At 40.6% G+C, this 288,358-nt stretch overlaps 1 protein-coding gene across 1 annotated transcript; it reads left to right on the top strand.

Annotated features, from left to right (window-relative positions):
* Nucleotides 1-82,749: 82,749 nt before the first annotated feature.
* Nucleotides 82,750-203,660, top strand: Chrna7 (cholinergic receptor nicotinic alpha 7 subunit). The gene is given in 10 exon segments (NM_012832.4): nucleotides 82,750-82,850; nucleotides 83,025-83,164; nucleotides 137,588-137,632; nucleotides 148,039-148,148; nucleotides 186,714-186,793; nucleotides 189,700-189,867; nucleotides 191,256-191,450; nucleotides 192,407-192,493; nucleotides 193,565-193,674; nucleotides 199,437-203,660. Coding segments are annotated over 10 exon segments (1,509 nt in total). The 5' UTR covers nucleotides 82,750-82,795; the 3' UTR covers nucleotides 199,956-203,660.
* Nucleotides 203,661-288,358: the final 84,698 nt, after the last annotated feature.

Genomic DNA, 288,358 nt, shown 5'->3' with positions numbered 1-288,358 from the left:
TAAGGACTTTTTGGGGAAAAAACCCTAAGAATCAAGAAAACAAATAACCTGATTAAAATGAGCATGGGAATAGAGTTCTTAAAAGACAAAACATAAATGGTTAAGAATACTTTTAAAAGTGTTCAAACCCTTATTCCTTGGGGAAGTCCAAATTAAAATGACTTGGAGATTTCATCTTACCCCAGTTAGAATGGCTAAGATAAAAAGAGAAAAAAATGTAGAAAACAAAACAAGCAAAAAGCCTCTATCAGCAAATGACAATGATATAGGGAAGTGGGAACATTCATTTATTGCTGGTGGGTGTGAAAACTGATGCAGCAACTCTGGAAATCAATGTGGAGGTTCCTCAGAAAGCTAGACATAGATCTACTACAAGATCCAGTTACACCACTTTTGGTGTATACCAAAAGTATTCTATGTAACTTATTACAGAACTTATCTGCTTATCTATGTTCAATGCTTCTCTAATCATAATAGTCCAAAATGGAGACAGTCCGATGCCCATCAACTGAAAATAGGTAATGAAAATGTGGTACATTTAGAAGATGGAATATATTTTTAAAAAGTAAAATTTGCAGGTAAATGGTTGTAACTGGAAACAAATATTCTGAGTGAGTTAACTCAATACAATAAATATCACATGTTAGATATTAGATTTTAAGCTTTAGGTGTGTATGTTTCATTTGGAATAGCCACAGGGTTACATAGCTAGTAAGGGGCAATGTTATAGGAGGGGATTTTTTCAAGGATGAGGAAATAAAACTATAGTGTTATAAAAGGGGGAAGGGGAAAATGGAACAGGAATGGGTTGGAGGATGGGAAAGTGTTGTAGAGGAGGGAACATGGAGAGGGATAACTAATCCTAAAGCCCTTTGTAAAAGTCAGGTGGAAACCTTCTCTAGAGGTATCCTAAAACATGTACACATATAAAGAAGAGGTAAACTGACTTATACTATTTGGTGCACAATACTCCATCTAGACACCATTCACCAAATCGTAGGGAATTGATTATCTCTTTTGGTGTTGTTGGCAAATAGAGTCACAAGCATTACAGGTATTTTTTTTTTATTAACTTGAGTATTTCTTATATACATTTCAAGTGTTATTCCCTTTCCCGGTTTCCGGGCAAAATCCCCCTCCCCCCTCCCCTTCCTTATGGGTGTTCCCCTCCCAACCCTCCCCCCATTGCCGCCCTCCCCCCTTAGTCTAGTTCACTGGGGGTTCAGTCTTAGCAGGACCCAGGGCTTCCCCTTGCACTGGTGCTCTTACTAGGATATTCATTGCTACCTATGGGGTCAGAGTCCAGGGTCAGTCCATATATAGTCTTTAGGTAGTGGCTTAGACCCTGGAAGCTATGGTTGCTTGACATTGTTGTACTTTTGGGGTCTCGAGCCCCTTCAAGCTCTTCCAGTTCTTTCTCTGATTCCTTCAACGGGGGACCTATTCTCAGCTCAGTGGTTTGCTGCTGGCATTCGCCTCTGTATTTGCTGTATTCTGGCTGTGTCTCTCAGGAGCGATCTACATCCGGCTCCTGTCGGTCTGCACTTCTTTGCTTCATCCATCTTGTCCAATTGGGTGGCTGTATATGTATGGGCCACCTGTGGGGCAGGCTCTGAATGGGTGTTCCTTCAGTCTCTGTTTTAATCTTTGCCTCTCCCTTCCCAGCCAAGGGTATTCTTTTTCCTCATTTAAAGAAGGAGTGAAGCATTCACATTTTGATCATCCGTCTTGAGTTTCGTTTGTTCTAGGGATCTAGGGTAATTCAAGCATTTGGGCTAAAAGCCACTTATCAATGAGTGCATACCATGTATGTCTTTCTGTGATTGGGTTAGCTCACTCAGGATGATATTTTCCAGTTCCAACCATTTGCCTACGAATTTCATAGACTCGTTGTTTTTGATAGCTGAGTAATATTCCATTGTGTAGATGTACCACATTTTCTGTATCCATTCCTCTGTTGAAGGGCATCTGGGTTCTTTCCAGCTTCTGGCTATTATAAATAAGGCTGCGATGAACATAGTGGAGCACGTGTCTCTTTTATATGTTGAGGCATCTTTTGGGTATATGCCCAAGAGAGGTATAGCTGGATCCTCAGGCAGTTCAATGTCCAATTTTCTGAGGAACCTCCAGACTGATTTCCAGAATGGTTTTACCAGTCTGCAATCCCACCAACAATGGAGGAGTGTTCCTCGTTCTCCACATCCTCGCCAGCATCTGCTGTCACCTGAGTTTTTGAACTTAGCCATTCTCACTGGTGTGAGGTGAAATCTCAGGGTTGTTTTGATTTGCATTTCCCTCATGACTAAAGATGTTGAATATTTCTTTAGGTGTTTCTCAGCCATTCGGCATTCCTCAGCTGTGAATTCTTTGTTTAGCTCTGAACCCCATTTTTTAATAGGGTTATTTGTTTCCCTGCGGTCTAACTTCTTGAGTTCTTTGTATATTTTGGATATAAGGCCTCTATCTGTTGTAGGATTGGTAAAGATCTTTTCCCAATCTGTTGGTTGCCGTTTTGTCCTAACCACCGTGTCCTTTGCCTTACAGAAGCTTTGCAGTTTTATGAGATCCCATTTGTCGATTCTTGATCTTAGAGCATAAGCCATTGGTGTTTTGTTCAGGAAATTTTTTCCAGTGCCCATGTGTTCCAGATGCTTCCCTAGTTTTTCTTCTATTAGTTTGAGTGTGTCTGGTTTGATGTGGAGGTCCTTGATCCACTTGGACTTAAGCTTTGTACAGGGCGATAAGCATGGATCGATCTGCATTCTTCTACATGTTGCCCTCCAGTTGAACCAGCACCATTTGCTGAAAATGCTATCTTTTTTCCATTGGATGGTTTTGGCTCCTTTGTCAAAAATCAAGTGACCATAGGTGTGTGGGTTCATTTCTGGGTCTTCAATTCTATTCCATTGGTCTATCTGTCTGTCTCTGTACCAATACCATGCAGTTTTTATCACTATTCCTCTGTAATACTGCTTGAGTTCAGGGATAGTGATTCCCCCTGAAGTCCTTTTATTGTTGAGGATAGCTTTAGCTATCCTGGGTTTTTTGTTATTCCAGATGAATTTGCAAATTGTTCTGTCTAACTCTTTGAAGAATTGGATTGGTATTTTGATGGGGATTGCATTGAATCTGTAGATTGCTTTTGGTAAAATGGCCATTTTTACTATATTAATCCTGCCAATCCATGAGCATGGGAGATCTTTCCATCTTCTGAGGTCTTCTTCAATTTCTTTCCTCAGTGTCTTGAAGTTCTTATTGTACAGATCTTTTACTTGCTTGGTTAAAGTCACACCGAGGTACTTTATATTATTTGGGTCTATTATGAAGGGTGTCGTTTCCCTAATTTCTTTCTCGGCTTGTTTCTCTTTTGTATAGAGGAAGGCAACTGATTTATTTGAGTTAATTTTATACCCAGCCACTTTGCTGAAGTTGTTTATCAGCTTTAGTAGTTCTCTGGTGGAACTTTTGGGATCACTTAAATATACTATCATGTCATCTGCAAATAGTGATATTTTGACTTCTTCTTTTCCGATCTGTATCCCCTTGATCTCCTTTTGTTGTCTGATTGCTCTGGCTAGAACTTCAAGAACTATATTGAATAAGTAGGGAGAGAGTGGGCAGCCTTGTCTAGTCCCTGATTTTAGTGGGATTGCTTCGAGTTTCTCTCCATTTAGTTTAATGTTAGCAACTGGTTTGCTGTATATGGCTTTTACTATGTTTAGGTATGGGCCTTGAATTCCTATTCTTTCCAGGACTTTTATCATGAAGGGGTGTTGAATTTTGTCAAATGCTTTCTCAGCATCTAATGAAATGATCATGTGGTTTTCTTCTTTCAGTTTGTTTATATGATGGATCACGTTGATGGTTTTCCGTATATTAAACCATCCCTGCATGCCTGGGATGAAGCCTACTTTATCATGGTGGATGATTGTTTTGATGTGCTCTTGAATTCGGTTTGCCAGAATTTTATTGAGTATTTTTGCGTCGATATTCATAAGGGAAATTGGTCTGAAGTTCTCTTTCTTTGTTGTGTCTTTGTGTGGTTTAGGTATAAGAGTAATTGTGGCTTCGTAGAAGGAATTCCGTAGTGCTCCATCTGTTTCAATTTTGTGGAATAGTTTGGATAATATTGGTATGAGGTCTTCTATGAAGGTTTGATAGAATTCTGCACTAAACCCGTCTGGACCTGGGCTCTTTTTGGTTGGAAGACCTTTAATGACTGCTTCTATTTCCTTAGGAGTTATGGGGTTGTTTAACTGGTTTATCTGTTCCTGATTTAACTTCGATACCTGGTATCTGTCTAGGAAATTGTCCATTTCCTGAAGATTTTCAAATTTTGTTGAATATAGGTTTTTATAGTAAGATCTGATGATTTTTTGAATTTCCTCTGAATCTGTAGTTATGTCTCCCTTTTCATTTCTAATTTTGTTAATTTGGACGCACTCTCTGTGTCCTCTCGTTAGTCTGGCTAAGGGTTTATCTATCTTGTTGATTTTCTCAAAGAACCAACTTTTGGTTCTGTTGATTCTTTCTATGGTCCTTTTTGTTTCTACTTGGTTGATTTCAGCTCTGAGTTTGATTATTTCCTGCCTTCTACTCCTCCTGGGTGTATTTGCTTCTTTTTGTTCTAGAGCTTTTAGGTGTGCTGTCAAGCTGCTGACATATGCTCTTTCCTGTTTCTTTCTGCAGGCACTCAGCGCTATGAGTTTTCCTCTTAGCACAGCTTTCATTGTGTCCCATAAGTTTGGGTATGTTGTATCTTCATTTTCATTAAATTCTAAAAAGTTTTTAATTTCTTTCTTTATTTCTTCCTTGACCAGGTTATCATTGAGTAGAGCATTGTTCAATTTCCACGTATATGTGGGCATTCTTCCCTTATTGTTATTGAAGACCAGTTTTAGGCCGTGGTGGTCCGATAGCATGCATGGGATTATCTCTATCTTTCTGTACCTGTTGAGGCCCGTTTTTTGACCAATTATATGGTCAGTTTTGGAGAAAGTACCATGAGGAGCTGAGAAGAAGGTATATCCTTTTGCTTTAGGATAGAATGTTCTATAAATATCCGTTAAGTCCATTTGGCTCATGACTTCTCTTAGTCTGTCGACATCACTGTTTAATTTCTGTTTCCATGATCTGTCCATTGATGAGAGTGGGGTGTTGAAGTCTCCCACTATTATTGTGTGAGGTGCAATGTGTGTTTTGAGCTTTAGTAAGGTTTCTTTTACGTATGTAGGTGCCCTTGTATTTGGGGCATAGATATTTAGGATTGAGAGTTCATCTTGGTGGATTTTTCCTTTGATGAATATGAAGTGTCCTTCCTTATCTTTTTTGATGACTTTTAGTTGGAAATTGATTTTGTTTGATATTAGAATGGCTACTCCAGCTTGCTTCTTCTGACCATTTGCTTGGAAAGTTGTTTTCCAGCCTTTCACTCTGAGGTAGTGTCTGTCTTTGTCTCTGAGGTGTGTTTCCTGTAGGCAGCAGAATGCAGGGTCCTCATTGCGTATCCAGTTTGTTAATCTATGTCTTTTTATTGGGGAGTTGAGGCCATTGATATTGAGAGATATTAAGGAATAGTGATTATTGCTTCCCTTTATATTCATATTTGGATGTGAGGTTATGTTTGTGTGCTTTCATTCTCTTTGTTTTGTTGCCAAGACGATTAGTTTCTTGCTTCTTCTAGGGTATAGCTTGCCTCCTTATGTTGGGCTTTACCATTTATTATCCTTTGTAGTGCTGGATTTGTAGAAAGATATTGTGTAAATTTGGTTTTGTCATGGAATATCTTGGTTTCTCCATCAATGTTAATTGAGAGTTTTGCTGGATACAGTAACCTGGGCTGGCATTTGTGTTCTCTTAGGGTCTGTATGACATCAGTCCAGGATCTTCTGGCCTTCATAGTTTCTGGCGAGAAGTCTGGTGTGATTCTGATAGGTCTCCCTTTATATGTTACTTGACCTTTTTCCCTTACTGCTTTTAATATTCTTTCTTTATTTTGTGCGTTTGGTGTTTTGACAATTATGTGACGGGAGGTGTTTCTTTTCTGGTCCAATCTATTTGGAGTTCTGTAGGCTTCTTGTATGTCTATGGGTATCTCTTTTTTTAGGTTAGGGAAGTTTTCTTCTATGATTTTGTTGAAGATATTTACTGGTCCTTTGAGCTGGGAGTCTTCACTCTCTTCTATACCTATTATCCTTAGGTTTGATCTTCTCATTGAGTCCTGGATTTCCTGTATGTTTTGGACCAGTAGCTTTTTCCGCTTTACATTATCTTTGACAGTTGAGTCAATGATTTCTATGGAATCTTCTGCTCCTGAGATTCTCTCTTCCATCTCTTGAATTCTGTTGGTGAGGCTTGTATCTACAGCTCCTTGTCTCTTCTTTTGGTTTTCTATATCCAGGGTTGTTTCCATGTGTTCTTTCTTGATTGCTTCTATTTCCATTTTTAATTCCTTCAACTGTTTGATTGTGTTTTCCTGGAATTCTTTCAGGGATTTTTGCGATTCCTCTCTGTAGGCTTTTACTTGTTTATTAATGTTTTCCTGTGCTTCCCTAAGTGTGTTCATGTCTTTCTTGAAGTCCTCCAGCATCATGATCAAATATGATTTTGTAACTAGATCTTGCTTTTCTGGTGTGTTTGGATATTCCATGTTTGTTTTGGTGGGAGAATTGGGCTCCGAAGATGGCATGTAGTCTTGGTTTCTGTTGCTTGGGTTCCTGCGCTTGCCTCTCGCCATCAGATTATCTCTAGTGTTACTTTGTTCTGCTATTTCTGATAGTGGCTAGACTGTCCTATAAGCCTGTGTGACAGGAGTGCTGTAGACCTGTTTTCCTCTCTTTCAGTCAGTTATGGGGACAGAGTGTTCTGCTTTCTGGCGTGTAGTTTTTCCTCTCTACAGGTCTTCAGCTGTTCCTGTGGGCCTGTGTCTTGAGTTCACCAGGCAGCTTTCTTGCAGCATAAAATTTGGTCTTACCTGTGGTCCCGAGGCTCAGGTTCGCTCGTGGGGTGCTGCCCACGGGCTCTCTGCAGCGGCAGCAACCAGAAAGACCTGTGCCACCCCTTCCGGGAACTTCAGTGCACCAGGGTTCCAGATGGTCTTTGGCTTTTTCCTCTGGCGTCCGAGATGTGTGTGCAGGGAGCAGTCACTTCTGGTTTCCCAGGCTTGTCTGCCTCTCTGAAGGTTTAGCTCTCCCTCCCACGGGATTTGGGTGCAGAGAACTGTTTATCCGGTCTGTTTCTTTCAGGTTCCGGCGGTGTCTCAGGCACAGGGGTCCTGCCGCTCCTGGGCCCTTCCCCACGGGAGCCCAGAGGCCTTATACAGTTTCCTCTTGGGCCAGGGATGTGGGCAGGGGTGAGCAGAGTTGGTGGTCTCTTCCGCTCTGCAGCCTCAGGAGTGCCCACCTGACCAGGCGGTTGGGTCTCTCTCTCACCGGGTCTGGGAGCAGAGTACATTACAGGTATTTTTACAATGTTGTTGGCTACTATCCAGAACTTTATCATAAGGCCCTATTACTAAAGACACTACATATTCAAGCCATCAATCTGCTACAAGAATATATTACCAAACGACTTCCAATGATTTGTTACTGTACCCACAGAGCAGTGAATTGTTCAGTCCTCTTCGAAGTAGCTCCTTCGTTCAGTAGCTGCTGATTAACACAGGCACAACTCATCAGCATACAGAGGATAAGAGACTTTGGCATGCTCAACCCTAAATGGGATGTCCATATCACATCCCTCTCCTTGAGCTTAGGGATCTTAGAAGAAGAGAGGAAGGCAAGATTGTAAGAGCTAGAGGTGGTAAATGGCTTCAAAGAAATGGTGTTTTCTAAGTACAGCATGGCAGATTACCATGTCATCTCATAGAGTTTGTGATAGCATGTGCAAGACCTGTGTATGCTCAAGACATGCATAATTGCAACAAGACATATAAAATTGAGGCACGAAGAAAACAAAACACATATAAAGTCCCACCTCTAGCTGAGAAGCTACTGTCATCTAGTTAGTGTGGGGAGTGGGAAAGTCAGTTTTCTTTAATGGCGTAACATATGGTATAGCAACCATATTCCAGGGAAGGCACAGTTTCTAAGAGTAAGTGACCAGCATTAACTGGACTTGAAGTGGGGATGAGAGGGAAAGGAGGAGGATGGATAGGGAGAGAAAATAAAATTGGGTGTGTAGGGAGTTGGGGTGGATCTTGGAGGAGTTGGGGGAGAGGGTGAATATGGTCAAAATACATTGTATGAAATTCTCCTTAAGTTAGTAAATAGATTATTAAAACATTTAAAAAACAAACAAAATGGCATAGCTACATTAATTTCAGACAACACCAACCTTAGAACAAGCATACAAAGAATAGTATATCATTATAAAGGGTCTAATTTACCTCATTTAAACTACATGTTGCTTGCACTGCTGCCAAAACACATGAAACAAATGTTGCCTGAACTTCAAGGAGAAAAAGATGAGTCTACTATTCCAGCTGGAGACTATGATATTATGTTAGTAATGGACTGATCCAGCAGTGAGAAAATCAGTGAGGACAGAAATGAATTGAATGCCACCATCAATCAACGGCACCTAATCGACATTTATAGAATACTTCATTCTATAGCAGAATACAACAATAGCAGAATACAGTCTTCCAATTTTATATACTTACCTTCACCAAAATAGATCATATTCTGGAGCCATAAAACATGTTTAATGCATTTAAGGTAATAAAACCCAAATCGTAACATGTCTATATTGGCTTTTCGTAAGGTCCAGTCTAGTAATGAAGCCAGGCGTTTGAGTATCATTGGTGAATTTAGAAACAGATAAAGTCAATAATCTAGCTACAATAATTATGAGAGGCCAAAGCACAACTTGCAGTGTTGTCAGATGGATTTAATCCCAGGCTGACTGAGTCTCTGGATCCAGCTGTCCTTTTGTAGATAGTAGACAAGGCGAGGGATTGTATTGAGCTGCACAATGCATTCGTAACCGACACAGGAGGAAACTCCACAGGCAGAGAAGCCCAGATTCTTTAACAATTTTATCAATTATGATAAAGAAAAGGAGGATGTCATATTGACTAAATGACAGCAATTTGGAACACTAAACAGACTTATAGTGTACTACTGGTATGTATACATGTGATGGCAAAACAAGGAAGAAATGCAAAGAAGCCCTTATTAAATCAGCATGGTACATTATTCCTTTAGACGTAGGTGTTTTGGTTGTGCCTTGGAAGAATTTTAAGGGTTTGCTTCAAAGTATTTCACAGATGGCTGCTGTGGACACCTACCTTTGACTGGTAATCATAGTTACCTGAACATTTGTTATGGCCTGGTTGTCTGGAAAACCATTTAGAAAATATTTAGAAAAAATATTTAAAAATAGATAGTGGGGAATACATCTTGAAACTTGAAGGGAAGAAAGTACATTAATTGTGGAAACCAGACTTCTCCACCCCCCACCCCCACCCCTGAGCTACCAGGGACTAAACCACCAACTAAACCACCAACCAAGAGTATACATGGAGGGACCTTTGGCTCCAGCCATATATGTAGCAGAGGATGGCCTTGCCGGGCATCAGTGGGAGGTGAGGCCCTTGGTCCTGTGAAGGCTCATTTCCCCAGTGTAGGGGAATGCCAGGGTGGGGAGGTGGGAATGGGTGGGCAGGTGGGGGCTTACCGTCATAGAAGCATGGGGAGTGGGGATGGGATAGGGGTTTTCTGGAAAGGAAACTGGGAAAGTGGATAACATATGAAATGTAAATAAATAAAATATCCAACGAAAAAGAAACCCTAACTAAAAAAAAAAGAAATTTTTATAATAATTACAAAAAGTCCTACATATTAAGACATGTAGGATGAAGATGAACTATTACATTGAAATTTATAACATTTCAGAAAAGCTGAAAATTAATTAAAAATAAGCATCAAAATCGACTCAAAATATTGAAAAAACATGAAATAAAAATTGAAAAACAAACTGCAAACATTTGAAAAATGGAAAATAAAGCAATGGTGACATTCCACTTGGCCATATTTGCTTCTTCAGACAACAAAAGAAATATAGCTATTGATCAAATTGACCAAGAAATAGGAGGGCAAGACATGTAAAGAAGCACTTCAGAAGATGGAGCTAAATAAGTGGGTAATGCAGGTATTCTGCTCCAAAATTAAAGTGAAATCCAGAAATATATTCACACACATACACATGCATACACACACACACACACACACACACACACACACACACACACACACACACGCACGCACGCACGCATGCACAGTACACCACTAAGGTACCTTTATGCGAAAACCAAAAGGCTAGTTAATGATTTAAAACTCCATATATGTGGGAACCACGAGTCTGGAGGGAGTGAGGGAGACAGATTCACCACGAACCCAGAAAACAGATTCCAAAGACCAGCAGTGAGGTGCAGATAACAGCTAGTGTTTTTATAAAGACTGAACCAATGGAGAATCGGCATGAGTTCTGAAGTAGCCAACCATCCCACTGGAAGTATGGAGAGGTGCCAGGCCACCAACAGCTGAGGGGACTTCCGTAGAGACAGGGAAGAAGCTCTCCCTGTTCCAGGCCCATTCTGAGGTTCCACTCATTTATTAGGATCCTCTGTTCTGTGTCACATAGTATGCCAGCAGACATGGGTACTCGTACTATTAGAGTGATGTAGGAACACCTCTCACCACCTAGGCCCTACCCAGGGGCTTCAACATCTACACATATAAGAGTCAATAGGAAAAGCTGAAGGAAGTTAAGGAGGAGGGCAACCCTGTAGGAGGACCAGCAGTCTTAATTAACCTAGACCCCTGAGATCTCTCAGACACTGAATCACCAACCAGGCAGCATACACCAGCTGAGATGAGGCTTCCAACACATAGACAACAGAGGACTCTGGGGTCTGGGTTCAGAGAAGATGCACCTGACCCTCAAGAGACTGGAGGCCCCAGGGAGTTTAGAGGTCTGGTGGGAGGGGTGGGTTGGGGACATCCTTGTGGAGACGGAGGAGGGGAGTGTGGGGGTGGGGTGGGTAGGGAGGAGATATGGGATGTGGAACCCTTGCGGGGTGGACTAGGAGGGAATAAAATCTGGAGTGTAAAAGTAAATATATAAATGCAATAAAAATAATAATAAAACCATAAAAAGAGGTGGAAACCAGGGTTCTCCTTTGTTTTCTCCCAGCCATAAGCAGGAGTAGCACCTCACAATCACTTTCCCTGGTGTTTGGCTTCTTTGCTCAGCACCAAGGTTTACCACAAATATCACATCTGGGAAGACAGAATTGGAGTGGAGCTAGTGAGCCAATGAAGTGTTAGGTATACAGAGGGTAAACAGAGACTGGGGTCAGGCCAGCTTCACCTTCTCCCACTCCTGTGTGTTCCTGGGAAGATGTTGGGCACTAACTGAGGTCTTCTCTAGAATGCTCGCCTTTTGGGTTTTGCTTGCTTGTTTGTTTGGTTGGTTGGTGTTGCTGGGATTTTTGTTTGCTTCTTGCCTTGCCATAGCCTGGCGTTCCCTTCATATTGTTTAATGAATTTCTGTGCTCTTGTGTATTATTGTTTGTGCATTAAAAATTGCCAAATTTTGTGATATCAAAACCATCTTTTTATTAAATCTAAGAATCCCTCAGTCAGAAAATCTTACTCTATGCTTGCTGTCCAAATGCTCAACTATACAAATTATTACCTAACAGGATACAGTATGTTTAAAAAGGATAACTACACACACACACACACACACACACACACACACACACACACACACACACACACAAATCCGTACATCTTTCTTTCCAGAAAAAGTCATGTAAAAAGGATAACTAATTCCATATGTCCTGGTAGTGGTCATTTCTTCAGAGAGAAGGTATTCCAGAAGTACAATCTTGGAAGGAGCCTCATGTCTTGCATGACAGATACAGCCTTAATTAGTCATGGGCAATCACATCAACACTGCTAGTAGGTATAGATTTGATATTCATTGTACAGTAGGCATAGGTTCAGATTGGTGCTTTCTGTGTATCGGTCATCAAAATGGAACATTATTTTTTTTCTTTTCTTTTTTTCGGAGCTGGGGAATGAACCCAGGGCCTTGTGCTTGCTAGGCAAGCGCTCTACCACTGAGCTAAATCCCCAACCCCAAAATGGAACATTATTATCGTGCCATCGGAGAACTGCTGAGCCAATGGGATTTGAATGTCTGTCAAACATGGAAAGTGAAATCTGCAGAGTCATAATAGTAAACACTGTGTTTGCACACAAATCCTGGCATCTACAGAATATTAAAACCACAATTATTCTCTCTGGAAACACTGGCTTTGATCCAATCTTTCTATGACTATACACTCTTAAAGTCTGAGACTTAAGAAATACAGTCATAATGCCTTAAAAATGTGAACCGGGGATGTTGGAGCACACAGCTCATGCAAGCTGAGGCTGAGAAGACCAAGAGCATATATGGCTAGGGCTGGAATATCCACCTATTTAGCCCCATCGGGGCTAATACATAAGGTTTTAACAATGCATTTGGTATCAGCTACATATAATTTGCTTTTTATATGTTATCAGTCCCCATCTTAGTTATTAGGACATCACACACAAGTGTAATTTTCAATCAAAAATCAACTGGTAGATTTTGTAGCCAGACTTACTGTGCATCTATGTGTATATATGTGTGAATGTGTGTACATGTGTTTGTGGACCAAAGTTTTGAGATTTAACATTTTACTATATTGTTTAATTGACTTGCAATAATTGTACATATTAATATGGTAGAAGTGATATTGCAATACATGTATACAGTGTGTGATGAGCAGATCAGGGTAATTAACATACCTGTATTATGCTCTGGTGTTGAGAACATTCAACTTCTTGTTAGACTTTTGAGATATTCTTGTAATTGTTGTTAACTTTGCAATACTAAAGAAATTCAAAAAGTTATTCCTTCTATGCAACTGTACACTGTACCTTCCTGTTACTCTTCCTTTTTCCATTATTCATTTGTATCCTTCCAAAGTTCTGGTCATCATTGTCCTATACTCTAATTTGACAAATGCTTATGGGAAGATGTGATACATAATGACAGCAGGGGCAGTAGCAAAGTTATGGAGGTCTCAGAACTCTATTTCTTGCCTGGGTCCCATCTCGGCAACTTACGAAGCCTTATCACTAGAACCTCTGCAGTCTAGAAAGGGTAATACAAGCAGGCTTCATCTAAGTATCAAAGTTTGAAAAGAGTATTCTGCTAACGTATCTAGGATAAATGCATCTATGTAATATTACATAATATTACACGTCCCTTTCATATTCTAGGGCTACTCTGGAAGAATGTTTAGGAACAGATCTATGGCTCTGTGTATAAGTATTATCTGCTAATTTCAAACCATATAGAACAGCAGTTCTCAATGTGTGTGTTGTGACCTCCTGGGGAGTTGCATATCAGATAACCTACATATTAGATGTTATGATTCATAACAATAACACAATTATAGTTATGAAATAGCAACAGAATGATATTATGGTTGGGGATCACCACAACATGAGCAACTGTATAAAAGGATCACAGCATTACGAAGGTTGAGAGTCACTAACTTAGATCATAAACCCTGAAGGATTGTAACACCGGTGTGTCCATTTTTTTTTTGGTTCTTTTTTTTCGGAGCTGGGGACTGAACCCAGCATTTTTTTTTGAGATTATGACTGCCTTGTGAAGGAAGCTAAAAGAGTTATAAGTTTATTTTGTTTCTTCAAGGAAAGCAATGATTTTACATAACACTCAATAAACGCGGCACTTAGAAAGCTACCTGATTCAAATGTAGAACATCAATATGAGAACATTAGGGTAGAGACTGGCTTGAATGTTTCCCCAAGTCTTTTCAAAATAGAGAGAGAGAGAGAGAGAGAGAGAGAGAGAGAGAGAGAGAGAGAGAGAGAGAGAGAGAGAGAGAGAGAGAGAGAGAGAGAAGGAAGAAGAAGAAGAAGAAGAGGAGGAGGAGGAGGAGGAGGAGGAAGAGGAGGAGGAGGAGGAGGAGGAGGTGGTGGTGCTGGAAATCAAGTCAGGATCCCTCAGAGATGCAAGTTGCATTCCTGGGCTGTTGTGGTTTGATCTTGTGAGCTAACAAGTTTCCTGCCTATGTTTAACCAGTGCTTGGTGCCGGATGAACCTAAGTCTTTTGCAAGTTCTACAACTGGCCAACTACCCAGTTTGTCCAACATTCTCCCATATTTACCCACGAGAGGCTTATATCTCAGGGAAGCTTGCTTACGGACAGACTAAGATGGCTGATCATGATATTTACAGTGGAAGAATTTGGGCTATTTTTTTCCTCTTTGAATATCCTATATTATAATTTCATCTTCTCTGATAAAGCTCATAAATGGACCATGCTATGATGTGCCAAAACGCATGGAATTCTGAGGACATTCCCCACATGGGTTCTGGATGCCACCCTGGCCTCCACTGAGTTCCATTCTCCCCACATTTCTATCTGGCTCACTTGTCTTTCTTGCCTAGTGCAACTCAGCGTTCTAACTCTGTCATCTTATGTGCAAATGACACCACCAGCTTCTTCTTCACAAGTTAGGTTAAGAGCACATGGCCTCTCACATGCTATATGGCTCCTTGCTATAGATATCTGAATGGTTAATCAACTCTTTATCTCTTAAGTTTGTCTTCTTACTAGAAGCCAAAGACTATGTTTCAAGAAGTAAGAACAGTAAGTCAATGATCCTTTGGGCTCTTTCTTTATGTAACAGATTTTCTCATGGTTCCTCAAGTAGGAGTGCTTCTCCACAAGGCTCTTACCCCCACCTATTCAGGTTGTGAATGCTGAGTATGGGACTTCCCAAGAACCAGGACTCTATGGACCTCTTATCCAGGTTATGCTGGAGTCAGTTAACTAGATCTTTGCCTTTGCTAATCAAGGGGTTACTTTCTGCCAAAACTTCCATTTTTAGTTTTGAGAGATAGAGCCTACCTCATTCATTTGACATTCATAATTCCTGCTAAGGATGATCCTTCCATTCTAGAGCAGACATTAGACCTCTCGTTGTTGGGGTCGTCCCCTTGAGGCTATTTCTACCTCTTAGTTCTTCAGCTGTAGGCTAGGAGGGATCACGACATAGATATCTATGCTGCCCCCCTGACAAAAGCATCAGACACAGAAATTTATCTCAGAAGTGATGAAAAATCCTCAAGATTGGAATAGTTAATAAAATGACAAAATCATTTTGATTTCAGAATTGTATGAGCCCAGCCATTTATAAATGCAACTAATGTGTTAAATATTGAAAATATATCAGAAGTTGGGTTTGAAGTTGACGTTATTTTTACCAGTTGACCTTGTGAAAATTGCACCATCTTTCTTGCCTGTAAAATGTAGTGTAAAAAAACTTTTGAGACTGTCATGAAGAATAATTTCTACAGCCCGTACAAACACCTGGAATGCAATAGGGTCTTTATAACTACTGGTTTCCACCTTGGGCCTGGGCACTTCACTTCATTCTCCTGTCTCTTTGTCCTCAGCTGTCACAACATACAGCATGAGGTGGGCTTTTCAATCAATGATCATTTCTACTTTGGAAGGAGTAGGAGCTGCTTGGATTTGGGTCCCCAGCAGCCTTTCATCAATCTCAAGTCTCTTATGTAAGACAAACACATGATCAGAAATTGTACATCTTAAACCTGAATCATCAATCTCACCACTAATGGGATATAGAAAAAAAAACCGCCTTCCCCTGGAAGATCACTAAAAGGTCACAATCTTGTTTTCCCCAGATAGATTTCCTGTCATATCGAATACTAATGTTCTGCTGGGAGGAGATATTACTGTCCTTCTGAGAATAATAGGCATCTCTGTAGCTGTGCTACCCAGCTCTTTAGTTGGGCTGTAAACATTTGACGGCTTCTATCCTTCAGAAGCACAGATGATCAAAAGTACACAGCACACAGATTGTGGCAAAGTCACTCTTAATTAATATAGTCCTATTTGCGTTATTTCGTCTACCCATCAATCCTTTATGTTAATTATCAATTTTGTCCTTTATCCATCATCTCATTTTATATTCTATTCCCCAATCTGACATTTTAAAGGTGCAGAAGTTACATCTAATGAAAGCTTTATAAACTCTTTTTGCATCCATTAATATATACATGAGGAAGACTTGTGTATGTATATTTGATGTATAAAATAATGTTTTATTTAACTAGTTACATGTATATTGATATATGTAAATAAAATTCTATACTTTGGTTGTTGAGATCTCCAATGTAGAATATCTACATATCAAGTTAACCTCAGATCTTTGATATTATAAGTCTCTTTGTATGTCACTGTGATATTCTTTATGGAATATGTACTGGCAACATCCAAGGGTGTACACACACACACACACACACACACACACACACACACACACACACACACAGCGAGAGAGAGAGAGAGAATTTTCCTTTTTCCTAATCCATAAAAATGAAGGTTCTTATTTTTCCACATTTATATTATCACTTACATGAGCAGACCTTCAAACTTTTGCAATTGCTTTTGTTACTTTGTTAATATTCTATTAAATTTCATGTGACTTTTTGTACTGGTGTAGCCATGAACTTTTTGTTCAGTTAGTAAGTGTTCTGAAGAATTTTCTTGTATGCCCATCCCTCCTTTTATCTTATTGAACTCCTGGCTCTTGCTCATAATTTGCAGATCTTTGTATGTTTAGATACAGAAAATAGCAATTCTCAGTCGTTCATGTACATGTTCTACCTATTATTTTTTGAGATCATAATACAAGTACAACATTTCCCCTTTCACCCTTTTAAGCCCTCATATACCATTCCCTGCTCTTCTTCAAATTCATGCCTCATTTTTTCTAATTGTCATTGCATGTATGTATGTATATATTCAGATATACATACATTCCTAAATATGGCTATTTGATCTATATAATGTTACTTGCATTATGTTTTTCAGGCATGACCGTTTGGCAGTGAACTCTTCCCTGTGGAAGACCACCTTTCCCATTCCCGGCTTTCCTTGGTTCCCTATAGTTCTTGTGCAGGATTGAAGCCTCCTTAGCATTTCTCTGTCCACTTTCGTATTTCCAACAGTGTGATCCTTGTTCAGCTCCCATTTGGACAATCATGTTGGTGAGACATTATTAGCATAGCTTCTAATGTTACTAGGAGTCCCAATATCACAGCAAACTCCCTGATCCTCTGGTCTTATAATCCTTTCTAATCCCTCTTCTCCAATATTTCTTGAGCATTACGTACAGCAATGTTTTGCAGATGTATCTACTGGGACTGGGCTCTAAAACTGTATTTTGATTGGTTGTGGTTTTCTACAGTGGACTTACTGTTGCAAAGAGAAGTTTCCTTGAGGAGTAAACACTACATTTATCTGTGGGTATAAGGACAAAGGTTTATAGATTGTTCTTATAGATTATTCTGGCTTAGTAAATTAAAGGTTGCAGATTCTCCTCCAATAACTTTGAGTTCAATTCTCAGTAGTTTACCATGGTTTTAGCACCAGACATGATGTCCCTCCTGTTAAGCAATTAGATCTTACCAATCGGAAAGGTATTGGTTACAACTAAGGTATGTGTGCTACTATCACATCCTATGGGTTCTCATGCCATGGTGGTCTTTGAAGTGGTTCACAGGGTGTCATAGCTGGGTAGGACTGTTGGTTCTCTCCCTGCTTTGGAAGCTTGAATGCACTCTCTTGTACCTAATTCTCACTGAGAGTCATTCACGTGAGTTTCAGCTCAGGAGTTTCTGGGCTCTGTTTCTTAAGTGCATGGCATCTTTAGCCATAGGGATATTATGCTTCTCCAAGGACGACAGCAATAGGCTGCATGCTTTGACCAACAAATAGGAAAGTGGCTTCTCATGTCTGGCATTTATGTTTTTGTTAGGTGGTCTCTGGCTTGTGGAGAGGACATCATTATCTTATATTAGAAAAGTTTATTAAAAATATATATGTATATTTTGCATGGAACTATTTACTTCGGTAAATAGTTAATAATGTGATTCTTTGGGGGAGTGGATTTCCCAATACTCTCCCTTCTTTTTCATCCTCCTTCCATAAGAGACCCCTTTCCCATTTTTTTATATGCAATTACTTGTCCTCTGCTAGTCTCCTTTACTCTCCTCATAGCTTCTTCTGTATTTACCTGTCTCCCCCTCCTAAAGAGGCCCAATTCTTCCCATTTCCCTGATCAGGTCATTTGTACTGTGTTATTCTCCCCTCAATTGCTCTGTAACCCTCTTTTCCTGCTATCATCCCATTTTACTTTCCTGGTTTCTGTAGTTGCTACTGACTGGTTTCCATATTACAATGAACTAACATATAAAGATTTTGGGCTAGGAGCCTCGAGTAAGAGAGAACAGGTGGTATTTGTTTTTCTGGGTTTGGGTTACTCAGTAGATTTGGGTCACTCAGTATGATCTTTTCTAGATCCATCCATTTACCTGTAGTGCTCATGATTTATTTTTCTTTACAGATGAATAGTACGGCATAGTGCATATGTACCACATTCCTTATGTACCACTATCCATTCATTTGTTGTAGGGCATTTTGTGAATAGAGCAGGAATAAACATGGCAGAACATGGTTGTGGAATAAGAGTTGAGTGCTTTGGGCACATTACAGAGAATTAGCGGAGTCATATGGTAAATTTATTTTTAGCTTTTTGAGAATTTTTTCATACTTATTCCTATATTATTGTACCAGTTTGCAGTTCCAGCAATGGATAATGATTTCCCAACACTACCTTTTTGGTTGGTTTTTCCATTGATCGTTGCCGTTCCATTCCAATAAGAGTAAGGGAAAATCTTAAAGTTGTTTTGATTTGCATTTCTCTGCTCACTCAGGATAATGCACTTTTTTTTTCTTCTTTTAAGAACTCTCTATTCAGGTTTCAGACCCACTTTTTTAAAATGGTTTGTTTGTTTTTTGACTCTATTTTTGAGTTCTTTGTATATTCTGTGTATTAATTCTCTGCCAGGTGGATAGCTGGCAAAGCTTCTCCCATTCTGTTGGCCTCCTCTTGGTAATAGGTATGGATCTAATGTGATTCTAATATGTGAACATTGAATTTCCCAGCACCATTTGATGAAGATTTTTTTTCCAGATTATGTCTTTTGGCACGTCTATCAAATATTGGTGGGTAAAGTTACTCATGTTTGGGTCTTTTCCATCAGATATCTAGTGGCTGAAGTGCTCATGTTTGGGTCTTCAATTTTGTTCTATTGGTCTATATGTCTTTTTTTTTGTGCTGGTACCATATTGTTTTTATTACTATGGCTCTGAAATATATCTTGAGATTTGGAATGGTAATCCCTCCAGCATTGTGTCCCCCTTAAGATTTGGAGGGTGCTATCTGGTGTCTTTTGTGGGTACATTAGGAAAAGTTTTCTTCTCTATTTTTTGTGAAGAATGAGATGGGCCTTTTGATTGGTATTGCATTTAACCTGTAAATAGCTTTTGGTAGGATAGTAAATTCACAATGTTAATTCTACCAGTTCATAAGCATGCAACGTCTTTCTCATCTCCTTTTTTGGTGTCTATGTCTTTCTTCAGAGACTGAATTTTTTCATTGTACAGGTCCTTCACTTAATTAATTTGGTTCAGTTAGATTTTTATAATTACTTTAATACTATTGTGAATTGTAGTGTATCCATGACATCCTTTTCTGTAAGTTTGTTAGTGATGTGCAGAAAAGCTATTGTTTGTGCAAATTGATTTTATATCCTGCCACAATTCTGAAGTTTATTGTTTCTAGAAGTTTTCTGGTAGTATTTCTGGGCTCTCTATTGTACAGTATCAAATCATCTACAATGGGAATAGTTTGAGTCTTTTCTCTATTTGTGCTTCTTTGATTTACTTCTCTTGCTGAGTACTCCACACGTTACTAGAAGCACAGTATTTAAAAGAGTGGAAATGGTCAACATCCCTGTCTCATCCAGGACTTCAGTGGTATTGCTTCAAACTTTTCTCTATTTAGCATGGTGTTGGCCATGGGTTTCATGTATGTTGCTTTTATTCTGTAGAGGTATGTTCCCTCTATCACTACATTCTCTAGTACTTTTATTACAAAGGTGCATTGGTTTTTTTCAAAGGCTTTTTCTGCTGTGAGAGGATCATGTGATTTTTGCTTTTAAGTCCTTTCTTGTGATTCATTAAGTTCATTGAATTGAATATCTCGAACTATTCCTGTATTTCAGGAATAATGCCAATTTGTCAGAGTAGATAATCTTTTCGATATGTATGTATTCTGTTTGGATTTTATTAAATGTTTTTCAGTCTATGTTCCTTAGGTATATTGGCCTGTAGTTTTCTTTCTTTTTTATTTTGCCTTTGCATTTTATTAAGCTTTGTTATTACTGTGATACTGCCTACCTAGAGTTTGAGAATGTCCCTTGTGTTTCTATTATTTGTTTGTTTTTTAATTAAAGAAGGACTGGCTATAGACCATCATTCAATATCTGGTAGGATTCTGTGAATCTATCTGGTTTTGAACATTTTTATCTGGAAAACTTTTATTATTATTTTAAAATCATTTGTTTTGGGTCTATTTATGTTGCTGACTTCTTGGTTTAATTTTGGTGGTTTGGCTGAATCTCAAAATTCATTCATTTATTTTAAATTTTCTAGTTTAACAAAGTTCAAGTTTTTAAAAATTTCTATGTAATATTCTGAATTTCTTTGGTGTCTAGTTCCTTGTTTGTGTCTCATTTTGTTAATTTGGGTGTCCTCTTTCTTTTGGCTAATTGAGACAAAGGTCTTTCGATTTTGTTTCATCTTCTCAAAGAATTAGCTTTTAGAATGATTTATTCTTTGAATTATTTTCTTTGTTTTTATTTAATTGATTCCCACTCTAGTATTTTTATTTATTGCCATCGACTGGTTTGGGTTTGTCTCTTCCTTGTTTTCCAAGGTTTTGAGTTTTATCATCAAGCCATTTATTTGTGTTCTTTCTGTTTTTTTTAATGTATGCATTTAGAGCTATGAATTTTCCTCATAGGACTTTCAATATCTCCTAGATGTTTCATTCTATTGCATTTTTATTTTCAGGAAGTTTTTTTATTCTTTTCTTGATTTCTTCTTTGATTGACTCATCATTCAATAATGAGTTACTTTACCTCCATGAGTTTGCATATTTACTAGATGTTTCATTGGTTGTGGTTTGTTCTAGAAAATCTCCCAATTGCTGCTGAGTAGAATATACATTCTTTAGTGTTTGGATAAAATATTCTGCAGACATCTGTTAAGATATATCCATTTGATATATGGTGTCACTTAATTCTAATTTTTCTCTGGTTATTATTAATTTGTCTATATGACAATGCCTGTTGAAGAAAGTGGGATATGGAAATCACTTATTATTAATGGACTAATTTTCACCTGCATTTTTAAAAGCAGCAGTAGATTTTTTTATGAAATTGAACACTCCTGATTTTTGTGCATATGTGTTTAGGATAGCAATGTCTCCTGGGTTAACTGTTCCCTTGATTAGAATGATGTGTCCCTCTTTATCTCTCCTTTTGGTTTTAGTTTAAAGATTATTTTATCAGATATTAGGATAGTAATATCTGCAGAATTTCCTGTTCCAATTTGTTTGGAGTTTTAGCCATCCATTTATTCTAATGTAGTAGCTATCTTTAAAGTTAAAATTTGTTTCTTATATGCTATAGAGAGATAGACGTTTTTCTTGATCCACTCATTGCATCTGTATCTTTTCATTGGAGACTTGAGGCCATTGTTATTTCAAATTATTATTGAAATATGCATGTTAATTCTGGTCATTATGTTGTTGACTTTTAGTGTTGTTGTTTTGGTTCTTGGTGGTATTATGTCTTTTAATAAGTATGGCCTTATATTTCTTTCCACAGTCTCTCTGATATGCTTATTCCTTACTTCTACTTAAATATTATTTAATGTATTTTATTTAGGTTTAGTTTGTTGAATATAATTTTTTGTCTGATTTTGTCATGAAAAGGTTTTTCCCCTCTTTCAAACATGGCAGAGCTTTGCTTGATATATTATTTTAGGACTTAGTCTTTTTGGACTTGGAATGCATTTCTCCAAGTTCTTCTGGCTTTCAAAGTTTCCATTGAGAAATCAGCTATTATTCTGACAGTTTTCCTTAATTTTTTTATATGTGACTTTTCCCTCCTCTCTTATATGTTTCAATACACTTTCTTTTGTATATATACCTAGCATTTTAACTGCAATATGCCATCAAAATTTTCGCTTTGGTTGTGTCTATTTGTGTTCTGTGTGCTTCTTGTGTGGATACGTCTTAGATTGGGGGAACTGTGATCACATTGAAAGGTTGGGTCTGTGCCATTTATTTCATATTCATCTCTGCCTGTAATTCAAAGGTTTGGATTTTGCACAGCGTCTTACCATTCCACATGTTCCTTTCCTATTATTTTCATGTCCCTTGCTCATTTGATCAGATCCTCTATTTTATCTGGAGCTGATAGTCTATCTTCTTTTTCTCTCATTCTACTTGGAAGGCTTTCTTTTTAGTTCTCTAGTTGGGCTGTTAGGTTTTGTATTTCCATCTTTATCTCAGTTTGAGTCCTTCTCAGTGTTTCTATCTCCCCATTAAATGCTGTTCTCCTTTCTTGATTGGCTTCATCATTCCCACCACCTTATGTTTATGTTTTCTTGGGCATCTCTCAGGTGTTTACTCTTCTTGGTTTTATTTAGCTGATTCTCTGTGTCTTCTTTAAACTCCTTGAATTAGATGATGTTTATGATTATTCTTATTGCTCATTTAGGTAGTTCTCATTGGCAAACATGTCTATGTGTTTTGGAGAGAATATACTGTCTTGATCTTTTGTATTGTTCTTGTGATGAGACCTGTGCATGAGAACTGCCTTTGTTAATTATAATTTTTTATGGATAGAGAAGAATGGGAAAGAAGAGAATATATGGGCACAGGTTGGGTCTCGAAGTTGGAAATGGCTAGGGTAGAATGCAGTCAGGTGGGAATAAGAGAATGAGCTGTTATATAAAATGCGTGTTTTTGTTTCATGCTAGAAATATGGGGGTAGATAGTTCTGAGTTGTAATGTTGGATACGGTGTGGGAAAGTCCTATGGTATCTTGAATGGTAAGTACAGAGAATCCCAGCCTAAGCCTAGACTTCCTTTGCAATGAAAGGTGAGGAAGGCCCAATTAGGTTCAGGCACTGGCTGTGAGACAGAAACTAGATTTGGCAGGTTGTAAAAACAAAACAACAAACAAATAAAACAAAGATGGGTGTGTCTTAGTTAGGGTTTTATTGCTGTGAAGAGATTCCATGACCAAGGCAAGTCTTAATAAGGAAACATTTTATTGGGGCTGGCTTAAAGTTTCAGAGGTTTAGTCCATTATCATCGTAGTGGGAAGCATGGCAGCATCCAGGCAGACATGGTGCTTGAGAAGGAGCTGAGAGTCATACATCTTGATCTGCAAACAGCAGAAGGAGACTGTTCTCCGCACTGGCCAGAGCTTGAGTATAAGAGATCTTATAGCCCACTCCCACAGTGACACACTTTCTACAACAAGGCTACATGTTCTAACAGTGCCACTCCCTGTGGGCCAAGCATGCTTAAATACATGAGTCTGGTTGTACATATTCAGACTACCAGAGGGTAGTCTGGAGTATCGGCAGGCTAGATCTTGGAGGTAGACATGGGAAGTCTGGGTATTAGTGGGGTGGTGGATATAATGCAAAAGAAACTGTGGGTGACTGTAGGTAGGAGGTTTCTTGGTAGACCACAGTGCATGCCCAGGTTCCAGGCATTGTCTAGGGGACCCAGGTTGGGTGTAGCAGGTTGTAGAAAAATGAGGATGTAGGGTTCAGGCATATTCATCAGACCAGACCATGAAGAAGTAGGTGGAAGTCTGGGAATGGACTGTATTTATCTCTAAAAAGCAGAAATTGCCAATTTTGAAAGTGTCAAATCCATCCCTTCTTCCCTTTAGTGTATGTGTTTTGGTTCTTAGCTAAGAAAGGTTTCTATATTTGACTTCACAAAAGCTTTTGGCCTCTTTTCCTATTAGCTAAGGTTTATTTTCCTTATAAAACTTTAGTCTATCTGATACCTTATTTTTTGCATGTGTGAGGTAGAAATAAGCTTCATTGTCCCTATATATTTATTCAGTTTATTTGTCTAATACTATTTACCAAGCAGGTCCTCTATGGTATAATAGGATCACTGTTATATCATGTGATCTGAGTATATATGTGGCTCTTTGGGCGTGATCCAAACTATTTCATAGGTCTTATTTTAATACAAATAGTTATGGACTTTTTTTTTGGAGAAGGTTACTGTATATCCTAGGCTGGCCTTAAACTCACGATTCTACTTCAGCTCTGAGTGCTGGGATTGTAGGTCTGCATACCATGCCTGGAATTATGTGTTACTTTAAAGAAATCAAAGTACCCCTTCTTAAGCTGTGTTTCCACAATGTGTTTAGCAAATTATGAACTTAAAATCTGCCCCTTTTTAATATAACATTTTAATTAAGCACTTGAGAATTTCATACATACTTATTGACCTAACCAGCAGGACTAAGAGTTATGAACAGCAAGATGTTGAGTGGGAGGACCAGGATGAGAAATGAAGAAGACAAAGCAACTGCTGAAACAAGGAGGTTTTATATAAGCTAGTGACTTATGCCAAGAAAGTTCATTAAGAACAATAGCATTACATAGACTATTTTCAAAGGCAAGCCCAGCCATGGTTAGCAGAGAGCTAAACCAAACAATGTTCACAAAGAAAACAAGGAACACTTGAGACACAGGTGCCTAAGATCTGATAACCATAGCTTAGTGGGAAAGAGTTGGGTCCTCAGAAGCATCAACCCCCAGTCCTACAAAAGCATTGGCTTAAATGCTAGACAGAACTTTCCAATTGCGTTCCTAAACACCAAACTAAAATTTTCTCTCTCTCTTTTTTTTATCAGAGTCTCTGAGAAAGTCTTAGATCTGTATCTCTGGCTCCCCGTAACATACAATGTATTTTGATCATATCCAGTCCCAACTTTTCCACCTAATTCCTCCCAGATAATCCTATCTTATTCCAATTTGATGTAATCTTTAATAAATCACTCATTCCTATTTATGCTCACCGTATGCTCATGTATGTGGGTTTATCCAGTGGAGTGTGGCTGACCTTCTAGGAGCCATACCTTTAAAGAAAACTGACTCTCCCTCCGTAAATAGCTGTGCTACCCAACTCTCCAGCTTAGTTGTGAGTTTCAAATTTCTGATGGCTTTTATCCTTTTGAACCCTAGATGAGTAAAAGTACCATAGCCCCTCTTTTGTGGCACAGTCATTTTCAATCAGTACTATTTGCATGTACCAATAACTTCTCAGCTAGTGGTGGGAGCTCATGAGCAACCCCTGTCTCCATAGTGGACTACAGACTGACTTGATCGTGTACAGGCAGTCACAGTTGCTGTGAGCTCACGAGCGCCACAGTTCTGTTAGGTTCAGAAGACATTTTTGAGGGGTCTGGTCTTTCCCAACCTGTGGCTCTTATGATTATTCAGCCATATGTCCTGTAGTGGTCCCTTGTTTAGTAATTATGAACTTTTATAGTCCACTCCTTAATTTTCTCTAAGATGATTGAAGAAACAACTCTCAGTTTTTAGAAAGAAACTGAATATATAGACTAATAGGCAGCAAGACAATTCCAAAATTAGACACACACACACACACACACACACACACACACACACACGCGCGCGCGCGCGTTAAAATTACCTTTAAACGAGGTAAGTTTTAAGTTTAATTTATAAGTTAAATCCCCCTGAAATCAGAAAAAAAGGGGGAAAACAAAACTGTTCATTCAAAGGATGAAGCAAAATTTATGGTGCCACCTAAGATATATTCAAACATTCAGAAAGTTTGAGAGTAGAGAATGCAGTAGTTCCCAGAATGCTAAGCAGCCAAGGGCAATGAAGTTGAAGAGTAAAACAGAGCTATCACAGCTACAGAATAAACACAGAATGTTGTTAAAGCTCATTGAAAAACCAGGCATTCTCAGAAATAAAAACATGTGTGAGAAAAGATGTTTGAGAATAATTGCAGAAGATAACATGTTGTGATTCTCACAGAACATGTCAAAAGGGCAAACAGATGAACTACACTGGGAAAATGATCAATTTACAATTGGTGATTCTAAAATATGAGAAAAAATAAGACAGGAAGGAAGAGAAAAAGAATCAATGTAATAGAAATTTAACTGTGATAGAACACTGCTTATCAGGGCCTTGGGTTCAATACTGAAACACACACACACACACACACACACACACACACACACACACACTACAGAGTACCCACAACCAAACATTAAATAATATTATAAATAGTTTTAGGTTGAGTCTTAAGATTAAAAGTTTCTTATTTCACATCTGACACAATATAAGAAAGGAAATTATCTAAAATTAACCACTGTGGTATTTTAGAACACTGCAGGAAAAGGTCATAATATGAACAAAAAATTATGATTCAAGAGGTGAGTCATTAAAATGTCCCCAGGTAAGAAATAATCCCTTTACTTCTCTAAAGGAAAAATATTTCCAATCTAGACTTCTATATAACTCATCAGTCAATCTATAATATACTTAGACATTACAGTTTTGAAATATCCATTTGACTCCTGCAGTGTGGTACATCCTTTCTAAGAATTGTTTTCTCTACTAAAATGTGAGTGTGATAACAACAACAGCAAGAGTTATGTAGAAGCTTGTATGAGACCTAACGTATTAACACAAGAGGCAAGAAGAATGTATAGGTCAAGGAAAAGAATAAATTGTAGGATGGTGGTTAGATATCAAGATGAGCTGGTTATAGGTACCACCGGAAGAAGCTGGATGGAATTGCTAATAGTTTGAAAACCTTCCTAGCTTACCTTTCCCTGTAAGTTAGAGGCTATATTTTCAATGTGGGGTGTCTCCCAAAGGCCATATGTTGAAGGCTTGATCTCTAGATTGTGGTTATTTTTTAAGATTCATTTTTATTCTTTTTAATGGTGTGTATGTAGCATTTTTCCCTCTCTCTCTACTTCACAGCCCCAGTGATGTGAGCAGGCCTCTTTGATCATGTGAATTCTCTGCCAATGACCCAAAGCAATGAGGCAAAATAACCACAGTAGAAACCTCTGATGCTAAGCCATAAAGAAACTATCTTTTCCTTTTTTCTCTGATTGCCTAGGTTTTGCTGTTGTTATTTTGTCTTTCTTGTTTATCAAAGTGATAGACAAAAGCTAAGGCAAAAATGAAGTATTTGGTAAATTTACAAAGAAGTTTTTTTTACACTGCCTTTACTTTAATTTTTATTAATTATTTTATTTGTTTACTTTTCAAATGTCCTTGTTTCCAGTCTCCCCTCTAGAATGCCCCTATCCCATCCCATCCCCTCTTGCCTCTAAGACTTTGCTCTCCTACCCACCTACTTCTGCCTCAAGCATCCCCCTTCTCTAGGGCATCAAGTCTCCACAGGACCAAATGCTTTTCCTCCCACTGATGTTACAAAGAAGTTTATTTTAACATTCATTGATGATTGAGACTCACAAACAATCATAGAGAGCTTAAATCTAAAATGTTAGCTGATGTGGGAAGTTATATGAGAAAACTTAAAACATCAAATTTGGTACAAGAAAGAAAAAAGACCATAAAAATATTAAATATAAAAATATTAAGACAATGGTCAAGTTCTCCTTCCACCCAATATACCTCAGATCCAGACAGCGCCATGTGAGAAAATACTGCTGCATTCCCAAGGAATTTGTTGTTCTGAGCTGGCACAATATGTTACAGAAAATAGAACTTGAAAATAAGCTTCCAAACTCATTTTATGAGTTAATAACATTGGTGCCAAAACAGAACAAATAAATTACAAGCAGAGAAAATGACAAACTGATTTCATGGGTGAACATCACTCAGAAACCAGAGATGTAGTGTTAGCTAATTAAACCCAGTAGTGTAATTTAAAATTAATAAAACAGATAAACCCTATAGTGTAATTTAAAATTAAAATTATCCCAGGAAACAAGAATACATTCGAGAAGATTCCCCATCAGATTCTTTTTATATCAGGAAATATCCCAGTGCAATCTACAACTGAATAGATAGAAGACAGGCACTTGCTTTTCACAGTATGTTTATTAAAATTACATTAAAAATTCAGTGTTATGTGAACTTATAGCTCATGAAAAATAATCTATGGAACAAATTAGATAATCTAGCAAAGTTACCAAATAGTCAAAGAAGTCATAAGGATAAATCGCCTTCTTCCAAGTCAATAATAACCACTAAGAAAATATAATAGAAGATTTGGTTTATAGTAGACATTAAATCTGCAAATATTTAGGATAATCTACCAAAAATTATTCATGGAATCTTCATATTGTAAAACATCTTTCCTCTATGTGCCAGGGTGGCAGATATTCAGGAGACACCCAGGGGCCCCCCAACTGCACGGAGGAGAAGGTGAGGGGGAAAGAATATGAACTTATAGCTCATGAAAGGTGACTGGAAGGGGGCCAGTAAGCAAGATGTAAAGTGAATAAGTAAAAAAAGAGTCGTAGAATTGTGTAACGTGCCAAATCTACTTAGAATATATTCATTTAAATTGAGTTTATCTGGAAGCAGGAGAAAGTGGGAAAATGGAGTCTCCTAAGTTCAGATTGTACTTAACTAGCTACAATCTTAAGGAAGTTATAGACTCATCCCTTGTTTATAAAAGGGAAAAACAACAAAAAATATCAGCCTCATGAAATAATATGAGCCAAAGAAAAAAGAAAAACTCTCTGGTAAAGGACACACTTTGTAAATTAATTTATTGGAAGAACTTGTGGATTCACATGAAACGGTAAAAAAAAATAATTCTGCACATTCTTTGACAGCTCCCCTCACTGTGTTTCCATACACCCAGGAAACAGACACCAAGAAAAAAACCCCACTTATTTGTTTGGATTTCACTGATAAAACAGTGAAAAGCCAGCAAACAAAATATTAAGAAGCACTTCTCCATGGCTTTTACTTGATTATGTGCACTCATTTCCCTACATGACTGTGACCTAAGAGTCATAGGATAAGCTCTCCAAGTTGCTTTTGGTCACGGTGTTTCCTCACAGCAACAGAAACTAATTTCAAAAGTCTACGTATATGCACCCATGTATGTGCTCTTATACTTTATGGTCATATGTGCAAGCTTAGGGTTCCATGCCAGCAACAAAGGCTCAGAGCGCCCTAGAGAGCCCTTGGGATGTCCTTTTGCAGCCTGGCCTTCCCATCTCCCCTATCTATGACTCCTGCATCCCTAACCATTGGCAGGCACTGGTCTGTCTCTATTTTTCATGATTAAATGACTTAAAGGATATAGTATAAGAGAAATGGCTTTTAATTTCATCTCTAGAGATTGTACTTTTGTACAGTCAGCATAATTCCCTTGAGATCTGTCCAAATTGTTGTGTATTGATCAATAGATTTAAAAAAAAGTTAATGACCTCAATTTGTAGCAGAGATGTGCCACATTTTATTTCACAATTTCCCCACTGGAGGACATTTGGGCTGTTTCCAGTATAGTGTTTTAAAACCATCCCAGTAGAACTATGAACAGCCATGTTCAGGTATTATGGGAGCATGAGATTTTATTTATTAGAAATAAACGTTTGCTGGCTGGTTTTTGTCAACTTGACACAGACATAGACTCATTGGAATAAAGAGAACCTCGACTGAGAAAATACCTCTATGAGATTGGCTCAGAGGCAAGCTAACCTGTGAGGTGGTATTATTATTATTATTATTATTATTATTATTATTATTATTATTATTAATGGTTGATGTGGAAGGGAGAAGTGCCACTCCTGGGCACGTGGTCCTGGATGAAGCAAGCAAACAAAGAAAATAATAAGAAGCACTCCTCCATGGTTTTTGCTTGATTATGTGCACTCACTTCCCTACATGACTGAATGTGACCTAAGAGTCATAAGATAAGCTCTCCAAGTTGCTTTTGGTCATGGTGTTTCATCACAACAACAGAAACTAATTTTTAAAAGACATCTATGAGTGCAATTGCTGGTAATTACATGTGTTTCCTTGTGATGTTAGAGATCAAAGCCAGGTCGTAGTGCATGCTGGGCCAGCATTTTTCTAGTAAGTGATGCTCCATCTACCATTTGCTTGTCTCTGTAAGATAGACTCTTTAGAATATTCCTAGAATAATAACAACATTCCATATCCCTGCTATCAATAAAGTCAGTTCTCCCTACCTATTAAATATAGTATTTGAAATTCTAGCCAGAGCAATTAGACAACAAAAGGAGATGAAAGGGATGCAAATTGGGAGGAAGAAAGTCAAATATCACTATTTGCAGAGTACATGATAGTATACATAAGCAACACCAAAGATTCTGCCAGAGAGCTCCTACGACTGATAAACAACTTCAGCAAAGTGGCTGGATATAAAGTTAACTCTAACAAACTAGTAGCCTTCTTCTACTCAAAGGATAAAAAGGGCTGAGAAAGAATTTAGGGGAACAACACCTTTCATAATAGTCACAAATAATATAAAAGATCTTTGTGTGACTCTAACCAAGTAAGTGAAAGATCTGTATGACAAGAACTTCAAATCCCCTGAAGAAAGAAATTGAAGAAAACCTCAGAGGATAGGAAGATCTCCCATTCTCAAGGACTGGCAGGATTAATATAGTAAAATGCCCATCTTTTCCTTCTTTTTTATTGGATATTTTATGTATTTATATTTCAAGTATTATTCCCTTCCTCCCTTCTCCCACCTCCCTCCCCCTGCTTCCATGAAGATGCTCCCACTCCCACCCACCCACCCACTCCCACCTCAATGCCCTGGCATTCTCCTACACTTGAGGAAGTGAGCCTTCACAGGACCAAAGGCTTGGGCTTGTCCTCATATTGATGCCAGACAATGCCATCCATCCTCTGTAAAAAAAAAAAAGTCACCTTGCCAAAAGCAATCTACAGATTCAATGCAATCCCCATCAAAATTACAACTCAATTCTTCATAGACTTAAAAAGAACAATCCTCAGATTCATTTGGAATAACAAAAAATCCAGGATAGTGAAAACTATTCTCAACAATAAAGGAACTTCTGGGGGATTCACCATCTCTGACTTCAAGCTGTATTACAGAGCAATCATGATAAAAATGGCATGGCATTGGTTACAGAGACAGGCAAATAGATAAATGGAGCAGAATTTAAGACTCAGAAATGAACCCACATACCTATGGTCACTTGACAAAGAAGCTAAAACCATCCAGTGTAAAAAAGACAGCATTTTCAACAAATGTTGCTAGTTTGACTGGCAATCTGCATGTAGAAGAATGCAAGTTGATCCATTCTTATCTCCTTGTACAATGCTTGAGTCCAAGTGGATCAAGGACCTCCACATACACCCAGATATGCTGAATCTAGTAGAAGAGAAAGTGGGGAAGAGCCTTGAATACTTGGGCACAGAGGAAAACTTACTGAACAGAACACCAATGGCTTATGCTCTAAGATCAAGAACTGACAAATGGGACCTCATAAAATTCCAAAACCCTGAGATTCCCCCTTACACCAGTCAGAATGGCTAAGATAAAAAACTCAGATGACAGCAGATGCTGGCAAGGATGTGGAGAAAGAGGAACACTCCTCCATTGTTGGTGGAACTGCAAACTGGTAAAACCACTTTGGAAAGCAGTCTGGTGGTTCCTGGGAAATTTCAAATTTTTCTACTTGAAGATTCAGCTACACCACTCCTGGCTATATAACCAAAAAGTGCTCCAACAATATCAAGGACACGTGCTCCACTATGCTTATAGCAGCCTTATTTATATTAGTCAGAAGCTGGAAAGAACCCAGATGTCCATCAACAGAAGAATGGATACAGAAAATGTGGTACATCTACACAATGGAGCACTACTCAGTGCTTAAAGACAACGTCATGAAAATTCATAGACAAATAAATGGAACTAGAAAATATCCTTCTGAGTGAGGTAACCCAGCCACAAAAGAACACACAGGTTATGTACTCACTGATAAGTGGATATTCGCTCAAAAGCTCACAATGCCCATGACACAATCCACAGACCATATGGAATTTAGAAGGAAGGAAGACAATGCTTCAGTCCTGCATTGAGGGATGAACAGGATGATCGTGGGAGGTAGGGAGATGGGGACCTGGGAGGGAGAGAAGAGAGTAGGAAATAAGAAGGGCAGTATCAGGAACTGGAGGAGATGTGAGAGAGGTACAGAGGGTCAGAAAATCGAACAAAATATGTACCAGGGTAGGTGAGGAACTAGGGGTAGCCACTGCAGGGTCCCAGACACCAGGGAAACATGAAGCTTCCAGGAGCCAATGGGGATGACTTTAGCCAAAATGCACAGAGAAGGGGGAGATAAAACCTGTAAAGACTACCACTAGTAGATAGTCAAGGCCCGAGGTCGAGGGAAGGGGGACCCACCTATCTCTAAGTTTTTAACCCAGAAATGTTTCTGTCCAAAGGAATATCAGGGACAGAAAGTGGAACAGAGACTGAAGGAAGGGCCTACAAGGGACTGCTCCACCTGGGTATTCATCACGTCTGTAGATACCAAATATGACACTGTTGTCATAGTCAAGAGGTGCTTGGTGATAGAAACCTGGTATGGAAGTTCCTTGGGAGGTCTAGCCAGCAACTGACCAATGCAGATGTGGATGCTTGGAACATACCATCAGACTGACCCAGGGAACCTGGTGGGGGAACTGGCAGAAGACTGGAAAAGCAGAGGGGTATTGTATCCCCATTGGAAGAACAACCTAGGCTGTCCTGAGCACCCAGTTCTCCCAGAGACTAAACCGCCAACCGAGGAGTGTACCTGGAGGGATCCATGGTTCCAGATACACGTGTAGCAGAGGTTAGCCTTGCCTGAAAGCAATGGGAAGGAAGACCCTTGGGCCTGGGGAAGTTTGATGCTCTAGCATAGTGGGGGAGCTGGAGCAGTGGGGAGGGGGAGTATGGGCAGGGGAGCACTCATACAGGCAAAGGGAGTGTGGATGTGGGATGGGGGTTGGTGGAGGTGTAACTGGGAAGTGGGATATCATTAATTAAAAAATAAAAATATAACACAATTAAGGGTATATTAACCAAACTGCAAACACAATCAGGAGTAGCAGTGCATACCTTTAATCCCAGCACTCAGGATGTAGATGAAGGCAGAACTCTTGTGAGTTCAAGGCCAGCTTGGTCTACATAGTGAGTTCCAGGCCAGCCAGGACTACACAGTGAAACCATGTCTCAAAAACAAACAAGTAAAACTAACAAATAAATTAGTAAAAAGTGGGAAAGGGAAATGTGAAGCATTTTCCTATCATGATATCCTGTCATGAGCTCCTGGAAAGGGGACAAGTGGCCATTGACAGAGACTTGTACAACAGAGCCAACATGAGTCCATTATAATCTAATTATTTATCTGTTGTTTTAATTGCAACAATCGGCTCACATAACACAAATCTCAAATTCAATCCGAGGCAATATTAAAGGATTAATTTCAAAGTCTTGAAGTCTAAACACATAGAAAAACAAGAGAAAAATACAAACTTACAAATGTACAGAAAGGTTACAAGGCAGATAAAAGTACAGCTGGCTAAGAAATATAGAAAAGCAGAAGTGGGAGACCCCATAGAAAACTCTGTTACCTGGAAAGATGGGTGATGGGCTTTGTGAGTACTGTTGAATTGAAAAGTCCTGGTAAATGACAATTGACATAGAATTACTGTGTAGCCACAATAATTTTCATAGATTCTGGGAAGACTGTGAAAGCTTCAATACCAACCTTGAGACTTCTGACTTTCTATGGATATGCAAAGCCATGATCCCACAGAGTCAACTGTACAACTTGACAATGTGGAATCCTCGAGGTCTTAGAACATGAGGAACTGCTGATGCCTCCCTGCCTAAAGCATCTATGGCTTCGGGAGAAAGAATAATTGGTGTCTAGGGGTCTGAGACTGTTGTGGATGGCCTTGTGGTACAGGATGACGGTTTGTCTTCTATGAGTACCACCAGGTTCCTTTTGTAGAACCAAGAAAGAATTGTACATATGGGAAAGACCCATGATTGAGAGGCAAAGGAAGCAAAAGTAACATATTTGGGAGACAGTGAAAGTCAGAAGCAGAGAAATAGAAAGTGACAGATGCAAAGGAGGCAAAATGACAAACTATTTCAGCAAGAAAGCAACTCCTATTGGGATGGGAAGGAGCGGATCTAGGAGTCTACTTGAGTTTAGGACTGGAAGTTTATTAGTTCCCAGAGACCCTTTTCTTTTCCAACTCCCTCTACATTCTGCTTGATCCCAGCTGGATAGCTCCCCTTATCAGGCTCTCTTTTCCTACTGCTGGTCTTCTGACCACTGTGTGCAACTGTGAAGCTATTTAAAAACAAGAAGCAGCCCACTGGTGCTGTGCTCCTGGCTCTCTGGTCGTGGGCAGTGGTCCACATAGCTTCTAACACTGGGCTTCCTGTGGAGCCACATCTCCTGTACAGTTTGGAGCCATGTGGCAGTAAACAGTCAGTGCTCACTTACCTGACATTGGGATTTGCAGTCCCTGGGGCTGAGGGATTGGGTATCAGCCCTCTTCTATTTCTACCCCAAGTTGGCCCCAACTCTGATCATTAGGTTTTGTCAGAGCCACTGTAAACACAGGTTTAGATGTTATGGGCTGCTAAGGCCAGGAGTCCAGCCATCAAGTACTCAACTGGGATTCTCTAATGCCAACTTGAATCGACAAGCACTTGCTCACTCAGTTCTTCTTCTCTAGATTGACTCCAGATGCCTTTGAGAATGAAATGACACTAAGAAGGTGATATCTTAGGGTACTGATCTGAAAGACCCCAGGGATGGGTCCTTATGGCTAATCCAGAAGGCTGTGATAGAACTCAGTTGGCAATGGAGAGCCAGAGCACAGACTAATCATGTGATGATAGCATGTGTACCTAAAGCATATTATGTGGGCGAGGTAAGATCTATGACATTAAGGGAATAAGATGGTTGGGATAACTATAATTTCATTGAAAACATAATTTAAAAGACTGTTGGGAGGCTTTCTCCCTATTAGATGATGAGAAAAGGCAAGAAAAGCATTCACAACATCAACTACAACCACAACAACAACAACGTGAATTGTAACTGTGCAGCAGGCTGAACTAAACACCAGAGTCCAATTATAATTCTTAATGGCAGTGGACAGAAGGGGCCAAGCCTGAGAGAAGTGAGGGCCATAGTCTCATTAGAAGGAAAAAAAGCTGTCATCTTCCCACTTAGAACCTAAGACAGAAGTGCATTCTCGTTGGATTTTGTTTTGTAAGAGTATCTATGGAAATAAAACAGGTATATTTATACTTTAAATGGGGGTGCTTTCTTTGGCTGCAGGTAGGCTCTCAATGTTTAACTGAACCAAGGGCACAGTGTCCTGTTTCTGGGCAGTATTTTTCTTATCAAGCAGAAAATCATTAGTGAGAAATAGTTGTCTCAATAGCAATCTCATAATGTCTGGGGAATGTAATCCTTTGGATTGCTAAGAAAACATATCAATTACTTTTAGTCCTTGGTTATACTTTCTGATAGATGTTTAATACCACTCAGGTGGCCAGAAAGAATTACTTTGTACTGTCAAGGACTGAGTATTTGGTCCTCAAGGGCTTCTTTAGTCCCCCATTTACCAGTTGCTCAATATATGTGAGGATAAGTCAAAGGCATTGCTTGACCATGGTATATGATGTTTTAAGTGATCTCTTATATTTTCCCGTGACCTGCTTGACCTTGCAGTGGAGAAGGCAAAATTCTGTCCCTTTTAATCCCTTTGTCTCTATTGGTATAAACTCCAAATATGCCTATTCAACACTCAGATGGTCAGTCATACCAATCTATTAGCTTTCTGTTTTTCTTTTGAGACAAGGTTTCAGTGTATATTCTTCAGTTAACCTGAAAATTGATTGTAGATCAGGCTGGCCTCAACTCCATGTAGTTGACACTTTTAACTACAGGACACTTTTAACTTCTGTGTCATGTTTAGATGAATCTTGGGCAAAAGCACTTTTAAATAAACTTTGATTACATGTTCAGACTTGTTCTTGTACATATATGCAAGTTTTTGTAATGCTTAGGAAGAAAAGACCAGTAAATCCATTGATTTAAGCTGCACATCAATGTACTGATTTTTTTATCTGTCTATCTATCTATCTATCTATCTATCTATCTATCTATCTATCTATCTATCTATCTATCTATCTATTACTTAGGTCCTTGTTGCTGTGAAGAGACACTATGACCACAGCTACTCTTATAAAAGAAAGCATTTAATTGGCACTGGCTTATAGTTCAGAGGTTTAAGGTTTAGTTCATTACTGTCATGGCAGGAAGCAATACTGGCATGCAGGTGGTGCTGAAGAAAGAGTAAGCCACAAGTTTTACATCTGGATAAGCTGAGAGAGAGAGAGAGAGAGAGAGAGAGAGAGAGAGAGAGAGAGAGAGAGAGAGAGAGAGAGAGAGAGAGAACCACTGGGCCTGGCTTAAGTTTCTGAAGCCTCAAAGCCAATCCTAGTGATACATTTCCTCCAAAAAGGTCACACACACTAAAGTCCAAATGTCCTAATCCTTTCAAATAATGCCATTCCCTATGAGTCTATGGGGCCATTTTCATTCAAACCACCACAATGTGTATAAGTGTTTTTCCTGAATATATGTCTGTGCATCATGTGCCTTTGGAGACCAGAAGAAGGTATAGTGTATCCTTGGGCCTGAACTTACAGATGGTTGTTAGCCATCATGCAGGTATTGGGAATTGAATTCAGGTTGTGGTAGTTTGAATAACAATGACTCCTATAAGAGCATATCAAATATATGCTCTTATAGGAGTCACAAAGGAGTGGCACAGTTGGGAGAGGTGGCACTTTTGGGGTAAGTGTGGCCTTTTTGGAGGGGATATGTCATTGGAGGTTGGTTTTGAGGTTTCAGAAGCTCAAGCCAGGCACAGTGACTCTCTCTATCTCTTTTCCTGCTGTCTGCTTATCCAAATGTAGAACTCTCAGAACTTTCTCCAGAACCATGTCTGCCTGCTTGCTGTCATAATGATAATAGAATAAACCTCTAAACCTGTAAGCCAAATCCAATAAAACATTTTCCATATAAGTATTGTTGTGGTCATTGTGTCCCATCACAGCAATAGAAACCCTAACTAAGACACTGGTCCTGTGGAAGAGCAGTTAATGCTCTTAACCACTGAGCCATCTCTCTACCCCAAGTGTATTGAAATTTGACCATAGAAATCTATAAGTATCATGTACACCATCACCAAGTCTCATCTTTCATATGACTTTAACATTCACATTTAAGGTTCACATTTTAATTGTATAAACTGTTTAGTTTATCTTTCTATTCTGCAAATGTGCAGAAATACTAATCCTCACACACAAATCTTTCTCAGTACAAATATTTCCATCTTTACGTTCTTTTAACACTTTCTTTTACCTACTGCTTTTCTTTGTTAATAACCTGAGGCATGAGGAATATTAACAAACAGATTTGCCATCTGTTATAAGAACTTTTTATCTACTGTCTCAACCGACAAGTCAAATTTCAATTTCAGCAGAGAACCAATTTCATCCTGAGAATCAATGAGGTTTTGGGGCTTGCTTAGTGATTGTGGGTGAGGGGTTCCTGACAGAAGCATGGTGACCTTAATGCAGCCAATAGGAAAGTTTTCACTCAGTATTAGATGATGTCTTTCTCATAGCCACATAGTGGATCCCTCTCTTCTTACCTGTCTTAGTTTGGTTTCTGTTCCTGTAATAAAGACACTATGCTCAAAGGCAAATTGGGGAGGAAAGGGCTTTTTCATTGTATAACTTGTAACCCATAATCCAGTGAAGCCAGGGCAGGAAAGTAGAGGGAGGAGAAGCCATGGAGAACTTCTGCTTACTGGCTCTCTCCTTGTAGATTTTACAGCCTACTTTCTTAGAGCACCCAGCACCACCAACCCACTTGTAGCACAACATGTAGTTAACCCTGTCAGGGTCCTGACATATCAATAATTGACTGAAGTAGAATAAGGTAGAAAAGACCAGTTATTAGATATGGATTTATTGATTTAGTTAGTGATTTACTTAAAGCACTGTTTGTACTGCCTATTTGCCAAGCATGACTTTACTTGGTACCTGGAAAAAAATGACCTAGTGAAGTAGATGAAACAATGGGAAGGAAGTTGCCCTTAACAACCTGCTGACAGCCATATATCCTTCTGCAAAATCTTGCTTGTTTGCCTCATCTTGTAGTTTTAGAGAATAAAATTAGAACCCAAATTTGACCAAAACTGAGGCCGTTAAGGTTTTGATTCACTGGTGACAACTTTCTTCCACTCTCATGAGTGTGAAGAGTGTTTATGTCAGAAAGAGTCCTGAAAACCAATCAGGGGAACAATCCACAGGATGCCATCCAGGGCAATCTGAGGAGAACATTTTCTCAACAGAAGTTGTGTCTTTCCAAATGATTCTAGCTTGTGTCAAGGTGACATAAAACAAGTCAGCATAATTGATCCCTTGTCATCTTGACACACAAACACATCAATTACTTGTCTATCACTTTTCCTTTCTTATTTGTCCCCAACATGACATGTTAATATTAAAAATCACAATATGAAACATTCCAACTTTTAAACACCCCACAGTGTTTAAAATTTCAAACACCTTAAAAGTTCGACGTCTTTAAAACATCCAAAGTCTTTTCAAAGTTTCTCCAAAATATATATTCTCTCTAAAATCCCCAAGTCTCATAACTGGGTTCTTGCAAAATCAAATTATGTTAAGCGCTCCCATAGTTCAAGAGGGATGAACACGGGCACAGTCACAATCAAATCTAAATGAAACCAAACTTAACAGTTTAAAGATCAGAATCAGAGTCCTGAAACCAACTCATGGTCCTATGGGCTGCAAAGGGTTTCATTTCTTCAGCTCTGTCATTTGCAGCACACAATGGAATGTCTCATAGGCTGGCTGCACACCACAGCTGCTGCTGTCCCTGGCTGTCACACCATGGTATTGGAATTCAGCAAACCTTCACCAATATCCCCTCCTGGGTTCATGATGCCAAGCTTCAGCTTCTATCTACGATTGAAGGATTCTGGGACTTCTACTTTAACAAAGACTGCACATCCACCAATGACCTCTGCTGGCCTTTCATAGTGCACAGCACTGGCAGCTTTCCATAAACATTCCATGCCTTCAAAACTGGTAGCCTTAGGAGACTTCTACACATTACCGAGTTTGGCTGCCAGCACAAGGTACAGGTTGGCCACCATCTGGACCACAGATTCTATGTGCTGACTCTGAGAAAATACTTTCCACAATATTTCATAGTTCACCTCAAAGGTTGGTCACCTTTTAATCCCTGCTAATTTCCCAGCTCCAGATAACCAGTAACAATTGTTCCAGTAAAGAAAAGATTTCATTTCAGAGGAGTTGGAATCTTGTTAATCACAGCTGACTCTTCAGCTCCAGCTGACAAGACACTACAGATTCTATTCTATTCTATTCTATTCTATTCTATTCTATTCTATTCTATTCTATTCTATTCTATTCTATTCTATTCTATTCTATTCTATTCTATTCTATTCCATTCCATTCCATTCCATTCTATTTATTTATTTATCAGTTGGATATTTTTTATTTACATTTTACATGTTATTCCCTTTGCTGGTTTGCCATCTATAAACCCCTATCCCATTCACTTCCCCCTTCTTGTATGAGGGTGTTCCCCCACCCAGCCACTGACCCCTTCCTGCCTCCCTGCCCTGACATTCTCCTACACTGGGGGGGGGTGTCCAGGACCAAGGGCTTCTCCTCCCATTGGTGCCCAACAAGGCCGTTCTCTGCTACATATGCAGCTGGAGCCATGGGTCTGTTCACGTATAGTCTTTGGGTGGTGGTTTAGTCCCTGGGAGCTCTGGTTGGTAGGTATTGTTGTACTTATGAGGTTGTAAACCCCTTCAACTCCTTTAATCCTTTCTCTAATTCCTCCAATGGGGACCCTGTACTCAGTTCAATGGTTGGCTGCTAGCATTAGCCTCTGTATTTGTCATGCTCTGGCAGAGCCTCTCAGGAGACAGCTATATCAGGCTCCCATCAGTATGCACTACTTGGCCTCAGCAATATTGTCTGTGTTTGATGGCTGTATGTATATGGGCTGGATTCCAAAGTGGCACAGGCTCTGAATGGCCATTCCTTCAGTCTCTGCTCCAAACTTCATCTCTATATCTCCTCCTATGGATATTTTTGTTACCCCTCTTAGGAAGGACTGAAGCATCTGCACTTTGGTCCTCCTCCTTCTTGAACTTCATGTATTCTGTGAATTGTAACATGCATAATCTGAGCTTTTGAACTAATATTCACTTATCAGTGAGTGCATACCATGTGTATTTTTTTGTGATTGAGTTACCTCACTCAGGATGATATTTTCTAGTCTCATCCATTTGCCTATGAATTTCATGAAATCATTGTTTTTAATCGCTGAGTAGTACTCCATTGTGTAGATGTATCACATTTTCTGTATAAATTCCTCTTTTGAAGGACACCTGGGTTCTTTCCAGCTTTTGGCTATTATAAATTAGGCTGCTATGAACATAGTGAAGCATGTTATATTTTGGAGCATCTTTTGGGTATATGCCCAGGAGAGGTATAGCTGGGTCCTCAGGTAGTAGTATGTCCGATTTCTGAGGAACCTCCAAACTGATTTCAAGAGTGGTTGTACCAGCTTGCAATCCCACCAACAATGAAGGACTGTTCCTCTTTCTCCACATCCTCACCAGCATCTGTTGTCACCTGAGATTTTGATCTTACCCACAGTGATTGGTGTGAGGTGGAATCTCAGGGTTGTTTTTATTTGCATTTCTCTGATGACTAAGGATGTTGAACATTTCTTTAGGTGCTTCATAGCCATTCCATATTCCTGAGCTGAGAATTCTTTGTTTAGCTTTGTACTCCATTTTAAAAGGGTTATTTGATTCTCTGGAGTCTATCTTCTTCAGTTCTTTGTATACATTGGATATTAGTCCTATATCGGATGTAGGATTGTAATCTGTTGGTTACTGTTTTGTCCTAATGACAGTGTCCTTTGCCTTAGAGAAGCTTTGCAATTTTATGAGGTCCCATTTGTCAATTCTTGATCTTAGAGCATAAGCCATTGGTGTTCTCCATTTAGTTTGATGTTGGCTACTGGTTTGCTGTATATTGTTTTTACCACGTATGGGTATGGACCTTGAATTCCTGATCTTTCCAAGACTTTTAACATGGAGGGGTGTTAATTTTTTTCAAATGCTTTCCTAGAATTTAATTAAATGATCATGTGGTCTTTCTCTTTGAGTTTCTTTATATAGTGGATTATGTTGATGGATTTCCATATATTGAACCATTCCTTCATCCCTGGGATGAAGCCTACTTGATCATGTTGGATGATTGTTTTGATGTGTTCTGGATTCAGTTTGGGAGAATTTTATTGAGTATTTTTGCATCAATATTCATAAGGGAAATTGGTCTGAAGTTCTCTTTCTTTGTTGGCTCTTCGTGTGGTTTATGTATAAGTATAATTGTGGCTTGATAGAAGGAATTGGGTAGTGTTTTGTCTGTTTCTATTTTGTGGAATAATTTGGACAGTATTGGTCTTCTATGAAGATCTGATAGAATTCTGCACTAAACCCATCTGGTTCTGGGCTCTTTTTGTTTGGAAGACTTTAAATAACTGCTTCTATTTCTTTAGGAGTTATGTGATTATTTAGATTGTTTTTCTGATCCTGATTTAACTTTGGTATCTGGTATCTGTCTAGATAATTGTGAATTTCATCCAGATTTTCCATTTTTGGTTGAATATTGGCTTTTGCAGTAGGATCTGATATTTTTTTTAATTTCCTCAGATTCTGTTATGTCTTCCTTTCTGATTTTGTTAATTTGGATACGCTTTCTGTGCCCTTTGGTTAGTCTGGCTATCTAGTTCATTTTCTCAAAAAAAAAAAAAAAAACAGCTCCTGGTTTTGTTCTTTTTGTTTCTACTTGGTCGATTTCAGCTCTGAATTTTATTATTTCCTGCCATCTACTCCTCTTGGGTGTATTTGCTTCTTTTTGTTCTAGAGCTTTTAGGTGTGCTGTCAAGCTGCTAGTGTGTGCTCTTTCCAGTTTCTTTTTGGAGGTTCTCAGAGCTATGAGTTTTCGTCTTAGTACTGCTTCCATTGTGTCCTATAAGTTTGGGTATGTTGTGCCCTCATTTTCATTAAATTCTAAAAAAATCTTTAATTTCTTTATTTCTTCCTTGATCAAGTTATCACTGAGTAGAGTGTTGTTCAATTTCCATATATCTGTGGACTTTCTGTTGTTTTGTTGTTATTGAAGACCAGTCTTAGTCTGTGGTGATCTGATAGGATGCATGAGAATGTTTCAATCTTCTTATATCTGTTGAGGCCCATTTTGTTTCCAATTATTTGGTCAATTTTGGAGAAGGTACCATGAAGTGCTGAGAAGAAGTTATATTCTTTTGTTTTAGCATGAAATCTTCTATAGATATTTGTTAAAACCATTTGGTTCATACGTTCTGTTAGTTTCTCTATGTCTCTGTTTTTTTTTTTTCTGTTTCTATGATCTTTCCATTGATTAGAGTGGGGTGTTGAAGTCTCCTACTATTAGACACTACAGATTCTTAACACAAGATATCATATAAATAGCCTCAGTAGAATCTTTCCTTCCTACAAAGATTTATAAACCAGGCTCTTATCTCTGCACTGCTCTCAACATGCTTGTCTTCCAAAATCCCACTCAAGATCTGACAGGGACTGACAAAAGATTGAAAGCATTTTCTTCTCTTTTACAACATCCTACAAGATAGAACATGTTGTTTAAGAGGCTACCCTATTATTTCTTTTAATTTTTTTTTGGTTCTTTTTTTTTTTTTGGAGCTGGGGACCGAACCCAGGGCCTTGTGCTTCCTAGGTAAGCGCTCTACCACTGAGCTAAATTCCCAGCCCCTATTTCTTTTAATTTTTAATTCCAGGAGTGACAGGGAACACCTATGATCAAACGGGATCACCAGCTGTTTGAAAACTCTACAGAGAGTCAGTTTGGTGGTCTTTACAAATGGAGGTAGGAAATATGGAAGCAAACAAAAAGAAGCCTTGATAAATAATTCCAGATACACATTATGCAAAGGATCAAGTTATATAAGAGGTTTATTTTCTCCAGGGAAAGTGATTGATCAGGTGTCTGAGGGACTAATGTTTTCAGTGTTTGAAAAGGAATAGGAACTTCAAGAGGATTTTAGAACTAGCTTGAGATGGAGGAGTAAATATAGAGGAGTCCTAGGTGGGGTTTGATTTCTCTTCCCCACATTCTCTAGCCCAATTTGGAGAGGCAGCTTGAGCCTATGACAAGGAACACCTAGTGTGGTCTAGTCTGCCGTAGAGAAAGTTCAGTTTGATGGCTTGGCTCTTAACACATCCTGATATCCTCCCTTTTGATTTTTCTGATAGAGAACAGTTAGTGTGGAGTAGTTTACATGAGGGACAAGCTAGACTGAGTAGTGTGATTTCCATATTTACCTGTGATTTAGATCACCATTTCCTGATTTCTTTTGACTCACCTGTGAGGCCCCTGGCATCAGGAGTCTGGTACCTGGTCCATTACAGTTTCTCTTACAGCCCAACTATCTTTAATTAACACCATCTCTCAAAACAAAAGTTTTGCCTTCTGATTTCTCTTGCTCTTCATGAATTGAGGACAAATTAAAGCATTCTTCTTATGCACTTTGGATTTTATCTTGTTCCAGTTATCCAGTAGGCAAACCAATGGGGGATCTCATGAGAATCTTGGAGGCTTTCTTTCCCATCGGTAAAGCTAAACAAGACTGATGGAGGATTGCCTAATCCTTCACCAATATCTCCTTTTAGTATCTGTGGAAGCAGCATCTAGCCAATGGAAAGGAAAGTCAGCATGTTCTAAGATAATATCCCTGAGATTGGTTCCCAATGTGAGACTAATTTACACTTACCCATGCCTGTGGCCTTGACCCTTGGCAATTCCATTCTTATCCCAGTTATTTCTGATGACTCCATTCCAGAAAGTACACCAATTCCCCTTCAATCTTATTTTAAAAATGGGCAGGTCAAAGTTGAGAAGCCCTTGCAATCTTATAGACAGATTGTTTTCTTTCCCTGGAAGGGATATGATGGCTGAGATCTTTTTATTTCAGATGAGGCGAATGAAGTTGACCCCTCATTTTATGCAGAGCTGAGTAGGGTACCAGAGTTCTCAGTAATAACTTGAGCTAGCGATAACTAATGAGAGAGTACATGATGCTTGGCTTGGCATAAGAGCGGACTAAGAGGACTGGGGAAAGTACATGTTTCTTAAATGGAAATAGAAAGGGCAGAAACAATTCTCCATTGGGGTATCCATGATTATATGCATATTCTGTTAACCTATAAATTCATGTTACATTTTTGCCCAATTAGTAAGCAAGTGGTATTAGCACTCATGCTAATGCTTGGCTTTCATTTAAAGAAGGGTATAGAGATTGGAAACACTCCTTAGATATTAGTCACACATAAATTGGATCAAATTCTTTGTAGTCTAGAGAATACTAAATGCAGAAAACAACAAAAGAAACAAAATTCTAAAATAACCCAGAAAGTGTTGGCATCAGTGTCTGTGTTACTGTAGTAGGAAGGAAGCAACAGAAGCTTCTTGCTATTGCAATAAACTCCATAACCAAAGGTAACTTGGAGAGTAAAGGGTTTATTTCATCTTACATTTCATCACAGATGGAGGTCAAGGCAGGAACTCACAGCAGGAACCTGGAGGCAGGAAGAAAAGCAGGGACCACAGAAGAATGGTGCTTATTGACTTGCTCTCTGCAGCTTGCTTAGCTTGCATTCTTATACAGCCCATAACCACTTGCCCAGAGCCATGCTGTTCCCAGTGTGATGTCCTCCCACATCAACCATTAAGCAATAAAATTCCCCCATGGATTTGTATACAGGGCAACCTGATGGATGTATTTCTCAATTGAGGTTTCTTCTTCTCAAGTACCTCAAAGTTATGTCAAATTGATAAAAAAAAATCTAAGCAGCACAAATGCCTGGACTTTTATAGACAGAAAAAGAACAGGCAACAAGTGTGGGACAATGGGATCATGATGGGGAAAGAATATGTATCTCAGTGAATAAGAGAAAGAAGTATTAGACAATCTGTATAAGACTAAGAAATGTGGGAATTTCAGAGGGGATTATTAGGGGTCTGATCCTCATGTCAGGATGCATCCACCTAACAATGAAGTTTTCACGGATCTTGCCAATATTTCCATAAGGAAAGTCTCCTAAGCATCATAGAGGCAAAGAGGTTGTGCAGACATTAGCACTAGAATGAAAGTTCTCCGACCTTCTAGGAGTGACTGATTCCTTAGTGCCAGCTCATGAGTGGTCATGTAAACCACAGGCCTGGCCACCCCCTTCCATTATAAGATAGAAATCTGTTTGGCTCTACAAGGTAGGACTACCCCATTCCCTATGGCTTTTAGTCATTCATACCTTTAATATCCCCAGAGAAAGTAAAGAGTGGCTTACTAGGAGGATATGGCTGTGCTAGTTATAGTTGCGGGGGAAGGAGTGAGACTCACTTCATGAGACTACTTGGATCCTAGAAGGTCACAGTAACTTCTAAGTTTTCCACTGCAATTTTCAGTCAGTTATGCTGACCCTGAGTGGGAATCTTCAAATTCCACAGAAGCCCTGTAGCTATTGTGGACAGTCTTTGGGTGATCCTCTAGAGTACTACAGAGTTTCTTCCATGAACTGAACAAAAATGATATGTCCAAGAAAGGCTGAAGGCTGATACGAAGAGAGCATCAGTCACAGGCATAGAGACTGTGGAAGCCTTAGAGGCAGAGAAAGCCAAGGTGACAGACGTGGATGAGGCAAGAGATGAAGATTCAGAGAAAATAAAATTAGCAAGCGTTGTTAAGGAAAGAGGATAGATCCTGTTTATTTTTGAAGGAAACTTCAGAGCTGGAAATCCACTTAGTAAATTTGAGGCTGGATGTTTTATAGGATCCTAGGGCCCTCCCAGTTCCTAAATCCGAGCCCCTTCTCCCTGATTGGCTTAACCTGGGTATCCTTTCAAAGTCCTCTGGGTACAAGATGCAGTCCTCTTGGGACTGCTCTGGCACTGGGCTCCCACCCCTCCTCAGGTTCCTTACCTTGCTGGGGCAGTGGTCCACATGGCCTCAGTATTGTGCTTTATAAGGGGCTGAAGTCATGCTGTAGCTTTGTGGCTTTGGTGGCTCTGATATGTTGTAAGGGTCCCCATATTGTGGGCTTTGATGCCATGAGCAATGTGAACTAGGAACTGATTGCAGCAGAGGACACACAGCTGAACTTCTCCATTGCCTTCCAGGCGCATGCAGGAGCAGTGAATGTACAGTACCTCAAGAACTTCAGTAAAGGTATAAGGTGAAGAATGGAGATGTGGCTCAGTGTTTGGACTTGTGTGAAGTTCTCAGTTGGACTCCTTTCCTTATACTTGAGAGGAACAAAACAATATTGTGGGTAGAGGGATGAGTGACACTCATGAAGCTTAAGACAACCTTTCAAGTTCTGGAACACAGAAACTTACAAGGTTCACAGAGGGAAACAACTGCTGAGAGATGAGACTCTCTGGCCTATTGAGCTGTCTGGAGGAGACTCTGACATCTTATGCCTGTGCTGCTTGCAGTTGTGCAGAGAGCTCCAGGGATACACATTTTCTGAGTCAGGATAGGGTGGGCTTTCCTGTGATTTAGCTGTGTTAGAGTCCTTTACTTATCTGTAAGTAAGCCTTCATTCAACCTTCCATATGTAACTTTAAGCTGAGTTTGATGTGAAATTTTTTCTTTAATCTACCATTTGTTTTCTAAAGGGGGAAGTGAGTGTTCACATTTCCCCAGAAAAATTCTCCTTCAACTGTCTAGATTTCTTTTTAATTTCCTCTTCCTCCTCTTCCTCTTCCCCCTCCTCTTCCTCCTTCTCCTCCCCCTCCTCTTCCTCCTCCTCTTCCTCCTCCCCCTCCTCCTCCTCCTGGTTCTCTCTCTCTCTCTCCTCTCTCTCTCTCTCTCTCTCTCTCTCTCTCTCTCTCTCCCTCCCTCCCTCCCTCCCTCCCTCCCTCTCTATTTGTGTGTGTGTGTGTGTGTGTGTGTGTGTGTGTGTGTGTACATGTGTATCTTTCAGTGCTAGAGCTTGTACATACTGGCAACCATTCAACTAACTGTGGAACTTCTGCAGGCTGAAATTTATTCTCAATATTTTATCTTTGATTTTGTCTAGTGACTTGATGGTTCACTTCTGATGTAGTCCTCTGTTGTTTTGCCAGGATGAACTCTCCGACCTATCCTCGGCCCTCACTGCATCTGTCTAACAATTACAACCTCCCCAAAGAAGGGGCTGATATTAGGCAGCCTGAGATGGGGTGCATTCGAGCAAGTGGGTTAGGAGGATGGATTGAGTTAAAGCCTGTGCAGGGTTTACATGAATATTGCTTTGAGAAAAGTGTAACAATGAACAGCAGAAAATCTGTCCACAACAGCATGTTGGGAGAGAGACCAGAGAAGGGGAGAAAATGCTCTTATTTTATTGTTTCTCTTTTCTGAGCAAGAATCCTGTGTTTTCGTTTTGTACTTGGCACCACACATTGCATTGCATGCCTGATGATGAGATTATGGAAATCTCTGCTGGCCACAAAAGTGAAGTTTGGGGTGGTAAATGTGGCCAGTGCACATGTATACAAATGTTGTAATGCAACCCATTCTTCTATATGCTAACTAAAATTAATACTAAAAGAATATCATAATAAACTATAATTTGAAAAAACTCAGAACAAGATGAGGCCAGAAGGATCTCAGTTAGGTTGTGCTGGAGCAGAATTGAGGAGGTCCTCTCAAGTCTTGTAACAATGATCAACCTCCCTTCCAGGATAAAGCCCACACTGAAGGGAAATTGTTGTGAACACCATTCAAACTGAGGAGAACAAGGACAACAGAGACAGACAGATAGACTGGATGCTGCTCTATGGCAGTGGTATAATTTGAAAAAGATTTGCCCCCTCTAAAACTCTTGGTGTCCAATGCCCTGTGTGCAGTATCAAGAGGGTAGGAAGCTGGAGAAAGGCTCAGTGGGTAAGAGTGATTGCTGCTTAAGGATGAAGACCTGAGTTGGAATCTCCAGCACCATTGTAAAAAAGTGTCTGTGGTTCCAGCACTTTGTGGGGACAGACACAGGCATATCACTCAGGCTTGCTAGCTGCTCACCCTGTCAAAATGAAGTAAGGAAGAAAGTGATACAGCATGACATCTCACATCCTACTCTGACCATATACTTGGGTAGTGACTGACATAACACATGTGAATAACACACACACACACACAGAGAGAGAGAGAGAGAGAGAGAGAGAGAGAGAGAGAGAGAGAGAGGAAGAGAGAGAGAGGAAGAGAGAGAGAGAGAGGAAAAGAGAGACAGAGACGGAGAAATGGAGAGAGACAGAGAGAGATAGAGAGACAGATAGAGACAGAGAAGCAGAGAGACGGAAGACAGACAGCAGACGGGGAGGGAAGAGAGAGGAGGGGAATGGGCAGGGAGAGGGCAAATACAGAGGGAAAAAGAAATACAGAGAGAAATTAATCTGGTGGTGGTGCTAAAAGTGAGGTTTTTCTGTGAGGTGAATAGAGTTCGTCGTGATCAGCAGGATAGAGCTCATAACTGAATGACAGTAGCTTAGTAAGAGGAGGGAGAGTAGAGGGCATGCATAAGTATGCACACATTCCATGGCTGTATCTCAGAACTCTGTCAACAAGCCAGCTATGCTTATAGAAAAGTGACCTCCAGAATTGTGAACCATAGTAACCCTCTTTTCTACATGAATCCCCCAGTCTAAAATTGTCTCTAAGTCGGTTAAAATAACAATAAAGAGTGAACTAAGACAGGGTAGGAAAAGAGTCTGAATTGTTCAGAAATCTAAATGTCAAAATTTTTATCTTGTCTCAAAGAAAACAACAACAACAGCTGTTGGCATTCTAATCAAAAGAAGAGCATTTGGGATGTGTGTGTGTGTGTGTGTGTGTGTGTGTGTGTGTGTGTGTGTGTGTGCCCACTCATGTATGTGCGTGCCTATGTGTATGAGAGTGTGTGTGTGTTAATGAGTGTGTGTCTGCTCATGTATGTGGGTGCCTGTGTGTATGTGAGTGTGTGAGAGTGTGTGTGTGTGTGTGTGTGTGTGTGTGTGTGGTGTATGTCTACTTATGTATGTGTTTATGTGTGTATGTGTGTGTGTGTGTGTGTGTGTGTTTAGTCTTTCCTGGATCTGGTTGGTACCTTTGGCCAGCGTGCTGCCTCTGCATTGGAGGGCTATGGTAGGCAGTCAGGAGAGTAAACTGCTTAGTCAGTGAGAGTGAGTTAGAATCTGGAATTCAGTAGTCTGTACTTGCATGGAGATCTCTGTTGTATTTTGAACTTTGTAATACTGGTGTCATACTGACTTAAACATATGTATAGGCAGCCAATGAAAATGCTGAAGAGGTATTGGGATAGATAGAATATGGTTCCTTCACACCAAGACCTTCACTCACACCTTCCAAGAAGCTCCCCATGCTAATCAAAAGCTACAGTGAAAGGGTTCTGAGAAGCATAGTTTGGCCATGTCAATTACAGTCCATGAACCCCAACCCTGGCTCTCCAGAACCCAAAGTCACACTTTTACAACAATGGGTTTGAGAGAACAGATTTCAGATAGAGTCAGTGATTAGAAAGTATTGAGGTCATACAAAAATGATGTTCTTGTAGGGAAAATACAGAAAAGGGGATAAGAGAAAGGTAAACAAAATTACAGATTTGAATTTTAAGGAAAGAATTAAAATATATCAACTGATGAAACCCATATCCTAGTACTTTAAGACTGCCTATCAAGGAAATAGGTAGAAAAGATGAGCTAACACAAATTAGGTGTAAGAGCTCAAGGGTGAGACATCTAAAAAGAACATCATTTTATAAATAGCTGAAGTTATGTACAAATAACCACAATGCTACCCTCCTATGAAAAAAATGCAGAAGAGAAAGATATTTTAAAAGAAGTTGTATCAAGGAGTTAAGAGAAAGTTGATAATGTGGAGAACTGCTTCCTCTATTAGCTAAAAACAAGAAAGACAAAAACAAAAGCATACAGATCAAAAGAGAAATTTAAAACAAAGGAATAAACGAAATATCATAGACATGCACATTAACAAGCCTTAAAGCCTTGAAACCCTAAAAAGAAGACTTCTGCATCCCTTGGAAATTCAACCCAGAGCTGTTTTAGGATATACCGCTGAAATGTTCGACTTTAAACTCAAAGAAAATGCTCTTTCAGCATCAAGATAAAAAAAAAACAAAGAATATAAAATAGAAAAGAAGGAAGGGGATTATATTACAATCAGACCTTTCAAGAGCTAAACTTCGTGCCAGAAGAAAAGAAATATGTTTCAGTATACTAGGTTTTTTAGGTAAATGAGCCCAAGTCTTTATGTCTGGGTGAAGTGACTTTCAAGTAGAGAGGGAACAATCAGTCAGCAGTATGCAGAAAACTTAGGGAACATTTTTCAGGAACACCATCATATGGATGGATAGAGAATGAGCCTTAGATAATATTACCAGAGAAACATGGGTGCAAATACTGCAAGAGATTATTAAATGTATCTTCCTCCCGGCAGAAGCTCAGGAGGCAGTTAGCAGGCTGAGAGCATAGCATACAATGGCTAGATGCTTTGACAAGAGACAGAGGATTTCTTTGTTAGTTTTATTTTACAACAGAAGCAAAGCCAAGAACTAGTTTTATTGGGGAAAGAGTGTCTTAAAGGTTCACCAGACCATCAATTCTGCCATGAAGCTGAAAAAGGCTGCAGCAAAATGTGCAATGGACTCTTTCTTCCCCAAACAAAATTTAAATTGAACTCAAATATATGTTCTTCCAGCTCTAAGGTTGTGCTGATGTTAGGGTTTGGCAATAAAGACCTACTGGAGTGACTCTCAAACTTCGCAATGCTGAAACACTTTAATACAATTCCTCATGTTGTGGTAACCCCTAAAAATAAAATTATTTTCATTGTTAATTCATAACTATGCTTTTGCTACTGTTAAGAAGTGTACTGAACCCATCTGGACTTGGGCCCTTTTCAGTTGGGAGACTTTTAATGACTGCTTCTATTTCTTTAGGAGTTATGGGGTTGTTTAAATGGTTTATCTGTTCCTGATTTAACTTTGGTATCTGGTATCTGTCTAGTGGACTGACCCTGGGCTCCAACTGCATAGGTAGCAATGAATAGCCTAGCAAGGGCACCAGTGGAAGGGGAAGCCCTTGGTCCTGCCAAGACTGAACCCCCAGTGAACTAGATTGTTGGGGGGAGGGCTGTAATGAGAGGAGGATGGGGAGGGGAACACCCATATAGAAGGGGATTGGGAGGGGTTAGGGGGATGTTTGCCTGCAAACAGGGAAAGGTAATAACAATTGAAATGTAAATAAGAAATACCCAATTTAATAAAGATTGAGAGAAAAAAGTTCTTGCAAAAACAAGTTTAAAAAAAGAATTGTAATGTAAATATCTATGTTTTCTGATGGTCTTAGGCAACCTGAGTGAAGGGATCATTTGGGGTCTAGACCCACAGGTTAAAAACCTGTGTTTTATTGACTAGTTAAATGCTCTCTCTCTCTACCTCCCTCCCTACTTACCTCTCTTTCTACCTCTCTCTTTGCTTCTTTACCTCCATCCCTCCCTGTCTGCTGCCCCCCCAAGGCTGTGTGTGTGTGTTTGTGTGCATGTGTGTGCATGCTATGGCTGAATGTGAAGATCACACAACTTGATGGACTCAGTTCTCTCCTGGGAGTCTCAGGGATGGAATTTAGGTTGCCACGTGGAGCAAGGAAGCATTTGTTGCCTTCTGAGCCATCTCAACTCATCCCATGTCTCCTTTTTTCAATTTTATTGTTTTTTTATACATTTTATTTTGATCATATTTCTTTCTCTCCCCAACTTTCACACCTCCATACTCATTAAACTTTATGTTCTTTCTTTCTGTAAAAAATGAGCAAACAAAACAAACAACCTTAAAAACAAAATAGAAAAAAATGAAAATAAAACAAAAACTAGTAAGCAAAAAATACTAAAACCAAACACACACACACACACACACACACACACACACACACATACACACACACACAAACACACACCACTAACAACAAACAAAAGAAAAAACAAATGAAATTAACCAAACAAACATGGATTCTCTTTTCTGTTGGCCAACTGCTTCTGGACATGGGGCCTGCCTTGGAGTGTGATATAGATTCCAAATGAGGTGAAAAATTGTTCCCACTTCCTATCTCCTTTCTTGGAATTTGTCTTGTTTGAGTATGTGCTGGTTTTGAGTTCCTTATCAAAATCTCCATGCTTCATATGTGAATCAGTCTTGCTGTGCTTGGAAGACACTGGAAGAAAACTCCAGATTCCTTCACCTCTGGTCTTACCGTCATCACACCTTCTGTTCTATCTCGGTCTCAGATCCTCAAGGAGAGGAATGTGGTAAAGATTTCCCATGTAGGGCTAAGTACTCCAAAGTTTCTCTCTCTCTTCACATTGTCCATTAATGAAGGTTTTAAAACAAAAGAGAAAGTGGGAGAGAGAGGAAATGGAAAGTCATTAAAAGGCAAATTTAATGCAGTACTTATACACTAAGGAATACTATAAGGCTGTAAAGAAAAATGAAACCATTAACCTTTCTAGTAAATGGAACAAGAAAAAAAGAATCACATTGAATGAGGCAACCTAGACCTAGAAAGACAGACATTGACTCTCCCTCTTATCAGAACTGTATCCTCCAAATCTCCAGATGAGTACATAATCTGGAGTAACTGCAGAGAGCATAAAAATATAAGTGACCACTGCTGGAGAATGGGATAAGGGACCAACAGAAAGGGGAACAGCAGAGCAAAAATAATTTGAAGAGGAAAATGGAGAAAAGGGGTCTTTAACTAGGAAGGGGTGATAAGTACAGAATAAGGATTGAGGATGGCAAAATTACAGCAAGGACATCTGAAAATGTCATGAGGAATAATTCTACCAACTATGTCCCTACCTAAAACAGCTTTAATACATGTAAGTCCATATATATATGTGTGTGTGTATGTGTGTGTGTGTATGTGTGTGTGTATCCACATATATATATATATATATATATATATATATATATATATATATATAACATGTATACACACACACACATATTTTAAATGAAAATTTCTCATCTGGGCTGACAGCTCTCCTCCAAAATCCAGACTATCTAAATATCTTTGAGTAGTTAGTCAGGGTTGTCCAAGGCATTACAAGTTATTGCCCTTGGTTGTCCCCAGTCTGAAGTAGAAGGTAAGTCTGTAATGCCGAAGACATTATGTACTTTAGACACAGACCCTGTGCTTGAACTGGTCTGAAAGCCTCCTCCCCGAGAACTAACATTTGTGGTACTAGAAGGCATCATGCACACTTCAAAGGGAGAGAAGAGACCAATAGCCCTACCCAGCTGTGATGTCTATGCTCCCCAACAATGACCTGTTAACACTAAAGGTGGCCTAGTGGCACACATAGCTTGGTGGTAACCAAGAGCTCTCTAATTGGACTTAAGACCCACTCAACAAGAGGGAAATCATGCCTGGTACTGGAAGCCTAGCCAATTACACAGGGCTAGTGAAGGAACAGACCTTGGAGAGGAACTTACAGTCACTGCTTTACTAAACTAGCACAATCCGCATCTACATTCTAAATATTTGTCTTTATACCCTAGGATAAGTGTAGTACTCATCCCCTATTAAGGAAAATTATTCTCTTTGCAACAGACAGAGACCTTTATAGAAAATTATGGCCAATTAAAATGCAGGGTTATGGTGCCCAGTCTCAAAACAAATCCCATACCTGTGGCTCAGGGATCGTTGCAGAGGATGGGGATGAAAACATTGTAGGAGCCAGAGGATCAGGGAGTTTGAGGTGAGACTGTGTCTCCTAGGAAAGTTAGAAGCTACACCCAAAAAGTTTCTCTAATGTGATTGCCTACACATAAGCTGAACAAGGACAACAACAGTAGACTTGCTAAAGTGGCTGGGGAAAGCAACCATATTCAAAGAACTACAGACAACTAAGAAATGCCAAAAGCAGGAGAAATAGTCTTCCTCTGGGAGGGGCACAGCTATTGTTTAGCCAGTAGCAAATTGTCAGCCCTGGAAATATCTATGTCAGTAACATTATACAGACTAAGCAGGATGCATGTTTGTGTTCATGAATATATATGTATACATATCTATATCTATATCTATATCTATATCTATCTATCTATATATATGTCTATACATATGTGCATATTGAAAACAGAGGCCATAAATTTAAAAGATAGCAAGAAGGTTTTAGAGAAAGAAAAGGGAAGGAGGGAGATATTGTAATATTAATTTCAAAAGTTAAGACAAATATTTAAAAGTACATTTAGAGCATGTATCAGTTGTTGTTCTGGCAATGCCATTGCTATTGCTATTCCTACTGTGCTCTGCTTGGAATGGGACATAAAGTCAATGAGCAGCATGTATTACTTCAATTTGATTATCCCATACCCTTTGAGGACCAGGAATTGCAGGAGCTGCACATTTAAGATTGAAAAGTTTAAGTAGAAAGTCTTTGGCCCTGGATTTGATCTCATGAGATATTTCATCACAGTAAGATGTATCCGTCCATAGTTGAGACGATGGACAGGCAGATAGGTAATCTTCAAACTATTCATGAAAGAGGTCTAAAAATAGCATTTACAGCCAGCTAAGGGACACGAGAGTTTAAGAGAAATGGCTGAAATGGCTGATTCCTGGTCTAGAGCCAGAAATGTACAAGATGAACAGATGAGCTCGGAATATCATCTTCTAGCAGAGAGTAAAGGCATGGGTCAAAGGGCTCCTTTTAAAGGAGCTTGGAACTCACCGTAAGGGTCACTCGCTCACCGGATACCAGACAGTGTGAAGAACAGGAGATGATGACTGTAATCAGACCACAAATACACAAGTTCATATTGATGTTTGTGCTCCCTCAGATCTGCCGAGATAGGGAGAGAACCACAAGGTCTGGAAAGGTGCCCAGACTACCACGTATGCCTGCATGTAAAGGAAGGTGGGATGGAAGCTTGGATGGAAGGGTCCTAGCATGTTGTGCAGAAAGGTTCAGGGACACAGGAAGCCCTTGAGCCAAAACTGGCCTTAGAAGACTCAACATCTTCCAGAATCTTGTAACAAGATATCAGATTTGCTGCCTCAACTCAACCAGGGAGAGGTATCAACCAGAGTTGATATCTGGAATTCTTGTTCAACTGTTAACTGAAATTGGAGATATGCCTGTCCTTGGACAGGCACACAGGATGGAAACATATGGACACACACACACACACACACACACACACACACACACACACACACTCTCACACTTAGCTAGCCTTAAAGGATATTTGAAGTGGAAACTTTGGGTTTCTTTGGAAAGTCAGTTATGTTAAATGATGTTTCACCTGTAGGGCACACGGGTGAAAGGATGATTTGATAAAGCAAGCATGTGAAAGTATATTTTCTGGAAGCTGACACAGGTGGAAGAATATTTTGCTATAGCATACACGTGAACAGTTGCATGGTGTTCAGAAGGAATATAAATATGACCCCACAGACACTGGGAGCTCGAGAATTGGTTGGCTTTGCTCTGCCTCGCTATTCTTCACTAACAACACACACGTGTTGGTCCACCTTACATTGCACTGCTGAGCTCCAATTGTGATGCCATAGAGAGAATTTCACCAAAGAACTTCCCTTGAGGTTTCTGCTGCTTCTTGCTGCTTCCGCAGCCTCGAGCTAGTTGGAGAGCCTTGTGGTTTCTTCTGGATTGAAGTGCCCTTTCTGGGTCATGTGTAGTGACTGACAAGTAGACTGGAATGCAGATACTGGTTGGTTGGTTATGTGTGGTGTCTGTAGAGAGAACTGATTTCTATTTGGTGTTTGCTACTGGACTAAACTGCTGATATCCTGACAACAAAGACTGGATTCATTTCCAAAGAACTATTTCTAAACAGGTCCACTTCCCCCGTGTCCTAATAACTTTCTGTTCCACTGCCTCTGGTGGGTGGTGGGCTAGAGGGGAGGTTGAATGTTTATTTAAAGTAGGTTCAAAGAGTTTATGCCTACAGGTCTTAATGAAGAAGTTCATTATTTTGAGGTCTTGTGAATAAGAGTAACACCAGCCTGACTTTTTTCTACGTAAACTACTGATTAAAGTATAAATGGCAGACATAGGCATGTATTTAAAAGAAGGAATTGTGAAATTAAAGCATCACCATAATTTTAGTGTGTACAAATTAAATATCTAAACACTGCCCACCAAAACCTATGGCTTCTGGTCACAAGAAAACAGATAAGCAGACCTGTGTCTCCTGACACAGATTTCAACAGCAGGCATGAAGCAATCTTTCTCTCTGAGGGAAATTTGAGTCAGATCAATTTGATAGATTCAGCTCCTGATTTTAAGCAAACCTAGAGGCCAAATGGAAAAGGCGAATTGTACCAAAGGAACACAGTCTCCAAAATCTTCACTCCACAGACATCTCCAGCAGAAAACATTAAGGTTAAAAAGGTATAATGAGATAAGAGAAGCATATAAAAAATCACCCTAAACTGCAGTACAGTGTTTGGGGCTCATAAAATCCCAGAGTAGAAGTCACTTTTGTGAGGCCAGGAAGGGTCACCTGGGGCTTCTGCCGCACCCTATGTCACTTGGGTTTAATCTTTAAAGGACATTTACTTTATCATACCTCTTTAAGTAGGACATTTGATGTGAATGATTGTGTGTAATTGTATGTTCTTCACAATAAAAATTTGCATTATGAATGGAAAACAGACATCTATAGACATAACAAGGGGAAATTTGCCTCAGAAAGACTCATTAATACTAATTGTGTAACTCCAGCTCCAGGAAATCCAACATCTGACCTCTATGGGCACCTGCAGTCATGTGCATGTAAGGGTGTTCGAGCACACACGCATACATACATACATACATACATACATACATACATGCACACACACACATACACACAAATTAAAAATGAAGCGAATCTTCTGAAAATATTTTAATCAGAGATGACTGGCCTGATTGATCCATAATGCCAACAGCAAGCTGATATGTAGTTATGGGCTGCAGGTCTGTGTAGTTAAAGAGCAGTGGCAAAGGTAGTTTGTGGGATCTGGCTGTCTGCATACAAAACCCAAGTGACAATAAAATGCAGCTGCTTTCCTGTGCTAACTTGTCTCCTTGCAGTTATCACTCATCATGTTGAAAGCAGAATTCACTGTGAAGAGGGAAAGGGGGACTTGGGAGCTGAGTCTGGATAGGTAAAGGCTCCCGGAAGCTGGTGTGGGATAGCACAGCTCTCCTTCACAGCCTTCATAAATCATCAGAAAACTTCATATTGATAGGTGAAAAAACAAAATTTGACTTATGGAGGTGGCTTGGGACTTAAGAGCACTCTGCTCTTACAGAAGAACCAGGTTCAGTCTCATGCACTTACGTGATGGCTCACAACCATCTGTAACTCTACTCACTGGAAATTTGATGCTTCTTCTGGCCTCTAAGGATACCAGGTGTGTATGTAGTGAATGTGCAGGCCAAACACTCATAAATATAAAAATAGATCTTTTTAAAAAACAAAGTCATAACCAATATTATCAAATAGATGTTTACCAATGCTCTATTTTCACTCCTTTTAAAAAAGTATAAAAATTTCTATCTGAAATAGAAGAAAGTTTCTTTTTAAATAGAAAACAATTTTGTGGTGTTTGTATATGTGCCTATAGATACGTGCATGTGAGTTCATTAGGGTGTGTGTGTGTGTGTGTGTGTTAGAGAGAGAGAGATACAGAGAAATGGCAGGGGAGGAGGAGGGGGAGGGGGAAGGGAGAGATGGAGGGGAAGGGATTTGATGTCAGGTATTCTTCTTGATTACTCTCTACCGAATTTTCTGATGTAGGATTACACTGAACCTGGAACTCATTAATTTGGCTAGACTGGTTAGCCAGTGCAGTCCAGGAATCCCCTGTCTGTGCATCTCCCACTGCAGCACAGGGGTGGCAAATGCATGCCACTGTACCTGAATTTTACGTGGATGCTGGACAGCCAAATTCAGATCTTTACAAATGCATAACAGACTCTTGACTGACTGACCATATAACAAGCCCAAGTCCATAAAGAGCTTGTGGTAAAAATGATCATTTGAAAGAAGAAAGGAAGAAACAAAAAACAAAGAAAGAGAAAGAAAGAAACAAACAAATTGAAGCAGAGAAACAGAAACTCTAGCAAATATTTTCCTGTTTCATTGCCAAGTTAAACTATGATTCGCCCATATACAGATGTCCAGGGCCTAAGTTCTGTAACTGCTGAATGCCATCTTAGTTGGAAGCAGAGTCTTTAAAAATGTAATCAAGTTAGAGAAAGACACTCTGGTGGGTTCTAATACAACATGCCTTGTATGAGAAGCAGAGATGGGATGATCCACCCGCAAGTCAAAGGACGCCAGGACTGCTAGCCACTGATAGTAGCTAGGAGCAGGAGAGCCACCCAGAGCCCCAGAGGAAGTAGGCTGGTGCTGTGATTTCATTTTTTAAGAATTCACAGCTATGAGAAAATTAAGTTTGTATGTTTTAAATGGCCATATTTTTGTAGTCTATTAAAAGAAGACCAAAGAAACAAAGATGGCGAGTTACTGAAGGCCTTCTGCCTGAGGTGGGAAGCAAACAGTACACTGTGCTACCATTTCTACCCAACTGAATATGCTGGTCCTAGGTCATGTCAGAGTCTTCAAAAAAGGCCAAGAAATTGAGTGAAGAACAAGACTAATCTACTGAGAGCACCAGAGCAATCTACTGGAAGAATCTGTCAAAATTAACTGGGGAATCTGGAGCTTCAGAGGACATAAGACTAATGTGCAAAAGCAAATATACTTCTGCAATGCAGCATTTATAAATGAAAATTAAATGTTACCATAATGACATTGAAAGACAGTAACTATTGATGAATAATTCTTATGGAAGCTTTGTAAAATAGTTACGCTAAAAAGTACAGCAAATTCTTGAGAAAAATAGGGAAGAGTTATTTAAATGGAAAAGAGCATCATGTTTATGGATTAGAGGGCTCACTGTCTCAAGGACATCAATCATACATCAGTTAGTCTAAAATCTCAATAGAATTCCAGGAAAAGTATTGAGAAATGAGTCATATGATACTAACATTAATCTAAAAGAATTTCTACAGAAACACTGAAGATTAAAAAAAAAGATAAAAAAACGGAACCAAAAACCTCACACAATAAGATAGGAAATTCTTTTATAATGAGTGCTAAAGATTGAATTCAGACTGTTGTCTGATACAGAAATGTGACATGGCAATGAAGAGAAAAAGATTCTCTTTTACAAAATGCGCTGGGTGGATGGAATACCAACAGAAAACAATGAATCTCTATTCCTAATAATAGTTTATAAATTGCATAAATTTAATTATAGATGAGTGAGAAATCTCAGTGTGAAAAGTAAAACTGTGAAGCTCCCAGAAGAAAACACAGAGTGATCTCTCTGTGACTCTGGGGAAGGCAAATGGGTTTGAAACTGGAGAGAAAGGTTAAGATGCACTGGAAAGAAAATGGAAAAATATCCATGTAGCAGAAGATACCATTGATGTCAAACTCCAAAGAGAAGAATGTGGGGTCAGGGGCATAAGACAGAAATATGGCTCTCAGAAAACAAGAAGAAGCCCACATACAGTTAATATGATTAAGCATACATATTTATGCCTTTTTATTAGTTTTTTTTTCTTTCTTTTTATTAACTTGAGTATTTCTTATATACATTTCGAGTGTTTTTCCCTTTCCCGGTTTCCGGGCAAACATCCCCCTCCCCCTCCCCTTCCTTATGGGTGTTCCCCTCCCAACCCTCCCCCCACTGCCGCCCTCCCCCCACCAGTCTAGTTCACTGGGGGTTCAGTCTTAGCAGGACCCAGGGCTTCCCCTTCCACTGGTGCTCTTACTAGGATATTCATTGCTACCTATGGGGTCAGAGTCCAGGGTCAGTCCATGTATAGTCCTTAGGTAGTGGCTTAGTCCCTGGAAGCTCTGGTTGCTTGGCATTGTTGTACATATGGGGTCTCGAGCCCCTTCAAGCTCTTCCAGTTCTTTCTCTGATTCCTTCAACGGGGGTCCTATTCTCAGTTCAGTGGTTTGCTGCTGGCATTCGCCTCTGTATTTGCTGTATTCTGGCTGTGTCTCTCAGGAGCGATCTACATGTGGCTCCTGTCGGTCTGCACTTCTTTGCTTCATCCATCTTGTCTAATTGGATGGCTGTATATGTATGGGCCACATGTGGGGCAGGCTCTGAATGGGTGTTCCTTCAGTCTCTGTTTTAATCTTTGCCTCTCTCTTCCCTGCCAAGGGTATTCTTGTTCCCCTTTTAAAGAAGGAGTGAAGCATTCACGTTTTGATCATCCGTCTTGAGTTTCATTTGTTCTAGGCATCTAGGGTAATTCAAGCATTTGGGCTAATAGCAACTTATCAATGAATGCATACCATGTATGTCTTTCTGTGATTGGGTTAGCTCACTCAGGATGATATTTTCCAGTTCCAACCATTTGCCTACGAATTTCATAAAGCCGTTGTTTTTGATAGCTGAGTAATATTCCATTGTGTAGATGTACCACATTTTCTGTATCCATTCCTCTGTTGAAGGGCATCTGGGTTCTTTCCAGCTTCTGGCTATTATAAATAAGGCTTCAATGAACATAGTGGAGCACGTGTCTTTTTTATATGTTGGGGCATCTTTTGGGTATATGCCCAAAAGAGGTATAGCTGGATCCTCAGGCAGTTCAATGTCCAATTTTCTGAGGAACCTCCAGACTGATTTCCAGAATGGTTGTACCAGTCTGCAATCCCACCAACAATGGAGGAGTGTTCCTCTTTCTCCGCATCCTCGCCAGCATCTGCTGTCACCTGAGTTTTTGATCTTAGCCATTCTCACTGGTGTGAGGTGAAATCTCAGGATTGTTTTGATTTGCATTTCCCTTATGACTAAAGATGTTGAACATTTCTTTAGGTGTTTCTCAGCCATTCGGCATTCCTCAGCTGTGAATTGTTTGTTTAGCTCTCAACCCCATTTTTTTAATAGGGTTATTTGTCTCCCTGCGGTCTAACTTCTTGAGTTCTTTGTATATTTTGGATATAAGGCCTCTATCTGTTGTAGGATTGGTAAAGATCTTTTCCCAATCTGTTGGTTGCCGTTTTGTCCTAACCACACTGTCCTTTGCCTTACAGAAGCTTTGCAGTTTTATGAGATCCCATTTGTCGATTCTTGATCTTAGAGCGTAAGCCATTGGTGTTTTGTTCAGGAAATTTTTTCCAGTGCCCATATGTTCCAGATGCTTCCCTAGTTTTTCTTCTATTAGTTTGAGTGTATCTGGTTTGATGTGGAGGTCCTTGATCCACTTGGACTTAAGCTTTGTACAGGGTGATAAGCATGGATCGATCTGCATTCTTCTACATATTGACCTCCAGTTGAACCAGCACCATTTGCTGAAAATGCTATCTTTTTTCCATTGGATGGTTTTGGCTCCTTTGTCAAAAATCAAGTGACCATAGGTGTGTGGGTTCATTTCTGGGTCTTCAATTCTATTCCATTGGTCTATCTGTGTGTCTCTGTACCAATACCATGCAGTTTTTATCACTATTGCTCTGTAATACTGCTTGAGTTCAGGGATAGTGATTCCCCCTGAAGTCCTTTTATTGTTGAGGATAGTTTTAGCTATCCTGGGTTTTTTGTTATTCCAGATGAATTTGCAAATTGTTCTGTCTACCTCTTTGAAGAATTGGATTGGTATTTTGATGGGGATTGCATTGAATCTGTAGATTGCTTTTGGTAAAATGGCCATTTTTACTATATTGATCCTGCCAATCCATGAGCATGGGAGATCTTTCCATCTTCTGAGGTCTTCTTCAATTTCTTTCTTCAGTGTCTTGAAGTTATTATTGTACAGATCTTTTACTTGCTTGGTTAAAGTCACACCGAGGTACTTTATATTATTTGGGTCTATTATGAAGGGTGTCGTTTCCCTAATTTCTTTCTCGGCTTGTTTCTCTTTTGTGTAGAGGAAGGCTACTGATTTATTTGAGTTAATTTTATACCCAGCCACTTTGCTGAAGTTGTTTATCAGCTTTAGTAGTTCTCTGGTGGAACTTTTGGGATCACTTAAATATACTATCATGTCATCTGCAAATAGTGATATTTTGACTTCTTCTTTTCCGATCTGTATCCCCTTGACCTCCTTTTGTTGTCTGATTGCTCTGGCTAGAACTTCAAGAACTATATTGATTAAGTAGGGAGAGAGTGGGCAGCCTTGCCTAGTCCCTGATTTTAGTGGGATTGCTTCAAGTTTCTCTCCATTTAGTTTAATGTTAGCAACTGGTTTGCTGTATATGGCTTTTACTATGTTCAGGTATGGGCCTTGAATTCCTATTCTTTCCAGGACTTTTATCATGAAGGGGTGTTGAATTTTGTCAAATGCATTCTCAGCGTCTAATGAAATGATCATGTGGTTTTGTTCTTTCAGTTTGTTTATATAATGGATCACTTTGATGGTTTTCCGTATATTAAACCATCCCTGCATGCCTGGGATGAAGCCTACTTGGTCATGGTGGATGATTGTTTTGATGTGCTCTTGGATTCGGTTTGCCAGAATTTTGTTGAGTATTTTTGCATCGATATTCATAAGGGAAATTGGTCTGAAGTTCTCTTTCTTTGTTGTGTCTTTGTGTGGTTTAGGTATAAGAGTAATTGTGGCTTCGTAGAAGGTATTCGGTAGTGATCCATCTGTTTCAATTTTGTGGAATAGTTTGGATAATATTGGTATGAGGTCTTCTATGAAGGTTTGAATGAATTCTGCACTAACCTGTCTGGACCTGGGCTCTTTTTGGTTGGGAGACCTTTAATGACTGCTTCTATTTCCTTAGGAGTTATGGGGTTGTTTAACTGGTTTATCTGTTCCTGATTTAACTTTGGTACCTGGTATCTGTCTAGGAAATTGTCCATTTCATGAAGATTTTCAAGTTTTGTTGAATATAGGTTTTTTTTCATTAGAGATTATTTATTAAGGCTTAATGAAAAATACTGAGTGATTTTAAAATTTTTATAGAGTAGAAAGATGGAGGTTTTTTTTATTTTTTTTATTTTTTATTAACTTGAGTATTTCTTTTTTTTTTTATTAACTTGAGTATTTCTTATATACATTTCGAGTGTTTTTCCCTTTCCCGGTTTCCGAGCAAACATCCCCCTCCCCCCTCCCCTTCCTTATGGGTGTTCCCCTCCCAACCCTCCCCCCATTGCCGCCCTCCCCCCATAGACTAGTTCACTGGGGGTTCAGTCTTAGCAGGACCCAGGGCTTCCCCTTCCACTGGTGCTCTTACTAGGATATTCATTGCTACCTATGGGGTCAGAGTCCAGGGTCAGTCCATGTATAGTCTTTAGGTAGTGGCTTAGTCCCTGGAAGCTCTGGTTGCTTGGCATTGTTGTACTTTTGGGGTCTCGAGCCCCTTCAAGCTCTTCCAGTTCTTTCTCTGATTCCTTCAACTGGGGACCTATTCTCAGTTCAGTGGTTTGCTGCTGGCATTCGCCTCTGTATTTGCTGTATTCTGGCTGTGTCTCTCAGGAGCGATCTACATCTGGCTCCTGTCGGTCTGCACTTCTTTGCTTCATCCATCTTGTCTAATTGGGTGGCTGTATATGTATGGGCCACATGTGGAGCAGGCTCTGAATGGGTGTTCCTTCAGTCTCTGTTTTAATCTTTGCCTCTCTCTTCCCTGCCAAGGGTATTCTTTTTCCTCATTTAAAGAAGGAGTGAAGCATTCACATTTTGATCATCCGTCTTGAGTTTCGTTTGTTCTAGGGATCTAGGGTAATTCAAGCATTTGGGCTAATAGCCACTTATCAATGAGTGCATACCATGTATGTCTTTCTGTGATTGGGTTAGCTCACTCAGGATGATATTTTCCAGTTCCAACCATTTTCCTACGAATTTCATAAACTCGTTGTTTTTGATAGCTGAGTAATATTCCATTGTGTAGATGTACCACATTTTCTGTATCCATTCCTCTGTTGAAGGGCATCTGGGTTCTTTCCAGCTTCTGGCTATTATAAATAAGGCTGCGATGAACATAGTGGAGCACGTGTCTCTTTTATATGTTGAGGCATCTTTTGGGTATATGCCCAAGAGAGGTATAGCCGGATCCTCAGGCAGTTCAATGTCCAATTTTCTGAGGAACCTCCAGACTGATTTCCAGAATGGTTTTACCAGTCTGCAATCCCACCAACAATGGAGGAGTGTTCCTCTTTCTCCACATCCTCGCCAGCATCTGCTGTCACCTGAGTTTTTGATCTTAGCCATTCTCACTGGTGTGAGGTGAAATCTCAGGGTTGTTTTGATTTGCATTTCCCTTATGACTAAAGATGTTGAACATTTCTTTAGGTGTTTCTCAGCCATATGGCATTCCTCAGCTGTGAATTCTTTGTTTAGCTCTGAACCCCATTTTTTAATAGGGTTATTTGTTTCCCTGCGGTCTAACTTCTTGAGTTCTTTGTATATTTTGGATATAAGGCCTCTATCTGTTGTAGGATTGGTAAAGATCTTTTCCCAATCTGTTGGTTGCCGTTTTGTCCTAACCACACTGTCCTTTGCCTTACATAAGCTTTGCAGTTTTATGAGATCCCATTTGTCGATTCTTGATCTTAGAGCATAAGCCATTGGTGTTTTTTTCAGGAAATTTTTTCCAGTGCCTATGTGTTCCAGATGCTTCCCTAGTTTTTCTTCTATTAGTTTGAGTGTGTCTGGTTTGATGTGGAGGTCCTTGATCCACTTGGACTTAAGCTTTGTACAGGGTGATAAGCATGGATCGATCTGCATTCTTCTACATGTTGCCCTCCAGTTGAACCAGCACCATTTGCTGAAAATGCTATCTTTTTTCCATTGGATGGTTTTGGCTCCTTTGTCAAAAATCAAGTGACCATAGGTGTGTGGGTTCATTTCTGGGTCTTCAATTCTATTCCATTGGTCTATCTGTGTGTCTCTGTACCAATACCATGCAGTTTTTATCACTATTGCTCTGTAATACTGCTTGAGTTCAGGGATAGGGATTCCCCCTGAAGTCCTTTTATTGTTGAGGATAGCTTTAGCTATCCTGGGTTTTTTGTTATTCCAGATGAATTTGCAAATTGTTCTGTCTACCTCTTTGAAGAATTGGATTGGTATTTTGATGGGGATTGCATTGAATCTGTAGATTGCTTTTGGTAAAATGGCCATTTTTACTATATTGATCCTGCCAATCCATGAGCATGGGAGATCTTTCCATCTTCTGAGGTCTTCTTCAATTTCTTTCTTCAGTGTCTTGAAGTTATTATTGTACAGATCTTTTACTTGCTTGGTTAAAGTCACACCGAGGTACTTTATATTATTTGGGTCTATTATGAAGGGTGTCGTTTCCCTAATTTCTTTCTCGGCTTGTTTCTCTTTTGTGTAGAGGAAGGCTACTGATTTATTTGAGTTAATTTTATACCCAGCCACTTTGCTGAAGTTGTTTATCAGCTTTAGTAGTTCTCTGGTGGAACTTTTGGGATCACTTAAATATACTATCATGTCATCTGCAAATAGTGATATTTTGACTTCTTCTTTTCCGATCTGTATCCCCTTGACCTCCTTTTGTTGTCTGATTGCTCTGGCTAGAACTTCAAGAACTATATTGATTAAGTAGGGAGAGAGTGGGCAGCCTTGCCTAGTCCCTGATTTTAGTGGGATTGCTTCAAGTTTCTCTCCATTTAGTTTAATGTTAGCAACTGGTTTGCTGTATATGGCTTTTACTATGTTCAGGTATGGGCCTTGAATTCCTATTCTTTCCAGGACTTTTATCATGAAGGGGTGTTGAATTTTGTCAAATGCATTCTCAGCGTCTAATGAAATGATCATGTGGTTTTGTTCTTTCAGTTTGTTTATATAATGGATCACTTTGATGGTTTTCCGTATATTAAACCATCCCTGCATGCCTGGGATGAAGCCTACTTGGTCATGGTGGATGATTGTTTTGATGTGCTCTTGGATTCGGTTTGCCAGAATTTTGTTGAGTATTTTTGCATCGATATTCATAAGGGAAATTGGTCTGAAGTTCTCTTTCTTTGTTGTGTCTTTGTGTGGTTTAGGTATAAGAGTAATTGTGGCTTCGTAGAAGGTATTCGGTAGTGATCCATCTGTTTCAATTTTGTGGAATAGTTTGGATAATATTGGTATGAGGTCTTCTATGAAGGTTTGAATGAATTCTGCACTAACCTGTCTGGACCTGGGCTCTTTTTGGTTGGGAGACCTTTAATGACTGCTTCTATTTCCTTAGGAGTTATGGGGTTGTTTAACTGGTTTATCTGTTCCTGATTTAACTTTGGTACCTGGTATCTGTCTAGGAAATTGTCCATTTCATGAAGATTTTCAAGTTTTGTTGAATATAGGTTTTTTTTTCATTAGAGATTATTTATTAAGGCTTAATGAAAAATACTGAGTGATTTTAAAATTTTTATAGAGTAGAAAGATGGAGGTTTTTTTTATTTTTTTTATTTTTTATTAACTTGAGTATTTCTTTTTTTTTTTTTATTAACTTGAGTATTTCTTATATACATTTCGAGTGTTTTTCCCTTTCCCGGTTTCCGGGCAAACATCCCCCTCCCCCCTCCCCTTCCTTATGGGTGTTCCCCTCCCAACCCTCCCCCCATTGCCGCCCTCCCCCCATAGACTAGTTCACTGGGGGTTCAGTCTTAGCAGGACCCAGGGCTTCCCCTTCCACTGGTGCTCTTACTAGGATATTCATTGCTACCTATGGGGTCAGAGTCCAGGGTCAGTCCATGTATAGTCTTTAGGTAGTGGCTTAGTCCCTGGAAGCTCTGGTTGCTTGGCATTGTTGTACTTTTGGGGTCTCGAGCCCCTTCAAGCTCTTCCAGTTCTTTCTCTGATTCCTTCAACTGGGGACCTATTCTCAGTTCAGTGGTTTGCTGCTGGCATTCGCCTCTGTATTTGCTGTATTCTGGCTGTGTCTCTCAGGAGCGATCTACATCTGGCTCCTGTCGGTCTGCACTTCTTTGCTTCATCCATCTTGTCTAATTGGGTGGCTATATATGTATGGGCCACATGTGGAGCAGGCTCTGAATGGGTGTTCCTTCAGTCTCTGTTTTAATCTTTGCCTCTCTCTTCCCTGCCAAGGGTATTCTTTTTCCTCATTTAAAGAAGGAGTGAAGCATTCACATTTTGATCATCCGTCTTGAGTTTCGTTTGTTCTAGGGATCTAGGGTAATTCAAGCATTTGGGCTAATAGCCACTTATCAATGAGTGCATACCATGTATGTCTTTCTGTGATTGGGTTAGCTCACTCAGGATGATATTTTCCAGTTCCAACCATTTTCCTACGAATTTCATAAACTCGTTGTTTTTGATAGCTGAGTAATATTCCATTGTGTAGATGTACCACATTTTCTGTATCCATTCCTCTGTTGAAGGGCATCTGGGTTCTTTCCAGCTTCTGGCTATTATAAATAAGGCTGCGATGAACATAGTGGAGCACGTGTCTCTTTTATATGTTGAGGCATCTTTTGGGTATATGCCCAAGAGAGGTATAGCCGGATCCTCAGGCAGTTCAATGTCCAATTTTCTGAGGAACCTCCAGACTGATTTCCAGAATGGTTTTACCAGTCTGCAATCCCACCAACAATGGAGGAGTGTTCCTCTTTCTCCACATCCTCGCCAGCATCTGCTGTCACCTGAGTTTTTGATCTTAGCCATTCTCACTGGTGTGAGGTGAAATCTCAGGGTTGTTTTGATTTGCATTTCCCTTATGACTAAAGATGTTGAACATTTCTTTAGGTGTTTCTCAGCCATATGGCATTCCTCAGCTGTGAATTCTTTGTTTAGCTCTGAACCCCATTTTTTAATAGGGTTATTTGTTTCCCTGCGGTCTAACTTCTTGAGTTCTTTGTATATTTTGGATATAAGGCCTCTATCTGTTGTAGGATTGGTAAAGATCTTTTCCCAATCTGTTGGTTGCCGTTTTGTCCTAACCACACTGTCCTTTGCCTTACATAAGCTTTGCAGTTTTATGAGATCCCATTTGTCGATTCTTGATCTTAGAGCATAAGCCATTGGTGTTTTTTTCAGGAAATTTTTTCCAGTGCCTATGTGTTCCAGATGCTTCCCTAGTTTTTCTTCTATTAGTTTGAGTGTGTCTGGTTTGATGTGGAGGTCCTTGATCCACTTGGACTTAAGCTTTGTACAGGGTGATAAGCATGGATCGATCTGCATTCTTCTACATGTTGCCCTCCAGTTGAACCAGCACCATTTGCTGAAAATGCTATCTTTTTTCCATTGGATGGTTTTGGCTCCTTTGTCAAAAATCAAGTGACCATAGGTGTGTGGGTTCATTTCTGGGTCTTCAATTCTATTCCATTGGTCTATCTGTGTGTCTCTGTACCAATACCATGCAGTTTTTATCACTATTGCTCTGTAATACTGCTTGAGTTCAGGGATAGGGATTCCCCCTGAAGTCCTTTTATTGTTGAGGATAGCTTTAGCTATCCTGGGTTTTTTGTTATTCCAGATGAATTTGCAAATTGTTCTGTCTACCTCTTTGAAGAATTGGATTGGTATTTTGATGGGGATTGCATTGAATCTGTAGATTGCTTTTGGTAAAATGGCCATTTTTACTATATTGATCCTGCCAATCCATGAGCATGGGAGATCTTTCCATCTTCTGAGGTCTTCTTCAATTTCTTTCCTCAGTGTCTTGATGTTCTTATTGTACAGATCTTTTACTTGCTTGGTTAAAGTCACACCGAGGTACTTTATATTATTTGTGTCTATTATGAAGGGTGTCGTTTCCCTAATTTCTTTCTCGGCTTGTTTCTCTTTTGTATAGAGGAAGGCAACTGATTTATTTGAGTTAATTTTATACCCAGCCACTTTGCTGAAGTTGTTTATCAGCTTTAGTAGTTCTCTGGTGGAACTTTTGGGATCACTTAAATATACTATCATGTCATCTGCAAATAGTGATATTTTGACCTCTTCTTTTCCGATCTGTATCCCCTTGCCATCCTTTGTTGTCTGATTGCTCTGGCTAGAACTTCAAGAACTATATTGAATAAGTAGGGAGAGAGTGGGCAGCCTTGTCTAGTCCCTGATTTTAGTGGGATTGCTTCAAGTTTTTCTCCATTTAGTTTAATGTTAGCAACTGGTTTGCTGTATATGGCTTTTACTATGTTTAGGTATGGGCCTTGAATTCCTATTCTTTCCAGGACTTTTATCATGAAGGGGTGTTGAATTTTGTCAAATGCTTTCTCAGCATCTAAGGAAATGATCATGTGGTTTTGTTCTTTCAGTTTGTTTATATGATGGATCACGTTGATGGTTTTCCGTATATTAAACCATCCCTGCATGCCTAGGATGAAGCCTACTTGATCATGGTGGATGATTGTTTTGATGTGCTCTTGGATTCGGTTTGCCAGAATTTTGTTGAGTATTTTTGCGTCGATATTCATAAGCGAAATTGGTCTGAAGTTCTCTTTCTTTGTTGTGTCTTTGTGTGGTTTAGGTATAAGAGTAATTGTGGCTTCGTAGAAGGAATTCGGTAGTGCTCCATCTGTTTCAATTTTGTGGAATAGTTTGGATTAATATTGATATGAGGTCTTCTATGAAGGTTTGATAGAATTCTGCACTAAACCCGTCTGGACCTGGGCTCTTTTTGGTTGGGAGACCTTTAATGACTGCTTCTATTTCCTTAGGAGTTATGGGGTTGTTTAACTGGTTTATCTGTTCCTGATTTAACTTCGATACCTGGTATCTGTGTAGGAAATTGTCCATTTCCTGAAGATTTTCAAATTTTGTTGAATATAGGTTTTTATAGTAAGATCTGATGATTTTTTTGAATTTCCTCTGAATCTGTAGTTATGTCTCCCTTTTCATTTCTGATTTTGTTAATTTGGACGCACTCTCTGTGTCCTCTCGTTAGTCTGGCTAAGGGTTTATCTATCTTGTTGATTTTCTCAAAGAACCAACTTTTGGTTCTGTTGATTCATTCTATGGTCCTTTTTGTTTCTACTTGTTTGATTTCAGCTCTGAGTTTGATTATTTCCTGCCTTCTACTCCTCCTGGGTGTATTTGCTTCTTTTTGTTCTAGAGCTTTTAGGTGTGCTGTCAAGCTGCTGACATATGCTCTTTCCTGTTTCTTTCTGCAGGCACTCAGCGCTATGAGTTTTCCTCTTAGCACAGCTTTCATTGTGTCCCATAAGTTTGGGTATGTTGTATCTTCATTTTCATTAAATTCTAAAAAGTTTTTAATTTCTTTCTTTATTTCTTCCTTGACCAGGTTATCACTGAGTAGAGCATTGTTCAATTTCCACGTATATGTGGGCATTCTTCCCTTATTGTTATTGAAGACCAGTTTTAGGCCGTGGTGGTCCGATAGCACGCATGGGATTATTTCTATCTTTCTGTACGTGTTGAGGCCCGTTTTTTGACCAATTATATGGTCAATTTTGGAGAAAGTACCATGAGGAGCTGAGAAGAAGGTATATCCTTTTGCTTTAGGATAGAATGTTCTATAAATATCCGTTAAGTCCATTTGGCTCATGACTTCTCTTAGTCTGTCTACATCTCTGTTTAATTTCTGTTTCCATGATCTGTCCATTGATGAGAGTGGGGTGTTGAAATCTCCCACTATTATTGTGTGAGGTGCAATGTGTGTTTTGAGCTTTAGTAAGGTTTCTTTTACATATGTAGGTGCCCTTGTATTTGGGGCATAGATATTTAGGATTGAGAGTTCATCTTGGTGGATTTTTCCTTTGATGAATATGAAGTGTCCTTCCTTATCTTTTTTGATGACTTTTAGTTGGAAATTGATTTTATTTGATATTAGAATGGCTACTCCAGCTTGCTTCTTCTGACCATTTGCTTGGAAAGTTGTTTTCCAGCCTTTCACTCTGAGGTAGTGTCTGTCTTTGTCTCTGAGGTGTGTTTCCTGTAGGCAGCAGAATGCAGGGTCCTCGTTGCATATCCAGTTTGTTAATCTATGTCTTTTTATTGGGGAGTTGAGGCCATTGATATTGAGAGATATTAAGGAATAGTGATTATTGCTTCCCTTTATATTCATATTTGGATGTGAGGTTATGTTTGTGTGCTTTCATCTCTTTGTTTTGTTGCCAAGACGATTAGTTTCTTGCTTCTTCTAGGGTATAGCTTGCCTCCTTATGTTGGGCTTTACCATTTATTATCCTTTGTAGTGCTGGATTTGTAGAAAGATATTGTGTAAATTTGGTTTTGTCATGGAATATCTTGGTTTCTCCATCAATGTTAATTGCGAGTTTTGCTGGATACAGTAACCTGGGCTGGCATTTGTGTTCTCTTAGGGTCTGTATGACATCAGTCCCGGATCTTCTGGCCTTCATAGTTTCTGGCGAGAAGTCTGGTGTGATTCTGATAGGTCTGCCTTTATATGTTACTTGACCTTTTTCCCTTACTGCTTTTAATATTCTTTCTTTATTTTGTGTGTTTGGTGTTTTGACAATTATGTGACGGGAGGTGTTTCTATTCTGGTCCAATCTATTTGGAGTTCTGTAGGCTTCTTGTATGTCTATGGGTATCTCTTTTTTTAGGTTAGGGAAGTTTTCTTCTATGATTTTGTTGAAGATATTTACTGGTCCTTTGAGCTGGGAGTCTTCACTCTCTTCTATACGTATTATCCTTAGGTTTGATCTTCTCATTGAGTCCTGGATTTCCTGTATGTTTTGGACCAGTAGCTTTTTCTGCTTTACATTATCTTTGACAGTTGAGTCAATGATTTCTATGAAATCTTCTGCTCCTGAGATTCTCTCTTCCATCTCTTGTATTCTGTTGGTGAAGCTTGTATCTACAGCTCCTTGTCTCTTCTTTTGGTTTTCTATATCCAGGGTTGTTTCCATGTGTTCTTTCTTGATTGCTTCTATTTCCATTTTTAATTCCTTCAACTGTTTGATTGTGTTTTCCGGGAATTCTTTCAGGGATTTTTGTGTCTCCTCTCTATGGGCTTCTACTTGTTTATTTATGTTTTTCTGGAATTCTTTCACAGATTTTTGTGTCTCCTCTCTATGGGCTTCTACTTGTTTATTTATGTTTTCCTGGAATTCTTTCAGGGATTTTTGTGATTCTTTCAGGCATTTTTGCGATTCCTCTCTGTAGGCTTCTACTTGTTCTCTAAGTGAGTTCTTCATGTCTTTCTTGAAGTCCTCCAGCATCATGATCAAATATGATTTTGAAACTAGATCTTGCTTTTCTGGTGTGTTTGGATATTCCATGTTTGTTTTGATGGGAGAATTGGGCTCCGATGGTGCCATGTAGTCTTGGTTTCTGTTGCTTGGGTTCCTGCGCTTGCCTCTCGCCATCAGATTATCTCTAGTGTTACTTTTTCTGCTATTTCCGACAGTGGCTAGACTGTCCTATAAGCCTGTGTGTCAGGAGTGCTGTAGACCTGTTTTCCTCTCTTTCAGTCAGTTATGGGGGCAGAGTGTTCTGCTTTCAGGCGTGTAGTTTTTCCTCTCTACAGGTCTTCAGCTGTTCCTGTGGGCCTGTGTCTTGAGTTCACCAGGCAGCTTTCTTGCAGCAGAAAATTTGGTCTTACCTGTGGTCCCGAGGCTCAGGTTTGCTCGTGGGGTGCTGTCCAGGGGCTCTCTGCAGCGGCAGCAACCAGGAAGACCTGTGCCGCCCCTTCCGGGAGCTTCAGTGCACCAGGGTTCCAGATGGTCTTTGGCTTTTTCCTCTGGCGTCTGAGATGTGTGTGCAGGGAGCAGTCTCTTCTGGTTTCCCAGGCCTGTCTGCCTCTCTGAAGGTTTAGCTCTCCCTCCCACGGGATTTGGGTGCAGAGAACTGTTTATCCGGTCTGTTTCCTTCAGCGTCCGGCGGTGTCTCCGGCAGGGGTCCTGCCGCTCCTGGGCCCTCCCCCACGGGAGCCCAGAGGCCTTATACAGTTTCCTCTTGGGCCAGGGATGTGGGCAGGGGTGAGCAGTGTTGGTGGTCTCTTCCGCTCTGCAGCCTCAGGAGTGCCCACCTGACAAGGCGGTTGGGTCTCTCTCTCACTGGGTCCGGGAGCAGAGAGCTGCTGTGGGCCAGGATCCGCGGGTGTGGGACTTCCGGTAAACACAGAACGTGCCCGGTCCTAGAGAAATTCTGCTTCCGTGTGTCCCAAGCTCACCAGGCAGCTTTCTTGCAGCAGAAAATTGTGGTCCCGAGGCTCAGGTTCGCTTATGGGGTGCTGCCCACGGGCTCTCTGCAGCGGCAGCAACCAGGAAGACCTGAATATAGGTTTTTATAGTAAGATCTGATTATTTTTTGAATTTCCTCTGAATCTGTTGTTATGTCTCCCTTTTCATTTCTGATTTTGTTAATTTGGACGCACTCTCTGTGTCCTCTTGTTAGTCTGGCTAAGGGTTTATCTATCTTGTTGATTTTCTCAAAGAACCAACTTTTGGTTCTGTTGATTCTTTCTATGGTCCTTTTTGTTTCTACTTGTTTGATTTCAGCTCTGAGTTTGATTATTTCCTGCCTTCTACTCCTCCTGGGTGTATTTGCTTCTTTTTGTTCTAGAGCTTTTAGGTGTGCTGTCAAGCTGCTGACATATGCTCTTTCCTGTTTCTTTCTGCAGACACTCAGCGCTATGAGTTTTCCTCTTATCACAGCTTTCATTGTGTCCCATAAGTTTGGGTATGTTGTACCTTCATTTTCATTAAATTCTAAAAAGTTTTTAATTTCTTTCTTTATTTCTTCCTTGACAAGGTTATCATTGAGTAGAGCATTGTTTAATTTCCACGTATATGTGGGCATTCTTCCTTGATTGTTATTGAAGACCAGTTTTAGGCCGTGGTGGTCCGATAGCACGCATGGGATTATTTCTATCTTTCTGTACGTGTTGAGGCCCGTTTTTTGACCAATTATATGGTCAATTTTGGAGAAAGTACCATGAGGAGCTGAGAAGAAGGTATATCCTTTTGCTTTAGGATAGAATGTTCTATAAATATCCGTTAAGTCCATTTGGCTCATGACTTCTCTTAGTCTGTCTACATCTCTGTTTAATTTCTGTTTCCATGATCTGTCCATTGATGAGAGTGGGGTGTTGAAATCTCCCACTATTATTGTGTGAGGTGCAATGTGTGTTTTGAGCTTTAGTAAGGTTTCTTTTACATATGTAGGTGCCCTTGTATTTGGGGCATAGATATTTAGGATTGAGAGTTCATTTTGGTGGATTTTTCCTTTGATGAATATGAAGTGTCCTTCCTTATCTTTTTTGATGACTTTTAGTTGGAAATTGATTTTATTTGATATTAGAATGGCTACTCCAGCTTGCTTCTTCTGACCATTTGCTTGGAAAATTGTTTTCCAGCCTTTCACTCTGAGGTAATGTCTGTCTTTGTCTCTGAGGTGTGTTTCCTGTAGGCAGCAGAATGCAGGGTCCTCGTTGTGTATCCAGTTTGTTAATCTATGTCTTTTTATTGGGGAGTTGAGGCCATTGATGTTGAGAGATATTAAGGAATAGTGATTATTGCTTCCCGTTATATTCATATTTGGATGTGAGGTTATGTTTGTGTGCTTTCATTCTCTTTGTTTTGTTGCCAAGACGATTCTTTTCTTGCTTCTTCTAGGGTATAGCTTGCCTCCTTATGTTGGGCTTTACCATTTATTATCCTTTGTAGTGCTGGATTTGTAGAAAGATATTGTGTAAATTTGGTTTTGTCATGGAATATCTTGTTTTCTCCATCTATGTTAACCTAGATTTTTGCAGGATACAGTAACCTGGGCTGGCATTTGTGTTCTCTTAGGGTCTGTATGACATCAGTCCAGGATCTTCTGGCCTTCATAGTTTCTGGCGAGAAGTCTGGTGTGATTCTGATAGGTCTGCCTTTATATGTTACTTGACCTTTTTCCCTTACTGCTTTTAATATTCTTTCTTTATTTTGTGCGTTTGGTGTTTTGACTATTATGTGACGGGAGGTGTTTCTTTTCTGGTCCAATCTATTTGGAGTTCTGTAGGCTTCTCGTATGCCTATGGGTATCTCTTTTTTTAGGTTAGGGAAGTTTTCTTCTATGATTTTGTTGAAGATATTTACTGGTCCTTTGAGCTGGGAGTCTTCACTCTCTTCTATACCTATTATCCTTAGGTTTGATCTTCTCATTGAGTCCTGGATTTCCTGTATGTTTTGGAAGTAGCTTTTTCCGCTTTACATTATCTTTGACAGTTGAGTCAATGATTTCTATGGAATCTTCTGCTCCTGAGATTCTCTCTTCCATCTCTTGTATTCTGTTTGTGAGGCTTGTATCTACAGCTCCTTGTCTCTTCTTTTGGTTTTCTATATCCAGGGTTGTTTCCATGTGTTCTTTCTTGATTGCTTCTATTTCCATTTTTAGTTCCTTCAACTGTTTGATTGTGTTTTCCTGGAATTCTTTCAGGTATTTTTGCGATTCCTCTCTGTAGGCTTCTACTTGTTTATTAATGTGTTCCTGTGTTTCCCTAAGGGAGTTCTTCATGTCTTTCTTGAAGTCCTCCAGCATCATGATCAAATATGATTTTGAAACTAGATCTTGCTTTTCTGGTGTGTTTGGATATTCCATGTTTGTTTTGGTAGGAGAATTGGGCTCCGATGATGCCATGTAGTCTTGGTTTCTGTTGCTTGGGTTCCTGCGCTTGCCTCTCGCCATCAGATTATCTCTAGTGTTACTTTGTTCTGCTATTTCCGACAGTGGCTAGACTGTCCTATAAGCCTGTGTGTCAGGAGTGCTGTAGACCTGTTTTCCTCTCTTTCAGTCAGTTATGGGGACAGAGTGTTCTGCTTTCGGGCGTGTAGTTTTTCCTCTCTACAGGTCTTCAGCTGTTCCTGTGGGCCTGTGTCTTTAGTTCACCAGGCAGCTTTCTTGCAGCAGAAAGGTTGGTCTTACCTGTGGTCCCGAGGCTCAAGTTCGCTCGTGGGGTGCTGCCCACGGGCTCTCTGGGGTGGCAGCAACCAGGAAGATATGCGCTGCCCCTTCCGGGAGCTTCAGTGCACCAGGGTTCCAGATGGCCTTTGGTGTTTTCCTCTGGTGTCCGAGATGTGTATGCAGAGTGCAGTCTCTTCTGGTTTCCCAGGCGTGTCTGCCTCTTTGAAGGTTTAGCTCTCCCTCCTACGGGATTTGGGTGCAGAGAACTGTTTATCCGGTCTGTTTCCTTCAGGTTCTGGCGGTGTCTCAGGCAGGGGTCCTGCCGCTCCTGGGCCCTCCCCCACGGGAGCCCAGAGGCCTTATACAGTTTCCTCTTGGGCCAGGGATGTGGGCAGGGGTGGGCAGTGTTGGTGGTCTCTTCCGCTCTGCAGCCTCAGGAGTGCCCACCTGACCAGGCGATGAGGTCTCTTTCCCACAGGGTCTGGGAGCAGAGAGCTGCTGCGGGCCAGGCTATTAGTTTTATTTTTAACAGTCACACTTACTGCTTATGTAAAAAGTGACAACATTCTACTGTATTGTTTACCACCATGTAGTTATAAGACACATGCTGGTACCTGGACACTGTTAAGTGTCCAAGAAAGTTGTTCAGTAGTAACCGCAGTAGGTGACCAAAGATAGGATGATGGGATGTGTGACACAATCCATGGAGCAACCACCTAGCAAACACTGTAAAAATGAAATATTGACAACTAAAGGAAAGCATCTATAATTTTTAAATTTCCCATTAATTTGTATTTAGAGTGTGTGTGCGTGCGTGCGTGCGTGCGTGCGTGTGTGTGCATGACAGCACCTGTATGAGGTCCAAGCAAAAGTTTTGGGAATTGATACTCTCCTTCCACTATGTGCGTGGGTTCTTGGGTCTTTAAACATGATGGCAGGCGTTCCTGCCAACTGAGCCGTCTCACCGACCCAAGTATATGAAATTTTGATTACCATCAACAGTGACAGAAGACAGCACAGTAGGAATAGATGTACAAAAACAGGTTGGACAAGTAGAGAATAGATATCAGAATGATGAGCTTAGGGAGATCAATGATACACTGAATGTAAGTGAACTGAGCAGTAAATAATATTGAAATATTCAGAGCAGAAGAAATCGGCTGTATATGGTCTCCCAGGCTTACATTAAATAGGAAGTTATGGGTTTCAGATAGAAGTAAATTTAAATAAGATGTGCTGTGCAATCAGGAGGCATGAGACAGGTGAAGTTGTTTTACCAGTATTAAAGAGAACACGAGCATGGGAGTAATATCAGAATTAAAGAGAATTATTTTACAAGATAAAATAGGCTAGTTCACTAGCACAACAATCACACACACATACAGAGTAAATTAAAAATCTTTGAAGCAAAACTGGCAGAACTAAGAAGACTCATCATTAAAGATAGCTCCTTGAATTTTAAAGCCTAGCAAAGAATTGAATACATAGTGAACCCTATGGGCCCATCTAACTGACATTTATAGGACGCTTGAGTCCAACCACTTCAGAATACACAATCTTTTCTTTTTCAAGTACATATGGGATGTTTTCCAAGACAGAACACTTGCCATATATCAAATCCAAAACCAAAAGTAGATATAGTTAAAAGGGTTGAAATAAAAAAGGATATGTGATGGCCTCAAGGATTTAAGTTAGAAATACACAAGAATCATACATACGGGAAAGAATCACTTATTTGAAAACAAAGTAGCACAGGAAATTAGAAAATGCTTTGATTTGCAGGGAATGAATATGAAACATTAAAATTAGTTGGAGGAATGGAGGCAGCTCTCAGGTGGAAATTTGTATCTTTCATCACATTTTAAAGGAAATCTAAGCTCAATGATCTCAGTGTATTCATTAAGTACTGGGTAAGAAGAGCAAATTAAATATATAGTATGTATAAGCACAAGATGATAAAGCAATAAAAGAAGAAAGGTGAGAAAATTAACAAAGAAAATGTTGTTATCTGGGAAGATCAATACGTTTGATAAACGCTACGGAATGTAATTAAGAACAAAAGCAAGGAAATGAATTACTAGATGAAGGAATGAAAAGGAGTTATCACTACGTGACTGACAGACAGAATGACAGCATCAAAGGACAGTATAATGTTAAGCCCCGAATATATTATTACTTAAATGAAACAGGTGCAATTCTCAAGATGCTGCAGGTTGTAAAACCTTTCCAGGATGAAATAGAAACTCTGAACTCTTCTATATCTGTTAAACTTTGTTCTTAACTTAAAAAACAATGATAACAGCAACAAAAGACCTTGCAAATCTAGACTTGGTGTGTGTCATAAGGATATACAAACCTGTGGCTTGATAGTGGCTTGTGGTGGAAGGAGAGAACTGACTTCATTTTCATGAAGTTGTCCCCTGACTAAATCTACATGCAGTGTGAAATGTGTCATAGAAATATACCATATGCCAAAAAAATTAATTTCCAAAGATTTATAGAGAAAACTCAAGGTGTTTAACTTCATTTGTCAATCTTATCCTCATTCCAAGAAGAAATAATATCTTCTACAATCAATTAGAGAATATTGAGGAGTTGGGACCATTTCTCAATTTACTCCACGAGGCTATCTATCATCATTCTTGACCAGAATTAGATAGTGAAATCATAAGAGGTAAAAATTATAAGTAGTCTTTCTTACAGATAGAAATGTATGAAAAATCCTTTAAAATCCAGTGGAAAAGTAGCAGACATCACATTTATGATCAAGGGGACCTGTGGCTTGTTGTTTCTTGTCAACATTGGGAAGTTTCCAGAATTTGATTTTGGATGTTTCTTTTGTTTAATATTGTTTCCCTACTTGATAAAAGGACCCTGCATCCCTAAAAGACCCAGAAAAGATGGACTTCGTCCAGGAAAGCCACTTCAATTCTTCTACTCCAAGGTAGGTGAGAAATATATGCTGGTAGTGTTAGGCTAAAGGGGATATCAACATTGTTCATTATGATCAATGTATTTGATCATTTTACACATCCTAATTTTACAGGCTTAAAACAATCATCCTATTATCTCAAATTGTTGGACTTTTGTCTTAAAGTTTCTGTTGCTGTGAAGAGACACATGACCACGGCAACTCTAATAAAGAAAAACATTTAATTGGGGCTGGCTTGCCATTCAGAGGTTTAGTCCACTCTCACCAAGGCAGGAAGCATGGTGGCATGTAGGCAGACGTGGTGCTAGAGAGGTAGCTCAGAGTTCTACTGGCAGGCATCAGGAAGAGCAAGACCTTGGACCTGGCTTGACATTCTGAAACCTTAACCCATCTCTATGACACAGTTCTTCCAATGAGACCACGCCTACTCCAACAAGGCCACGCCTCCTAATAATGACACTTCCAATGAGCCTATGGGAGCCATTTTCATTCAAACGACCCCGACCACCTTTCCTGATTAGTTTGTTGTAAAGTTGGCTTTAAGGTTGACTGTGGCCCCTCTTATGTGTTGTTTATTCACTTGGATGTTTTTTATTTTTACCTTTAAAAGTTACCTTGTTATTTAACATGCATATGTATTATGTCTGTGTGTCTGTCTGTGCACTGCATCTGATATTGAAGAGGCCAGACCAGGGCATCAGATTCCCCTGGAGCTCGAGTTACTCACAGTTTTGAAGCACCATGTGGTTGCTGGAAATTGAACGTGGGTCCTTTGGAACAGCAGCCAGTGCTCTTAACAGCTGAGCCACCCTTCCAGCCTTGCTTTTCACTTTGCAATTTGAATTTACTGTGATTTTCTTTTGGAGTCCTGTGTGGGAAGCTGTAAAGCTTCACCCTTTCCCTCCCCTCCAGCCCCCTCCTTCCCCACACAAACCAGAGGAGGAATCCTTGAATATAAACAGCGCAGGCATTTGATATCTGGATCTGTTCTAAACCTGCTGATGCACCGTGGGTGGTTATGGGATTATCCTTTCCCTTTCCATAGCCCAGGCAGCAGACATGGTTCTTGTTCCCCAGGACATAGTAGAGGTTTTCTAGTCTCTTACATAAAAGGGGATTTTGTTTTAGTCTGTGGATTTATTAAGACCTCCTCATTCCTGCTTCCTATCTCTCATAGGCACAAGATCCAGTTTCCTTGGGATGCATTATAAGTCTAGACTTCCATTCTTGAGTCTGCCCTTGCTCTGTCTCTCCTCAGGCTATGGCAGCAACGTCAGCTTGTAGAGTTTGTTTCCAGTTGTCTTTACAAACCTGGATACATTGTGTTTCTGCTTTGTCTGTTTATCTTTTCTTTATGCTGAGAATGGGATTATGCAGGGAGCCTATGTATCTGATTAGGCTCTATGCTCAGATTATTTTACACTGCACAAATGAAAGTGACTGGGTCTAGAACACTAGGGGCTTTCAGTCCTACTTTTTGATAACAGGGATACCAACACCTCAGAACTGAGGAGCAGCCCAGCCAATGGACTGTTTGCAGTTCCTCCAGGTGTCTGTCTAAGCACAGGGCATAAATAGGTATTGACCAGTTGTCACACCCAAAGATGATTCTTTTCTGGGTTGATATTCTTATGGGGAATAACATTAGTGGTATGTTTGGGTCTCTTAAAAGTGACACCCCAACTCAGTAAGGCTGTAGTCACGGTTTCTGTAATGTGTTCCCAGTTGGCAACACTCAGGAGAGGTAGGTTCTCCAGGCTCATCCCTCTGTGCTGCTAGCCAGGGCTCTTAGGCACTTTCAGACTGAAAGTAGAAGATTGAGCCCTTGATCACACCACCAGTGCAGATGGTTTTCTGCTTCTAGCTGATGTTGTGTGCTTCCCCTTCTCCGGTGTTTTTTTTTTTTTTTTTATTTTCCTTCTCTCCTATCTTTCTGGCAGTTAATACTTTGCAGCTCATTCCTTTACCAAGTGCCTACTTTGTGATCTTCCCGCTGTTAGGGATGGAATAAGGAGTACCCAGGAGCCAGATGTACACCCATCTGTTCACCAGATGCCTCTGCCTGTTGTCCCCTTCCCATGTGGAATATTGGTTGATAGGAGCCCTGGTCAGTTGTCTTTTTTTTTAAATGAACTTTCTCCAAAACCATTCTTTCCTTTGCTCTTAACCTGTAGTTGTCAAACCTTATGCCAAATCTTTATACTCCTATCAGTAAACAATATGGTGTGCTTCAAGATACTCATTTCAAGGATACTGCATGCCACTGCTCCTGCAAACCAAGTAGCTGGACTCACTACTCCATTCCCACTACTGGGGTACCTTCCAGCTGAGTCACTTTTTGATAAGCCTGTCCCACAGGAGCAACAGTCTGATGACTCAGATGTTATGGACTCTGTGGGAAGACAGGACAGAATCCTCTAATAGAATCGAGAGTGGTTTTCAAGGTTTGCTTTCTGTACTTTTGGGGGACAAATGCTTTTTTTGTTGTTATTTTATTTATTTACATTTCAAGTGTTATCCCCCTCTGGGTTTCCCCTCCACAAACCCCCTATCTCATCCCTGCTCCCTACCCCTGCTTCTATGAGGGTGTCCCCCTCACCCATTCCTGCCTCACTGCCCTAGTATTCCCCTATGCTGGGGCACCAAGTCTTCAAAGGACCAAGGGCCTCCCCTCCCATTGATGCCAGATAAGCCAATCTTCTGCTACATATGCAGCTGGAGCCACAAGGAGTCCCTCCTTGTGTACTGTTTGGTACAGGACCTTAGGATCTCTGGGGAGTCTTGTTGGTTGATGTTGTTCTTCCTATGGGGTTGCAAACCCCTACAGCTCCTTCAGTCCTTGTCCTAACTCCTCCATTGGTGTCCCCGTGCTCAGTCTGATGGTTGGCTGCAAGCATCCGCATCTTTATTGGTCAGGCTTTGGCAGAGCCTCTCAGGAGAGAGATATATCAGGCTCCTGAAGGCTCTGATCAGTACCATCCTCCTAGATCGGCAGCAAGGAAGATGCATCTGGACCAAGGTCTTTGTGACTTGTCTCCCTCAACTACTCCTTGTTCATTTACTGTTCCTGGAATCAAAAGCCTACAGAATCAAGTTTTGACTTGTCTATCCAGCAAGGGATTTGAGTTAATATCTCAATTTTCTGAATCTGTTTTAAAAGGAAGTCCAGACCAGGCTGTCTGCTGGGAATATCACACCATACATTGCCTAGCTTAGCTCTTCCATAGAAAGTCTCAGGAAGCAGCCCAAATCCAGCTGGTCACTGGAAACACCGTGTCTTTCAGGGAAAACACAGGTTTACTCCTGCTTGGTCTACCTTGTCTGGCTGGAGAAACTTCTGAACCCTGGCACGCAGATGGTAGTACCAGAGAGAGTCTTGGAGGACTGGATCTGGAAATTGTTATGGTGTGAGTACAGCGCACATTTGATAGCAGGAGCAAGTAGCTTGGGGTCAGAGACCATCAACAAGCTGCGCAGGGATGCAGTTCCCGGGGCGGCCACGGAGCTGCACGGCCCAGCGAGCGCCCGCGAGACGGGAGCGCGCTGTCACGTGTGGGGGCGCGCCGCGGCTGCGGGCGCGCGCAGCGCTTTAAAGGCGCGGAGGCGGCTGGAGCGGCAGCACGGCCCGGGCGGACGGCGGGACGCGGCGGCGGCTCCGGAGACATGTGCGGCGGGCGGGGAGGCATCTGGCTGGCTCTGGCCGCGGCGCTGCTGCACGGTAACCGCAGCTCGGCTTTGGCTATACTCCCCTCGGCGGGCTTCGGGGAGCAGGCTCCCGCGGGCGGGCGGACGGGCGGGTGGTCCCGGGTTGCAGCGGGGCGGCGGGGCTGAGCTGCTCCGGGGCTGGGTGGCTGCCGCGTGCTGAGGCCCGCTGGGCGCTCTGCTTCCCAAGTGTCCCTGCAAGGCGAGTTCCAGAGGAGGCTGTACAAGGAGCTGGTCAAGAACTACAACCCGCTGGAGAGGCCGGTGGCCAACGACTCGCAGCCGCTCACCGTGTACTTCTCCCTGAGTCTCCTGCAGATCATGGATGTGGTGAGTCTGGCGCGGCTCTCGGGCTACGCACCTTCCTGTCCTGGACGAGGTTGCGCTTTGAGCAGACCCCCAGCCACCTGTGCATGGGTACTTGGGTCGAGTCTTTCTTTCAGCTACAAACTCCCAGCTAAAGTGTCCCAAGCTGGGAGTCAGTAGCAAGAACTGGCTTCCTTGGTCACTTTCAGTCTCCCATAGAGAGAAAACTAGTGCAGTCCTGCGCCCAGAATAGTTTAGGTTTACAAGCTTTTCTTCGTCTTTAGTGACTGCGTAGTGCCTTGGTGGGGGCCTGGCTATTCCACTGCCAATCTGTCTGGGTAGAAGGCCAACTGTCGATGTTCAGAAGCGTTCTCATGTGGGGGATAGACATGGTTTTTATTTTGTGGAGAGTACAGTTACTGGCGATCCTTCTTGGAGGATTCCAGGCAGTCCCTTGAACCTCTTGCATCAAGCCACCGGATTTAGGCGCCACGCCCCTGCAATATCTGTGACAGTTTGTTTTATCTTCTGCCAGCTGGGCTACTTTTACGTTTTTCATAGGTGGAATATTCCAAACAGTGCCAATACTTAGAAAGTGTTCTAGTGTCTGTTCTCTACAAGGCTTGTGGTGGGTAAGGCTGGAGGAAAGGGGTGTTTGTGTCCATCAGGATGGACTACTGTGAGAGGAAAGAGGTACCAAAGGAACTTTGATAATGTGGCACGGCAGGCGATACTTCCCTCTCCTACCTTCACTTCTATGCGGTTCCTTTTAGTCTGTTAGTTTTCATGATGAATGGCTTCATACTGTACCTGTTAAATCTGCATCTCCTCCCATGACAGAATCCTACTTTATTTAAAGTGCAGTGTGGGGGGATTTATCATGATAGATGTAGAAGACAGCTGCTGTCACATGGGCAGTTGTTTTCTAAGTTTTCAGAGCACAGACCACAGGAAAAGAAGAAGACATCTTGTTGGATTTGAGTCCGAGTAACAGACAGTGAGGAGGAGATTCTGCCATGGAGTAGAGCATAAATCAGAGAGAAGTGGGGGAGGGAGACAGGGAGGGAGCGGAGGTGTAAAGGCTCCTGGGTATTTGGGGGGGGGTAGAACTACAGCACAGTTCAATTAACTCGCAGAGACATTGTTCTTGTTGCTTCTGGCTTTGTTGATGTCTGGTGGTTGACTTTAGGAAGTTTCATAAACATCTTGAGCTTTGGCTTCCCTGCTAACAGAATGGACACTTACTTCATTGGCCACCATGAAGAGCTAAAAACAATAAAGATAAACTTCAAGCTTCCTCAAAGCCAACTACATAATTATAGTTATTTTCATGCAAAAAGTGCACACAGGGAAGGGTCAGGTGGCTAGGCTAACATGTTCCATAAAAGTCACACAGTAAGAAGACTTCTGCCCCTACTTGTCCAGGGTCTGCTTTGGCTACTCTGCCACATTGTGTGCTTCATGGCAGCCTCTGGCTGGGCAGTAAGCTTTATGAAGAAATAGGGCAGACCTTGTAAGGCTGATTGAAAAGGAAAAGACTCTTAAGAAATGTGGTAATGTTAGTAAGGCTTGCTGACTTGGAGAAGTTAAGTTGTAAGCTAGGGTTGACGATGTGGAAAAACTTAGTTATGTTATAAAACTTTATATAAAAAGTTAAAAACAACAATTCATAAACCTTTAAGTCATTGCTGAATCAGTTAAAAAAATGTGAAGAGGGTCATGAGCAGAGGTCCAGGGGAAGGTGAGGTCTGAGAAGGTCTTGGCCTCCCCTTGGCCTCAGAAATGTTGAGTTCCCCACTAGGCAGTGCGGCATGGTTGCGGAGTGGCCTTGAGAAAGCTACTTAACTTTTCTCAGCCCTGCTCTCTCGTGTGTAAAATGAGAACAGTCATACCACTTCACGGGGTTCGAGAGGATTACAAAGGAGAAGCTCTTGCCACACGCTGATAATTTGCTGAAAGCTCAACTCCGTCTTAATTATGTAGTGACTTCATTCAGAGGTCAAGAAGTCTGTCCCTGGAGAGGTGTGGTCACCTGCCCCAGGATGCCCAAACATTGCAGGCAGTCTGTTGAGGAAAACTCAAATGGAGCGACTTTGCATGCCCTTTGCCCATCATAAGCTTTTTTTTGACTTGGTAACTCACTTTTATAGAATAGAGCCAGCCTAATCTACTTAAACTGGATACACTGTATACGCTGTAACTGATCGAATGTATCCGTCCTAAAGTGCTGGGCGAGAAGGAGATTTCTACATCAGGCGCAAGGAAATATGCAAATATTTGTATTCTAATCACGTTTGGCTCTGCCCTGTTTTAAAACAGAGCCAGGTCTTTCTTGCTGAAATCTCAGCACTCTGGACAGAGCCACCAGGGACTTTCTTCACCAATTCATCTCTAGGGGGTCATTTTGCTCATTCCAACCTACTGTTCCATAGACTAGAGTTTATTGCCCCCAACTTATTATTGTCCCCCGGTTTTTCTGCATACATGTCCTGTCTTCAGGGATGTAGAGACGGCATATGATGCCACAGATACATTATATTCATGCAAGATAGTTTGCACCATTACTGTATTCCACCTGTGTTTGTAGGGCTCCCACTGTAAGCCGTCTTAGGCTCTGAGGGTTTACAGATGAGAGGACTTCCACCTGTAGAGGCTAGTTGATCTGGCTGGCCCTAAGACTAAAAAGAAAATCTAAGATTTCCACATGTGATGGCATTTGACATAGTTTTCAAAGTGCTGCAGGTTGTGCACTTGGAAACATTTATTTCCAGTGACAGTGGCTGGTGTGGTTTCAAAGAGCAAGAGGTTGCATTTCCAGTAGGAATTTCCCAGATAGAGAAAGTAGAAGGACTTTCCCAAGTAATGGAGACAGAGGGAGGAAGATTATAAACATAAAAGAGGAGACACTCCTTCAACAGGATGTTTCCATGAAATCCTGCCTCTTACCTTTAGCAAGATGTTTCCATAAGATCCCAGTTCCCTGCCTTCAATTAGGCGTCCCCATGGACTCTTGTCTCAGTTGACCTTTGCTTCAGGTTTGGTTGAAAGACTTCTTAGGAAATTCATGTTTTATTAAAAGTTCAAAAATATCAATCAATCCATAAATAGTTTTAATCAACCTTTTTTCTTAGTATCTATTCTTTTAAAAGAAAAGTATGTGATTTTCTCTGGTAGGAGGTGCTAGTGTGTAAATATCTTGAGTATGCTATACAGTTACACAGTGACCTGTGATCTACCAGAGTGTCACAGACTCTGTGCTTGAAGAGGTAGCATTCCAGGGTTTTGTAAACTTATAGGAAGGTCTAGCTTGCCAGAGCCCATTTTTCTAGACATGGAAACATTCTAACCATAGCTTTTTATTAAATCTGAAGTATGTATTAAAAATTAGAATGAAAAATGTGCATATGTTTTGAAGATAAAACATGGGTCTTTGGAGGATTTGCTGTACCCACTGTGGTCTGTTCTAGTTACTTGGCTATCCCCTTGGTGAGGCACTAGGAGAGAGTGGGAAGACATGGTGAATCTCGAGCAGGGGTGGGAAGTATCAGGATCTATATTTAGAAGACACAAAAGCCTAGAATGTGGGGCAGGCCAGAGAAGAGAGAAAATTTGGGCAAGGATACAGAGATCTTTGCTAGTTTATTTTCTGTTGCTCTAACAAAATAGCTCAGACTGTAAATTGTAAGAGAGAGGTTTATTTTGGTTCCTGGTTCTAGAAACTGCAAAGTCCAGAATCACATTCACGACATCCTCTCAGGTTCTAGTGTGGGCTTTTCTGTTGTTTCACCTTGGCAAAAAGCAAAAGGGCGAGTGAGCACATGCAAAAGAGGCTGGGCATGGGGGCAGCCTTGAATTACATGTGCTCCCTGAGGTAATTGATCCAATTTCTTGAGAATTAACGAAGTCGCCTGAAAAAGACTAATTTGCACCCTGACATTACTGTATTAAAGAATTAATATTTTAATGTATGGACATTTGGGGACACATTTAAACTAAACAGGGTCAACATTGCATGGCCTCTATGGAAATGTGGAGAAGGAGAAAGATTGAAGAGATGTTTTTTTGGATATACCATCCATGGTATGTAGTTGTTAATAAACTTCATGTGCATGCATTCATATATATGCACAGATCAGCTAAGTGATAGTGCTTCCTTATTCCTCATGTATACTTGGGTTTATAGTGATTCTTAATTTACTTCATGGACCTTTCACAAGGCTGAGAATGAGGTAATGTATTGGAAATCATTCTGAGGACTTATAGATGGAGGCTTCTAAGTTGCCACTGGTTTTTATAATATTTCTCCTCTGCTGATACTTGGTCATTTACCTGGACCCATGCATCTAAAGGCCATCCTTCATGTTCACTTGCATAAGATAAATATGCAGTTATAAAAGCATCTTCAGAAGGTAATATGTTTAGAATGAAAAAAATATGAATCAATATGTAATTATATACAAATACAAAACACATAATTATGCGTGACTGGATTTTACAATTTTATAGATCTTTGGATTATAGCACTTTCTGGAAGCTTTACTCAAAAGACAGTGGAACTGGTGGTGTATTTCAGCTTTGCTCCTGTAGAGGGCAGGCATGGTGTGGAGCCCAGTTTCTTAAGAGCTTGGGTTTTATTTGAAGAGCTGTTAGTGCCCTGCTTACATTCAGCAGACTTTGTAGATGTGCTGCAGCTCTAAATAAAAAAAAAACACTCATCTGGCATGTTAAAGGAGAAATGACCAAAGTGAAAAAATCAGATTGTTACTCTAATTTATTTAAAGAGCACTTCTAGGTTCACAGCAAGTACAGAGATCTGTTTCCCTTTCACAACCTCCTCTCGTCAGTGTTTTCTGGGAAGTGATACATTTGTGAAGCCTGCTGAGTCTATGTTGACATGTCAGCATCACTCTGAGGCTGCACTTTACATCCTCACCAACAGTGTTAGGGCCTTAGAGAAATGAATCATGATACACTTGTGTCTACCACTGGAGCACATACAGAGTTGAGGTATCACTTTAAAAATCTTTACTGAGATTACTTTTTGCTCCATATCTTTACCTCAAACACTTATAGCCACTAGTATATTTATTATTTGTATAATTTTCCTTTCCAGGGCCTGGGGAGTTAGTTCAGTTGATAAGCTGCTAGCCAAGCAATCATGAGGACTTGGGTTCTAATTCCCAGAGCACATAAGAAGCTGGATGTGGCACCTGTACTCTCTCTCAGTACTTGGGGTGTAGGGAGGGAAACGGGCAGATCTGCGAAGCCTGTTAGGTGGCCAGCTTAGCAGAACCTATGAGCTTTGGGTTCAGTGAGAGACCCCCGTCTCAAAAATAAAGGAAGAGTCCATCAAAGAAATGACATGGGAGGTTAACCTGTAGCCTCCTTACACACACACACACACACACACACACACACACACACACACACACACACACACACACACACACACACACCTATAATAAAAATGTATACTACACACACTATACAACATACCACACACTACACCCCCTCAAGAAATGTCTTTTCCAGAATGTCATATAGGTAGAATGATCTCTCGGTGGTCTCTTCATCTTTTCATAGTTCCTTTGTTTTTCACTTAGTAACAGGCATTTAAAACTCACCATTGTTTTCATGACTTGCTATCTTGTTTCTTCTCTGTTGAATAATCGAGCATCATGATCATATCTGCATTTATCATTTCATCTATTGAGGCACATCTTATTTGCACCTAAATTTCGGCAACTGTGAATAAAGCAGCTCTGATACTTGCCTTTGTATTCTTATAGACTTAAGTTTTTAATTCCCCTTGGAAAATACCAATAAAGGTATTTGGCAAGACTAAACAATCAGGGCTTGTAACGAATATGCAGGCAAATCTTTAGATTAGTGGTCAGTGAGCTTCCCTGTTACATGTCCACAGCAGCGTCTGGTGTTGTTGGAGTTTCAGGAATTCTTCATTCCAACACTTGGGTAGTGGTGCCTTACTGTTTCATTTGTATTTTGCCGATATATAAGGTGGAACATCTTTTCATGGGATTCCTTGCCATCTGTTTTTCTTTAGTGTCTATTAAAATCTTTGATCCCCTATTGTAATGAGATCTTTTTCATATCATTGCATATATTTGAAAACAGTCATTTATCAGATGTGTCACTTACAATGTTTATGGTCATTGGTTTGCCTTTCATTTAAGCAAGGTTTTTCACACAGTAGAACAATTTTTTTCCATTTTTATTAAATTGGGTATTTCTTATTTACATTTCAGATGTTATTCCCTTTCCTGGTTTCCTGTCCATCAGCCCCCTAATCCTTCCCCCTCCCCTTCTACATGGGTGCTCCCCTCCCTATCCACCCCCATTACTGCCCCCCCAACAAAATACCCTACCCTGGGGGTCCAGCCGTGGCAGGACCAAGGGCTTCCCCTTCCACTGGTGCCCCAACAAGGCTATTCTCTGCTACATATGCAGTTGGAGCCCTGGGTCAGTCCATATATAGTCCCTGGAAGCTCTGGTTGGTTGGCATTGTCGTTCTTTTGGGGTTGCAAACCCCTTCAGCCCTTTCAGTCCTTTCTCTAATTCCTCTAACGAGGGTCTCATTCTCATTTCAATGGTTTGCTGCTGGAATTCGCCTCTGTATTTGACATTTTCTGGCTGTGTCTCTCAAGAGAGATCTATATCCGGTTGCTGTCAGCATTCACTTCTTAGCTTCATCTATCTTATCTAGTTTTGGTGACTGTATATGTATGGGCCACATGTGGGGCAGGCTCTGAATGACCATTCCTTTAGTCTCTGCTCTAAACTTTGCCTCCCTATCCCTCCCTATGGATATTTTTATTCCCCTTTTAAAGAAGGAGTGAAACATCCACATTTTGGTCATCCTTCATGTGGTCTGTGCATCTTGGGTAATTCGAGCATTTGGACTAATATCCACTTTTCAATGACTGCATACCATGTGTGTTTTCCTGTGATTGGGTTACCTCACTCAGGTTGATATTTTCTAGTTCCATCCATTTGCCTATGAATTTCATGAAGTCATTTTTTTTGATAGCTGAGTAGTACTCCATTGTGTAGATGTACCAAATTTTCTTTTTTTTTTTAATTTTTATTAGATATATTTCTTTACTTACATTTCAACCATTATTCCCCTTCCTGGATTCCTGTCCATAAGCCCCCATCCCCTCCCCTCCCCCTCCCCCATACGGGTATTCCCCCTATACATCCCCCTTACTGTCCCCCCATATACCCTTGGAAGGGTCCAACCTTGGCAGGACCAAGGGCTTCCCCTTCCACTGGTGCCCCAACAAAGCTATTCATTGCTACCTATGCAGTTGGAGCCCTGGGTCAGTCCATGTATAGTCTTTCAGTAGTGGTTTAGTCCCTGGAAGCTCTGGTTGGTTGGCATTGTTGTTTTTATGGGGTTGCAAGCTCCTTCAGCTCTTTCAATACTTCCTCTGATTTCCCCCATAGGGGTCCTGTTCTCAGTTCAATGGTTTGCTGCTAGCATTGACCTTTGTATTGGACATGCTCTGGATGTGTCTCTCAGGAAAGATCTATATCCAGTCCCTTTCAGCATGCATTTTTTAGCTTCACCAATTTTATCTAGTTTTGGTGACTGTATATATAAGGGCCACATGGAGGTCAGGCTCTGAATGGACATTACTTGAGTCGCTGCTCCAAACTTCGCTTCCATATCCCCTCCTATGGATATTTTTCCCCCTTTCAAGAAGGAGTGGGAGCATCCACATTTTGATCTTCCTTCTTCTTGAGCTTCCTGTGGTCTGTGGATTGCATTTTGGGTAATTTGAGCTTTGTGGCTAATATCCACTTATCAATGAGTGCATACCAAGTGTCTTTTTCTGTGATTGAATAATCCCACTCAGGATGATATTTTCTAGTTCATTCCATTTGCCTATGAATTTCATGAAGTCATTGTTTTTGACCGCTGAACAGTACTCCATTGTGTAATTGTACCACATTTTTTAAATCCATTCCTCTGTTTAAGAACATGTGGGGGGTTGGGGATTTAGCTCAGTGGTAGAGCGCTTGCCTAGCAAGTGCAAGGCCCTGGGTTCGGTCCCCAGCTCCGAAAAAAAGAAAAAAAAAAAAAGAACATCTGGGTTCTTTCCAGCTTCTGGCTATTATAAATAAGGCTGCTATGAACATAGTGGAGCATGTGTCTTTTTTATATGTTGGGGCATCTTGTGGGTATATGCCCAAGAAAGGTATAGCTGGGTCCTCAGGCAGTTCAATGTCCAATTTTCTGAGGAACCTCCAGACTGATTTCCAGAATGATTGTACCAGTCTGCAACCCCACCAACAATGGAGGAGTGTTCCTCTTTCTCCACATCCTCACCAGCATCTGCCGTCACCTGAGTTTTTGATCTTAGCCATTCTGACTGGTGTGAGGTGGAATCTCAGGGTTGTTTTGATTTGCATTTCCCTGATGACTAAGGATGTTGAACATTTCTTTTTTTCTTTTCCTTTTCTCCAGCTTTATTAAATTGGTTATTTCTTATTTACATTTCAATTGTTATTACCTTTTCCGGTTTCCAAGCAAACATCCCCCTAACCCCTCCCCATCCCCTTCTCTATGGCTGTTCCCCTCCCCATCCTCCTCCCCTTACCACCCTCCCCCCAACAATCCTGTTCACTGGGGGTTCAGTCTTGGCAGGACCAAGGGCTTCCCATCCCACTGGTGCTCTTAGTAGGCTATTCATTGCTACCTATGCAGTTGGAGTCCAGGGTCAGCCCATGTATATTCATTGGGTAGTGGCTTAGTCCCTGGAAGCTCTGGTTGGTTGGCATTGTTGTTCATATGGAGTCTCAAGCCCCTTCAAGCTCTTTCAGTCCTTTCTCTGTGTTGAAGGGCATCTGGGTTCTTTCCAGCTTCTGGCTATTATAAATAAGGCTGCTATGAACATAGTGGAGCACTTGTCTTTGTTGTATGTTGGAGCATCTTTTGGGTATGTGCCCAGGAGTGGTATAGCTGGGTCCCCAGGTAGTGCAATGTCCAATTTTCTGAGGAACCTCCAGACTGATTTCCAGAGTTTTTTTTTTTTTTTTTATTATTAACTTGAGTATTTCTTATATACATTTCGAGTGTTATTCCCTTTCCCGGTTTCCGGGCAAACATCCCCCTCCCCCCTCCCCTTCCTCATGGGTGTTCCCCTCCCAACCCTCCCCCCATTGCCGCCCTCCCCCCAACAATCTAGTTCACTGGGAGTTCAGTCTTAGCAGGACCCAGGGCTTCCCCTTCCACTGGTGCTCTTACTAGGATATTCATTGCTACCTATGGGGTCAGAGTCCAGGGTCAGTCCATGTATAGTCTTTAGGTAGTGGCTTAGTCCCTGGAAGCTCTGATTGCTTGGCATTGTTGTACTTTTGGGGTCTCGAGCCCCTTCAAGCTCTTCCGATTTCCAGAGGTTTTATCAGTTTGCAATCCCACCAACAGTGGAGGAGTGTTCCTCTTTCTCTACATCCTCACTAGCATCTGCTGTCGCCTGAGTTTTTGATCTTAGCCATTTTGACTGATATAGCAGGACAATTTAATTTTTGTGAAATCCACCTTAAAAACTGTTCCTTTAAAGAATTTTGGCCTTTGTGTTTTTTTTTTTTCTTTGTTAGTCTAGGATGTATACAGTTTCACATTGATTTAGAGCTGATCCATTTTGAGTTATTATTGTGAAAGGTATAAAAACTATATACTTTCTGGTACACAGATAACCATTTTTATATCATTTATTTAAAAGTATTTTTTCACAGCTGTTCATACAGTTTTATTTTGGCGCTCATGGTTCTGTTCAACTGACTTGTGTGTCCTCACACCAGGACAACATTCCCTTGATCATGTGTCTAATAGTCTTAAATTTGGGAAATGTCACTCCCCAACATTGCTTGTCCTTGATATTCTCGATCTTTTATGTATAATCTTCAGAATTAATTTTCCAATATACACATAATGTTTTCTTGTGACTTTATTTACTGATTCTTTTGGATTTTATTGCCTGACAAGTCATGTTGCCTGTAGGCACAAACTATCTTGTTTTTTTCTTTCCCAGTGTGTATACCTTTATTATTTCCTTTTTTATGCCTTATGCTTTTGAAAAGGAGTAATGGACATTCTGTCCTTGTTCCTATTCTTGAAATAGAAGCTTTGAGTTTGTTATTATGCGTTGTAAATTGCTGTAGTTTTTGTTAGCATTCTTTATCTAATTAAGAAGTCCTTCTGTATTTCTAATTTATTTAGTTTTATATCATGAATGTAGAACATTTTTCAAAGGATTATTTGTATCTATTGATATGCTAGTGGGATTGCTATCCATTAGCTGAATGGTGTGATGGATTGCACTAGTTCATATGTGAGTGTTCAGCATCCTTACACACTCGGAATAAATCCCATGGTAACTCTATTTTACATTGAGTTCAGGTTACTCCTATCTTTTTTTTTTACATTTATTTGCTTATTTTGTGTGTGTGTGTGTGTGTGTGTGTGTGTGTGTGTGTGTGTATGACAGCTTGCAGGAATTAATACTCTCCTTCCATTTTATAAGTCCTGGATACAACACAGGTCATCAGGCATGGTGCCAGGCACTGTCACTGAGCCTCCTTGAAGGTCCCACTGTTGAAAATGTTTATATCTGTGCTTAGGAGTCACCTGGCTTCACGGAGTTATGCAGAAATATTCCTTCCTTGCCTTCTCAAAGACATACAAGAGAACTGGTGTATTTTCTTAATGTTTGAACCTGGTAGGTTTCTTCCTGAAAAACAGTGATTGATTTAATTTCTTTAATAAATACCAACCTATTCAGGCTCCCTTTTTTTTTTCTCATTGGAATATGTATGTTTATAAGTTGACAAATTATTTTTAAGAGAATGGTCCAGTTCATTAAAGCTATCAAATTTGTGAGCATATGTTTGTCATATATTAGTTTACATCATTTTAATGTCATAGGGTTGGGATGGTGGCCTTTTTTTTTGATTCTGATAGTAGTAATTTGTGTTGGCTTTGTTTTCCTACTGTAGCTAGTGGCTTGTCAATTCCATTGATTTTTTTTTCAAAAAATACCAGTTTGCAATGCTAATTTTGTCTATTGATTTCCTATTTTCAAATTAATTTATTTCTCTTGTAATTAGTATTTGGATTTATTAATTTGTTCTTCCCCATAAAGAGGAAGCATTATTAATTTTAGATATTTCTTTCTTTAAAATGCTCTTCTGTGCTGTTGTATTTTGCCTTCCAAGCATGTGTTCAGTCTTGTCTTACGAGTTTTGAAAAGTCATGTTTATTTTTATTTAGTTAAAATAGTTTTCTGACATTTGTGTTTCAGAAACAAAAAAAAAAAGATATGTACAGAAGCATGTCTTTAAATCTCTGTATGTCTGGGAAGGGGTGTTGTTAGGTATCTTTTTTACTGGTTTCTAGTTTAATTCCACTGTAGATGTTGTGGGATCGCTGTCTTTTTAAATTGTGTTGCAGGGTGCTCCAGTGTGTTGCAGTTAGAAAGCCCTTCACCTTGCTGAATGTTCCATGGCATCTTAAGAATATGCATTTATATGGTGAAGAATCCTTCTATAGAGATTGATCGTATTCAGATGATTGGAGATCTCAAATCCAGCTATGTCCTTGGCTGATTTTCTGCCTGCAGCAAGATGCACTTATTCCTTTTGTGATATAGTTTTTTTTTTTTTTTTGAGACATGGTCTTGCTCTGTAGCCCGGACTGGCCTCAGTGCTAACATTATAAGTGCATGGCAGTGTGGGCAGTGTGAGCAGCACATCTGTGTGTTTTCTAACAAAGGCATTCGACTGTAAGGGTGGATTGTTAGGTACATGGCAAGGATTGTGTGTCTTCTTGAAGCATTGATCCCTTTTCATTGTGCAACTCTAGCCTCTACATTGCTTGCCTTGCGTTCTTGTGTTACTGTACACTTCTTACATTTACCATTGGCACAGTATATTTTCTTCTTTCTACTTTTAATCTCATTGTATGTTTTCATATTTAATAAAGTTTCTTATAGACAATACAGAATTGGATTTCTCCTTTTCATCCATGTTATTTCTTTCAATTGGTGCATTTAGGCAGTCAAACCAAAGTGATTCTTCACATTTTTGGATTAATATATACATTTTAATTTCTCTTATTTACAGGCTATTCTTTTAGTTACCTACAACAGTTATTCTTTTGATATTTTTTCCCAAGGTTTTATGGATGTAGTCTGGTGTTTAGAGACTCTTCTGTATAACTCTGTAGAAGCACTCCTCACTTTTCATACTAGGCTTTGGTCTTTAGCATGCCTCTGGTTTCTTCCTTAGGTTTTTTTCCTTTGTGTTTGTCACCATTTGTTCTTACACAGGGACTGCTTTGTCTGCCAGACCTTTCATATTAACAGCAGTTGTCAGTTTCTGGTTTTGAAAACGTCAGTTCCAGCATCCCTGCCATGCCTGCCTCTTCAGGTTTCAGCCTTTGCCTTTTAGTGTGTTTTCTGGTATTTTCTTACAGTCAGGTATGCTGGGCCAGATGGAGGAGTTCCAGGAAGTTATCCTTTGTTGAGATGGTGCAGTATGGGAAGAGAGGAAGGGCATCTTTGTACTGTGATCAAGTGGCAGGCTTTGCTGAGCCTGTACCCCTTAACTCTGAACCAACTATTTCAGTGATGTCCTTTCTCATTAGATGGAACAAACTGGCTGAGACTGGCTGGAATTGGTATCATTCTGCTATAGGGTGGACATTGTTAAATAGAAGAATTTCTGTTATCTTGCGAAGTGCCCCTGCCTCTAGAAACCAGAGGGAGAGATTCTCTATTTTTACTGGAGATCCTTGCCAGGTTTCTGGCAGTAATCCTCCCAATGTTATGGGGTTCCTATGAAATTTTTAACTGTTAGAATTATCTGCCGAGTCCTCAGTAACTTAGTGATAGCCTGGTTTTCCTGTCCCATTCTCCTATGCTCTGAGTCTGCTCTGGGTAGCTGTGACTCCTTGTCTCTCCGACCTTGAGTGCTGCTCTGTGTCCTGGGTTCTCCCCCTCTCCTACAAAGAAGGCAAGGAACGGTTCATTTTCAGTCTGTTCAGCTTTTTACTTCTTGTTAGGACACAATGGTGAATTCCAAGCTCATTACATGCAGAACTGGAAAGCTGACCTAATAATGCTTCTATAAGTGACATTTCCTAAAATTACAAAAGAAAGATATGCTTTGTAAAGCAAGCCAAATCAAATTTAAGAGGGACCGAGTTGAGGGGGAGGAATCACCCAAATCACCATTGCTTAAGGCATTCTGGGACAGCTTATTCTGTCTTTTCTTCATTTTTATAGGTCAGGAGAAAAATACTTAAAAATTAAAGTTGTGAGATACCATTTATGGTGTCTTGATCAATATTAAGCAGCGTTAATTTGAAAAGCATGCAAGTAGGCCACGTAGTAAAATAAAGACTGTTGTTTGGTCCGTGTTATGTAACTCTAGAGTCGCTGCATATTTAACCCTCTTCCCTTTTGTACATTCAGAAATAACTTAAAGCCTTTTCATTTAAATGATCGTGGTGTCCCTTTTATGAAATGTGTGGCAGGGGTTCTATGGTGTTTAGTTGACGCTTGTCTTTTCTCCTTTACTGGGGTGCAATGGCCAGGTTGAAGTCACCTTTTCAGTGTTTGCTGTGGCTCCTCTGTGCTCACTTCTCTTTCCTTTCTCTTTTTTAAACTTTCTCAGTCGTACAACCCTCTGTCTTCTGTGACCTACAGACTGCAGCAGGAAACCTTGACTAATGAAGCCTAATGGAGGCTCTAGCTCTTTCTGTACACTGTGCAGAGATTAGCACACTTCTCCACACAGACTTCAGTCTCACATTCTCAGCTTATGTGCTTTAATTGCCATGTATTTTGCTTCTCGCTATATTTTTAAACTCAAGATTATCACTTCACACACTGACATGTCCTTTGAAAAATTTTTGATTGAAATAGAATTATATGACTTCCCTGCCTCCATCTCTCCCAGTTACCTTCCCATGTTACCTGGTTGTGTCCAAGCTCCTCTGACATAACCTTCTGAATTTTCTCATATTTACATTTCTGATGCTTTGGTTCCTACACCCTTGACTTCCTTTGGAGACCCATTACCTTTTCCTCTTTAGTCTCCTTCAACCTCCCTAAATATAGTCAGAATGCTTTCATTTTCAAATATGGATTGGTAAATTGTTTACGAAACCACATTTAAAAAGTTTTGTTATGATTATTTATTCTGTATACATGTAGATAAGTGTATGTGTGTGAGTGTATACTTGTTGAAGTCAGAGGACATGTTGCAAGAGTTGGGTCTCTCCTTTCACCAAGTGAGTAGCAGGGATTGAATTTTGTTGTTAGGCTTGTTGGCAAGTGCCTTTACCCACTGAACTATTTTGTCAGCCTGCCCCCCTTCTCTGTCTGTTTTTTGTATAGCCTTGGCTGTCCTGGAACCCTGTTTGTAGACCAGGCTGGCCTTAAATTTACAGAGATCCTCCTGCCTCTGCCTCTGGAGTGCTGGGATTAAAAGCATGCACTACCATATCCTTCCTCTGTTTCCTATTTTAAAATAGATTACTCCATTGTTTCTGATTTCCACTGCTTTTCCTGAGGTCATTCATGAGGAATGAATACCATGCTAATTCTTTGAGGTATTTTGTTTGTATTTTCCTCTGGGTGTCTTGAAAGTTGTTTTTGTTTTGTTTAGTTTGGTTTGGTTTAAACATGTATGTGTATGAGTGTGAAGATTTGTGCTCGTTTTGTCTTGTTCTTTTCTGTTTGGAAGTTATTAATTCATGATTCTTATCCTTTTTATTTTATTTTTGAAATTATAATAAAATTGTTATGATCTAAGTGATGGATGCCATGAAGTCACTTGTGCAACAGATCCCATATGGGAGGTTTGTTGGGGAGTGGGTATATAAAGGCTGCCTCTGGGCAAGAGTGGAGGGAAGAAGAAAATGAAGAGAGGAAGGACTGGCCTTTTATAAGGGGATATAGAGCATGGTCTGGGGGATGGAGGTATGCAACTCCTGGTGACAGTAGGAATGTGTCACATCTTGGCAGTTAGTGATGAGGTATCCTGCTGTCTCTGGGTCCCTGGGGCAAGTGATGAAGATGCCTGATTGCTAGTCTTCCCACCAAATTCTCCATATACTCCTTCTTGTTCTCTTTCAAATTCATTGTCTCCTTTTCATTAATTGTTCTTTGTCTCTCTGTCTCTCTCTGTCTCTGTTTCTGTTTCTCTCTGTCTCTGTCTCTGTCTCTGTCTCTGTCTCTCTCTCTGTTTCTCTCTGTCTCTGTGTCTGTCTCTGTCTCTGTCTGTCTGTCTGTCTACTCAAATATAAACAGCTCAGTCTGTATAATATTACTTGTGTACATGTTTTCAGGACCCACTCTTTGGAACTGTATAAATAATTGCTACGTTCTTCCCCAGGGAAGACCATTTCTTCCACCTTCAGCATTCCTTAGTTGCCTGTAGTTCTTTGTTTAGGTTGAGGCCTCCTGGGCTTCCTCTATCCACTTTGGCTTATCTATTAGTGTTGTTCTTGGTCAGCTTACATTTGGGCAGTAATGTTGGTGAAACTTTACAGGTGTAGCTTCTGACATTCCTAGGAGACAAAACAAACTCTGTGATCCTCTGACTCTTCCAATCTTTTCCCTCCTCTCTTCTGCAATGCAGCCTTAGCCTTAGATACAGGAGTTGTTTGCTGAGGTATCCATCGGGACTGGGATCCATTCTCAATAGTTTGGTTTTGGTTTTCTGTAGCGGAGTCCACTATAGAAGTTTCCTTGATGAAGGTGAGAACTACATTTATCTATGAGTTTAAGGTCAAATACTTAGAGTGTAGTTAGGGATTATACTGATTTAGTAACGAGTGGGTTGTAGGTTCTGCTCCAAGATCCATGACTTGCTAGCTGTGGGTTTTGGCTAGGTTTCCAGTATCAGGCATGATTTCCCTCTTGTCGAGTGGGTCTTAATGCCAATTAAAGAGCTGTTGGTGACTTCCAGGGTGTGAGTGACATTACTGCATCCTTATTGTTATCCTTATCCATATTGTTTATTGTTGTAGTTCATTGGGTCATAGCTGGGTAGGACCGTTTGTTCCTTTCTTCTTTTGGAAGCTTGCATGGTATCGTCTAGTACCAAGAAACTAGTTCTCAGGAGTAAAGTATTCGTGTTTAGTACCAGCTCAGGGGTCTCTGGACCCTGGTGCCTTCAGCAATAGGAAACTGAGACAATCAAAGACAATGGCTTCTGTATGTTTTGGGAGTTTCCTAGACAACAGTTTCAAGAAGGGCTGTTCTTCCACTTTGTGGTTTCTTTCATAAATCTAGGAAAGCCTTTACAGTGTGGTTTCTGCTCTTATTCCTTCTGTGGTTGCTGTTGTGTGCTTGAAGCACGGTTACATTATCAATACCAGTGCATCCTCTTCTGGAAAGAGTTTTGTCACCTAGGTGATGTCTAGTTTTTCTTGAGGCATTTTTTGGTTGTTATTGGGTGCCACTGACATTCACATTTCCTGACATTAGGGTAAGTGTGGAAACTTAGCTGGGTACAGCAAGGATGGACCTGGTTCAAGGTGTCAGAAATGGTGAGATTGAGCCACTGTGTCACTCCCAACTCTGTAGTCTTTCCTATATTTTGTATTCTTCTGTTTCCTCAGGCTTCTTCACAGCTGCTGGCTGGTGACTCATGTTCAGTCACAGATACTTTTCCTCTTGTTGTTTTTCCCATCTATTGATTTCACTTTTAAAATTTTCTTTCGTTTTTTCTTATATTTTGTCCATTGCATGTTTCTCTTAAAACTCATAATACATTAGTAAGAATCATTCACAGGCCCTGGAGTAGTGAAGGGACTCAGTAGTTAAGGGTCTTCTGGGGGACCGGTTCAATTCCTAGAACCTAAACAATGGCTCAGAATGAAACAGAACAAAACCAATGGCACTCCTATAGGCAAAACGCAGATACGCATACAAACAAACACCCAAGAATCATGGCATGGCCAGCCTCTAGTCAATAGCTCTGGTGTTTGAGGCACACTGTGCCTCTGTTCCTTCTGCTGATTTTCTTTGGGCTTTTCAGTAACATGGTGTGCATGGAGCCAGGTAGTTTTCTTGTTTGTTCAAGAAAATGTACATAAAATTATAGGTATTATCTGAAGGGCCTGTGAGCAAGTTCTCAGTTCTGCCTTGCACTGATGAGCTGCCAGCATGTGGGCTCCAGGAGCCGCCATCCATTTAGAGGCTGTGGAAAGAAAAAGCTTCATCTTTAATCCCTGGAAGTCCTCCTTGCACATCCATTCTGGGCTAGAATTCCAAAGAATTTACAAAGATGTTCCTTTTTTTTCCCCAGTGAGCTTGAACTCCTGTTCTGCCCCAGTTGCTCTTTCAAGGTATCCTCAAATGTTTAGTCTCATTGACATTCTTTTAAGGACACACTATGTGATCCTAGAAAAGGAATCACAGTCCTGTTGTTCCCTAAGGTTCCCCACCCTGTTTCAGTGTATCTGTGATTCCTTACTGCCATGGCAGTTCCCTGGTACCTCGGAACATGTGATTACATTTCTTCCAGCTTTTCCAGTTGTTTTCAGCCGGTATCTAGTGAGCATCTAGCTGACCATTGTCCATTGTTAAACCCTGTTTACGATGCTTCTTCATAATCAACCCAATTTGCTATGGCAGATCCCTTCCCCTCCTCAAACCTGTTTATGTGTCAGAATAAAAATTTCCAAAAATTCCTTCATCATTATAGCTGAGGATTATGGGCACTTACAGTGCAGGAGTCTTTCTTATGAATTATAACTCTCAAGGCCACTCAGTACATTCCCCAGAGCTTCTACTCTCTGGGAGCTCCTGTCTCATCCCTGACATGCTGTTAAAGAAAGAGAAATAGTCCTGTCATGGCCAAACAGTGATACAATCTCTTTTCTACTGCTTATTTATCTTAAAAATCATGAGTAGGTAGTGTTTACAGATAAGACAAAAGTCCTTTTTGTACCCTTGCAGTTGATAGTGTTAGGGATTAAAGCCAAGACTTCATTCACTGAGCGACACCCTAGCCCCCATTTGTTTTCTCAGTAGACACCCTCCTGCTGGTCATTTTAGTGATTTCCCTTATTACAATCAACATCAATTCTTTTAGCAAATATAATATTCAAAGAATTGTAAAGTTGTGTGTGTGTGTGTGTGTGTGTGTGAGTGAGACAGAGAGAGAGAGAGGGTGTGTGTGTGAGTGTGTGTGTTTGTATGTGTGTGTATGTGAGTGTGTGTGTGTTTGTGTCTGTGTGTGTCTGTGTGTCTGTGTGTGTGTGAGAGAGTGTGTGTGTGAGTGTAAGTGTGTGTGTATGTGTCTGTGTGTGTGTGAGAGAGATAGTGAGAGAGAGAGAGAGAGAGAGAGAGTGTGTGTGTGTGTGTGTGTGTGTGTGTGTGTGTTATTTCCCTTATTTTTGCCCTTGGCATGCATTGATACATTGAAGTTAAAACAGAAACCTGGGATCACAGCTACTGACAAGCAAAGACAGTTAATTAAAACAGAAATTAAATACAAGATTGTATAAAATCCATGATGGGGGTTGAAAATTAACAGGGAAGATTGGGCTGGGGCAAGGCTTTAAAGGGAGAGTGACCACAGGTTCTGTCAGTCTGCAGCTATGGATGTTGACCTGTCTCAGCTGCAGGTGGCAGGTGGCAGGTGGCAGGTGGCAGGTGGAGGGAATTGCAGTTGTCTAGCGGCTAAAGGAAGCCACCTGTGAGAGATGCTAGGCGTGGGGCATTGACTTTTAGATAACTGAAAGCAAATTGTCTGTAAAGAGTCTTCCTTGAGTAAAAGTGATAGTGTCTCTGCTCCATAGGGAGGGTGTGTGAAGAGAGAACTCACTTTGCTTTTAGAGAGAAGGTAGGCATAGCCTAGCTTTCCAGTTGATTTCAGGTTTGAGATTTATATAAAGGGTTTCTAGTAGTGTGTTTATTCTAAGGTCAGATCAAATAAATTATGTTTGATGATTTTGATTCAACAGATTAAGCCAAGGCTGCCCACTGATCATCGGAATATATTTGATTAACTTTGGCTTGATAAAATTTGCAATTTCAATCACTGGTCAGAAAACACAGTTCGCTATTTCATAAAGGCATTTTGTTGATATTTGGAGTAACTCCACCAAGCAGCTAGCTCCCAGAGGCATAGATTTCATTCTGGAAGTCAGCCCTTAGTCCTATTTGAACATTTTGCATTGTACTGTAATTGGTATGCACAAGTGTGCGGCCATATCAGAATCCAGTCAGTGAGCTATGACAAATGACTCACCCAAGGTCCCACCCCCAAGCCTAGCCACCCCATCCTCCAGGACAAGCAGACCTGCTAGCCTTATTTCAAATGCCAGGTTTTAATCTTCCCTGCCTCTGGACCTTCTTTTATTTTTATTCTCTTCAGTGCCAGGGCTTAAAGCTAGTGTGTTACTGTCTATCACCTAATCCCTCTCTGTGGAGCTTTAACAGCATCTATCCCTTCATATATGGCTGCTTTTGTTCAATTTATTTTTGTGAGTCACCAAAACTGTTGCCTGTAACTCCACTTTACTCATTTTTATTGTACAGCCATAACAAGATTTCTTCTTATATTGATAGATACCCAGAGTGTCTGTAGATTTTCTGTTATTGAGAACACTGCCATGAATATTCTCTCAGCTGTTTCATTGAGATTTACCTTGACATCTGCACAATGCTCATGCTCTCACTCCCTGGCTAGAGTGATGCTCAGTATTTAAAGGGTTCTCAGTTTTCTCCCCAGCTCTCTGCCACACACAGTTACCACACTTACCCTTCTCCTCCCACAGTTCCCCAAGAAATTATATAATCAATTTCACTTACATTAATATGCTGTGTTTATTTTAAAGTCTATGAAGCCCCTGTCCACTTCTGATTCATGGGGTAGACAGTGGTTATATTTGTTTTCCTAAGAGTGCTGTTGTTATTTCTGGGGTACAGTCGCTATTTCATCTCTTTCTCTCCGGTAGAAGTATAATTTTCCCCATCATGTTTAGATGCATGTGGAGTTCTAGTTCTTGTGTCCTTCGAGGCGTCTTTTGATGATTTCTGTCCTCTTGCTTGAAAGCAAATTGATTGTTTCCTGGGGATGTCCTGCATCTGTCTCACAGGGACTCTTCATTCTTGTCTCTGTTGCCAGGCATGTGTAGGACAATCAGTTCAGCTTTGACACTAACTAGGTCAGCATCAGATCCCACAGCCAAAGGGCTGGTCTCCACTGTTGTGTACATGCCTTTTGTTTCTGTCTAGTCTGTTCAAGGAATTAGGTTTGCTCTGCCAGACAGGTCAAGTCTCTATTCCAGACATTGCCTGACATTTTAGGAGAGTTATGTGGCTATATGCACTCATAGACATTTGGTGTTTTCAGTCTTTTCAACATAACATTCTGGGACTTGGGTTTGTCGGCTGATGGTAGATCCCTTGCCTGGCATGCTTAAGGCCCTGAGTCTATTCCTTAGTATTATAAGTAAATACATTTGCCATTCTAGTGAGCGTGGAGTAATATTTCCCCGTAGTTTTAAATAGAAGTCCCTTGATTACTAATGAGATCATTTAATTTATTTATTTTTGTTCAGATTTATTCTTTTGCCTTGTATCTTCTCATATCTTGATATTTCCTTCTGTTGCTTTGTTTAAGGCTCACTTGTATGAATGTTTATACTATGAATTTGCAACCTTACTGTCTTTATTTTGTGCTACCAGAACAGAATATTTGAATGTAACTGGCTCATTAGAGAAGAAATTAATTTCTTACCTTTCTGGAGGCTGGGCAGTATCCTGGTTTATGTGTGTGACACAGTGTAGGGCATTTAGCCTCAGAGACCCACCTATTTTTGCCTCCCCAACATTGAGATTACAGATTTGCATGTCCACACATGATTTCCTTCCAACCCCCTTCCTCCCTCCCTCCCACCCTCCCTCCCTCCTTCCCTCCCTCCTCCTTCTTTCCTTCTTTCTTTCTTCTTTTCTTTTCTTTCTTTTTTTCTAATTCTACAACACTTTACTAGCTGAACTATCTCTCCAGCCCCCAAAGGCAATTTCACCATGATGTTTAGAGAAGATATTCAAACAGTTGCTGTTAGTTATACCTTTGTATCACTTCAATTGTTGAATGTGGTTTTTACTTCCTCAAATGTCCTTTCTGTAAACTTTGAATAGCAGTATCTTTTGGTAAACAGAAATTCTGAAATATAGTGTGGATTACAAGTCCTTCTCACCTGCTCAGGAATATTACACCTTCTTTTAGCCTCCCCCTTATGAAGTTCATGGGGATTATTTTCTCTGTCACAGGGGGTTTAAACTAGAGATTCACAATGCAAACACAGTTTTTGCCCCCATGACTTGCACTTATAGCCAGTTTGAAGATGCTTTAAAATACTTTCTTATCTTTGTAATCTACCTTGAAGTGGTTTTTTTGTATAGTTTATATCACCTTTAAATAGTTGTATGGAAATCTTGACATATGCATAGTTTACTTTGTATTTTCAAGAGTAATTAAACGTAATGTGTGGGGTGATTATTGAAATTACACTTGGGCACCATATTTTATGATGACTGTGCTCAAATGGACATTTTAATTATTGAAGAATATATATAATATGGAGAAAAAGCTTTGGCACCTTTTAATATTCAAAGACATTGAAGTGGCACCCATTATTTTGAGAGCTAACAGGAAAGAAGGGCTCATGAGAGACCTTGGCTCCCATCCTAAGATGTTCAGTTGCTGTCCATTCCCATTAGACAGCTACTGGAAAGCAGCATCCGTTTCCCACTAAGATATCTACTTCACTACTTGGCTCACATATTTTTTTTAATTTTTAAAAATCACATTTCTTTCTTTCTTCCTTTCTTCAGTCCCCAGCTCCCCTGTCTGTGTATGTGTGTGTTATTTAGAGTAGTAAAGTGATCTATTGAAGGTTGGTGGCTCATGAATAAGATAAAAAATTGACTTTATTTATTCATCGGTGTGTGTGTGTGTGTGTGTGTGTGTGTGTGTGTGTGTGTGTGTGTGTGTGTTTAGGAACTGACTCAAAAGAACACAATGTTTTATTGTGTCTTGGTAATCCAAACTTTTATAATCTCTAAAAGGTTATAAGGCCATTCTTTATCAGTCAATGAAGTTTTGGTAAGGTTAACATGAAAATTTTTGGTTTGATATTCATAGCTTATCTGTTGAAACTTGTTATAGGCTTTGGAAACAATTGGTAAAAGGTGTGGGCTAAATCCTACAACAGATAGAGGGCTTATATCCAAAATATCCAAAGAACTCAAGAAATTAGTACACAGGGAGACAAATAACCCTATTAAAAAATGGGGTTCAGAGCTAAACAAAGAATTCACAGCTGAGGAATGCCGAATGGCTGAGAAACACCTAAAGAAATGTTCAACATCTTTAGTCATAAGAGAAATGCAAATCAAAACAACCCTGAGATTTCACCTCACACCAGTGAGAATGGCTAAGATCAAAAACTCAGGTGACAACAAATGCTGGCGAGGATGTGGAGAAAGAGGAACACTCCTCCATTGTTGGTGGGGTTGCAGACTGGTACAACCACTCTGGAAATCAGTCTGGAGGTTCCTCAGAAAATTGTACATTGAACTGCCTGAGGATCCAGCTATACCTCTCTTGGGCATATACCCAAAAGATGCCCCAACATATAAAAAAGACACGTGCTCCACTATGTTCATAGCAGCCAGAAGCTGGAAAATGTGGTACATCTACACAATGGAATATTACTCAGCTATCAAAACCAATGCCTTAATGAAATTCATAGGCAAATGGTTGGAACTGGAAAATATCATCCTGAGTGAGCTAACCCAATCACAGAAAGACATACATGGTATGCACTCATTGATAAGTGGCTATTAACCCAAATGCTTGAATTACCCTAGATGCATAGAACAAATGAAACTCAAGACGGATGATCAAAATGTGAATGCTTCACTCCTTCTCTAAAAGGGGAACAAGAATACCCTTGGCAGGGAAGAGAGAGGCAAAGATTAAAACAGAGAGTGAAGGAACACCCATTCAGAGCCTGCCCCACATGTGGCCCATACATATACAGCCACCCAATTAGACAAGATGGATGAAGCAAAGAAGTGCAGGCCAACAGGAGCTGGATGTAGATCTCTCCTGAGAGACACAGCCAGAATACAGCAAATACAGAGGCGAATGCCAGCAGCAAACCACTGAACTGAGAATAGGACCCCCGTTGAAGGAGTCAGAGAAAGAACTGGAAGAGCGTGAAGGGGCTCGAGACCCCATATGAACAACAATGCCAAGCAACCAGAGCTTCCAGGGACTAAGCCACTACCTAAAGACTATACATGGACTGACCCTGGACTCTGACCTCATAGGTAGCAATGAATATCCTAGTAAGAGCACCAGTGGAAGGGGAAGCCCTTGGTCCTGCTAAGACTGAATCCCCAGTGAACGTGATTGTTGGGGGGAGGGTGGCAGTGGGGGGAGGGTGGGGAGGGGAACACCCATAAAGAAGGGGAGGGGGAGGGCTTAGGGGGATGTTGACCTGGAAATCGGGAAAGGGAATAACACTCGAAATGTAAATAAGAAATACTTAAGTTAATAAAAATAAGTAATAAAAAAAGTGGAAAAAAAAAAGGTGTGGGCTATAACTGAGTAGTGGTATGCAAAACTCTCATGCCCGAGACTCTGGATTTGATTCCTAATACTGCAGTGACAATCATTTTGTCCAAGGCTATAAAAAAATAGTCCACTTTTTTAGAACATCTAAACAGTTCTTTATGATTCTTTCTAAAGAAAAGTAGATTGCTTATAAATTTTTCATCAACTGTCATAGTTGCTCAGCAAATTTATGACTGTCTTATCTAGAAATTTTACATTTTCGTGAGATCACAGATTAGAGATTACAGATCAATGGCATCCTTATTTGATAATAAAAACAGTAGCATGTATGTTGATTACAAATGCGTATATTCAATGGGATCCCAATATTTGTGAATGACCAGGTGTTTCTGTTGCTACAATAAGTTTTTGATCGGCCTCTCTCTCAGTTGGGTTTTCTTTTGCTGTGAAAAAGTGCTATGACCAAAGTAATTTGGAAAGAGAGGGTTTGTTTTAGCTTCTATGTCTTGAACGCAGAGCAGCACTGAGAAAAGTCAGAGGAAGAACTCAAGGCAGAAACCTGGAAGCAGGACCTGAAGATAAGGTAATGGAGGAGTGTTGCTTACTGGCTTGTATCTTATGACTTGCTCAGCATGCTTTCTTATAACACAAAGGATCACCAGGGTAGCGATGGCACTACCCACAGTGAGCTGGATCCCTCCTGCCAAACATCAACCAAGAAAATGAACTGTAGCTTTGCCCACAGGCAAATCCGATGGGACATTTCTCAAGAAGTTGTCTATTCTGAAGTGACTCTAGTCATGTCATAAAACTAGCAAGGAAGGTCTCCAAAGCGTGCATGTTGAACACTTGCCCACCATGCTTGGCACTTTTGGCAGATAGGATAGAACCTCTATGCAGTGGGGCTGAGGGAAGGAAGTAGGTGATTGGGAATATGCCCTACTTAGGGGAAGCATACGTCTTCTGCTGGACACTCTGCTGTGCCCCTTCATTGTTTCTGCGAGTGAAAATTATGGGCAGTAGGTTCAAATATAAACTCTAAAGGAATATTCCTGATAGAAAGTGTTCCCATAGGCAAGACACAGCAGGATGTAGACCTGTGCTGCCACTGGTCTAAAGCAAGAAGGCTAGGCAATCATGTTCTAAAACCTCTATCCTTTAAATTGATTATTTGTGGATTATTGATTATTGATTATTTGTTCTATCCTGGGACCTACATGGCGCAAGAAGGAAAGAACTGACTCCCTCATGCCCTCCAACCTCCATGTACATGCTATGTTGGCATCTTTCTTTCTTTTACACACACAAACACACAAACACACACACACACATACACACACACACACACACACACACACACACACACACACACACACACGAGATGTTTAAAAGTTCCAAGGGCTGGAGGTATAGCTCAGTGACAGAATACTTGCCTAGCATGAATTGAGATTCTGTGTTTGAACTCCAGCTAGCCCTGTAAATTGATTATTTCAGGTATTTTGTTACACTACCGGAAATTATGCTAAAGGCCAGTGTGTGTGTGTGTGTGTGCATGTGCGCACATGCACGCGTGTCTTCAACCATCAATATAGAATATATTTCAAACAGAAAGGTCTCTCTGCGTATGACTCTGAGATTTCCCTATTTTTCATATTATGGATTGTGTGTTTAGAACTTCGTCAGAGTGGAGCCTGCCTCAGATTCTTCCCTCACCAGCTGAACATCTCACAGCTGAAGATGACAAGGGCTGTGGGGAATTCCTCCTCGCCTCCTCTCTCCCCTGAGTAGGACAGGATGATTTGAAGTCTCCAGCTTGTTTTGTGCATGGAACAATTAATGCAATGACAGTGACCCAGGACAATCCTTTGACAATAACCATCAGGCACACATTAAAGCAGCAGTGTGCAGATGGCACCTTCATTGTTTCTGACAGGGAAAATTATGATCAGTGGGTGAAAATATAAAATGAAAGGAATATTCATGATGTGAAGTGGTCCCATCCAGTAGTGTTTTGCATAGGCAAGAAGCAGCTGCTGTGGACAGACCAGCACAAAGGCTCTCCTGGCTTCTTGAGTTTTTACAGCCTTTAAGTGCTTGGAACTTATACCCAGAGAAGAAATGAAGAGCAAGATGGGAAACACTGAGTGCTTTGGCTGGTCTTAGAAAACTGCATGCTTTTCAGAAATGCCATTCTGAGAGGAAATGAGAAATGCCATTGGATTTATCACTAATTCATCTGGAAAATCTGGAAAGGTCTATGAGTGAAACAAGGTGGGCTTTAATTTAGGCCTGTGCCTGAGGTGGGGGAAGCTTTGTTTGTGTGACTTTGGGTATGTATTTTACTGTGTACATTTGAAAAGAGGCATACCATGACATCATTTATGAATCTAACCCAAAATTCACAAAACACTCACACATACTTTTGTCCAATTGATAAGTCATGCGAGATGGTATTCCATTAGTTTGACTGTCCTGCTTTCCAAAGGACATTTGGGAATTTGAATCCAATCTTTCATTTCCTTTTGTCCTAAGGATCTCTTTCTCTGTTCAATTGGCATATTTATTCCACTGCATCTTCTGTTTTTTCCGGTGCTCACACTGCCATGGGTGTTGGCTTCTAAATCTGTCATGGTGGTCACCGTAATCCCTGATAGCATAACCTATTTTGGACATAAATTATTCAATGAATCTCCCGGTTCTGTATTTCACCTTGTATCCAGGTACTGGGGCTTACCTTCCTGGATGGAGGAGCACATGGGTGGGAAGTTATATTTGGAGACAGTGATTAAGTATATCTGGAAATCTTGTTGATTGAAAATATGAATATGAAGTGGAAACTGAAGTGCTCTTTGTAAAGTCAGTTGTGTTGGATGGTGTTTTGCTGGGGGGAAAACCATGAAGGAGTATTTTCCCGAAGTGAACACAAGTGAAAGAACATTTTGCTAAAGCAGACACTTGGTGGAACATTTTGCTGAAGTGGACAAGGTGAAAGGCTAAGGCAGACTCATGAGGGAATGTTTCACTGAAGCAGACCCAGGTGAAAGGATGTTCTGCTAAGGCACGCATGTGAAAGGATACATGATGGATTATTCTTTGTTAAGGATTCATGTGTATTGGTCTGCCTTACATTACATAGTTGAACTCCATCTGTCAGGACTCTAGAGAGAGACACACCAAAAAACTTCTTGCCATTTGTATGGACTTGGGCTGACTGGCAGAGTGATGTCAGCTGAGACAGACTCACATGCTGAGGCAAGACATGTGTTGAGAGGAGAACTGTGGAGGACATGTGATGTTGAGAGGGACTTGACAGGCTATGAGAGGAGCTTGTGGTAGAGCTAGCTGTGCAAGGGGTTGTTGTTTTGAGTCTCTGCTGATCTTCACTTTGCCAAGAGACGCACAGCTGAGAACTTTCCCTGGCATTCCTGGTGATCCAAATCCCTCCTGCTGACTCATGTTTATTTGGCTGAGGCCTAGCTGTTCCTGCTAGGTCATGCCGCCAGTGCTGCATTTCCAAGTCTATCTAACTGGATTGCTGGTATATCCAAGATGTGTTTACAAGTGGATCGAGCTATAACTGCTGACCTGTGAACTGAACTGCTGATTACCTGATAACATAGATGGGGTTTTCTCCAAAGAACCATTTCTAAAGAGGACCACTTCTCCCCATATTCTTCTTTCCTACTACCTCTGTTGGGTGGCGGGCTAAAGGGGAGATTAAAACATTTAAAAACCATCATTAACAGTAGAGTTTGAAAAGATTAAAAGTTATGTGAATATGAAGTTTTTCTTTCTTCTGGGGTTGAAGACATGAATAGTTAGATGTGAAAGATCCCATGAGTCCTTTACTTCCAGTATACCAAGTAGGAGACTAAAAACCTCATAGTCATCTGGGAGAGTAAAGGAAGGCCTTTCTCTAAGGACATGCGCAGAACAGCGTCCTTCTCGTCCAGGCAGCACATGAGGAGAGTGACGCAGGGCCCGAATGCCAAAACTCCAATTTTCACTCTGAAAATCTCTGCACAGCCAAGTAAGAAATCAGAACAACTTTCAACTATGCATAAAATGGAGTTCATCACCCACAAATTATCTGAAGGAAGTGTGGAATAGTATATTCAACTTCTTCAAAAGTATAAAACCCAAGCAAAGCAAGTGCGGCCTGTGAAGCACAAGTTTCCAGAGTCCGTGCAGTTTTCTAATGGGCCTGTTTGTCAATCGGGAATCCCTAAAATTTGACCTGCAACTTATTTATGCATTTCACAACTTCTCATTTTAGAAAAGCCAGCAAGGAAACAAACAAACCAATGCTCCGTCCCCAACCAGCTGTTATGAGGAATGGGTTTAGGGGATTTGGGGGTTAGGAAAAATAGGGAAGGAATGTATTTGAAGAGATCTCTCATATTTTTCTTTATATGTATCTATATCTTAAATTTTTTTTTGAGATAGGATTTCTCTGTGTAGCCCTGGCTGTCCTGGATCCTGCTGTGTAGACCAGGCTGGCCTCAAACTCAGAGATCTTCGTGTCTCTGAGTCTTGAGCTCTGGGATTAAAGACATGTACCACCATCACTGATCTATGAATCTATATCTATATCCCCTCTTCTCTACACACACACACACACACACACACACACACACACACACACACACACACACATTTCAGATGATAGAATGAATTTATATGCACTAGAACATATATTTATGTGATACACATACACACATACACACACACATACACACACACACACACTACATTTGTGGGCATTTTATAGGAACTATAAGTAAATTATGTTTTCTAAAAATGTCAGTAATATTTGTAAGTCTAAAGATAGGAAAGAAATTGAAGACTTGAAGGAGAATAATGAATAATAGAACAACAAATCTGGTCAATCCAGAAACACCCAAGAATGATATTAGGAAACACAATAGAGGACCATGGCAAATACTTATACTTTCTATCAATAGGATCATGTTCTATCTTATACTCTCAGGCTCATGTAGGCCGTAGCAGTTCTAGCCTTATGCCACCTTTTAAAACTAGGTTTAGCTCACACATGTTCAGACAAAAATAAATATATAGGTAAGTCATCAGGTAGATGGGAAATGCTATGCCAGATAGTCTTGTACCTTGACATAATGCAAGACCTAGAGGGATCCTCTGCAGCTGACCTGGGAGGATAAGGGCTTCTGTGGCTGCCTCAGAAAGCTAGTTAGCATCGGTCTGATAGGAGGATGGAGCAGGAAGCAGTAGTATAACCATGCACAGCAAGGGCGGAACACTGTGGACCATGAGGTCTGCGTGCCATCGCCATGAACACAAGGCTGGGCCTCATTAGAATGTGCTCCCTATTGAGTGCTTCGGCCTACCTGTTGGATGTGCAGTTGTGGGTCGGTCTCCTTACATTTGCTAATTGGATATTACAGCCTCTATGATAGTGCAGCCAGAGAAGGGAAAGATAGCTTCCAAGAGTACATCCAGCTGTGATGCCCTGCACCAAGACAGGACCTGGGAGGAAGCCAGTAGTAGCAGCCAGAAGAAGAGAGGGAAGAAGTCCAGGTTCTTCCCTTGCCTGGGGAAGACAGTTTGAGATTGTTCAAGGTTTTGATCCAAAGATGCTTTCTCGTCAGAATCAACCGTGATATTAAAATGTTATTTAGAAGCTTCTACAGGGATGGCTCAGAGAGAAACAAAAGATCCAAAATACTAAGAATATCTTGTAAAAGCAAGATGTGATTAAGCCAGGCATGATGACACATTTCTTTAATCTCAGCAATTGAGAGGTAGAGGTGAGAAGATCTCTATGAATTTGAGGCTACCTCAGTCCGTGCAAGGTGTTCCAGGAGAGTTAGGGCTTCATGGTGAGATCTTGTTTCTCTCTCCTTTTTAAATTAAAAATGTCCTGAGAACTTTGCAATTCTGTGGGCTCTGAAATGTCAACAAAGCCCTCGTGTCTTGTTCTGAAAAATCATAAAGCCTCTAATAATAACACAGTGTGGTTGGTGACATTTCTTTGGAGGCCTTGTTTTTATTCAGTAATTCTTTTTTATTACTCATTTTATTCATTTACATTTCAAATGATATCTCCCTTCCCGGTTACCCCCTCCGCAAACCCCCCATTCTAGTCCTCCTCTCCCCTCTTCCCTTTGCCTCTACGAGGGTGTTCCTCTACCCACTCACCCACTTCTGCCTCACTGCAAATTTCCAGAAGCCAGAAACAACTCAGATGTCCCTTAACAGAAGAATGATACAGAAAAATGTGGTTCATTTACAGAATAGAGTACTACTCAGCCATTCAGTAATTCTTGTTTACAGTTTAAAAACTGAAAGACAAATCTGAGGTTTTCTGTGTCTGTCTCCATTTTCCTCAGATGGCTGGCTCCAGCTTGTTTAGTGGTTTCTCTGAGATTTACATCCATAACTAAAAATAAAGTGCTCACATCACCGCTATTTGCTTTAGAGTTATGGTCAGCATCTAAGGACTTCCAGTAATGAAGGTGAGGATCTAATTCAGTGCTTAATCTTAGCTAAAAGGCCAAGAAGATATGAGAGGATTCAATTCTCCAAATGCTCCTCTTCTTGGGACACATGATCACACTTGTTTGTCTCTTCCCGTAGTTCTCCAGAGAAGTGTTTTGGGTAGCTTATAATGTGTAAATTAAAACCTATGAAATTCTTATTCATTTCTGACCCTTGGAGTAAATTGTTTCTTTTTCTTAGGTTACACTTCTTTTTCTCTTAGTTATAGACTTCTCATGCAGTCACCATTTCCTGCCCAAACTCCAGTGGAAGTGGAAGTTTCTCCCCTCATGTCCAGATGTTTATGCATTTCTAGCTTCTTTATTGTTAGAGTCATATTGTGATGCTTTTTGCTTAAAAGCAAACCGTTTGATTCCTGAGCCTGCCCTACAGCTGTCACCCTGAGACTCCTTTACTCTTGTCTCTGTCAACAGTTCTGACACCAAGTGGACATGTTTTAGTCAGTTCAGCTCTGACACTGTGCGGAGTTAGAATCAGATCCCAAGGACAGGGCCTACACATGGACCACTCTGAGGTTTAGGTGCCACATTAGGATCTTGTCACACACAATTTTGGGGCCTTCTCATGACTCTTTAGTCTTGATAATTCACTTGAAAGCTCCTGAGATTCAGGAATGAGGCATTTATATTACCATCATTAAAGGAAGCCAGTGAGCATCCTCATGAAAAGAGTAGAGAAAGCCTAGTAAATCCTGCTTAGACGCTTGCTTCTGTCTCTATGGAATCAGGTACTCTGGGCTTCCCACCCAGGGGGCTCCCTAAGCTTCATCTAGGAAATGTATTGGAGTTTCATTCTGTGGTCATGGTCAATTAAATTGATTAAACACAATTTCCAGCACTTATCTTCTCCCCAGAGCTGAAGGGAGAATTCCAGCTCTCTTGTCATTTGGTCCATTTAGAAAAACAAAACAAAACAAAAAAAAAAACCAAACCAAAAAAACCAAAACCTGACCAACCCCTGTCCTTGACCTCTTCAGAGGTGTGTGTCATCAATCTTATAGATCCATGTTTGCTAATTCTGTGGGAGGCAGAGATGAGCCAAGGGATTCCAGAGAACTTTCAGGACAATAAAGCAGCTCTTTAAACACTAAGAGAGGATAGTGTTCTCACACATCTGCCCAAATATGTCACTGCTAGGGGAGGATGCCAATGCCAAATATGGACTCCATGCCCTAGTAGGTCCAGTTACTATGAACAATACACCTCTCAGGGTAATGTTAGTATTACACAGGGCTATCTATGTGTAAGGAGAAAGCGTGTGTAAGAACTCTCTGTACCTTTCACTCTTTTTTGCTCTGAAACAAAAAAAAATGCTCTAAAAATAAAGTCTACTAAAAATGAAACAATGACCCAGTTATAAACCACATACCTATGTAAAATATAGCAATAGAGGCAAGGTAAAAATAAAATGATAGGAAAAAGTACAGCATGAAAACCTTAACTAAAACAGACCAGTTACGGCTATACTGATATAAACTATTCTTCACAACAAATTACATTGCCAGAGTCTAAGGGAGCTGGTGTGAAATTATAAAGGTGTCAGACCACCAAGAACACCCAGCAATCCTAAGCTTGTGTGAGCCAAGCAATAGAATTCAAAGCACCTGGAGGAAAATGGAGAAAATGAAAACCATCCACAGGGACAGCTGCAAATGCTTCTGTCTTGCAGAAAGTAGCAAGGATACAAAGTAACCACTGTCAACCAACAGGATGTAATCAACACTAACATAATGCTCTACTCGCCACCAACAGAATACATTCCTTTATAAGAGAGATAGAAAATGCAGCAAGATACACAGTGACTATAAACTCAAACACATTTCTAATAATTGAAAGCTTCCAAAGCTTCTTGTCCAGGCATGGTGGACTCAAACTGGAAATAAATAACAGAAGGATAATGGAAAAGAATGAGTAATTTATCCAGCTCAGTGTTACTGTAACAGAGTACCTAACACAGACTACTTATGAAGTAAACAGAGGCCTATTTTGACTCATGGTTCTAGAGACTCAGGACCAAGATTGGGTGGCCTTCTTTGCTTGGGACAAAGGCGGTATGTCAGGGTAAACCAATTACAAGTAGTGAGAGACTGAAAGATGGGACATTCTCTGTGACCTAAGGAAGGAGAGATGATTATCTCTCACGAATATCAACTACAATATTCGTAAGAAAATAACAGCAAACAGAATTCAGTAATACATAAAAGGAAAAGATTTACCTGCCTTGGTCAAGGATGGTTTATCTTAGAGACTCTAGTTATTTTAGTATTTGAAAGACTAATCAATATGAACTAATCACATAGTTATAATTGAATTTAACTCTCATCATAAAAAGCTTGAAAAGTGCAAATAGAATATACTTCCTTAGTTAATAAAGAACATCTATGAAAAGATAAATGTAATGTTATGTTTAGTAGCTAGAGAATTTTCTCCTAAACTAATAATGGAGGTAGTTATCTGCCGTTTCCAGAAGACATGACTGTTGGTACAAGAATTTCTCCAAAGTTTACCAAATGTCTGCTAGAATATATTCTCTTTTAATTACTAAATATGCTGCTATTCTTTCAATAAATGTGATTTATATCATAATCCTTCAAAGATACCTATAGACATGAGTATTAAAAATTTGTATTAAAGTTAGAAAGAAGAGCCGAGACTGTTTTGAAAAAGTAAAGAATGTGAGGGCTGATGTCAGCAGCTTTAAGATTTGTAGTACTTTAGATTGGATTAATCTAACCCCTTGAGGGCTAATGTATAGCATTCAGGATCTAGAGGAAAACCACTGAAAGGATGACTGGCTGATTTGACAAAGGTACAAAGCAAAGCTTATGAAGAGAGGTCTGTATTTCAGATGAGACTTCTGCTATTGGATAGCATTATAAAAATTGGAAAAAAATGAATTTTAACATAAACCTCATATTTAATACAAAAATTAACTCAAAAGGGATTATAAACTTTAATGTAAAATGTGAAACTATAAACCCTTTGAAGAAGACCTCAGACAGTCTTCAGGGGTTTTGCTTGATTAAAAGTTTCCAAAAAGATCATAATCTACAAAAATCAAGCAAGCAAGCAAACAAAAAAAGGCAACAAAACCCCACTTAATAATAAAAAGTAGAACTTATAAAGATTTATTTAACTATTTTTGAGAGAGAGTCTGTTTTAGAGGAATAAAAGCAATCCTACAAATAAGGGAAAATATTTACAGTTAACTTACTGGACAAAAACTCTTGTCTAGAATATATGAAGAACTCCAAAACATCCATCAGGAGCCTCCACATGTGGGGATCCCCTTTGGACCCAGGATTAGGCACAAACCACACCCAAACACCTGTTTTCACAGAGACATCTTTTATTAAGCAGGAAAGAAAAGTTAAAGAGTGGCTACTTTCTGATTTAGGCAGAAAAACAGCAACAAATGGCCTTGTAGGTGTAACTATTTTTTTTAATTTAATTTAATTTTTTAAAATGTATTCAATTTACATCCTGCTCACTGCCCCCCTCTGGGTCACCTCCGCCCACAATCCTTCCCCCATACCCCTCCTCTTCTCTGAGCAGATTCGGATCCCCTTAGTACCACCTCCCAACCCTGGACTCTGGCACTTCAAGTCTCTATGAGAATAGGTGCTTCCTCTCCCACAGAGGCCAGACAAGGCAGCCCAGCTAGTAGAACATATCCCACTTATAGGCGCGACAGCCCCTACTCATATGAAGTTGTTCAGGACTCATATGAAGACCAAGCTGCATATCTGGTACCTATGTGCATGGAGGCCTAGGTCCAGCCTGTGTATGTTCTTTGATTGGTGGTTCAGACTCTGAGAGCCCCAAGGGTCCAGGTTAGTTGATTCTGTTGGTCTTCCTATGGAGTTCTATCCTCTTCTGGCCCTGCAATCCTTCTTCCCATTCTTTCATAAGAGTTTCCAAGCTCCACCCACTGTTTGGCTGTGGGTGTCTGTCCGAGTCAGCCTCTGGGTGCAGTCTCTCAGAGGGCAACATGCTTTTAAGAAAAGAAAAAGGGGAGGCCTGTTTTAGATGGCCTAGGATGTGGTGGTGTATTTTGATTGGGCATGTTAATTAGGTGAGCCAAAGGGGCTTTTGATTGCTGGACTTCAATACTTTGATAGCTGGACCTTGGTGGTCAGTCAGCTTCAGGAGGAGGAAGTGGCCAAATAAGGGAATAGACCTTGGTGGCTAGCTGTCCTCTGATGGTTTTTAGCATGGCAAAAGGAATAGAGGAGAAAGGGAAGGCCTGTCAGAGTCGTGCTGGCCAGACTACCTTCATTATCAAGGTAGACAATCTGGTCAGTAAGTGAGCCAATGTATCGATAGAAACGAATGAGATTAGTGGGTTTTCCCGAAGCTGAGGAAGGAAGAGCTGAAGGGGAATCAGAGTGAGCAAAGAACATCTATCCTGGATGACTGCTGTCTTGGGAGATATATGGGATGTCTGGTCTCTTAAGATACAGACAAAGAAATGAAAGAATCTCTCATAAATCCTCTGAGTTTATTGGAGTTCTTTTCAAAGCACGAGTGACTCAAGGTGGAACAGTACAAGACATGCAGGTCAGTTGTTCATGTTGCCTGACCTCCGAGAGGTGAGGGTGTCTTGAGGAGTTCTAGAAGTCTCTCGAGTATCATGTAACCTTCGTCTTCCTCCAGGAAGGGATATTTACGGTCCCCATCCTGTGAGGGTGGTCCCTGTGAGTCATCACAGCTGTCCTGCATCATGACAATCAGGGTCTGGTCCAGCTAGAAGGAAATACCTAACCTGATGGAAATCTTCATTCTAGATAGTGGGGATAGTTTCATGCGTGCACACAGTTGTCTATGCCTAACCCATGCATTTAAACTGTATTGTTTTACAGATTACAATTCATTAAAGCTGCTTTTAAAAGTCATTACTTTAAATAGGCCACTATTAGCCCACACTGAAGTGATGAGTAAGTGAATGAGAAGCACTAAGTACTTTATCTTCTTTGGGATTGTTTGCTTTTTACTAAGTCACTGCCACTGTCATTCATGACTATGGTACAGAGTAGCTGTCTGGGGTCAATTTGCTCTACACAAATATAAACCACCATCTCAGGTCACTGAATCATTCAAGGCCTTGGGGGCTAGACTGGTAGGTCTCTGGTGACTCACAGCTAGTGCCAAGCCCAGAGTGTAAGAGCCATATCGCTCCAGCTTTTGGAGTCAGTCTGTGGTCAGTTGTGTAAGTAGGAGCCTAGGTTTTAGCCAGCAGGAGCCCAAGCACTTGGTAATCCTTAGCTTCTGGCTTTGCAGAGCATTAGCTGTAGGAAGTGCCTGATGGTGTCAAAGCTCTTGAAGGGACCTTTGTTGGGTGGGTCATTGAGCCTGTAGCTGTGGTGGTACAGCTTTTAGACCGAGGATGTTGAGACCCTGCCATTATTCCATCCCACCATCTTCTCCTTGTTGCCATGGTATCATATGCCCCTGATATTTTTTCAGTATATTTCATCTCTTCCTTTTGATTTCTTCTGTGTGCAGATCCACTCATGTTTCATTCTGTCCTCTCTAACCTATTGATAGGTTCATCTCTTTAGGTTACTTATTGCTAAAACAACAACAGCACCCCCCCCACACACACACAAAGACCACAGAAATACAGTTTATATGTAAGGGAAGATGTTCAGTGAAAGCTCATCATTGAAAACTCTGAACACATCCCCTGTTATTGCAGAGGATGGGGATAGAATACAGGGACCGCAGAATGGATGAGGTCTTTAAGCAGTCAGGCTCCACAGATTTAATTTTATGTCATGTTTAAAACAACCTTTCATTTTATTCTTCATATTATGAGCTCCTTCTGAAAATATGTTAACAGTTATAAAACATTCATCTTGTGAGTCTAAAACATTTTAGTGGGAATTTAGCTTGTTGATCATATCACTAACATTATATATAATATCATAGTCAGCATTTTGTGTTTCCATTTTTATTTTTTTTTGGTGTCTTAAAACTTTGTTTCTTTTTTTTTTTATGTAGAACTACTAGTCTCAAAGTCAATTTTATTGTTGTTATCACTGTTTGTTTTATAAACTCTTTACATGAAGATTCCTAAGTAGATTGCACTGAGGGACTATGTGCTAGGTTTTATACATTGACTCAGTGTGGGAAATTCAGTTTCACCCTCATCAACCCTGAGTCTTATTATAAATACTGTTTTGAATGAAAAGTTGGTTATTTGCACAGTTCCTTCTACACAGAACTACAGATGTAAAGAAATGGCCCATAGTTAGACAAGCCATCGTTCTTTTATTTCCTCCGTATTATTTCCTACTATGCATAAGAACAATAGTAGCAGCTGGGGAAACTATGAGCTCTTACCCAACAGAGAGGGCAAACCAAGTATGTGGAAATACATTTGACATTTATATCCATTATTTATAAATTTGATACTAAAATTGACCTAGCGAAAGGAGAGGGGATGAAAGTGCTGACTGAGTGTTATTTTTGTCTCATTTGCATGTTTCAGGTCTTACTGAAACCCTCCTTCCTCCCTGAAGCAGCCACAGACTCCCACAGCCTTGGGACTTTCTGTTTCCATCCACTGGTGACTTACCTGACTGCAGTTTTCTGTTCTGCTCCTGTTGTGTTCGGTTTGGAAGCATATAGAAGACAGTTGGTCTCTTGCTGTCTTCCTTTCCTGTTCTATTTACCTTTCAGATGGAGTTTCAGTGTTGGGGACCTTGGGGATCCACAGTGACACAACTTGAGGTAGAATAGACTTGTCAGTGGCTTAGGAAGCCCCTCCTGAGAGACCAGGGAGTGCTGTGGCACAGATTGCAACAATGCAATCTGGTAGGTTGTGAAAGGTCAGAATAACAGCTGAATGAGAGTTCTTGGGTTAGATAATTAAATGCCATGGACTCTCCCTTCTCTGGGAATCTCTTATTTCCTAACTTGATCATCTGTAATGACCTGAATATAAAATCTGTTAGGACAAATGCATTGCTTGGCCAACCTGAAAGGAACGGATTATTTCTCTAGGTTATAGAGAATATAGCAATAGATGCCAATTTATTGTAGCCTCCATGTAGCGGGATCTTCTAAGTGTGCAGAGATCTGGGCTGGGAGCTGAGGAGGTCCTATTGTGTGGATTTAAATGTGGCCTCTTCTCTCTGCTCTGTAACTTTTCCCTAACTACTTTACTATTTAGACTGACTGGAAAATATTTTCCTGATATATCAGGAGGCTAATGTATCCCAAAAGGTCATTTAGAAAGTTTCTTTTCCTCCTCTGGAAATGTATGCAAATTGCTAAATCACCTCAGTTAAGAGGAAGTGCTAAAGTCATGCTGTCCCTGATTGTGTGATGGGGACATTATTCCCGGTAATTGGTGTATGTGCTTCCTGGTGTGACACTTCATTGTAGAACTCAGAAGAAAAGAAGGCTGTGAGTACTTGAATTTGGTTTTCTCAGTGACTCCTTGTTCCATATAAAGAGGACGCCTGGATACGCTCGAGAATGGAAGGGAAATAGAATTTGGGTCTTCAGTACAGAGAGGTGCGTGGCTTCTCCTAGAGACAAATCCATGCCGTAATTAGTTAAAATGAATCACCAGGATATTTCTGAGCACAGTAATTTATTAGCTTTCTGCAAGTCCATAAGAAAGACTGGAGCCCAAATGTCTGCAGTGAAGGCATTATTTATAGATTTTCAGGGGAAAAGGGAATTATAAATACATAAGGAAGCTGTGAGTTTAATTAGATTTTCTGGGATTTAGGGGACTACTGGTGCCAACAGTGTGAATGAAGAGATGTTGAGAAGGATTTCTACTGCTTCCTCACAGATACCAGTGACCATCACAGGAGCTGTGCCTGTGTCACAGCAATGCCTACCTTTCAGAGGGCAGGCTATCTCTTCTGCTATGCTACTTTAGAGGTTAGACCTGGGACTACCTGAACTTCAAATTAACTAGAGCATGCATAATCCCTTGGAACATTCCTTCCATAAACAGAGTCCTGCTAAATCTTGACTGGATCTGTCTCTTTGTGGCGCCAAGGTTGGTCAATACTCCTGCCTTTCTGCTGGTTATCTTACTCTACAGAGCAAGAAAAATAGGTCACCTGTGTGAGCATTCTGTTCCATAAGTAGCCTGGAAGATGTGCTGGGCAGCTGTTCTGTGGAACTCCATGGGCGACTTTGAATTCACTGCCATTGATGGCATCAGTTTCCTGATCCACACCAATGCCAACAGCCAGTCATGGCCGGGCTTCTTTCTCCTCTAGGCATCTAATGATAATTTAGCATCTAGAGTAGCCCTGCTGTTCAGCCCTTCCTGATTGTATTTTGATGCTATTGAGGACCAAACTGAGAACCAGGAGAATTCTAATCAAGCACATTAGCATTGAGCTGCCATGTAGCCCAGCCTCTATGGTTTTGATTATTTTTCAATATTGATCTCTACTGTTCTGTTCTTTTCCCCTAAAATATCTGGAGGGGGTAAGTATTTCTATTTTACTCCTTCTATTGATTGAGAAGTCCAGAATAGCAAAGCCAGGTTATTTTCTGGTAGTAGACCCTTATATTACCAAGGTGAAACCTACATTCTTCCCTAGCTGTTAACATAGAATTATATTGTAGTACCATGGGCTATCTTTATGTAGATGTTAGAGGCAACTGAAAACTTAGACATTTTCTACCTTTAATTTCATTTGTGAAAATAAAATCAGTGTTGGTTCTCATAGAAAGCTCCCATTTATGCTCTTTATCTCATGTAATATTCTTCAGACTCTAGAGTCCATATTTTGAGATGAATTATTAGACGTTCTGAGGTTTTATGTACTTTCTTAAGTTTCATTATGTGTACAAAGAAGCTTAACATCATACTCCGTCCATTCAAAAAATAGATGTTTTTCACATTTGCACTTGAAAACTAATCATTTATGTATTGAAGCTGAATGGCATCTTAATTTTTCATTCTTTTGAGATTATTATGTGTCACTTCTCTCTTCACTTTTCTACCTCCAAACCTTTCCATATGTTCCTACTTACTCTCTTTCAAATTCAGGCCCTCTTTTTAAATTGTTAGTATTTACATCTATCCGTGTGTGTGTGTGTGTGTGTGTGTGTGTGTGTGTGTGTGAGTGTGTGTGTGTGTATGTGTGTGTGTGTGTTCCTAAAGACATAAATGTAACCTGATCAGTCTGTATTATGTTTCTCGATGTGTGTGTGTACATGTGTGTATACATATAAATTTTCCCCAGAGATGACCTTTTCATATTGGATAAATGATTGCTGTGCTCTTCCCTTTATACAAAGTATTGTCAACATGACTGCCTAATTATTTCAATTTTGATGGGATATTTATTTAGAGACTAATCACTATGATTGGTATTACCATTGACATATATAAAAATGAATAGAAGAGTTTCTCTTTAAAATCCTGTTCAAAATTTCTATTGTATAGCCTCAGGAGTTTGACTCCCTTTAAAAAGATGAAACAAACAAAACCTCTGTTTCTTTAAGGAATAAAGCCTTTAGGTGAAGTGGTGTCAGTTAAATTGAAAACAAACAAAAATCCTTGTTTATCTGAAATGGCCTTCATTTTGACTTGACTGTTGAATGACCATTTAGCTAGGCACAGATTTCACAGTTAAGTTCTCTGGTTTCTTTCCATAGCTTGAACGTGTTCCTTCCTAGATTGGGGATGCTGTTGAGTTTTACCATCTACTCTCTGGTCAGTTATCATACTATGCTCCCTTAGGGATAACCTATGACTGTGCTTTTAGGACAGTGCCTTTTTATATGTTACAGCTTCGCTACAGCATGATTTATTTATTTTTGCTGTTGGTGGTGTCTTTTCTTTCTTTCTTCCTTTGAGGAAAGGGTTTATTTCAGATTATGGTTCCAGCTGGCTGATCACATCCTTAATCCACAGAGAGGAAGTAGAGAGAGGGAGAGGGAGAGGGAGAGGGAGAGGGAGAGGGAGAGGGAGAGGGAGAGGGAGAGGGGGAGGGAGAGGGGGAGGGAGAGGGGAGAGGGGGAGAACAGGAAGTAGTGTGAGGCTGTAAAGCCTACCCTAGTGAGCCTTCCTTGAGCAAGGCTCCATCTCCTAGATAATGCCACCAGCTGGGAATAGATTATCCAAATACATGAGCCAAAGAGGGCCAAGCACACATTAATTGGTTGTCCAATACTAAATTGTCAACCCCCAAAACATATACATATAAGAAACATTATACATACCGAATAGGTCATATTTATATATTATGTATGCTATCCAATGGACCTACTGATTGATGTACTTGTGATCGTGTGGCAAGCCTTACACTTTCAGGTTTCTGACTCTAAACTTACTCGTTCCCCTACTTACTATACTATATTCTTTGGAAGAAAGTCAGGATGCAAGACCACCCTCAATCAGTGAGGAATGTGTTTTACCACCTTGGATTCAGAATAGCTATATCATTATCCGGCCTTTGTCTGTCTGCACAGACGATTTATCTATTGCATCCCATGTATTTCTTTATTAAATCACTTACTTAGGTCAATGTAGACTTAATGATATTACTTTTGTAGGCTTGATTGCAATCCAGTATTTATTTTGCTCAGATTGTAGCTTATGCCGTTGGGGATAGGTGCTTCGTGCTCCTTCTACGCACTACTATTATTGTGGTTTCACTTGTGCTTCCTGCTTATTGCCCCCACTTTCTGCCTTTGTACAATGCTAAATCAACTAACAGGGACCCCTGGATCTTTCTATTGGAGAATGGTGAAAAAGCAAAGTCGAATCTGGGATATGGGGTGCTACTGAGATTTCATTTCTAGGCTTTCTAAAGTGACAGAAAAGATACCACTGTATTTAACTCAAATATGTTTATATTTGCACATGTTTATGAATACCTCTGTATAGAACCCACGTACACTTACATATGCACATAACTGTGATTCTCTAGGTGACATCTGTGCCTTTATTACACCGAATATGCATTCACTTTTCCCCTTCTAACTCATTATGACATAGATGCTGATTTCTTCTACTCCAGCTTTAAGACATCAAACTCCCATCATGCCCCCCATGAAAGTGTGTGGTGGTTTTAGAAATGATTTTAGGTCATCTCTGTCTGGGTAGAGCTTTATCAGACAGAGCACAGTGGTTTTGGCATTTTTAGACCCTGGGAAGTCTAATAGTCAAAATCCCCCATCTCTATCATGTGGACCCTTTGGTCATATTTTGCACTCCGTACTAGAACTCTCACTTCTCAGTGATTTCTACGTATACTAGATACATGTGGGGTTATTTTATGCTACAAAGGTCTGTGAGTTTTGACAAATGCTTCATGTCTTGTATTCATCATTACAGTCTCTGGTTGTGAGCCTGGCCTAAGCTATCTCTCCAGTCCATGATTACCATCTCATATGGAATTCTCCTTGCCCTATCTGTTGATCCCTACCCCTACATCTGATACCCATCTATTGTTTGCAACCTACAGCTTCTGCGTTTTTCAGACTGTCTTGTAATTGGAACCATGCACTGTAGTTTGCTCAGCTGACTTCCTTCCCTTAGCGAGATGGAGTTACATTTCTTCTCTATCTTTCACTGCTAGATGGCTCGATCATTTTAACCCTAAGTAAGCCATTGTATATCACAGTTTGCTTATATCTATTCATCTGTTATAGCTCTCTTTGGTTACATGCCAATTTCTGAAATCATAAAACTTCCATAGACATTCATATGTAAGTTTTGTGTAGGTTTGTTCTTTATTCAATGTTTTTGAGTAAATGCCTAAGAATTCAAGCAGTGGGATACTAGGATAGATTCTTAATAAAGTGTCCAACTGCCTTTCCAAGTGACTCTAGTCACTTCCTCTTCCTAAGTTTTTCATGAAATATATGAGGGTTCATGTTGCTATGCATCCTTTCAATCTTCCCTCTCTCTTATCACTGTCCCCCCCTGACCCTGCTTTGGCAGTCACTGGTGACCTTGATCTCAAACTCTACTATGTAGTAGATGACCATTCATATCTGATTTTCTTGTCTCTACTTCCCAACTGCTCCAGGACTGCAAGCACGTGCTGCTACACCCAGATTATATCATGCTGGAGCTCCAGCTCTGAACTGGTATATGCCAGGCAGGCTCTCTACCAACCTAGTTACCCCCACACCCTACACTCCCAGCACACACACAGCTTAAGCCCTTCCTCAGAGAACCTGAAACTTCTCCTTGCTGTAACCTACCCTGTTAGTTTTTATGTTGGCGCTAGGGTGTGGTGATATTGTAGGTGCTGAGGCAAGCGTCCTAGGTTAAATGTCAGTCTTTTCCTGGGCTCCCCTCTCTGAGTTGTGACCTTCACAGGTGTCTCTCTTGGTCTGTAGCCTTCCTCCTTCAATAGGAGACTCCACTGCTGCAGTGTGGTGAAGAGAAGTGACAGACAAGGTTTTGTCAGGAATACAGGCTTTCTTATGGGAAAGCTCAGGCATCTCTTCTCAAATTTACTTTAAATTTGCTTTTACCCAACGTAGGGAATCAAATAGAGCACAGTGCAGTTCTTAGAGATAAAAGCAGTGAATGTGTAGGTCACCTAGTGCCTGTGGTCAACAGAATCCTTGCTGTTGTCCAAGTTTACAGTAATTATCAAATTGCCACGTAAGCATCGCTGCAAGTTCGGGAGTCTAGGCTATGCTTTTGTATTTGATGATGCAGAATTCTGTGTCGCACTTTACCCTACAACCTTAATACCTCCTGTGTCTTGAGAAAAGCTATCGATTTCCAGTCTGTTTGGTGATTTTTTTTTTAGTTTAGGAGTGACTGATGTTAGACGCATATGCTGGGACAGGAAAAAGTGCACTTTGCTAGGTTTTAATTTATTCATTTCCTTTTGAGGACATTGTACTTCTTTAATCTGAGGATTAGTTGTGCAGTTTTGGAAATCTCTCGGTTAGTACTTCTTTGAGGGTCTTTCTGCTTTTGTGTAGACGCGTATTCAATCTTTGCAGTCTGTCTGTTAACCATGTTTTCCGTCCCTTTATTCTTAGCAAGTCATTATATCACCTTGTTTTCCACTTACTGATTATCATTTCTGTTTTTTCTAATCTGCTGTCAAATGTATGAATTAGGGTTTCTATTAGTGGATAAAACACCACTACCAAAAGCAAAATGGCGAGGTAAGGGTTTGATTATAGTTCTCAGGTCAGACTCCCTCACTAACAGAAACCAGGCACGAACCGCAGCAGAAGCCATGGACGAATGCTGCTTACTGCCTTGCTTAGTGCTCCTTTCTTTTAGCAGCCAGGACAGCCTGCCTGGTGGCAGCACAAGGATCCATACTACAAACTTGCCTACAGGCAAGCTCTATGGAGGCATTTTCTCAGTTGACTTTCCCTCTATCCAAGCTTGTTTCAAGTTGCCATAAACTGACCAGCACATCCACTGGGCTTTTGTTACAGCTACTGAGTTTCTCATGTTGGAAAACATTTTTTTCAAGTATGCCCTTTTTTAAAAATATATCTTATTCTTTTATACATTTTTATATCTTAAAGCATTTAATTGTATTGATTGTGCTTATTCGGTGGTACCCTTTCCTGCTTCTCTAGTCTGAGTTTCTGGAGATGTGTTCCACTGTCTTGGCATTTCTTCCCATACTTGTGATGAACATTTCCTATCACCCTGATATGCTCTTCTGAATTTTTTGGAATTCTTTCTTTGACCTTTGTTTTAGTCCCTTGGCCAAAAAAGAATTTTTCACTTAATATATTTTTTATTTAGACTTTAAAGATATTATATTTTTGTTTCTAGGTATAGTTAATTTATGATTATTTTTCTGTCTGGTAATTCGTTGGTTTTGTTGATTCTGTATGGCTTCAGTAATCTCGTACTTGCTAGCTTCCTCCGTGGCTTCCAGAGTTCTTAGGCACTAAGGACTATTTAAGTTTGTACTCTCCAACAGATGGGCGACTGCTCTGTTAGGAGGATGATAGACCATCCTGGTTCTTGCTTTGTGCCCAGGTTGAAAATGACGAACTGTTTTTGCTTTCCCAGTGGGTGCTTCTACATCATGGTGCCATGAGGAAGCATGTTGCCTGAGGTTTGGTAGAAGAGTCTTGTTCTTTTCTTTCACATAGGCACCTCCAAGTTCACCCTGACTTTACAGGGCTCTTTTGTGTCTAGAGTCCACTGTAGGTTGTATTAGTCCACACACTTGGGAAACTTTTAATATTCTCTTTTTTTTTTCTTTTTCTTTTTTCGGAGCTGGGGACCGAACCCAGGGCCTTGTGCTCGCTAGGCAAGCGCTCTACCACTGAGCTAAATCCCCAACCCCTTAATATTCTCTTTAAGGTTGTTATTGACATTTCTATTTTTCTTCATGGTGAGCTGAGATTTACTTTCCAGCAATCATTTGATTTTTACCTCCTTTGTAGATACTGTGTATCAGGGCTGTTGGTATTTAGCTTATGGTGCATGCTGTTTTGCTGAACTCTGAGCAGATGCTCTATTTAGCATCTTGGAACAGTCCACTCCCCTCCAGGTGCTGTGCTGTCGGAGCCAACCCTGAGTGTCGTCTTGGTTTCACTTCTGTCTCAGGCTCCTTGCCTAATTGACTTAATCTCCATTTCCATCTACACAAACTGTGATTACCTCATGCCAGTAACTCAATTTTTAGCTGTCTTGTTCCTTTCTGTTTCTAACTTATTAACTATGTAATGGTGTTATTTGGACTCACAGAGTATTTATTTAGGTCTGCAGATTTGCCTCTCATTTCTTTCCATTATCTTGTTACCTCGACTTTTAAATCATGTTTAATTTAATCCAAGACATTATTGAGTTTTATAATAAGAACTAAGAAGCATGCTTTTGGGCCTTCTCTAGTCTCCTTATTTTCCAGACTTATAGCTGTTTGCTTCCCTTATCATACCGCAGTTATATGAATAATATATAGTAATATATAATTAATATATAAGTATAGTATATTAATTATATATAAAATGTAGTTGATTAATTATATATAAAATATAGTTGAATAATTATATATAAGATATATGAATAATATATAGTAATATATAAATATATAAATATATCATATTAAGTATATAAAATATAGCTATAATATTAAATGTATAATATTAGCATATAACATATGATGACTTAATTTCCAAGGGTCATTTATTATTTCTTCACTTCTTCAGTCATAATCATACTATGTTCATGAAAGCATCATTTGTTTTAGTTCTCATTTTTTTGTGCCTTATGCCTATTCATAATTTTATTTTTAATGTTATAATAACCATATAATTTTTCTTGTCATTCTTTTAATTTTTGCTTTCATTCATGTTTACTTGGTTTATTAAATGAATATATATATATGTATATATATTATTTGTAGAACTATTAAACATCAAGTAATAAAAAACCAGAAGTTGCTGCTTCTAAATCTTGCTTTTAGGGAAAGGGGCATGGGAAGATGCTGGGCTGTGGACCCTGACTGAGGTGGAGTGAGGTGGAATAAGAAGCTCTGATGTGGCTTTGGGGTGGCTTTCGACCACTGTGCATTGCAGAAAGCTACAAGTAAAGCATTTGCATGTTTTCACTGAGAAAAAAATCACAAAAGTTTGAAACTATGGGTATGTTTAATATGACTTAAATATTATATGATATATACATACATAATATAATGAAACATTATTGGGTTACGGGCCCCTTGTCCGCTCTGCCACAGGGAGGCAGGATGCAGGCAGGATGACTGTGCTTACCCCACACCGTTGCTGGGCAGGTGTTGGGCTGTACACCGCTTAGGGGATTGCATGAGGTGGGGAAGCACAGTTTGAGGTACGGGACACAGCCTGAGCTGTCTTGGGGGTCCTAGGGCCTGCAAGGAGTCCATGACTTTCTGGTTCTCAGGCTCTTGGACATCTAGGCGCCCCTGGATACTGCAAAAGAGCTGAGAACAGAGTGGGGGGCCCATGGGCTCAATCTAACCCAGGCCAAAGGGGAAAAGGGGGGAGCTCCAGCTGGTCCCACGGGGGTTGGGGTATTTGGGGAGGAGTCTTTGGCTTGACAGTGGCAGGCTGCAGGCTTGGTGGCAGCAGAGGCTGGGAGCATAGAGAGGCTTTCTACTGGAGATTAGAGGGCATCTAATCTAATCTAAGGGCTTGTCTATGGCTCCCCATGGTGTATCCTGATGAAAAGAGGCAGTCCATGGTTTTAAGACATTTATTGGCATGGCAGAAAGTGGATGAGTAAAACTGTATCCCACTTCTCAGGGTAGCTTTTGTAGAGAAGAGTGTCTGGGAAGGAAAGATCATTGACTAAGTCTCCAGGCCTTTAGGTACCTTATTATAATGAAGATCTGTCTTGAGCCTTCGTGACATGTCCTCGACCTGTGGAGGGGTTTGGGGCATTGCCCTTATGTGACTGATGGCCACAAATCTATAGAGGGATGAGGCTAGTAACGGGGGGCTTGGTTTCCCCCAGGAGTGAGGCAAAACATCTACTGTCCCTTAAGGGTCACCGGGGTTTCTAGCCTTAGCTTAAAACATCATGAGCACCCCATAAGTATGTGTGATTTTTATATATCATTTAAAAATAAATTTAATCCTAGTGTCAATGTGTCCCCTATGATCCCAGATGCTCAGGAAACAGAGTTAGCAGGGTCCAACCAGCCCCTTAGTGAGACTTGGTCTCAACATACAATTTAAACGTGAGGGCTGATGATAGAACTCAGTGTTAGAGCATCTGTTAATATGAGGGCGTCCCTGGGTTCAACCTCAGTCTGCTCAGTCAATAGACATAAAGTCTGAAAGATACTGGATGAATGGATAAATTCTGTTCCAAACTCACGAACACACTTCATTCTTCTCCCATTTATTTTTTTGTCTGTTAGGATTCCTTCTACTGAGATGCCAGATATTTGATGGATCACATGATAATAAGCTTTGTGGAAAAGCTTGCCTTATACCAATGCTCTCCAACTCTGTATCTAAGGCCTCCGGTACTGGTTCAAGGACTGTCTGACTCACTTGCAGATCTTTGCTCTCCACTCGTTACCTGTCTGTCTTTATTGTGAACAGGGCAGAAATGCCCCGTGCTAATTGAGGAAGGGTGACGGTTTAAGCATAGAGGCATATAAATCTTTGTTCCCTCTTCTGGCTGTCTGAGCAGAATTCTTCTTCTTTAGTCTTCTATCCCCATTGTCCCCAGAGGCTGTCCTTCTTTCTGTGAGGTGTTGCTCCCACAGTCTACTTGACAGGCTTCATTCCTTTTAGGAGAAAGGGAATGGCTTCTCCTAATGAAAGGAGCCTGTGCACGCAGTTGGAAAAGTGTACCTTTGGACTCAGCTGACTCCTGAGAAGGGCATCTTTGGGGGTGTGGGCAATAAGGTGGGAGCAGTTTCTTGGCTATATATCATGTTCCCTTTCAGGATAGTGAGTGAGATTCACGGTGGGGAGTGAAGACCATGGTCATCAGTGCCTGGCTCAAGGACCTAAGCCCAGGAGATGCCTGCTTTTGTGTATTTATAATTATCCAACCTGAAGGAATCAGCCCTGATTGGCCAGGTTTCCAGTTTGCTTTCCTGTGCTTTCTCTGGGGGGGATGATGTCAGCAAGGGATTGAACACTGATCAGTAGGGAAAGGCAAAAAAAATCTCTGTTATACTCTGCTTTGATTTTTAAAAATCCCTTAAGCCTTTTCTTCTGAATCACTCCTGGAAACAGTACTCTCAAGCAACATGTGATTGGCTCTGGTAGTTAAAAATAGAATCAAAGAATTCAGAGTTGCTTGAGAAGCTGTTGTCGAAGTAGCCTCTCAAGGGCTGCAGTCTGCCTCAGTGGGGGCTGTGTTGGCTTCTCGACTTCTGTGTCTTCCCATTCCAGGTTAAAGATGACCTTCTTTTACTTCTCAGGATGCAACCATACAGTCAGAAATTTGTAAGCATGTGTAGTATTTCCTCTGGAGAATATCCTTGGTGAAACTCCCCACTGTTGTGGATACTTGGGTATAAAGAGCCAGTAACCAATGCTTAGACATGTTGCTTCAAACTCTAACATCTGTGGATTCAACTGTTGCAGAGTATCTGAGTTCTGATGATAAAATTGTGACCATTAGTTTCTAAGCCTTGTTTCCAGCCAGAGTAAAACTACCCCAAACACAGGCAGCTGCATGTACAAGAGATACTACCTATTTGGCCACTCCTCTAAACCTTTGATCGATTATGTTAACAGTCACTGCTCTTGTCACTAAACAATGCAGGGCCATTTTGTGTTTAGATAGTTTGGATGACTTACTGAATTTCTTGCCATTGTCATTGCTAGGTTTGCAAGTCAGGAAACAGTTATGGGGATGTTCAGCAGCCACTGAGTCCTGACGGGCAGTGTGTAGAAGAGCCTGTCTGTCTGTGATGTCCAGACTTTTCACATTATTCCCAGACATGGATCTTGTACAGTATCAAAACTGAAAGTGAGGAAGGAACAGCTTCTCTACTTACTGAGCAGGGCCTAGCCCCTGGGGTGAGAATCAGGGGGTTTTGAGGATACCAGGCCTGTTGCAATGGACTTGAGTCTTTGATAGCTAAGGGCTCCTTTAACTTCTCTTAAAGACTTTGAGGATCTCCAGGTTTTATGTGTATATGTTATAGCTTTCAGTATTTCCAGGTTGAAAATATATGCAAAAAGTGATGCAAAAATCTATTCATTTATAATGATAAGCCTATTGGATTAAATATTATTTCCTGGAAAACTACCATACTTTTACAAAATATAGCACTTTGAGTGAGAAGGGTTATTGTTTTATAGTTTTGCAAATCTTGCCCCAACCATTCATTTAGTTCATTACTTGTCATGATTATGGAGTTTTAACTTCATTGAGCCTCTAAAGTAGTGGTTTTCAACTTGTTAGCCACGACCCCCTTAGCGGTTACATTTCAGATATCCTGCATATCATACCAGTAGCAAAGTTGCAGTTATGAAGTAGCAACGGAATGTTATGATTGAGGTCACCGCAACCTGAGGAATTGTATTAAAGGGCCGCAGCACTAGGAAGGTTGAGAATCATTGCTCTAAAGATGTCCCAGATTGCTTTCTGAGGTTCTCTGTCTCAGTTATCAAGTGTCGAATGAAAGCGTTTTTTTTTTTTTCTTTTTCTTTTTTTGTTATCATAATCATTGTTCACTGTAACAGCATGGGGTAAAGACAGTTTAGTTCAGAACACACATATCTAGTCAAAGAGATAGAAGAGTTAGATCTCAGCTTGTATGTTTCTTTAAACAGGGGCTTAAATCTGTAGGTCAAAGCTCTCTCAAACCCTTGATCCTTTTGTGCCAGCCTGCAGGGTGATGGGATTATCAGTGTGTGCAGCTCATCTTTTGTCTTGTGTGATCTAAGGACAGAGGTTTGCTTACTTTGTTTCACAGTTTACACATGTGTGCACTCCCTTCTCTTGATCCTAGGTTAGTATGTGCTCATTTAAAAACAATTCAAACCAAACAGACGTAGAAAATGAAATTTGGGAGCCCACCTACATATCATGAATTACTAAAAAATAAATAACTAGCTTTGTTGGATCGTCACGGGTAAAACGTGTTTGAAAATAGATAAAATAAGTCATGTTTGTTATAACCTATGAATGCTCACCAAATGTGAATTTATATCATTTCTGCAAATGAGGATTTGGACGGGGTTGATATATGGCTCTTCTCAGAGTTTTATAAAAGACCATTGAATCACATCTCCCCATAACTTCCGGGAAGAGTGATGGCTGTAGAAATCCGAGGCTGCACAGAAAGTACGATCAGAACAGTTACACTGAACATTAGATGCACCGTGATTTAGAAAGATTGATTTTTCAAAACACGTCCCACAAATCAAAGGCTGCTCTTCGGTGATGCGCTCTGTGTAAAGTAGAGCGTCGGGGGCAGGTTAGCCTACTTTGGGCAGCTCATGTTGGTCTGTGATCCTGCCTCCAGTGCCTTGCAGGAGGGCTTGATCAGGTGACAGCTGTGTTGTGACAGCTAATAACACTGAGTGACATCTCACAGACTCGGTGGCACTGTTCCTCACTAGCTTAAGGAGGCCTTTGTGGCAGCTGTGACTTATTTCCCAGGAGATAAGAGCACAGAGACCCTGAGCAGTGTGCACTGGTGGGAAACAGACGGTCTCTGCTCCTTATGTGCTGCCTAGCTTCTCGTGACAGTATGAGCCCGGTGATAGCGCGAAGAAATCCACCCATGAGTCTGAAGCTCTCTCCAGCTACCAGATCCACCACTCCAATATATTGACTTCAGAAAGCCACCTCCCAACTGAGAAACAAATACTTGCTATTTGTTGGCTGTGGGGCTTATGACGTTTTTAAAGCCCATATTTCAGGTTTTAGCAATGTCACTGCCTCTTAGCTTTAACCAACTTGGTCTCACCGTGTTTTGTTTCATTCATTTTTGAGACAGGGTCTTGCATAGATCAGGCCGGCCTCAAACTTACTACGTAGCTGAGTATCAGCTTGAACTCCTGAATCTCCTGTCTCCACCTCCCAAGTTCGAGGATTACAATTGTATGTCCTCGCAGTCAGCTGGCTTACAGCTTGTTATAGCAGACCTAGACCCAGGGCCTGTGTTGCTTGTGGGGTACCTGTGGGGTGCTGTTGTTAGAGTACACTCTCATCCTTGAACGTGTTGGAATTGTCATCCTTCTCCCTCCCAGTGTGTGGCTAGGGTGGTGTCTAGGCTGTAATGGAAGTGAATTGGCTGCTGCATTCACTGATGCATGGGAGACTGGTGGATTGGCGTCTCTGGAGGATGCTTATGGGGAAGAAAAGGCTTGAGGAACTGGTGAGTGGCATCTATGTAAGGCATTGGACTGACTGGACATCCTCGTGCCAGAGGCTAGAGGGTTGTGGAGTACCATCTGCAGAGTCTCGGAGCACAGAAGCCTAGTCTCCTCTTCTTCCCTCTGGCAAACAAGGAAATGTGCAGGCTCGAGGCAAGGACGAGAATTCAGGACCGGTAGCATATCTAGGGCCTGCTGTGCTCATGTCTGTGTCAGGAAGCAGGGTAGGTGGGCTAGGCTTGCATGGGGCTGGGGAACCGTAGCCTTGGCAGAGGGGCAGAAACATGACTTTGGGACTGCTTTTTGAGCAACTTTTCAGGCAGAGGAGACAGATTTACCTCTAAGCAACTCATGGTCTTGCAAAAGAGATATTTCTCCAAGACTCCTTTGAGGTTGGGATTGAGGTTAGCTCAGAACCCACTTTCAAAGAGGCTGAGGTCTGCTGATATTGTACATCATGTATGGTCAGGGGAGGAAAGCTTGGACACAGGGTTACTTGTTTGGTGCCTTGGCAGGGGTCATGGCTGGGGTACACATGGTAGACATGAGGACCTGCACACTATATTGTCGAGAGATCCTAGCTTATAGAAGCAAAGGTTCATAGTATGTTAAAGAGAATATTACACTCGATATAATCCATCTTCACTAACGTCTCTAAAGGGCCCTGTTTTTTCTCTCAGTGAGTCTTATCTTTTGCTCAGGCACATCGTTATTACCTGAATCCCACTTCATCTTATATTCCAGGAGCTCAGGAGCAATGCTAAGTGACCACTATGCACCTCAGTGTGATGTCTGTAGTGGGAATATTCCACCAGTTATTTCCTGAAAGAATGCAAACCTGACTGGACTATAACTTATAGAAAAGCCTTGAGTAATACACTATGGACTTGTGGGTTGACCCTCTGTGTGGTGCACTGAATATCTTTGTAAGCAGAGAGCCTCCGTGGAACCAAACTGTCATGGGTACATGTTTGGATGTGCACACACACACCTGTATGGGCAGGAGGCTGCATACTGTGATAGGAAGGTAAGGGAGACCTCGCCACCTGAACAATGACAGAAGATGAGGCCATCCAAATGGAGAGTGGTAGCATCCTGCTTGGTCCTGGGCTTCCTTTGCAGCCTGATGTGGATTGCTCTGTCTGGCATCACCGTGCTGCCAGCTGGTGACTGGCTGCTGCTTGTTGATTACAGTTTGAAGTGCTGTGCGTCGGTCCCATGCTGCTACACAGTAAGGAAATCCAGTGTCACTCTAATGAGGTTTCTGTCCAGACTCTGGAAAGAAGAAAGACTTTTAATTAGATCAGTAGTAATTGAGCTCCCAAACCACAGAAGCCTCTCTTGGGAGAGGCAGGCACAAACGCAATTAAAAGAAGGAAAAGGCACCTGAATGGAACTCTTGCTAACTCTTAGTCTATTAGTAACAACGTCTGCCTAATAACTTGAGGCAACAGATACACATCCTGAAGAACTTAGAGATACACATGCTGAAGAACTTAGTGCTTCCCAATAATGTTGGTAATTGATCAGAAATGGGAACATTGCTGTGCTTAAAATTTATATAGCTCTAGTATCAGGGAACATTTGCTTAGAGCATGGGACACGTTAGCCTGTGTCAGTGATTTACCACTAAACATTGTGGCACATTTTAGTTTAGGAAAGTAGATGCATTTCTTGCCTTGATCAAACTGCAGTTTCTTTTGGACTCCAGTCTCGACTTGAGGACACCCTGGTGCTTTGTCCTATGTCCCTCCACACACAGCCCAATCTTCTCTTTCATAGTTGCCCAGACTTGCCCATCACACCTTCAGTGGTACCCAGTAGATGAGCATCTGAACACATGGACATCTGGGTATCAAACTCTTGCTAATTCCTTATGTATGGGCTACATTTTATCTTCCTCAAGGCAATGTTCAGTGCTCGTGTGCAATCTGAGCCACTGACTACACCCTGAGCTTTCATGCGGGGGATCAGTTTGGAGTGTGTGTTTGTCAGTGAGCCTAGCCAGGGCAATTCCTGATACAAAAATTAAAGGTGTCCACTTCTGGGCAGTTTTCATAAATACTTTTCCTGGAGAGTATTGCTTGCTAGTTTTCAGAGTCCTTTAGGTTGGAATTAAGGATTCCAAACTGACTGACATTATTCTCAATATAACTTGTCACCTTAGACGTTTTAGTTGAAATTTTTTCTTATGCATTAAGGGTGTCTTGTTTTGTATGCATGTGTATATGCACACCACTTCTGTGCCAGAGAGGGCAGAAGAGGGCATAGGATCCCATGGAAGTGGACTTACAGATGTTTGTAAGCTGCTGTGTGGTGCCGGAATGGAACCAGAGTCTTTCAGAAGAGCAGCCAGTACCCTTAAGCACTGAGTGATCATTCTAGTCCTGCTCTGCACTAGTATTTTGCTGACACTGCTGCATGTGGCCAGCTATGAATAAAGGGCTGCTGGAAATAATTTATTTAATGAGGCTCCTTTAGATTATGTCCTAGTCAGGTTTCTGGCACTGGATTAAACACCTGAAATAATTCACTTACAAAGATAAAAAGGTTGGCTCACAGTTTTTGAGGCCCCAGTCTATGAGTTGTTTCCATTGCTTTTGGCTTGTAGTGAGACAGCGCATCATGGTGGAAAGGGAAGAGGAAGAAGGAGCTGGCATTTTAATGGCTCTGGAAAGTGCGTGTTCCATTTTACCCGAGAAACACCCCCATTGACCCAACTTGTGCTACCATCTCCCAGTAATGCCAAGGTGGTACTGGTGTCTTTGGCATGTGGGTCTCTAGGGGAGACTTAGGACCCAAGACCCAAATGTAGGAGATACCCAGTGCCTGACTCAAGCCATGGTAATTGTACTGTCCCAAACTCCTGGGTGGTGTGTAGACACCACTCCTGGCTGGATCCTATTTTGGAAATGAAGAACTGGACTTTGAAAGCAGAAAGATAGAAGTATGTTGAGCCCATTCATAAGGTTGTATTATCTTCCCAGTCCTTTGTTTACTCCTCTTGTTTGTGTTTACATTAGAGGTGTCAAGGGTCTGTCATGTTGCCAGCTGGATAGAAAAGAGGAAGGAGCCAAGACCCATGTAGGGATAGAGCAAATCCAGTGTCCCATTCAAACCTTTAATTTGGGTCAGGAACTCCATATGACATGCTTCTTTCTGGGGTGGGAGGTGTGGTATAAAAAGATAAATTACCAAGGCCTTAGCTGGCATCATTTCTGATGGTAGGCTGGCCTGATTTTAATCTTCTTCTTTATATTTTGCTGTCCTTTGTAAGTGCTCTGTAATAAATGTGTATTACTTCAGAACAAATAGAAAAACTTGACTCTGGGGAAATGCAACTGGCATAGATTTGGAAGTGCCTGGTGCATTCTAATTTCCACGCACAGCGTCAGTCCCCAAAGCCAGGTTTGTACATGAATAATTGTATCGTGGCTCCTTTTGTGAAACACCTAAGTCATATTTGTGTCATCCGTTTCTTTTTGTTTTTTTTAAGGATGAGAAGAACCAAGTTTTAACCACCAACATTTGGCTACAAATGGTAAGTTCAGATAATACTTACCTTTCCTGTTCTTGCCCTCTGTGCATGTGCCCAAACTACATTGAAAGAAATTCCTAGGAGAGCCAAGACTGATGCTCTGACCAGCGCTGGCCAAGCGAGAGTGCTGGAGGACCGCGTGCAGACTGTCGTGTTTGACAGGATGGAACCAAGGCGGAGAGCCTGACACTATACTTGCTTGTATTTTGCTGCGGGATGATCTCAGGATATTTTAAAACATTGCATGCCAGAGAAATAATCAGATGCAGGGTCACATCTAGAGGTCAATGGCCTGTATGATAGCTGCCCCCTAGCTCATAAATACCGTGTGCTCCAGAGCTGCATGCTTGAAGGGAACCAAGTCACCCTTAGCCAGGATGCTCACACTCCATGCTGTGGACTAAGACTCTTCAAGAGTCTTGAAAGCATACGGGGTTAAGCATCCATGTTTTGAAAGTCCACAATCAGAAAACGCTCTGAAGCACACACATTTTGATTGTCAGAGTGACATTCAAAAATGTTTCATATTCTGAGGGCTTTAGGATTTGGAAATTTCAGATTAGGGAAAAAAATCTATGCAAACTACTCCAAAATCCCCAGTCCCCCAAACACAAAAACACTTTGGCTGCTAGCAACACACACACACACACACACACACACACACACACACACACACACACACACGAGATATTCATCTTGTATTTTATCCTTGAATTTTTAATTTCACACGCAGATTTCTAATCTAAATTATTTAATTGCAAAATAAATCAGTTCCATCAAATTGTAAATATTAAAATGTTAGTTTCAAATTGTCAGTCTCTAATTTAGGTGGAGTTTTTAATGCCACTGTAATTTTATGCACATATAATTCTTACAAACACAGCCCCTTCTGTCTCTCATCTATTTTACATCTGCTCCTTTCCTCTGTGTGTCTTTCTTTCTTGCTCTCACCTCCCTCTTTCTTTTCCTCTCTTCTTCCTGTTCTTTCAGGTTCATTCTTTTCACTTCTTTCCCCCTTTTTCTTTTGTTTTAAGACAGGGCCTTGTTATATTGTTCAGGGTGGTTTTGAACTCCCAGTCCTCCTGTTTCACCACCCCAGGCTCTGTGAGTACAGGCAAACATCACCATGTGTGCTTGTGCACTTACATATCTAGTGAATTTTTAAAATTAAGATTTTTGTCCTATTGCAAAATTTTATATTTGAAAACCCATTAATTATTCTAGATTTCTCTCAAATGTAAATATTTATGTAACATCATTCCTTTAGGTCATAGTACATTAAAAATAAATCTTCTGAATTGATTTAAGAATGCTAATATTGTTAAGTAATTCCCCAAAGTGATATAGATTACAAAGTTTAAACATTTTATAATTGGGGATTCTTATCTATCAAAGAGAACACTTCACTTTAAATCGATTTTTGCATATCTATAGGTGACTTCTTATTTCTAGAAATGAGGTGCCTATGCAGTCATGGCCTTTGTTCTATCATTGCCTTACTACAAATGCAGGGGCCTGCAGAGTTGGTAATAAGTGGTCTTAGTGCAGCCCTGTTACTCAGTTCCTTAAATGTCTCTTCAACTGTGGGTCAGCTGACAGATTGATTAGTTTCTCCTTTTGTTGTTGTTGAGGGAAAACAAACATTAAAGAAACGAAACCCATCGGAGTTTTGGAAATATTTGTCTGGTAATTCACATTGACCAATGCTCTGGATTGGCACCTTGCTTGGTTCTTAAGTCAGTGGCACAAAAATAGGACACTGATAAGTTGTGGTGAGCCCGACTTGTAGTGCAGTGTCAAGAGAAGCAGTAGCCCAGGCAGAAGAGACTACTGGGTGGCTTCTGGCAGGTGAGGTTCCGGGGAACCCATGGGTAGTTGAGAAGTTAAAGCAGGTACTAGGGTGTACTTGACTACAGCAGAGCCCTCTCACTGAGCTATCTGTAAAAATAATGAGGCGCTTTGGAGACAGTCCCATGTAGGAGTTAAAACAACACAGCCTACCTGCTCATGCATGCCCTGCTCCTGGCCTCCTTTGTTTATGCCTAGATATGGTGTCCTGGAAGGCCAGCTGCAGTCTCCGGGACACTCATTCCATCTCTCACTGTCTCTTCCACAGTCATCTTAATCTAGCTGAACAGACGCCCATCTGCTCAGACTAGGGAGCCCATTCCATCAGGTTCTGGTAGCTCACCTTTCAAAACAGATCCAGCCCATGGCTCCCCGCTGTTCTCAGTCTGCCTCTCTCACCTCCCTCAGTGTAGCCTTACAGCCAGCCATCCTGTTCTGCTCTTTTTCTTCCCCAGTTGGGTGGCTTCTCAGCACAGCAGCCAGACTGACTTAAGTGAAAATGAATGCCCCTAGGCTCAGACTCTTCACCTTCGGGAGCCCTGGTCTCCCAGAATAATCTACAGCTGAAGACAGTGAGGGTCTCTTCCCTGCTTACAGAGCTCCCTCACTTTCCTTCTGCATTCTTCTTCCCTGCTCTGCTCCCTGCTGTCTTGATGTTATCCACAAATGTGGCTTAAGAATGACCTAGAACTTTGCATGTACCTAGGAAGCCACATGATGGGTTCCCTTGCTTTCTTCTGTTTTTCCAAACACGGTCACTTCAGTTGCTTCTTCCCAAACTTTCCTATGCTATATTCAGTCTGTTCTGTTTATTCCCTCCCCTGTCTCTTTTCACTGCTGTGAACAGCAGATCTCCTGTCAGACAAATGTTCTTCCACTGAGCTATGCTCCAGCCCCTAATTTGTCCTCTTTGGTGCACCTTTCTTCCAAGAAACTTCTCACCCTCTGATGCACTTAGCACTCACTCCTCCCTATGCTCCTTGCTTCCAGGTCTCTCTCCCTCTGACTGTCACAAATCTGACTATCACATATGCTAGGGTTGAGCCCCACTGTACCTCCAGATCCCTAGTCCACTGTCTCATCTGCAATAGGCACTGGATAACTTTTGTTGAAGGAATAAACAAACCCAAAACTCTACATCTACCTGGGGCAGGGGGAATAAGTATGATCCACACGTACATCAACTCCTTACATAATAATGGGGTGCTTGAGTTAGTCTACATTCTGAGAACTCTGGGAGATGATGGCTGTTTTCCTGGGACCTGTGAGGAACAAAATCAAACCACAAGCGTCACTATTTTTTTTCTTTTCTTTCCTTTTTTCTCCCTCTGTATCTCCCTCTGAGGTTCTGATTGGCTAGTTGTTTGCTGTGTAGTTCAGGATTGCATTGAACCTGAGTTGATTCTCCTGCTTCAACGCCCCCTGCCACATACACACCCAAGGGCTGGTACTGTACCTAACCATGCCATTCTACAGACAGAAACATGTACCATGGACAGGTTGACAGGTATCTGTCCCTGTATCCACCTCCCTAGCCCACAAAACTTTATTGCTTTCAGACATGGCAAGTGTTTTTAAAGGGGGCTGGTTTCCAGGAAAATTGTAACAGAACTATTAGTGTGCTGGGTTCAAACATTGCATAAAAAACACCTGTTTTCTGAAGGGTATCACTAGAGACCTTTAGATTTCTTTGAAGCACAGGGTAGTTCTAAATAAGAGTTGCATTTGCAGAAATATCTAAAATTTCACCTTTTAAATCCCATTTACTTATTGAACTCACCACTGGGAGTGCTTACTTTGTAGAAGGCATTGACTAGAGCCATGGGAGAGCACTTAGAAATGTATTAGCCACATTTCCCCTTTCAGCCTTTTACAATCAGGCTGTGCAATTAACTCATTTAAAAAAAGGTTAAGCACTGAGAGATGATAAATGTTTGAGGAGATAGGATGCTAATTACCCTGATTTGATCATTATACATTGATATATACCTGTACTATACTAGCATACTGTGCTTATAAATACGGGCAGTTGTGTGTTGATTGATTTTTAATTAATCACAAAATAAAAGTGGTCATTGTAGCAAATCCTGATGTTTCTCTGAAATATTGTAAGAATGGGTAGGTATACAGTGGAGGTCATAGGTAGGAACAGTCCTGCTCTATCAAAATGGAAAACAGTGGCCTGAGTCTTCTAAAGGGAAGCTGTGCAATGCTGGCACTACTGTGTGTTCCTGCATTTGTGCAGCCTATCCAGGTAAGCCCTGTCTTAGGCAGCTTGTGCCCTTAAGAGATTGAGTGTTGACCCCGATCTGGAAAGTGATACCTCAGGTGGTAGAGGGCTAGGACACTGCCTCCCCACTGCATTTCCAAAGACAGAAGAATCTCCAAGTATAAACAATTACCATTGAAAACCATGTCCCTGTGCTCTTGCCTCAACCTGGCATTGCTTTGAGTAAGTCCACATTGCAGAATGGACCCTGAGACTTGCATGTCACCAAGGGCAGACGTGGGAGCTTCCTTGGGACAACTGGTAAACAACCATGAACTGATTTTTATTTCTGTGTTCCTTGGCCACTCACCTGCCTGGCCTGACCCAGCCTTGCTATTATACATGGATAAGAATGAGGCTTAGTGGGGAAGGAAGCAGGGCCAGAGTTCCCAGGGGAGCATCAGTGAGGGCAGGAGGCAGATGGATTGTCAGGGAATGGCTTTTAAGCACTGGGTCTCAGTTTCTGAAACCTCATTTCACTAAGTTCTGTTCTGAAATCTGATACATATAATCTTTTCTCCAGGGTGTTTCTACTCTGCAGTCAATTTTCTGCAAATTATAGATTTTTCAGTCCAGTCAAAATGGCAGAGTCACAAAAGTTTTTTAAAAATTAAATTCTCCTTGACCTACTCCTTGTGGATTTTCTTATCCTTTTTCCCAGCTGTCTTTCATTTCGCATGATTGAGATTATTCCAATAGCCTGAAGAATACTGAGTTGCTGATTTCTGAGACTCTCTTCCTATCCTGGGGGGTGGGGGGAGCTGGTGGGAGACTCCTTCCGTAGAGGTTTTATCATTTTGGGAGACTGCTAGACATCTTTGATCTAATATGTGTGAGGATATGACAGGACATTTCAGCTTCTACAGAGACACTGGAACCTTCCGGATGCACATATTTTCTTTTTTAAAACCCTACTTTTCTTTTTTAGAACATCAGCCATTTTGCCTTCGGATTTGATCATCTTTTGTACTTACTCTCTATTTTTAGACTCCTAATTCTAATTATAGTAATAATAGCATTCACATCACAGATTATTAGATTGTAAACCATAATTAGTTCTAAACTGCTTCCTTTTTAATTTTCTGCATTTATTATCTGTGGAGCAGAAATACCATGCATTGTGTTTGCACATTAGCCAGCAATATGCTGCTGGGGGCTGGATTGCAGCTGCGATCAGGTGAGTGGCACTGGGTATCACAGAGACAGAAAAACATCGGCAGGAATAGCGGGGGAATGGACTTACATTCTTCCTTTGAGTCAAAATTCTTGATCAGGTGAATTTTTACCCAAATTGGGTGATGTTTTCTTTTTTTTTTTTTTTTTTTTTGGTTCTTTTTTTCGGAGCTGGGGACCGAACCCAGGGCCTTGCGCTTCCTAGGTAAGCGCTCTACCACTGAGCTAAATCCCCAGCCCCTGGGTGATGTTTTCTGACACCAATTATATGATGTCATTTTTAATGCCCATAGCAAATCTCTAACCCAGCTGGATATCCATTTGATTCGAATTTGGTATTGTCTACCTTAGTTAAGGTCTGAATCCACAAGCTCAAGGTCTGCGTCCCACGAGGCTGTTCCTACTTCGGAAACATGTTGCAAATGTGTTGCCCTGGATACCCAGTATCCATAACACTGCCTCGAACCCAAAGGTTGGACAGCCTTGGCTGTCAGGTACACACTCACTGGTATTTGCTCTAAAGGACGGTGGTCAGAAGCAGGTGTGGGAGAGGTACCAGGGCGGGTGTTGAGGGAGGAATTACCGTGTTCCTCAGGACATGCCACCCTTCTGTGCACTGGTGTGGCGCACGCACCTGGAACTTCACTGGACTTTGTATAGAAGTTTGTCTCCCTCAGTCTCCAACCCCATCTCCCAACTCTGGACTAGAGGATGAGATGGAGTTTATCATCCCTGCTCTCCAATCAGGCAGTTTGTCCTTATGGAGTCTGGCTTTCTTCCTGAAACTGTGAGAGGAGGTTCAACCTCAAAGCTGCTACATTAGCATAAACTCAGATATGGTCCAAAGGATGATTTTAGCAAAAGATATTCCTGTCACTCAGTAAGTTGCAAGAGTTTAAGAAGCTCTATACAAAGAAAACCAAATATATTTCTCATTACATTGCAATATATTTTGAAAGGAAACAAAACTATTTTTGTTCTAAAAGATTTCTACTTTTCGAGAATTTCATGCATTAGTATTGGGTATTTTATATCATTTCCAACTCTCCCTCCTCCAACTTTTCCTGTGTCCTTATCCACTACTCTTCAAATTATACTTTAACTATTACAAATACACAGACACACCGAAGAGACAGACGGAGTGAAGGAGAGAGGAAGATCACACACACACATATGAATCTTATGAGATTCCATTTATTAGTGCTCATATGTGTATGTGTGTTTAGGGCTGACCACAGGAGATTAGCCAACCTATCAGGTGGCTAGTGCCTGGTGCCTGGAGTAGACTGAGTTCTCTCTCAGTTGAATGGGGCTTTGTGTAGTTTTTCCATCCATGTTGACATGTCAGTGAGTGGTATAAATATGTCTGCTCCATCTTCTGTGATGTTCCATGAGCCTTAGATACAGGAACTGTGCTGTAGGTGAATCAGTTGGGGTAAGGAATACCACTACCGACTGTTTTCTGCATTTTGGCTGGTTTCTGTAATGATCCCTGTCTGCTTCATAAAGAAGGTTATTTGAAGAGGGATGAGAGCTACACTTATCTGTGAGTGTAAGTATTTAGGATGCAACTAGAAAGTGTACCATTTAGATAAGTGGCAGTGGTGGATTCTTCTTTAGGGCCCATGATCTCACTAGCCATTGGGTAGCTGGCTAGATTTACAGTACCAGACAGTTCCTCCTATTGAATGGGCCTTTAGTCTAACTATAGAGCCTGTAGTTACTCACAAGATGTGAGTGCCACTATTTTACCTTCAGGGCTGTCTTGCCTTGCTGGGTATTGTTCTGGTTCCCAGACTCTAAAACTAGGTAGGACTATTAACAGTTTTTAGTCCTTTGTAGTTTTCATAGCACCTTCATATATTATGAGGGCCAGGAATTTGAGAGACAGCTTCCAGGCTGTTTCTAGCTCTATTCCTCTAAGTCCTATGTCCAAGCAAAGTGTGTCATATCCTCAGAATTACATTTGACCTTCGAGTTCTGGGAGGCAACCAAGATATATATTTTTGGCATTCTTGGACTCCTTTGACTAAGAACTGGAAGAAAGGATATTTCACCTGCTCTGTCCAGCCCTGTTTTCATGCCATGTGTGTGCATGCACGCGTGCGCGTGCGCGCACACACACACACACACACACACACAAACACACACACAAACATACACACATACACACACATACACACACAAACACACACACATACACACACACACACAAACACACACACAAACATACACACATACATACACATACACACACACAAACACACACACATACACACACATACACACAAACACACACACAAACATACACACATACACACACATACACACACAAACACACACACACACACACACACACCAAATTTAAATAAAAGTTCCCTGAAAACTCAAGACACGTTGATAAAGGGCCCAGGTGTTGGAGTTGTATAGGGTCTGCACAATAGTACATTACATACATTCTATACTACCACCTCCCCTTTCCCTCTGTAACCTTACAACCCATACACTCTTCATTCTAGGGCTATTAAGGAATATCGCTTTCTGGCTCATCATGTGGTTTCTCAGGGGCTGACATATTGAAAGGTTGCTAAATGCTCTCCATGCAGAGATATGCTTTGAGCTCCTATCCCCATTGACCCAAGATCTAAGTGGCAGGAAATGGTTTGAAAACACACATCCATTTTTCCTAAAGCCTGACTACAAAAACATTCTAAATTTTTTTCTAGAAAGTTCCCAATAGGCTCCCATGTTGTGTTAGCATTCCCTACTACATCCCTCATGCTTCTTACACTATTGTTTGTACCTCAGGTACTGGAGATGCTATAGCCCTGTACAATGTAGTATTCTATAAAGTGAAAGCAACCGTTTGTTGCTTGCCTATAAGACCTGCAGGCATGGTCTCATTTTAGCCTGAGGGGATGTGTACACATGGGAAATTGTAGCTCAGAGAAGATAAGTCAGGCTCCTTCATTCTCACAGCAAATCTCAAAGCCCAGGTTTGTTTGGTTCCAAAGTTTCTTGCAGCTATTTCTCTCCACTACTTGACAGGTCAGGTTGGTTTTCACATCAGAGAAAATAGCATGCACACATCAGCACCTTCAGAGACCGCATCTGGTCTGTGTTGTTATGTCTGAAGGCTTGTAGTCCAGAGATATTGCTTTAGAAGAACCTATCCTGGAGCAACCCAGAGGTTTATTTACGTCAGGTCTGGTGACACAATTGAGTCTTGACTCAGTGGCCAACTTAAATCCAGAGCAGTCAGAGCTTTCTTCTGTTACGACATCGACAAACTTGGATTGTGGTGAGGCAGAAGCCGCACATGCAGCGCTGAGCGGGCAGAATAATAGTGATGTCACCTGCTACAAGGCTGTGGACCATCCACAACAGACTGTGCCCAGAAGCTAGGGGATGTGAGGAAAGATGGGAGGTGTGAGGCAGCTCTGGTATGCTACTACTAAGTGGTCTTGAGTTTGAACATCTAAGTGATCCCACTAACTGACTTCCCCACTCATCTGCCTGTTGAGTCATCAGGCTTAGGGGATAGGTCCTTGTCTGTCATGCCAGCATGCCTTCAAGGGTAGTTCTTGGAACCCCAGCCCCTATGGGTACAATATTGATCACTGTAATTAACTCAGGGCAGCATTCCAGGGTTAAGAATAAGACAGACATGCATTGACAAGGAAGCAGGGGAGAGAACTGAAGGGGAGCCTAGAGCCAAGAACATCCAGGTGGAGCAGGCTGTTACAAACATGGTTCAGCGAACCACTTGAATGAGCCAGGACTTCCTCGGTGTTCCATTCCCACAAATCTCATCAGCTGCGGACCCTGTAGGACAGATGTTGAGGTTCCAGCAATGTTGCTGCATGCTGAGTTAACTTAATATCCTTGTTTGCTGAGGTCCCCAGTTGTCCTCTGACTTTAGATTACTCCACTTCTGAAGTAGACTTTTAGAACACTGCGGGTCCTCCAGAGGATAGCCCGACCTTTGAGACCTGTCCATGGATTTTTGTTGCCAGAATTAGTAGCTGTAGACCTACAACACTCGTCTGTATATTCCAAGCTCAGTAGCTCTGACAACCTGGTTCCTTCCACTTGAGTATTGTTTTATAACTTTACAACAAACACACATGATCAGAAATCAAATGGAGATTGCTATACAACTGAAGCTTTTATATGTCTCTTAGCATAAATATGTGGATAAGTTTCAGGGCACAAATGAGAATGTGTTTGACTATGGGGAGCACTCTGGTTCTAGATGGAGGTATAGCACTCCAAGCCTTCCTAAATCCTGGAAAGCCTGGATCTTGCCACATGAATGTCAATAGCAACACATTCAAGTTGGTGGGTCCTTTGCTGCCAGGCCTGAGATCTAAGGCTGGTTTCCTGTCAGTAGTCAGAGACTCTACGGTGCTATCTCTGCCATCTTGGTCCTGGGTATGGCTAGAGGTACCTGATTATCAGAAACAGGACTGTAGGCCTTTCCGGGGTTGGAGATCACTCAGGAAGGCCTGACCCTGAGTTGTACTCACTGTTGTACTCAGGAGTCCTCATCCCTGTGTCTGTGTTCTGCTGCTGAGGCCCAGGCTTTGAGGTGTCAGCTTGTAGTATCAAAAGCAGCGACTATAAGAAAAAATAAAAAATAATTTTAAGGGTGCCCGCAGAAGTTCTGAGAGGTTCTGCTTAATGGAAACAAATGGCTGGCGTTTCTATAGTTTGGTTTTGATTCCAGTTGCAATAAATGAATTTATTATTTTTTCAAGATGCCCTTTCAGGGAAAACTTGGAAAGCAGAACCATTATTCATTTGGCTAGAAGTAACCAGTCCATTGGGGGAGGAGAAGCCTAAGGCTAGAGGTGTGCAGTGAGTTGGAATTGGCTTTAATGCCATCATACGAACGTGGTCATGGTGACAGCAGGTCCCCAAATGCGATTTTTTATGCTAGTCTGAATCATTTTTGAAGGGATTATTTAATTCCCAGTTTCCTTACACTTTATAGATAACAACTTAGTCATGGAATAATGTCTGAATTCTTTTTGGCTTTGAACTTTCCTAATAATTTCTTATAAGAAATACAAGTAAGCCAGTGAAGAACTTGCCACTAATTCTCTATCTTTGTCAGTCTTGGACAGATCACTATTTGCAGTGGAACATGTCTGAGTACCCCGGAGTGAAGAATGTTCGTTTTCCAGATGGCCAGATTTGGAAACCAGACATTCTCCTCTATAACAGGTAAGCACGCCTGACAGATGGGAAACAATCTTCACTTGCATGCATGGGGCGATAAAGCATATTTGAGGATTTTACAGAAAAGCTGGCTGTGTTATCTTTAATTTGGAACCATTGCTCCTTTTGAGGCTTTCCAAGTGGGCAGATCTCTGGGAGGCTGCTCTGTCCCTCTGCTGGTATTTGTGTCTAAGTTTAGGTGGTCTCTCCTTCTGCCAGAAATGTCCTGTCCAAGGGGCTGAACTATAGATACATAAAGGTGTTCACCATTTATAGCAATGTAAAGCATTCTTAAGGCAGTCACTTTGCTATCTGAATGGCAACCATTACAACCCACAGAAGAAGGTGCCAGACAGCATGTGCATTGGAGACTACAGTTAAGACCTAGGTTCTCATCTGACTTTTTCCCCATTGTTCAGTGGGTGTCAGTTGCATTTTGACCAAGATCTGCAGAACATGCTTCTCAGAGAAGCATGTGCACAGGCTGGAGAAGATCTAAGAGTCAGGTAATATAGATGACAGTCATGTTTTTATATTAGGGGCGAAAGATAAAGGGCTTCATTTGTAATTCAAGGAAATGTGATTTGCAGACAAGATGGCTAAAAAAATTAAGTATTAGGCAGGTTTGAGTTCTAGAGTTGGCAAAATTTCTTGTCATAGCTGTGTAGACTTACTAAGGGAGCTTCAAACATGTCAGTTCCAAACAAGATGACCAGTATGATGTCATACAAAGGGGAAGGTCCCAAAAGATGATTGTTTCTTTGCTCCTGTTTTTTGGAACAGGAGGAACCCATGTGCTCCTGACTTAGAGTACCGTGATTGCCCACCACTGCTCAGTGCTCCTTCAGAGAAAGTCTAGGGGAGGTGATTTGTTCCACTTGCTACTTCTAAACCCTGGGCAGTTCAATTTCTTGTATTCACATTTAATTGCTTTCTGCCTTTCCCTTGGATGGTTGAATGTGCTTCTAGAAGAAAGTCACCTTCTCGTTTGCTGCTGCTGTCAGCTTCTTAAAGGAAGTTCAGATAGCTGAGCTCACCATATATCCAAGGTTAGAATAACTGGTCCTTTATTGAGTGGTTGAGGCAGCTGAACTTTGGGTCATCCATTTCCTGGAGACTGCACTGATATTCTGGGTCTGCTATAGAATAGTGCCACTGGCTACTGTCTTAAATAGCAGACATTTGTGTGCTCATGGTTTTGGAGGTCAGGCTTGGCTTCTGTATCTTTGTACTGGGATTGTATCAGCCTTCTCACTGTGTCTATATATTGTCCTCTGTGATATCTGGTATCCTAATGTATTGCCAGAACACTAGCCTAGTGACCTCCTTAACTTTAAATACTGTGCACGTGCGTGTGCCTGTGCTGTTGGGCTCTTACTATATAGTAAAAGATAGCCTGGAACCTGTGACCTTCTTGTTTCTACTTTTTAAGTGCTGTGCTTCCAAGCATGCAACACCACACCTAACTCTTAATTGACTCTTCTGGGCCTGTCTCTAAATGCAGTCCCATTTTCAGGTACTAGGGTTTAGAATTTAAATGTTAAAATGTGTGAAGAAACAATTTAGATTTGTAAGGAAGCCTTTGTAGTGCAAGCAGCATACCTAATGGGGTCCTCAGCAAAGGGAGGGACATTCAGCACCAACATTCAGTGGCAGTTGTGCATTTATTTGTGGGAGGAGGGTGATGTCACTTATCAATTAAAACTGTGTTTCGTAGTTCCTGGTGGGTTTTATCTGAAAGTATGAATATGTTTCTAAACATAGTAGAATTTCAATAATGAGGCAATGAAAGATGGTTTTATGGCTGTAAGACTGTTAACTCTAAAACATGAAGTGTTTGATGATCTCAAACTTCTGGCTAATTGAGAGTTACTAATTATTCTACATAATTAATTTCAAGGATCATGGCTAGAACAGCTTCCACCTGACATGTGTCCCGCACAGTACACAAACCATAGTCTAGAATCTGGCTTGCATATGACCAGTTAGCAGCTTCCCTGGTATTTTTTCCATGCACCTATTGATCACAGTGTCACTGTCTCTTATGGAGCTCAGAGGGGCCACCTCATTGCTTCCTTTAGTTTTTCTACACAATCAATATTATTGACTGAATCTGAAATCCTTAACACAGGCTCATGTTTTGAAAGCTTGATTTACAGCTGATGATGCTGTTATGGGAATTTCTGGAAACTTTGGGAAATAAGCCTAATTGGAAGGAATATGTCACTAGGAGGGGTTCTTCATCACTTCCTGTCCATCACTATGGGACTGTGAAATGTAATATGGTCCCCAGTTGAGCTAAGGCTAGAAGCCCTGGAGACCCTGAAGGGATGGTAGGAGTTTTGCCTGCTCCCGGGCACCAGGCCCCTGTCACTAGCTGCACTCCACCCCCAATAGATTTGTGGCCATCAGTCACATAAGTGCAATGCCTTACATGTAGAGGACATGGCCTGTACATAGACTCAAGACAGATCTCCATGCTACTGAAGTACATAGAGGTCTGGAGGGTTTAGCCAATAAACTTCCCTTCTTAGACACTCCTCCCTGCAAAAGGTATTTAATTTCAGGCCCACCCTGAGAAGTGGGGTATGGTTTTATACATCCACTTTCCCCCATGGCAATAAGTGCCTTAAAAATCATACATTGCCTCTTCCCATTGGGATCCTCCATGGGGAGCCATGGAGAGGGTCTTCGCTTATAGAGCCACCATCTAGTCTCCCATAGAAGGCCTCTCTACAGTCCCAGCCACAACCGCCATCAAGCCCACCACTGTCAAGCCAAGGACAGTCATGATGGGACCAGCCACAGCTCCCATTCTCTCCTCTCTGCCACCCTCCCACACCCCTCCCTCTGCCCCAGGCCAGATCCAGCCCTCAGGCCCAGATTCTGTACTCAACTCTTCTTTGACTTCCAGCAGCACCTGGGTGTCCAGGAGCCTGGGAACCCCGTCACCCCAGACTCTTCACAGGCCCAGGCCCAGGGATCCCCGAGCCAGCTCCTGCTGTCCTGCAGTTCAAACTGCGTTTCCCACCACCCAGCTCCGGTACCTCCCCCTCCCCAGAGGTGTCCCAGGGCTTCCCTACAGCCCAACACTTGACCCATGGCAGAGCAGATACAGGACCCGCAACCCTACACTCCACTTTTGATTTCTGGTACCCTGTGACATGAACATCTGCCTCTTATCAGAAGCTCCTGAAACCATGATGTTCTGTTCAGTCTTTTTAGTCCAAGTAGCCATGAAGTAAACCTTCCGAGATGATGAGCCAAAAGAAATAGCTCCTTCCTTAAGTTGTTTCAGGTCTTTTTTCCAGCCCATCATTAAAGTAACTAATGCTGAGGGACATACAAGTTCTGTGATAAATCAGATGTTAGATATCTTGTATACCCAGAATGTAAAATGCACAGATTACAAAGACTTTTATTTAAGCCAAACATAGACTTGTATCATTTTTCTATTGCTATAAAACAAACTACCTCAAACTGAGGGGCTTGAAAAATCTCAGACTCTGGCTTTATTATTCTGGTGATGCTTTGTCCTGTCCAAACCGATCTGCTTATGTGTTTGCTGCATGTGGCATTGGTGTACTGCAGTAGGGGTAGGGACTGAGCCTCTCAGTAGGGGCTGGGGGACACACACTACTGTCCTGGGCTGCTGGCAAGGATGACAGCAATGAGAGAGGACCACACCACCTTGGTTTATTTCTCAGTCCTTTTCTACAGGTCTAGGTATCCCCAGTTTGATGGCTAGGGGCATTTTAAGAAGAACTAAGTAGGGGCTGTCATTCATCTAAGACTGAACACAGACTCCCATAGCAGCCACTTACTCCATTCTGTTGCTCAGAGTAGACAGCAGTTCAGCCTATTCTTGCCCTTTGTCCCCAAATCTTCAAGCTTTCAGAGTTTTACCCATTTTCCTCTTTAGGTGTGTTATGGGTATTCTCCTGAGTTCACTATGTGCCTCCCCTTCCTGCACACTCAAGAGAAGTAGACTGATTTCACTTCCCTTGCCTGTTCTCCACAAATTGTCCCTTTGTCTTCACATGTGTAATGTAGCATGTGTGCCACTCTCAAAACATACATCTACATACATATGCACACTGTAAAAAGGAATGACAAAAGATAAATAAAATAAAGGAAAGAAATCACATTAGCAACATAGAAAACAAGCGAAAGAGTCAGACAACCAACACCAGAGATAGCAAGCACAGGCTTGGCTTCAGTAATGTCTCACCTTTAAGTATTCTATAGTGGGTGATTTTGAGAATGGTAAGCTTAATACTTCCTGTCTGTTTCAGGCACTCAGAATACTATGTTCTGCCCGTAGATATACTATGGTTCATCCACATATGGATGAAGGTGTTGGGGCCTGTTCCCAAAGAAAGAAGTTAAGATGTCATCATTCTTGAAGATAATGTTAGGGCATCTGGAGATGTCTTGCAAGCATAGCAAATTCCTTGTTCCACTTTCGTGTCTGAGTCCATGTGTGTCACACTATGGTTTTGAGATTGAATGTGTTTAAGGGGATCATTGTAAAACAGATATTTCTAGATATCTAGATATCGAGATATTTCTAGAATGGGCAGATGCATTTTCTTGATGGATGGGGAACCAGTGGTGGGCTGCCAGCCAGCTGGACTGCTGTGAGGAAAGGATAGGCATTAATAAGAGCTCTGCCTGATGCTGACTCCAGTAGTTTCTCCTTCACTTTATGCTGCTTCGCTTGGGCTCATCAATTCAAGGATTTTCTGAACACAATCTAGTACAAAATGAGCTAGACAATTACAGATGCCTTGTCAGAGTTTCCCCTTTTTGGATGGCGTTAAATGCCTTTTTGCTGTCAGTAGTCGTTTTCCTAAAGGGAATTCTGTATGATGACGTAGAGGTGGCCCCTGCCCCTACAACTGCAAACAAATGTCTCAACCTTTCTGGGAATCTTCTTCTTTTAATTGCCTAGTAAGAGAAAATTTTAGTAATAATGGGAAATTTTTAGTGAATATATTTAAAGATGTATTTGACAGCTCTGATTTTGAGAGCAGCACTTGTGGTCAGCCTTCTCTTTCAGAGACTGTAAGGAGCTGTGTTTGCACATCTGTAGGCAAATATCTTTCTTCCCATGTCCGTGGTTCCTCTTAGTTGATGGCAAAGTCACAGAGATGACTGTGCTCCAGCATGTTATAGTGTCTCATAGTGCTAACAAATGACACATCATTGGAACAGAATGTTTCTCCCTGTGAAGAGTCTCATATTCTTTTCGAATAAACTCAAGATTGGAATGTCAGTGCATGTGGTTTATTAGGGAAGTGATACCAAGAAGTTTTGGGTAGGAAGGCAAGCTTGATGGGAAAGGTTGGTGAAAGCAAGCCTCCGTGTGGCAGCTGGGCCTTGCCCAGTAGGAAATGTCATGTTCCCATCTCACATTGCTTTGAGAAACCTAGGACTAGGGTTTATGCAAAGCTGCTAGCTCCCCGGAACTCTTACCAGCTTGCCCTAATACATGTAAGCCTCTGGAGAGGCAGCTGTCAAGGCCTTGGGTGTAGGAAATACAGTTGTCTCTGTTGTTTTCCAATTTTACCCTAAAGGTCCACCCTTATGTTGCCCAGCATAATTATAGACCCAAACTCAGCTTCCAGTGGAGATCACAGCAGCAGAGGGAAGCATTGTGAATGGCCAGGGGACTTCTCAGGATAGGCTTCTTGGAGTAGGTTGGGTGTTTGTAGGTAGGCAACACACAAGGAAGGTATCAGAGAGAACTGGGAGCCCCAGGTCTGTATCTCAGTAGGTGTTGCCTGTTCCACCATGGGCTGGAATGTGTTTACAGAGGTTCCACATGGGTTCATAAGTGAAATGGGATCTTAGGGAGTGACCACTTAGTGTTATGAGAATTCACACCTCTGAAATCATGGTACTTGGAAATAGAAGTGAGGTTGGTCTATTAGTGAACAAAGCCTTACAAGTCAGGGGTGAGGCCCTGGTAGGGCCAAGGACATGTCTCAGTAATTACCAGGATAGTTCTGGGAAGCAGCAGAAATCTGTTTTTGCCTGTTTTAGCATTATGGTGTTGGCAGTATCTGCCTTATCAAATATTCCCATCTACTGGAGGGGGCTCTCTTTCTAAACTGCAGGTAGAAAGCAGTGGCATGTTTTACAGAGGTGAGAGCAGCTAGCCAATCTATATTTGCACCTCCAGGCTCATTTTCCAAACGGTTTATCATGGCTTTCCCTGGCGGCTGGTACTGTTTGCTTTTCATTTGTTGCCTCCTTCAACCAATATTGAATGAAGGTCCCACACCACACTGCCATTTCACATTGTATGATAAACTGAGGATGCAGTATTATCAAACCAGATTAAGTCCCTGCCCTATAGAGAAAGGTAGAGAGCATGTGACAGACTGTAGGTGCTCCCAGAAAAGCAGCAGAGATGGGGGCAGTTGGACTGGAGTCAGAGTCAGGAAAGAAACTTTTACAATAGTGTGTCAAGGAGAGAAAAGTTAGAGCAGTAGGGCAAAGACTTGTCCACAGTGTTCCTGAGAGATAATCAAAGGTGTTGGGCTGCGTCTCTCCCTAGCCACTGGGGTCCCCTAGTGCTGCCAGCAAGCCATTCAGGGGACACAGAACACAGTCCATGATATGGCTCCCAGCCTGTGTTTCCCCAGGTGAGAAACAGCAGGATCTGGGATGGATGTTGTGCTTCCCTGTCTCCTGTGTACCCAGACACCTCTGGGAGCCTGGGGCAGTTGAGAACAGGGGTCTGTGGGTACACGCTAGACTGGGGAAGGGGATGGCTGAACCAGGGACGAAGTAGAATCCAGTTCTGAGTGAGTGCAGAGAGTATGGAAGGGCTGGAAGAGAGAAGGCCTTCTCCAGGAGATTTAAGTGAGGCTCTTTACGAAGAAGGCCTCCTGCCCTCTACCTTCACCCCCATGGCAATTCTTGATAAAGGAGATGACCTTGCTTGTCCAAACAGCTTTATTTGATGGTGGATTTGAATGCATATATCTTATCAGGGTGAACCAGGGATTAAATACCCTTTGTGGGAGGAATGCCCAGGAAAGAAACCTCATTGACTAAACACTCAGGGCCTATCTAGATACCTTATTAGCATGGAGAACTCCAGGTTTTTATGCTATGTGACTGATTGTCATGGTTCTCTCAGTGGTGTGTCATGGTTACTTGTTCCAGATCAGGTCTTTGTCAAGGAGCAGTCTTCATGCCTACCATTCTCAATTCTGAGATTTCCCTGGGGTTCAGGCTTACTCAACCTTACCAGTTGAGTAAGGTGCCATGGTCCACTTCCCCCATGTAAAGGAGGTTGAGATACCCAGGGTCTATTGATAGCTCCTCTCAGTGTGCTCTCTGAACCAGCTGGCTCTCTGCCTCTACAATGGACTGTACCTATTGTCTGAATACTGTCAACTCTGCAGATAGCAAAACAAATGAGTGTAGTCCATGGGAAAGCATATGGATTCTGTGTGGTGAGTGACTGTCTCTCTTTACGGGTCAAGTGAGACTTCCCGGTTGGCTGTGCGTGTGTCTCCTTTCTGGATGCACCTCCGAATTGTTTGCTATGCTTTGCTGTTTGTTTGGCAATGAATGACTTAAATGTCCTCTTTGACAAATGCCCCATTTATATTTGTGCAAGTATCATCATTTTTAAAGGAAAATGTATCTATTTTATGACCCTGAGACAAGAACATGTCCCTGAATCTATTATAGGAATAAAAGGGACCTGTGCGGCCAAAAGAATTGGATAGTAGGATAGGATCAGCAGCTGGAAAGAGAGAAAGTTAGGAACAGGATGGAGAATGAGGACCCAGGGTGGGGAGGGCCTGACTTTGTGAGTGGAACGGGATTGGATGATCTTTTTAATGGCATTTCTGTTTCATTTCTTTTTTGCTCTGAATAATTTACATGGCTTTTTCATAGTTTCCTTTCCCCTTGCTGTAAATTGGTAGCCATTAGGTGACCTTGTACAAAAGTTACTCTGTGTTCTTCTGCACTGTACACATACCCTGCTCGTGGCAGTAAGCCTATGTTACTTCTCTTGATTCTCTCAGTAATTTGGAGAAAACAATGAGGCATGTTAGTGGCATTGCCATGTGTCCCTGTGAGCCCAGCTGATTCAGACTGACTAGAGGCTGTTGTTGATGCCACTGATACCTATCACTATGTGACTCTTAGCATTGCCTACCCTGTTTTGCAGCTTCTGGGAAAGTTCCTGTGGTATCAGCTGAGCTCGAGTTGTCTTGACTTGTGACTTCAACATATTGGAGCCTAGTCCTGTTTACTGGGCACTTGCTTGGTGCCAGGGCTTTTTGTCCTTGCTAGACCATAAAGTTGGCATGCTCATACATACTTCTTAAAGGCAGAAACCGGTACACAGAGATGATTAGTCCTTTGCCTACAGTCACACAGCTAACTTTTTGGCAATATATCATCTAGTTTACTACTGCTCATGCCTCTGGTCCGTCTAAACAGTGAATGTTTTAGTGTATATAAAGTTTTAGAACTCCTGGGTTTTAAATTTTTATGAGTTGAGTTGCATAATAGGGAGAATATTGATTATAACAATTTAAGTTTAGTTAATTTTTTGTCATTTTAACAAATTGTCTTAGTTACTTTTCTATTGCTGTAATAAGACACCATGACCAATATAAAAGAAAAAGTTTATTTGGGGTTCACAATTGCATAGAGTTAGAGTCCACGACCATCTTGGCAGGATGCATGGTAGCATGCCAGCAGGAATGGTGCTTGAGCAGTAGCTAAGAATTCAGACCTTAAGATATAACCATAAGGTAGAAAGAGATCTACCTGGACCAGGTGCTTTTATGAAATTTCAAAGCCAGCCACCAGTAACACACCTGCTCCAACAAGGTCACATCTCTTAATCCTTCTCAAACAAATCCACCAACTGGAAACCAAGGGTTTAAATATATGAGCCTACTGAAGCCATTCTCATTCAAACCACAACATACATGTATATACAACTTTTAAAAAGAACAGGTTTATTTTGGCTCATGGAATTGGAGGTTTCAGCCCATGACCAATTGGCCTCATTCCTTTGAGCTTCTGGTGGCACACATCATGGTGATAACCTGGAGAGGAACACAGACCCGCTGGGGTCCCACAGTCTTTCTTAAGTGCAGGTAACAGTATCTAAAACCTTGAAACAGAACCCGCCCTTTAACAATGTCCGTCTCCTCTCAGTAATACCACAAAGACTTCAACTAATGAGATTTGGTGTGGGGGTGGGTATTTATACTCAAACAAAAGCAGGCAGCTGTACAAGAAAGTTGGAACAAAGGATTATAGATGTCTTTCCCACAAAGCAAAAGAATGTTGCGATGATACTGATGCTTACTCTGATTTTAATATTCTATAGTGTAAGCATGCGTAATCATAGTTCTCAGCACCGTATAAATGTGTGTGGTTTTGATGTATCAAGCCAAGACTGGGAGTAAAAGCAGAATACGTGCTCTTCCCCCTGAGCTGCGTGCATGCTCACCTCTTCTCTAGACCGTTCTGCCTGCCTCAGCTTTCCTCTCATTCTAGGGGAAGAGTGTTCTAAGCTGCTATGGAATTTTCACACTGCCGTCGACTACCTCAGCATGTTTCTCTCTTTGGAGATGGGAATCTAGTCTATTCCTGAGCTGCCATGGGACTTCTACAACTGTCACTTCATAATGAGCTTTGTTCTGTATTGGAAGTCCACCTCGTTTTTGACCTGCTCCCTAAATTAACTAGTATAGAAGCACTCCTGTGAGGAAACTTGGGGTGAAAGGTTCTAATTACCCCATGGGAGTTTGAACAGAATTCCCAGCAGGGGAAGCCACTCCCTTAATGACTAAAATGAGGCTGTCTTGGACATAGTGTCAGGCTAGTACATAGAATCCTCCCTATGACCCTATACCCTAGAGGGCAAAAACCAATCATGCCCAACAGTGTGGCCTTTTAAGGTGAGCTTTGGATTCAGCAGTGGGATTGTGGAGTCTATATAATAAATGCTAGACAGGAACTCAATGGAAAGGGTTTTTTTTTTTTTTTGGAAATTTTATGTTTTTTGAAATTTTACATTTCAAATGTAAATCATCCCTTTCCACCCTCTCCCTTTCCCCTTCTCCCTGCTTCTTTGAGGATGCTCCCACTCCCACCCCCCCACTCCCACCTCAATACCCTGGCATTCCCCTACACTGGGGAAACAAACCTTCACAAAATCAAGGGTTTCTCCTATTGATGCCAGACTGTGCCATCCTTTGCTACATATGTGGTTGAAACCATGGGTCTCTCCATATGTACTCATTGGTTCGTGGTTTAGTCTCTGGGAGCTTGGGGCGGGGGGAGGGTCTGATTAGTTGATAGTGCTGTTCTTCCTATGGGGTTGCAAACCCCTTCAGCTCCTTCTCTGAGGTCCCTGTGCTCAGTCCAATGGTTAGCTGCAAGCATACTCATCTGTATAAAGGCTTTGGCAGAGCCTCTCAGGAGACATCCATATCAGGTTCCTGTCAGCAAGCACTTCTTGGCATCAGCAATAGTGACTGGGTTTGGTGGGTGCATATGGGATGGATCCCCAGGTGGGGCAGTCTCTGGATGACCTTTTCATCAGTCCCTGCTCCATTCTTTGTTCCTGTATCTCCTCCCATGAGTATTTTGTTCTCCCTTCTAAGAAGGACTGAAACATCCACATTTTGATCTTCCTTCTTGAGCTTCATATAGTCTGTGAATTGTTTCTTGGGTATTCCGAGCTTTTGGGTCAATATCCATTTATTAGTGAGTGCATACCATGTGTGTTCTTTTGTGACTGGGTTACCTCACCCAGGATGATATTTTATAGTTCCATTTGCCTAAGAATTTCATGTAACATCATGAGCTGCCTAAGAAAAGAGGGATGAGTAGCAGAGGAAAGGCCAAGATCAGCTGGATTTTGCTTTGAGCTAGCTTGTAGGAGTTTGCACATATTCCCACTGCCCCTGAAGAAGTGATCTATGCATTCATTACCCACATAGGAGGTTAAAGTAACATTGGGCTGCTAGATATTGCAAAGAGACATGGCTGAGAAAGTATATCTAGAGTAGAGTATTTGAGTCCTTTGAGCATATGCCAAGGAGTTGGGATGTACAGTCAATCTACTTTTAGTCTGCTTTTATTTCCACACTAATTACAATTTTGACTCCACCAATTTGCAGGCCTACCAACAGTAAATGAGGGTTTCCCTTTCCCTACATCCTTGGCAGTTATGTGCAGCACTAATTTCTATACATAAATCCCAGAGGCACATTCCCACTACCCACCCCAGTGTTCTGGGTTCCTGAGTGAAAAACACACACTCAGCCTTTATATTTTAATATGCCTTCATCAGTGCAATAGCTGGACCACTTCCTAACCCGCATGCAGTTAATCCACCTCCTGCAGATAATCCTGAGTTATCCCTTACTAAATTCTTTATTCTACCTTGGCTGCCCTGGACCCAGTTGGCAGCCCTCTTGGGCTACACTTTCCTGCCTCCTACATGGCAGCTATGCCTCCCTGTCTTCCACTCTTATCAGGCATGGTTTCTCCTCCCCTTCACCTCTTCCAGCATGGTAGCTCTCCTTCTTTCCCTCTCTGTCCCAAGCCTGGGAAATTCTCAAGTCCTGCCTCTGTTTGTGTTGCCCAGCCATTGGCTGCCTGCATCTTTATTTACCAATCAGACCCAACTCGGGGGGCAGGGTCCCTCAGTGTCTTAAGTGCAGACACTCAGGTGAGCAGTTTTGGGGAACTTAATTAATTAGAATTTGTAATACAATCAGCTACAGTTATGTTTGTAGTCTTAGCCACCCTGACTGAGGAAGGTGAAATCTCAGAGTAGATTAGTTGCATTTCTCTAATAGCTAAGAATAGTAAACACTTAAAGTAATTTTTTTTACACATTTTTCTTTTTTCCCCTGAGTACATTCTATTCAGATCAATGACCCATTCTTTTTTTTTTTAATGTGTCAACTCTTGATTCTTTGATTTTTTAGTTCTTTCTGTATTCTGGATATTATTCCACTACTTGCATGACTGACAAAGACTTTCTCACATGTGGGTTTCTTCACTCCATTGATTGTTTCCTTAACTCTAAAGGATTTTGTTTTGGTTTAATTTGTTTTGTTTTGTTTGTTTGGCTTTAGTTTTATGAGGTTCCACTTTACAGTTACTCACCACAATTTCTAGGCAAATGGAATCCTATTAGAAAGTCCTTTCCTACACCCATATCATGTAGGGTACTGTCTATGTTTTCTTCTAGCATTTCAGCATTTTAGGTGTCACCTGGAGGTATATCTGATGTATTTCCTGTTGATTTTGTGTAGGTGGTAGATATGTCTAATTTCATCTTCTGTATATAGATATACAATTTCCCAGCACAGTTTATTGAAGATATATTTTTATCATTTCTGTCAAATATCAGGTGGCTGTAGTTAGATGTACTTATATTTGGGTATTTTATCTTGTTTCACTGCTCTAAAAGTCTGTTCTATGACAGTACCATCCTGTTTGCATCTGTATAACTCTGAGGTATAACTTGAAATCTGGTATGGCAATCCTTCGTAATTTTTTTCTGCTTGGGATTGCTTTGACTGCCCAAGGTTCCTTCTGTTTCCTTATGAATTTTAGGATGGCTTTATTATAAAAGTCCCAGAGCATATAGGACTGAAGAGAACTTGTCTCAGTGTAATAAGGGCTTTGTATAAAAATAATATTTTAGGTTTGTCTATCTCCATGATGAATGTCATTGGGGTTTTGATTGGCATTCCATTGAATCTATAAACTTCATTTGGTAGGATGTTCATTTTCACAATGTTAATTCAACTTACACATACGCAAGGAAGGTCTTTCTATCTTCTAGTTGTTTTCCTCATTCTCTTTCTTCAAAGGTTTTGCTTTTATTGTAAATGTATTTTCTCACCTTTTTAAAGCTTTTTCTCTGTCTGTGATTGTGTGTGTGTGTGTGTGTGTGTGTGTGTGTGTGTGTGTGTATTTTGTGGGGGAGTGTTTTACAATCTCTCTCTCAGTATGCTTACTATTCATATTTAAAAAGAAAACTGATTTTGTTCCCTACCAATTTGCTTAAAATGTTGATCTTTTCTAGAGTTCTTCCTTTTATTGAAAATAGATTTTTTTTATATATAATATATCCTGATTTTCCAGAAGGGTTGCTTCACTTTTTCTGTTAGGATGATATTGGCTGTGGGCTTTTCAAGTGTAGCTTTTCTTACATTAAGCTATGTTCCCCCAGTACTAGGCCTTTATCATTAAACCATATGGTATTGCGTAAAGGCTTTTTTGGCATGTATTAAAATGACTGTGTTGTTTTTGCCTTTAAGTCTTATTTATATGCTGTATTAAATTTATTGACCTGTATATGTTGAACAAAATCTACATCTCTTAGGTAAAGGCAACTTGACATGGTTGGGTGATTTTGTTTTTACTATGTACTTGTTTTTTTAATTTGCAAGTATTTTATTAATAATTTTCACATCTGTATTCATCATAGATATTGGCCTGTAATTTTCTTTTTTATACTTAGGTTTGATATTAGATACCAAATACTGGCTCCATAGAAGAAGAGGTTTAAAAGTTTTTCTTCAGTTTCTAATTTCTTTTCTTTTCTTTCTTTGTTTCTCTTTTTTTGGAGTAATTTAAGAAGTATCGAATGTAGACTTTCTTTGGAATTCTGGTAGTATTCTTCAGTGAATCTATTCAGGTTTGGGGTTTTGTTTGTTTCGTTTTTGTTTTTAGTCAGAAAACTTGATTACTGTTTAACCTCCTTATTTGCTATAAATCTGTTTATGTCCTTGATCTTCTCTTCATCAACCTTGTGGTTCAGATAAGTTTATAAATGTATCCATTTATTAGATTTTTAACTTAATGGAATATAGAGTTTTAAATTATTACCCGATTGTGTTCTGAGTATATAATGATGTCTGTTGTGTTTCCCTGATTCTGTTCATTTGAATCCTTTTTGTTGTTAACTGTGCTAAAGGTCTATGATCGTGTTTATCTTCTTAAAAACCTAGCTCTTAGATAGTTGATTCTTTCTTTTGTTTTCTTTGTTTCTACTCCATTAATTTCTGCCCCTATCTTTAAATTCCTCCTATCTTCCTGATGTGGGTTTTGTAGTGTTTGGATAGGGACGGCCCCCATGGACTCATGTATTTGAGTGCTTGGCCCAGCAGAAGTACCACTATTAGGAGGTGTGACTTTGTTGAAGGAAGTGTGTCACTGTTGGGGAAGGCTTTGAGGGCTTCTATGCTCAAACTATGTCCAGTATGGCACACAGTCTTTCCTTGCTGGCTGTGGATCAAGATGTCAAACTCTCAGCTCCATCTCCAGCACCATGTCTGTCTGTCTGTATGCTACATGCTTTCCACTATGATGACAATGGACTACACATCTGAAACTGTAAGCCAGCCCCAATCAAATATTTTTCCTTTTTGACTCATTCATCATTCAGTAATGTATCAGTCTTCATGAGTTCATGTTGTTCCTAAAGAGTCTTCTGCTATTAGTTTTATGCCTTCTTGCATTGTTCTGGGATAGGGTGGACAGAATTAGTTCTTTTCATTCTGATTGTTGTTAAAATTTGTGTCTTGAGATGTGGTCTGTTTTTGAAGAAGTTTCCATAAGCTGCAGAGTATAACACCATTAGGAATATGAGAGTAACCGTGGAAATTTAGATGGGCTTCTCTGGTTTATGTCTGATAAAAAGGTCCTAGGTAGATAAACAAGTGAGAAATATACAGATTGATACCTCTGCTGAGTGCTAGAGTAGCTGTGAGAGGAGCAGAAGCGGTGTTGTGCACTTCAGAGCATTAGATATCAGAGAAAGAACTACAAAAATGTAGGACGAGAAATATAAACTGTAAATATAGCAGTCTCCTTGGAACACAGAAGTAAGTGGAGACATTTATGTTGTTTTTATTGTTTTTGTTTTGAGTAGTGTTTGCGATGGAGCCCAAGACTTTCCTCAGTTTGGCCAAGTGCTCTACCCTGTCCCTGAAGATGATTTTAAGCTAAAGCTATCTGACATGCACTAGTACAGAGAGAAGCCTTTGCACAGCTTCCTCTGTCTGAAAACACAAGCCTTTTGGAATAGGCTCTCTGGATCCCTTTACAGTGATGTTTTAGTGTCCACAAAGAAGACATAGAAGGTCACTTGGGGCTGCATAAACAAATATCACCAACTCTGTTACCTCTTCTTGTCTGTAAATTCACTTGTTCTTTCATGGAGACGCTTTTTTTTTCTGCCTTGCAGCTTGCTGAATTGCCTATCACCTTGGGTTATTTGGAAAGTCATATTTTTGGTGTGTGCTCATGCATCCATGAATAAAAATATGTTTGCTCCTGCTAATCTGCTTTTGTTACTTTAGTCCACAGGCCTCCAGTTCTGAACTTTAAGGGGCAATCGGAAAGTTTTCTTTCTCTCAACATTAGAGAGAATATGGCGCAAGGACAAATAATAGAGAAGCAGCAGTCAGTTAAAAGTCTCTAACCACAAAATAAAAATCAATCTAGGGGTTGGGGATTTAGCTCAGTTGGTAGAGCGCTTGCCTAGGAAGCGCAAGGCCCTGGGTTCGGTCCCCAGCTCCGAAAAAAAAGAACCAAAAAAAAAAAAAAAATCAATCTAAATACATCTCCCTTAGACAGAACGGTACTAAAAACCTATCAAAATCAGATATAAATTGAAAGTAGGTTTTAATCAAGGTGATTGAAAACAGGGCCATATGAATCATGTCTGCAAAATACTATAAAAGAAAAGCCGGATTTAGTATTCATATTTGACAAAGATTTAAGACAAAGTGCATGAGAAGACATGGAAAACATTTCATATTGTTTAAAGGGAATTCTGTCGAGAAATCGTGGTAACAGAGTCATGTGACTTCAAAGGCCCAGCAGTCAATACTAATTTATCATCAAGGTGAAACTAGCACAAACCAGTCTCAGGAAAGGTGAGTCATTAGATAAGACAGAATTAAAACATGTAAAGAGGAACCTATACTGAAGGGATAAAAGTTATGCTAAGGACACTTGAAAACACTTAAAAAATATATACCTTCAAATCATACTAAGGTGAAATGGCAACATTCATGATTGGCTGAGTGCTATCTACAAGAACAGGGTAAACAGCCCACACTTGAAACGCCAGATGCATCCACATCTTAAACAGGGGTTCTAACTGTATTATCTGTGCTCCTAACCCAGTCATGTATTGAGATCCCAACCCCCAAGATATTAATATCAGGCTGCAGGGTTTGGGAGGCAATGAAGTCATGGGGTAGGAGCCTCATAAGTGGGATTAGGGCCACTATGAGAAGAGATACAAGGGTGTGCTTCTTCCTCTGCTGTCTGACAGATGTAATGAGGAGACTTGCTTCTGCAAACCAGAGAGTGGGTTCTTTTGGAACTGGGTCTGCTAGTACCTTTGTCTTTTCTTCTCAGTTTTCAGAACTGCGGGAGACAAACCTTTAAGTCTCACCTCCTTATACTGTGGGACATGGGACCCATCAGGTTGTGTAACAGAATATAGACATGAGAAATTAGCAACAGGTAAATGTTTCTGAACAACTAAAAATGAATCGAAACGTCCAATGCACAGTGAATCTGTGGTGTTTCTCAGGGCCAGCCTGCGTCGTGTGTCACAGCTCTTCTGCAGCTTGGTTCGGAGCACGGCACACATAGACACTCTCCATTCTGGCACATCAGCTGGTGCTTAATAAGGGCATGCCTTGAAACACCTCGGCTCGGATTCTACACTGTTGTGTACTGTCACCTGTGCAGTTTTAAAGCTACACAACTTTTCTGCTTTTACAGAAGCAGCAGCTAAATTATGTAAAACAAACTTTTAATAGTTTCCCATTGTCACTCTAGCATTCACCAAATTAGTATAATTTTTGAATTGCATTAAAATCATTGAATTTAAAAATTACTGTTTGAGTTGCTGGTTTGGGGTTCATAAAAAAAAGCAGCTGTTAAATGAATTTTTTGGATAGGGATTAGGATGGAATTTCCAAGAATTTCTGAAGTGACCCTAAATCATAGTCCTGCCTGTGTTGTACCATTTTTGTGAGGTGACAGTCTCAACGTTTATGATTCTAAAATCAAAATATCAATCAACTGAAAAATGCTGAAAATTCTCTGTGACTTGTAGTACTGAGTGTTCTGCCAAGATTTAATAATGGAATATGTTAATTAAATAATTAAAAATAAACAAGTACATCTCCTTCATTAGTATGCCAATATGCTTTCATCTCTGATGAATGGTAAACTATAAATAATTATTTTACATTTTTAGTTGCTGGACGTGGTGGCCATACCTGTCATCCTAATATCTGTGCTGGGGAGGCAGGAGTTTCAGGAGTTCAAGGCCATACTCAGCTAGATAGTAAGTTTCAGGCTGGCTCAGGTTATATGAAGACTCCGCCACAAAAAATAAAATAATATTTTCTAAGATTTTAAAGTTTTTAAATATTTGATTTATGCATATATTTTATACCCAGAGTTGTATTAAAATTGTTGGAAAAGAGTCCCACGTGAAAAACACATTTAAGAAGCTGTGATTTGAGCTAGCCAAACTATGTTTTTCTGCATGGTAGCTCCAAACTGACTTCAGTAATGCAATGGTCAATTTTCCATGTATACCTGCCTGGGTTGAGAAATGCCTATGCGTGCTGGTTTCCAGAGATAGCAGGAAAGTGGATCAGGCAGTGGAGGGGAAGGTTTGCTCAGCATTTGAGTGGCACTTGATGGGTTGTGACTGGATAGAATGAAAAGCAGAAGAGAGTTAGATCCTATGCATAGGATGAGTGCTGTGGCTTCCATTCTGTGCAACATCAGAGTACAGCGTCACCTGCCTTTGAATGCAGGCTCACTGGAGACCCTCAGGGGAGGTTCTAGGCCTTAGCATCAGACTGAGGCCACATCATTAGTACCTGTTATTCTGAGATTGCAGCTTTGATTGAGTATCTGCTGGTTTCCCCTACCTCACAGAACTCTCCACCTAATGAACATATAAACTGACCTTTTTAAGTTCCTGTGTTCATGGTATGCTCTTTTGGTTGTGTCTGCTAGAGGTCTCTGAATAACATAGATCCCTGCATGTACCTCTCTGAGCAGCCTTAAGCCAGAGCACCGAAAAGAGAAAGTTAAAAGTAAGAGATTTCAGTCTATGAGTATGAATCAATGGTGTCATTACTTCTAGGTGATTACTCAGCTGATGAACTTGGAAAGATAAGAGGTTCAAGCATGGATGAGTTAACAGCTGAATTAGCTGCCGAAGAATGCTCAGTGAGTTGAGATGGTAATGTGCCTCACTTATATTAGTGATGATGACCATAAAATATGGAGGAGGAGAATCTGGTGTAAATTCTGCAGATCATTTCAGGAGGCTGCAAATTGAAGACTCAACAGGGAAACAGCTCAGAAACAGATGTGTACTCTAATCCCACACCCCATTCCTGCCACCAGTGTGTTCTGGAAAACAGCTGGGTATTACAGCAGAATTGCTGCATGAAGGTCTGGGGATCAAGATTATAAAAGTGCTCTGTTGCTATGCTACCGGGTAGGACACCATCACCAAGGTCTTCTGCAGTCTTTGTATGCCAAGTGACGAAGTGACGAGTTAAGAGGAGATCCCAGTCTGGCTTTGACCAATCTTTTTTTTTTTTTTTTTTTTTTTTTTTTTTTTTTTTTTTTTTTTTTTTTTTAGGCTTTGGTACTTTTTATTAGAGTGAATTTTCAACAAAAAGTGGCTTTTCTTTACAGAATCAATTATATATAAGAACTGTCCATTCCACGTGGAGGCAAGAAATAAAAACCATTTAACCTGTTGTTGTTTTTTTTCATATATGGCTTTGACCAATCTTAGTGCGCTCTGTAGTCCTTGTCTGGTCCTTTGAACCTCATCACTCTGTTTTGAGAGGCTGCAACTCTCTGTGACTTCTGCTTCATGCTCTGCTGTCTCTGAGCAGCCCCTGGATGTTCAACAACTGGAGATTGCTCTGTGTCATACAGGGCCTGATATGGCAGGTGTGGCCTGTGAAGCTCAGTAATCTGCCACCTGAAAGTGGTCCCCCTGGATCCAATAGTGAGAGACTCTGCCCCGCTGAGCGTGAATACCAGCTTGCATTCCTTTAATTAGGTGGAAGCTAGGAGGAATTGGGTGGCTGAAAGCTGTGAATTTCAGCCCAGGCACTAACCTCAATTACAATCTTGTCTCCCTCCTGCTGTCCCTAGAAAGCCTACAGAATGATGAATAGAGCTTTCAGCACACAGCTTGTGGAGAAGAAGGAGCAGGACCTTGGATTTAACCATTCTGTCTTACACTGGCTGTGCTGCTCATTTCTCCCATGGATGCATCAATGCTTGACTCTAACGAGCCATCTCAGGATTCTATACACATCTTTAGTGAATAGGAGGGCTGTGCTGTGCTTCTTAACTGTTCTGTTGATGTTCTTCATGGGCAGAACATGGTGTAGACTCTACTTGTAACTGATACTTCTTATGCTGTTATAAATCAGTCCTCTGCTTTCTGTCCCCTGTCTGTTGACCTACTGGACACCTGTGCCATCTGGCTGTGCTTTCTAATTTTCTAACTTGTCATTCTCTTTATGGTGGCTTTGTTGACCTCATTTGTCAGTGAACTTCAGATTTAGGGTAAAGCAAAGAAAATTGCAGATTTCAGAAGATAAGGATTTATGGTTATGGGAAAGAATTGTTGTTTAATTTCCAAACCTATTTCTGGAGAAAACAAAATTTTATCTTCTATATCTTCCCTCAGTCCATTCACTTAGTCCATTCTACGTGGTGATGATAAAAGCACTCTTTAGTCCTTAGAAATGCTTTTCATTGACTATCATTTCAATTGTAACATTGAGTATAAATATTAATATTCCCTTGAGTTGTATATTTAAGTCCCCATTGTTGGGTACTTGCTTGGTAAGTGTAAAACTTTTAAAGTTTTGGAATAGTTATAGAGCATACAAAATTGGAAAAAAGAACAGCGAGACCCTTCTATTAAATTTTTCAATGATGAAGTTATTTTAGAGATTCCTATTTTTTTCATTTTAATTAGGTATATGTATGTGTGTCTGTGTGGGTTTATTCATATGCCCATGGCTTGTTGACTGTGTTGTCTTCCCATGTGTGATCAAGTTCTCTGTGATTTCTTTCTCCAGCATCATGTGTCTAGGCATTCTACCTTGTGTTAGCTTTGTTTGTTAGAGCTTCTTTGGGGCCCAGCCCACACATGGGTTCTGTGTTTTGTTTCTGCATCTATCCCTTGCATGTTCGCACACATTTTTGCATGCTGATGTTGTATCTCTGATGGCAATGCTTTCAGAGGGTCTAAGAGGGTTTTATTGTCCTTTATGGATGGGGATTCCTAGAGGTTTTCGGTCACCCAGTAACAGGGACAGTTCTATTTCTTTCTCATATCCATGCCTCTTACTTTCTTTACTTCCCTTGCGTATACATTCAGCATTATGTCCAAAAAGTGTCAACACCCTCTTGTTCTTCACTATTAAGTATAATGGTAGCTGTAATATTTCCTTTTGCATTAAGCTGAGAAAGCTCCTTCTAGTTAAGTTTTCTGAACATTTGTATTAAAGATGGATATTGAAAGCTTGTATTTACTGCAAGAATTGATATGACCATGTGTTTTCCCTTAATTATATTGCTGATTTGGCAGATTTTATTTGTAAAATTATAAACATTGAGCCAGTTTTTTTTTTTAAACACACGAAACAAGCTATACCTGTTGTGTGTTCCTCCTCACGGCTGCCACTGAGTGGTATGTGCTGATCTATTAGAATTCTGTTAGAATGTATCTGATTTCATGAGGGAAGATGTATGCTTTAATTTGGAGGGGGAGGTGTTTTATTCTCCTTTTTCTGTACGGTCTTTGTGTGATTTAGGTGACAGGGTAGTAGTACCAGCCTTTTTAAAAATGCATTGCATTGGTAATTGTTCCCTCTTCTGTTTTCTGGAAGAGTAGAATTTATATCAACTTTTCTTTAAATATTTGAAAGAATTCTGGGCAACCATCAGAATCTATTTGCTTTGGCAAAGTTTTTAAAGGATCAAGTAGGGGTTTGTTTGATTGTTTGGGGCTCTTCTGCTCACACAGATCCATTGGCTGACTTTAGGAGATCTATGGATTTGAAGGAGCAAATGCATTTCATGTAAGTTGCTGATGTGTGCGGATGTTTGCAGCCCCCTATACCATACTTTTGATGCCTTGTCTGTAGGTCTGCAGGTACACCTGGCATCATTTCTTAGACTGTCGACTTTGTTGGTATTTCCAGGGAGCAGATTTCTGTTTAGTTGGTTTTCGCTATTGTTCCTACTCTTCCTAGTTTTATGGATGTGTGCTCATCATTTTTAACTCCCTACCTGCTAACTGGCTTCTCTGTTTTCTCCCAGAGCATTGATGTGTGAGCAGAGAGTATAGCTTTCACACTGCCTCTTATCCTAATGGGAACATTGACTATTGTAATATTCTTCTTTCTGCTTTCCCAGAAGATCACATACATTGATTTTTTTCCCCCTTCTGTGTGTTTCACAGGTGCATTTCCATGCATGTGGAGGCTAGAGGACAGAGGCATTCTTCATGTGCTCTTGGCCAACACACCCCAGGGATATCTTGCTGGCCATTGTCTTCCCAGTAGGGAGCATTACACTTGAGACACCCATGCCCGGCTTTTTTCACCCCTCCCCCAACACGAGTCCTATTGATCAAACTTGAGTCCACGTGCTGGAGTAGCAAGCACTTCACCAACTAAGCTTTTTCCTAGCTCCTACCTATCTGGACAGTTTGGTTTTGTCCAGTCCTTTGTGGTTTTTTTTTTCCTTGTTGCTTTCTTTTTGGGTCATGGATTAGATGTTGGCATTTCATTTCCACAGATGTGAAGTCTTTTCTTTTATCATATTTGGTGTGGGTCCTCTGTGGACAGATACCACTCTATGATGTTTCACTTCTTTTACATTTACTGAGGTCTGTATTGTGGCTCAGGATCTGTCTGGCAAACAAAAAGGAATAAGGATACACATTTCTTTTCTATTGTTGCTAGTGAGTTTTTTAAATTAAAATTAAAATCTCTTGGTGGATAGTTGGTAAAATGCCTGTGTCTTCTCCACTGCCTGTCTGGCTTGTCTTGACATCTCTTACTAAGAGAGGTGTTGAAGCCTATAAATATACTGTAGGATGTTTACAGCTTCCTTGTTTGAAAATACAGTTTTTGATGGCTGTGTCTTCTTGGTGGATTGAGCTTTTATCACTGTGTGAATTTGCATCGGTTTCTCACGGTTTTCCATGCTCAAAAATGTGCTCTGCCCGATAGTAATTTTTATATCATTTTTAACTGTACGTATGTTTCATTTCACTGTTTCATCTGCTCTGCTTTCCTTCCTGTGGTTCAGCCTAGCATTTTGTTTTTTTATAAATGAGAATTTGTTTGTATAATGTTTTGAGAATATCTTTGTTTATCTGTCCTAGGGTGTTTTTAGATATCTCCTGTTACATATAGATCAAGTTCTGTGGTAGAGTGGTATTACAAGTTCAAATATAAAAACATTATCTTCTTTCTTTATTTTCTCTTTTCCCAAAGTTCCTTGAGGCATTTTTCTCCAAAGTGATTTTCCTGGTTATCAGCTTACTTAGTTTTACTTCATCCAAAAAAGCCCCTGCATTTCTTCATTTTCCCTAAACGGTGTTTCCAGGGACAGAGTCCTGTGCTGACACCTTTCCCTGTCAGCACTTGAGGCGCATCGGTGCCCCTGTTTCTTGTCTCTGATAATGCCTGTGTCTCTGCAGTTCGTTATTTCCTACTTCTAAGTTTTCTACCTGCCACTGCTCTACAATTCTCCTTCTGATTCAGTTTTCATGGGTTTGATCATGATGAGTGTGGGACTGATTTCTTTTGGGTTCCTCTTATGCTCTACTCATCCATTTAACTCTATATTTATATATTTTGCTAAACTTGGGAATGGTTTTAGCGATTGCTTCCTCAAATACTTTTCACTCTCCATCTTTCTTCACATCCTTTTGTTTCTGAGACTTGACACAAATACCACTCAGTCTTTCATTGTCATCTTACATTCTCGGTAAGCTTTGTTCTCATTTTCTAAGGTAATTTTTTCTTTGACCTTATGGTTCAGTTTGGATAATTTCCATTCCACCTTCAAGACACCCATTCTTTCTGTGTCTCTCTCTGCTCTGCTACTGAGCCTTGCCTGTGTGTTTCTAGCCCCAGTTACTCTATTTTTCAATTCCAATTTTCCACTGCACTTCTTTTGTATCTACTATTTCTTGCCACGAATGTCTCCATTCACCTTTATTTCAGCGACACTCCTCATTGCTTTATGGTGCATTGCTATGGGAGTGATTTTAAAAGCCCTCTCAGAGGAGTCAAGAATTCTAGGATATACCACCTCAGGTTCAGCATCTACCACGTTTCTTTTCCTCTTAGAGATAAGAATTATTTGATTTTTGGTATAGCTGATGGGTTTTTAATAGAACAAGAGAGAGTTTATTCTGAGCCATAAACTACCATGGCTCAGAAGAATCTTGGATAGATTTTTTCCCCTGAATGACATGATCCATTGTAGAATTTTTTGTAGTCAGAAAATGAAAGTCATAAGTCAAGGCATTTACACATGGTAGCGATGTCTGGTAGATGAGTTACAGGGAAGTAGGGAAATGCTGTAGGTCCCAGATCTTTTGTGGTGACACTCTTAACACCAGAGACTATAGACACTAGAATTTAATTTGTTCCAAAGGTTTTATCTAATAGACATAAGGGATGTTATAACCTGTACACTTTGGGCGCTACTTAGTGAGCCTCCAAGGGGAGGAAGGAGGTATCAACTTTTCTTGTCAGGTAGAGGTTGGACCCAGGCTTTTCATTAGCTTCCATTAATACCTTAAAGACAAGGACTCTTGTTACTTACTGCAGGAGGGACAGAGAAGCTCCAGTTCTCCGAGTGTCCTCTATTGCAGATGGACGCTTATTACTGCTGAGTTAAGACTAAGTCCTGTACCCTAATATGGCCCCTTTTAGCATCATTTTAATCATATATAGGAAAAGAGGTCTCCTTTTCATCTGATAAAATCAAAGGTCAGTCCTTCACTGGAACTGTGATGATGGGGCTTGATTTCTGCATTTTGCTGAGGCAGGCTATTGTCTATAAGTTATTTTTCTAGAGAGAATTAGAGTTCATGGGAGTTATTTTGGCTTCACCTATTTCTGTAGTGTAGCCCTGTATGGAACACACTTTAGAATATGTGAGACAAAGCAAAAAGCATGGGTCATTAGCCGTGTGTCATTATTCCTAGCACAGGGTATTACCTATCCCTCCTGTGGCATCTCTGCCCCTTTCATAGTCATCATGCTCAGAAGGACTAATGATGTATAGGCAACATGTTACCGCAAGAAGACACCATAGCCTTTGTGTCTTTAAATTGACCTTTTCCCCCTTTAGAGTCCTAATAGACTCTGGGAAGTTCAAATCAAGTTTGTGACTAGTTTGGTTACATCGTGAGAGCCTTGTCTGCTATATGTTTCTTTCCTGTATATACATAAAGGAGAAGTAGAGAGCAAAGAGGAGAGATGGGAATGCTGGCACACACTTTCGCACCCAAAAAAGAGCTGGTAGTGAGTTGACTGGAGGCAGCTTTAGTCTCTCCTTGTTTTGATATGGCTGCCATCTATCAGTGAGATGACATCTATACAGTTCATCACCATTTGAAACTTATAGCTACCTTAGTTATTTGTGTGTGTGCTCTCATAGTGCTGATACCCATACATATAAGTGATTGGACTGTGATAGGCAAGTTTAAGCTATTTAACAAGATCCTGTCTCAAAATGATCAGGTGAGATACTTTCTGGTCAATCACTAGGAAACCTCAGCATGAAATTTCCCACCCCCAAATTGTTCTGGAAGCTCTTAGTTTGCAGAGGTACGAGGCCAGCCTCATTGCTGGGGGATAGGCTGGCCCAGGGAACCAGCAATGCACGCAGGTAAATATTCATGATAGTGAGCAGTCTTAGCATACATAATAATAACATTAGTCAGAATATTTCCTTTTCAGTTGGCCAACTTCTCCTCTTTCTCCATGGGCTTAAAGCTGGTAGACCGCATTGGATCACATGATTTGGGAATTGAAATTATTTTTTACTTGTATCTCATAAACTCGTTCACATAGAGTTCTGTAGGATAAGTGGAACTGTGTTACAAGGAATGTGAAAGCTATTAGCAGGCTCATAAGGTTAATCCCAGCTCTTCTTCCTATTCCTGGCTAATTCATTCAACAGTTGCAGGTCACAAAGTTAATTAGCCACTAAAGCAGGAGGATAGCCTGTGCATACTCTCTCACAATTTATGAGGTGAATGGTATGGGGGAGGCTGAGATCAACCCAAGATTGCAAAGGAAAAGTGGGGATGAGTGAATTCCAATCCACAGCAAAGGAAGATGGAAAGAAAGCTTCATTGTGCTGTGCTGGAAGTTGGCTCTCTACTATGAGCTTATAATGGAGGTTAGGTGATCTCTCATGCATCTCAAGCTTAATTTTTGATAGTAACATCTCACAGGAAAGCCTCAGTCCACTTATATTGGCATGAGAAGTCAGAAGATCTGAGGGGCTCCTGAGAGGTTCCAGGAGAACTTGAAAAGCAGTCCCTATAGCCCATTCCGTGGAGCCCTGTCTCCCTGAATGTCAGTAAACCATTTTAACCTTACAGAAATTCAGTATTAATTCCAGTGTGCCAGTCAGTAACCTTCATGTACCATGCACATGGGGGCTCTGAGACATCACTTGAGCCCCGATCTTTTCCAGCTAGCAAATGGCCCTTGCTGCTATGATGCACAAGAATCTGTGAGGGAGCCACAGACATCACTTATTTCTCTCCTTCAGTGCCTGCCTGCACCAAGACTGTACCTTTCTCTTAAACTTAACCTTCTTATTTTTATTACATCTTAAATTTATTTGTGTGTGAGCACACATGTGCACATTCATGTGCAAACATGTACCACAAGGATGCATGTGGCAATCTTAGGACAACTTGGTGTTCCTTCCTTCTACCCCGTGGGTCTCCAGGATCAAACTCAGGGTTTCCCATTTGGTGAACAGTACCTTTACCCTCTGAGATACCCGGATGGCTCCATAGCCACATTGTATGCTGCAAACAACAATAACAACAGCAAGAAAAAAAAACCCACAGAAATGCACTGGAGATTAAGACAATTTTAAAAACTCTTGATTGAAAATGAACTCTTTAAGTTACAATTACAAAATAAAGAACCACTTTGAATAATCATTTCCAAACACAGTAAAAGGCACATAATTAAGTACAATTAAGAGTTGGAAACACAAGAAAAGAGCTACATACCATTTAAAAGCAAGAGTTGAGTAAAATTAGTGGGAATGAGAAATAGTCATCAAATTAAAAAACTCAGTGGAGGCGTAGGATGCCAGGTGAGATGCATTTGATGGAACAGAAGCCATTTCCTGGCTGGCTCAGAGGGAAGTAGGGAAGAAGAGTAAACAGAAATTGCAAAGATGTGACATCAGCATCTCTGAGTCAGGTCTTCCCAGATGCTTCCTGTGCGTGAGTAGTGCTTGAAAGAAAGCACCATTAAGTTTAGATTAGGTAAATTGTAGATTTGCAATATCCAAGGTCACCCATAAAACAGATCTAGAAGGCCGAATGCTTATCAGGAGAGACTGGGTTCCTACCTTTGCCTAACCAGCAGGTGTTCCACACACCTAGGCTGGCACTATGGAAGGGAAAGCATTAGAAAGAATTAAGGGAAAGCATTAAAACATGTATTTATAAAGCTAGTAAAAGCTCAACTTTCGTATAAATAGAAAAGTGAAACTGTTTTATTATTATGTCACAAGAGGGAAGGCAGATGTTCTGGCCAGTTCAGTGGAATAGCCAAACCAGTACAGATTCACATGGCATAAAAAGATTTGGAAATGAACATTAAAATTGTTTATCTACAATAGGCAGGGCATCAAAGCTCTACCAATTAAACCATTCCCCAGAAGCTCAGTTTCTCCATCTGTCAATTGCCTACAGTCTACAAACAGCTGCAGAATAGCTCACACAGTCAACAGAGTGGGAGCAGCTAACTTCCCCATGTGTTGTGGGGGAAGGAGCGCTTTCCACTGAAGCAGTGCTTTCTATATAGAAGACATGATCCACGAGACTTGCTGAGAAATTAATAATATCAGTATAAAGCACAAATCCTCGGGTTCAGGAGATGTGAGTCTGAGGAGCATTGTGTAATAAGAAAGGAGCCGAAGAAATGCTGAGCAAATAAAGTTGCAGAAGGCTGACGCCAAACAATGGCCTGTAAAAAGATAGAGGCAAAAAGATAACCAGATGAGGGAGGGATGGCAATTAGACAGAATCAGACCTTCGAAAGGCAACAATAGGAGCCCAAACTATCATAGTACTCTTAAACAGCAAAAGAAAATAATTGTCAATCTAGAATTCTGTCCCAAGCTAAACCGTGCTATACTGAGGGTAAAATCAAGACATCCCCAGGGAAACAAAGACCGAAGTAACTTACCATGCAGGATGCACACTGTCATAAAAGAAATGACTAGAAGACAAATTTAGGCGTGAGGTATGAGAAGAATGGGCAAAGTAAATAATTTTAAAAATCAGGTAAAACGGGAGCGGGGAGCTTATTATAAACAAGCCTGAATGTAGAAGATAATAGAGCTGAATTTAATGTTAAAAACAAAGGGTACAAGAGTAACTCAGAGGTAGAATGTCTGCTTAGTATATAACAAGGCTGTGGGTTCGATACCACAGCAGCCCAAAAAGCAGGGAATTAAAGTATTGGCAAAGGATTGTGGGAGAGGCAGTGTTTATACAGTGCATGGAGCAAAACGCTACTTCAGCCGTCCAGGAAGACCACAGTCACCAGCTTTAGTAAAATATATAACTTAGAAGTGAATGAAAACAACCAACAGAAACAAGAGTTATGTATTTACCCTCCATCTAGGTAGTGAGAAGGGAAGGAGCAAAGAAAATGCAAGAGGCTAGAGAAAGGAGGAAATGAGTGAGTGGATGGAGAAGCCAGTCAGCTTTGGATGGCAGAAACAGATCATCACAGCTAATCACCTAAAGCCACATGGATTAGTCGGCTGGTTAAGCAAATAAACAAAAGACAAAACAGAGCACACATCTCTCAACGATCACTAAAGAAGAACATCTGTAAGCTATTTAATGAGAATGTAAACCATATACACACAAGAGGTGAAAGCAGAGCAGAAAAGACATACTAGGAAAAGCAAATATCCAAAAGGAAGTACCCAAGTAGATAGTGTAAATCTTTATCGAGTTTGTTTTGCATGCAAAAAAATAGAAGTATAGATCTTTCAGTACTTACACTAGAAAGAATTTAAAGGGAAAATTTGTGATTTAAATACCAGTCTGAACAGATCAATGGCAATTTTCCCCCAATAGTTGTGGATGACTCTACTGGCCAGGACACTGACTGGGATAAACTGGTGTCCCGCCTGGGCATCCCATGCCTTAGTCATCCAGACTGTACTTGAGCAACCCTCATGCTGCCCAGGCTCCTAAGCATTGGCAGGTATCCCATCTCTCACCCTGTCTTCCAAGTGCAGTCTCAAAGGAAGGACTTTCCTTAGTGGTGGCCACTGAGGTGTAAAAGATTCCTAACAATGGGAGGGAAAAAAGCAGAACAGGTCAAATGTATTCCATACAGGAAGAAGAAAGGGACAAAAAAGCTGTGTGAGGGGAAGCAGAGAGCTGAGACTAAAGGAGAAAAGGCTATAAAAAGCCAGAGAAGAAAACCTATAGATGCTGGTAGTCCAAAGAGTTCCTGGTCATCACCAAACCTCCAGGCCCTGGTCTCCGAACCCAGGCTGAGAACTCTAACAATGGCTAGATTCTAACGGTGCAGATATGTAATCCCTGCACAGAGACCCCAATACTTGACTCCTCAGCCAGCTGACTGGCAACATATTCGGTGCCCAAGAATGCTTCTGTGTCTGACCTGTTCATCCTCTCCCTCCAACCTCAGGTTCTTTCTAAAAGGTCAGAATTGAAACCATATGTTATAAAACCTTTTCACATTGACTTTCCCCCATTAGTAACATGTATTTTTGATATATCCCTGTCTTCTCATGGCTTGGTATCTTATTTCATTTGACACTGAATAACCTTTGGTGGTCTGAATTTTAGTCTGAGAGACAATATCTGCGAAGATATATAAATGAATAGAACAAGTTACCAAGCCACATATGGCCACACATAGTAGCCAGTGCCATCGTCTGTTTCTGGCAACCCCTGGAAGGCTATGGAAATGCTTCTCAATTAGTCAATGACTGTAGTATGTGACACAAAATAAAACTATTACTTGCCATCATGGAAAAAAATCCTAGAAACCATGTATTTTTTAAATAGAAAAGTAAAAGGATAAAAAACTAGAAAAGCATAAAGTATCATCATTGATTAATTTTTTCAAGGAATCTACACAAAATATATTTGATAGGGAAAATAATAAAAATATGAAATATATTTCCATTCTCTTACACAAACAATTAGAAAATGTGATGTGATGGTTTTTATGGCCAGCAACTGTAGGTGTTAAACATTATTCGTATTCACTGAAAAAACCTTCCTAAATGTCTAGTTACGTCAGTGCGTGCCTGGTAAACACAATGCCACAAAGACAGCAAATTTTCTCAAGCAAAATTTAATGTTATTACAACTAAAGTTCCAGCAGGATCTTTATGTGATTGGACCAGTAGATCCTGAGATTTATAATATGGATCCAAAGCTCAACTAGGTAAGAGAAATTGAAAGAGAAAGAACCAATTTGAAGGGCATGCCCTGCTAGGTGTAAACACTTTCCTCAGGCTAGTAATGTTCAGCTGGACCCAATCTGAAACATGCAGAAACATTGTTAATGTTCTATAGTATCTTCCTGTGGTATTTAGAAGATTCTTAGAACCCTATCTAATGTTAAATCAAGTTGTAATTATCACAGAAGCCTATGTGGTATTATATTGAATTTAATGTGGATTTGGAAAAGAAAGGATACTTCAAATAAATGGCATTCTTTATATCTAAAGTATATTAGGGGAGATAGAAATGTAAAGGCATCACTAGGATGAAGTCAGTGATGTGCCCATCATCTTCCATCGCTGTTCATCCCATTGGGAGGGATGGGTCAGCCAACTCCACTCATAAAAGGAATCTGCAAACAATACAACTCTTATTTTTTCTAATCGCCATGTTGTGTATTTAGTCACCTTGCATAGCTATTATTTTGCATCTTTCTATCTCTCCCCAACCTTTTTCCTTGCCTTCTGAAGCCTCTCTGTCCTTTGTAGCCACGTTTTTATTTTATTCTCTTTCCTTCCTATTTTTAAATCCTATCATTTATTAAACATCATTATTTATGTAAACTACTTCCCATGATACCATTGCTAAAGTCTGGCAAATCAGGTCTTTTTAACAACTGACTTAATCTTTTACTTTTTTACTTTTTATTTATTTATTTGCATTCCAAATTCTGGTCCCAGTCCCCCTTCTCTGGTACCCCCATACCCTCCCCTTCTCCTCTAAGAAGGTGTCCCCAACCCCTACGTATCTCCCCCACCCTGGCACATCAAGGCTCTGCCAGAGTAGGCACATCCTCTCCCACCGAGGATGGACTAGGCAGCCCTGTTGGGGGAATGGATACCAAAGTCAGTGCAGTCAGGCTACAGCTTTAGAGAGAGCTTCCACTCTAGTTGTTGGGGGGCTCACATAGAGATGGAGCTGCACGTCTGCTACATATGTGCCAGAGGCCTTGTTCCAGCTTCTGTGTGTGTTCTTTGGTTGATGGTTCAGTCTCAGGGCTCCCAAAGGTCCAGGTTAGTTGACTCTATTGGTTTTCCTGTGGAGTTCCTATCCCTTTCAGGCCCTTCAATAACCCCGTCCCCCAACTCTTCCCATAAGAGTCCTTGACCTCCTCTCAATGATTGTCTGTGGGTATCTGCATTTGTCTGAGTCAGCTGCTGGGTGGAGCCTCTCAAAGGACAGCCAAGCTAGACGCCTATCTGCAAGCATAACAGAGTATTATTTTTAGTGTTAGGGATTGGTGCTAGCCCATGGATTATTCTCTTTCTTGAGTGTACTCTTCTGGAAGTTTCCTCCCTGTGTTCAGCCACCACTGCTAAGACATTGATTTTTAACCTGTGGATCATGATGGGGTTAAATGACCCTTTCACAGGAGTTGTCTAAGACCATTGGAAAACACAGATATTTACATTATAGTTCATGACAGTAGCAAAATTATTGTTATGAAGTATCAATAAAATAATTTTATGATTAAGGGTCACCACAACATAAGGAACTGTATTAAAGGGTTGCAGCATTAGGCCGGTTAAGAACTACTGTCCTAAGATCTTAGAAATGAACATGAAAATTTGATGATATTCAAATCTCTCTGGATATGTGATGTGACAGGGTGCATGGATAGCTGATTGCAGACACTTAGAATAAAAACGTAAAACTAAGATGTATATAAAATCTATTACTGTTTATCTGTTTTATGGAGACCTGAATATTGACCTGTTTTATATCATGAAAGCTTAACTTTATATATTAACATGTTATTAGAAATTACCTTTTCATTTTCTTTAGAAATAAATGGTGCCTTAAACTTACTGTGTTCTGAGACAGCTGGATTACCTCCCTTCCTGATGTTTTGTTGTTGTTTTTAGATGAATCATACCTTCAGCTTTTTTTTTTAACATGGAGCTCAGAGGGAATGGGCTGTTTTCTCATGAGTCCTCATTTATCAGGAATCATTCTTAACCCACATAATGGATTTTACATATCAGTATCTGTATCTATATACCCAGTATGTAGCAATACAGTGCACCTGGATGTCTTTTAAAATTCTTTATTAGTTCCTGCATAAGTTTCATTCTGGTCAATACTTGTCTCGTGGTGTTGGTCTTGCTGAGCCTTGTAGAGATTGCTACCCCACTGTTTTTCTCAGGTCAGTGACTCTTCTTCCATAGATGACATGGTCATGTTTCACCTTCCTGACATAGCATTGGTCTCCCTTGCTGTGCAGTAGATGTCAATGCTGTAGAGAAAACTTAAGTGGCTGAGACAAGATTCTCTTTGATGTAGAACAGTCACTCTGTCAGAGCTGAGGAGGTGTTCATAGAGAGATCCTTGAGTCCTATCTTATGCTATCTAGCTAAGGGCTGAAGATTCTCTTTTCTTATACTTTTACTGGCCCTGAAAACAGAATCTGGAGTCCCATGAGCACCTTCAGTTTGCTTCCAAGACCCTTTCCAGACATAACTGCTTGGGGCTAGATCTACACACAGAAGAGTGCAGCTTCCCAAAGCTCCCATGTTCCAGTTTACTCTGGGCGTATAATGCAATTATGGTCTCTAATACAGTTATCTTCATTTTCACCTGCATGTCTCTGCCCAACTCACCTGACTATCTTGAGATGGAAGACCCCAATCTGAATATATGATTTAATATTTTCTCATTGTCCTTTCTGTGGTTAGAGGTGAGGACAAGGCTCCGAGCTCTCCTCATACTAAGTGCAGGCTCATGTCCTCTTCGGTGAAGAGTTGAGGCAGCCTGGAAAGGCAGCTCTTGATGGGTCAAATGGGATCAGATCTGAGGTCATTAAAAACTATGCACAGGCATTGCATTTTCCAGACATCAGGGATGGAGGAGAGGTCGATTCTACTTTTTTCAAACTAACACAAACTTTTCAGATACACACAAAGGCAGAGAAAAGAGTGAAGTGGGACCCTTTAAAACAGTTCTCAAACTGTGGAACCTACACAGAGAAGAGTCCAGCTTCCTAAACCTCTGTCTCCCAAAATATTTACACTACAATTCTTTATCATCATAGTATCAAAATTACAGTTATGTAGTAGCAACAAAAATAATTTAATGGTCGGGGGTCAGCATAACATGAGGAACTGTTTTAAAGGGTGGCAGCATTGGGAAGGTTGAGAACCACTACTCTAGACTATCATGAGCTGGCCTCCAGTGTCATCAGCATCAACAGCTTTGAGGGTGAAGATTCCTACACAGTTGCTATTGTGTTCTGGTGTCTGAGGGCAGCTCTACTGGCACAAGGCTGGGCCATATGGTTACCTGTTCACACTCAGAGCCTCTGAGATCCAAGACTGTCTCTGGACACGAGCTTCTGAGAGAGAGAGCTATTTTTAAACTCAGAGCTTTGCCACAGGCTTTTCTTTCCAAACATCTTTTATCTAGCCTTAATGTTCAGAACAGATAAAGTAGTATTAGCACAAATCTCCTTCACAACTTTACTTTTGTATCATTTATTGATGAAATCAATTCGCCTGTGGGACGGAATGGTGAAACTGCTACCTTGAACACAGCAGTCTGTTTGGACAGTGGCTGCAGTGTTACAGTCCTGTCCATCTCAGTGCTCTGTGCGGATGAACAACATTCAGAAATCATGCAGCCACCCAGGTTTGCTGTTGCTACTGGCAACAGTGTTTTATCTTGTACGTAGCCCATTTCTCTTGTGGTCTTGAGAACTCTTCAATTGAATTGATCTGAATACTCGAAGGAAAAGCTTTTAGTAACTGCTTCTTTTCATAATTGAATCATGGATCTAACAGATGCCCCATGGTGGTATTTATTATAAATATAAAAATCAGTCAGAAGAAAACCCCAAACTTAAAATGTACAAAAACTCTGGGATTTAGTACACATCTGATACCTTGTGTGGCTGTTGTGGATCATCAACCTCGGTAGAAACAGAGGTTCACTGTGAGAAACCCTGGGCACAAACGTGAACTTTTAAAAGGGCAGTGGGAGGCTGAAGGTTTATGTGGTGACTCATGTGTAAGAGATTCAAGTGTCTGTGCATTCAGGGGAAGAGAAGACGCTGTTACACTTTTCACCCAGACTGAAGGACAATGAACCACATGAATACACCGGTTGCTTTGAAGAGCTAAAACTTGAGATCTAGTCATTTGAATGTAGGTTGATTTTTACATCCTTTTTCATACACAACAAAAAGAAAGTAAACATTTTCTGAGATTCTAGCATGCTTCCAAAGAGCCTTGGGGTTTCAGAAAAAGCTGGAAAGTCCTAATGCTCTTCCTGAGTCGGTGTAGATGCTGGATGTCAGTCAGCCTCCCTTCCAGTTACTATTTATAACGGGGCTCACTGACAATCATGTACAGATGTAGCCAAGCACGTTTCCACCTTTCTCTCTCCCTGTGGAGTTTTGTGTAAGGAGGTAGATCTGTCCCAATCCATCTGTGATGAATGGCTTCCTTCCTTCCCTTTAAACTTCATCATATTTTTGTTTCATATTTAAGTCTTGTACATTTCCCCTTTGAATATATTTTTCCTTGTTATAATATTTTTTTAAAAAATGAGAAAATTTTTTTAGGACTGATCAGAACAATGGCCATGGCAGTATCAAAAGAACTTCTTCTTAGGAGATTTTACAGATGTCCCTTTAATCAGATCCATAATGCCGAGTAGGTGTGGTCATGCACAACTATAGTCATAGCACTTGGGCGACTGAAGCAAGAGAATTTAGAGTTCTTGGCTAGGCAAGACTACATAGCAAATCACTGCCTGCATTCCAAAACACTTCTTCTGTTTGATGCCCATCTCTTGCCAACCCAGAGTTTACCTTTGCCTATTCTAGCTGTCTGTATAGCATATCACAGTGACCCTGTTCTCTCTTCCCAGTTGAGTATAAGTTTCTTCACTCCCTCTCTCCCTCCATTCATCCATTCTTAAAAATGACTTTTTATTGGATATTTTATATATTTACATTTTAAATGTTATCCCCTTTCTCCCATTCTCCCTCCCCCATCCCCTGGCTTCTATGAAGATGTTCCCACTGCACTCCCATGCACCCACTCCCACCTCAACACCCTAGCATTCTCCTACACTGAGGAAACTAGCCTTCACAGGACCAAGGGCTTCTCCTCCTATTGATGTCAGACAATGCTATCCTCTGCTACATATGCGGCTAGAGCCATGGGTCCCTCCATTTGTACTCTTTGGTTGGTGGTTTAGTCCCTGGGAGCTGTGGGGGTTTGGTTGGTTGATATTGTTGTTCTTCCTATGGGGTTGCAAACCCCTTCAGCTCCTTCATTCCTTTCTCTGACTCCTCCATTGTGGTTCCTGTGCTCAGTCTGATGGTTTGTTGCAAGCATCCTCATCTGTATCAGTAAGGCTCTGGCAGAGCCTCTCAGGAGACATCCTTTTCTCATTTTTTCTAAAGCTCCCCAAGGACAGATGCGTGGGACTCTAGCTCTCTGGCCTTCATATAAATACCTTTCTCTGCCTTCACACTCCAATGGTTCCCTTCTGCTTAGACAATTCCTTTGTGTGTTTTCTTCTTTGGTTGTTCTCTCCCTCCCACTCTTGCTCTTGTCTTCCTGTCAATGACGTGAGCTCTGGCCTTGTCCTTTATGCGGCATTCATTCATCATTTTTGGTCCACTTGTCTTCTGTGATGCTTACCAGCAGAACCTCCCACCATGCATTTAAAATTACTTCATCAACCACAGCTTTAATTTCAGTTTCCCAGTTGTAATATATTCTCGAATTTGGAGAGGATATTACTTTTTTTAAGTAGTAATGTTTTATCTTTTTCATTGGAAGTTTCCCCTTTTAAATTTCTTTTACTTTTAAATGTCTTCAATACTTACTGGTTATTGTGTGACTCTCAGTGAAGATGGATCATTGATGCCTTGTGACTCTGTGTTTTCCATTGAGGGACCTCAGGCAAAGAGCAGGCTTCCTGAGGTGCTGTCTGCATGGGCTGTCCCAGTTGGGGACCTTGGTTGTTAAATTGAGTGGGACTTTACAGTGTGTAGCTAACACCTTGACTGGATGCCTGGGTTTTCTATTTATTTATTTAGAGAATGTGTGCATTTGTGTGTGTGTGTGTGTGTGTGTGTGTGTGTGTGTGTGTGTATGTGTGTGTGTGTGTGTGTGTGTGTGTGTGTGTGTGTGTGTGCAAGCTCTCAGAGGCCAGGTAGGATACCCAGTGTTTTCCTCTACCACTATCCACATTACTACTCTGTGACAGGATCTCACACTGAGCTGGAGGCTCACTGTTTTGCCTATGCTAGCTGGTGGAGCTTTGGAATCCAACTGTCTCTGGCCACCAATGCTGTAGCTACAGGTGTGAACAGCCATGCCTGACTTCATGACCCCAGTGAACTATCTCCCCATCCCTGCTGGTGTTTTCTTCAGGCAATTTATTTTTATTTACATAAAGGGTAGGGATTTAAGGCCACATAGAGTTGACTTTGATCAAGAAAATGATTATTATTAAGAAAGATTTTTCTTTTGCTTTATGTGTGTTTCTTTTTCAAGTTGCTCCAATAGCAGGATGTAAAGCACCCTGGAAAGGTTCAGGGTTCTGGTTTGGATGTGAGGCAGAAGGCACATAAGAGGGAGAAAGCAGGCAATGTCTTTCCTTTGATTTCCTTTGAGTTGATCAGTTCTAAAAGGTAAATGGGTTTACCATTGACTGAACATAAGTAATATAGCAGGTTCTGGTGGTAAGGGACATTTTCTACTTGGCAGCATTGGGATGTCAGGGGCCTGGTTATGAGAGCCTGATACAGTAGGTGGTAGGTGTGGGGCTCCGATTTGGTTAGTTTCGATTTGAAAGGGACTCTTGAAGACATGGTGTGCTGGTTAGCTTTGCCAACTTGGCACAAACTGCAATTACCTGGAGAAGAAACATCAATTGAGGAATTGCCCAATCAGGTTGGCCTGTGGACAGATCTCTGTGACATTTTCTTGAGTAATGATTGATGGTTGAGGGTCTAGCCCACCGTGAGTTATGCTGCCTGTACTGGCAAGTTTTATGTCAATAAAACACACAGGCTAGTCATCATAGAGGAGGCAACCTCAATTGAGAAAATGCCCCCATAAAGTCAGATGGGGGAGGGCAGGCAGTCCATTGGCTAGGGCCACTCCTGGGCTGGTGATTATGGGTGCTATAGGAAAGTGGGCCGAGCAAACCAACTGAAGCAAGCTGGTAAGTGGCACTCCTCTATGGGCTCTGCATCAGCCCCTACCTTCTGGTTTCTGCCCTGTGTGGGTTCCTGTCCTCGTTGTCTTTGATAATGAGCTGGAACTGTGGAACTGTGTGTAAAACAGACCCTTTCCTCCCCAAGTTGCTTTTACTCATGGTGTTTCATCTCGGAAATATTAACAGCCCTAACTAAGACACTGCCCTCAGGCACATAGTTTCTTATACAAATAAGAAAGCGAGCTAAGAAATCCATGCGGACTAAGTCAATAAACAGCATTACTCTGTGGTCCCTGCTTCAATTCTGACTCCAGATTCCTGCCTTACGTTCCTGCTTTGGCGTCCATTGATGACAGACTGTAACCTGCCAACCAAATAAACCCTATTCACCTTAAGGTGTTGTTGGCCATGATGTTTATCATTGCAACAGTAAGCAAACTAGGACACTTGCTCACTCTCTCTAGGAATTGCCTTATGTCAAAAGGGAAGCCTCTACAGGGTCATTGACGTCTCAGATCTCAAAACATAAGAATGTAAAAAACTTAAGAGATGACTGGCAGGAGCTGTTAGTTTTAAATGTTGCTTTATCTTCCTGGTATGTGTGTATTTTCATTATTCCAATCATACCTCCTGCCTGTAGGAAGTTTAAATATAGGGGAGAAAGTTGGGTACATTCATGTAAAATACTTAATTTGCCGTCCACCCACCACCTTATCTCCACTGTTTCCTGGAAGCTCTGGGACCTGCTGGTACCCAGATCCTGCACCTATGGTTTTAGTCATTCAAAGAAAAAAAAATTTAACACTAGTCAAATGTGAAACCCATTCCAGAGACTTGAAGCTGTCACCAATTTTGGGGTAGATTTTAATGGTGCAACTATCTTGAGTCATTTATGCCCCTTAAGTAGCCCCTTACCCATATTCCTGTAAATAGATCCCCCTCCAATGAAACCTACTAGTTCATCAAGTAGGACTTTGCTGGTATCTGTCCTGGGCCCCTTATCTAGGATGAGTAGATATGTGCTCAGGTCTCCTCAGAAATAGTATTACACCATGGCAGGGAGTCCTGAGCAGGGTCAGACAGAAGAAAGCTAGCTGAGAAAGAAAGCAAACAGGGGTGTTTGTGTTTATTCTCTGCTCTTGACTGTCCATGCAAGATTTTAAGTTCTTGCTTTGACTTTCCTATAACCTAGACTTGTGAGCCAAAATATACTTTTATTCCCGGAGTTGCTTTTGTCAGGGTACTTTGATCACAGCAACAAAAAAGAAACTATATCACAATTCATATGAAATGGAAGAGGACATTGACTCTTCCATGAGAAGACCTTCCAGGTAAGCCACATTTGCTCTCAGGCAGGTGTGAGATTGTCCAGTTATACGTGGGAAGCCTTCAAAAAGCCATTACCCTTCCATTTAGCACAGCAGCTCTAAGGGCCCTGAGAAACCCACTGCCTGGAGGTGCTGACTCATGAATCCTTTTCCCGTCTCTAGTGCTGATGAGCGCTTTGATGCCACGTTCCACACCAATGTTTTGGTGAATGCATCTGGGCATTGCCAGTATCTCCCTCCAGGTAAGATCCTGAACTCCTTCCAGTGAGAAGACTTAAGCACTTATGTGCATCAGTCCCAAGGACTGACCTCCTGATGGGAGGACTAGCTCCATGCTTTCTTCCCACTCTCCCTGCCCTTCCAATCAGAACTCTCACATGTCTCTTCAACTCAGTCTGGGTGTCATCTCTGTATGATATTGACATCACATTTCAGAGTGTCTTTGCCAGAGTCTGTCATATACTTTTACAAATGTTAATTCCCACTCTTCTTTGTGCCCATAAACATGATAGGCAGGCTTTCCTCTTTCGTCTCTTCCCGGTTGGCACAGTAACTCTCCAGGTATTCCAGTGTTCGGAAGGTGGTGGACATTCTGGGTTCACATCTTGGGTTTTTGCACCCAAGATGACTCACAAGCTAGATTCAAGGACCAGTGCTCTCTAGGGAGCACCCACTGGTGACCTGTTTGTCAACTTGTTTCTTTCCTCCTTCTTAACCTCCTTTTTTTTTTTTTTTTCGGAGCTGGGGACCGAACCCAGGGCCTTGTGCTTCCTAGGCAAGCGCTCTACTACTGAGCTAAATCCCCAGCCCCCTTCTTAACCTCCTGGTGGTAAAGAGCTTTATGGGATTGACTTGTCACCCTGCCTGTCATTACTGTGAGACTCAGGGTCCCAGACTGCCTGTTGAACAGTCCACAGCTTGAGAAACTGCTGCCCTCTGACACACATTCAAGGTGTGTTTTAGCATATAGGGATTAATTTTTTTACCTTATCCTTTGACGATTTTCAAAAATTACCTTCCTCATTGTAACTGGCTCATCATAAATCTGTAACCCACTGCCACACTGTTACCTCAACACTCATAACACATAACACCCTCTCAACATATGCAACTCTTGAATATACAACTTCTCATAAATACACATGAATGCCTACCACAACCTTTTCTAGCATTCAGCCCCCACCCCTAATCTCCAAGCACACAGCAAAGCTCGCTTTGCCTATCTATTGTTTAAAATGTTCTTCCTGTTAGCAAATGATAAGAATTCTATAGACAGAATCTGTGTTTGCTCACCTTATAATCCATCACTCCTCAACTGCAGGTGGCTGCATGTCAATAAATGAATGAGTAAGTGATTGAATCTAGCAGAGACAGATCCCTCTCACTGATGTTTATATTGATTAAAAGAAGTGTTGCTTCTCGGGCTTTCTGTCTTAAATCATCTGCTTGCCTACTCCAGCCCTTCCTCTGCACTGCAAGCCCCTTGCAGACTAGGCTGTACAATGTCTTCTAACACACTTTAAATTGAGTAACCAAAGAGTTACCATTGTGAGCCACCATGTGAGTGCTGGGAATTGAACCTGGGTCCTCAAAAAGAGCAGCCTGTGTTCTTAACCATGGAACCATATCTTTAGCCCTCTTTATGTATTTATTTTTTTAACAGGTAGATGGGGATAGAATTTACATATTACGCATTTGAATTGAGAGGACCACCATGATCCATCCAATTTTAGAGTGTTTCCATCACCCCTTACTGTTGACAGCAGTTAACGGTTCTTGCTGCAATACTCAGACAATCTTTGAATCTTTTCTGTTGTCTTCTTGGGTCCTTTTTTGTAGAAGTGGAATTAAATACAGTTTACAATAGGGAAAATTCAGCCCTCTAATGGTAGGGGAATATCAGTAATGACTTTCAAGTTCATGAGAGCATTTGAAGTAATTCTGTGAGATATATATATATATATGTATATATATATGTATACACACATGTATACACATATATTATATATGGTATACAAATATATATGTATATGCATATGTATACACACATATACATATATGTATATATGGTATATACATTTTTATAGTATTACAGATCAAATTTTGAGCCTCAAACATACTAAGTAGATAGTATACTTCTGAGCTGTATCCCTAATCTTTCTGCCTTTTTATTTTGAGACAGGGCATCACTGAGTTGCCTGGGATGGCCTTGAACTTGTCATCCTCCTGACTCATCTCCCCAAGTATCTGCGATTCTAAATTATATTTAAAGGGACAGTTCATTATGTTATCTCAGCAATGGGTGTGTAGTGCAGCGTACATGTGTAAAGCTCTTTTGATTCCTTCCTCCATTCAGTCTTTTAATTCAAAGAAATGTGAAATATGTTGCCCTTGCCCAACTAGGACTGGGGCATTTCAGCCATATGTGCCTTCTAGTACAATCCAATCAACTATGGGCAGGCAAGAGCACACGCCATAAAAATCTGCACTGGATATATTATGTCCCCTCACTATGACCTTATGGGAAATCTACTTCTTCAGAGAATTCTAGCTCTTTCAGTAGAATCTTCCTTTGCATTCAAACTCTGTCTTTAACTTTGCACCTTTCATTCCAACTGTGAAAACAGAACAGGTTGCAATTATATATATATATATATATATATATATATATACATATATATATATAGTAAATTTTCAAATAACTAAATGTTTTCTCAATTTGCTACTTAAAAACAACAGCATCTCCCTACCCCTTTCCAATTCTCTTTCTAAGTTCTTCATCATCTATATCAACGTCTCTGAGATTTATTACGTCCTTTCTCTCATATTGCTTAGAGTCTGAATGTGCCCATGGCAAATAAAGTTTACTGTGAATAATTTGCACAATTTCATAAGAAAAGCCTCCCATAACAGAGGCTAGCACTGTGTTTTAATTTGAGAAGGTAATGAAGTTTTGGCTGAGCTGCTCTAGAGATTTTTGCAAAGAAAAAATTGGGGGGGGGGGTGGAGTCATCCCAGTTTGCTCTAAGTAGGTTGTAGCAAGAGCTTGGGAGGTGGGGGTGCTCAGGCTACAGAAACTGCTGTATATTTTGAGCCTGTTTCAGCTACCTCCATTTCAATCCTCTGATCACTTCCCATGCTCGCCTAGGCATATTCAAGAGCTCCTGCTACATTGACGTTCGCTGGTTCCCTTTTGATGTGCAGCAGTGCAAACTGAAGTTTGGGTCCTGGTCCTATGGAGGGTGGTCACTGGACCTGCAAATGCAAGAGGCAGATATCAGCAGCTATATCCCCAACGGAGAATGGGATCTCATGGGTAAGATCAGCAGAGACCAAGACATTGTATCGCCAAGGAAAGGTGCTTTTCTGCCTGTGTGAGCTGAAGGACTTGGGGATTTTCCACTGTGCTTTTCATTTACTACACTTGGCAGTCTCTTCCATCATGTCCTGAGAGCTCCAGAGTGAGAAGCAGAAAACAATTAGCAAACGCAGCAAACAGCCATGGTGGGGCTGTTAAAGTAGCAGTGCTGGTGCAGGTTTGTGCACTCGGGGTCATTCTAGTCCTGTGGTGTGGTAGGACTACACATTGCAGTGATGGTGTGAATGAAGAAAACCTCAAGTGGGGCTCAGCCGAAAGTACAAACAGCAATGTTTAGGCACAAGACAAAATTTCACGTTGGAAGACACAAGTTCAACCAGATACCAAGTCAGTATTCTGCAGGGAAGAGATGGGCTTTGGATTTTAAAGCAAAGAATATGAATGGCAGTTTAGCATAGGATGGGAGGATGCAAAGGATGAGCCAAGTAGTTTGAAAATAGTGACGATCAGAGTGGTGACAAATTTCCTAAATCCATTGGCCTGTCTAGGCCAGGGAGCAAACTGGTCGCTCTAGCATTTTCAATCTTCTAAACTAATATGAAATTCTGAGAAATTGTTCTTTCTAGAAATTGCACACTTCCTGACATGATGCCTGCAAGACAGTTTACCCCCTGTTGGCAAATCTCTAAGTCTAAGACTTAGAGTTTTCTAAAAAAAATTGTTTGATTTTTTTTCTCTATGTAGCCATTTTGACATTTATCTTTTATAAATAGGAGCCTATACTGCACTTCTTCAAAATCCAAACTAGTATTATTATGAGTCACTTGCCATAAGGTACACATTCTGAAAAGTGTCATTATGTAATTTTACTGTGTGAACATGACAGAATTCACTTACAGTACACAAAGCAAGCCAGCTACAGAATCAGTAAGTGATATGATGTCAAACTAGCAATGTTGGTACAGATTTTGTGTGTTCGTGGGATCCATTCTAGCCTGATAGTATGGTTGGACTATCACCATTGTGCACTTTTTACATTTTCTGACAGAAACACTGTTATGTGGTACCTGCTTATAATTGCATTTGTGATGCTATAAAATTGACATTGTATAAGTACTTCTAACTCATCGAAAGAATATAAGTACTTCTAACTCATCGAAAGAATATATATATATTTGCTTGAATATCACTGGGATACCTTTAATTAGCTATACCATATCAGTAAGGGTTTGTTCAAACACCTATCACCTATCATTTTTTGATGACTGTGTTCCTGTGTAGTACACACTTGAGAGAAAAAAAAGATGATAGTATCTTCTGAGGATCTGATGATATGATGATGATGATGACACCTCCTTCCTTCCTTTCTCTGGCACCCGTTGCAGGAATCCCTGGCAAAAGGAATGAGAAGTTCTATGAGTGCTGCAAAGAGCCATACCCAGATGTCACCTACACAGTAACCATGCGCCGTAGGACACTCTACTATGGCCTCAATCTGCTCATCCCTTGTGTACTCATTTCAGCCCTGGCTCTGCTGGTATTCTTGCTGCCTGCAGACTCTGGAGAGAAAATCTCTCTTGGTAAGTATCGGTGTTTTTTTTTCTCTGAGGCTATCTCTACAGATGCTGTGGGGCATGCAGGAGTTGCCTGTAATATACTATTATATACTATTATTATCCGTGTGCCAGGATCAGCCTTACAATATCAGAAACTCTGTTTCTGGCTCGTAAGGAGACAGAATGTCTTCCTGAGAATCTGGCAGGATCCAGGAATTCCTTGGTCCTGTGATGAAGACAGGGTACAGCAAGAGAGTAAATCAGTTTCTACCCTGATGGGCTATCTCTCTCCCTTACTGCCACCCACCTTGCTCCTCAGTGGCAGCTAGACAGCCTCCAGTAGGGATGGTAGACACATTATCTTAATATCAGCTTGCATCTGTAAATTGTAAATTATTGTATATGTTACAATAGAGTGCAGTCTGTTATAATTCCCTGTGAAGATATGAAAAGTGCGATTTTGAACGAATGAGTTTCTTATTTCACAAAATTACTAAATAAATACATATTTAATGCGTTGAAGAAAGCTTTCACAAATCATCTATCTTCTTAGCATAAGGCTGAGAATGTTAAATAGCTTACCCAAGGTCACACAGCTAATTAAGCTGCAGAGTCAAGACCTGAATGAAACCAAGTCTTCTGGCCACACGGTTTCCTGATCCTGCTGTGTTAAACTGCTTCTTAGTATTAATGCGGTAAAGACCTTGAAAGTAATCATCTGCTTGATTCTCTCAAAGTTTCAGTTTCTAAGTTTGTCTCCTTTTGAGGTTCCTTTGGGTTCTAGGAGGTGATGGGAACTGTACCCAGAAAACTGCATATGCCTGTACATACAGAAACCATGGGGCTTATTGTATAGCACCGGCAACATATAGCACATCGCTAGTGCTTTGAAACGACCTTTTTGAGCTCCTGTGCAATGGAATTTCAACCTCCTTTTCTGTTCTGCCTAGGGAACTTCTCACAATTTTTTTTTGTTTCAGGAATAACTGTCTTACTTTCTCTGACTGTCTTCATGCTGCTTGTGGCTGAGATCATGCCAGCAACATCTGATTCTGTGCCCTTGATAGGTAAGGCAAGGGCTTAAGTGTGCCTAGGGGAACCCAGCAGATACACGGAGGAGGAACATATACTTCAAGGCTCTGGAGATTTATTCTACCCCCTCTGTTCTCTGCTGTGGGCACCAGATTTGCTGTAACTATTGCAAAACATCATGGCCCATACCTAGGCCAAAGCAGGAGAGATAGGAAAGGATGTCCTAATTTGTGGCCTGCCTTTAAGCTAAAGAAATGGCTATGAATGGTGATGGGTAACTGTCGGCTCTGTCTCTGTATTGTGACACTGAGGCAGGAGGATTAGAGGATTCAGAAGTTCAAGACTAGCCAGAGTATGACTCATCTTTTAAAATGAGAGAGGGACATCTGTGGTGGTGGTGGTGGTTTTATTGTGGTTGGTGTGTGTGTGTGTGTGTGTGTGTGTGTGTGTGTGTGTGTGTCCCCTGCAATGCCCCTTCCTCTTATATTCCTCCCATTTATACTTTCTGCTTTAGAACCAAAGACTTTAAAATTAGATTCATTACTTTACCTGGATATTGTGTTTTGACCAATCTTTTATTAAAAATGGGACAAATCACATATTTTAATTGTTAGCTACTATCTCCTGAAATTGCTTGGTATCAGTTTATTAAATAAGTGTTTAGAGAGATGGGAGTAGAGCAATTTTTTTTCTATGCTAGGTGTTTCTGCTGAGGGATGAGGGACAAAAATAGGAAGACCCCCATATCTGTATAGTTTTCTAGATGTAAACGAAGGGGATCATGTGAAAGATGCTGTGTCCAGGTTAGGTTTTGATTCTCATTGCTGCATACAGCACTTAGTTCCTAGTCAGGGTGCCATGGAGATGGAAACTGTATGCTGTCAGGGACTTTTAGGCTTCAATAGGAGAGTTGCCACTTCCGATCTGTGGTGGGTAGTGAAGTCTTTGAGGTCTAGGCTGTCTGTTCCTTTTCCATTAAAAGTACAGCTATTAGGCTATAGCCTATTTTTTCAGTATTACCACACAGTATGGCCTGATAGGAAACTATCGTCCCAGTAGGTGCTGCTGGGCCTGCAGGGTTCACACTGCTTCTGTTCTCTTCACAGCACAATACTTCGCCAGCACCATGATCATCGTGGGCCTCTCTGTAGTGGTGACAGTGATTGTGCTGAGATATCACCACCATGACCCTGATGGTGGCAAAATGCCTAAGTGGGTATGTCTTGTGCCCCTCTAAGTGGTTATGTCCTGTGCCCCTGTGGAGTTACAGCTCTCCTTGAGGGGATTGTTTAGTGACCCCTAAACAGACTCCACTCCTCTGACTGTCTTTGAGGATGATGCAGCTGAGGTGGCAGTGTTTTCATACTGACCTGCCAGATCAGGACTCCACATGGGCTGTTTCTGTGTCTTGCTAGCAGTGCTCTATAAATGCTCTTCCACTGAGAAGTACTTTGTAGCAGTTGAAGGAACAGGGGGAGTGGCCATGAAGTAACATGGCTGGAGCTTCGCAGCAGACTGAGGAGTGAAAAGAATGAGAACCAGAATGAGCATTTCTCAGTATCTACAGGGCACTGGTTCCAGGACTCCTGGCAATAGAGAAGTCTGAAAGTGCCCCAGCTCCTGGTAGGAAATATTATATAGCACTTGCACAGAACCTGCACACATCCTCCAGAGTACGACAGATCATCCTCAGAAGACATATGGTACTTCCTGATGCATAAATGCCATTCCAATAGTTCTTAGTCTATATTGTTTAGGGGATGCTATAAGAAAATTATCTGTACATGTTCAAATACATATAAAGGTTTTATTTTTCCTAAGGTTTACTAGAATTAGGAAAGACAGAAACCAGTGATGCAATGGACCAAATTTCTACCCAAACCTGTGATAGAAGATAAATAGATCCCAGTAGATAAGAGACAGAACAAAAGGAAATGGATGCGATCTTAGCCTAGGGTACATCATCACTTCCCTATACCTGCAACTGTCAGACCAGTACTATTAGCTTCTGATGTTTACCTGTCATACTGTCTTAGGATTCAGTATCAGAATCTGGTACACAGAGACATTGACTAGGGCTTAGTCTGAGCCCAGACTTCCCCTACTTTGTTAGAATGTAACCCAAGGTAGAAGGGAGTTGCCCTAACTGCCCACCATTGGTGAGCCCTGCAGATATCTCTTGTCTTTCTGTCTAAAGAAGAGCCCTCTCCATCCTAAAAGGAACCTGTCTGAAGACCCATTCAATAGCACTCAAGACCAAAAAGAAATCTAGGAATCAACCATGTGTCAAACACAGCATATAGCAAAAGATGCATTTACATCCCCAGTAGAACACAGGGCTTCCAACCTTTTAAATACAGTCATTGTGTAATAGCTTACAGTGGCCTAACTTAGCAAAGGGAACTTTTTATTTTCCAGTGGCCTCATAAAACTGCTAGTTCTCCTTTTATTCTACTTGCCTTATATACATAATAAAATCCCACATAAAGTTCATATCACCAGCTGTAGCATGTGCTCAGCCTCAATGCTTCTGTCTCAAATGCCGTTGCTGCAGTCCAGGAATCAGTCCTGTTACAGAGCATAGGGACATTCACCTATATTCTCCTCTTTCTTAACCTCATGATACACTAGGGCAAACTAAGCTAGGTGTGACTTATTTGTCTCTCCGCATATCCATCCAGTTGAAGCAGGTTACACACCACCTGTTTCAAAAGCAAGAGTAAAATCAACATTAGACATAAGGAATTCTGTCCCCTCTTTTACTCCAATCCTTTGTAACCACAAATATTGATCACCATTTTAATGAATTCCCTATTTTTTCTTTAGTGTTTATGTTAACACAAAAAGTACACTCATACTCATGTCTTTTAAGTATTTTGCCTGGTGTGAAGATAAAGGAATATGGATACACAGAGACACAAAGCCATTTCCAATGAAACTGGTACCACTTTATTCTCCTAGAATCTTAATTGAGGGCGTTTGTCTATCACAAGCCTCTCAGAATAAAAGGTCGTTAAAACCAATTGGCTGCAAGTAAAACATAAGTGACTACGTCTCACTTTATAAAGCATGCGGCATTTTTCACTCATTCTATGTGTCTTTGGAATCTAAACAGTCTCCAGGGGACTCTTATTATGATTTGTTGCTATTATGAAGAAGATACTGCTGGGTGCAATGACATTATGTGACATTTGCACAAGCAACAACAAAACTGTAGGCTAACAGAAGAGGTCATGGGCACGGTTTGATAAGTACTGACAGAATGATTCCATATTTGGAGATGTGCTATTCTTGAAAGCTAGTGATTCGGCCCATGGAATTCAAAACAGACTTGGTAACGCAGATCATACTAGTCGCAGATGCGTTTCAGATGGCACACAGACCTCCCTGTGGCAGGAGAGGTGCTCAACCCTACTCAACCCTTGTGTGCACAGTTGCCTCTGGATTCGGATTCACATATAATTTGACAGCCTCTTTTGAGATCTAGCACTGGCCTTCTAGGATCTTCTAAAGAAAGTTGTGATAAGAGAATCCAGGGTGTTCTGAAGAGAACCCAGGGTTCCTCTGGTAAAGGAGGCTTGTAGCACTCTCGACACCATAATGGACTGACCTTGATCCAATTCAGTATCTTCTTCGAGCCTCAGTTTATCTGTAAAATGGAGACTTTATTCTCATTTCATGTCTCCTGGATGACTGAGCTAGGTCCAGGCTCCTGAGAAGATAGCTATATGCCTCTGCTTCTTCCTAATCTTGAAAAATCCATACAGCTGTGAGCTTCCCTCAGTTCAGTCTGCCACTGGAAGTGTAAGGCTGCCCAGCGATGAGGAACCTAAGATTGACCTTTCTTGTGCCTCTCACTCTTTTGCTACAGGCCTGATGTTTCAATTTTTGATAAGATGCTATAAAAATGACTGCCAAAGAGTCAAGGGCTACAGACATGAACTCCATAACTTGCATCTTCCACAAGTGTATCTAAGTGGTTAAGGAAAAGGTCCACTGATTACACACTGAGACTGTCTTCAAGTATCGTCTTTGTCCAGACCAAGGTTTCAGCTGCTTCAAAACACAAAACCTGTAAACCCACCGAGTAACTTTTCACCATTTGTGCATCAGACATTGTACATCTATAAAACTCTCTAAGGGCCAGATTGATAAACTAGGATTCCAATACCCAACTACAGCCCACAGCCTTTTAAAAATAATTTATGAAAGGATGAGGGTTTTTGTTCATTTGTTTGGGGCAACCCTGCACTTATGTGCACACCAGCAGGGGTCACTGTTGTCCAGGAGCTTTCCTGGCCTGCTGTACTCATAAGGTGTGTGCTAATACCTATTTCTGTATGCATATGTTGCGTTAAATAATTAAAAAAAAATGGAGCACTGTCCCACAGTATGCCAGGCACCATGGAACACATGGCAACGTTGGGGTGTTCTCATCTCTGCAGACTCTCTGACCCTTTGCTCTAAAATTCTCTCGTGGCTCCTTATGTTCCCATGGTGGATCCTAACAGTCAGTGCTCTAGTGGTTGAGATTCTGCGCTCTCACTTCCGTGGAGAACTGAGGGTTTGATTCCCAGTCAGAGAGCCAACTGGGTGTTATGTTTATTTTTTATTTGTAAATTACAGAATAGTAATAGCTATGCTCAGCTTACATTTGAGAGAAAAGTTCCTTTCTAACTGGAAGAAAGGGTGAAATGTGGCAAGGACCTTCCCTTAATGAATAAAGATTCCAGAGGACCAATCACTGGGCGAGGAGTAGGCGGGACTTCCAGGTCAGAGGGGCATAAAAGAGGAGGAGAGATGGGACCTGCGGTTTTTTGGACAGGGAGAGAATTTGGGGTACAAGATGTAATGAACTAGGGGTCCCCGGTTAGATGGCGAATCCGCCAGGATCTGCCACCGAAGGATCTAATTTAATATGGCGTACTAGCTAGTATGTTAGTAGTTAGTGTCCAGCGATTGAGTTCCCTGTTGATTCTAAACTAAGTTTGTGTGGTGTTTTCCTTCACACTGTGACTCGTCTGAGTTCCAGAGAAAGGTACGGAATTTGAGTGTGTGGGGCTGCGTGGCAGCGACCCACCATGGGGACATAGCGAGTTGGTAGAGAGATTTTAGAGCAAAGGGTCAGAGTCTGCAGAGATGAGAACGCCCCTCAGGTGCCTGTCAAAGTGTGGGTTGGTGCCCCATTTTTTTTTTTTTTAGTTTCTCATGTAATCTTTTTTTTTTTTTTTAATTAACTTGAGTATTTCTTATATTCATTTCGAGTGTTATTCCCTTTCCCGGTTTCCGGGCAAACATCCCCCTAAACCCTCCCCCTCCCCTTCTTTATTGGTGTTCCCCTCCCCATCCTCCCCCCATTGCCGCCCTCCCCCCAACAATCACGTTCACTGGGGGTTCAGTCTTAGCAGGACCCAGGGCTTCCCCTTCCACTGGTGCTCTTACTAGGATATTCATTGCTACCTATGAGGTCAGAGTCCAGGGTCAGTTCATGCATAGTCTTTAGGTAGTGGCTTAGTCCCTGGAAGCTCTGGTTGCTTGGCATTGTTGTACAGATGGGGTCTCGAGCCCCTTCAAGCTCTTCCAGTTCTTTCTCTGATTCCTTCAACTGGGGACCTATTCTCAGTTCAGTGGTTTGCTGCTGGCATTCGCATCTGTATTTGCTGTATTCTGGCTGTGTCTCTCAGGAGCGATCTACATCTGGCTCCTGTCGGTCTGCACTTCTTTGCTTCATCCATCTTGTCTAATTGGGTGGCTGTATATGTGTGGGCCACATGTGGGGCAGGCTCTGAATGGGTGTTCCTTCTGTGTCTGTTTTAATCTTTGCCTCTCTATTCCCTACTACGGATATTCTTATTCCCCTTTTAAAGAAGGAGTGAAGCATTCACATTTTGATCATCCGTCTTGAGTTTCATTTGTTCTAGGTGCCCCATTTTTTATTGATTAATGCAAGAGGTGGCAATCCAACATGTTAGGCAAGAATCCATTAGAATTGTAAGATTGTCACCCTGAGAGAGTTTTATTTTCCAAGTGAGAGAAAGGTACGGAACACCCCAGCCAGCAATGTACTTTGGATGTGTGGGGTTGGTGTGGTAGCAACTAGCCATGGGAACTTAGCGAATCGGGTGGAGAGTTTTAGGAGCCCCAGGCCAAAGGGTCTGCGGAGATGAGAACAGCCCACCAGTGCCATTTGGTCCGCATTAGAGCCTAATGAGTTGGGTTAGAAACACCCAAACTTTCTTCCATATTAATGTCCCATCTGTTTTTCTTCACAGGACTCTGAAGTCCCAACAGTCCATTTACAAAGGTTTAAACAAGCTGCTTCATGTCTTTGCCTTAAACAACCTGGCACCCATGGAGGACAACCTGTCCTTTCAACTCCTGGGAACAGAATAGAGACCATCACCCTCATTTTCTCTCTCCCATTGATCCTCTTGATAATTTTGGTGCAACATTTAAAACCAACATCGCAAAGATACAAAGTTACTTACAAGAGATGTGGTTATGCAAAGTTAGAACCCTGAAGTTGCTCCAAGCTAGGAATCTTGACATATTGCAGATTCCTTACAGGGGAGCTTACAGTCTGCATGAGAGCCAGTGAATTAGATCCACGGGTCTCTAGAAATAAAAAAGGAAAGCTTGGGAAAGAAATGTGTTCCCTCTATAAACATCTCCGACATCTTTACCTACCCAGCTGCCTTTTCCTCTCACAAATGGTGCAGTGTGTCTACCCTGAGGGAACTTGAGCTTGTTCCCCGAGTGATAAACCTACATAGGTCATATTCTCAGTTAACATTTGACTCCATTCTTGTCAGGTTTTCTCGCTGATTTGCTCTATAAAGCCACTGAGAAGACAGGGGAGTGTATGTGTTTTCCCTACAATCTGTAAAGCAGGTCTTCCACTGTGGGGGCTCACATTTCTGTGGGGGCTCTTCTGATATACAACTTTGAGGTGCTTTTGACATCCTCTTTTCTTTGCAGACCAGAATCATTCTCCTGAACTGGTGTGCATGGTTTCTGCGCATGAAGAGGCCCGGAGAGGACAAGGTGCGGCCAGCTTGTCAGCACAAGCCTCGGCGCTGCAGCCTGGCCAGTGTGGAGCTGAGTGCAGGTGCTGGGCCACCCACCAGCAATGGCAACCTGCTCTACATTGGCTTCCGAGGCCTGGAGGGCATGCACTGTGCCCCAACTCCAGACTCTGGGGTCGTATGTGGCCGTTTGGCCTGCTCCCCAACACATGATGAGCACCTCATGCACGGTGCACACCCCTCTGATGGGGACCCCGACCTGGCCAAGATCCTGGAGGAGGTCCGCTACATCGCCAACCGCTTCCGCTGCCAGGACGAGAGTGAGGTGATCTGCAGTGAATGGAAGTTTGCAGCCTGCGTGGTGGACCGCTTGTGCCTCATGGCCTTTTCGGTCTTTACCATCATCTGTACCATCGGCATCCTCATGTCAGCTCCAAACTTTGTGGAGGCTGTGTCCAAAGACTTTGCTTAATGTTATCAAGTAGGAAATGCGCAGATAAGAAGAGAATCTGGAGGGTGAGAATTGGGGTCCTAACTCCACAGTGTGATAAATGGAAGAACTCTGAGGTATCCCTGTAGCTGTCAATCTTGAGACTTAGTTTTCTGGTTACTTTAACTGAAAAGATCTCAGCAGCCTTCTGTTTATTCTTCTCTCCCTTATCACTGGCATAGCCTTGTACTCAGCAGGGGCACTACGTGGTCGTTTGTCTGCTCTGGACAGCCCTATAGGATAGATCTTAGTGGCTCTTGCAGCCCAGTAAAAGCCTGTCCTGTTGGTGGTGCATGGAAACATGCCCCAGTCCTGGGCTCACAAGAATTCGCTGTCTGCCTTTGCTATGCGCAGACCCAGGCTGAAACCAATGCAGAGCAGTCCCCACTGGATCCACCGCAGCAACTGCCATGAAAAAGGAAGGCAAATACAAATTCAAACTGCAAACTTCTCTGCTAGTTTCTCTGCTAGTTTTCCTGTGATTCAACTTACATTTCTGTCTGTTTATCTGTCTGTCTATCTATCTATCTATCTATCTATCTATCTATCTATCTATCTATCTATCTATCTATCTATCTATCTATCTATCTATCTATCATCTATCATCTTTGTCTTTTCTAATGACAACTCTATACCAGGGAGAAAGTTGGCCTTCTAAATGATGTTTTAAGCAAGCTAATTCCTGTAGATTTGTCCTGACAATTAAATTAGCACACAGGTTGCATCAGTTCAAAACTAGGACTCACCCTAGCCAAAAGGGTTTTGAGGCTTTGGCCCCTGTAGATCTCAGATGACCCCCAAGCTTCATGTTGACATGTTCCGTGTCCTAAGGAGTTTAATGAATTTGTTTGTATAAAACCTGAAGGGAAAATAGAGTTCTGAGTGTTAACTAAGGACTAGCTGAAACTTACCTAAACTCTCTGTGTGTGTGTGTGTGTGTGTGTGTGTGTATGTGTGTGTGTTAAAAATAAAAGCATGTTAGTTGCTGTGCATGTCAGACTTCACAAGTCTTAGAAGGTTTTGCATCAGTACCGCTGCTCATCAAGTGCACATACCCTCTGGCTTTTTCCCCATGTGAGGCTAGAAAGAATCAGTTTAGTCCCCCCTGGGCTCCTGTGTGACAGGAACTGTGGAGCGATGCTGTGGAGCACTCATCCAGATACAAAGCTAGTACCGTCAGAATTAGGCTTCTGAGGATCTGCTTTCCTATGGCTTCAGATGCAAAGCTCACTCTGTCCGTGCCTGGAGTCACTGGAGATGGGTGTGAAGTGTTGTTGTTTATGTTTTTTCCTTCTTCTGAGCTAAGGTCCCTCTGGCTGTATAGCTCATACCAGCCTGTTTGCACTTCACATCTTTATTTGTTAATGAGATGAGAGGCTTTTTTTTTTTACCAAGAAAAACTGCTGGATAGTGTTGTTGAACTTCTTGAGGATTAAAACTATATCAAGCTTCTGAAACTCCCAGAAACTTTAAACTTCTGACTCCAGAAATGGAATCATGAGAGAAGATTAGATTTCTCAGAATAACAAAAGCCAAATACTCGCATTTTCCCAACCATTAATTTTTAATTTTACTGTAGAAAGATGAAGGCTTGGTGGTACTCTGTGTGTACATGGGCATGTGCATGTATGCACTGTGTGTGTGTGTATGTGTGTGTGTCTGTGTGTGTGTGTCTGTGTGTGTGTGTGTGTGTGTGTTTGGCTGAAGAGAGGAGATAGTGCAAGTGACATGGATAAATTTGGAGACTGTTGATTTCAGCACCCCCCATCCGGAGCAGGATCATTCCCAGCATGCATCTGTTACATACAGTATCATTAAGTGGTATAAAGTATTTTGCTGGTATTATGCTTTTTGATTAAAGTAACTAGAAACAAATAGATATGTTTTGATACCCAAAGACCAGGCTTTGTGTCTTACTGGTAAAAATTGAACCCTAGCCATTGCTTTGACTATCTGAGTAATTATTATCGTTATAAACTAATGATAAAGAATAGCTGTGCTCATAGTTAGGTGTGTGCAGTTCAAAACAGTCTCTCCTTGCTCCCATTTCCTTCTAGGGACAGTGTTAGAGAGAAAGAACGGAAAGGTGGGAACAGAGAGAGGGAGGAGAACACGGAGAGACTTGGTTGTTGCTTTCCTAGAACTTGTGTTTGAAAAGTGCTAGGCACCTAGTCTTTTGTCCTAGAAAGCTTTCCATAATGGTCTAAAGGTCTACCTCATTCCTCTTAATAGCTGCTTAGAGTTCCTCTCCATTGGTGGCTTATAATTTATTGGATCAGTCTTTTAGGGATGAACACATAGCTGCAACATTTCCAAGTTTTATTTTTATACACAAGTCTATAGTTAGCATTTTGGTGCGTACTTTGCCAAAATTTTTGTGTATAAATTCCAGTTTAGAAATGGAACTACTGGATCTAAGACTATGTGAGACTCTAGATAAATATATCCAGATGGTCCTCCCTGAGCTGGTCAGTGGATACCCCTATCTAAGTTAAAAGGCCAGATTCTCAGCTTACTGCTGTTAAATATTTTCAGATTTAATTTTTCCCTTTCTGATCTTATGGGTAAAAATGATGAGGCAAAAACATTCTGATTTTGGTTCATTTTACTATGAGCAAGGTTGAAGTTTTCATATATATATATATATATATATGTATGTATTGGTAATTTCAGTTTTATAATATTTATAACTTTAATACAAATTTCAGGTTTTTTATTCTTTTAGCTTTTATTTATCATTTGTTTTTTATGGTGTTCATTGATTGTGTGTTTATATTAGAAAGTTTAAAACTCTGTGTTGTTAGTTTATTTATGTTTTACTTTGTAGAACACGATTGCCACCTAGGTTTGAAGAGGCCTTCCTGTGTTAAAATTACAAATAAATTAGTCATATTTTATTTCTAAAATTTAACATTTCTACTTGTTTGCCTTTATAACTTTTCATTCTTTAAGACTCATTATAGGAAATGTAGATAAAGGTGTAGTTGCTTATGACCTAGGGTGGTCACTGGTACACAGACATATAATTAAGCGTTTCTAAAATGCAGTGAGACTCCACACTATTCAGATTGTCACCTTCTGTGGAAACTATGTTTCTCCAAGTGCTTTTCTGTTCCACTGATTAATCTGTCTCAATGCTGTTGATTTACAAAGTTTTCTTGGTATTACCAGTATTTTCAAGTAGATACTATTTTCCAACCCCTCCCTCTTATTCTTTGTGTTATGAACTGGGGTCGAAATGGATTCACACAGCAGGTCTTCCTGTTAGGGAGCACCACAAGTTCAGCTTGTACTCAAATGTAGTATTATGGCAGTCAGTAGGGCTGCTCAGAAAAACTGAACAGTTCTTGCTGTTTATTTCTGGCTCTCCTATCAGTTGGTTACCATTTTCAGTTTACGTTTCTTTTGGTTTTCTAGCCAAGTATATATAGGACAGTGGTTGTGTTTTGTATGTTAATGTTAAATAATTTGTCACCACAATTGTGTCTGATTTCCCTTTGACTCATTCTTCCTAATATCTTTACTTCCTTTTCTATCGAATTGCACTTGAGAACAGTAATTGGCTTGTTTGCATACGTGTCTTGTTCTTAATGTTGATGGATGTTTTAATGATGCACAACTTTACTTGTATGAAGACATGTATTTTCTTCATCGTAATAAAAATTATACATGTATCCTTTCAACCATTACAGTTGTCTGGAAAAATGGAGATGGTATCGTTCTGTCAAAGCCTTCCCAGTATCCATAGAAAGAACCAGTAACTTCGATTTTCCCCAGTAGAAGGTTTCAATAACAGAACACTTAAGGGGTGAGATCATTAATGTATTCCTGAGGTGATGCCAACATTGCCTTATGATTTTTGCTGTCCATAACTTTTCTCTGTACCATTGCATTCAATCAATTGGATGAAAAATATTCTAAAGTTACATTTTTTACTGAACATATGCAGCATCTCTTCTTGTTGCTATTCCATTGTTGGTGCAATATAGCAAGCACATATCATTTACACTATAAATAACCTACAGATGGTACAATATAAATAAGAGGGTATGTTGGGGTGTATCCAAACGCCATACCACTTTGTAGGCGAACTTGAGCATTCTCATACTTTTGTATGCATGGAAGTTCTAATCCTAAGGACACTGAGGGATGATTCTAATTGGTTTTAATCAGTTCTTGCTTAAGTTGGCAAGAACTGCCTAGGAGCTGTCCATGTTTCTGAATTTCTCCCATCAAACATATTAGATCTTCTAGAACTTTTGCTGTCAATTTTAATTGTGTGTTTTCTAGACAGGAACTATTTCTGTATCCCAGGCTGGTCTGGAACTCAAAATTCTCCTGCTTCAGCTATCTGTGCTGGACTATAGGTGTGGACCACCATAGCTGGTTTTAGTTGCATATATTATTTGGAAATTAATCACATTAATTTTTGAATAGAGCTGCATAGTTTTCAACGAAGCTTTTGGATTTCTGGTGTGGTTTGTATCTGTAGTGATTTTTTCACTTTTAATTATGTGTATTATTCTTTCATCTATGCTTAATAATGATCACACACACACACACACACACACACACACACACGTATTTGGGCATAGATTCTGAGAAATCACTGTAGCAGCCCATTTGGCTGCTGAGTCCTATATACCCCTTGACTGACCTAACACTTCATAGTTACAGCAGAAGACAGGTGTTCCAGTTTGCTTTTTATGCTATGATGAACACCATGATGAAAATCAACTTGGGAAGGAGAGGGTTTATTTGGTTTGCACTTCCAAACCGAGTCCATTAGTGAGAGAGGTTGGTACAGGAACTCAAGGAGGCTTTGGAGCAGACTCTATGGAGGAATGCTGCTTAATAGCTTGCTGTCACATTTTGCTCAGTCTGCTTCTTCCCAACCCTCCCCGTAAAAGCTTCTCTGTCTAATATGTGATAGTTCTGGCTATCCTGGAACATCCAGGGGCTATGTAGACTAGACTGGCTTCAAACACACTGAGATCTGCCGGCCATCTGTCTCTCAAATGCTGGGATTAAAGGAATGCATCTCTGCACTCTCAGAGTCTGAACCACCAATTAAAGAGCATACGTGGGCTGGACCTAAATTTAGGTTTTTGCTGGTCACAAATCTGTAGCTAATTTGTCTGCTGTTTTTGTTTTGAACATCTTAATTCTTTTCTTTCAAAAACACTTAGATATGTTTACATTGTGGTAAAATAATATGTAACTTTAAGTAACCATCATAACCACTTCTGTGGGCACTGTTCAGTGGTGTGGCTCACTCAGGTCATGTGCAGCCATCGTGACTCTCTCGTCCCTTCACTTCATCTTCCAAGGCTGAAACTTCTCACTCGTCATACTAGGTCCCATCTCATCTGCCTCGTTTCCTGAAAACCACAAGTCTGCACGAACTATCTCCACGAATTTAACTTTATCATGAACCTCATGTGAATGTACTCATGTGGTCCATCTCCTGGGTACCTGCAGCTTTTATATACATGTTGTCTTGGGACTCATTCATGTCACCGCTTCTTTGGGACTTCGTGGTGGGCTTCTAAGTCATTCAGTAGATGCCTCTGACAATTTTCCTTGTTTGTCTGTTTTTAATTCTTTTGATTATTTTGAAACAGGGTTTTGTTAAAAGTTCATGCTGGCCTTGAACTCATGACGCTACCCCCAACCCCAGCCCACACGCACACATACCTCAGCCTCCTGTGTGCTGGTGTCAGGCTTACACCACCATTCTTGGCTCTGTATATTCTTGTTTATCCTATGAAGACCTGAACTTTGCTGTTATCCAAATTTTAGCAGCCAGCCGTATGTTTTGATATATAGTACTTTTATTTTGGTTCCATCTAAAATCTTTATTTTAAAAAAAAAATCACATGAGATTTAAATCAAAGCTCACCACTGCCATTTCTTAGTGGATGCCTGACAAGTCTTTACCTGCTGTGTGGAAGCAGCCAACTGATTCTTCTGAGGACTCACATGACATTTCTCAGAGCTTTCCCACAACTACTGACTTTTCAGCATCTGCTGAGTGTCCTATGAATTGAACTTACTCCTGACACTGACTGCCCAAAGTAGGACAGACCACACAGGACTCAGACTGACAGGTGTATCCCTTCCCTTGAGAAGAAAAAGTGGTGACTGCAGCCGACTGACCATTGTCATCTTTGACTCCAAAATAGAGGTTTCTGTAAGCCTCTTTGAAGGTCTGAATTTAGGAGTATATTTTAGTTGCTTTTTTCCTACTCTAGGAGAGCAATTTGGAAGAGGTGCACAACACAAGTAAGGTGTGTGTTGCTAGGATACACTGATGGGGGCCTCCTGTGCAGTTCAGAACACTATCCCCCATCACATCTCTGTGCTCAGCAACCCAGAACTCCAAGAGTCTGCCATTCAGGAAGGTTTATGGAGGTTTTGCTACCAAGGCAAGACCCCACCTCCAGTCCACTTCTTCCCAGGCAGACAGGCTGAGAGTCTGCAGTGTCTGGTCATGGCTTAGTCATTCTGACAACTTGTTCCCACCCAGAAGCCCACTAAGAGCCATTTTACTAGAATAAAAACCACTCACTCCTCTCTCCTAGAGCATCGAAGGATCTCTGTGACAGGGGCTTGGTTAATGACCAAGTTAGAACAAGTGCTGCTCCTCACTCATCTGTCAGGAAATGACAAAGCTGATGCCTTCAGTAGCCCTAAATGAGGAAGTGGGGTCATTTCATTATATTCATTAGTACTACACATCAATTTTATTTTATTTTTATTATTCTAAGGCACTTAGTTTTAGGTTTATCTCCAATATATATTTACTTATGGATACAAATAAATGTATATACACACACACACACACATACACACACAACTTTAATATTTTAATTTCTGAAATCATTGTATTTTTGGATCCTATTTTGGAGTTTCTCTATTTTTCTTGTTTTTGGAATATGTGCTGTCTTTTTGCTAAAAAATGTCATGTTTCTTTTTTGTGTTACAGTTGTTACATTGATAATTTTACATAAAATTGAATCTATCTGAAATGCATCATGATTATAGTCTCTCTGCTACTTTTTACATTTCATCTCAAACCCTAGCTTATTATTAGCTGTTTCATTCTCATCTTTTTCTATAGTTTCTTGCATAACTTTACATTATATACTTCAATATTTCTCAATTCACAACAGAGTCTCATGACTGTCCTTTAGGGCAAATTGAGAGATGTTGAGGAGAATGTGGGAATTAATTCATTTTGCCTGTAATCTTGTTTCACCAATTGTGATAATGTAATTATCTTTGTTGCTTTTACAATTTCACAAGTTATATTTACCTTCTAAAAATTCATTTCTTTTTATCACATAAACTATGTAAATATATGCAAAATGTATTTCCGTCTTTTTTTCTCATTTTGGGTCCTGTGTATAATTATGTCTTATTTGTGTCTATCGCCTTAGAAATCTGAAGCTTTCCCTCTATGCTTCTAAGTTGTTTTTCTGGCAACTCCATTCCCTTCAGTTTCATTTTTTTCATACTTCATAACTTTCAATTATCAAGTCTATTCTGGAATGATGGTAGCTGTGGCTCTCCATTTGTTTCCAAAGTTCTACAGTTCCCTTCCATTGTATTCCTGCCTTTATCTTTTCTTTGTCTTAATTAGTTTCTCAGGAGATTCTCATGTGAAGTGTTTGGAGAATGTCCTGTTTGCTCAGTCATATTTTCAATGGGAGTCTTTTTTCCCCATTTCCTGCCTCATTCTTTATCTTCATGTCTCCAGATGTTCTCTAGCATGGCTACCTTCACTTAATTTCATTTACTTTGGTTTGATCTGAAGGGCTGTGCAGGATCCTTCTTCTCTTCCTCTTCCTTCATCATCTTCATCTTTGTTTTCATCATCATCATCATCATTATATTTCATCATTTTTAACAATCCAGTCATTACTCCCCCTCCCATTCTTCCCTCCCACATTCCTCCCCCCCTTCTCCAAGAGACTATCCCCCACCACACAGACACCCCCATATCCCACTAGGCCTCCCCATTCCCTGGGGCCTCAAGTCTCTCAAGGGCTACGTACATCTTCTTTTACTGATCCAGACCAGGCAGTCCTCTGCTGTGTATGTGTTGGGGGCCTTTGAACAGTTAGTGTTTGCTGCCAGGTTGGTGTCTCAGTATCTGAGAGACCTCAGGGGTTCAGGTTTTTGGAGACTGCTGATCTTCCTATGGGGCAACCCTCCTCAAGTTCTTCTAGCCTTTCCCTAATTCAACCACAGGGTCCCCAACTCCAGTCCATTGGTTGGGTGTAAGTATCTTCTGTCTTAGCTGCTTGTTGGACCTCTTGGAAGGCAGCAATGCTAGGCTCCTCTCTGTAAGTACACTATAGCATCAGTAATAGTGTCAAGCCTTGGAACCTCCCCTTGATATGGGTTCAATTCACTGGACCTCCTTTCCCTCTGTTGTTCTCCATTTTTGTCCCTGTAGTTCTTTTAGACTGGAGCAATTCTGGGTCAGAGTTTTTGACTAGGGTAACAACCTCATCCCTCCACTTGTTGCCATGTCTTCTTACTGGAAGTGGATTCTACAAGTTGACTTTTCCTACTGTTAGGCATTTTATCTAAGGTCCTTCCCTTTGAGTTCTGAGATTCTCTCACCTCCCAGATCTCTAGTACATTCTAGAGGGTCCCCCACCCCCCACCTCTGGAGGTTGCATATTTCTATTCATTCTGCTTGCCTTTGGGGCTTCACTCCTGTTACCCCCCCATATCTGATCATGTTCCCCTTTTCCCCTACCTCTTCTTTCCTCCCTTCTCCTTCCCTTCCAAGGGGTATTGAGGTATCCTCACTTGTGCTCTTCCACTTGTTACCCTTCTTGAGTTCTGTGGTATCCTGTACTTTTTTTTTTTTTTTTGAGTAAGTGAGTACATATCTCTCTGGATGATATTTTCTAGTTCCATCCATTTGCCTGCAAAACTCATGACGTCCTCATTCTTAGTATTTGAATAGTATTCCACTGTGTAAATGAATCACATTTTCTGTATCCATTCTTCAATTGTGGGACACGGGTTGTTTCCGGCTCCTGGCTATCACAAATAAGGTGGCTGTGAACATAGTGGAGCATGTGATTGCAAACTGGTACAACTACTCTGGAAATCAATCTGGAGGTTCCTCAGAACCTGAAGACCCAGCTCTACCACTCCTGGGCATATACCCAAAAGAAGCCCCACCATGCCACAAAGGCACATGCTTCTATTTCTTCTGAAAGGGCTTTCTTCCTGAATTCTCTAATCGTTCTTCTGTTTAGGCTCTAATTTGCTCATGACCGCCCACTTATTTTTGCCCCTTTGTGAGGTTTTAAGAGGGAGGTCAGCCCACAGTTCATAGGTCCTGAGCTTTTCTGTCCAAGGCTGCAGCTTTTAGTGGTCTGTTTAAGGCCCTTGATACCTCATTTATCACCCTGGGAAGAGTCTTGCATTGTTGGTCATTTCTCCATTTCATCCCACAGTCAATCAGACTTTCATCTGGCAGGGTTGGTTTTTCCTCTCTCATTTTAAGCTTTCTTTCCCAGAGTGTTTTCCAACACTTATCCTTAAACACATCTCTGATCAGAACAAAAGGATAATGTATCCCTAAGGCCTTTTAATTCATTTTGGCAAAATACGTACTTTGAATTTTAAATTTTGTTTGTAGCCTGGGTTGGTGATTCCCTCGGCAATGTATTATTATGATGCTAGGTAATCATAGGCAACTTCTAGCCAGTCAATGCTCTTCAGTGGAATGTGTTGCTAAACAGCAGTGTTGTTAGGTTAAGTATATTCAATGTTTTAGACACTTAGTGTATTTTCAGCTTGCAGCTGGCTGATGAAAATGTTACTTCATCCATCACAACTTGAGGAACAAGCTATACTCAAATCCTGTTCCCTAACCGACACTACCAACTCGAAGTCAGGCTGATTAAAAAATTGTGATGTGGAGCAAGGAGTCAAGAAAACCAATGAATTAAAAGGCCTTAATGTCCCCCAGAGAACCTATCAGACAGCAGAAAGTTCCCAGAGCTCTTTATCTCATGGGTATTACCTCTGAGCACAACCAGCAGGCATATGAGCGACCTATCACCACCAACTGCCAGATCTAACAGCCAAATGAAATGGATACACTATCCTTTTGCAAGACTCTTCCCAGGGGTCCTTAGCATTTGGTTCGAAAGAATATTTAGGGTGGGCTTGGGTCACACTGAGCATGTGGCTATCAGCTTTTAGCCCATTCCATTCACCGATCTTTCCTGGCTGTAGCATTTTGACTGTGTAGTGTATCTTTAATATTTTAAAAGTCTATTTTCAATGATGGTTTTTAACCCCTTTAATCCTTCTTTTAGCCCATCACCCACTAGAGGTAGAGGAAGTAGGGAAAGAGGACCTGTTTAGAAAAAAAATTTTTTTTTGAGCAATTCTTGTCTGTATTGTCTGGAAATCAACGGTTTATTTAGCTCACAGGTCAGCAGTGGCAGCTTAATCTACTCAAAAACCCCTCATGGAAATATCGGCAGTCTGGTTTGGTAGAGTCAGGTCAGCCACAGTGGTGGCATGACCTCGCAGGAACAGCTAGGCCTCAGCCTCAGCACAAGTCAGCAGGAGGGATCAGGAGGAATGCTGGGAAACGTTCTCAGCTGTGTCTTTCTCAGAGAAGTGAAGATAACCTAAGACCAGCAAAGATGTGAGGCCAACAAGTGTAATACAGCTAGCTCTATAAGTAAGCCAAGCTCTGCCTCCTTCACTGTTGGTCCAGTTCTATTTATATCCCTCTAAACGTCATGTGTCCTCCATGGGTCTTGCCTCTCAGCACAGGTCTCAGCTGACATCACTCTATCAGCCTGAGTCTGCAGAAACGGCACAAAAGCCATAGTATATCACCAGAAGTTTCTTGGTGTGTTTTTCTCTATGGAATCCTGACAAATGTAACCCATCTATGCCATGTAAGGTGGACCAATACATATGTGTTGTTAGTAAAGAATCTCTCATTATGTGTCCTTTCAAGTATTTGTTTTAGTAGAACATCCTTTTGTGTGTGTCTGTTTTAGTGAAACTTTCTTTTTTTTTTCTTTTTTCTTTTTTCTTTTTTTCGGAGCTGGGGACCGAACCCAGGGCCTTGCGCTTGCTAGGCAAGCGCTCTACCACTGAGCTAAATTCCCAACCCGTGAAACTTTCTTTTATGAGTCTGTCTTAGCCTTTCACCTTTGTTCACTTTAAAAACAAAACAAAACAAAACAAAACAAGACAAAACAAAACAAAATACTCTTTTACCTGTTTGCCCCAGTAAAACATAATCTAATACAACTGACTTTCCAAAGAACCATTAAGTTTCTACTTCAGTGTAGCTTGAGGCTTTATCCCTTCACACATTACGGCCATGACCTTCTGCTCCACTCAAACCTTTATAAGGCTCTTGAGTATATATTCCAAAAAGTATATAGCAGTAGTAAATACTTCCTGATAAATGCCACCGTCAAGATTTGCACCTCCATACTCCTTCCTTGCCTCCTCTCTCTCCCTCCCTCCCCATCTTTCTCTTTCTTTCATCTTAACCTTTCATACCGTACAATGGAAAGAGGCAGTTCAATCTTTTGACATAGATTTAGATTTTGCAAAGTACACAGAAACCATTAGATCTCACCAATGGTATCTATTTCTAAACTTAATTTTTTTCTTTTTTACTGAGCAACAAAGCTTAAAATATCTACCACAGAGTTGAGACCTGGGTTCTTAGGGTTTGTCCTGAAAGATAATTAGTGAAGGAACCATTTTAAAAAGTGTAAGTATTCATGCCTCAACCACAAAGATTTGCACTCAGGAGGCAATGGACTATTGAAGGAGAAGACAGAGGTTTTTTTTCCCCTCTTTGGGAACAGAGGAGACTACATGGTATGGTAGTGGAATGGAGGATGTTTCCTAAGCTTCTTCAAATTCTTCTGTGTGTCTAGAAATACACCGACAGGGGAAGCCATGATCAATGGGCTGAGATCAACTCGCAACTCAAATGAAGGGGTCACAGTTCTGTACCTTACTGGAAACACAGACTGAGCTCCCAAATGGTCACTTAGAACACGTTAGACCCTGAGATGAGCTAAATTTCCACACAAATTCATATACTGAAGTTCCAAACCCAATTTTCCATGTTAACTTTCTTGAAGATAGGAACTTTAAAGAATTAACAAGCTAAAATTGGGCAATAGTAGGTCTAATCCAATTTGCTTGGTGTCCTTAAAAGAAGAGGTAAAGGGCTGGAGAGATGGCTCAGCAGTTAAGAGCACTCGACTACTCTTCCAGAGGTCCTGAGTTCAATTCCCAGCAACCACATTGTGGCTCACAACCATCTGTAAAGAGATCCGATGCCCTCTTCTGGTGTATCTGAAGACAGCTATAGTGTACTTATATATAATAAATGAATAAATCTTTAAAAAAAAGAAGAGGTAAAGACATAAGCATCGAGAGCAAAGGCCATACATGAGGTCACAGAGAGGCCACTAAGGAGAGAGGTCTCAGGAGAGGCCATCTCTGATAGCATGGTGATCTTAGACTCCAGTTGGAACTATGGGAAAATAAATCACTGTTGTTGAAACCACCCACTCTTGGTATACTTTCTTACAACATTTGTAGACAGCCAGAACAAAAGGGTCTGTTGTCCCCTCTGTCAGGTCCACAGCCATGAAAAACTGTCCCTTAGCTAAAGCAGCTATAATGAGCTTTTTCTGGGACAGAGACTACAAAATATGGAAGCCAGCAATCACAGATCTCTGTTGGTAGCTCTTTCAAAACCAGACACGGTTTGAGATCAGCACTAGTAACATTATAGTTTCACAGAACAGTTGGATGTGAGCTGGGATTATAAATGTCCTGGTACTGCTTTTGTTTACTCTACAAATATTTGTCTTCATTTCTTTGGAAATAGAGGGGAGAGGTATCCTGACTTTGGCTCTGTGGGATGAAAGGAAACAGAGATAACCTGCCTGGCTTAGCTTTGCTCCTCTCACCTTTTGGGCCACTAATTGATAGAATCTGGAGTAGCTGAAATTGCACACGTTTGTGTGAAGTCATTCTGCTCTAACAGTTTACTCTTTGATGCTATGGATTTGGGGATACTGTTGGAGGTTCCTGCAAAGGGATCATCTGAGGATGGCATCGCAGTCATAACTCCTGGGGAATACTTTAAAACCCGTGTTAAGGCTCCACGCCCCAGGTAGAGCATGATGATGAAAGCTTATTCGAGACACTTCTCTGACTTGCAATCTTTGTTCCTTTGTACATCGTTAGTACCTGCATCTCAATACTTACAGATGACCACCATAGGGAGATGGGTTCTACCTACCCAGTTCTGATCCTACTAACTGACCACTTGATCACCTTATCCAAAGCTCACCTTCTCTACTTTCAAATAGCAAATGAAGGATAACACCTGTGAGACTCTGGAACCTGGATAGAATGGAACAAAGGGCACAGGAAAGGCAAGCTGCCAGCTTGGGACATGATCTACCCAGAGCACTCTTACATGGCAGACATGAATGTTTTGTTTTTAAAGCCTTCAAAACATAGGCTTCCTTTCTCCAGTATAACATCTGTGATAATGACATCCAGCAACACATTCTTGAGAGAAGAGGGGAAAGTTTTTGAGAGATGTCATCAGTTTGCCTGACAACAAATATCTGAAAAAAAAAATCCTTGGTGATATTTTTCAGAATGCTAATGCTGGAAAATCATGCATAAAAAGTACAGGCGTTTTGGCAATGACTTCCAGGAAGCTGGCAGGGTCATTAGCTATCACACTTGGTAGCGGAAACAATTCACAGAATGAGCATATTTGAATGCCTGTGATAAGAGATGAGAAGAGGAGAGATGTACCAGGTGGAGCTGGAAGTTGGGTGGAAAGTTCAATGAACTAGTGACGGGATATGCTGACAACTGAGAAGAGATAGGTGTGATGAGGTGGTAGGTGGCCTGGAACGGAGGAGCAGGGTTTACCCAGTCAGGCAAGTCCACTGGAGACAGCCACAAGCTACCTTACACTCTCATCAGGTACCCAGAGAGAAGTGGGCTGCCTCCTGGAGGAAGAACAGGAGTGCCATTGTAATTTCCTGGTGCTAAAAGCTGCAGGGAGCCTCTGAAGGCTCCAAGTAGGGCAGAGGTGTAATTCAGTGTGTCTTTAGAGTATTGACAAAAAAGGGATTCAGTTACATCCTTGCTTTTATACTAGAAGGCATTTGCTAAGCACCCTGCTGGGAAGCTCAGAAAGTATGCTATCAGAAGAACTCTGGCTGCCTTGTCTGGCCTCAGTGGGAGAGGATACACCTAACCCAGCAGAGACTTGATGAGCCAGGGTGTCTGTGTGTTGGGGGGTATCTAGGAGGGGCCTCCACCATCACGGGGGGGGCTTTGTGAGGGGGGAACCAATAGAGGAGAGCCATTGGGATGTAAAATGAATGAATTAATTAATTAATGGGACAAGAGAGAGAGAGGAGGAGGAAGAGGAGGAGGAAGAGGAGGAGGAGGAGGAGGAGGAGGAGGAGGAGGAGGAAGAAGAAGAAGAAGAAGAAGAAGAAGAAGAAGAAGAAGAAGAAGAAGAAGAAGAAGAAGAAGAAGAAGAAGAAGAAAGAGAAAGAGGGGGAGAGGGAGAGGGAGAGGGAGAGGGAGAGAGAGAGAGAGAGAGATACATTTACGCAGATGTGTAGATGCTTGTGCCTGTCTGTGCTGTCTGTGTATGTGCAGAGGGCATCCATCAAGCATCTTCTTCTGTTATTTTCTGCCTTATTCTCTTGAGACAGAGTCACTGAACTGCAAGCTAGACTAGTTGGCAAATAAGCTCCCAGGATCTGCTTGTCTTGAACCCCCCAATGTTGAGATGACAGGTATACATAGCTATTGCTGGTTTTTTACTTGGCTGCTGGGGATTTGAAGACCTCGATCCTCCGGCTTGCACAGCAAATATTCTTGCCCACCTCTCCAGCCCCAATTCAACTCAATTTTAAAGGTCAGATAGGACATAAGATTGGGAGGTCAGGCTCAGGATGGTGAATTGCAACCAAAATGACAGGTGGTAAATAAAAAACTTCCACCCAAAAACTCAAAACAGGGAGACCCTTGAAGAAAGTCTCAAGTGTCAAGACAATTTTACACAGAGCAATTACAAAATTACCTTCCTTCATCTTCCCAAATAAATATGTTAGGAATCTCAATTCACTCTTAGTTTATGTGGACAGGTATCAGGAGCACTCCTTTAATGTGAACGTTCAGGCTCTCCTACAAAGAACGTTTGAACAGGCAGAAGGCAGCCATGCACAGCGAGGTGTGAAAGGGCTCTTATCTGTGACAGAGGCACCAGCAACAGGAAAGAGCTGCTGGCCTTGGAAGGGAAAGCAAAGTCCAAGTCTCTAGGACTTGTTTAGCTCAAGAAAGTGGCTTTTGTTGTTGTTGTTTCGTTTTGTTGTCTTTTGTTTTTAACTACTTTAAAGTCTTCTCAAGATAAGTGCAACATCTGATTCATCTGTGCTGCCAGCCTCTGATTACCTTTCTCATTCATGTTGTGGTTTTTCTGTTTTCTGGCACACCGAGGTAATTCGAGTTATGGTTTAGACATTCTGTCTGTCACGTCAGGAGACTCTGAGCCCCGTTTAGTAAGTCTTTTACTTTAGCAGCAGACAATGCCCGAGCTGTGGTCCTGCCTGCTACATACTTCTGTTTCAATAAGAGTGATTCCCAGTCTTGGCTGTGTTTTCTCCTGTTTGATTTATCTGTGTCCCAGAAGTTCCTGCTGTCTCTTCCTTTGTGTTTCTTCACCTAGCCTGGCCCTAAGAGTCTCTCCTTGGTGCTCTGGGGCTCAGGCTGCCTGTCGAAGGTCTTTCCTGGTTGTATAAGAGATGCAGGAACCCTAGCCAGTGAGTTTCTTGGTGTAAGGGGAAAAGTCCCTGTCCTTGAGGAAGTGATGTGGGCAGCTCTACATATGCCCTTTTCTAGGTGGCTCTGACTTCTCTGGCATTGTCATGGGGTGGCTGCTCACATTGGATTCAGGGGCAGGCAGCATAAAGATGGAGATGCTGGTGTTCAGCTGACTTTCATACACACACACACACACACACACATCACACACACATCCACACATACATACACAAATCACACACACACATCACACACACACAATCACACACACACATATACACACATCACACACACACACACACATCACACACACATCCACACATACATACACACATCACACACACACATCACACACACACAATCACACACACACATATACACACATCACACACACACATACACACATATACACATACACACATCACAAACACACACACATACACATACATCACAAACACACACACACACACACACACACACACACACACACACACACACACACACACACACACACACCTTTATTATCCAGTGTTGGACTCTAGTCCATAGCACGACAACAACCCTCCTCCATTTCTGGCCAGGCAGTTCCTCTTCTGTTTGGCCTTTCTGGCAATACTATCACTGACATACCCTGAGGTGTGCTTCCTAAGTGTTTTCAAATTCACTCAATTTGACAATGAACATTAACTATCAAGGTTGCTAAACCAACACTGGGGACAAATCCATCTTGCCACCTTCAGGTGCAGGGCTTGGATCTCTTCTGCTGGGTCATGAACATACAGTACTTTGTAGTTCTTTCCTTCCTAGGATTCCCAGCAAGTTCTCCTTCCTCTGACTACTTTACAGGTCTCCTCCCTGATTTCGTCTCATATTATTCTAGGTTTTTGTTATATTGAGACCAGAAGCGAAGGGTCTGTTCACCTTACCTGGGCCAGCATAAAGGCATTGTGTCTTTTTCTGGATTGTCCTGGAGCTGGTAGGAAGCATTGTGAAGGGGAGCTAGTACTTCCCGTAGAATAAGGGATCTATTCACTGTGGTTTGGGGGCAGAGGGTCAGTCCAGCTGAAGGTTCAAAGGAAGACCTGTTCTGAGGGAGAGCATGGCTTGGCAAGCCTCCTCTGGTCTTATGGAAGTTGGCACTTCCAATGTGCATTTGACCAGTGCAAGATTTGATGACTTTAGCACAAACCTTGCTTAGTACATTTTTCTTTTAGGCATCCTTTGATTTGAAATACCATTTTCCAAATTAATTATTTCCCTGCGTTTCTAAATAAAAGACTGTGATGAGGCAGGATTCAACAAGCATCCTTGTTAAATAATAACCACAGCATTGAACTCTGTTAGGAAAAGGAGAAAAAAGGATCTTTTGACATGCAGAAGCCAGTTCCTGCTCCCAGCTGGACTTCACTTCTTTCCTGATGGACATAAACACTTTTGCAGAAACTGACTATCAGAAAAGCCATTGGATGCCTGGGATGAATTAAAACAAGAACTGTGTCATCAGCCTAAACTCAGACAAAGCAAAATATTATCCAAGCCAAAAAAGGCCCACCCCTTCCCATCTCCCTCACATAGTTGAATGCTTCTTCCTTACTGAGATCTTGCTCTCTCTGTACACTCCGTCTTCCTTCTAGAAGAGAGGAATTGAAGAACTTTAACACAGGATTCCCTGTTTCAGAAAATATCTAACCCAGAGCAATGTTTATTTCTCTGTATCTCCCAATACCTAGAGCTCACAACTGAATTGGGGTTCCACTACTAGAGCTGAAGCATTACCAGAGCAGGACATAAGGATAGCTAGATTGGGGCATGTACCATCTATCATGGCATTCAACTACCTGCTGCCTAAATGCTTGGTTCACTGGAAGCCCTCTTCCCAGGAGACTCTTTTCCTGTTAGACACTAAGCTTTGCTTAACTTATCCTGCCTGATCATTGCTCTAATATTGGGAGCCCTACCTAGTGCCCTGCCTGGAGTTCTGAGAAAATCTAGCCAACTGAAATAGGAAACAAACTCAAGATTTTCACCCACAGATCCTAGGCAGGGAGGTTACCATGTTCCAGGGGGATCGACCTCAGTCCTTGAGTCATTTGAGGCATGAATGAAGGTTGGGGTAATGGGCACAGATATGCTTATAAATTACAGTGGTATTAAATAGACTAATAGGTCATTTTAAGTTCATGATCAAAGACCTGAATGGACCAATCACATAAAATTGTAGTCATGAAGGAAGCCTAGTATACTAGTCTGGAAATAAGTATCTAGACTCCTACCTCGAGTTATTGGTTTGAGCTTTCCAGGTAAAATAGATTGTTTCTAATGCTGAGGGAACAATTTTTAATATTTTGACCCCATTATACCTTCCCACAGTTCACCCGACAAAAGTCTAAGACCCGCAGTGACCTTTAGCATATTTACTGAAACAACACAGCGTTTCCCATTGTGTATACTGAGTAAAGTCTCTTGTCTTCCAACTTGTTTAATTGTAGGCATCTTCATGCTATGTCTAGCTAGAGGGCATCTTCAGTTACAACCTATTTACATGCTATAATGGGCTAGTATCCACACATTCTTGAGTACTGTGTAAAATTGCTTCCATAGACCATCTTCATCTACGTACCAACTCTCTGCAAGCATAGCTTGATGACAGAACCCTGCCATTTGAACCCTGGGATTCTGGGACATTCAAGGTTTTAACTTATCAGCTAAGAAGATTCTTGCATGGTTTTTGTAGTATCCATCTAATAACTGGCAAAGGAATGATCTTATGAGCGTTAACATACTTCCTTTATTCATTCATCTAATGATTCTACTAGTGAAAACTACCCAGTTCTTTAAATCCCTAAGATAGGTACTCTCTGACTTTAAATTATTCTTACCTGCATTCAGAGAACATATTTTAGAAAACAAAAGAATTCTAACATTCACCACCAATCTATTCATAGAACTTCATAAAAATTGCTAACTCACATTTGACATAAAGAACAAACAAGTAAAAGTGATTTGAAGTCTCTGGTTACTGAAACATTAAAATGATGATAAGAGGGAATTCTAAATCAGGGAACCTTTGTACATCTATTGGAGCCTTTGAGCTATAGTCTCTGTGCCAATGTATCGGCAATTAATGGAGTTATGGACACTTCAGGAGACATGCACATGTCTTCATAGCCCTTCTTCCCCTTTATGACAAGTAGAGTACTTGTCATATATACTGTCCTTAAATTCTTTTTTCAGTCATCCATAAAATTCTTATTTCACTAGCAGGATGCCTTACCTTCTCTACCTCCAGCCATTTGTATATCACCGAGGTATGGCATACAGAAAAGAAACTATGCCTTCTTCAACTTAAATCATCACTTCTACTTGCTTAGTTTCCAATTGTTTTTTTTTTTTGATAATATCAGAATAACACCATAAAGTGTGAGCATAAAGGAGACTTAGCTGAACATGGGGCATTTGTTCTTTATACTGTGATGACTGACAAAACTACATTTTTATGATAGGCATCTGTCTTGGTACCCACTAGCCATTTGTCTCTGGAAGATAAGTTCCAGGTAACCCTGAGTCAGTGACTCTCCACCTTGAAATGTACAGCCATGATCATCTACTTGTAATATTACAACTAGCTACTTTTTGGCTTCTGTATCCTGCCTATTCAGACATTCATGTCGCTTTGACTACCTAATCTTGGCAGAACCAACCAGCTTGCTTGTACAAATTCTCAGACTTCTTGTTGTTTTCACTATTGAAAACCCCTTTCTCACCTGCTGTCTCACAACAATCTCAAGTTTGTCCCAGAGATTGTTGTCCTGATAGAAGTAATCAATAAATATTTTCATTATAATTGGATTGAGTGTTTTGTCTTTTCCCTGGGGCCATAAACTCTGTAATAGTATCATGGGTCAATTTTGCTCTCAAGGATTTCAGAACTGGGCACGTCTTTTAAATGGTCACTACTCCATGTGACATCTCAATGCAATCTTTTCTAGTTTTGGTATGTGGGAGAAGGGAAATATAGGGCTATGGGCTATAAGATAGAAGAAATGTTGAGTATGATGTATTAGAACTGGAAAGATCAAATCAAGTTGTGCATGTAAAATTTACATGTCTCTGGATGGTGAGTGTCATTTGATCATAGTGGGAGAGTCATCAGAAAAAAACAAATAAAAACTAAACAGGTAGAAATGATGTTCTAAATTGAAGAATGATTAGTTTTTTCTACATGTATAGCATTCCTGAATGCTGTACAAATTGCTGAAGGTGGGGGAGGTGAAGCATCTTGCTTGTGAAATAAGAATTTTATGGATAGCTGAAATAGAACTTAAGAACAGAATATATGACAAGGAATCTGCTTATGGTGGCTTCCAGCAATTTACTGATTTCTTATGCAGTTCCAGACATTTGCTTGAAATGGTGGATGTCTATAGGCTGGGCTGTATACTGGTCAGTTGACCCAAACTGCTTCTACCTATAACTGCAGGTATATAATGTATTGTCGAGGCTGGCCAATAATTCCAGTGGGTCCTTAACCTAGTAAATACTGTGGGATGAACATGTGTTCATTCAAATGAACATTTTAATTTCAGACATCTACCCCCAGTCAAGACATATAAGCTATCCTCTCTTTTCGTTCCTATTTTATTGCTTTGTGAGATAGGATCTCATGTAGGGCTAGGATCCATGAATTGCTGAAGAATGATACCCCAGCCTCACATAGTATGCAAAAGCAAAGAGTGTTTATTCTTGCATCCAAGGGCTCAATTTCACCGGGATGGAAGGACCTGACTGAATTAGCAGATTCCGTTTTAAAGCCAAAATCAGGAATACTAGGGAGGGGTAGGTGATCTAGATCTTGACTGATGGCTTTATCTTTGGAGGTCTTGGGTGATGCTATGATTCAGACTAACTATCTTGCTTCATGCCAAGGAAGGGTAGCTCTTCACTTTTTGGTCACAAGCTTGGCTAATTTTTACAAGCTAGGAAGGGGTCTCTATTATATAAGATTACAGTTGTTCCAAAAACTGACTTGCCTAGTTCTGGGAAGTAGAAACTCAGGCCTGGTCTCCTCAACTGCTACTTTGCACCCTGAAATGGAGTCAGCCTGTCTTAGGCCAATTCATTCCTTTCAGTCCCAGACTGGCCTTGAATTCACAATACAGTTGAGTCTGGCTTTGAACTTCTTTTCTTCCTTCCTCTACCTCCCGGAAATATAATAGAAATGTATTCTGTAATAGAAATAATAGAATTATATTCCCTGACAGCTGTCGTAGTCAGTATATGAAATAATCTTAGGAAAAGGAAAATCATGTTGAATGTTCTGATTTCTTCTGGAGATCCTAGCCTCTAGTAGAGCTTTCCTTTCCTTTGCATCTTCTGGAAGCCTTATGTATTATTTGTTTCATGGCGTGTTCTCACATCCTATCACTTTATCCTCCCCAACTTATTTTCTTGCCTGACATAGTCCTCACCTTAAATATCAGGGTGTGTTCCAAGACAGCTAGTGAGTGCTTGAAATCTCCGATGGTATGCAACCCTGTGAACACATACTAAGATAGTGTGACAACTGCGAAACGACTAGCCAGAATAGCTAGCTGTGCTGGATGGAGGAATCACACAGATCCCACGTGTGATGGAAGCAGTAGTGTTCGTTGTGACATTCAGCTGGTGTATTATTTGAAAATTATGACTAAGAGAGCTTTCTATTTAATATTTATAGATGGTAGTTGACTACAGCTAACTGAAATCTTAAAAAGCAAAACCCAGGCCAGTGAGGGACTGGTGTATAGTTCTTGTGTGTCTCTCAGAAATCTAATCATGCTTTCCTGTAGGGTATTGTTTAGATATTTTCTCCAAATTAAAACATCCTCTCCTTAGGGAGAAGAAAAGTTCATAAGACTGAAAATGTTAATTAAACTTAAAAGGACCATGAAGCTTATGCAACTTCCAAAACTCAGGAGTCCTTCCATACAATGCGATAAATAATTGATGGAGGAAAAGAGATACCGTGGTGAAGCTGCCAACCATGGAATCCCATGGATGCAACTTTCATGAATCATCTATGGTCTGGTAAACTTTTCAGTGATGTAATTGACTTTGAGCCACATCTCGTTCTTCAAGTAAATCTTCTGTTGTGCTTCTCTAAGTGGCATCATTCACATGGCTTGAAATTTGTCATTGGTCTGTCATTTGGTGCTCCATCTGAAGTAAATCAATGTTTCTTTATATCTTCCAATGAAAATGCACGGAATCCTGGACAAGGACTAACTGAACCAAAAATGTGTTGAAGAGGAGCAGTTGCACAGCCATTATAAGGAGTGAGGAGAAATGCAACCAAGTCTGAACTAGCGCAGAGTGGAACATCAATGGGATAGGTACCTCTCTTTATGCGGTATGGGGTAGTTTGCCTCTTTGCTGTACTGCATGATCCTTGGTGGATATACAGTGAAGACTGAGCCTTCTAAGGATAGAGGGCATTTGGGGGTATTTGGGGAGGATATTTAGAGGGGTCATTTTTCTTTATATGGTATGATGTGGTACATCTCATTGATGAATGAATAAACCCCGTGTATATAGGAATTCCCTCAAAATGACTGGTGGACCAGAGAATATATTACAGTCTCTGAAAATAGTACATATGGGACAGGATTGTAAACTGTTATGTGATCTTAGCTGTACATGAAAGATGTATTCATGATAGCAAGCTATATGCCTAAAAATAGCTTACCTTCGAACAGGAAGATTTAGACCAAGAAGAAATATGCAGATGTTATTCTCATTAGTGTTTGATTTGACAGAAAATGTATAAAAAGGAGAAGAGATAGAGATGTTGGTTTGCCATTTTTTAAATAGATGGCAAGGTAAACGTGTGTAGGGGTAATAATATAAATTACATACTAAAATGTGGAACCCATGGGAGGACTTGGACAGTGAAGAGGAATACGACAAGATAGAAATGATAGTCTGACCTCTAAAGAGAGGAAGTCTACCTCTTTAGAGGTCAGACAGATGGAAACATTAATAAAAATGCATTGCATGAATAGGGAAAGATCTTAAAATAAGTAGTGAAAAACTTTTGACAACTTGGTTTGTGAGATTGTGGGAAATGGGAAAAGAATTGATTTGTTGGAGAGTCATAGAACTAGGGAATCTGGATAATATAACTACTCATCCTTACTTGAGACAAAGGGTATATAATCTGAATCAATATGGGGGAAATCAATCCTTGACTGCCTAGATGACATAATTCAGTACGAATATGTGCTAATTCGAATATGTGTTTCCATTGGTTATCAGGGTCTGGAAGAAAATAGAGAAAAGGAAGGCACTACTGTGATAATTGGACATATGAGTGATGATTTTTGATTCCCAGACCACTTGGCCTGATAAGACTGAATTCACAGGACAAGAAATTAATTCAGCAGTAACATGGGGGCTGGTATGTGCCTTTAGTAATCTTGTAGGATAGGAGAGGTTCTGGCAGATTTGAATGATATAGATTTACACACAAATCTGTTTTGAAAGCTGCTAAAGCACTCAAGAGGGGATTGGTGTAAAAGGCTAAATTGGTCAAAGAGGTCTGTCCAGGTCACTCCAAAACAAATGAAAGGATTTGTGTTGCACTGAAGTTCTTAAGGTAAAATTGACAGAAAGTCAAATCCTGGGTTAGTGAGCCTTTAGAAGGCTTTAAAGCCTCTGTAACAGTTCACAAAAGACATAAATGATAAAACAGTACAGGCAAAAAGATGTTTTATCTTATGGGTTGGCATTTCTTCATGTCGGATTATGTGTGTGCATGTCTTTACCTTATAAGAAAATATACTCTGGATAGAAACTGTTCAAATAACTCAAGATCCTTTCTGCAACCAGGCATGACCAATGGAGAAGTGTAAGTTGTGATGCAACCCTGGAGCCTAACAGAGTTCCATCTACAGGCAGGAGAAAGCATGACCCTGCTCCCATATCACCCTTAACCCATAGCACAACGCCTGTTGAGCTCAAGAAGATCTACTGTGGTACAATCACAGAATCCCAGTCTAAGGAAGTAGGATGGTTAATGCAGAATGTTTTAGAGAATGAAGAACTAAATAAGACACCATCCATCCCCACCATTGAACTTGCTTTATTATTTTGAAGAAATCATTGATAGAAATAAGATAATGCTTTCATGTTAAATTTTATCTTAATTTTTAAAAATAGATTTAGCTTCTAACTCTTTTTTTTTAATCTCTGCTTTTTTTGATCTTTATTAACTAGAGTATTTCTTATTTACATTTCGATTGTTATTCCCTTTCCCAGTTTCTGGGCCAACATCCCCCTAACTCCTCCCCCTCCCCTTCTATATGGACTTCCCCTCCCCATCCTCCCCCCATTCCACCCTCCCCCCAACAATCACGTTCACTGGGGGTTCAATCTTGGCAGGACCAAGGGCTTCCCCTTCCACTGGTGCTCTTACTAGGCTATTCATTGCTACCTATGAGTTGGAGCCCAGGGTCAGTCCATGTATAGTCTTTGGGTAGTGACTTAGTCCCTGGAAGCTCTGGTTAGTTGGCATTGTTGTTCATATGGGGTCTCGAGTCTCTTCAAGCTCTTCCAGTCCTTTCTCTGATTCCTTCAACAGGGGTCCTGTTCTCAGTTCAGTGGTTTGCTGCTGACATTCGTCTATGTATTTGCTGTATTCTGGCTGTGTCTCTCAGGAGAGATCTACATCTGGTTCCTGTTGGCCTGCACTTTTTTGCTTCATCCATCTTATCTAGTTTGGTGGCTGTATATGTATGGGCCACATGTGGGGCAGGCTCTGAATGGGTATTCCCTGCCAAGGATATTCTTGTTCCCCTTTTAAAGGAGGAGTGAAGCATTCACATTTTGGTCATCCTTTTTGAGTTTCATGTGTTCTATGCATCTAGGGTAATTCAAGCATTTGGGCTAATAGCCACTGATCAATGAGTGCATACCATGTGTGTTTTTCTGTGATTGGGTTACCTCACTCAGGATGATATTTTCCAGTTCCCTTCATTTGACTATGAATTTCATAAAGTCATTGTTTTTTATAGCTGAGTAATATTCCATTGTGTAGATGTACCACATTTTCTGTATCCATTCCTCTGTTGAAGGGCATCTCGGTTCTTTCCAGCTTCTAGCTATTATAGATAAGGCTGCTATGAACATAGTGGAGCACGTGTCTTTTTTATATGTTGGGGCATCTAGTGGGTATATGCCCAAGAGAGGTATAGCTGGGTCCTCAGGTAGTTCAATGTCAAATTTTCTGAGGAACCTCCAGACTGATTTCCAGAATGGTTGTACCAGTCTGCAATCCCAACAACAATGGAGGAGTGTTCCTTTTTCTCCACATCCTCACCAGCATTTGCTATCACCTGAGTTTTTGATCTTAGCCATTCTCACTGGTGTGAGGTGAAATCTCAGGGTTGTTTTGATTTGCTTTTCCCTTATGACTAAAGATGTTGAACATTTCTTTAGGTGTTTCTCAGCCATTCGGCATTCCTCAGCTGTGAATTCTTTGTTTAGCTCTGAACCCCATTTTTAATAGGGTTATTTGTCTCCCTGCGGTCTAACTTCTTGAGTTCTTTGTATAGTTTGGATATAAGCCCTCTATCTGTTGTAGGATTAGTAAAGATCTTTTCCCAATCTGTTGGTTGCTATTTTGTCCTAACAACAGTGTCCTTTGCCTTACAGAAGCTTTGCAGTTTTATGAGATCCCATTTGTCGATTCTTGATCTTAGAGCATAAGCCATTGGTGTTTTCTTCAGGAAATTTTTTCCAGTGCCCATGTGTTCGAGATGCTTCCCCACTTTTTCTTCTATTAGTTTGAGTGTATCTGGTTTGATGTGGAGGTCCTTGATCCACTTGGACTTAAGCTTTGTACAGGGTGATAAGCATGGATCGATCTGCATTCTTCTACATGCTGACCTCCAATTGAACCAGCACCATTTGCTGAAAATACTGCCTTTTTTCCATTGGATGGTTTTGGCTCCTTTGTCAAAAATCAAGTGACCATAAGTGTGTGGGTTCATTTCTGGGTCTTCTATTCTATTCCACTGGTCTATCTGTCTGTCTCTGTACCGATACCATGCAGTTTTTATCACTATTGCTCTGTAATACTGCTTGAGTTCAGGGATAGTGATTCCCCCAGAAGTCCTTTTATTGTTGAGGATAGTTTTAGCTATCCTGGGTTTTTTGTTATTCCAGATGAATTTACAAATTGTTCTGTCTAACTCTCTGAAGAATTGGATTGGTATTTTGGTGGGGATTGCATTGAATCTATAGATTGCTTTCAGTAAAATGGCCATTTTTACTATGTTAATCCTGCCAATCCATGAGCATGGGAAATCTTTCCATCTTCTGAGGTCTTCTTCAATTTCTTTCTTCAGAGGCTTGAAATTCTTATCATACAGATCTTTTACTTGCTTGGTTAAAGTCACACCGAGGTATTTTGTATTATTTGGGACTATTATGAAGGGTGTCGTTTCCCTAATTTCTTTCTCGGCTTGTTTCTCTTTTGTGTAGAGGAAGGCTACTGATTTATTTGAGTTAATTTTATACCCAGCCACTTTGCTGAAGGTGTTTATCAAGTTTAGTAGTTCTCTGGTCGAACTTTTGGGATCGCTTAAATATACTATCATATCATCTGCAAATAGTGATATTTTGACTTCTTCTTTTCCAATCTGTATCCCCTTGATCTCCTTTTGTTGTCTGATTGCTCTGGCTAGAACTTCAAGAACTATATTGAATAAGTAGGAAGAGAGTGGACAGCCTTGTCTAGTCCCTGATTTTAGTAGGATTGCTTCAAGTTTCTCTCCATTTAGTGTAATGTTTAGCTTCTAACTCCTAAGATGAATATCACTTACTTGGAAAAATGGAAATAGGCATTCAGAAATTATCTATGTCTATATCTATATATCTATATATCTCTCTATATATATCCTTTATATATATGTAATTTATTATTATGTATTATTTATGTTTTATTATGTAATGTTAATCCTTATGTATCTTACTGATTTTGAAAAGCCGCTGGAAGAACACTAAAAACAGCAGATGTAGAGTTTTGTATTCTTTTAAAAACATCTTGCATGGATTGAAAAGTGCAATCTAAGGATAATCCCAGTGGTGAGGGTGAGTTACTTCCTTATGAGATTTTGACTAGAAAGGTATTCTACAAACCACTGGCAGGCTATTGACTCTAATGCTTCTCTGATAGTAGCATGCTATTGTTGAAGACACTGTATAAATTTGCTAAAGGACATGATGAATTAGGCTGGGACTGACCTGGTAGCCCCCCTCCCCCTTTCTCTATCTCTCCCGGCTAACTTTTATAGTGCTAGTGCTATAGGCACTATACTCTATTAGAGGATTTTAAAACTTATCTAGAGGGTTATAGAGTTATATTTATAACTGAAAGTTCTGTTTGATTATGGACCTTGCATGCTACACTACCAACATGCCAAGTAACATGTCTCTATTGGTACAGTAGTGGCATGACTGACATTGGTGCAAACAATTGCTTTCCTATTAGATTTAAGGCCACTCGACAGGATAGAACTAATATCTGACAATGTTAAGCTGTGGCAAAAACTGATGTTTGGGGAGTTCATAAGCTCAAATTGGAAGGGCACTCTTACTGATATGATTTGTTACGTGGATATAACATGTATATATTGATTATTATGGCTATTAGCATTGGCTGCAAAAAAAATCTCCCTCTCCTTCCCACTCAACTTGTAGTAAGTGATGATTATTACAGGGACTCATAAGTGGTCAAGCCACTGAGAATAAGTGACTGTTGTTGGTGCCCAGTATCTAATGCTCAGTCATAAGTAGAAGAAAGTTGTCAAACATCTAGATCAGCCCTTACAAAGCCTAGAGAACATAAAAGGGGCGGGGGGGCAGTGCCAAACGCTGGAGGAAGAGGTAGAATGTTATGTAATTATTTCCTTTGAAATAACACATTCCCACCTCCAAAGAGGAAGAGAAGGATCTTTGTAAGATTCTGGAAGTTGAAAACATCCCAAAGAACCACAAGTCCTCTCCCATTTAGGCATGGAACAATTTCTGGATAATAAGACACTCTTCGAGGGAGCTGTATGCAACTTGAGCAAGGAGCTCCAGGGATGTGTTTCCTGAATTATCACTCATGTTAGAGTGGGCTCTTCAGCAAAGTAGCTGTCTTTGGGTGACTCATACTCTTATGTGTAAGCCCTCTTGCTTCTCTAATAGAGTCATTAGGTGGTCAATTGTCAATGTCCTATCTGAGGCAAATTAACATTTGTTCACATTTAGCCAGAAAACAATACAGCCACACAACAAGGGTCCTTCTACATAATCCAGGATAATTGCTTCATCTTGAAATGAATAGCTTAATTGCATGTTTCTTGCAAAATAACCCTACCCTTATATTGAATCGGTGGCCTTGCCTGTGTCTCTTCTCAGGCCGGTACAGAGATTAAGAGCTTATGCATCTCAGTGTATCTATACATAATCTTTCTTCACCATCTATCATGACTCTCACAACTCAGAAGTAACCATCACATCATTTTACAAATAGACAATGGGAACACACTTGACCTTGACTGAATTAAATCATTTAAATGTTAAGAGGATATGACTTGGCATAAACTCCTACAGAATCGTTAATTTACTTGATCTTCCTGCAATCTAGGAAGCAACTGTCTTATTTGGACCTTGTAGATAAATATCAAACATATATTAGAGAGATTAGCCAATTGATCTAAAACCACAGATCTAGAGGTGAAACTGTGAATTTGAGTCCATATTTATGATTTCCAGGTCTCGGAAGTTCTCTTTTGTCCAGCATACTTTTTGCAGTCTTGCAATAGTCTGTGTGGGTGGCTCCAGTTACAAATATCCCCCCTGATGCTCCTTTGTGATGTGCACTAGAATATTCTTTGGATGATTCTCAGGACATCGGGACAGAAAGGAGCATTAGATAAAACCTACCCTGAATGGTTTTCAAACTGGACTATGCACAGGACCATCTGGAAGCTTATAAAAGTAACCATCCCTAAGCCTCATTCTCCAAAATTGTAATTGGGTGTATCTGGGATGAAGTAGAGCATCCAGCTTTTTAACATGCCCCCAAGCTTGTTCTGATGTTGGTTGGTCAGAAAAGAAAGACATCTGGATGAAAGGGATAATAAAATTTCCCTAGAAAGCACATTAAATTTTCTTTTAGAGGAGCACATTTGAGTCCTTTGGTGGCTAATCATGGTGGGTCATATTATTAGAAAATGACACATAACGCTCAATATCTTCTGCCAAATTGATAAGGCAATTTTTTTAGCAGTTTGGGCTGTGACTGAGTGAAAGAACAAGTCATTATATATTGTGGAAGGAGTGAAACAGTTGGAGTGGTTAGAGTCCAAGTTACGAATCATTTGAAATCACAAGTATTCAGAAGAACTTAATGCAAAGGACTTCCCATTCCGGAATACAGCACTACATGACTGAGGAAGAGTATCCTAAAAGAGGGGATTCACAGGCATTACCCACAGCCAGACGTTCCCTACAGACTTTAGTGCAGGCATGCAGCTGTTATTGCCTAGAAAATTAGAAATGAGACATTGGACCTTAGTTGGGGCTAAGGGAAAAAATATCCGACAGGATACCTGGAAATTTGATGGACTTCACCTATGTAGGCATGTTGGTAGTTGCCTTGATTAGATTAATAAAGTCAACAAGGTCCTGATATCCCAGACTGCATTCCCTAACCCAATTCCATGGCACCAGTCAAGGTGAATCTGCCTGACTGGCATTTTTCCCATCCTAGAAAGGAGATGCATGAACAATGATTCATAACATATCATGAATAATAATAATATGACCATTATTGGATCTGGCTTAGCATTTAGTTTGGCATTATTACAAGCAGATTTCATAAAAGAGTTCAGAATCCTTGCCCAGGATGTCGTTATTGGAAGACTGGGCCCTGAATAGAAGAAACAAATGTGTCTCCACAGATCAGTTCTCAAGTAAAGACAGAGTTTTAACCAGTGTTCAGTGCTTCCCATTAAAGCACAACTCTTCATTTTCCTAAGTTAAAGGACCTAGCCAGGGTTTTAGGAGACAGTAAGTTTTGATGGCAGGGTCAGCAAATTGTGCTAAGTGTGTGTCTTGTGATCTCCATAAAAGGGGATCATTGAATTTTCTGTCCACTTAACAGTGCCGTTTGTTAATGATGGGCAAGTGGCTTGCATTATTTATGGAGGACTTTGATAACTCAGCAGTTTGCTGGGAATATATGAAGAAAAGGAACACTTTTATCATCTCATAAAGTGCTACATAGTAACTTTAGCACTAAAGTTTTAAGGAAGGAATTGTGGGTTTTCTTGTGACCAAGCAAAAAGGACATACTAGTATTTCACATTTAAATTAGCCTTACCATCCTCATAGCTGTTTGCACATGCCTGCTGGTATAGTGGAGCATTACTTCAAAAGCAAGGAGATTTATTTCATCTATTATAAATTCTTCCCAAAGCAAATAGCCATCTTATTAAAATGCTGTAAGTTCATCCATGTGGAATTTGGGTGCAGGTAATTTCGGACAAGCCACTGTGTACTGGTAATGAAAACAGAAATGAATTGAACCTTCTAATGGGAAAGTGACAAGCAAATAAATTAATCTGTGAGCTACCCAGTTTTAGAAAATGATCTAAGACAAAGCACAACTTAAAGTTGAAAAGGGACGACATCAGAAGTCTCCAGGCTTTCTTACAGAGACTCTCTAATTAAATGTTGTCAAGGAGCCATGTTGTTGAGTGGAAGAATTGGTTTTCCCTTGGGTAGAGTCCTTCAGCTGGCTATCCAATCCCAGGTGGTTGGTCATGAAATCATATGCATACTAGTAATGGAATGTAGACTGAGCAACCAGGTTGTACTTCTAAATTTAAGAGTGTATACATTAAATTAAAGACAAAGAAGCCACGAATTTGAGAGAAAGCAAGGGTATACATACATGAGAGGGGTTGGAGGAAAGGAAAGGGCTAGAGGTATAATTATATTTTAATTTAAAAAATAAAATATATTATTTTAAATATAAATAAAATAAAAAATATTAAAAAACAAACTTAAAAAACAAACTTAGAAACCATCATCCAGGACAATTCTGAATCTGGTTCGGGACCCAACCTGACACTGCCCCTTATCTACTTACAATCTCATTTTCAATTCCTTCCCAAGTATGGATAACACTGGTATTTAAATGTAGGGCAGGGCCACACTGTACTGGCTGACAGGCCAGGAAGCCCTTGCTTTTGTCATGAAGTGATCACCTCTTCCTATTTACAGGGAAAAGAAAAGTTGTGAGGAAAGGCTTAAAAAACACATACATAGTGAATTATTTCCCCAAGTGTAGGAAAACAGATGGGCTATGGTTGGATTTAGAAAATGGATATGAATTAGGCTTTCTTTGCCAGGATGCAATGTGTCTGCTCAGCCATTGGGATATACACATGATATTTACCATAATTTAATGCTCAAATGTCCTCCAAGGCCCAAGTGCTAAAGACTTCATGCCCAGTGTGTCACTAATGAAGAGTGGCGGGTCCTTTAAGAAGTGGGGATCACTTGAGCCTTGGGACCGCAGGTAAGACCAACTTTTCTGCTGCAAGCGACCTGCCTGGTGGTCTTGGGACACACAAAGGCAAAATTTCTCTAGGACCGGACACTTCCGGTTTTTGGCAGGAGTCCCAATCTCGAGCTCCCTGCCTCCAGCTAACTGCTCCCAAACCCCGTGTGAGAGAGAGCTCACCAGCGAGACAGGTGGGCACTCCTGAGACTCCAGAGCGGAAGAGACCACAAACACTGCCCACCCCTGCCCAAATCCCTGGCCCAAGAGGAAATTGTATACGGCCTCTGGGTTCCCTTGGATAAGGGTACAGGAGCAGGAAATTCACTGCGTCTGAGACACCGCCGGAACCTGAAGGGACCAACCAGATAAACAGTTCTCTGCACCCAAATCCCGTGGGAGGGAGAGCTAAACCTTCAGAGAGGCAGACACACCGGGGAAACCAGAAGAGACTACACTCGGCCCACATCTCTGACTCCAGAGGAAAACACCACACGCCATCTGGAACCCTGGTGCAGGGAAGCTCCTGGAAAGGGCAAGGGCGGCGCATAAGCAACATTCCATGAGCAAACTTGAGCCTCAGGACCACAGGTAAGACAAACCTTCCAGCTCCAAGCGACCTGCCTGGTGAACTCAAGACACAGGCCCACAGGAACAGATGAAGACCTGTAGATAGGAAAAACTACATGGCCCAAAGCAGAACACTCTGTCCCCATAACTGGCTGAAAAAAAAAACAGGAAAACAGGTCTATAGCACTCCTGACACACAGGCTTATAGGACAGTCTAGCCACTGTCAGAAATAGCAGAACAAAGTAACACTAGAGATAATCTGATGGCGAGAGGCAAGCGCAGGAACCCAAGCAACAGAAACCATGGCATCATCGGAGCCCAATTCTCCCACCAAAGCAAACACAGAATATCCAAACACACCAGAAAAGCAAGATCTAGTTTCAAAATCATATTTGATCATGATGCTGGAGGACTTCAAGAAAGACATGAAGAACTCCCTTAGAGAAACACAGGAAAACATAAATAAACAAATAGAAGCCTATAGAGAGGAATCACAAAAATCCCTGAAAGAATTCCAGGAAAACACAATCAAACAATTGAAGGAATTAAAAATGGAAATAGAAGCAATCAAGAAAGAACACATGGAAACAACCCTGGACATAGAAAATCAAAAGAAAAGACAAGGAGCTGTAGATACAGGCTTCACCAACAGAATACAAGAGATGGAAGAGAGAATCTCGGGAGCAGAAGATTCCATAGAAATCATTGACTCAACTGTCAAAGATAATGTAAAGCAGAAAAAGCTACTGGTCCAAAACATACAGGAAATCCAGGACTCAATGAGAAGATCAAACCTAAGGATAATAGGTATAGAAGAGAGTGAAGACTCCCAGCTCAAAGGACCAGTAAATATCTTCAACAAAATCACAGAAGAAAACTTCCCTAACCTAAAAGAAGAGATACCCATAGGCATACAAGAAGCCTACAGAACTCCAAATAGATTGGACCAGAAAAGAAACACCTCCCGTCACATAATAGTCAAAACACCAAACGCACAAAATAAAGAAAGAATATTAAAAGCAGTAAGGGAAAAAGGTCAAGTAACATATAAAGGCAGACCTATCAGAATCACACCAGACTTTTCGCCAGAAACTATGAAGGCCAGAAGATCCTGGACAGATGTCATACAGACCCTAAGAGAACACAAATGCCAGCCCAGGTTACTGTATCCTGCAAAACTCTCAATTAACATAGATGGAGAAACCAAGATATTCCATGACAAAACCAAATTTACACAATATCTTTCTACAAATCCAGCGCTACAAAGGATAATAAATGGTAAAGCCCAACATAAAAAGGCAAGCTACACCCTAGAAAAAGCAAGAAACTAATTGTCTTGGCAACAAAACAAAGAGAAGAAAAGCACACAAACATAACCTCACATCCAAATATGAATATAACAGGAAGCAATAATCACTATTCCTTAGTATCTCTCAACATCAATGGCCTCAACTCCCCAATAAAAAGACATAGATTAACAAGCTGGATACGCAATGAGGACCCTGCATTCTGCTGCCTACAGGAAACACACCTCAGAGACAAAGACAGACACTACCTCAGAGTGAAAGGCTGGAAAACAACTTTCCAAGCAAATGGTCAGAAGAAGCAAGCTGGAGTAGCCATTCTAATATCAAATAAAATCAATTTTCAACTAAAAGTCATCAAAAAAGATAAGGAAGGACACTTCATATTCACCAAAGGAAAAATCCACCACGATGAACTCTCAATTCTAAACATCTATGCCCCAAATACGAGGGCACCTACATATGTAAAAGAAACCTTACTAAAGCTCAAAACACACATTGCACCTCACACAATAATAGTAGGAGATTTCAAAACCCCACTCTCATCAATGGACAGATATTGGAAACAGAAATTAAACAGAGACGTAGACAGACTAAAAGAAGTCATGAACCAAATGGACTTAACAGATATTTATAGAACTGTAGAGGGCCGCTTTAACATTCGCCACCACAAGATGGCGCTGGCTTCCACTGCGCCCCACGTGGCCAGGATAGCTTCCACCATTACAAGATGGCGCTGGCCTCCGCCACGCCAGCCGACTTCATTTCAGGAAGTTAACTGTGTGCGCATGTGCAAGAGTGTCTTTGTGCCAGGTCTTTGCCCACTCCGGGGCGTGCCTAATGAGATCATGGGTAAGCGACCAATCAGGTGTGGATGCGCCGCGCTAGGGTGTATATAAGCCGCGCCATGTGGGCGCGCGGGGCTCTCTTTAAGACTTAATAAAAGTTTGCCCTTGGCTGCCGCAAGGATTCGTATGTCCCCATGTGTTTTCTTGCTGGCGAGGTCGCGCGTGGGACATTTGGTGTGGAGAACCCGGGATAAAAAAACGCCACACCATCGCCAGGCGGAGAGAATCCAGAAGCGGCAGGAATTGAGGTAAACTCCGAGAGACATGATAATTTCCAAATTGTTTGGTCTTGACCTATCGTATCTTTCTCCTTCTGCTGAGGGTGCTGTTGAGGCCTCTATTACATGGTAGTCTGAGGCCAGGAATGTTAGGAATTTGGCAGATGGTTAAGGATTGTTTAGGTAAAGACATTTTTCGTCCTATAATAGCGACAGGCCAAGAGGCCCTGGACGAAATTCAGGAAAGCATGTCAGAAACGGAGCGTAGTGAAAGGTTGCAACGAAAAAATGATACTGATAGATCTCAAGCACCAGGCCTCTCTGTGGTCTTACCACCGTCAGAGGTGATAGTATGGGGAAAGGATGCCCTGGGGACAGTGGCCACCTTGGCTACTGAGGGAGGGACCCCTGCAAAAACTGTGAAGAAACCGAAAGTTATGGATCCTTCGTGGACAAGGCTGGTAATTTTGTTTATTTTTTTCTTTGTGTGGGAAGCCATTACAGCCATTAGGACAGGTCAGAGGGTCCTTACAGAGCAACAAGAACGTATGTTGGAGGGAGAAAAGGTCTCTAAAGAAAAAACGAAAAGAAAAGGAGATAAAAGGAACACAGTATTTTGGGAGAAACATTTTGTCTTTGTGCTGGTAAAAGGTGTGATCAGGCTGTATAAGCTTTGCAGAGTCATACTGATTAGGCTTGATAGAGGCAGACCGCCTGAAAATTTATTCAGGAGAATCAAACAAAAGGACATCTCAATGCCCATTCACAGCTTGATGGAGTTAATGTAATTGGGTTGTGAGTGGAAATACTCAGGACTGTGTTTCACTTCCATACCATTTGTGAATGTCAGTTGTGTTGCTCAGATATCTCGTAATATATCTCAGTATCTTACAGGAATTGGGTTTCAACACGTTGATGGACTAGTCTAGGAATTGAGACAATCCATCGTCCATATCGACTCCACTGGAGTGGATAGTCACCGTGAACACCATCTGGTTTTTTCCCTCTTTGTCTATTGTCTGTTCCTGGTGCACCAGGATGTCCCCATGTCTGTCAGTTTTTGTCTGTGGTTCTTGTTTCTCGTTGTTTAAATGTTTTATGTTTCATGTTCAAAAGAAAAAATGGTAAAAACTTTATCTGCTGGTGGTTCACACCTTGACTTGGTTTTAACTCGTTTCAAGAAAGGAACAATGAATAAAAAGCAGTTTCAATTGGCTTTTGGAGCCTACATCTGTAGCTAGAAGCCTAAGTCCGCTGGGCAAGCTCCCCAACGGGGCTGGCTAAATGTTTATACTAGCCGATCCTAAGGCACCAGGAGCTTCACAGCTTCTATGGTAATGAAACTGATGGCTGTTTCTCTTAGAAAAATCTTTGACTGTGATTATTAGACTCAACAGGTGACAAGGTGCTTCTCTTAAAATCATAGCTAAAAAGGTAAAAATGTTGTTTGGTCTAAATATTAAAGATATGTGTAGCCACTTCAATTTTGTTTCTCATTGGTTTTAAATGTGTAAATATGCTCTACTTGCCTTGGTCATGGATTGTTGGCTTTTTTAGTTATTGGATATGGTTAAAAAGGTATAATATTGGTAACAGAAAGTTGACATAAAGCTGGTAATTTGGACAAAGTCATTCTAGACAACATGTGGCATGAGCCAACCCAGGGAAACAGATCTAAATTGAGATAATATTTTTATGGAATTCTTATTCTAGAAACCAGGCTTCTAAAAGAATTTAGGACAATGTCTCTTTGTTGAGGTACTAGAGACTACGCCTTCGTGCGTTCACATATAGGAATTGGCAGTCAAACTTTGTACTAGATTGTTGAAGGTCGAGTTTTGCTTTCCAAAGTTGTGGTTTGCCCTAAAGCTATCTGTATTTTAATGCTAATTCGACTGCCCCAAGGACAGCTGCCAATCATGTACTCAGAACTCATGTGACCTTGTGGTTGTGCTCTGGTGTTACAAGGAGAACTTAAGGTTTGATTAAGGATTGCCAGTGTTACATTGACTAACTCAAACTTACTTGTAATTGAGAAAAAATCAAACAGGTAAAATCAAACAGGTAGAGATTGTTACAAGATTTATGAAGGATTGATGAGGTTTTGGAACTTGTGAGAACATTACAGCCAGTTTACTTACTCCAACTGCCATTTCAAGATAGATTTAGAGGATTGATTTTGAGTTTTCATTTCGTGAGCCTGCTTATAATTTTAGAGAGCCCATAGAGTGATATCATTAAGAATGGCTAATAGCCTTATATTATGTAATTTTGTTGCTTCTTCGATGTAAGAAGTTAGAACCTTGAATCTTTCAGTGTATATGGAAATTTTTACTACAAACCTTTGCTCTCAAAATGAGCTTTAATATTTGGGGAGTAGCTGTTGCACTACTCCAGAAAAGAATATTTGAAACTAATTTCAAGCTTCTAAGGATATGTTAATTGGCTAAGTACCTCACCTTACCAGAGGACTTAGGTCTTTGTTATGCACATTGGAGATAAAGCTTCAGCTGTGTTAATACAGAATTGTAGACTAGAGTCATGGAAGTATTTTAAAAATAAACCTGGTGAAACATATCTTATTCCAAACAACAGTTAATTGGTTATTACAAAATACTGATATTTGGCCTATTACATATACAAATTTTTCAGGCAAAATTGATAATTTTACTCTTTACATGCTTTTGTACTTCCTGTATATTTGTGCATACAACCCATAGGAAATGCGCTTACTGTATTTATAGGTGGTTCATCTAATGAAAAGGCTACATATATGATTGGATCACTTGTTTATTCTCTTGAGTTTCTATTGCTTCAACACAGATTATTAAATTCCATAAATCAAGCTTTCAATTCACATACTGATAGCCAATGTGTGGCTTGTGGTTTACAATTGATTTCAATTACTTAATGCTTTATTAGAGACAGGTTTTCTACTTAAAATCAATGAGTGATTTCAGTGTGAATGTCTGACAACTCACTGTCCTTTCAGTGCTCTGGCTCAGACAACTAATTTAAACCTTAGGCTCATACCTAACTTTGAAAATGGTAATAGAGTTGATATGAAAAAAAGAAAACTCCATTTGCTTACTTTAAATTCTCAGCCCTGCCCTGCCAGCTCAGGGATTTCTAGTACGACTGAATCTGGACAATATTTACAGGATTTGGCATTTCTAATTAATGCTTATGTTTAGGTAAATAAAGTTTGTTGAGGTGCTAGAGAAATGGCTTAGTGGTTAAGAGCACTAAGTACTGTTCCTTTATAGGACATTTAAGAACTCAAACTGGATTGCCTGGGCTCTTTAGCAAGGGAGGACATTGATACCAGACAGATTATAGGCCTTACATAGGAACAATTAGTCAAAAAATCTCATTCTTTATATATCCAAAAAAATAATGGTGGAGACAATAATTTGGTATACAAGTCAATTTATAAATACAAGTGCTCAGTGTCCTCAATTTAATCCTCGAGGACTTACCTTAATAAATAATATCTTTACTATATCTTAATAAATAAAAAGGGGGAGTTATCCCTGTACGCTAAATAATGCTCCTTTTATTTCAATTTTAAAATTTGGATGCCAAAGTTTATGGCACCCTACAACTAGGCATACTTCTGCCTAGGTGAAATAGAAAGATCCACATATTGACATGATCCTGTCCAGATATTTTATATAGGCAATGTTTGTGTTTTTTCTACAGGATGCTCCAAGAGTGTGCCAGCTGCCTGAGTGGTTGCTGAGACTTGCTGATCCTGGTTGCATGAAGATTCAGCTTTCGTGGTTCGGGTCCCTGGAGTCATTCCTCTGCCCTGAGAGGAAGATGAAAGATTCTTCTTCATCCTTTGTCATCACAGAGATTTTGCCGTTGCTGCAGTCAGTGTTACCGCTGCGTGTGTCCCGTCCCACTATGGCCCGCTCTCTGACCCTCTGTGCACTGCTGCTTGCTGGAGAAGACTGGACTCCAGCCGTTGCTGCCCCCTTCATTCCCTGGTGACTCTTGCTGCCTTAACTGGTCATTTTACAGACTGTAGCTTCACAGGAATGCCACCTGCGTAAAGCTGCTGTGGACTGGGGAATTCTGCCCTGGTTGTACAGATCTCAGAAATGGTTCCATTGTCTGCTGGTTGTTCCAGAGAAAAATGACTGATCCTGAACTGTCCTGGAAAAGACCTTGACACTTTCGCTGCTATTGTAGCAGCCATTACTGCTGCAGACATTGTGTCTGCAGTGTCTGGAGTTATCCTCCCCCAATCTATTGTTAGACAAACACAGTGGGTAAACTTTCTGGAGTAGTTACTAACAATTGGGAATTCTAAATTCTATTATAGGAGCGGCTTGACTACGGCCCTTGGTGGTAAGAGCTGAGGTGAACCAGATGAGGTGCCCGCTATTTATCGGGAGTGGCTCTGTTTGGTGCAGCCCTATGCTGTGGATTAGTGTTCATGCTGTGGTTGGTTTGCAAACTCAGATCTCAACAGAAACGTGACAAGGCCGTTATCACTCAAGCACTTGTGGTCATTGTACAAGGGGCCTCCCCTGGAATTTGGTTATCTATGCTCAGGAATTAGTTGGTATCTGAGTTCTCTGCTCTTGCACCCCATGGATCTGTGGATCCATTGCACTGGGATGAGAGAGACTCAATGATCCTTTGATCAGCCCTTCCACATCGCTGAGGTTTCCTCATTGCACGCGATAGGGTGATCATGATTTGTTATAAAATAAATGATTTGTGATAAATTATAAATAAATAGGGGGAGATGTAGAGGGCCGCTTTAACATTCGCCACCACAAGATGGCGCTGGCTTCCACTGTGCCCCACGGGGAAGGCCAGGATAGCTTCTGCCATTACAAGATGGCGCTGGCCTCCGCCGCGCCAGCCGACTTCCTTTCAGGAAGTTAACTGTGTGCGCATGTGCAAGAGTGCCTTCGTGCCAGGTCTTTGCCCACTCTGGGGCGTGCCTAATGAGATCATGGGTAAGCGACCAATCAGGTGTGGATGTGCCGCACTAGGGTGTATATAAGCCGCGCCATGCAGGCGCGCGGGGCTCTCTTTAAGATTTAATAAAAGTTTTGGCTGCTGTAAGGATTCGTGTGTCCCCGCATGTTTTCTTGCTGGCGAGGTCGCGCGTGGGACAGAACATTCTATCCTAAAGCAAAAGGATATACATTCTTCTCAGCTCCTCATGGTACTTTCTCGAAAATTGACCATATAATTGGTCAAAAAATGGGCCTCAATGGGTACAGAAAGATAGAAATAATCCCATGCGTGCTATCAGACCACCACGGCCTAAAGCTGGTCTTCAATAACAATAAGGGAAGAATGCCCACATATTTGTGGAAGTTGAAGAATGCTCTACTTAACGATAACCTGGTAAAGGAAGAAATAAAGAAAGAAATTAAAGACTTCTTAGAATTTAATGAAAATGAAGGTACAACATACCCAAATTTATGGGACACAATGAAAGCTGTGCTAAGAGGAAAACTCATAGCGCTGAGTGCCTGCAGAAAGAAACAGGAAAGAGCATATGTCAGCAGCTTGACAGCACACCTAAAAGCTCTAGAATAAAAAGAAACAAATACACCCAGGAGGAGTAGAAGACAGGAAATAATCAAACTCAGAGCTGAAATCAGCCAAGTAGAAACAAATAGGACCATAGAAAGAATCAACAGAACCAAAAGTTGGTTCTTTGAGAAAATCAACAAGATAGATAAACCCTTATCCAGACTAATGAGCAGACACAGAGAGTGTTTCCAAATTAAACAAAATCAGAAATGAAAAGGGAGAGATAACTACAGATTCATAGGAAATTAAAAAAAATCATAAATCTTACTATAGAAGCCTATATACAAGAAAACTCGAAAATCTGCAGGAAATGGACAATTTCCTAGACAGATACCAGGTACCGAAGTTAAATCAGGAACAGATAAACCAGTTAAACAACCCCATAACTCCTAAGGAAATAGAAGCACTCATTAAAAGTCTCCCAACCAAAAAGAGCCCAGGTGCAGACAGGTTTAGTGCAGAATTCTATCAGACCTTCATAGAAGACCTCATACCAATACTATCCAAACTATTCCACAAAATTGAAACAGATGGAGCACTACCGAATTCCTTCTACGAAGCCACAATTACTCTTATACCTAAACCACACAAAGACCCAACAAAGAAAGAGAACTTCAGACCATTTTCCCTTATGAATATCGACGCAAAAATACTCAATAAAATTCTGGCAAACCGAATCCAAGAGCACATCAAAACAGTCATCCACCATGATCAAGTAGGCTTCATCCCAGGCATGCAGGGATGGTTTAATACATGGAAAACCATCAACATGATCCATTATATAAACAAACTGAAAGAACAAAACCACATGATCATTTCATTAGACGCTGAGAAAGCATTTGACAAAATTCAACACCCCTTCATGATAAAAGTCCTGGAAAGAATAGGAATTCAAGGCCCATACATAAACATAGTAAAAGCCATATACAGCAAACCAGTTGCTAACATTAAACTAAATGGAGAGAAACTTGAAGCAATCCCACTAAAATCAGGGAGTAAACAAGGCTGCCCACTCTCTCCCTACTTATTCAATATAGTTCTTGAAGTTCTAGCCAGAGCAATTAGACAACAAAAGGAAATCAAGGGGATTCAGATTGGTAAAGAAGAAGTCAAAATATCACTATTTGCAGATGATATGATAGTGTATCTAAGTGATCCCAAAAGTTCCACCAGAGAACTACTAAAGCTGATAAAAACCTTTAGCAAAGTGCCTGGGTATAAAATTAACTCAAATAAATCAGTAGCCTTCCTCTACACAAAAGAGAAACAAGCCAAGAAAGAAATTAGGGAAACGACACCCTTCATAAGAGACCCAAACAATATAAAGTACCTCGGTGTGACTTTAACCAAGCAAGTAAAAGATCTGTACAATAAGAACTTCAAGACTCTGAAGAAAGAAATTGAAGAAGACCTCAGAAGATGGAAAGATCTCCCATGCTCATGGATTGGCAGGATCAATATACTAAAAATGGCCATTTTACCAAAAGCGATCTACAGATTCAATGCAATCCCCATCAAAATACCAATCCATTTCTTCAAAGAGTTAGACAGAACAATTTGTAAATTCATCTGGAATAACAAAAAACCCAGGATAGCTAAAACTATCCTCAACAATAAAAGGACTTCAGGGGAAACACTATCCCTGAACTCAAGCAATATTACAGAGCAATAGTGATAAAAACTGGATGTTATTGGTACAGAGACAGACAGATAGACCAATGGAACAGAATTGAAGTCCCAGAAATTAACCCACACACCTATGGGCACTTGACTTTTGACAAAGGAGCCAAAACCATCAAATGGAAAAAAGACAGCATTTTCAGCAAATGGTGCTGGTTCAACTGGAGGTCAACATGTAGAAGAATGCAAATCGATCCATGCTTATCACCCTGTACAAAACTTAAGTCCAAGTGGATCAAGGACCTCCCCATTAAACCAGATACACTCAAACTAATAGAAGAAAAACTAGGGCAGCATCTCGAACACATGGGCACTGGAAAACATTTCCTGAACAAAACACCAATGGCTTATGCTCTAAGTTCAAGAATCGACAAATGGGATCTCATAAAACTGCAAAGCTTCTGTAAGGCAAAGGACACTGTGGTTAGGACAAAACGGCAACCAACAGATTGGGAAAAGATCTTTACTAATCCTACAACAGATAGAGGGCTTATATCCAAACTATACAAAGAACTCAAGAAGTTAGACCGCTGGGAGACAAATAACCCTATTAAAAATGGGGTGCAGAACTAAACAAAGAATTCACAGCTGAGGAATGCCGAATTGCTGAGAAACACCTAAAGAAATGTTCAACATCTTTAGTCATAAGGGAAATGCAAATCAAAACAACCCTGAGATTTCACCTCACACCAGTGAGAATGGCTAAGATCAAAAACTCAGGTGACAACAGATGCTGGCGAGGATGCAGAGAAAGAGGAACACTCCTCCATTGTTGGTGGGATTGCAGACTGGTACAACCATTCTGGAAATCAGTCTGGAGGTTCCTCAGAATATTGGACATTGAACTACTCGAGGATCCAGCTATACCTCTCTTGGGCATATACCCAAAAGATGCCCCAACATATAAAAAAGACACGTGCTCCACTATGTTCATCGCAGCCTTATTTATAATAGCCAGAAGCTGGAAAGAACCCAGATGCCCTTCAACAGAGGAATGGATACAGAAAATAATGGTACATCTGCACAATGGAATATTACTCAGCTATAAAAAACAATGCCTTTATGAAATTCATAGACAAATGGTTGGAACTGGAAAATATCATCCTAAGTGAGGTAACCCAATTACAGAAAAACACACATGGTATGCACTCATTGATAAGTGGCTATTAGCCCATATCCTTGAATTACCCTTGATGCATAGAACACATGAAACTCAAGATGGATGATCAAAATGTGAATGCTTCACTCCTTCTTTAAAAGGGGAACAAGAATACCCTTGGCAGGGAATAGAGAGGCAAAGTTTAGAACAGAGGCAGAAGGAACACCCATTCAGAGCCTGCCCCACATGTGGCCCACACATATACAGCCACCCAATTAGACAAGATGGATGAAGCAAAGAAGTGCAGACCGACAGGAGCCGGATGTAGATTTCTCCTGAGAGACACAGCCAGAATACAGCAAATACAGAGGCGAATGCCAGCAGCAAACCATTGAACTGAGAATAGGACCTTTGTTGAAGGAATCAGAGAAAGAATTTAAAGAGCTCGAAGGGGCTCGAGACCCCTTAAGAACAACAATGCCAAGCAACCAGAGCTTCCAGGGACTAAGCCACTAACTAAAGACTATATATGGACTGACCCTGGACTCTGACCTCATAGGTAGCAATGAATATTCTAGTAAGAGCACCAGTGGAAGGGGAAGCCCTGGGTCCTGAATCCCCAGTGAACGTGATTGTTGGGGGGAGGGCGGCAATGGGGGGAGGGGAACACCATAAAGAAGGGGAGGGGGAGGAATTAGGCGGATGTTTGCCCGGAAACCGGGAAAGGGAATAACATTCGAAATGTAAATAAGAAATACTCAAGTTAATAAATAAATAAAAAAAAGAAGTGGGTATTAGTGGGAACATATTAGCTTTCTAGTTTTGATCTTGAAGGGGACAATGACACCTTAGAGTTTTCCTGTTTCTATTCTTTGGTCTTCATGTGATCAGTTTTGGTCCCCCACATCTCTGGGCATGAAGCAATGTTCCATGAAGGCAATGGACCAAGGAATTATGACAACACCCTTCAAATCTATGAGCCATAAAAACTAAAAAAAATCTCTTCAAAAACGGGTTATGTCATGTGGCAATAGGAAGCTGACTAGCCCCATCACCGTTTAGGCAGTAAAAGCAATGCGCTTTGAATCAGAAGTCTTGTGTTGCTCACCCTGCGGCCCTCTTCCCTGAGCCTCCTGGGTACACCACCCTTAAACAAAAAAACACCCCCCCCATGAAAAGCAGCCTCTTGGGTGACCCAGACCAGACAGTACTAGCTCTGTGACTAGAGCCGCTCTGTGTTTTCCATTCATGTTTGCCTGAGCACCATGCACTTGCAATGCCTCTGGAAGCCTGAAGAGAGCATCAGATTCCTGAAAGTGGAGTGACAGATGGTGGCTAGCAGCTGGTGCTCTTAACCATGGAGCCATCTCTTTAGCCGTCAAGACAGCCTTGAAATAAATGTAAAGGGAAGAGGAAGAGGTAAGGTTCCTTTAGGTCTCACAGTGGCCTATGTTCCTGTAGGACAGCCCAGGACATTACTGGAAGTCCTGCTTCTTAAGTGAGTTGGTTAGGACAAAGCAGAGCTGCTAGGAAGCCAGGAATGACCCTGGTCTTAAAGCCTTTAAAGGTTTCTTTTACCTGCACCCATATATTTTTAAACTACATTTACCCAGATATTTCCCCAAATTATCTATGGCTCTGGCAGAAAGAAAATACTTGTCCATTCCTTTATGATGATATCTATATTCCATTTGGTAAATCTATTACATTAGCAATTAAAAGAGAAAGTAGTGAAAGAGAAAATTTTTATCCTCTTTAAGAAGTGTAGCCTTCTTAATAATTAGGAAGTTAAAGAGGAAATCACAGCTAAATTTCCAAGTGTTTCAGAAATATGCATACATAAGAGCATTAATAGTGCAAGTGCAAGACACCAGTTAGAAAGTCTTTAAGACATACATTCAAAATGATTCAAATATATGGACAGCATGCTAATTACATTCACAAAAAAACCCAACCCAACCCAACCCAACCCAACCCAACCCAACCAACCACCACCACCACCACCACCACCACCACCACCACCACCACCACCACCAACAAAGCTTTCCCAGCAATTCTGGTGGGTGAAATTCTGGTTGGCACTGCTGTCAGTGAGGTTGGTTTCCATTTCAAATGTTGACCATCTAGATTAAGCCAGCACACATTCTGGGTTACGTATACATATTTTAACCTGTATATCAAAACCAAGGGTAAGTGCTTCTCCAGAAAGTAGGAACCAGTACAGATTTTTTCAAACATATTAGTAAATACCTTACAGTTATCACTGCTCTAATGAAACACAGTGGTCAAACTCCAGGAGAAAACAGTTTATTTATTTATTTTTTTATATGTCCACATTGTAGTTCATCATTGAAGGAAGTCAGGGCAGAAACTCAAACAGCACAGGAACCTGGAGGCTGGAGCTGATGGGAAGGCCATGGAGGAGTGCTGCTTACTAGCTTGCTCCTCCTGGTCGCTCAGTCTGCATTCTTACAGAACTCAGGAACACCATCACCACTTACAATGGGCTAAGCCTCACCCCATCAATCGTAATTAAGAAAATGCCATACAGGCCGATCTTTTGGGGGTATTTTCTCAGTTAAGTTTCTCTCCTCTCAGATAACTGTAGTGCGTGTCAAGTTGACTTAAAACTCGCCAGCATAGTAAATAAGTACAATGTGTCAGAGTAAAAGAACACAAAGTAAAGGTCGAACATACCGATAAGATCTTGCAGAAAACCAAAAAAATATCTTATAAAGAGGAAAAGAACACTCAGAACACCTAAAGCACAAACGAGAGGTACTAAGACACGAGTACAGAGCAATGCTGTGGAAGGCTGTCTAAAGAAGCAAGTAAGGATCAGCTACAGTAGATAACAGGGGTCAGTGAATTAGACAGGAGCCCAGCCGTGAGAAAGTCCTACAGCTCACAGATAACACAGATACATGGGGAGTACGAATGGTACCAGTGACCTGAATGTAATCAATTGGGAGTTTGGAGAGAAAGATGATATAGAGAAGGAGGTACTGGAGGGAACATCTACAATTTTTGCATAACTGTAAGCTTACTGTGAGAAAAGAAAAAGGAATCCGGGGAGAGAAAATAAAAAGATAAACATTTTAATAGTAGAAAATGGTAAACATTCAGTCTTACCTGTTAAAAGAGCATATATTAAGTAAAAATTTTATTGTATAACATAAATATGAGCATAAGTACAGATGAAAGCTAGTTTAATTGCTTATGGAGCATATTTAAAATACAACAGGCTATTGAGAAGTACACCAACATGTTTGAAGTAGAGATAATATAGAAAAAATTAATAAAAACATGAATTTCCAGTTTTGACATGAGCCAGAATCCAAGTTGTTGAATTATGAGTTTTTCCAAGTTGAAAGGACATTTAAAAACTTCCATAAGGATTACAGTGGGTCAGGGGATTACTTTGTAGACTGGATTGTCCTTGTGTAAGAGCAGCTGTAGTAGCTGGGAGACAGCTTACCTTAGCCTCTCAGAGTTGTTATAAAACTCAAACGTGGCCACACTGACAGGAAACTAAAAATACAAGCAAATCTCTCTGACACATAGAGGCTCAAGAATTCAACACCATATCCCCACCCCTAGGAAAATTCCATATTGATGGTTCTTAGCCTTATGTATATTGTAAAACCTTAATAATTTTAACTTTTATTGAAAACGAACTCTTTTAATGACATATTCTGATTATAGTATCCCCTCCCTCCCTCCTCTCCAATCCTCTCCACCTCATTTCCCATCTGGACCTACCCCTTTCCTGTCTCTCAGTAGAAAACAGGCTTCTAAGGGATAAAAATATAATAACTTATAAAGCAGTAAGGTAAAACAAAAAATACCATATTGAAGGAGGGCAAGACTATTAAAAAGAAGGAAAAGAGCACAAGAGAAGGCACAAGAATCAGAGGCCCACTCATCCGCACGTTCAGGAGGAACTGGTGCAGACCCATGCAGGCCCTGTGCGTACTGCTTCTACATCTCTGAGTTTGCATGAGCACTGAGCATGTTAATTTAGAGGGCATTGTGTCCTTATCCCCTCTGGCTTTTACACTCTTTCGCCCCTTCTTCTGCACGGTTCCCAGATGCCTGAGTGGAGTGATTTGATGTAGACATTCCATTTAGGACTGAATATTCCAAGGTTTCTTACTTGATATGTAAAGTTAAGGATTACCAAAATGTGAACGCTTCAGTCCTTCTTTAAAAGGGGAACAAGAATACCCTTGGCAGGGAATAGGGAGGCAAAGTTTAGAACAGAGGCAGAAGGAACACCCATTCAGAGCCTGCCCCACATGTGGCCCATACATATACAGCCATCCAATTAGATAAGATGGATGAAGCAAAGAAGTGCAGGCCGACAGGAACTGGATGTAGATCTCTTCTGAGAGACACAGCCAGAATACGGCAAATACATAGGCGAATGCCAGCAGCAAACCAGTGAACTGAGAATAGGACCCCCGTTGAAGGAATCTTAGAAAGGACTGGAAGATCTTGAAGGGGCTTGAGACCCCATATGAACAACAATGCTAACCAACCAGAGCTTCCAGGGACTAAGCCACTACCCAAAGACTATACATGGACTGACCCTGGACTCTGACCTCATAGGTAGCAATGAATATCCTAGTAAGAGCACCAGTGGAAGGGGAAGCCCTTGGTCCTGTCAAGACTGAACCCCCAGTGAATGTGATTGTTGTGGGGAGGTTGGTAATGGGGAGAGGATGGGAGGGGAAGCCCATATTGAAAGGGAGGGGGAGGGGTTAGGGGGATGTTGGCCCAGAAACCGGGAAGGGGAATAACAATCGAAATGTAAATAAGAAATACTCAAGTTAATAAAGATGGGGGAAAAAAAGACTTAACAAAAAATAAAGTCTGGCTGCGGGTCTCTCTTTGTTCCCATCTGCTGTAAGAAGAAGCTTCTGTGATGATGGCTAAGTAAGATTCTCATCAGTGAATATGGCGGAATGTCAGTGGTGTCATTTTATTGCTATTTTGTTGGTTTTCTTTTAAAATAACAATATTATTTGATTTTATTCTGGGTCCCTAGGTGATCTCTCAGGTTATTGGCCACCCAAACAGTATAAGGGAGAGATTCCATCTTGGGGAATGTGACTTAATTCAAATCAGACATCGGTTGGTTATTTTCACAAGCTTGGCCCTAGCATATTTTGTAGTCAGGACACCATTGTAGATCAACTGTTTTGTGGTTGGTTTGGTGTTTGCATTTCTCTTTTGGTAAGCTGCAGAGTACCCTATAAAGCCAAAGAGACTAGAATGAATTAATATAAAATTCAATAATTTGAAAAAGCACAACCAAAATAGTAAAACCTAGAAGTTAAACTTTCTTAGCATGATAATAGAATTTTGGGAAACATAAACAAACATGATAGTTCATGATGAATCTCAGAACGATTCATACTAAAATCATTGAAAGGAAAATGATACCTGTCATTCCTGCTACTAAAGTAAACCCAAAGAAAGCCTCTAACTTCACTTGGTCACACAACTGGGGAATGGTGGCCCCCATGAGCTTTACTGTGGATGACATATTGACCTGAGCCATCAAAAGGCTGAAAACTGCTCTGCAGTACTCTGTCCCCTGTGAGGAAAGCTGAATTTTACCAAGTCCTCTGAGGGAAAGTAGATTTTTGTTGTTTTCCTCTGTTGCCAAAGAACAACATGCATGCTAATGACTAAGTACACCATCAACTGCTTCTATGGAGAAGGAACTGAAAAGACACACTATATATTAAATTTTCTTTCTTTTTCAGTGGTGGGAAACTAATACAAGGCTTTGCATGTGTCAGGTGTTCCACCATTGTGCTATGTTTCCTACAGGCTAGGATCATAGATATTCTAATCACTAACTTTACTAATTTTAAAAAATGCAGAATGCCTGCAGTTCTACAAAAACTAGTAGCTTGTGCATCAGAAAAGTAGACACCCCAGAATATGTAGCTGCCCTGGCATCCCCCTGTGTGATAGCTTCCTAAAGACTCCCTATACAGTCATTCATTGTCTCTGCAGCGCCCTGGAATGTGGGCTTTGTTTGCAATATCCTTTACCTTTGATTTCCTGTTTTTTTCAAAGTAGTACATTATTGCAAGGAAAATGTATATTTATGTAACATACTGATGGAGCTAAGATGTCTTATTCAACGTAAAGTAGAATTGGCATGTAACCAACCATAAGTCCATGTTTTTTGTAGGTCACTTGAAAACACTAGTGACTGGACAGGAAATTCTTGCGGTAATAAGGAAAGATGTTTGATGTGTTCATTGTTGACAGCCATCATTTAAAAAAGTGTGTGCACTTACAGTCTAGGCTTCCTCGTGAGCATTTCTTCATTTCTGTCACTTAGATTTTGTCTTACTATATTTTCATTTTAAGCTTCTCTCTTCTGCTGTTGGCATATGTTCATTATGTAATAAGTTTTATTATATTTCAGTGTGCCGTATATTCATTTTATCATGCCCTGCCCATTGTCCTCTCTTGTTGCTTCCCACTCCCACTGAATCCTTCTTTCCAGCTTTTGTCCCTACTATTGTCATAATTTTTATTTATCTATTCATCTGTGACCCCTTGCATTTTTCAGTAGTTTATTTTTTTAATATAATGAGTGAAGGAGTATTTTCAAGAGCATAGGGACCCCTTACCAGCAGTTACATCACTGAAGAAAACAGTTTTCTTTTTCTCTGTGATCTTTAATTTTAAAATATATCTTAAAAAGCGCTGTGTAGGTGTGATAGTTGTGTGTGTGCTGTAGCATGCTTATGGAAGCAACAGAACACATTTCAGGTGTCATTTCCTTCTTCCTAATTTGCTTGTAATAGGTTTTATTTTGTTGTTCACTGTGTACACCAGAGTAACGAGCATACAGCTTCAGGGATTCTGCTATCTCCAGTTCTCATGTCTACGTAGGACTACTTGTATTACTGATGCCCATGGCACATGTCCACACTTTATATGGATTCTTTAGATTCAAACCTAGGTTTCATTGAGAGTTATTCCAAGAATCATAAAGTATTTCTTAATTTTCCTATAATTAAGTATTGCAGCCATTGTTGATTTCTTTTTTTTTTTTTCTGGAGCTGAGGACTGAACCCAGAGCCTTGCGCTTGCTAGGCAAGCGCTCTACCACTGAGCTAAATCCCCAATCCGCCATTGTTGATTTCTTGTGAGTTTTATTGTTACTGAACTCCTGCTTCACTTTCTTGTAATGATAGAAAATATTGACATGCTTTCTGTAATGTAAACATTTTAAAATTTATTTAGATTTGCTTTGTGACATAATTTCTGGCCTCTTGTTCTCTGTGCACGTAAGTTCCCGTGTCTTCTTGTACTTGGGAGTACTCTTCTTCAAAGAGTAGGAGGTCGGCTTGGGTTGTAGATTTGCATATGTTCTGTTTTCTTGGTGGTCTTTTGTCTAGCTGCTTTATCTTTATTGAAGTCTCATCTTTTTGTGCCTTAGACTTACCAATCTTCAGTTATTGTCTCCTGCCCTGTGATATTTGCAGTCCTTTATTGACTTTTTCATCCCATTTTTATTTCATAGATTATTTTGTTATTTTAAAATAATACTCTTTATTTGGATAGGCCTCTCACAGTTTCTTTATATTCTTTATAGGTTATTTCTTTTATTTTACGAACATAGCTGATTTATAGTTGTTTATAAGGTCCAAGGCCTTTGTGGAGATAGGTTTTATTGACTACATACACATTTTCTTGTGTGGGGTTGAATTCCTAGCACTAGAAATCTTAATAACCGTAAAATAAGAAAGTATAAACAAGAGACAGAACTGTTATTTGAAAAAGTGATGCAAAATAATCTATCCCCAAGTTCCAGAGAAATAATTGTTCATATGGTGATGTGGTGCATCATGGACATTTAAGAAATGTTAGAAAGTACAGCAGAAAGAAACAGATATAGAAGAGCCTACTTGTCCTTTGTCTGAAGGAGCAATGATTTTTACACAGTTAAAAATGTTGTCATAATATAGAGCTCTCCTGAGAGACACATCCAGAGCATGTCCAATACAGAAGTCAATGCCAGTAGCAAACCACTGAACTGAGAATAGGACCCCCTTGGGGGGAATTAGAGGAAGGATTGAAAGAGGTGAAGGAGCTTACAACCCCATAAAAACAACAATGGCAACCAACCAGAGCTTCCAGGGACTAAACCACTACTGAAAGACTATATATGGACTGACCCAGGGCTCCAACTGCATATGTAGCAGAGAATAAGTCTTGTTGGGGCACCAGTGGAAGGGGAAGCCCTTGGTCCTGCCAAGGTTGGACCCCAAGTGCAGGGGAATATGGGGGCAATAAGGGGAATGTATAGGGGGAATATCTGCATGGGGGAGGGGTAGGGGGAGGGGAGGGAGTGGGAGATTATGGACAGGAAACTGGGAAGGGGAGTAACATTTGAAATGTAAGTAAAGAAATATATGTAATAAAAAAATTAAAAAAGAAATGTAAATAAATAACAAATAAAAATTAAAAAAATAAAAAATAAAACCTCAAAAAAGTTGTTGTCATAATTGATCTTCCCTGCCATAAAAACCTGTCTGCAGCCCTTTCTTCACATGTGGCTTTCATTCAAGATACTTTCCAAAGCACAGATTGTTCTTGGAAAAAGTCCTGCTGCTTACCTCATTTCAAGCTAAGGGGTAGATGTTGAGGCAAAGATCTTGCCTTAATCTTGTTGCAAAGCCCATCTATCTTAGAAGAAAAGTGTGTGTGTGTGTGTGTGTGTGTGTGTGTGTGTGTGCACGCGTGCGCGTGTGCGTGTGCGTGTGTGCGTGAGAGAGAGAGAGAGAGAGAGAGAGAGAGAGAGAGAGAGAGAGAGAGGAGATATGTTTGTGTTTGTACAGCTACACACATGTGTATGTGCAAGTAGAAGTCAAAGGCAGATATTAAATCTCTTCTTTAATCAGTTTCTGCCTCATTTTTTGATACTAGGTTCCTCACTAAATCTTGATGTCACCAACTCAGCTAGTTTGGCTGGCCAGCAAGCCTTAGTATTTTTCTGCCCCTGTCTCCTGAATACTGGGATTAGAGATATGAGGTACTGGGCCTGTTTTAGTTTTGTGAGTGCTGGGGATACTCATGCTTGCATGACAAACATTTTCCTGCTGATCCATTACCATGCCTCTGATTTAGGTTTTATGTATATTTTTCTTTCTGTAACATCTGATAGTGTTCCCAGACTGGCTTGCATCTTTCCACAGCTGTTTGACCAGATGGTACACATTTCACCCTCATCATCAGTTGTGATGGGATTTTTTTTAAATCCCAGACTATTTCTTGGGAATGTTCCTGTCACCAGTGACTTATGTGATACCAAATGGTCAGGCATGTGGTAGGGGTGGGCAGGGGTGACTCTTTCAGGCCCTACTGCTGATTTTCAAATACTCTAACATCTTTAGTGTATTGTTTCAAAGTATGACAAGGTACCCTTTCTTCTCCAGTTGACTGAACTTGAATCCCTATCGTCAACCTTAAACTCCATGTCATGGCAGATTGATCTGAGTTAGAAGCTCCCTTTGTAAGGAGCCGAACAAATGTAGGCTATGCTAGGAAGCCCAGCAATCTCTCTTTTCACAATATCCTGGTTCAGTTGGGCAGGATATTGATTATCTATCAGCAGATCTGACAATTGGAGAATTTCCCTTATACTAATTTCTTAGTGGACTTTACCTTTGAAAGCTTCGATACTTATCATGCCTGGGCTACAAGGCAAGCAAGATAGGATTAGTCGCTCATTCCCAATAGGCCAATTAAAGAATCAAATAGTAGGAGAAAGTGGAGAAAGAAGATTTACTCAATATGATCACATTGGAAAGAGTAAAAACATACAGTGATCCCTCAAGTCCATCTTCAGGGCCTTGAGAGGAAATTTAGTGGGAAAGCTTTCCATCTGTATATGTATGCATTGTACATGTGTTCACCTGTATACATATGTACATGTGTATGTGGGACCATTTGATATTGGGAGTCTTCCTCTATCAATGTTAATCCTATACATTGTGTCATGGTGCCTTGCTGATAACAGAGATTACAAATATGGGTAATTTAATTAGTCATTTTGCTCTGAGGATGCCTTGTCCCTGCCTTCCAAAAGTTTGCTTTACAGGCAGGCTGCCATAACCTTGGCTGGAAATCACAGCTCTGGTTCTCATGTTAACACAGCAAGTACTTTGTTCATATCCCCAGCCAAAGGTTTGGGTTTAAATAATATGGCAAGAAGTAATCATGACCAAACAGTTTTGGTCAAGGTGTGGTCTTAGCTGAGACTGACCCATCATTGTCTTTGTTCCAGTCTCTCCTATAAGGCAGTCTGGGAAGTTGCTGGAGTTGCCTTCCATATTCTTTCATAGCTATATTTGAAGAGGACATTAAAAACCATGCTGTTATTTAGGGGTGGTAAATGTACGGAATTTTTATTACTTTTAAAATTATTTTAAAACAATGTATTTTGTTTATACTTCTCCAAGTCCTCCCAAATTTTTCCTGCCTCCATACAATCCAAACTTCCCTCTCCACCCCTCTCTCTCTCTGTGTGTGACATACATGTGTCTCTCTCCTCTTTCTCTGTCTCTTTCTCAACCCTCCCCCCAAAAAAACCCAAACAAAAAAGGCAAAACCCACTGAACCTAAAAGCATATACTTACAAAACTGTGGAGTCGGTTTGCTGTTGGCCAACAGCTCCTTAGCATGAGACCTGAGTGCGATTGCAATACCTAATGTCACTCTATCAGAGAAAACGGTGCCTACAGTTTTTGTACCAGCTATCTAGGTGGTACCATTGCGAAGTTTCAGGTTTTCTTAGGTATAAGGTTAATTTGGTAACATAATTTTCCCCAAACCTCGTTTGACTCAAGTACATTGTTTAACAATCAATTTCACATATCATAAGCCACATCCCAACCTATTCACTGTTTAACTGAAACTTAAATCTAAGTGGCCTGTGTTTTATATTTGGTAAATCTGTACAGCCCAAAGTTGTCACATTGAGCCTGGCCAAACAAATGTCTGGGTCTTTGCTAAATGGTGAATACCTGTATGCACCCAATGACTAGGCTTCATGTTGAAATCTAAGTCTCTAATATGATGGCATGAGGAAGTAGGAATTTGGAGAAATGAAAGGTCATTAGAGAGAAATCCTTATAATTCCAAGGAATTGGTGCCTTTGGAAGTGATCCAAGAGACATTTTGCCCCACCCCCAAATAGCTTCATATGCCATTGGTAGAACCCAGATTTGGAACCCACCAATACACATGGCCAATTGTAGATATCTGATACAACATCCATAAATATCTATATATGTATTTATGTATTTTTCACTTAAAATGGCTTACATATAGCACATTTTAACAACCATTTTTGTCCAGAAATGTATTGCTATATAGTAGGCCAGGTTAGCATTAAAGTAGTTCTTCTGTCTGGGTCTCTGATGTTGGGATTACATGAATATACCACCACTCCTGGTTAAATGTTTTTTATATTTATTATCACAGGAGAGAAAGGTGTCCTCCCAAAAGACAAAATATTTCTCCACTTGACTGAACCAGTAGTGCATTTCTGCTAATTCCTAAAATTACCATTGATGATGTAGGGGGGAAACTTATTCAATCACTGGACCTTAATAGCTTTGGTGCTACAAGCTTTCCTAAAAATATTAAGTTTGATCCTTCAGAGTGAACAAGTAAGTTCAGCTGCTTTGACCTTTCAGCCCTCACAAAGACCCCAGCACGTTCAGCCAATGCCTTTCCATCAAGTCTCTGGAGTTTCAGCTGCAGATAGGCTCCCAACACAGTCATAAGTCAGAAGCTGATGAAGCTTCAGGTCCTCTGGTACACTTCCTGGACAGATGTTCCCTGTCCTACCAAACAGCCTTTGCTAATTCAAGCAGACCCAGGTGGGCTGAAGCCAAAAGGCAATGGTGAGTGCTTAATAATGAGTTTGCATGCTTGTGTTAGTAGTTACTGTCAGTAAACTTACAATGACCAAAACAGACCCCTTCCCCCCTTTTTATCCTGAAAGTAGTGTTAGGAGATCTATCTTTTTAAAGTTGAAAAATGAGTATGAACTGTAATAGCATTTAAACTCATTCTTCAGAGCTGTGCTCTTATGCCTCTCTTAAGAGTGAAAAATATGTATAAAAGACAGACCATGTGACTGCCATTACATCTGAGGATTTAGGCTTCATTTGATATGCCCTTCACTTTGAGGGAGAAGTGAGATTTCAAAAGCTCACAGGAGTGCTATTATGATTCAATTATCCACAGTGGCTTCTGGGGAAGAAATGCCAACTTTGATAGGCTTAGGGCCTCTGGTGTTGCTCTGACATTCTCGGACTACAAGGCTGAAGGGATGAGGGACACAGTAGCCCAATGTACTATCTAGAAGAGCAACCATGGGATATGCCATGCTTCCAGTAAACCTTGCTCATGTCATGACCGGAGAGACACAGCCGGCGTCTGCAGTGCCACTAAACACAATTGTTTTCATATAGCAGCAGGGCAGATTGGACTGATACTGGTAAGCCAGGCCTGGAATTGACTTGAGTACCTCGCCTGATTCCAATGCAAGTTAGAGTCCTAGAATTTCCAGGGAATCAAGATAAGTTAAGCCTTAACTGTGGTTTGAATGATACACACTTAGCGTTCTTCACTAATGGAAACCTGGGAAAATTTAAAACACAAGTTTCTCTGAGAATTTCCTTTTAAAGTCAGCCCATCTACCCTGTCTGAAGATCTTTTAGTAAGTTCACATGGAGAGTTTCTTTCCAAGATGGTGCATATGGCCCTTAAGGGCCACCTGATCAGCTATTATAGTCTTTAAATGCATAATTAGGATTATAATAATCAAATGTGTATCACGGTGACAAATACAAGGCCTAGTTAATGGGGAGACACACACATTATTGGATGTTTAAGTTTATTTTTCTTTTATGGAAACATGCTGCTCAAAATCCCTAATAGAAAAGAAGAAAAGAGAAAATAAGCAAGCCTCCATGAACTTGAACTACTCCTAGAAAAAGAAGAGGACCTCTTAAGAACCTGGATGTCCTTCAACAGAGGAATGGGTACAGAAAATTTACACAGTGGAGTACTATTCAGCTATTAAAAACAATTACTACATGAAATTCTTAGGCAAATGGATGGAACTAGAAAATATCATCCTGAGTGAGATAACCCAAACACAAAAAAACACACATGGTATGTACTCACTGATAAATGGCTATTAGCCCAAAAGCTCAAATAGCCAAGTAACAATTCACAGACTATATGAAGCTCAAGAAGAAGGACGACCAAAATGTGAATGCTTCAGTCCTTCTTAAAAGGGGGAACAAAATACTCACGGGAGGAAATACAGGGACAAAAAGAGTAGAGCAGGGACTGAAGGAAAGGTCATCCAGAGACTGCCCCACCTGTGGATCCATCCCACATGCAGCCACCAAACCCAGTCACTATTGCTGTGCCAAGAATTGCTTACTGATAGGAGCCTGATATGGATGTCTCCTGAGAGGCCCTGCCAGAGCCTTACTGATACAGATGAGGATGCTTACAGCTAACCATCAGACTGAGCACAGGGACCCCAATGGAGGAGTCAGAGAAAGGACTGAAGGGGCTGAAGGAGTTTACAACACCATAGAAAGAACCACAATATCAACCAACCAGACCCCCCCCCCCCAGAGCTCCTAGGGACTAAATCACCAACCAAAGAGTACACATGGAAGGACCCATGGCTCCAGCCACATATGCGGCAGAGGATAGCATTGTCTGGCATCAGTAGGAGAGGAAGACCTTGGTCCTGTGAAGGTTCGTTCCCTCGGTGTAGAGGAATGCCAGGGTGTTGAGGTGGGAGCGGGGGTGGGGTGGGAGTGGGAGCTCTTCATAGAAGCATGGGGAGGTGTAATGGGAGAGAGGGGAAAGGGGATGACATTTGAAATGTAAATACATAAAATATCCAATAAATAGCAGTTCTCAAGCTTGCTAATGATTACAGCTCTCTAGGTCAGGGGTTCTCAACCTTCCCAATGCTGCCAACCTTTAATACAGTTACTCGTGCTGGTGCTGTGGTTTTCTCATTGCATCAAGTTATTTTCATTGCTACTTCATAACTCTAAGGTTGCTAATGTTATGAAACATAATGTAAATATCTGATATGCAGGATATCTGATATGTGGCCCCAGTGGATGGGTTGTTTGACCCCCAAATGGTCGAGACCCACAGGTTAAAAACAGTTGGTCTAGGCAACTGGAGCTGGTTCCTGAGTTTGCAAATAAGTACCCTGAGCTCTTGGAATCACTTTTCCCTGGTTTGTAATTTGTCAGGTGGTAAGCCAAATGACTGTAACTGGTTCTACCTCCTGTGGAGAACAGCAGGTGGGCAGATGGGACTTCCTCTACGCTCAAGGAACAAAGAAACTTAATTTCCCTTTCTTTTTAGAAGATTACTAATACAGTCTCATACACTTTACAAATGTATCTGAAGGATATTTTCTTCCCCTCCACAGTGTGCACCTTGGCTTTGCTCACTCCTGACAATCTCAAGGAGTTCTCAGTACTAGACAAAGCTTCTACTTTTACCTCCTTATCTAGATTTCTACTTACATCATGCATTTCTGAACCTTTTCAACACCGTTTTCTATAACACTCCTAAGTGCGCTGAGTCTGAATTGGCTTCTCTGAGGCCTTGTCCCCTGTAGACAAACAACCAAAATTATGGAATGTCTAATTCCATAAAGGAATAGAAGGTATTATTGATGTAGATAAAATGTCTCTGACACGTATTCACAATTATTTATAATTACCCGGTCTTTTATTTTCATCTTCTAATAATGTCCTTGTGTAGCAGGTACTCTGGACTCATTTCACAGGCAGGTGAATTAAAAAAAAAAAGGGAAGAAAGGAAGGAAGTAAAAGGAAAGGAGTACAGCTAGCCTCAGGTTCCTGCACAAGATAAGATAGATTGATAGAGAGAGAGAGAGAGAGAGAGAGAGAGAGAGAGAGAGAGAGAGAGAGAGAGAGAGAAACATGATTGCTCTTAGATATTGTTGAGGAAAAAGTTTGTTATAGATATGTGGGAGAGCATAGCTAGAGGAAGTCCAAAGTGGACATGACCAGACTGAACTGTGCTTTGTGAGGAGGGGGTGGGGGTGGGGATGAAGAAGGGAGAGAGGTGAGCCAAATGCCTAAAAGGTACAAAAAGGACATGTAATTGAATAGATGGATTATATAGGGAGAAGCAACCCAATCCCCTGGGCTAGAGAAGTTCGTGGTAGCAAGTGGTGTATGCCAGCCAGGAGGGCAGCTGTAATAGGTAAAGACTGAAGGGTTCAGGGAGAACCTGGTGGCCAGGTCTGCTTTTATATGTTAAATAGGCATCTCAGCCATTTCTCCCACGTTTGAAAACCTAACAGTGAGCAAGTAACTGGTTAGAAGCCAAAGAAAAGTAGCAGGACAGCCAAAGAGACACCCAGAAACCCTGTCTCAAGAAATAAACGAAACAAAGCAACAACAGCAAAAACAGGCGAAGAATTCTAAGATTCTGAACTAAAGCAGGAATCTAACATAGACTTATTTGTTTGTAAAACCCAATGCTCTGAGTCCTTAGCCCATCCCCCAAGTACATGCTGTAGAATGCTGACCTCTGTTGACTTCTGGAGCTGAGAAGTTAGCATACAGACCAAAATACAAATCTTTAGAGGCTCAAACCTGCTTGGAGTGCAGGAACTGACCTGGAACCCTTTCCTCCCAAGATGCAGAGAATTGCAAAGATGCCAAAGAGGCCCCTCTCCATGGCCAGGCTGCTTCTCTAAAAACACCCTTCTTGTTCAAAGCTGTGTTCTCTATCTTGCTTTTGTTAATGATCTCTTCTGATGTTTCTTCCTCTTTCTGAAAGGGAACAGGGAAGTTCTTCTTGATGGGTAATTTTCATGTGTTTGTATGAGATCCAATTCCTGAAGCACTGGTAGGAATTCCAGAATGGAAACCAGATTCAAATTTGAAATTGCATCTTCCAAACTAACACCCTGCAGACCCTGTCAGCAGAAGAAGCTGGCTTGGCTCAGCTTGTTCAAAGATTCTCTAGTTCAGCCTTCATGGTGGAGGTGAATAAGGGCGAAAGTGATCTTCAGGGAAAAAAAGCTTATCTAATTTCCTCCTAAAACTTGGAAGCAGAGTGGAAATGAGCCAGCATTTAAAGACAGGTCACAATTGCAATTCTCTGAGAACCAGCTTCTTGTCCCCATCATTTGTGAGCTGAGAAAGGGTGACAGCGGAAAGGGCCTTTAAGGACCTTGGTATTCAGGCTGGCGAAATCCTCAGAAAGAATGCTGAATGTGGCAGAACTTCCTTGGAATAGTGTTGAATCAGTGAGTTTCAATGAAACAGCCCCCAAAGGCATAATATTTAGTGATTTCGGCCTGCATTATTTATTGACTGTGGACGATTTGGGGAGAGTTTAACATTTTATTAATACAGTACTGGGTCATTGGAGAAACTTGTACGCACTGAGAAAGCTCCCTGAAGCAATCCTCATATTACCAACAGTGTACTTTGACGACTAAGCAAAATCTATGTATCTGGGGATGGGGAAATACTGTGCCTTCTACAAGTCTGTGTTCCCGAGAGTAAAGACAATACACACCTACTTTCTTTCTGTGAAGATCTGGAGGTTCCTCAATTGCAAGTCCATGTAGGGGGAAAGCTTTACTCTTTACAAGTTAGATTGGGTCCCCAAGTGGGTTCCTTCTGCAATTATTAAGTGAGAAGCATCCAATAGATATTTCTGTATGAGTATATAGAATCAAAAAGAAATGATCCACTTCCAATGGCATTTAGAATGAGAGTCTATAGAATAGGCGACCACTAAGATATAACTTAGCTAGATATTTCGTTTTTTCATGCAATTTTAAGAGAGTGACAAACTTCCTTGAATAGTTTTCTGAAAATTTCAATTAGAACCTGCTTTATTTCCAATTTTTAATATTTCTGTGAATTTATGTTGGATTATGTGTCAGTATTCCAGCATGTTATGTGACAGATTTAATAAAGGCAAAGTTGCTAAGGATGGCTTTGTTTGGGTAGCTGGATGTTGCTAAGATACACACACACACACACACACACACACACACACACACACAGACACCCCACAGAGACAGTTTTCTCAGTTCAATATATTGGCGGAGATCAGGGGTTTTGAACCAGATGATCCAGTTCAACTCTTACTCCCACAGCTGTCTGCTCCATCCTATGCTAACGTATGTTAGCATAACTTTAGCCTAAGTTTCCTTATTTTAAAGTGGAATGTTACTACTACTAAGTGTAGTAGAAATATTTTAATAAGTCCCTGGTTTAATAAATCTAGAGCTCCTGCCTACCTTAGACCACTTGTGCTCCTGGATACACACATACTGCCTTTACATTTTATATTTTAATATGCCTTAAATGCACAATAGCTGGGCAACTGCCTAACCTCCATGCTGTTAGAATCCACTTTCTATCCATAACACCATTATTATTTACTAATTTCTATGGTCCGTCGTGGCTCCTCTTGACCTAGCTAAGCAGCCCTCTGGGCCACATTCCTCTTAACCCCTTTAGATGGCAGCTCTGGTTCTTTCTCCTGCATGTTCTTCTCCTTTCATGGCTGCTCTCTCTTCTCCTCTCTTGCACACTCTCCTAAGACATGGCAGCTTTCCCTCTTTTTCCTTCTTCCTGTGGTCCCAGGTCTGGGAAATCTAAACCCTGACAATGTCTCTCCTCCCCAGCTACTGGCTACTGGCATCTTTATTTACCAATCAGAATTAACTAGTAAAGGTTCCCAAAAGCTGCCTGCAGACTCCTCATGCAAACTAATCTGGGAGACCTTAAATTAACCATTAGGATTCAAGCAACTACAACTAAGTATTTCTAAGTACCTACTCCACATGTCCATCTAAGCTGTGCCAGAACCTGACACAAGTGCTTAATTTTTTTGCCAACATACTTTTACTTTTGATTATTATCATTTGTATGCAGATACAAAGAGCATGCATTATACATCAGATCCAAGCCTTTCATTAACAAGGTATCTTTTCACATACCTTGTAAACATTCCCAATTCCATTCTATACCCCTAGTCCTGGTCCCAATTTAATGAAGCAGGGATTCATTAGAATGCATATATCAGAGTAAAATATATCTGCTCCTTTGCATTTATAGCTACACTTCTATAAATCTAATTTTACTATATATTGCACTCTACTTTTAAATTTATTCCTTGTATATGTGCTTTAAAACATATTCTAGGTGTATATACATCTCATCTGTAGCATGTATTTACCCTATTTTATATGTCTGTTACCTAAATCACTAGGTGAATTGTGTACCAAAGGTTATATTCCTAACAATGACCTAGACATTTGTTTTTATGCCCACAGAGAAGTATATTCCTTACCATTCATCATGGAACGTTCTCCTTGCAACAGAAAAGAAAACCACAACTAATAAAAATGCAGAGTTGTATAGTGTAGTCACAATGAATACATTTGCAAAATACCCCCTTACACAACCTCTGTACTTAGGGCTCAGGGAAAATTGCAGAGGAGTGGGAAAAAAGATTAAAGGGCCAAGAGGACCAGGGAGTTTGCAGTGAGATTATGTCATCTAGTAATGTCAGAAGCTACACCCAACCTGACTTCCTAAACATGAGTGGAACAAGAATGATACCATACCATTACATGTGTTTAAGTGGACAGGGGAAAACACATGAGGCCTCAGTCCTATATGAAGAACTATAAGCAACAAAGGAATTCTGAGAGTAGGAGAAATAGTCTTCCCCAGGGAATAATACACCAATTGATTATCGAATACCAAATGATTTGCTCTGAAAATATACATATGAACAATATTATATAGACTAAGTTGGATATATGTTAATGAAAAATAGAGGCCATGGGTTTAAAAGAGAGCAAGAATGGGATGGTTTGAAGGGAGGAAAGGGAAGGGAGGAGCAAGATATATGAAAACATACTTTTCATTACTCTAGAGATAGTGGGATCTGAGAGAATGGAGCTGATATGAGGCAGACTAAATGGTCACTTGATCTTTGACAAAGGAGATAAAACCATTCAATGGTAAAAAGACAGCATTTTCAACAAATAGTACTGGTTCAACTGGACATCTGCATGTAGAAGAATGCAAGTCAAACTATTCTTATCATCTTGTACAAAGCTCAAGTCCAAGTGGATCAAGGACCTCCACATAAAACTAGATACACTCACACTAATAGAAGAGAAAGTGGAGAAGATTCTTGATTACATGAGCACTGGGGAATATTTCCTGAACAAAACATCAATGGCTTATGCTCTAAGATCAAAAATCAACAAAGGGACCTCATAAAACTGCAAAGCTTCTGTAAGGCAAAAGACATTGTCATCAGGACAAAATGGCAACCAACAGATAGGGAAAAGATCTTTACCAATTCTACATCCAATAGAGGGCTAATATTCAACATATATAAAAAAAACTCAAGAAGTTAGATTCCAGAGAGTCAAATAACCCTATTAAAAATTGGGTTCAAAGCTAAACAAAGAATTCTCAATTGAGGAATATTGAATGGCTGAGAAACACCTAAAGAAATGTTCAGCATCCTTAAGAATCAGGGAAATGTAAATCAAAACAAACCTGAGATTCCACCTCACACCAGTCAGAATGGCTAAGATAAAAAACTCAGGTGACAACAGATGCTGGTGAGAATGTGGAGAAAGAGGAACACTCCTCCACTGTTGGTGGGGTTGGAAGCTAGTACAACAACTCTGGAAATCAGTCTGGAGGTTTCTCAGAAAATTGGACATAGTACTACCTGAGGACACAGCTATACCAGTCCTAAGCATATACGCAAATGGTACTCCAACATATAACAAGGACATGTGCTCCACTATGTTCATAGCAACCTTATGTACAATAACCAGAAGCTGGAAAGAACCCAGATGCCCTTCAACAGAGGAATGCATACAGAAAATGTGGTACATCTACACAATGAAGTACTACTCAGTTATCAAAAACAATGACTTCATGAAATTCACAGGCAAATGGATTGAACTAGAAAATATCATCCTGAGTGAGGTAACCCAATCACAAAAAACTCACACATGGTGCGCATTCACTGATACCTGGATATTAACCCAAAAGCTCAGATTATACAAGATATAATTTATAGACTACATGAAGCTCAAGAAGAAGGAAGACCAAAGACAAAAATATTCACAGGAGGAAATATGCTCCACAAAGTGTGGAGCAGAGACTGAAGGAAAGGTCATCCAGAGTCTGTCTCACCCTGGGCATCCATCCCATATACAGCCACCAAACCCAGCCAATATTTTTGATGCCAAGAAGTGCATGCTGACAGCAGCTGGATATAGCTGTCTCCGGAGAGGCTCTGCCAGAGACTGACAAACACAGGCAGATGCTAACAGCCAATCATTGAACTGAAAAGGGGTCCCCAATGGAGGAGTTAGAGAAAGAATTAAAGGAGCTGAAGGGGTTTGCAACCCCATAAGAACAATAATACCAACCAACCAGAGCTCCTAGGAACTAAACCCCCATCCTAAGATTACACAGGGATGGACCTGTGGCTCCAGTTGTATATGTAGCAGAGGATGGCCTTGTTGGGCATCTGTGGAAGGAGAGGCCCTTGGTCCTGTCAAACTTCAACGCCTAAGTGTAGGGGGATGTCAGGGAGGAGAGGTGGGATGAAGTGGGTAGGTGGGTGGGTGGAGGAGCACCCTCAGAAGTAGGGGTAGATAGCAAGTTTCTGGAGGGGAACTGGGAAATAGGATAACATTTGAAATGTAAATAAAAAAAATCCAATAAAAGAAAAAAGTAAAAAAAGTCATTTGATAATTAAAGAGCTAAAAATTATAACTTTTACCTTAGTATCTATTTATTTTAGAAAAGAAAAAAATCTAAAGGTTTTACTAATAGACAGAGCTTGAGGGAGGGGACAAAAAAAGAATTAAAGAAATGTAAATACAAGTGCAAAGTAAAAGAGTCGAGACATTACAAAGAAAGATGAGAGCACAGGAGTGGATACAGGATGAGGGACAGGATACAGGTTAAGTGGAACTTAACTGTAAGTGTGCATCAACATTAGTTTTAGATTTAAAGGACTACAGCTGAAGACTTCAAAGACAAATGTATATTAACAGTTATGTAAACTCACAATGTTTCCTGCTTTAACACTCACATAGTTTTACAGTTTGCACAGTAAAATTGTCTTCTTAAACTGGCATCTATGTAAATTCCTCTTGAATGTAACCTGTAGCTCAGATCATTGTCATGTAAACATACTGAAGTCTCTAAGGGTTTACACTTTCAGTTAGTAACAATCATTTCATTTAACAGCCGCCATAAATGAAATCCTTCTAGGTGCCATTTATGACTTTTTTTTCTTTTTAAACCAAAGAAAAACTTCATTGAATGGTTACCGGTGTACCTGTATGTTGGCATATATGTCTACAGAAATCATCAATGCCACCATCAAAGTTGTGAAGAGATGAAATAGCTCTGAAAGCAAAAGGTAAGAATGATGCCTATTTAATCTGAATTTCATTTAGGAAGGAAGCTATTCCCAATTAACTTTATAAAAATCACCAATCTACTTATATATGTTCATCTTACATAAACCGAATTATATCAGTATCCCAGAAGTATAGAGAAACAGTATTACCCAAGTCATGCAGTAAATATAAGATTATGAAATGAATTTAGGATGGAGCTATAATCAATTAGACAATTTACAAAGAACAAGATTTGTTAAAGAAAAAAGTAAGATAAATAGAGAGTGGGAATGAGAAGGAGGAATGATTCATCCATCAAGATCTACCAGATATGCATCAACATACAGCTATTACAACTATTAGGCAAGATGGACCGTGGCTGCAGAAGGTGCAGAAAATAGTCCTTAATCCTAAGGAAGACAATTATATAATATCCTGTAGGGCTCAGAGAACTTGTGGAAGGGAGGGCAGAAAGAATGCAAATGCCTGAAGAATGGGAGAAGGACTATGAAATGCCATCTTCTCTGCAGTTGAAAGCACAAACTCAGAGAAGCTGTAGATATCACCACAAGAATAATCAATCACCAAGTAGGCATGGATGGAGGGACTTACTGTCCACTGGTAAACAGCTACGTCTTATGACCTCAGAGAAAGGCAGAGTCATCAGTTTCAGCTGTGTGCCCCAGTTGATCAAATGGGATACCAAACAAAAACAACATTTATGAATCTGAAAACGTAAAGGATGGGAGGGGTATTGGACCAGGGGGAGGAAAGTATAATCAGAATGCATTAAAAAGTTAATAATAAGAAATAAATAAAACAAAGTTTTATGCAATAGCCAACTTGATTCAGAGCCTCAGACCATTTACATGTCCAGGGTTAGGAAAGGTCCCATAAATACAATTCTCATCAGTCCAAACTATATACAACTACAAGGAGAAGCCACATATGGCAAATGTATTTTTTTATAAAGGCATATAAAGGATAGTTTAAGCACTTAGCTGATTTACACCAGCAAGGAGTAATGACTGAACTCACCCCTATCTATAACACCTGGGAGGAGCACAAAACACATTCTAAGAACATTGCCATGTTTTAAAGAAACTGAGGTCTTTGAGTGTTCTGATAAGTGCTCAGAATTCTCACATAATTCCATTGCTGGACTGTGTTTTGACACATACCCACTCAAGAAAAAAAATGATGTAAAGATGCAGCTAGTGTTGGAGTCACGATGCCCCAAACCAAGGAAGAGAGGAATTGCTGGGAAAACTTCAAAAGCTGGAATTGGGACTCAACTTTTCATCACCATGAAATACCTGGGATTCTCAGCCTAGAAGGAGAAAAACATTATTTTTTGGCTTGCATTTTAGATGTTACAACCATGCTTCTCTGACTTATCTGGGGGAGGCTGTTGTGAGAGAGCACCTCATGACAGGAGAATGTTACTGAGCAGGACTACTTAGATCAGTGTCTGGAACTAGAGAAGGACAGGGGTGGGGCACTGTCTCTCTAGTCTTCTCCTTGAAGGGAATGGTCCTAACTACTTCTTGCTAGACTGTATCTCTAAACATTTCACCATTTCCCAATGGTGCTACCAGAGATTGGCCATTTAACTACAGCAAAGGGGCAACCAAAGGTGCTCCCTAGTGCCTCTGGACCAGGCATGTCTTATTGGCATCTTGACTTTTGACTTTTAGTGTTCAGAACCATGATAGGATGTTTCTGTTGTTCTAGAAAATCAGTTCGAAGCCGACCTTTGTAGGGTGACTTCTTTTTTTAATCCTGTAAGTTTTTAGTATTTTAAGGCTCTCTTCTTAATTATCTATGTTATTATAAGCATCATAGCCATGATGAGTTGACATACTTATCAGTATTTGATATAAACTGTGGTGGCTCCCTCCTGCAACAAACTTTCACTGAAAGGCTGTCTTCCTGATTTTCAGAGTCACCTGAGCTCCTTCGGTTATTATTTGAAAGAGTTATCTGTATTGATTAAACAGTTTCTACTATTTTATATCTGCATAAGAAGTGAAGGTTTTATAGATTGGACCTCCTTGGGCTATTAAAAAATGCAAACAGTTCTGCCAGTCTCTATTATTTAATCGACAAGTGTATTCTATTTACATTTAAAGTGATTATTGCTAAGAGAACTCTAGCCATTTATCCATTTAATTCCTATGTGTCTTGTATGTCTTTGTTCATCCATTTCTTTAAATTGCTTCTCAAGACATCACTGAAAAGGGACACCAGAAATTTCTGGGAGAGGCTACCAGAAATTCAGCTTTAGCTTGAATAGAGCAAACTCCATGCCAAGAGAATGCCAGAGACGAACATGGAGAGTTTTCTCAGTACTTACTTTGAGTAGGTCCATCCCTGGGTTGAAATTGCACTTGTTTTTTTTTTTTATTGGATATTTTTTTATTTACATTTCAAATGTTATTCCCTTTCCCGGTTTCCCGGACATAAGCCCCCATCCCATCTCCCTCCTCTTCTTCTATGAGGGTGTTCCCCCTCCCCAACCACTCCTCCTTCCCACCCCCTGGCAGATATTCCCCTACACTTGGGGTCCAACTTTGACAAGACAAAGGGCTTCTCCTTCCATTGGTGCCCAACAAGGCCATCCTCTGCTACATATGCATGGGTCAGTCAATGTATAGTCTTTGGATAGTGGTTTAGTCCCTGGGAGCTCTGGTTGGTTGGCATTGTTGTGTTTATGGGGTTGCAAGCCCCTTTAACTCTTTCAATCCTTTCTCTAATTCCTCCAATGGAGGTCCTGTTCTCAGTTCAATGGTTTGCTGCTAACATTCACCTCTGTATTTGACATGCTCTGGCTGTGTCTCTCAGGAAACATCTATATCTGGTTCCTGTCAGCATGCACTTCTTAGCTTCATCAATCTTTCTAGTGTTGGTGGCTGTATATATATGGGGCATATGTAGGGCAGGTTCTGAATAGCCATTCCTTCAGTCTCTGCTCCAAACTTTGCCTCCATATCCCCTTCTATGAATATTTTTGTTCTCCCTTTTAAGAAGGAGTAAAGCAATTGCGCTTTGGTCATCCTTTTTGAGCTTCATGTGGTCTGTGAATTGTATCTTGGGTAATTTGAGCTTTTTGGCTAATATCCGCTTATCAGTGAGTACATACCATGTGTGTTTTTCTGTGATTGAATTACCTCACTCAGGATAATATTTCCTAGTTCAATCCATTTGCCTATGAGTTTCATGAAGTCATTTATTTTAGAGCTGAATATGTCCCATGCTATCGTCTCGCCAGCAAGAATGCGCGTGGACACCAGGATCCTTCTGCAGCAAAGCGTTTATTGCATCTTGAAGAGGAGACACGCTGCGGCCCCAGAGAGTGTTAGCTTTATATCCCCCAAAGCAACGTGTTCCTTCCTAATTGGCCGCATAGCCATGATCTCATTGGCACGCCCTGGGGTGGGCAAAGACTTGGCACGAACACACCCTTGCGCATGCGCACACAGTTTGTTTACAGGGAGGAGCCGGGCTGCTGCAATGGAAGCCAGTGCCATCGTGTAACGCGGAAGCTATTACGGCTTTCCACATGAATAGTACTCTATTGTGTAGATGTACCACATTTTCTGTATCCATTCTTCTGTTGAGGGGCATCTGGGTTCTTTCCAGCTTCTGTCAATTATAAATAAGGCTGTCATGAACATAATGGAGCATGTGTCTTTGTTGTATGTTAGAGCATCTTATGGGTACATGCCCAAGAGAGGTATAGCTGGGTCCTCAGGTAGTTCAATGTCCAATTTTCTGAGGAACCTCCAGACTGACTTCCAGAATGGTTGTACCAGTTTGCAGTCCCACCAACAACAGAGGGAGGAGTGTTCCTCTTTCTCTACATCCTTGCCAGCATCTGTTGTCACCTGAGTTTTTGATCTTAGCCATTCTGACTGATGTGAGGTGGAATCTCAGGGTTCTTTTGATTTGCATTTCCCTGATGACTAAGGATGTTGAGCACTTCTTTAGGTGTTTCTCAGCCATTCGATATTCCTCAGCTGAGAATTTTTTGTTTAGCTCTGTGCCATTTTTAATAGGGTTATTTGGCTCTCTGGAGACTAACTTCTTGAGTTCTTTGTATATTTTGGATATTAGCCCTCTATCAGATGTAGAATTGGCAAAGATCTTTGGTTTTACTTCATATTTAAGAACCTTTCATTTCTTCAAGAGTATTCCTCCTTAGTCATTTCCTTCTTTGGTTCAAATAACTCTTTAGTTGAATCAATGTCACTTCAGCTGGTGAGGGGAGGCAGTTGGGGATAGGGGGAGCAGTTGTTGGTTTCTATGGTATATATCTCTCAGCCCCTGATTAGAGCTTTACTCTAACCCTCTTTGGAACCATAATCGTAACTGCACTCTCAGAGATTCATTCTATTGTTCTCGTTACCAGCTACTTCATGTTTGCAGGATGCATGGTAAGATAGTGAGTTCTATCGGCCTATGCCTGTGGATGCACTTTGTTGTAAAGTGGTTCCTTGCTCAGAAGTAATGTTGTGTGAAACATGGTGGTGGCAGATAAGGCATGTTGTATGCTCATGGATTGGCATTTTGGCAGAAGTGTTGCATGCAGCAAAGGCAAGTTCATATCCAGAGTGATTGTCTATTGGACCCAGTAAGTACAGATTGCTGTCTGATGCAAACAGTATAACTAACTTGTGTCAGGTAGAAGAGCAAATTATTCTAAGTAATGATGCTGTCTTGAGTCTTCTGTGTCAGTCTCAGCCACTGACACTCAGTGGAGGCCATAATCAGGTTATGTTGGTGACCAGAGTACATGTTGCTGAGTCCATGTGCAACTGCATCTCTATCATAGAAGAACCTCTTCTGGTAGTCACAGGTACAGCTATGAAAACTGATTGTAACCCCAGAGTAAATATCCTATCTACTAGATTATTAAAGAGCTACTCTGTCAAGGTTACATTTTGGTACATACTGGCACAGGACACAAATACCCTCATCATTGTTTTCCTCTTAGGGGATGTCTATTTTCCACACCTTTTCCTTGCTATAGATTTTGCAGCCCTATTTCTTTTATTTCCTTACCATCCAGTCCAATTATTGGCTAAAGCACACAAATTTTTGTATAATCTTAAGCGTGGCCATTTCTCCTTGCAGGCCAAGGATATAACCTGGTATTCTGCTGGAATTTCTATAAGCTGGATATATATATATATATATATATATATATATACATATATATATATATCTTTATAACTGAGCTTGGGTTTTCTGAGAGAGTAGCTTATAGTTCTGTACCTACCAACTTTAGGGTAATGTCAACATATTATCCAGGGCCAACTATGAACCACGTGTCAGATTTCTCTTTTTCTTTAATTAGTTCTAAGAAATTCTCTTTGATTATGAAGTGTAATCTGGAAGAAAGAAGGTAGCAGTTTATTAGTCGAGGCCATGAATTCCCAGTCCACTACTTACTGGACCTTAACTATGTCTTGAGATTCTGCCCTTGTATTTACTACTTTCATTGAATAGTGGAATATTGTTATGTGCATGTAACTATGCTTGGGGGACAGGAAAGCATGAGAGTCATAGTGGCTAGCTCAGGTTCTGTAGACCCTTGGTGCCTGTGGTTAAATATTCAGTTTTTACAAGAACCCATTGGCTTGCTAAAAACTATTTCTAAAAAGGATATTTATCCAGAAATGATTGGAGACCTTTGCTCAACATGCAAAGGGAACACTTGGAATTCACCTGAGTCCACTCTTTTACACAGCTCTGGTTCTCCCAGTATGAGGATTCATAGGTCCAGAAATAAAGGAATAGACATGAAAGTTACATGGCTCATGATAATCCCAAATAGCCTCCTTTCTCTTTCCTTGGCCTGTGTTCTATTTGTCTATTGCCTCCAGCCAGGAGGTTCTAGAGTCATATTTTGAAATGAAAGGTAAGACAACTCATGCTTCTGAATCAATTAACACAGTAGTCACTATATGAACTAATTCTGAATGCTAAGGAAAAAAAATGGACTTCTGCTACAATGGAGATAAAGGAGAGTGTGTCTGTTGCAAATAAGATTCTTGTCTTAGTTTCTTTTCCTGTTGCTGTGGCCTCCAAAGTCTCAAACAGCATCCTGCATGCTTCCAGCATCCTGAATATCACTAAGCTTCTTGGGTCAAAAGCCCTCTAGCAGAGCAGTCTACTGAGCATCTTGGATCCATTGTATCCTTTTCTCTTGGACCCGATTCAAACAAGTCCATCAGGAGCTGGGACAAAGTAATATACCTAACCAAAGGATGTTTTGCTTCCAAACTCCAATAATGAGGCCACCAGGAATTAGTTGTATAGAATCCAGGTGCAACCATCTGTCCTTTATCTTAGAAGGAACATCTCAATGTGCTGACACTTTTGCTTTCAAGATATTAACTAATGTAGGAGACCACAAACTTTGGTCAGTTTTATATTTCACTCCCTAGCAGTTTATTGTATTAACAATAAGTCTTGAGTGTTACCTATTTCTTAATCCTTAGGTCAACAACAGATTTCCAGCTATGTAATATACTGTGTGATAGCATGTGGTAGGAAACATTGCAAGTTTTTTGGAACTAAATTATGATAGGGCTAGGGGGTCAGCATACCCTGTATTTGTGAAACATATCCAGGTATTGGTGAAGGAAAATAATTTCTTTTGGGTGTTTCTAACAGAGAAGGGAAAAAAGGCATTTATCAGGCTGCATTCCAAGTATGGTGACTCTGTTAATTTGATTAGGCAATGAAACCACACCTGGCAAGGCAGCTAAAATTGATTAAACCTATGATAATCTGCTTTTATCCTCCAAATCTCTCAGTTTCCTACACAGCCCAAACATCATAATTAAATGAGGACATTCACCTTCACCACTGCATCTTCAAGTTCTTTGTTGGCATATACCTCTACAGTCCCTGCAGGAAAGAATTGTTTCTTTTGGTTTGATATTTGGGGTGCACTAACAATTATAATGCCTTCTTCTTGGCCTGTTCTTTTCTTTTCACAATAGAAAGCTTTCCTCTGTAGATTATGGGACCAATGTAAAAATTCTGCCAGTAATTCACTAGATTTACTCCACACTGATACATTCTGGTACAGGACATAACCAGAGAATATCTTATGATATTATCATGATCTCCTGTGAATTGATTTAAAACAGCACTCATCAGAAGTCCAATGGTATTTATGTGTCATAACTAGTGTTAAAAGTCAATGACCATTGACCCTTAAAATGCTCAAGTGTTTTGGTTTCAATGCACACTCACTCTAATAAAGTTCGTGGGCATATTTGATGAAGGTTTGGAGAAAGAGTAAAGGAAAAATTTAGCTTTGTTTTCAGATAAAAGAAGACCTAGCCTCCCCTTTAAGGGATTCATTATTCAATAGTTCAAGTCTTAGAGCGACTAAAGAGTTGCTTTTATGATGCAGGCTACATTTTTATTCAGTAGACCTAGAACCCTTTTGCTTATACAGACTCTGATAGGCTTCCTGATTCTCAGTTCTAAAGTCCTATGGTCAACAAGGCACTGGTGCAGACCTTCAAGTTAGACCATTCTTATGGTTATTGATTTCCAGTATGGTACCAATGCTCACCTTATATTCAGTACTTGAGTTGTATTACTTTGACTTCTGCACAATGATATCCATCCACTCTCAACACACTTAGCTTTGCATTCAATGGCTACAGTTTCAATAAGACTTGGTTCATAAAAAAGTGAAATACTATGAAGAGAGACTTCTTTGAGGAGGAGTAGTAGCTATACTTATTTTTTGGTATGAAGATAAGATTTATAATGTAATCAGGAACTACATTGGCCTAGTATTCCCTCACTAGCATTGGGGAGCTTCTTGCTAGGTCTTCAATATTATTTTTATTTTGTTGAGTGAGACAGTTAGACAGCTGTTGAATGGTATCAAATTGTAAGTATCACTTACTATACTTTTATCTGTTTTTTTAAACTATGCAGGTAATTGTGTAGTTCATAGATATTGTAGTTGGGTAGCGCTGTTTAATTGCTTCCCCCACTGCCATAGATAAAGTTTCTATTGCCTTGATGAAACATCACAATTAAACAACTTAGGAAGCAAAGGGTTTAATTGGCTTACATTTTCACATCTTAATCTGTCACTGAAGGAAGTCCTTTCAGATAACTCTAGGTTGTGCCAAGTTGACATAGAACTAGACAACACTCCCACTTAACAGTTTTTATAGTACTTTCTGGAACAATGGAGAGTAAACTAGAGGAAAGAGACTTTCATGTCAGATCCAACTCAAGTCATCTGAGTTCTGGGTACCAAGTATGGGACATCTTCAGCCATAGGGGCACACCCTCTACCCCTGAAAGACAACAAAAGACTATGTCAATAATGTATCTTGTTTTGGGAATCACTTTGAATACCCTACATAACCATTTAAAGTAGGGTTCCTTTGACTGATATATAAGGATAAGATTGTCTAAGGATAAGATTCTGTGAAATTCCCACCCTTCCACATCAACATATTCATTGATATTGCCATTTTCAGTCTTATCTCTGCCTCTATTTCTAGAAATGGTTGTTTCACAGAAGTCTTTTTGGTATTCTGGCTCTTAATATTCAAGGCTTTTCTTTCACAATATTCCTTGACACATGGATGTAAGAGATGTGATGTGATTTTATCCACTGAAGCTGTGTTTCTCACAATTTGTTAATCTTTACATGTGGAGTATGATAAAGCATGAAGGATTCATAATATTTTAAACTTACCTAAATTTACACACACACACACACACACACACACACACACACACACTCACACAAAGAAAAAGAGAGTGCCAACTAGGGGACATGAGAGAGGTTAGAGGGAAGAAAGGAAGGATGACGATGTGGAGAAAGACGAACACTTATCCATTGTTGGTGGGATTGAAAAATGGTACAACCACTGTGGAAATAAGCCTGGAGGTTCCTCAGAAAATTGGATTGGACATTGCACTACCTGAGGATGCAGCTATACCACTCCTGGGCATATACCCAAAATAAGTTCCAACATATAACAAGGACACATGCTCCACTATGTTCATAGTAGCCTTATTTATAATAGGCAGAAGCTGGAAACAACCCACACACCCTTCAACAGAGGAATGGATACAGAAAATGTGGTATATCTACACAATGGAATTATTACTCAGCTATCAAAAACAATGACTTCATGAAATTCATAGGCAAATGGAACTAGAAAATATCATGTAGAGTGAGATAACCCAATCACAAAAAATACACATGGTATTCACTCACTGATAAGTGGATATTAGCCCAAAAGCTTGAATTACCCAAGATACAATCCACAGACTACATGAAGCTCAAGAAGGATGACCAAACTGAGGATACTTCAGTCCTTCTTAAAAGGGGGAACAAAAATATTCATAGGAAGGGATATGAAGTCAAAGTTTGGAGCAGAGTCCATAGGAATGGACATTCAGAGCCTGCCCCACCTGGGTATACAGCCCATTTATATACAGCCACCAAAACTAGATAATATTGATGAAGCCAAGAAATGTATGTTGACAGCAACCTGATATAGCTGTCTCCTGAGAGGCTCAGCTAGAGCATGTCAAATACAGAGGTGAATGTTAGCAGCAAATAATTGAATTGAGAACGGGGTCTCTTTTGGAGAAATTAGAGAAAGGATTAAAAGAGCTGAAGCAGCTTGCAAACCCGTAAGAACAACAATACCTACCAACCAGAGCTCCCAGGGACTAAACCACTACACAAAGACTACACATGTAGAGACCCATGACTCACTCCAGTTGCATATGTAGCAGAGGATGGCCTTGTTGGGCACAAATGGGATGAGAAGCCCTTGTTTCTGACAAGACTAGACCTCCCAGTGCAGGGGAATGTCAGGGGGCTGGGACGGGGGGGTGGTTGGGGAGGGGGAACACCCTCATAGAAAAAGGGGAGGGGATGGTATAGGGGGCTTATGGCCAGGGAACCAGGATAGGGAATAACATTTGTAATGTAAATAAAAAATATCCAGTAGAAAAAGAAAGGAAGAATGAGTATAATTAGATTTAAATTTAAAACATATTAAAAATTAAAAATGTGCAGACACAAAACATTTCTAAAAGACTAAAGTTTACCTTGTAAATTTTTTTGTAATCATAGTGAAAGGAACGTCTTCTGGATGAGCTGAGGGCATATAAGTGCTGATGAATAAACTGATTCCAATATCCCAGTTTGTTACCAACCACAGTGTGTTCTTTTTCAGAGAAGACGATGACTTGTACCCCAATTTCCCACCCCAAATTCTTTTTGTAGGGTTAAAGTTTTTTGAAAAATTTCCCATTAACTTTGCATGTCTGTTGGTCTTGTTCAGCTCACTTTTTGATAGTTATTTTAGTGAGACTTTATGTGTGTAGCTTATAATTTTTACCAGAAGACATAAACTGAAGGCAAATGATCCTATCCTCTCCTTTTTACAACCTTCTCACCATCTCTTCTGTAAACAGCCCTAAAAATACAATACAGTTAACATTGTATGGGCTGGACAGATTATAATTAAGAATGTACATGTACATATACATGCAGTATAAATTAGTGAAAAGGGGGTCATAAATTTGAATATGAGTGGAGGGTATATACTGGAGGTCCTGGAAGGAAGAGAGGGGAGAAATATGATTATATTAAAATGTCAAAAATAAAGTAAAATGATATCCTAGTCTACTTAGGCCTTCAGATGCTAATGTTAAACCCAAACACAGGTTTTGATTTTTGTTATCTGCATCCACCAGACTGTTAAGACTCTTTCCTAACAGACTTTCTAATCCTAGCATTATAGCATGAGATGTAAAATAACTGGTTAGTGGGTTCATTTAATCAATATCGCCTGTTAGAATGATACATGACTTTGCCCATTGGTTTACACACCAAATAACAATTCTCTGACACATTAACTAGATCTTTGTATAAATGAGAGACCCCAACTAGTTCTGTCAGATTCTTTTGGATCCCTTCATTTTGGGGGGACTACTAGAAGCTGATCAAAATGAAATGTCTGTAAGAGGAGTAATAGGAAGTGGTTCTGAAGAAGCTCAAGCTTTTCTTCTATAACTCCTGTCTCATGAATCGCCTGAGATGGGGATCAAGAGGTCATTTCTACTGAGGGTGAAAAGGATGAATCTATTTCCAAAGAAGACTTACTAGAATGTAGAGACTTTGTGCTCCTAGTTTGCTTCCCAATAGTTTGCTTCACTATTTTAGACCTTTTTTCTGGTACTATAGTATCTGCAATAATCAATTTATAAAGAGAAAACATATTTTAGCTCTTACTCTTAGAAATTTTAACTCATAATCATTTTGGGTTATTTCTTCGGGCCTGTGGCAAAGAAGAAAAATATGATAGTAGTGCCTAGTAGACATAACTGTTCATTTACCTCATATCTTGGGACTGCAGAAAGAATAGGAAAGAACTAGACACTTATTGTCCTCTCAGTATCATGATTAGTAATATAAAGACTTCCCACTAGGTTCTACCTTCTGAAGGCCCTAACAGCCTCCCATAATGCTTTCTTTCTGATATGTGAGAGGCATTCACTATCCAATCATAGAACCCACATAGTTCACAATACTCAGTGGGTTGTTGTTTTAAGACAAAGCAGACTGAGTCTGATAGGTGGTGAACATTTGCAATCCCAGTGCTTGACAGACATGTAGGAAGCACATTAGGACCCCATGTTTGGCTACCTAGACACTTTGAAATCATTCTTGGCTACCCAAAATAAATTTAAAAGGCATATTTTATAATATAAAAAAGTATCAAGGGTAAGAGACCACTAAAGATTTTTAAAGGGCCACAGAGATATATGTTGAATGGATGTGATCCATCAATCAACTGAAACTACTTAACATTTATAGACTAGTTCATTGAACAACATTAGAATTTATACTCTTCTCGAATGGACTCAGAAATAGTCATTAAAGCAGACACATTTTTGGCCATAGTAACCAATTTAGCTACCTGATTCACTTATCACTGAGGAAGAGAACTGCCTCCTGTAAAAAGGTTAAGGTAGATGAATACAGGGTGCCAGACAGTCTTTAAGCCATATATGTTTACCTTCCAGTGAAGGAGGGTACTTACTTTGCTCTACAAAGAACTACCAGGGTTTGCACTTGGGAACACAGTGCAAACTTGGGAACTAGCAAAAACTGCCATCACAAAAAAAAACAAGGTTTAATTAACGAGGCCTTTATCCTATGAAAACATGTGATTTGCTGTTTGGAATAACTTCGTGAAGGACAGAAAAGTAAAATTCAATGAGTTGGGACTGGGTGAGAAACAGAAGGTCTAGCTGATAGGGACTTATGTGCGAGGCAACACTTTCCTGAAGCCTGGAAAACATATCTAACATGGACAGGGCAACTCATGATTAGAACTTAGGGCCCCATGATGTTCACTGATGCAAAGTTGCATATAAAACTTTACGCCTCCAGTTCAGTAGCCTTCATTTCAAACTGTGCTATTAAATTCTCATTACTGTCATAAATACCCAACATAAATTAACTCATAAGGATAAGAGATTTATTTTGTCTCATGGTTTCAAAAACTTTAATTTGTGATCAATTAGCCACATTTTGAGCCTACAGTAAGGTAAGACACTACAGTAGATGCACATTATGAAGCAATATTACTTCATATACAGGGGTAAAAGTGGAGAAAGGGACTCGGGTTCCCAGGTCTCTTGGAGATATGACCTCAGTGAGTGACCTTCTACCAGGATCCAACTTCTAAAGACTCTACCACCTTCCAATAAACCCACTGTGGGGAAGCAGCCTTTAACATGGACCATATACCACACATAGTTAGCAGTTAATTGTGTCAACTTTTTTCATGAATTGCTTGTTTGAATATTCTAAGCAATTTTATTTGTGTTTTTTCCTCATCAACCCTTTTTGATTTCGCAGTTAACAATCAGGAGTGCATGGTACAATGCAACTATTCAGTTAATATCTAGGAAGCCAAGGAGAGGGCTGGTTAGAAACCTATTGTTTTCTGTTGTGCAATGATTAATAATATTTTCTAGGTTCCACCTTCTGAAGGCTGCAATATTCCCCAATAGTGATACCTTTCATATATGTTACAAGCATTTGATACCCAACTTACAGAACTCACATACTTTACGATCAAAGTAGGGGTAAACCATTTCTACCTCAGTGGTCTGCTTCCTCAAGCTCCTCCTGTGTTACCCTCACACTCGTTTTCAAATTCATGCTATCTTTTTCTTTAATTTTATTGTCACAAACACATGCATAAATATATCAATACAACATGTTGATTTTATTTAGTATAGGCTTACACACACACACACACACACACACACACACACACACACACACACACACTTTCAGGGCTCACTTAGTATTGAATAACCAACTAAAGGTACCTCCCTATGGGACATTAATTTTTCTTCTCTCAGCAGTCATTAGCTGTCCATACTTCTTTGTTTAGGAGCATAGCTCTGTGAGATTTCCTTTCCACACTAGTGTGTCCATTGGTGTTGTCATTACTCAGGTCTTATTTAGGTGGCCATATTTTGGATGTAATATAGGTATAGCTTCCCTGTAAATTCTAGGCATCACAATTTTGCAGAAAACTTCTTGGTCCTCAGCTCTTATAATCTTTGTCCCTTCTCTGTTACTCCCTGAACCTTAGCTGTGTGAGCAATGTTGTATATGTATCAGTTGGGATTGGGAATACTACGGTCAGACCCTCTGCAATTTGACCAGATGTGGCACTTTGTAATTGTCTGCCTGCTGTAGACAGGAGCATTTTTGATGAAGGGCAAGAGCTATACTATCTCTGATCATAAAATAAATGGTTTGAATGCAGTTAGCAATTACGAGTTTAGTAAAATAATGTAATACAATAGGTTCCTCCCCCCACCCTCTCCCTCTCCCTCTCCCTCTCCCTCTCTCTCTCTCTCTCTTTCTCTCTCTCTGATATTTTTTAATTTACATTTCAAGCGTTATCCCCTTTCCCTGTTTCTTGTTCATAAACCCCCATCCCATCCTTCCTCTGCCTGGTCTATGAGGGTGTTCCCCCACCCTCCTACCCACCCCTTCCCACCTCCCTATACTCACATCCCCCTACACTGAGGCATTGAGCCTTGGCAGGAACAAGGACTTCTCCCATTAGTGCTCAACAAGGTCATCCTTTGCTATATAAGCAGCTGGAGCCATGGGACTTTCCATGTATACTCTGGATGGTGGTTTAGTCCCCGGGAGCTCTGGTTGTTTGGTATTGTTGTTCTTATGGCGTTGCAAACCCCTTCAGCTCCTTCAATCCTTTCTTTAACTCCTCCATTGGGGACCCTGTTCTCAGTTCAATGGTTGGCTGCAAGCATCTGCCCCTGTATTTGTCAGGCTCTGGCAGAGGCTCTCAGGATACAGCTATATCAGGCTCCTGTCAGCTTGCATTTCTTGACATGAGCAATATTGTCTGGTTTGGTGGCTATATATGGGCTGGAACTCCAAGTGGGGCAGTCTCTGGATAGCCTTTCCTTCAGTCTCTGTTCCAAATTTTGTCTTCATATTTCCTCCTGTGAATATTTTTGTTCCCTCTTCTAAGAAGGAGTGAAGCATCTGCACTTTGGTCATCCTTCTTGAGCTTCATGTGGTCTGTGAATTGTGTCTTGTGAAATCCGAACTTTTGGACTAATATCCACTTATTGGTGAGTACATACCATGTGTGTTTTTTTGTGTTTGGGTTACCTTACTCAGGATGATATTTTCTAGATCCATCTATTTGTCTATGAATTTCATGAGCTACTTGTTTTTAATAGCTGAGTAGTACTCCATTGTATAAATGTACCACATTTTCTGTATTCATTTTTCTGTTGAGGGACAACTGGGTTCTTTCCACTTCCGGCTGTTATAAATAAGGCTGCTATGAACATAGTGCAACATTTGTCCTTGTTATATGTTGGAGCATCTATTGGGTATTTGGCCAGAAGTGGTATAGCTGGGTCCTCAGGTAGTGCAATGTCCAATTTTCTGAGGAACCTCCAGTCTGATTTCCAGTGGTTGTACCAGGTTGAAATCCCACCAACAATGGAGGAGTCTTCCCCTTTCTCCACATCCTTGTTAGCATCTGTCACCTGAGTTTTTGATCTTAGCCATTTTGACTGATATGAGGCAGAATCTCAGAGTTGTTTTGATGTGCATTTTCCTGATGACTAAGGATGTTGAATATTTCTTTAGGTGCTTCTCAGACATTCGGTATTCCTCAGTTGAGAATTCTTTGTTTAGCTCTAAGATCCACAATCTCACTAACTATGAATAGTTGGCTTGGTTCCATTACAAGGCATTTTTGCTCTTCTTCCCCCCTCCCCTAGCTGAGGACCGAACCCAGGGCCTTATTAGTTTTTGCTAGACTGTGGCTCTTGGAGAACATTGTTTTCCTAAGTAGAATAACTTGAGAAATGGTTCCATATTGAAAAAGAAAGTGTGTGTGTGTGTGTGTGTGTGTGTGTGTGTGTTCTTAAACCTTAAAAATATTTGGTTATTCTCTTTATCTTTTACCCTCTTTATCTTTCTAATGTGTACCTCATTATATGTATTATAAAACGTCTTTTCCTACAGTGTTGCTTTTTGTCATTTGTAATGCACTTGGGTATAATGCCACTGCACTATTTAGAAAGATTCATTAGCCATCTGCATAAATCATAAACATTATAATCTGCTTTGGCAGCCTACATGAGCTGCCTTTCTCCCTCCTTCTCAGGGTCTTGTGGTTTTCCCTGTTTTTCTACATCCCTTAGGTTACATCCTGGGACTTATAGGTAGAGAGTAACTTCTCACAAAAAATTAAAACACATATTTCTTTTTTTTCTTTTTTCTTTTCTTTTTTTTTATTAACTTGAGTATTTCTTATATACATTTCGAGTGTTATTCCCTTTCCCGGTTTCCGGGCAAACATTCCCCTCCCCCCTCCCCTTCCTTATGGGTGTTCCCCTCCCAACTCTCCCCCCATTGCCGCCCTCTCCCCAACACTCTAGTTCACTGGGGGTTCAGTCTTAGCAGGACCCAGGGCTTCCCCTTCCACTGGTGCTCTTACGAGGATATTCATTGCTACCTATGAGATCAGAGTCCAGGGTCAGTCCATATATAGTCTTTAGGTAGTGGCTTAGTCCCTGGAAGCTCTGGTTGCTTGGCATTGTTGTACATATGGGGTCTCGAGCCCCTTCAAGCTCTTCCAGTTCTTTCTCTGATTCCTTCAACGGAGGTCCTATTCTCAGTTCAGTGGTTTGCTGCTGGCATTCGCCTCTGTATTTGCTGTATTCTGGCTGTGTCTCTCAGGAGCGATCTACATCCGGCTCCTGTCGGTCTGCACTTCTTTGCTTCATCCATCTTGTCTAATTGGGTGGCTGTATATGTATGGGCCACATGTGGGGCAGGCTCTGAATGGGTGTTCCTTTAGTCTTTGTTTTAATCTTTGCCTCTCTCTTCCCTGCCAAGGGTATTCTTGTTCCCCTTTTAAAGAAGGAGTGAAGCATTCACATTTTGGTCATCCGTCTTGAGTTTCATTTGTTCTAGGCATCTAGGGTAATTCAAGCATTTGGGCTAATAGCCACTTATCAATGAGTGCATACCATGTATGTCTTTCTGTGATTGGGTTAGCTCACTCAGGATGATATTTTCCAGTTCCAACCATTTGCCTATGAATTTCATAAAGTCGTTGTTTTTGATAGCTGAGTAATATTCCATTGTGTAGATGTACCACATTTTCTGTATCCATTCCTCTGTTGAAGGGCATCTGGGTTCTTTCCAGCTTCTGGCTATTATAAATAAGGCTGCGATGAACATAGTGGAGCACGTGTCTTTTTTATATGTTGGGGCATCTTTTGGGTATATGCCCAAGAGAGGTATAGCTGGATCCTCGAGTAGTTCAATGTCCAATATTCTGAGGAACCTCCAGACTGATTTCCAGAATGGTTGTACCAGTCTGCAATCCCACCAACAATGGAGGAGTGTTCCTCTTTCTCCGCATCCTCGCCAGCATCTGCTGTCACCTGAGTTTTTGATCTTAGCCATTCTCACTGGTGTGAGGTGAAATCTCAGAGTTGTTTTGATTTGCATTTCCCTTATGACTAAAGATGTTGAACATTTCTTTAGGTGTTTCTCAGCCATTCGGCATTCCTCAGCTGTGAATAGTTTGTTTAGCTCTGAACCCCATTATTAATAGGGTTATTTGTCTCCCTGCGGTCTAACTTCTTGAGTTCTTTGTATATTTTGGATATAAGGCCTCTATCTGTTGTAAGATTGGTAAAGATCTTTTCCCAATCTGTTGGTTGCCGTTTTGTCCTAACCACAGTGTCCTTTGCCTTACAGAAGCTTTGCAGTTTTATGAGATCCCATTTGTCAATTCTTGATCTTAGAGCATAAGCCATTGGTGTTTTGTTCTGGAAATTTTTTCCAGTGCCCATGTGTTCCAGATGCTTCCCTAGTTTTTCTTCTATTAGTTTGAGTGTTTCTGGTTTGATATGGAGGTCCTTGATCCACTTGGACTTAAGCTTTGTACATTTGATAAGCATGGATCGATCTGCATTCTTCTACATGTTGACCTACAGTTGAACCAGCACCATTTGCTGAAAATGCTATCTTTTTTCCATTGGATGGTTTTGGCTCCTTTGTCAAAAATCAAGTGACCATAGGTGTGTGGGTTCATTTCTGGGTCTTCAATTCTATTCCATTGGTCTATCTGTCTGTCTCTGTACCAATACCATGAAGTTTTTATCACTATTGCTCTGTAATACTGCTTGAGTTCAGGGATAGTGATCCCCCCTGAAGTCCTTTTATTGTTGAGGATAGTTTTAGCTATCCTGGGTTTTTTGTTATTCCAGATGAATTTGCAAATTGTTCTGTCTACCTCTTTGAAGAATTGGATTGGTATTTTGATGGGGATTGCATTGAATCTGTAGATCGCTTTTGGTAAAATGGCCATTTTTACTATATTGATCCTGCCAATCCATGAGCATGGGAGATCTTTCCATCTTCTGAGGTCTTCTTCAATTTCTTTCTTCAGTGTCTTGAAGTTCTTATTGTACAGATCTTTTACTTGCTTGGTTAAAGTCACACCGAGGTACTTTATATTATTTGGGTCTATTATGAAGGGTGTCAAAACACATATTTCTATTAGTTTCTTGAGAATTTTGTACAATGTATTTTATCATATTCACCATTCCTCTCCCAACAATTTTCACATCCATCCCCCTTTCCTGTTCTCCTAATTTTAAAAGAAATTCCCTCACTGTGATGGTTGCTGCTGCTGCTTCTTCCTCTTCTTCTTCTTCTTCTTCTTCTTCTTCTTCTTCTTCTTCTTCTTCTTCTTCTTCTTCTTCTTCTTCTTCTTCTTCTTCTTCTTCTTCTTTCTTCTTCTTCTCCTTCTTCTTCTCCTTCTTCTCCTCCCCCTCTCCCCTCCTCCTCTTCCTCCTCCTCCTCCACTAGATACAGTTCTGAGACATATATGAATAGTAAAGCTTAGTTGAAAACAATGTTTCTATGAGATAGGCTTGTAGGCAGGTTTGTGGAATATTTTCTTGATTAATGAATGATATGGGAGGGCTCAGTCCATTGTGAGTGATGCTACCACTTGGCCTGTTGTTCTGATTGTATTAGAAAGCAGATTGAGAATCACATGAACAGCAAACAAGTTAGCATCATTTCTCATGGACTCTACCTCAGTTCCTACCTGGGCTATCCTCATTGGAATGTGACCTGGGATATGTAAGCTAAATAAACCCTTTCTCCATAACTTGCTTTTGGTCATTGTTCCTATCACAGGAAGTGAAACCTAACAATCATAGAAATTGGTAACAGGTTTATGGGTTATTACTATGGCAGATATGGCCCGCTGTTCTGGGGAGGATTCTGCAGGGTGTTTGCAAAAGGCATGAAGTGTTCTGAGCTTAATGAGATGCTGTGGAAACTTGGAAGCTAAATGCAAAGGATGGCGGCCTGGTTTGTGACACTTCAAAGGGAAACATTTATCAGCTGTAGGAGTTGCCAAGTGGAACTTTTAGGGTCACATATGTATATCATATCATCTGGAACTAGGGGCCACAGTCTTAGGAAAAACTGATTCTCCCTTCCAGCAGCTAACAGTTGTCAATAGCTTCCAGGCTAGAGTTGTATTCCTGAGATAGGTTGATGGACATTGTGGAATAAGCAATGTCAGTTACAATAGCCCTGAGCAGCAATGGTGTGTATATGAAGCATTTAGGGGTTTATCATGTTTATATTCTTCTCCATTGTGCTGTCCAATAAATACTTTATTTATTTTAATTAGAAACATATGTGCATGGGAAAAGAATCAAAAGAAACAAGAGCCAGTAATCAAAAGATCTCCCCTCTGTGTCTCAGTAAGGTTTTTAGTTTACTTCTGATTCTTTGGAGTTACATGTATGCATGCATACTTATACTGGAGAGATAGTTTAGTTAATTTTGTAAGTTTAATGTTTTTAATTCACTTTCAGCTTATTTTCAGAGAACTTTAGTTTACACACATCAGACCTAGTACTTTTTTTTTTAAATTCTATTTTTGCATTTATTTTATACTTGTTGGAATAGAAGAAACTTCAGGTTCTTTTTATTACTTTATCATGTTTAATTTAAGGAGTTAGTGTGAATTAAAGCATTAAATAGATTTATCACATTTAATTGCAGATAGTTTTAAACTCTTGGTGGTTTAGCATAGCAAAATACCATTTTTTTTTATTAACTTGAGTATTTCTTATATACATTTCGAGTGTTATTCCCTTTCCCAGTTTCCGGGCAAACATCCCCCTCCCCCCTCCCCTTCTTTATGGGTGTTCCCCTCCCCATCCTCCCCCCATTGCCGCCCTCCCCCCAACAATCTACTACACCTAGTACTTTTGAAGAGGTGTTGGAATGCTCAAACACAAAACATAATGCCTAAAAGCTTCTAGCCACACAGTCCACTGTGTCATGGCATCTTTTGGCTGAGAGCTGTAGCTTGTCCTTGCACTGAGTCATAGCACCTACTTCAAAATATCAAATTGCAAGTATGTATTTTTTAATTTTTAGATTTTCACTTTATTTTAAATTATGTTCATTCCTTGTTTTCCTCAGTTACTGATGATTATTTGTGTAGGGTTGTGGCCTTGTGGGATTTCTACCATCTCGTTTGATATGTTTGTTGGTGTCATCTTTGATCTGCTCACATTTCGACAGTCATGGCAGTAAGACTTTATGAGTGTAGCTTCTGATTTTACTGGAAGATGCAATCTCACATCAAATTCCACAGATCTTCTAGCTCTTACAATCATTCAATTCCCTCTTCTGCAATGTTTCCTGAAATTTAGGTATGGAAGAAGTGTTTTGTAGATGTGGCCATTGGGAATGAGCTTCATAACTGTGAATTTAGATTGGTTGTGGTTTTAGGTAATTGTCTCCCTCCTTAATAAGGAGTGAATGCAGCAGTTATCTATGGGAATAAGGAAAATTTTTATTGATTGTTATTAGAAATTATTCTGGCTTAGTAAATTGGTTATAGATCTTCCTCAAATAACCATAACTTCCCCAGCTCTGAACATGAAAGTAAGTTTCTAGTACCAAGCATGGTTTTGCTCTTCTTGAGCAGATCTTAAACCGAATTAGAGAATTATTGATTACCACCCATGTATATTTGCCACTGATACATTCATGTCTATTGTGCCATACTGGTCATCGATGTGGTTCATAGTGTCACAGATGGGTAGGATTACTGATTGTCTCCCACCGTTGGAAGCTTGCACGACATATGCTGGTACCACGAAAACTAGTTCTCAGGGAGGAAGCTTTCATGTCAATTCCAGCTCAGGGTCTCTGGGCCTTGTTTCTGAAGTGCATGGGGTCTTTTACCATAATGATTTATTTTCCACCTCTTTGGGGTAACCACAGGCAATTGCAAAAAGCTGTATATTCAGAGAGTTTCTTGCACAGCCCTGACCAATGACTCAAAAGAAAGTTACTTGTGTGTGGTGTTGGAGTTTTTGTTAGGTGATCTTTAGCTCTCGAAGCTCACCATCAGCCCAGATGATTAAGCTATTATATGTATGTTTATAATTTTACAGAGTGCCTATTTCCTTTTGCATCATGATAAGGATGAAAATCATTAAGTCATGCCACTGTAAGTCAGGGACTGTCTGCATGGCTGCTATAAACTGACTAGTCATTGTCTCAGTTGACTAACAGGTATGGGCTTATGAAATATAATATATTTGTCAGAATATATGAATTTAATGGTTAGATAGAATCATTTTGTTGCTTATAGTGGTTTATCAACCTACAATACCAGGAGACAGAAGCAGGAGCTATACCTTTAACTGCTTCTCAAATTCAATATGTCAAATCTTTGTTTGCAGTTGACAGCTTTAATAGTGATGGGGCTCGGTTGTTTTCATTTATATAGCAAATGATAATTTTTATTTGAACATTTGATTTTGGTCTCATGAATTTAAGGAATTACTCACTGATCTTTTATTGGTCTATAAATAACAGATATTTTATACTTGTTTTTCATGGTTTTTCAATTTATTTATACTATATTTTCAGATATAATATATCATATTCATTTAGATGATTTAATCAATAATATTATTCCATCATCTTGTGCAACAATTTAAGATTATTTTCTCATTCTATTTCTCAATGAAAAATATCCTTGCTTTTCTATTATTTCTGTGTTGTTTTTAAAAGATTGGAGACAGATTGTTTAGGATTTATTTTGTGTGTCATGTAAACCAAGGCTCCAAATTAGTTTTTCTAGATGTATAAAAATTGTCAACACCAAATATTGAATAATCCTTTTCACTGCTTTGAAATGCTGCCATCATCATCGCTGAGTGCTTATATACATTGTGTGTAGTATTTATGGATTTTCATTCTACTGTGTTGATTTTTTTGATTTATGTACTTGCCCCACAATCTTTTAATCAGCATTACTTAAATCCTATATTTTAATGACTGGATGTGCTTTCTGCTCTCTTTATCCTTCATGTCCATCACTTTCCTTCTTTTATGTTTTTATTTCTCTTTAAAATTTAGGGCCAAATTGTCTGGTTTCAAAGGAAAAGAAAAGGAAAAATTTAAATTCATTTCAATTACAGGTGAAATAGGGAGTAATTGATATATAATTAGTTTCTCTGGCAAAAAGCTAAGAACAGTACATATGGTTATACATTTAGTTATAACTTCTTTAAAGACATTTTATCTTCTTTAATACATTTTATCATTTTTTCACATAAAATTCTAACACATTTCTTATTTTAAAACCAGGTTATAAATATGGTTTTTTATATGTGTTTCCCCCTCTCTGTCTGTCTGTCTGTCTGTCTACTTATCTGACCCATCTCACATAAATGTAAAAGAGGACAGTAATGTGGAACAGTAGCAGAGGGTAATGTGGGTGAACATGAGTAAAGTACAGTAAGATACATGTATGAAAAATGCAGTGTCCATAATTGTGTATGCTAACAATAAATAAAGTTTTTTTTTTCTGTTGTCTTTCACTATTGATTTTGGTTGTTTTGAGATATACCGTGTTGAGTTTTGCATATTAGTTTTTAATACATTACCTTTAATGACTTCTCTTATTTGTTCCATATGGTTGATCTTCTAAGATATAGAAGCAAAAAATAACATTAGCTGAAAGCAATGGTAGCATTCTATCTTCCAAAAATGTTGTTAGTGCTCCTTCAGTAGGACCAAGAAGTTTGGGTGATGTTTGTGTGCTTGTCAATTATTTTTTCTTACATATGAATGCTTCTGGTGCTAGGAATGCTTACATAGTCACATCCAGTCCCTATCAAACATCCCTGGCACCCACCTGTAGTAGTGGTCACAAGCCCCAGCTCCCCCAAGACCTCACATGGTTGCTGTGTTCTTTTCCCTTCAAAGCATAGGAAGAAAACTCCTCTCTCCTTCCTTGCATCTCCTTTTTCCACCTGGGACATGGAAGTCTTGCCTACACCTTTTACTGAGCATTTGGCCCCAGCTTTCTCTACTGACAAATCAAACATGGTAATGGATATAGGTATATTTTCCTATTCAACATTTTGTATTTATTTATTATTTATTTATTTATTTTTGCAGGATTGAGTGCTTTATTCCCATTCCAATATATACATAGACGTGTAACATATACATGCATACACAGTTTTGTTGTGTATTGATTTTTGCTTAAAACGTGATTTTTTTAAAGCCAGAGGAGATAATAACACACAAAGTTCTATGGTGTTTTTTAACAACCATGATACATCTGTTCTTGTCATAGTCTTCCAGTTCAGACGTCCCATTTCTTAACCTCAATTCTAGTCTAAATATCACTTTTTGTCTATGGGCAGTTTAAATGTATTTAATTTAATTATGTTTCTGTGTGTGGATGTGTACTGTGAGTTGTGGGTGCCCACAGAGGCCAGAGGCATCAGCTTTCCGGGCTGCTAATGTCACAAGTAATTGTTAGTGGTTCAAAATGGGGGATGGGAAGTAAATATGATTCCTCTGCAAAACCAGTATGTGTTTTGAACTGCTGAGCCATTTTGTACCTCCAAGTCACCCTCTCTGTCTTTTTTTCCCCATTTTTATTAAATTAGGTATTTCTTATTTACATTTCAAATGTTATTTCCTTTCCCGGTTTCCAGGTCAACATCCCCTTAACACTTCCCCCTCCCCTTCTATATGGATGTTCCCTTTCCCCATCCTGCCCCCATTACCGCCCTCCCCCCAAGAATCTCATTCACTGAGGGTCCAGCCTTGTCAGGATCAAGGGCTTCCCCTTCCACTGGTGCCCTTACTAGGCTATTCATTGCTACCTATGAGGTTGGAGGCCAGGGTCAGTCCATGTATAGTCTTTGGGTAGTGGTTTAGTCCCTGGAAGCTCTGGTTGGTTGGCATTGTTGTTCATAGGCGATCTTAAGCCCCTTCAAGCTCTTTCAGTCCTTTCTCTGATTCCTTCAAAGGGAGTCCCATTCTCAGTTCAGTGGTTTGCTGCTGGCATTCACA

The sequence above is a fragment of the Rattus norvegicus genome, chromosome 1, assembly GCF_021556685.1.
Source record: "Rattus norvegicus strain SHRSP/BbbUtx chromosome 1, alternate assembly SHRSP_T2T, whole genome shotgun sequence".
Classification (NCBI taxonomy): domain Eukaryota; kingdom Metazoa; phylum Chordata; class Mammalia; order Rodentia; family Muridae; genus Rattus; species Rattus norvegicus.
The sequence above is the reverse complement of the archived record's forward strand: the minus strand, read 5'-3'. Positions and strand labels throughout refer to the sequence as shown.